Source organism: Callospermophilus lateralis, unplaced genomic scaffold (genome assembly GCF_048772815.1).
Source record: "Callospermophilus lateralis isolate mCalLat2 unplaced genomic scaffold, mCalLat2.hap1 Scaffold_831, whole genome shotgun sequence".
Taxonomy (NCBI): domain Eukaryota; kingdom Metazoa; phylum Chordata; class Mammalia; order Rodentia; family Sciuridae; genus Callospermophilus; species Callospermophilus lateralis.
Genome location: NW_027516379.1, coordinates 98441 through 386798, shown reverse-complemented (window position 1 = coordinate 386798; position 288358 = coordinate 98441). Strand labels below are relative to the sequence as shown.

The 288358-nt window shown below is 34.9% G+C and overlaps 1 protein-coding gene and 2 pseudogenes across 1 annotated transcript; 2 read left to right on the top strand and 1 right to left on the bottom strand.

Annotated features, from left to right (window-relative positions):
* Positions 1-37213: 37213 nt before the first annotated feature.
* LOC143641065 (ankyrin repeat domain-containing protein 50 pseudogene) lies at positions 37214-37728 on the bottom strand (annotated as a pseudogene).
* A 17119-nt stretch (positions 37729-54847) lies between these two features.
* On the top strand, positions 54848-199419 carry LOC143386198 (roundabout homolog 2-like). Its single transcript, XM_076841450.1, is given in 23 exon segments — positions 54848-54932; positions 93814-93938; positions 98065-98236; positions 101730-101935; positions 106040-106121; positions 106566-106728; positions 108388-108554; positions 111676-111797; positions 127162-127393; positions 130485-130609; positions 132953-133124; positions 144041-144223; positions 152582-152624; positions 154069-154194; positions 159390-159673; positions 160075-160200; positions 164858-165014; positions 173953-174213; positions 177433-177638; positions 189360-189533; positions 196026-196298; positions 198066-198266; positions 199415-199419. Coding segments are annotated over 23 exon segments (3690 nt in total).
* Positions 199420-212188: 12769 nt separating this feature from the next.
* LOC143386197 (RNA-splicing ligase RtcB homolog pseudogene) lies at positions 212189-214076 on the top strand (annotated as a pseudogene).
* Positions 214077-288358: the final 74282 nt, after the last annotated feature.

The window sequence follows — 288358 nt, the reverse complement described above, 5'->3', positions numbered from 1 at the left end:
TTCTTTATCCATTCATAAGCTGATGAACACTTAGGCTGCTTCCATTTCTTTGTATGGATAGTGCTGCAATGAACACAGGAGAACTGATGTTCTTCAACATACTGATTTCATTTCCTTTGGTTATATACCCAGTATTAAAGCTGCTGATCAGAGAGTTTTCAATTATAAATTCTGAAGTACATTCTATACATTTAAGAAACAACTAAAAAAGATTTTATTTGATTAAATAAAGAAAGCTTTAAAATTCATTAAAATTATCAATCCACATAGTCTTTTTGGATAATAAAACTATCAATCTGTACAGTCTCTTTAGATACCAATATTATTCTTCCATGATCTTATAATCTTTCAGGTTATAGACACAGGGAATCAGGTATAAGGAAAAAAAAAAACATCATCTTCTCCTTCCCACACATAAATAGGCACTTCAAATTACCGAACCATACTTCTATTTTATCAGTCATTTGGGGATATGATGGCAAGAATGCTTTCCCCTGTCAAAGGTAAAATAAATGCATGGTTATTCCCTTAAAAATACAATTCTATTGTTTTAGTAATTTTCACAACTGTTGGTGGAAAAATCCATTTTGTCTATAATAATAATAGAAGCAAAGAATAAAATGAAGTTGACAGTGAACTTTTATATAGTTTTAAAACTATTATAATTTTTTTCTAAGTATAAATTGATATTCAATACAAAATACTAAAAAATATTCTTTTTTTAAAAGAGAGAGAGAGAAAGAGAGAGAACTTTTTAATATTTATTTTTTAGTTATCCGCAGACACAACATCCCTGTTTGTGCATGGTACTGAGAATCAAACCCGGGCCACACACATGCCTGGCGAGCACGCCACCACTTGAGCCACATTCCCAGCCCCCTAACAAATATTCTTGTTGCTATGTATATATATGCACAACCATACTGTACAAGTGCACAACCATACACATCTAAGTCTTGAAGATTAATCTTTTGTTATGAGCAATAATGTAAAATATGACCTTTAATGGGGTGTTGGAGAAGTAGTAAAACTCCTAGAAATCTAATGAATTAGTACTTCTTCCATTTATTTTAACTTAGATCTTTATGGCAGCTTAAAAAGTTTTAAAAATCAGAAAAATGAGGCAAAAGGAAACCAACTGCAGATAAGTAACATAGCATCAAGAGTATTATCAGCAAATATTTGCTATAAGTGATACTATATATATCAGGTCCAAACTACTTGATTTGTTTTTGTCTATAAGAATTCTATAGATACAAATTTACAGAGCAACAAAATCAAAACATATAAGTTAAAGAAAAAGTTAAGATATAGAACTGTAAAGGCAGTAAAACAATGAATCCTGGAATGAAACAAAATTCCTCTTTTTCAAATACCAGAAAACTATGTTAAAGTTTTCATTATACTGCAAAAAAACTTTTGATATTAACCTAATACTTAAAAATCAATTGATGTGTTTATCTTATTCCAAGGGATATTTAACCCATGAAAATACATGTACTTGTTTATTTTTAGTCCTTCAGAAAATTTTCATTGTACCTTTGACTATTCTCACAATGATCATATTTGTGATGAGAACATTTAGAGACACATAATTTAAAAAGTGCAAGGTCTGTTGGGATTGTTGGGTCACAGCAGCACAAATCATAATAGTCAAATTATGTGACCAGTTCAGGTACCCATTAACATATGAATGAATGGAGAAAATATGGTATATGTACAAAATGGAGTTTTATTCAGACTTGAAGAATGAAATGGCATTTGCTGGCAAATGGATGGAACAGGAGAACATCATGCTAAGTGAAATAAGCCAGACTCAAAAAAACAAGGACTTATGTTTTATCTCATGTGGAAGCAAGAGATAACTAAGGAACTAAAAAAAAAAAAAAACAGAGAAAGGGGGTGGGCAATGTCCCATGAAAAAATAACCGAGATCAGCGAAGTAGATAAAGGGTACAGAGGGAAGGGAGAAGGGATGGAAAAGGGAGGAACCGAGTGAAGAAACTGACCAAATTATGCTATGCACATGTATGAATAACCATCAGTGATTCCCACCTTTATGTTTGCCTATAGAGTATAAGTTAAAAATTAATAAATATAAAAATGTATGAAATCACAGATTACAATGCAGTTATAAATTGCTTATAAAATAAGACATCCATTTGAAGATCAGCACATATTTCAACTGAGAAGCAGAAAAGTAGTGGAATTCTATGTAAAGAAGACCCAAGTATGAAAACATAAGAATTTCAGATTACCATCTTCAGAACTAGTTGCTATTATTATTCTTAATGTTTCCCCCCTAAGTCTTAAGTTTCAACTCTTCCATGCAAAATCTACTGCACAAGAAAAGGAAAAATGAAAGAAAAACCCCAAAAGTTTGGCAATTGCTTTGATAACAAATGTATGTATGTGTATATATATATATATATATATATATATATATATATATATATATATATATATATTACCAATACACACACACACACACACACACACACACACACACACACACATACACTCTCAATGCATATGTATGTGTATTTATTTATCAATACAATATTTGTGTGTATGTATATTGGTAAACAGAGAAAAACTATAATTTTGAGTTAGACTCAACCTCTTTGATAATTTTGACTTAACAGAAGTAAATATCATATGAAGATGGTGAAATAATGTTTTTATTACATTACAACTGAATTTTATCTGTAATTAGGAAGCATTTACAGTATATAAAGCAGAGTTCTAAAGAAAAGACAAGATCTGTAAGCCACATGGACCACACAACTATAAAGCTCATAGGAAAACCTGCTATCACATGTATCTAATTCTCTGTCTATGCACACACATTGAATCATGAAACTGACTTCAAACTTTAAACTGTTAAGACAATAATGTATTAATGCTGTCTTTTATTTCACTATAGGGAATAGAAGGGACATGACAGGAGGAGTAGATTGTATATAACAAGTGTATTTTTAAAAATGGTTTATATGTTTCCTTATATATGGTTGTTTCTAAAACTCAAAGTACCAGAGTAAAAATCATGGTGAAATATTAACATCTAACAGAAATATACCTGAAAAATAGAATGATACAAATATCAACATTATTAATGGGAAAAGAGATTTAAATAAAGGAAAATAATTACAAGGAACCAATTTATCTTTTTTTTAGTGTATTTTAAAAAACAATTAAGGCTCTTTATTTTTCTTCTAGGTCCATAACTCTATTCAGATGAGGCAACAGTAGCAAATATTTATCCTCACATCATGAAAGGATTACAAAACTAAAAAGAAGGCTTGAGGTTTTTTTTTAATAAACGAGTTTAAGTTTTCTACCTGATAAGCTTTGTGACTGATGCCATACACTAATGGATTTTCTCTCATCCGTACATAAAGGTAAGTGTAACTTATCCACTTCACTGCTTCTTCCATGTTTGTGACTGTCCCCAGAGTAATCTGCAAATCAAAAATACAACAGAAATTAAAGGAATGCATTAAAGTCAAACATAAACAGTACAGCAAAGGCCATTCTGCCAGAAATTAAGTTTTCAAAATAGATCACTGTGCCACATTTAAAAGTAGGTAAGCACAATCACTGAAATGATTTCTCAGTTAATGAAAACAGCAGGCCTCTTTATTTCATTGAGAATAATACATTGGAAATGCTATCTTCCCAAACTGAACTTACTCAATGATGACATTTGATTGTTTTTCCCTGTATGGATTTTAATTCTAGATAGCATTAAGAACATTTTTGACATTTGTTAATTCTTTTTCATATTCTGTATCCATTTTGTTTTAGTTTCATTTTATATAATAAAACTACTGAATATGTTTAAACATAAGTGTACCCGAATAAAAATAACAAAATAAGGGGCTGGGTTTGAAGGAGAGCACTTGTCTAAGCACATTTGAGGCACTGGGCTTAACCCTGAGCACCACATATAAAATAAATAAAATGAATAAAGATTAAAAAATAAAACTCAACATTATTAAAAAAATAATTAAATATTAATTCTGTCAAGAATTTTGAGGTTTATGTGTATAAAGTCATTCATAATGACACAGATAGCCTAATCCCCATAACCAATTACCGTATATGAATCTTGCTATGCTAATTATTCACTTTAATTTAGGAGAAAGAAAGTACTATAGGTTCTGTTCTATGATATATCCCTTGAAAGATGGTCTTGGTTCCCACATGGTCTGTCCTGATTATTACTACAGTACAATAATATAGTAACAAGTTAGAATTTCAGAGAGAATCCTGGTTAGAAAAAAAAAGTCATCTACAATTTTCATCCTCTTTATTCATCTGGTTATCTTAAATAAATATCAAAATAATAATTTTTAAAATGTGTTTTTAAACTTAAAATTTTCTCATTACAAATTTCTGTATCTCCAGGGATTTATAACATTATTTATTTAATTTGTATGTGTTTATAGTGCTTCCCCTACTCAGGTATTTTCAAATATTGCAATGAACATGCTCCCCCCCACAAAAACTAGCATGGTTCCTTCACGAGATGTATAAATTTTTCAAAAGAAAACTATTCTATGTTTCTAAAATTCATTTTAAAGTACAGGAACAAAAGTTGCTGTAACAAAAATTTACTTAAAAGTAATAGAAGAAATAAGGATAAAATCGCACTGTTACTCCCTTCTTTAAAAGTGTGTCATTTAATCAAAGTAAGCCATGTGAAATGAACACCTGGGTTTGGTGAATTTCTCCTCTCTAAAAGAGAAAATGAATTCCATTTTTTAGCATTTGAATTCACATCACAAAACTTGGTTCTTCAATAGTCTTCAATAGCATCATAACTAAGCATACAAGTTAAGTCCTTTGTACTCTGAACGGAACCTACATGCCTAGCCCTCTGTGCATCTTATACTCCAATGACTAGATATTATTCTCTGAATATATCTAGTATTTTCGTTTAATGGTCTTTTTCTTTTCTCCTTGGAATGTCTATTGAAATCTGAGACAACTAGCTTAAACTTACCTGCTTCCCTTTGGTGTTCCCACAGAACTGATTTTCCTTTTCTTAAGCAATAACAATTCTTGATTTACATAGTACATATGTGTATACATATTCATTTCTAAATCCTGTTGAGTTGCCTGTATCTCAGAGGTAGAGGCCTTGCCTTGTTTAATCACTTATCATTTAGAGTGTCACTCAAGACATGATCAATTAAACTAGTATTGACAAGTTAATTTAAAACTGAATGTCTTGTTATACAGTCTAAAATAATGTCTTAATTTACAATATTTAATTGAATTTCTGACCATACTTTAAAATCCCCTACTGTTATATATGTTTGATGTCTATGTTTTTAATTTTAAATAGTGTATTGAAATAAAAATCTTGGTGTAGATTTCATTTTTCATTAAATTTTTTTCATTTAAAAAAATTTCCAATTTTAGGACACCAAGATTAAAGGTGCTGGAAAAAGATTAGCTATTAAAATATATTACCAAAATGTTTTGTAACAGGATTGAACTGTTCAAATACCACAGAAAATCTGAGTGTGCTAAATCCTCAAGGCTTTTTCAGAATTGAACATTAAAATGTTTAGTTTTTGACAATTAATTTGAGTTAAGAATATATAATCTTTTTAACGTATTTCATCTAATGATATTTTCATCCAAACTTTGTTTACTCATTTTGTTTCTTTTTTTTATTCATTAGCTTACTTTTCATTTATTGGCAGCTGTATTTCTTAGTTATTAATTTTAATAAATGCACATATTAAGATGTTAATATTAACTAACCTATTGTAGTTGTAACCAGTATTTCTACCAACCTGTTTGCTGCCTTTTACAACTCATTATTATTTTTGTTGCTCCAAAGCTTTAAATTTATGTATTTATTTATTTTTTATTTGATACCGAGGATCAAACCTAGGGCCTCACACTTGCTAGGTGAGCACTCTACCACTGAGCCACAACCCCAACCCCTAAAAGCTTTAAATTTAAATGTGGTGACAGCAACAGTCTTTAAAGCTGTTATCTTTTTATATTCTGACCTCTTCAAAGGTTATAGATACCATTATAGAATGTGTTGTTTTTCAGGTGAGGTATACATTTTACCCTATTTTTAATAAAAATCTCATTATATAGGTATCTACTCACTTTTTAGTGAAGAAACTGTGGATGAAGTGAGTTAAAAAGCTACATTAGAGTTTTTAAGTCAAAATTGAAACTCAGGTTTCCTTAGAACTAAGGTTTTATTCCACTGAAAACAGAAATCATATTTCCAAAAATCCAATTAAGCAGTCAGTGATATTTATTACTAATTTTTTGACTTTATTTAAAAAATATTAATAAACTTTTGATATCCTTTCTATGTAGCTAAAACAGCAGAATTACTATATTAGCTTACAAGATGAAATAAGGTAGGATAGGTAGATGAAATTGGTAGGATACATGGCTAAGGAAAAAATAAACTCTGAGAAGATAACATTTTGGATGTAAAGTTAAAAAATAAAAAATAGTGAACTATCACACACCCTTGCTACTATCTTTAGTGAACAGAAATCATCTACTCCAGAAAGAGAAACTTCTAATTATATTTAGTCTTAGTGATACTCTTAAGTTGTTGAAGCAGAAAAAAAAAAGCTATTAGTATTAAGCAAAGTTCCACCAATTTCGTTGCTATCAACTTAGGTAAAAGCTATGCTGAATCTATGAAATTAAGAAGATTATTGTAGATTTAGATAATAAAAAGTCATAAAATTATATTTCAAAGTAACTTGAGGGTTTTAACTTTTTCAATAGATACTCCCAGTAACAACATTCATTAGGCTTATTGCATGACAGACCATATTTAACTAAAACTCTCAATATCACTAATATATATATATACTCAGTACCCATGAATCAAAGTGCCCATGATATGACTCAGGGACCATGAGTGAAAAGAATTCAGTACAGAGATGGGTGGGAATGCTAGATACAATATCAGAATTCTTAAAGACTTATGTACAATTTTGTCCCTGAAGAGGGAAACAATATAGATTTGACTGATATCTTGAATGAAACACAATATGAAGATTCTAACTGAAATACCCATTTAACTTAAAATGAAAATCATAACTGAAAACAATGGCTCAATAATAAAAATATCTACATCCTATTGACACATTTACAAATATAAGCTGCTACTATTCCTTGAGGTATATTGTGTTTTACATAGAGATTGCTTGAGACAGTATCTTAGAGGGATGGTAAAAAAAAAAAGAAAGACTATGCTGGGTGCCATGGTACACGTAGTAACTTGGGAGACTGAGACAGGAGGATTGAGAGTTTAAAGACAGCCTCAGGAAAAGTGAGGTACTAAGCAACTCAGTGAGACCCTGTCTCTAAATAAAATACAAAATAGGGCTGGGAATGTGGCTCAGTGGTCAAGTGCCCCAATTTCAATCCATAGTACAAACACAAAAACAAACAAACACACAAACAAAAAATATGACTATGCAGGGTAAAATAGGAAAATTGAATCCATACTGCTCATTATCCTTTCACCACCTTAAAATTTCATTATCAATGTATGTTTTTAAAAAAATAGTTTTACAATATGATATTTAAAGTCTTATCAGTTTCAGCCAGTTTCCAAAATGATGTCAAAGCAATCCCACTTGTTTCTCATAAAACTCCACTAAAATAGGTATTAAATACTCCATCATCATTCCATTTGATAGAAGAGAAAGTAAGTTTCAGAAATGTTTAGATGCCTGAGGTCTTATAGCCTCTAGAGTTGAAATCACACCAGATTTTTATCAACTTCTTGTTTTAAGCCTCATTTGGAATTCATGAGATACTCCCTTTCCAGAGGAAACCTTGTGTTCAATCTCTATCTTGCAAGCTACTTTTGGGGCCCTTCACTTTTCACTTTTCTCTCTCTGTCTACTTAGTTCAGTAGATGATTTAGAAATAGAGGTGAATTTTCTTATGAGGGTAACTTTCATATTGGTGAAGGGAATGATTAGGGAAATCTTGAGAGAGACACAGTGAGAAGGGAAAATGAAAGGCCTCTTAGTGGAGTTTTATTATTTAAACAAACAAGGTTATAACATATTAGATAAAACTATAAAGAAGTGCATTTAAAGGTCTTTCTTGTTAAGAGAGGAATTTGAGATGATATGTTAAACAATATGAAGTAGAGTAAGTATGGCCCAGTAGAGATTAAACTGTATTTCCATTAACAGGAGTCATGAGGCTAAATTTCTATGTACTATACTTGCAGATGTTCCTTGTAATTTCATTTTAATGTTTTGAGTGCTTAATTTCCCACTTTCCAAAATGTAGGAAAAAATATCTCTTATCACTTCAATAATAGCTTCTTTGGAATTGTTAGAAAGTTAATATGACTACCAATAAAAAAAATTAAATTCTGGGACTCTGAGAAAACACTCAAAAAATACTCTCTCTCTCTCTCTCAACACACACACACACACACACACACACACACACACACACACACACACACTTTTGCAATATGGAGGAATGAACTGAGGATTATGCACATGCTAGGCAATGCTCTATCACTGGGCTAAATCTAAAGCCCTTTTTGGACAGGGTTTTCCTAAGTTGCCCAGGCTGACCTTGGAACTTGGCATCATACTGTCTCAGCCTTCCAAGTAGCTAGAATTACAAATATGCACCACTACATTTGGCAAGATTATTTTATCTTTTGTTATAATATGCACTGTGAAAGTTTCACTTTTTAAAGTCTCTTTAGGAGAAGTAAGGGATAGAGTTAGGTTGAAGAAATTTTCTTCTATTTCATTAAAAAGGAAAAGAAAACACAACTCAATACCCTAAAGACTTTAGGAAGTCCCATATTGGATCCATTCTTTTTGCTTTTGAATAAATAGAACAGAGTACAGTGAAAAGGGTGGACTTCAGAGTTATATTGGTTCAAATCATGATTTAGATAGAAGTGTCTGGGGAAATTATATACTCTCCCTTTTACTTTATCTATATAATGGGTATAAAAATCTTTAAAGGACAGAATAATAGTGCAGATCATATGAGAAAATTAAAATGAAACCACCTATAGATGGTCACCCAAGGCCTTTTGTCATAGTTTGTCCAAACTTGATGTAAATTATTAAATTGATATTATTAAATAAAATCTTCTATATATCTTAAGAGAGTACCAATACACAAATTACCTAGAATAGTTCTTAAATGTAATGTGCATGAAATCACTTGGGAAGCAGGTTGAAATGTAGATTCTTATTTGGTAAGCCTGAGATTCTGAGGATCTGATTTTCTAACTAGAATGCAGGTGATCCCATGGCTTTTTAGTTATTTGAGCATACAACAATTAGTAAGGTAATGTTTTCAAGATTTTTGGCCTCAGAGTTCCTGTACATTTTTTAAAGACCTTTTGTTTTTTTAGGTTATATCTGTCAATACTAACCTCAGAAGTTAAAACTGAGAAATTAATTTAAAATATTAATTATTTAAAAGAACAAAAATTCAGTAGATAACATATTTTTTTTAATTTAACTGCATTTCACATTTTTAACTACAATTTAAAAATCAGGAATAAGTATTCCATTAAAGTCATATTAAAAGAAGTGATAAGTGAATACATCAAGTAGTGGAACATTTCAAAAGATCATTTAGTCAAGAAAAAAGTCAAAAAATCTATGAAATTAATGTCTTAGAATTTGTAGATGATAGATATTTCATATGTAAAATACCAGGTATTTGTGGCACATTACTTGCTTTAGTTCCTTATTGCTTGCTGTAATTTGTATCCTACCTGTTTTTCTGCATGTCCATATTCAGGTCCTTGTATAGGTAAAAAGCAGGATATCTGGCCACAATTTTTTTGCTCTTTCTATAAGAGACATAGCTGTTCTTACAGTGGCATTTTGAGCATGTACAAACACCATCAATGACAATAAAGGAAAATAGATTATTTAATATTCCAGTTTATTAAATTATATCTCAATACAAAATCATCTTATATAATCAATGATAAATCTTTCAGAACAAATTCCAATATATGCATTCTCCCACAGTGCCATGATTTTGAATAAAGTATATACAGAATAAACTCAAGTTAAATAAAAATCCATAACATGGCTTTATTATTGGCCTATAAGTTGGTTTATATCTAATGGATGGTTTCTATAAAATGTGTTTAATTTTGTGCATTCCTCTTCCAAAGTCATCATTCATAATGCTTTTATTCATACTATAAATTTGAAAAAATAATGTGACCAAATGAAAAAGCAAAATTATTTTTATCATAGTAATGAAGTAATTGTGGGGAAGGTGGAGATCATAAAAGAAACACAGGAGAGAGGAGGTACATAGCCACAGGCAGCCAATATAGACTACTAATGGTTTTCTTAGTTTATTCTCTTCAGGTGAATTCGCACGCTGCCTAAGTGTCCCTGCTAGGGAAACTGCAGGCAGCCTGCAAGTTCAGCTCAAAAGAGTTGCCACATGAGCTGTATGTAACTAGCAAAGCTGAAGAGGTCGGGTTGCCTGAGTTCCTGGGAGACCACATCTTGCCACAGTGTGCATCAGAAGCCAGACATGGGGACCTAGGATTTAATGTTTGCCATGTTGCATTTCAGTATTCTTTGGTCTGATGGCTCATTATTATTTTCCTATTCCACCCTCTTTGAAGGAGAATGTTTACCCTGCACCACTGTATTTTAGAAGTATGTAACCTTTTTCTATTTTTATTTTTATTAAGGACTCAAGGTTTTAGTTTGCCTTGAGACTCTTGAGGACTTTGTAATTGGACTTTTGAGCAATGCTAGAATGGTTAAAATTTGGGGGACTCTTGGAGATGGACTGAATGCATTTTGCATGATGAGATGGACCAAAGCCCTTGGGGGCCATGTGTGGAATACTATGATTTAGTTCTTATATGTCCTCAAATGCCCATGTATTAAAGGCTGAGAGTCCAGCTTGATAATATTAAGAGGTGGTGGAAACTTTAAGAGGTGATGATAAATGGGGATTTTAGGTCACAGGGGGCATTATTTCAAATGTGTCAAAGCTGGTCTTTTAACCCTCTCTCTTTCCAGCCACCATGAAGTCAGCAGCTTATTCTACCATGTCTCCAACTTAATGTTCTGCCTCACCACAGACCAAAAGTAATGGGAGTTTCTGAACATGAAAAGAAATTTATGAAATCATGAGCCAAAATTAGCCTTTCCTGTTTTTAAGTTGATTATCTTAAGTATTTTATTACAGCAATGGAAAGCTAATACAATCTATAAATTATTAAAGAAAATGTTCTCACATATGTGATGCTAAAACTCACATTGGAGTAAAATCTCTTAACAATCATTCACAAACTGGAATGTTTAAATAACTAATATTATTTTAGCATCTATTCAACATAAAGATACACATATAATCTGGAAAAAAATCAGAATTTCTTCAAAGAAAAAAATCTCCAAAGCATTTAGAAAAAAAGGGAGATAAAAGCATTTAAGTCAACTGGAAAATTTAACAGAAGTTAACAATAAAGGTATAAAAACTTGAGATTTCACACTTTATCAGGGCTCTCAGTTGCTGATAGTATTTTCAAAACAAACATAATACGTACACACATGCGCATGTGTAGAAGTACACATACATATATGTAAATGTGTGTATATAGGTATATGTATGTTTGTGTGTGTTTTGTTTTTGCAGCACTGGGGATTGAACCCAGGGCCATGCAGGTGCTCAGTGAGAGTTCTGTCACTAAGCTACATCCCAAGCACATTTTTTTTTCTTTTTATGGTGATACAGACTGTACCCAGGGCTCGGAACATAAAAGGCCTATGCTCTACCACTGAAGTACTTCAAAAGGTCCATATGAACATTTTTAAAGACTACACTAATAGAACTTATTTCAGAAAGTGTTGCTTCTACTTGAAAATATCTTCTGTTTTCTTACTTTTGACTAAAAAAAACTCTGATTTTGGTGGGCTCTCTAGCTTGCACAGAGGAAATATCTTTACCTCACAGAACGTTAAGAGACTACATTTCGACTCAAATTATTATATTCTCATAATTACTGACATAATCTCTTTAAGACTAAGAAAAAAGGAAAAGTCTGTTAACCATAATGCCCAGATGAAGCTTCACCAATTCCAAATCTGTCACAATCTACCATTTTATCTCTTGTAAAAGGTAGGAACATTTCAACTGCAATTTTGATAAGGTAGATTTTTTTCTTCCACATAAAAATAAAATTTATTATCTATAAAACCTCAGTAACCCTCATCTTTATATTTAATCAAACTTAAATTAAAATAAAGTTACTTCTTATTTTGTTTACATATTTATTCATTCAAATGTTTCTAAGCATATAGTCACTTTCAAGCAGTAAGAAAGTTAAAAAAATGAGATAAACTCCCCACCTTCACTGAGGTGAGAATCAAGTATGGTATAAAGAAACACAAAATATTTTTACTTGATAAATATTTACTAACCATGTATGTGTAAAATATTACTAAAAGGAGAAATATGAAAATGTCTGGAATAGACATGGGACCTTCCATGAAAATCTGTATAAGAAAGAAAATAAAACTACACATGATTTAGACAGTGGAACCAAAGGAAGGATGGAATGAGGATAATGCAGAAATCCTAAACATTAAGCTGGTGGGTCTCCTTTATTCACTCATCCTAAGGTATTTATGCAGTACCCACTATGTTCCAAGCCTTGGACTGAGTAACAGTTATACAATATTCCAAGACTCCAATTTTGGGGAGGAAATAAAAAAAACTAGGATATACAGCCTGGCCTGGCTGTAGAAGCAGCGTATGTAACAGGGGCTAAAGTAGTTTTTGGAATATTTATCTTTGGTATCTTTGGTGTTAACTTGAAGAAGTATTTTTCTCTTCCTTTTTTTACACTGAGACCCAGGAACTCCTTCATGGATTCACTGCTGGTGCTCATTTAAACAGATTTGTAAGCCCTCTTCTAAGACCATCTGAGTAAGAAGAGGGGTGGGATCAAGAAACTGAATTATTAACAACTACAGAGATCACTGAAGTATTATATGAAATGACATATTTATCCTCCTCAAAGTCAAAGAAGTTTAAAAGAAAAATAACACCACCACAATAAAGATTTTTTTAAAGGTATTTTATATAACAAGTAGAGCCTCAAATTCATTTACCAGATAAGCTAGGGTAATATAATATGACAAGATTTTTATTCTCCATAATGCAAATGCTACATTATGTAAATTCTTTTGCAATAAAGATACAGTGAACATAAGGGAAAGTAAAATATGACCCTAAATCATCATTAATTATTTCAGTCTGACTTGTCAACTTATCACTTTGCAAATTATTTTCTTCTGTAGCCAAGAGAAATATTAGTTACAACTTAAAGTAGCAATTTATTTTTATTAAATAATCCATGATGTCTTGTTCATTAAAGTAACCTATTTTTCTTTTTAAGATTTTTCTGTCTAGAGGCTTCAGTAGAAGTCATTACAAGGTTTTGGGTCTTTATAAACATACTTGATTTTATACTTTGTTAATTTGGTTAATTACTTTAAATGGTCTCATGAAAACTGTTCTGTTAGTTTTTGCAAAGCACAGGTTTTTAAAAACTAAAGTATAAAGAACTGCATTTGATATGAAATTTGGATATTAAAAAAAACTATGACATTACTTTTAGGTAAAATTTTATATGTAACATTAAATAAAATGTAATTCAATATGAAAATCTGAAAATTTTGAAGAAGCAGAGCATGGAATGCTGTGGTAAGGAGAGAGAAAACTCCCTTAAAATTGAATATTTGGTACTTTCTAGATTATGTGGGTTTGCATCTGGAATACAATACTTTGTTGTTCTTTTTGTTGCTTAAAAACACTTAGCCACAATGCCAGATAATGCATAGTGAAGTCTAGCCTCATTAGCATATGGGAGTAAAGAACATAATGCTCAGTGTTATGCTTTAGGTATGAAGCATCCCCCAAAAGTTCATGTAAATGCAAGAAAGTTCAGAGGTGAAATAGATTATGAGAGGTGTACCTATCAGTTCATTAATCCACTGATATGGATTTAACTGAATGACAAGTTTAAGTACGTAGGGTATGGCAAAAGGAGAGAGGTCACTGGGGAGGTACCTTTTTGGTTTCTTCCCTGGTGAGTACGGCTCGCTTTCTGTTTTCAGGTTGCCATATCCTGCGAACCATGATTTTGTACCTCGATGTATGCCTAGAGTTATGGAGTTAGCAGACTACGAATTAAACCTTTGAACTCATAAGCCAGGTCTTTTCAGGTCTTTTGATCACAGTGAAGCAAAGCTGACTAAAATATCTGTTTACCCTAAAACTGAATTAATTAGATATAACTAAGAAAACTACAAAATTGTTTACATTTCTGTGTGTACAACCCACAAAGACTTCCCTTCACAATTCTAACTGCTGGGATATAATACCCCAGGACTTTATTCCATTGAAGTTCCATAGAGCAGGCATTTCCCAACTTGTAAAGCTTCCTGTGGACATTCAAAAAGAAAGGTTGCCACTGAGGGGTTATGAACTTGTAGCAACATGTCCTTTGGTGACTTTTAATCTGTACAATCAGGATATAGTTTATAGAGAACAGGTTTCCTTGAGTTTACGTACTCTGTGAAAGTGGAAAAGAACCCAGAAAACTCCTCTTAAAGGACTTTATTCAAAAACAATATATTTATCCCAAGAACAATCAATCAAAAATTTGGGTCTACCTTTGGGAAAGAGAAACAGAAAATGGGAGGAGTCTCAAACTTTACAAATTATGGCAGGATAAAAGCTAATGAAATTGAAGGCAACTTAAGGAAATAGATGTTTTTGTGGTTCCTTACTGATCCATTATTTTTGTTATTTGAATAATTTTATTGAACATAAAAAAAGAACAAAGGCAGGACATATATACCATCAAATTACAATTTAGAATAACCCAAAGAAAGCTTCCTGATGGAAGTTTTGACTAATCCAATAAATGTTCTAAGGTATGTGTCTTAGTTAAAAAAAAATGCTAACCAGAATTTTAGAGATTTATACTTTTAGGAGGAAAAACAAGAGAAATGTGCTCCAATATATTTCATACAATATCATGGAATGCAAAAGTTATCTATAGTTGAAGGTGTTGAGAGCCTCTGCGGGCTGTGTTGCACATTATGCCTAGTGAACAGGATAATTACACATATCGGCATCCAAAATATAAAACTGTGTCTGGGAACTCACAATGGACATTTCCTCTGATTGACTGCCCAGAGACATTGTGAATTTCTATTCAGCTCTGCATTGTCCCACACAGCACTGAGAGAGTAGGGTGACCTGCTAGAGTAACACAGCCCTTCTGAAATGGGTATGATTTGACAAGATGCCAGTCAACCTGCTGTTTGCAAGAGGTCAGAAAGCAAGACTCTACCCTTGAAACCTTATCTCAGCCTTTGATGTACACCTTTAAATAAACTATGGGAGCCATTTTCTTTTTGTCTAGCTGCAGCTCCTCTATGGACAGAACCTATCAGGACTCCATCTTTAAAACTATCCTTCTGACTCTTTCTTGTTCTTCGTTAATTATTCCAGACTTTAATTTCTCAGGAGGCTTAGCCCTTGGAGCAGGCAAGAATTCCCTGGTAAGGTGCTGGACACCCCACAATAGAAGGGACCTATGCCAACTGCCACTACCTGTGTTTCAAGCCCAAGGACTACACTACTTACAATGTGATGACAGTGTATGATCAAGTGAAAGCATACATTTTCCTGCATTTTTCTACATTCTCTTCCATTTTCTACAATCTAACAAAGTTAGAATACTGAAAAAGAGATGAAAAAAAAACAATGATTTTTTATTGGTTTTTAAATGGATTAACAGAAACTTACAGTCAAAATGGGGGCTAGAAAGAATAAGCTAATACAGTATCTGTAATTGAGTATAAAACTTAAAAGCTTTAATCTTTCTTGACACACAGTTAAAAAAGAAAACATGCCCCTGCACAAAATGGCAAAATAGAGGAGGGTGTTTTCCTGGCTGCTCCCTAGCATGAAATCAAGATATCAGATAGGCAACTTTACAGCAAGGGGAGGGGGGGTTACAGGGAGTTAATACTGGACTTTCAAAGCAGATCAGAGACTCAGGAAGTTGGATATAAGAAAATAAGGAGGAAATCCCCAGCAACACTGCTAGCACCTCCACAGTAGTCCCCCTGTAAGCAAAGTGGAGGGATATAGAACCCACATTCTCAGGAGGCCTGTGGCACATTTGGGTATGCAGAGATCAGAGATCAAAGACAATGCTATGCTGTATCCTATCCTTGTGCAGGACAGGAAGCATGACTATATCGGCTGTCCACAGACAGAGAAAGGAGCCATTTTGTAGCTGCACCATGGGCCAATGGGTGGAGAGGAGCAGCTTTGGGGACTGACTTCTGGCAAATTTAAGCTGGGTTCAAAGTACAGGCTTGGAGAACCCTCACTGCATGACATAGAAAGTGCCTACCAGAAGGTCAGATGCAAAAAGAGGATTTCATGAAAGAGTACAGGTCATTGAAACACCACTGACAACCCCAGCCCCAACTCCCTCCAGTCCTGCCTATTTCAGGACCAGCTGGGAGGGACAAGCTCAGCCTGGTGGGGGGAGGAGTGATTTGACTTTGGAGCCTGAATCTGAGTTTGTAGGTGACAAAAGGGATAAATGATTTGTTCCTCCCTGCAAGAGTGGAACCCAGAGTTTCCCAGCATGGGCAGGCAATTGCTGGGTCCTGGAGGAGAGCTGATTTAAAATCCTCAGACTCAGTGAAGAACACAGAGACTACCCATGCCTAAATCCGACCTCCAGGAGCTTTGCCAACAAGATCTCCTCTCTCACTCCAGCAACTCCACCACGAGGGGGGAGTAGACATCACACACCAGCCCATGCCACCTAACACTGCTGAGAAGGGAAGCCAAGAAATTCTCAACTCCAACTGAAACAATTCTTTATATTTCCATTGAGAACCTTTTGTTTCTTCTTCATTTCTCTGATTAATGGTGAATGAATGACTAATGGACACTTATACATATTTGTCTCTTTTTATCACTTCTATAATTTTTGGAAGGCAGTTATCATCAATAGCTCAGTCTTTTGTGGGCTATGATATTTGATCACTATATTTCAGTTTTATTTTATATTCTATTACTTATTTTTTTATTTTATTTTTTTCTTTTATGTACTAGAAATTGAACTAAGGGGCACTTAACCACTGAGCCACATCCCCAATCCTTTTCTGTATTTTATTTAGGAACAGGGATTCATTGAGTTACTTAGCACCTGGCTAAAGTGCTGAGGCAGACTTTGAACTCACAATCCTTCTGCCACAGCCTCCCAAACCACTGGGATTACAGGCGTGCATCACTATACGTGGCTTAATTTTTTAATGTATATTTTCTCTCTTGCTCCCTCATACTCTTCACATTCTATATCTCTTCTGTTCTCTCCATTTTTAAAATTCTCCCCACTTTTGAAATTGTGAAACCTTTTGCAAACGTACTTTTTTTCCTATGGGCAATAACTGATCACATCATTTCTGTTCATTGTGCCAATGAACACAGAAAAGGATGTAGCAGAAACTATTTGGTTTAAAGCTATATGTTATTTGAATGTGTTGCTGTTATTATCTGTCTCCCCCAAAACTATGAAATACTGGAAAGCTGCAGGGAAAGTATAGGTCCACAGGGTAGAAACTCTACAGCCTCAGATTGCTATCTTTAAGTAGATAGGCACACAAACAACATGAAAAAGCAAGGGAACAAACTGCACTAACAAATCAACATGATCCAATAACAGAACCCATATACAGCACAGTGGAAGAAATGCTCACAATTAAACTGATCTGTGCAGTACAGAAAGACAGAAGAAAAGATGTCAGAGTGAAACTACAGGAAGTGAGAGATCACTTCAATAAAGTGATAGTGGAGATTCTGAAAAAAGAAATCAAGCAGTCAAGCAGAAATTCTAGAAATAAAAGAATCAATACAACAAATCAAAAACTCAATGGAAAGTATCACCAGCAGACTAGAACACTTGGAAAATAGAATTTTAGACAATGAAGAGAAAATATATAACCTTGAAAATACTGCTGAATACAGACAAAAGATGTTAAAAGACCACAAATAGAAATTCTAAGAAACATGGGATAACACAAAAAGACCAAATTTAAGATATACTAGGATAGATGAAGGCTCAGAGATAAAGCCAAAGGAATGCACAATATTTTCAATGAAATAAAATCAGAAAATTTTCCAAACCTCAGGAAACAAATGGAAAATAAAATATAGGAGGCTGACAGAATCCCAAATATACAAAATTAAGACAGACTCACAACAAACCATATTATCATGAAAATTCCTATTATTACTGTGTGTATATAGTGAATGCATGACCAATGTGATTCTGCAACCTGTATACTCACAAAAATGAGACATTATATTCCATGTGATTCAAATGTAGGATATGTCAAGGTCATTGTACTGTCATGTGTAACTAATTAAAACAAATAAAAATAAATTAAAAATTAAAAAATTATAGATTTTTATTGGTGCAATGACACAGTAGAATAGAACTTCCTCTACCCTTATAAAATAGTCATTTTGAATCATCAAGAAATATTAAAGAATACAATTAAAATATCAAAAAAAAAAGAAATTGCCTTACATAATTAGGATAAACTTTTAAAGGCTATCTGAGAAAAATAACAAGTCAAATTTAAGGAAAAATCATTCTGGATCACAATGCAGGCTCTCAAAGATAGAAAGTTTTGTAATAATAAAGGCCAAACTCTGAAAGAAAATGGATGCCACCAAAAACACAATACCCGGCAAAATTAAGCTTCAGAATTGACAATGAAATAAAAACATATCATGATAAACCCAAGTTAAAAGAATTCACAACTAAAATATATGCTCTACAAAACATACTAAACAAAATATTTCATCAAGGAGAAATAAATGATAAAAGTGAAAACCAAATGAAGGGACTACCCTAGAAGAATAGTCATAGGGGAAACAAATTCAAATTATGAACCAGAAATAAATCAAAATGACAGGAAATAAAAATCACTTTTCAATAATAAAACTGAATGTAAATGGCCTAAACTCATCAATCAAAAGACAAGAATGTTGGTCTGGGGTGGTGGCTCAGTGTTAAGAGTGCTTGCCTGGCATGTGTGAGGTTGCCAACCAGAATATTTCACTGTAACAGTGGGAAATTTTAAGCTCTACTTCATTCTCAGTATCACATATAAATAAATAATAAAGTTCCATCAACAACTAAAAAATAAGATACAGACTGGCAGATTGGATTAGTAAACAAGATCCAACAATATGCTGTCTTGAAGAGATCTCGTAAGCAGGACATCCATAGATTTAAGGTAAAAGGATGAGAAAAAAAACTTACCATTCACTGGATAAAGCAACTGTGGTACATATACACAATGGAATATTACTCAGCATTAATATATAAAATCATGGAATTTGCAAGTAAATGGATGAGTTGAAGAAGATCATGCTAAATGAAGTAAGTCAATCCCAAACAAAACAATGGTTGAATTTGTCTCTGATAAGTGGATATTGATCCATAATGGGGGTAGTGAAGGGAGCAAGCAAGTAAAGGAGGAACTCGAAATAAGGATGGGAGGAGAAGAAATGGGGCCTAGGTATATGTGTGAAGACACAAATGGGGTGACTTTACTTAGTGTACAACCAGAGAAATGGAAAATGGTGCTCCATATGTGTACTATGAAATGAATTCTGTTGTCATGTAGAACAAATTAGAACAAATTAATTAATTAATTAATTAAAATCTTAGCATTCACATGGATCTTGTAAATAAGCAGGGGTTTCTATCCTCATATCAGATAAAGTGGACTTCAAGTCAACGTTAATCAGAAGGGACAAAGTAGTACACGTCAGACAACTTAAGGGAATTATACATCTACAAGACATAACAATCATAAATATTTATGCTCCAAACAATGGAGCACCTAAATACATCAAACAAACCCTTCTCAACTTCAGGAATCAAATATACAACAAAATAGTAGTGGGTGACTTTAACACAACTCTCTCATCACTAGATATGTCTACCATACAAAAACAAAACAAAGAAGCTACAGAACTGAAAAACACAATTAATAATTTAAACTTATGAAACATATATAGAATAATTCATCCGTCAATGACTTACTATAGTTTCTTCTCAATAGCACATGAATCATTTTCTAAACAGAGCATATCTTAGGCCACAAAGCAACTTTTAGCAAATAAAAAGAAACAGACATAATAAATATATTTTATCAGATCATAATGGAATAAAATTAGAAATGAATGATAAAATAAAAATAGAAGCTGCACTAACACCTGGAGACTAAATACCATGTTAATAAATGACTAATGGATAGATAAAAATTCAAGGTTGAAAGTTAAAAAATGCTTAGAGGTAAATGAGAATAGAAATACAACATAATATACTCTCTGATAAGTTGGTTCTTTAAAAAAATAAATTTCATAAAACCTTAGCAAAGCCAACTGAGAAAGAGGTTAAAAAACATAAATACTAAAATCAGCGATGAAAAAGAAAATATTATCATAAAAAATACTTATGTAAGTATTTTATCATAGAGGATCATCAGAAATTATTTTGAAATTTATGCTCCAATAAAATAGAAAATCTTAAAGACATAACCAAATTTCTAGAGACATATGACTTATCCAAATTGATTCAGAATGACACAGAAAATTTAAACAGCTCAATATCAAGCAATGAATTAGAAGATGCCATCAAAAGCCTCCCAACAAAGGAAGGTCCAAAACGAAATGGATGCTCACCCAATTGGTACCAAACCCACAGAGAACAACTCAAACCAAAACTCCTCAAATTATTCCATGAAGCAGAAAACTCTTCTAAACTCATTCTATGAAACCAGTATCATCCTGATACCAAAACCATACAAGGACACATCAAGAAAACAAAAGTTCAGACCAATATTCCTGATAAATATAGATGTAAAAATTTCAATATAATAATAACAAATCAGATACAAAAAATATATTTTAAAGATATTGCATCAAGACCAAGTGGTGTTAATCCCTGGATGCAAGGTTGTTTCAACACACGGAGATCAATAAATGTAATTCACCACATTAATAGAATTAAAAGACGAGAATCACATGATTATCTCAATAGATGCAGAAAAAGCTTTTGACCAAAGAAAGCATCTATTCATGTTCAAAACACAAGAGGAATTAGGCATAGAAGGAACATACTTCAACACTGTAAAAGCTGTATACATTAAACTTATAGCCAACATCATCCTAAATGGTGAAAAATTGAAAACATTCCTTCTAAAAACTGAAATAAGACAGGCTGCCCTCTTTTATCATGTCTATTCAACATAGTGCTGAAAACTATAGCCAGAGGTATTAGGAAAAAGAAAGAAATTAAATAGATATGAATAGGAAAAGAAGAGCTCAAACTATCTCTATTTGCAAAAGGAATAATCCTATATTTAGAAGGCCCCAAAACTGCACCAGAAAACATTTAGAACTCATAAACAAATTCAGTGACGTAGCAAGATATAAAATTAACATGCATAAGTTAACTGCATTTCTATAAACCAATGATGAATCAGCTGAAAGAGAAATTACAAAAACTGTCCTAATTCACAACAGGTTAATAAAAAAAAAGCTACCTGGGGAATCAATCTATCAAAACAGGTGAAAGACCTCTATAATAAAAACTACAGGGCTGGGGGTGTGGCTCAAGCGGTAGCATGCTTGCCTGGCATGCGTGCGGCCTGGGTTTGATCCTCAGCACCACATACAAACAAAGATGTTGTGTCTGCCGAAACCTAAAAAATAAATATTAAAATTCTCTCTCTCAAAAACATAAAATAATATAAAATAAAAACTACAGAACACTGAAGAAAGAAATTAAAGAAAATGTTAGAAGATGTAAAACTCTCCCATGATCTTGTACAGGCAGAATTACTATTGTCAAAACAGCCATACTACCAAAAGTACTATACAGATTTAATACAATTCCTATTAAGTTCTCAATGACATTCTTCATAGAAACAGAAAAAGCAATCACGAAATTCACTTGGTAAAATAAGAGACTCATAATAGTCAAAGCAATCCTTAGCAAGAAGAGTGAAGCGGGAGGCATCACAATACCAGACCTTACACTACTTTACAGAGCCACAGTAACAAAAATGGCACAGCATTGGCACCAGACCAGAGACCCTGTGCCTACTACAAGAAACTGTAAGCCCAACTCTTCATGGTGTGGGCTAAGGGACCAAATTCCTCAACAAGATTCCAGAAGCATAATAAGCAAAATCAAGAATCAATAAATAGGAAAATATCAAATTAAAAAGCTTCTTTAGTAAAAGAGGCAATAAAAAAAACCTGAAGAGGGAGCCTACAGAATGGGAGAAAATCTCAAAGACACGTGTACTTCTGCTATAGCATTAATCTCCAGTATATATAAAAAACTCAAAAAATTAATAGCAAAAAACCCAAATAACCCAATCAGTAAATGGGCAAAAGAATCGAACAGGCACATCACAGAAGAAGAAAAATAAATGGCCAACAAATATGTGAAAAAAATTTCAACATCTCTACTAATTACAGAAATGCAAATTAAAACTACATTGAGATTGCATCTCACTCCAGTCAGAATGGCAATTATCAAGAATATAACTAACAATAAATATTGGTGAGCATGTGGGAAAAAAGGTACATTCATACATTTCTGGTGGGAATGCAAATTGGTGCAACTATTCTGAAAAGCAGTATTGAGATTCCTCAGAAAACTTGGAATGGAACCACCCTATCACCCACTTATCCCACTGTCAGTATATACTCAAAGGACTTAAAATCAGCATACTATATTGACACAGTCACATCAATGTTTATAGCAGCTCAATTAACAATAGCTCAGTTACAGAACCAACCTATGTGCCCTACAACCAATAAATGGATAAATAAAATGTGGTATAAATACACAATGGAATATCATTCAGTGATAAAAAGAATGAAATTATGGCATTTGCTGTTAAATGGATGGATATGGAGATATCATGCTAAGTGAAATAATCCAATCCCCCCAAAATAAAGGCTGAAGGTTCTCTTTGATATGTGGATGCTAACACACAATAAGGTGGTGTTGGGGGGGGGGCAGAAGTTCAGTGAATTAAATAAAAGGAAATGAAGAAAAGAATTGGAGTAAAAGAAATACAAAAAGGTCTACTGAGTTAAACAATGCCCTACAAGTAGCCCTTCAGGTAATGCACCCAGTGGTATTATGTAAAAATGTGGATGTGTAACTGATGTGATTCTGCAATCTGTATTTGGGGTAAAAATGGGAGGTCATAACCCACTTGAATCTAAGGTATGAAATATGATATGTCAAGAGCTTTGTAATGTTTTGAACAACCAATAAAAAGAAACACAATGTAAAAATAAATAAATAAATAACATAAAGTTGTTGTGTTCAACTACAACTACAAAAATAATTATTTAATCTAAAAAATGAAGCATATCTTATCACTTATCCTGGTGTTTCCAAGGCAAAATCAGGAACTCACTCTTCCTGCTGTTATGGTTGAAAGGTACTTTTATGCATGCTTGCAGAATTATAATTTCAATTTAAGGAGTATATATCAGCATTTTTGATAAACAAGAAGTTTCCAGAATTAATTATTCAAAGAACAAAAACTGTTATTTCTTGAATTATTCAGGATTTTGTTCTGGGTAGTTTTAAATGTTCTTATTGAAGAAAAGTATTAAGGAATGAATTAATCTATTCAACAAGAATTCATTGATTTTTCACTATATCTCAGACCTTTGCTTGCTGCTTAGAATATAAAACTCAATCAGAGCCAATTCTAAGTGTTCAGATTTAGTATCTTGTAGTACCCATCACTTAAACCAAAATTCTAGCACAGGTTGCAGTGGTAGAAATCTATCTAGATTCATTAGGAAAACACACACACACACACACACACACACACACACACACACACAATAAAATACTAACCCTTTGGACTTAATCAAAATATAAAACTTTTTTGCATCAAAAAAAAAACATTAAATAAATGAAAAAAAAAAACCCTACAGAATGGGAAAATTTGTAAATCATGTGTTGAACAGGGACTTATATGCAGGCTCCATAAAGAATTCTCACTATTCAAGAATAAAAAGTAAATAACCCAATTTAGAATGATGGAAAGATTGTGAACAGACTTTCCTCCAAAGAGGACATATGAATGGATAAAGAACACATGAAAGATGTTCAAACCATTAGTTAATAAGGATCTGAACATCAAAATCAATGAATGAATAGTATAATCCAAAAGACAGATAATAGCAATGATGGAGAGGATTTGAGAAACCTGAAAGCCTCATACGTGGCTGGTGAAAACACACCATGGTCTGTTGTTCTGGGAAGCAGTTGGCTGCTCTTCCACAAGGTAAGTGTAACTATCATGTGACCAACAATTCCTCCCTGTGCATTCCTATGAAAATTAGCAAACCCAGGGCATAGCTTGATGACGTGTTGGTTTCTAACTAGGCTTACTCTTCAGACTCACTGGGCAGAGTTTGCAACATACACATTCCCAGACCAAAGCCCCAGAGAACCTCACTTACCAGGGCCCCCTGTAGGTTGCCAGGGCCTGGGCAAGTGTGTAGGGATGGCCATGGGTGTCAGGAAGACCCCAGCACTGCTAGCTGAGCTCCTCTGAGGCCCAGGTGAAACAGGATAAGAGAGGCTTCCTGGTGGCCTTCCTTTGGGTACCAGTAGGTGCCTCAGCAAGCGATATGTCAGAAGTACTGGAGCTGCCTCACCAAATGCCACTCAATTTTAAGACAAAGAAGGTTGCCTGTGGAAATGTCTTGTTATCCTTACAATTGAGCATCACCAAGAGGGATTCCAACATAACAATTAAACCTGCCATCCTTTGGCTTTAAGAGTGGCTAAATCACTAATGCCTCAGGGGAAATTTTGTACTTTATCATTAAATAGTATAATGTTGCCATTTCTTACGTGATGATATATTTTTTTAAAAAATCCTAAATGTTAATTCACTTTCCTCTAAAGATTCTGAGAGGTACCTGTGAATGTAAGCCACACAGAAAGTCATTCAATGCATATAAGGGATAAATGCCATCACTGACAATTCACCTGATGCTAACAAGCCCACACTGTTTTTGAGGGAATTTATATGTCAGCTCACTTTACCAACAACTATTTTGTTTTATCTTTGATTTGCCTCCTTCTGGAATCTGTATCTGAATACTTAATTATCCCCTTGTTTCTATAAACTATTCCATCTTGTTTCAGCTAGGATTATCTGGCCCCTCCTGCTACATATTTACATTAATTAACTGGATTATTAAGCAAATATTGATAGATTACCACCAATGCACAATTCACTGAGATAGGTGCTCCTGAACACACAGAGAGAAAACAAGGGTCAACATGAGCAGCTCAGTAAATGGATTAAAAACCACTGCAAGGTACGGACCCTGTGAAAGGGTAGACCTTATGGCATTAAGAAAAAAAAGTCTTAAAAAATAGGTCAGAGGGCTTTTTCAATTCATGTTTATAGATTAAGAAGCTAAATCTTATTTCATTTAATTTACTTGTATTGAAGTCCATGGCTCCTTGTAATAGCATCTCCCTTTCTGAGTTTTTGCAAAGACTATTTTCAGTAATCTGGGGTAGAATACTGTCAGGCTCATGGCTCTATGTAATCCACTGGTGCTTCATTACTTGGTAAACAGGAGCATTGGCTTTTCACCAAACATTTGGAATTCTGCAACTTGCTATGTCATGCATCTCTATATTACAATGAATTCCACTTTTATATACTATTATACTGCACCAATTAAAAATAATAAATAAATAGAAGAAAACCAATAGAGTCGAGGAAGAAGAAGAGGGAAGGTGTGAGTAAGAAAAGGGAAGTACTGGGTGGTTGAAATTATACAAATTATATGCATTTATGAATACATCAAAATGAACCCCACTGGTAGGTACAACTATATTGTACACATACACACACATTTTCCACACACATCCAAAAATGACTGTATGTGACCATATGTATACATTCTTTCCACTAAGAAACCCTGTACAACTAAGATGAAACATATGAAACAATAAAATATTGTTTATATCTATGTAAACAAAACATTGGGAGAAGACTGTAGCCATCACTTCCTCTGTTAGACTCACAGACCCCAAGGTGATAACACAGGCGGTCACAATAAATTTTAGTGTTGGTCAGGTTGCTCAATTATCTCATCTGCTACTTCTAAATAAAAAAAGTTCCAGCCCAGAATTCAGTTGTAAGCTGGTATCTCTGATGGTCTGGGTTAGTAGGGGCTGTGAGTAAAACAGAATTTTCTAACATTCCCCTCTATTACAGATGCATCACTTATTCTAATTTGTTGAAAGAAGAAAAAATAGTCTAAAATCCAAGGTGTATCGTGCTCATTATTTTCTATCCCATTTTCACCTTCACTTGGCTGCTGTTGGAAAGGACTTTCTAAACAGGGTTGCTTCTTGCTCACTATAGATTTCTAAAAGAAGGCATGAGTGCTGTATGACACTGGTGGGTTGAAAACTTGGCTTTGTCCCTTTCAAAACTGCCACAGTCCTGTCCCGCTCTTGTAAATTTTTTGTGGTGCTGGGGATGGAACCCAGGGCTTTGCGCAGGATTGGAAAGTGCTCTTCACTGAGCTCTAACGTTGATCTCATGACCTTCCTACCTTGGCTCCCCAGGTAGCTGGAGTTACAGATGTGCTCTTTTGATGTTTATAGTTTAAAGAAAAAAAAAAGACATTAAGTAAGTTTCCAATTACAAACCTGATAGGTGTGGGAAGAGGTCAGGGAAACTGGGTGTGGAGGTTGAGGCAGGTGAGGTCAAAGCCAGGAGGGGGGGTGAGGAGGAAGGGCAAGTGTCAAGGTTGGGGCCCACAGGAAGGAAGAAGAAAACCCAGTTAAGGCAACAGCACCTGCATGGGCTTGTAGAAAGAGCGTTGAGCACAGTGTGGAAGAAAGAATTGTGGAAAAGAGTAAATGCTTGGCTTTGTAAGCTTTTCAATGAAGAATGGACATGACCCTGAGGGTTCTAGAGAGCCAATGCTGTACACTGGCAGGTTCCCAGCCCTCAAAACTATCTTCACAAATCACTGACACCGTAGATCTGTGTCATGAATGAAAGGCACTGAGTAGAGAAGATGCTACTTTACTATTTTAAAGCATTAGGTAAGTGCCAGGCGCGGTGGTGCATACCTATTATCCCAGCGGCTCAGAATGTTGAGGCAGAAGGATAGTGAGTTCAGAGCCAGCCTCAGCAACAGCCAAGCACTTCTTAACTTGGTGAGACCTCTCTCTAAAAAAATACAACATAGGGCAGGGGTGTGGCTCGCTGGTCCAGTGCCCCTGAGTTCAATCCCAGGTACCCAAAAAATTTTAAAAAAGCATTTGATAAGAACTTTAGTAAACTCAGAATTCCCATGTTCAGGTCCCTCTCATTATTTCAAAGTCATCTATTTGGGAAAACTTAGACCATGTAACACGAGATCCACATTTCTAGTCAATTATATTTTATAATCTATAAAAAGAAAACTCCTCCAAAGTACACATTCATGAATAATGAATAATTTAGACAGTCTAGGGCAGATTTTTACATGTTGATATGTGTTTGTGTGTATACATATAATATTCCATTTGAAATAATGCAACAGTGTAGGTTATCAAACTCAGACAAAAATATCAATCAACATATTTAACAGCAGCAATATGTTAATGGGTCTGACTTAATGTATATATTATTAAATATCTTTTAATGGAGCTTATGAACTTGTATATATCTTATTAAATATCTTATTAAGAAGCTCATTACTTTCAATATATCTTATTAAGTATCTTTCATTTCTTAGTTTCATTAATATTCAGCCAAATGCCTTATATTCTTAATATTTTCTTTCATTCAATTTCAAGTGCTTGAGTTAGACGTTCCTGCCTTGAGTCGGAGTGCTGACCAGCCCATAGGTGCCTTCTGACTCCAAACCGATACAGCCAAAAGCACAGAGGGAGATTCTGAAATGAAATACATTCATTGCTCTTTTTTTCTTGATATGATGAATTTACGTACTACCTTTTTAAAAGAGGCTAATTAGCTTTTTAAAGCTGCTGGAAATAAATTATAAGGAATATACTAATAGATGATACATATTCAGATTTACAGGACAATAATCTTCTCGGAGTTCAAACTGTTACTGTTGAACTGCAGGTTCCCACACACACTCTGGGTCACCTCCTCAGGTATAGGGAACTAGAAAGGCATTCCTCTTGGATTCACAGCAAAGCAAGCTAGACAAGTCATAAGTTCAAGACTTTTTTGAATCTATCAGAAAGCTTTGGTCACAGGGCCACCATGAAGTCCAAAATCCAGGGAGAAAAACACAACTGCAGAGAAGCCAGCACTTGTCCTTGGGGCAGAACCCACAGGGATCTTGGGGGAAATACAGACTAGAGGAGGAAGAGCAGAGTGGAGCCCCGGGGACCTCAGATAAAAGGAGGGGGAGGGTTCACATCCTCCATCTGACCTTCTCCACTGACCCCGCGGGCTTCATCTATGTCTTCATCGGTTAAACAACAACAGTCCTGGCTGGGAAGCACTGGGAAGGAGATTCCTCCTCAGACTCTTCCCCACCCACACTCCATAGAAAAGCCTTAGGGGGAAGGGGGAAGAAAGCACTACTGCCCCAGGGAACCATCAAATAGGCGGCAGCCCACAGCAAGGGAGGGACAGGACTGCCAAGACCATCCACCCCCAAGAGCAAAGGGTACAATGTTGGCTTACTGGGAAAGAAGCCACCACCCTCTCCACCACCCCACTGAGGGGAGGTATGAGGAAAGAAGTGTTTGAGAGCAGCTAGGAGACAGAGAAGGAGTAAAACCACTTGGAAATCAACCCCACGCCAAGCACAAGGTATCACCAGAGGGGGCAGCCGGCAACCATACCAACCCTCAAATTGCCTACCTCCCCCTTCATCCCCACGCTGAAGGCCCCACAGGAAAATATGAGGGGCTCACCTGCAGGTTCAAGAATGACTTACTTCTACCTCAATTGTTTCCATAACATATTCTGAATTCAACAAGCAATCATAAAAATCTAAAACGATAAAAATTATTGCAAAAGAGGACCAAAGTTGACGAATGTATACTACCCATTTTTGAGGTTCACGATAAAGCTAGTGTAATCAAGACAGCCTGGTATTTGCTGTAGACACACACAGATACTATAAAAATAGGTCAGCATTAACACAGGAAGCTAATGTTTTACGAAGCTGCAAAGGTAGCCAATTGAATAAGGACAAGTTTTTTCCACAAATGATGCTGAACAAATGATAACAACTTGATGTCCAGATGCAAAAAAGAGGAACCTGGACCCATATCTCACCCTTCATACAAAAATAAGCTCAGAATGGATCACAGGCTTCAGTGTTGAACTATAAAGCACCTAGGAAAATCTTTTTGTGATTTTGAGTTAGGTAAGCAGTTTTCAGACCCTACCCCAAAAGTAGGATCCACAAAAGAAAAATAAATTGAAAACTTTTATCTGTATCAAAATTAACTTTCAGACACTGATACAAGAATAAAAAGTCAAACAAAAGACTGACAGAATATATTTCAGATTGAAGACTTACATTCAGAATACATGAAGAACCCTCAAACAATAATAAAAAATCTATTTTTTTTAATAGGAAGAAGACTGAAACAGACACTTCAGAAAAGATACAGGGGTGTCATAAAGTGCTCAGTGTTATACAAATTAAGGACAGTGTCACTCCCCTGAGTTCTGACGAGGCTGACTCCTTGCTACACAGTAAGCTGAAGGTTTGGTTTTTCAGAGGCAGATTAGGTTTTATTTTATACTTGATATCCAGAACAGTGTTCATTCATTCCAGTGTTATATTTAACATAAAAATGTTCAAAATTATTAATTAATCAGGGAAATTTATAATTAGGGAAATTCAAATCAAAACTAGAACCAGGAGATACCATAGACTCTCTGAACTGAATGAATCCTGAAAACAGCAAGGGTCTGGGCCACTACAGAACATGCACACAGCCACCTCCACCTGCACAATCACTTGTGAGGTTAGAGCTTCCTAACATGCACCTATCATGACTCAGCAATCCCCCTTTCTGGTATTACTAACTGAAATTCACAGCCACACACACACAAACACACACACACACACACACACACACACACACACACACACACACACTAATATGTACATAAATGTTAATAGTAGCTTGATTTATAATCCTCCAAACTGGGAACAACCCAGATTTTCTTAACTAAGTATCCATACAAGAGAAGGCCACTCTGTCATTAAAGGAAAAAACTCAATACCTCATACAACGTGGATGAGTCTTAAATGCAATCTGTAAATGAAAGGACCTAGATTCAGAAGACTGCATGTAAGACTGCATGTATATGATACTTAGACCAACAAAATTATAAGGACAGGTCAGTGGTTACAAAGGTTGGCATGAGGGCAGGGTTCTATAAAAGACAAGCAAATGGGAATGTGGGTGTGACAGCTGCTCTGATCATCACTGGGGAGGATTCATGACTCTGTGTATCTGTCAAACTTACAGAAGTATATTCCACAAAGAGTCAATTTCACTGAATGCAAATAAAACTAATAAATCACTACTGTTAATCTGCCTCTGAAAAAACAAAACCTGCAGCTCACTGTGGAGCAGCAAGAAGTCAGCCTAGTCAGAACTCAGGGGCTGATGCTTTCCTTAATTTGCATAACACTGAGCAATTCATTTAGGAAAGAAACTTGTTACTCAGACGTCTTCTTCCCAGTTGGTACCTGGAGGTTCCAGTGCTCTTAGACCAGCTCATTTCCATGGAAGGTGCCATCTGCTCCTAGTACCACTGAGTCAAAACCCTGCATTGCTGTCTTCTAGGACAGGACCAGCCATCGGCTCTTGGTGAGCGCACTCACCTCCTTGGAGAGCTCCTGGCTCTGGGCACAGAGCCCTTCACATGTTGGACCTGCTCAGCTGTCTGCTCTCCTGCTAGAGTGTTCACCCCTCTTCTGCACTCCCTGGAGTTCAGCCCAGGTTTCACTTATGCAGGCAGGTCTTTGCGACACACTGCTCTAAAGCTACCAGGTAAGAATCTCAACATCTATACTGGTAGAACAGCCATCAAAGTCCATCACTACTGTAATTAACTAAGGAACCAAGGAACTGGAGAAGAAGGAACCACCTTCACATCACTCACCATTAGATCTTTAGCAGTTAGCAAAGGACCCTACAAAAAGTGATGATCTATAAATACTTACTGACTGAATGAATGAACAAGTAGCTGTATTTTAGTGCTGATATCCAGAACAATTCTCATTCATTCCAGTGTCACATCTTTAAAAGTAAATTCAACAGTTCATTGCTGGCTCACACTCAGCTCCAAGGGAGCTGTTTTAGTTTAATTTCATGTGTTAATCTGGCTCGGCCAGGGGGTCCTCAGGCACTGGTCAAACATTGCTCTGGGCATGTCAGTGAGGGTGGTTCTGAATCGGTGGACCAGTGAGCAGACTGCTCCCCTCCTGTGGGGGGTCATTTACCCAAGCAGTTGAAGGCCTGACTACAAGAGAGAACTGATATGGCCACCTGACTGCCTGAGATGGGATACCAGCCTTTCCTGTTTTCAGACTCAAAAAACTCAGTCCTTCTAGGGTTTAGAGAATGCCGACTTTCAGACTAATACCTCACCTACCAGCTCTGTTGATTTTCAGGCCTCTGAATTGTTTTTCCAGGTCTGTAGCCTGCTAATTACAGAAGCTGGAACTTCTGACCCTCCATAACTGTCAGCTAATTCCTTATAATAAATCTATTTGTTAGTGGTTTTTCAGGAGAACTCTAATATAGGACTTCCTATAAAATTTTCCCCCTACATTAGTTACTTTCTTAATTTCCTGACATACTTGGACTTTTTTATGCACACTCTGCATCTTGTACCCACAACGCATCCATTTTGCTTCCTACCATCTTTGCAGTGTTGCCCCACTTCACTGTGTCCAAATACTGAATATGGCCCACTGTGTGACTTTTTGGTTTGGGTTCTAGAAAGAAATAAACTAAACTGCTCTCCAGGGACCTGTTAAATAAATGAAATAAATTAAACGGTATCTTATAAAGCAGGGACAGGGCTTGGCTCAGATCAGAGCATGTAGATGTAGCACCTGCCCCCTCCCCCACACAAACAGCAGCTGACCCACTTCGGGGGAGTAGGAATCCAATACTGTCAAAATGGACATTTTTATTTTTTGTCCCAGGAACACACAAAAATCGGAATATGTGTGTGAAACTTCCTGAATTGGGCAGAGAATATATTGAATTTATAGTGTACCACTGGATTCTCTCTGGCCTACGCAAACAAGCAAAAAACCTGACTTATCCAAAGTGAATAAAAGCACAGGACTGCAGAGCAGAACTGAGAGTGTGGCGGGCTTTGAGCAGACCAAAATGCAAATAGGGCCAACATGTTGAGCCACCAAAGCACAGGTGGCCGAGGCCCAGGACAACAGGCTCAGCAAGTGGCCAAGAGCACCACAACAAAGCAGAAGGTGCTTCTCTGTGAGGCCCAGGAACCAACCCAGCATGGAGAGAAAGGGCCAGAGGAGGGGGTGGGAGCTCAGAATGAATGGAAATCCACCCTGGAGTCCACCCCACACAGCTCCAAGTCAAAAGCCAGAGGACCACAGTGGAAAATGGACTCAGACTGGGAAAACTGTTTTTGAAAATACACCGATTTGTTTTATTTTAAATTTGGACAGTCCCAAAACTCTTCAGTGATCTTTTCATCTGACAATATTTGAGCATTGACAGTGATGGCTATCTGAAATAGTACCAGGTATATGAGATGGATTACGGAAGGAGAATATTCTGTGGAGAAAATACTCCACAAGCGAGGGCAAGAAGGCAGCAGCCCTCCTGCTCTTGAGCCCCTTTGTTGACTGTGCCAGAAAAACTTGGAGCCAGTTGAGACATGAGACAAATATCTGGCCACTTAAAACTCCCTGGACTGATGCCATATTCATGCACGCTCTACAGCAGACAGCATGTCAATCAATTAATCACCATACCAGCCTGGTCTGCAATTAAAACTGACCTAAATCATCAACTACCTCTGTTTTCTCTTATGAAGAGCTTGGGCATTCTTTCAGCTACGCTGTGACAGTCTAGATGGGCAGCAGCATTGTGTGCTGCTCTCCCTCAGAGGACAGCTGGCATTATGATATGTAAAGTGCCACACAAAGCACTAGTGTCCATATAAAAATTTCATCAGAAATGATGTCATAAAGAAGCCTAACAGAAGGGGTATGAGATACAACAGATGCCTAACAGAAGAGGTGTGAGGACAACTCAAGGTAGAAGTTGAGAGAGAGTGAAGTGAAGAACCATCAATGCTACAAAAACAGATAAAAAGCTGGGAAAGAACAGTCCATCTTTGAGGGACTCTTATTTGACACAACAACAAGTGTCAGGGTGGTCTCCCAGTTCGCCATCTTGTCCTACCAAGCCACGCTGCCTTCCACCATGGACTCAAGTTTCCTGCTGAACTCTCAAAACCTAGACAACTGATCTTAAATTTTCATCACAGTTTCATTCTGTCTGTGCTACATCTGGGGTGCCCTGAAGACACTCTTTCTTCCTACTCCACAGGGCGACATAGGAAGCCATGCCACACACAGAAGACTCACTCCTGGTCCTGCAGATGTTGGCCTGAAATGAACACAGGCTCTGACATGAACAGGACATTTTTTTTATGAACTGTTCTTAAAAACACACAGCTTTTGGTCTCAATATTTGCAGTTAAGAATTAATGATGTTAGGGCTAGAGTTGTGGCTCACTAGTAGAGCACGTGCCTACTATGTATGAGGCCCTGGGTTCAATTCCCAGCATTGCATATAAATAAATAAAGGTCCATCAACAACTAAAAGAATATTTGGACTGGGGCTCAATGGTAGAGCACTCGCCTAGCACATATGAGGGACTGGGCTTGATCCACAGCACCACAAAAAGGTAACTAAATAAAATAAAAGTACTGTGTCCATCTACAACTAAAAATATTTTAAAAAATAAAATTGATATTAAAAAAAAATCATGACAACTAAATCTAAGAAATGACATGCTGTGCCAAGTCCGAAGGGAACATGAAGGTATGGAACTAGAATAATGTGAAATTCCTCTTACCTCTCTTTGTTATTTATGAAAACGGAATCTCTGTAAGTTGGTACTTAATGTGAATACACAGTCTTATCATTGCATGTAAGAAGTCAGCATACGATATTATGTGTTTCACCTAGTATTAAGAGTGAAATATAGGGAAAAATAGAAAGAAAAACTGAAGAAAAAGTAAGTGGCTAAAAAAGCATCTATTACTAAATCACTTCTCTGAAAGTTCCCCAGCTTAATGGATCTGAGAATAAGGGTTTTTTCTTTATCAATTTCTCACTACTAATAAATTATTTCACATGATTATGTGGAACTATCAACATTATCAAATTTTAAATGTTAAGAAAATAACAATATAAAAGCTGGTTTTGGATTTTGTTTTTGTTTAAAGTGAAAAAAAGATTTTGTGTATCTTTGCTTATATTTATATTTCATCTCATCACATAGCTACTTCTATCTCCCTCAAAATACCACAACTCCTTGAAAACAATGGTCCTCTGTCCCATGGTCTGGCTGTTAAATTACAACTATACATGCCCTGATAGAATATGTTCCTATTAAAATCCCCTTGAAGGACCTATTTAACAAGTCAGTTGACTTAGTCAATTTTCTGCTTCTGCAACAAAATACCAGAGAATGGGGAATTTATAAACAGAAGAGGTTTATTTAGTTCTCCATTCTGGAGGGTGAGAAGTCCCTGATGGAGGGGCAGCATCCAGTGAGGGATTTCTTACTGGTTAATGTGGTAAAAGGGCAAGCAAGTGTAGACATAGAAAATATAGGATGGAAAGACAAAGCGATTAGCACCCACTATCAAGAATAGCACCTACTGTCAATCAGAAAAGCAGTGCTGGTGTGGTTTTCACACACAGCTCTAAATGCTTCTTTCTTCCCTTCAATTAGATAATAACTGTAAATTACACAAGAAAAAGAAAATATGAGGAACAACTGAGTAAGAGAAAAATTTCTTTTAGAAAAATCAATGATACTATAGTGAGAGGTATGCTTAAGTATTAGAACATCAAAAATATATAGTTATCAGGATTTTAAACATTTAGGTATTAGAAATTTATATATGCATTTCACTAAATTACAAAATTATATAATTTTAATTAATTAGGGTCTTCTTGAATTCTTTGAAAGTAATTGTTTTAGGTGTCATCCAAATAGTTTATGAACTTACTGATGACAAAGAGATTAAAACTCAGGTCTTCACTATTGATGGTTATCTTGAGAAAAAGTAATAAAAGATGTTTTGGGGTAGAGACCATTGTCTCCTAAAAGGGAAAGTTTTATTTTCAAGACTCCCTCACTGGCTCAATGATAGTGACTGCACAATGGACCCGCTCCATCACACCTGCCATCTCCCGTCCGTGCCACAAGCATTAACTCAGATATCCTCATAGACTGGTGAGTGATGTAACAGTTTTAAGCCTGATTTTGATGACCAAAAGATGCACCCTCACTTCCACTGGACAGCACTGACATATTAAAAGACCCCAAGAGTCCTATACTTCTCAAAAGCAAGACTCTGTGAGTTGAATAACCCCTCCCAAGTTTAAGTTCTACACTATCATTCCTGATTCTTAGCCACACTGTGTGCCAGCCCTCACTCTCCAACTTCACTGCACACCAACATCTACATCACTCCTCTTTTCATCAAGTCCTTAAAAGAAACCTGTTATTACAAATATGGAGAGATATACCTCAAATGCCCCTTAACTAGATTGGACAGTTTACTTCACTTTCCACCCCTCAGTTTCCTCATATGTAAATGGGAATTACCTCACAGAACATTATGAAAATGAAATAGTTTAATATTTATAAAACTGTTAGAAAAATGTCTAACATACTGTTTGCTATAATTACTAAAGATTATCAATATACCTTCAAACTTTATAAATTTCATAACACTAGATTTTAGGAGGCCATAAAAACAAGCATCCTTTTCAGAGCTACTCAAAACTCTTCCAAGTCCTCCTGGAGACACACTCATACAAACCTCCAGTGCACAGTGCTCCATAATCCTTGGGGCACAAACTTTTACCTGATAAATCCTAGTTAATATGGGAAGAAAAAGGTGTGTGGCAAAATGAGTCATTCAAGTAGAAGGGAGGCAAGAGCCAGCACACAATGACCAATTGCTACTTTCACAATGACCAAGGAAGTGACAGGCAAAAATTATATTTTCAAGAAATTATGTTTTCTTGAGCAAATTTTGAATCTGCAGCCACTTCAAAAAGCAACTTGCTTAGATCAGTCCACTCACCATGAACAAATGCTTAACTAAAACTGTGGGGGGAGGGGGGAATGTTCTCTGCACCACTCACTAAAAGCACTAAAATAATCCCAAATTTTCACTATGTTATAAATATCACATAAACTTATAATTCAACTTTTCAATAAGTTAATACGGGAATAATCCCAAAAACACATTAGCAAATTTTCTTCAGATTCTCAATGCCTATGACACCTTTTAAGGAGAAATTTTCATGTAAAAAATAATATGCTATAAGCAAAAAGTTACTGGCTTCTACATTGAGAGTTCTCCTACTTCAGCTCATAGTATAGATAGTTCATCCTCCCTGAAAATGAGGCCTGGTTTCCAGGCAGCTAACTGTTCTTCTTTATCGTAAGAAAAGACTCCCCTGACCACTGACAGTTACCGTTAGAAATGGAACATTCTGTTGTTAAACAAGAACAGTTAAGACTTATTTTTAATCTATATATTGTGCAATACAAAGTTCTGTTTCTTCCCATACTAAAATAAACAGTTGTACTCAAAACCACTGATTAAGCCCAACTGCACAGCACTAGTAAAAGTACCTCAAAAAAAAAAAAAAACCTAGCTAAAAGTCTCTAATTGTTGCACAGAAAACCAAACACAATGACATTCTTTGCTGTTACCTTTTGAATGCTTCTGCTGGGTTCCTCTCACATTCCCCAGGCTGTAAGAGGCTTTGAACGGCTGGGTCTCGCAGCTTGTCCTCATATCCTTGGAGTAGTCCACTGTGGCATATTTGGGCAACCAGACTTCTAACGAACCCTCCAACATACAAAGTATCAGAGTCCTGGGCTTTGCAGAAATGAAAGGCCAAAGCCTGGCAAGGTAAATCTCTCTGCAAGCTTGTAGGTGAACTTGGCCATAAGAGTTTAGTACACAGGGCTGTCTTGCCACTACCAGGCCCTCCTACCAACAACACACCCCAGGCAGCTGCCTTTCCTGAGACAGCACCAGCATTATTCCCAGAATTCATCACAAGGGACGGTGTGTTGACAGCACTAATGTAGCAGCTTCTTTTCTCCTGGAGGCAATGCTGAACCTTGTGGAAAACCCACTCCCTACAGTAAAACTGCTTCCCTTGCAGTAAACTCGTCTAGGCATTTTGCAGACCTTTTCTTCCCAAGGATTAGTCATAATAGGTTTTCTATCTTCAACACTGGCTAGGAGCTAGGTACACCAATATAGTCTTTATATCCATTTGGAAATAACTTGCATTTGAATGACAAAAGTAACCAGTTACAGAAAAATTCAACAGTCACAATTTATCAATACAATGTGTGCCGCAGTCTCTCGGCTGGGCACAAATCACGAGTCTCCACACAGCTTGTAGATTCAAACAGCAATTCTTTATTCCCGAACTCACACCGGCCGTCTACAAACACGTTCTGGGGGAATCCATGTTCTCTTTCCAAATCCACACTCTGCCCTAATCCACTCTCTCCCAAATCCACTCCGCATGGGCTTCTGTCTCCCAAAATATACTGTCTGACCCTAAGCACTCAAGAGGAACTCAGCAGCAGGATACGCCCTATTCCAAAAGAGGAACACCCTAATCTCCTATTACTAAACCGCCCTATTCTAAAGGGGAAACACCCTACTCTCCTATTATGCTAAACTGCCCTATTCTAAAGGGGGAACACCCTAAACACGGATCCTGCCCTGGTCCTTGAGCAAGGTCACCTTTCAGAAGTCCTTCCACTAGACAGCATGGGAATAAGCTGGCAAGGAATTTGTCATACCTACTTGGCTGATGGCTCCCAGCATCTCCCCCCTTCTGATTAATTAAACAACAAGTAATGTGGCTTAAGGACCGTGCCTGGTAGGTTGTCCAGTTCAACATATGGCTCTTACCCGTCATCGGAAAACTGACCTTTAGGTAACTGACCTTTAGGCGTCAGCCTCCTGTCTTAGGTTGATACCATTGCAACTGGATCATACCCGTCACTGACTACCGGTCCAGCATACAGCCATACTTGTGGATAGGTCTATGCACCAGTGGGGGGGTGAGGTTCTTTGCCTCACCTCTGTTGGCCCCCAAATTTGGCCTTGGTGCCAGTGGGGGAGTGAGGTTAATGTGGCTTAAGGACCGCGCCTGGTAGGTTGTCCAATTCAACATATGGCTCTTACCCGTCATCGGAAAACTGACCTTTAGGTAACTGACCTTTAGGCGTCAGCCTCCTGTCTTAGGTTGATACCATTGCAATTGGATCATACCCGTCACTGACTGCCGGTCCAGCATATAGCCATTGGCCCCCAAATTTAGACCATCACTAGCAGAAGGGAGGAGGATACAGAAATGCCACGACACCAAGCCAATTGACAGTTCCTTTGGAAAAATTGCATCATTGGTGACACCATCAGCAAAGATCACTGGTGACACCATCAGCAAAGATATGCCAGCATTACCACAATTTGCTGCACTAAACGTAGTTACATAGTCCAGGCAAGTTCTGTAAGCAGTTCAAAGGGGAGGAATCTATCAATCTGTCCGTCTCCTCCCAAAGTCCGTTTCCTCCCAAAGTAAGTTGACTCCTTGATTGAGCATACTTGTTGAGTTATATTCATTGGGATGAAGATAGGAATTCTGGCAATGATGCTAAAAAGACATTAACCTGAAAAGAATTATTAAATATAATGAAAAGGAAAGGTGAAAGTAAACAAACAGATCTGTTAACCTACTTAAAAAACAATCCTTAACAGCTGTTTACCTGATTTAAATTAGTAAACAAGCAGATCTGTTAACCACCTTTAAAAAGAATCCTTAACAGCTGTTTACTTAATTTAAATTAAGCCATTTAAATCACGTGAATAAAAAATAAATAATTCGGATCCATTTTCTCATGAGCGCTCCTCATATATGAAATATGGACATACGTACACACAGACATATAATACAAAACACAAATGTGCAAACAAACGTACAACACATAAGATAATAATAAAGGCCTTGTAGCTTTACCTAGGTGAAATCTCCATTGCAATGTTTAAAAACTCTATAGTCAAAAAAATAAAACTGATCAGAAAAACATTAACCTAGGTTTGTATGAGCTCAAAAAATAAAAATAGAACCTTATGATGTGGAAAAATGCAATAATAAAATAGATATTGAAAAAAACATCCTTGTTAATCACTGTTGAAGATGTAAGAATGGCCAAGCTGGAGTTCTGGATATCAGCTGTTATGGATTTGAGTCAAATCATCTTCTTTTCGATCTGTAGAAATCGTTTTAGTTAGTCTTTCTGGAATCCAAATCGGCTGCTGTTCTCCCTGTGGAAACACACAAACAGAGCCCCGACTCCAGACAATCACTGGGTCTGGACCTTTCCATTGTCCTGTTAGAATATCTTTCCAAAGAACTTTAGGCTTATGCACATTTTTTGGATACATATGCCTTTCCGCAGCACTAAGTCCTGATGAATCCAAATTTAAAAAGTTTAGAGTAAAAAGTGTTATTTTAAGTTTATCTTTGGGGGATATATACCCCTTTCCAATTCCCTCTTTTTGTTTTAGTAAGTACGTTTTAATAGTTTGATGAGCTCTTTCAACTATGCCTTGTCCCTGTGGATTGTATGGAATTCCTGTTATATGAGTAATACCAAATGATGAGCAAAATTGTTTAAAAGAGGTAGAGGTATAGCCAGGACCGTTATCAGTTTTTAACTGTTTAGGAACGCCCACAGTGGCAAAATTTTGTAAGCAATGAGCTATAACATCTTTAGTTTTTTCTCCGGCATGAAGGGAGCCCATCAAAAATCCGGAAGAAGTATCAACTGTAACATGTAAATATTTTAATTTTCCAAATTCTGGCAAGTGTGTGACGTCCATCTGCCAAATATGGTTAGGTATCAGTCCTCTAGGATTGACTCCAAGATTAACTTGTGGTAAAAAGGTCACACAATTTTGACATTGTTTTATTATATGTCTGGCTTGTTCCTTAGTTATTTTAAAATGCTTTTGTAAAGTATTAGCATTAACATGGAATTTTTTATGAAAATTCATAGCTTCTTCTAGTGTAGAGAAAATATGTATGTCATGTGTAGTTTTATCTGCTAAATCATTGTCCAAACTAAGGGCTCCAGGCAATCCTGTATGTGCTCTAATATGTCCTATAAAGAATGGATCTTTTCTGTCCCAGATTAGACTTTGTATAGTGGAAAACAAAGAGAAAACAGTAGAAGAAGGGGAAATCCTACCAGCATCTTCAAGAGATACTATAGCATTAACTACATACTGACTATCAGAAAATAAATTAAATACAGAATCTTTAAACATTAAAAAGGCTTGTAATACTGCATTAAGCTCTACCTTTTGAGCTGATTGTTTGGGTACTAAAAATGTAAAAGTTTGATCAGGGGTAACTACTGCTGCTGTACCATTATTTGACCCATCAGTGAATATATTTGGAGCATTCATGATAGGGGTTTTTCTTGTCATTTTTGGAAAAACTACAGGATGCTTAGACCAAAAAGACAACAAAGGATTAGATGGTAAGTGATTATCAAATGAAACATTAGATTTACACATGATTATTGCCCAAGTATTTAACTCATTAGCTAACTCATCAATTTGATCCATAGTATATGGAGTAATAATTTTATTGGGAGAAATTCCAAACACTCCCTTCGCTGCTTTTATTCCTTTGAGTATTAATTGTCCTACAGCCTCAGGATACCTAGTAAGAATAGTGTTAGGAGAATAAGATAAATGTATCCACAATAATGGACCTTCTTGCCAAAATACTCCTGTAGGAATATTTTTTGTTGGTAGTACAATAAATAATAAAGGCAAACTTATATCAATTCTATCCAAATGTATATTTTCCATATATGTTTCAATAATTTTTAATGCCTTTCTTGCTTTAGGAGTTAATATGCGAGGTGAGTTTGGATCTGATGGACCTTTTAGAATATCAAATAAAGGTCCCAACTCTCCTGTTGGTATGCCTAGATAAGGCCTTATCCAATTTATGTCTCCCAATAACTTTTGAAAGTCGTTAAGTGACTTGAGTTGATCTACTCGTATTTGAATTTTTGGTGGACGGACCATTGTTGAGGATAATAGAACTCCTAAATAATTAATTGGAAAATTTAATTGTACTTTATCTATTGCTATCTCTAGATTATAATTTTTTAATAAGTTTGTAAGTGTGGCATAACATTCCAGCAATATGTTTTTATCTTTATGTGCCAATAATACATCATCCATATAGTGAAATATTTGTAGTTCAGGATTTTGATTTCTAAGTGGCTGGATTGCTTTATTAACATATATTTGACACATAGTTGGACTGTTAGCCATCCCTTGAGGGAGTACTTTCCATTCATATCTCTGATCAGGACCTTCATGATTTAATGCAGGGATAGTAAATGCAAAACGTGGACTATCCTCGGGATGAATTGGAATTGAAAAAAAACAATCTTTAATATCTATGGCTAAAACATGCCAGGTTTTTGGCAAAGCAGACAATTGAGGAATCCCTGATTGAGCAGGTCCCATAATAACCATCTCATTATTAATGGCTCTTAAATCTTGCAATAATCTCCATTTACCAGATTTCTTTTTAATGACAAAAATGGGAGTATTATGGGGAGATATGGAAGGTTGTATATGTCCTTCCGCTAATTGTTGTTTGACCAGATCATGGGCTACTTGCATCTTTTCTTTAGTCAGGGGCCACTGAGGAACCCACACTGGTCTTTCTGATTTCCAAGTAATTTTGATTGTCTCAGTGGCCCTTTCTGAAAATCCAACCCATGTCTGTCTGTTCCTTGATCTATTTGAATTGGTGCTGCTATACCTTGTCCTTGTTTTCCTAATCTTTTTTCTTTCCTAAAACCTTGTCTAGCCCTAGTAGTGGGCGCATTAGGATTGGTGTTATTTGTTAATGTCAAACCTAATTGATCTAGGACATCTCGTCCCCATAAATTTATAGGAAGATGATCCAATACATAGGGCTGTATAGTTCCCTCACAACCTTCAGGATCCTTCCAATCTAATATCATTGCACTTCTATGGGGATTAGTAGCCACTCCTAGGCCTCGAAGCGTTTGAGTGGCTTGTTGTAATGGCCAATGTTTTGGCCATTCCTTACTAGATATGATGCTAAGGTCTGCACCTGTGTCCAGTAGCCCATTAAAGTCGTGTCCTTGAATATTTAGTTTTAACATTGGGCGAGAATCTAAATTTAAAGACAACATAGCCCAATCTACACCTGTGGAGCCTAATCCCCTGGAACCTCTTTTTACACTATGACTAGGAAATTTATTATGTAGGCTGGGTATTATTAACAACTGTGCTATTCTGTCTCCAGGTGAAATTACTGATATACCTCTTGGAGAACTAGCTATAATTTTTATTTCACCTACATAATCGGGATCAATTACCCCGGGACTTATCATAAGTCCTTTTAATGTAGATGAACTACGTCCCAATAATAAGCCTACTGTCCCTTGGGGAAGAGGTCCTTTTACTCCTGTGGGAATGATTTGAACTCCCATCTCTGGAGTTAGTACTGCTCTGGCAGAGGCGCAGATGTCCAACCCTGCGCTCCCTCGGGTTTGTCTGATGAGGGATTTAATGGACAATATGTCCTGGGCACTACTCTGATGGTGTTGCTGGGTTCCTCCACTGCCCCGTATATTTGTGGTTGTGGGCCCCGGAGCATTGGGCCCGGCTGTCCGTTTTTTGGCAAGGGAGCCTGATGCCTTTCTCCACGGTATCATGGGTAAATACCTGGTCCTTGTCCGTTTTTTGATAAGGGAGTACCCTCCATGGTAGTTTGAGAACGGCATTCATTAGCCCAATGTCTCCCTCTACGGCATCGTGGGCAAATACCCGGTATTCTATTTCTTTGATACCTAGTTTTGTTAAATCCTCCTCCTATGGGGCAACTCCTTTTAAAATGTCCTGTTTGTTCACAATCATAGCATGTTTTTGGACTGGCATCTAAAGCCTGTTGTACTGCAGCTGCCAAGACTTGCCCTTGTTCATTAATATCTCTACATAATTTAATATATGTGTTTAAATCTTCATGTCTCCATGGTCTAATAACCTCTCTGCAGCAACGATTAGCTTGGTCATAAGCCAGTTGTTTTATTAATGGCATTGCTTGTTCCGTATCCCCAAAAATTTTGGCAGCCGTTTGAATTAGCCTATCTACAAAGTCAGCGTAAGGTTCATTAGCTCTCTGTATTACCTTAGATAGCTGACCTTGTAAATCTCCATGTCCTTGTAAAGTCTTCCATGCCCTAACTGCGTCTGCAGCAATTTGTGCATATATAGCAGGATCATATTCAATTTGTTGCCGCTGACCCTCATAAGGTCCTTTTCCTAGCAACATTTCTAAATTTCTTTGAGGGTAACCGGCTGCTGCATTTCTCCTACCTGTCTCTGCACAAAATTCCTCATTGGCAACCTTCCATAACAAATATTGTCCTCCATTTAGCACAGATTTACACATGCTAGCCCAATCTGCTGGTGTCATGTCCAAGTTAGTAATGGACTCGACCATGCTCACCGTGAAGGGAGCTTGGGGACCATAGGTTGTTACAGCCTCTTTTAACTGCTTCACTGTTTTAAAATCTAAAGCACAGTGAATTCGCTGCCCTCCTACCTGTTCAAGTACAGGGCATGCTAATCTTTGAGGTCCTGTCTCAGGATTCCATTTATCAACTACGGGGTTTGAGGGCCACTCAGCTGTCTCTATCGGTGGGGCTGTTGGTTGAATTAAACCCTCTTGTGATAAAACGGAGTTAGTAACAGCCTCCTGTTGTGGCCTTTTTCCTAACAACCCCTTTTCCTTTAAATTTTCTTCCTCTGTCTGACTAGCTGGAGAGACCTTCTCTTTTGCTTGATCTAAAATGTCTTTCACCATGTTCTGAACCTCTAACAATTTACTTAACATCTTTTCAGTTTGTTTTAATCTACTATAAAGATAACGCAACCCAATAAGATAACACAAAACAAAACCGAAACTGAATGAAGCAAAAACAGAATAAAAAATCGTTGTATCAATTTTCTCTTCCTCAGGGCCGACAAACTTCAAACCTTTAGTCAACCATTTTTTCCAGTTTGCCTGAGAAATTTCTAGGGATAGGCAGCTTGAAAGAAAAACAAAATAAATCAAAAGAAGAACACATTGTTTTCTGAAATGGTCACCCATTCTCTCGCCTTCCCTCAGGGGCGAGCAATTTCACTTACCTCCAAGTTTCAGACGTTCCATGTACGGGCCACCAGATGCCGCAGTCTCTCGGCTGGGCACAAATCACGAGTCTCCACACAGCTTGTAGATTCAAACAGCAATTCTTTATTCCCGAACTCACACCGGCCGTCTACAAACACGTTCTGGGGGAATCCATGTTCTCTTTCCAAATCCACACTCTGCCCTAATCCACTCTCTCCCAAATCCACTCCGCATGGGCTTCTGTCTCCCAAAATATACTGTCTGACCCTAAGCACTCAAGAGGAACTCAGCAGCAGGATACGCCCTATTCCAAAAGAGGAACACCCTAATCTCCTATTACTAAACAGCCCTATTCTAAAGGGGAAACACCCTACTCTCCTATTATGCTAAACTGCCCTATTCTAAAGGGGGAACACCCTAAACACAGATCCTGCCCTGGTCCTTGAGCAAGGTCACCTTTCAGAAGTCCTTCCACTAGACAGCATGGGAATAAGCTGGCAAGGAATTTGTCATACCTACTTGGCTGATGGCTCCCAGCAAATGTGCATGACTGTATTTGCTTCCATATTCTTGATTAGCAGAGAATATACTCATTGTTGAACAGATGCAAAAACAACTGGTTCCAAAGCTTGCCAATAGTTTTTGTATATCTTGATGGGTCATATAGCTCCATCCTTATGTCTGGAGTTTATGTGACTGTGGAGATTTGAAGCATACACATGAAATAATAAATCAGGAAAACTCAAAAAGAGAAAATTCAGTCTTTCAATATATAACAAATGCTTCTTCAAACTCCAGTGTTAATTGTGTGTATGAAAATTAGATGTAGAAAAGTTGTCCATTATCTTAAATGCCATCAAAGAGATAGCATTTATATAGTACATAGGTAGCTCTATGTTTCTTGTTGAAGGATGACCACTCCAAGTACTAGTTCTTGCCAGGTTTAGGCATCTGGGCAACTGCAAGGGAACTGATTCAGATTATCCCTTATGTGGCAGAAATGACAAACCACTGTTTACACTTTCTTAATTCAAAGCATTCATAAAATGCATTTCTCAAGACAGCAGATTCTTACTAAATGGGTTCCTGGGTCTTAAGATGTCCAGGTAATCCACAATTTCCATAAGTAACTAAAACGAAATAAATAAAAATATCTTAGTCCAAAATACCATATATTAAAAGATTATCTACAGTTCACCCATTAATCTCAAAAATCTATACACCTCATCTCTGGCACTTTCAAGAAGTTAGGACACTTAACCCTCAAAGATATTCGTTCCATTTCCCTTTTGCATTATTTTCTTCTATGGTTGTAATTCCCAAGCAGCCAGATATTAATAATTTAATATCGATTTTTGAAACCTTTTCACCCTAGAAAGGGAGAAAAAGAGACCTGATAAACATGGAGTGACACTCTTCATTTTGGCCCAAAGGCTCTGAGGTGGAACAGCGCTCCAAGGAAGCGCTCTCAGCCCGCCGGGCACAGCAGTCAGAGGCTGTCTACTGAACTCGCCACACTTCTTTGTTGGTAGTTTGCAAAATCTAGGAGAAGAACCCCAGGGTTGCGGCTGGATGGGAACTGGTTAACAGAAAAGGGAAGGCGAGGATCCCTTCCACAAATGATAAATCAAACACACTACAGTGTGACTCCTTCCCCCGCTGCACCAAGGGCGACACGCAGGATGGGGTCGGTTCGCAGCCGCGAACTCCTCTGGAGCACGGGCGCGGGGCAGAGGTGCTGGCAGGGCAGCCCGAGTCCAGCTCGGCCTGGAGACAAAAGGGTCCGAGTCCGGCACCCGGGTCGCCGAGGCTGGCCGCCCAGCAGAGGCCGCGCCCCGCACCGTGGTCCCCCGCCCCGCACGCCTGCCGCCGCCTGCCCCGCCCCGCCCCTAGGATGTGTCCGCGGGAGAGTGCGGGGTCCTCGGAGCCCCTGTGAGGGCCGCGGCCAATGTCCAGCACGGCGCCCCCAACCCTCCAGGCCCGCGGAGCGGGGCGCACCTGAGCGGGGATGGCGTCGAGGGGAAGCGGGTCTCCGCCAGCCCCGTTGCAGCCGCGCGCTGCCGACCGAGGGAAAGCCTCGATCCCCCCGCCGCCGCCCCTGGGCACAGCGGCCATGCCACCGCGGCCCCTTGGTACCTGGGCCCTGCCGCCGCCGCCGCCTCAGGCACTGGCTGCGGGAGATTCTGCCGATTGCAGCGCTTCCGTATCCAGCTGCAGCCACCTCCTCTGCTGGCCTGGGGTGCGCTCCCAGCTGCAGATCCGCCTCTTGGCTCCCGGCGACGGCCAGCTCCAGCTGCCCCAGCAGCCCGGGCCTTGCAGCTCCCCACCCCTACAGGCCAGCGGCCGCCACCGCCGCCATCAGGGCATTGACTGTCTGGGGCAGCCTGGACCTGCTGGCTCCGCCCCGCCGCTGAAGCTCCGCCCCAGGCCCCGCCCGCCCTCGAGGCCCCGCCTTAGCCGTCCAACCTGCCTCTCCCGCCCGACCGCCTCCACCCGCCCGACCAGGCCATGCCCCTGGCTTTGGCCCTTCTTCACTCGCTGGCGGGCGCCCTGCGCCCGTGACCCTCCTAGCTTCGCTCTACCGGGCAGGTCTGGTTGGGCTGCACAGGCCCCGCCTTCGCCGTCTAACCTGCCTCACCCGCCCGACCAGGCCACGCCCCCGGCGTCGGCCCTTCTTCACTCGCTGGCGAGCGCCCCGCCCCCGTGGCCCTGCTAGCTTCCCTTGCCCTGGCAGTTCCCTTGGGCTGCTCAGGCCCCGCCCCTAAGGCCTTTCCCCGCTTCCCTGGCGGCCAGTGCCCGGGCATCCGTAATAGCTTGGGACCCGCTGCCTCTCTTTGGGGGCGCCTTTCGGGGCGGGCGTCAGGTCTCCGCCTTTCTACGGGGGCGGGGACCGGAGGACAGGGCGGTGGTGCGTTCTCGCCACCTGAGCGCTTGGTAGTCGCAGCCTCCCTCGGCCATGAGCCTGCCTTTGTCCTGCGGGCCGCCTCCCTCCCTCGCTGGGCGCCTCCGAGGCCACTGGGTTGGCAGCCCCGCGCAGGCCTGGTCGCCATTCTGTCCACTGAATTGCGGGGATGCTTTCCCAGACCAGAACTCCATGAGGGATGGGCAGAGTGGGGGACGTTGCAGGGCCGCCGCCGCCCGCCCATTCAGGACGCTCCGCTGTAGCGCCGCCGGCCACCTTGCTGTGTGCAGGGCGCCCGCTGTTGGCTCGCCCTGCGCCCTCCCGAGGTCTAGATCCCGGGTTTCTCCTGGGAAAATAGGTGTGTGTCAACCGACGGAGTGGGAAACCTAGTGCATTTATTATTTTGGTTGTTTTGGCTAAAATGCAAAGTTCTCCTCTTTTCTGGTATGTTTCCCAAAATGCCAAGCCAATCTCCCTGGTTTTAGGAATTTCAAAGTACAATACGTAAGTAGAAACTCAACCAAATAGACCTGCTTGTGCTTACTCTCCCATATTGCTTATTCATGACATAAGGCTTAATGTTTAGCTTTGACTTATGTACCCTTAATTTGGTGGATCTTTTTCCAGAACACAACCAAAATGACAGTAAAGTTCAGTTTTTCCATAATTAGATGAAAGTTGATTTTATGAAACTATGAATTATGATTTAAACAGCTTATTTGTTTTAATAGTTTTACTGGCACATTATAGTTGTACATAATGGGGGATTTGTTGTAACATATTCATACATGAACACAATGTAACAATTTGGCCTGTAGCATTAACCAGTATTTGTCTTTTTTATCGCTTGCTCCCTCCCCCTGATCCCTCTCCTCAACTGATATCTTATCTCGATTTATAGATTTACATGAGATTCCCCCCAACACACCTTTATTTTTCTTTTTCCTCTCTAGCTTTCACATATCTGAGAAAACATACCACCTTTGACCTTCTGAGTTTGGCTTATTTCACTTAACCTAAGTTCTCAAGTTCTATTCATTTTCTTATGCATACCACAATTTCATTTTTCTTCCTGGCTTAATAAAACTCCTTTGTGTATACATACCACATTTTCTTTATCCATTCATTCACTGATGGACGCCTTGGCTGGTTCCATAGTTTGGCAATTGTGAATTTAGCAGTTATAAATGGGTATTTATCTGTAGCTGTAGTATGACTAATTCTTAAGGATAAATACTATGCAGTGGTTTAGCTGGGTCATATGGTGGTTCCATGCCAAGTCTTTTGAGGAACCTTCATACTAATTTTCCATATTGGTTGTACTAATTTACAAGCCCATCAACAGTATAAAAGTGTTCATTTTTCTCCACATCTTGTCCACCATTTATTATTGTTTTTATTCTTAATGGCTGATGTTCTAACTGGAGTAAAGTGAAATTTCAATGTAGTTTTGCTTGCTTAAGCAGTTTTTAAAAATATATTATTTGTTCTAATTAGTTATATCTGATAGCAGGATGCATTTTGGCATCTCATAGGTAAATGGAGCAGTTTTGATCATGACTTAGTTTACCATGCAACACTGATTGACTCTAGTTTCACAGTTGTCATTTTATGTTTACTGAAAATTTTAAATGAGAAAAATGTATATCACATTTCATTTCCATTAAGCCACTTGCTAGTGTGATAATTAAAATAGTTTCTACCTAACAGGGAAATTCCAGAAACTTGGTTTGGTGCCCCTTTCTAATGATAACTATCACCCTGCATGGAATACAATTTATAGTAACATCAGCTACATCTAAGCAGTTAATAATCTTCAGCCCATCTAGAATTTTATTTTTTTTACTTTTAATACATTTTATTTCAGGGCTGGGGTTGTGGCTCAATAGTAGAGCACTCACCTCGAATGTGTGAAGCCCTGGGTCCCATCCTCAGCACCACATAAAAATAAAGGCATTGTGTTGTGTCCATCTACACCTAAAAAATAAATATTTTTTTAAAAAATAAATAAAATTTATTTCATATACAAATAAAGTTTATTTCATTTTTTATTGCTTTTTGCTTTCCTCAATAGAAAAGTTTTAATAATAACAATTTTATAATACTTCTTTTTGTTAATTACCTGTATGCTAAAAATAGCATGAGCAGAGTTCTTAGTCCTGCTACTATTCACATTGTTTAATCAGTTTCTTAGCCATCATTTTCTCCAAAAGTAGGTACTGGCATTTTCTGAAAAATGCCTTTTATTTTCATATGGCTTTCCTTATTATTCTTTATAAGATTTCCTAAAATTATCTTCACAACTGCATAAAATTGAAGTTACTGACACCTTCAATTACTGCTTCTCTATAGAATCTTAAATCAAAAATTTTCTCTGTTTGTAGGACGGCATCTACTACGTTCAAGCAAACTCTGCTTAATGTATTCTCAATTCTGGTTTCTTCAAATGTTCAGCTTAAATCTTTCCCTAGAAATTGTCTTTTTAAAATCCACTTAGAGCTACACACGTCAACATATATTTTTACAAGAGGAAGCTCAACATATATTTTAAGTTTGTTGCTTTGATGATCTTAAGCAAATTTGTAGACTGCACAGATTGACATCTCAATTTTAGCACATTTGTGTACAAAATATAGTTTGTTGTTGTTGTTGTGGTACTAGGGATGGAAGCTGTGGCCTCCTGTGTACTAGCACTCATCCTACCACTAAGCCACATCCCCAGCCCCAAATATAGTTTTATCCAATTAGAAGCTCCATCAAAAGATTCTCCCCACAAGTTCAAGTATCCCAAAGCACAATTAAACATTTCAAAATTAGTTTTTTTATAAAGTTTATGCTCTTTTCATAGAGTACATTGATTTTCTTTTTGGTCATTATAAGACTTTAAAGCTGCTGAAGGTGAATAATCTGATTTTAGAGTGCCAATAATTTTGAATGAAATGCATGAAAATGTAGAGGTTTTGTGTCAGTCCTCCGGTTTAACTAGTAGGTCCATAGGTTTATTCACAACAGAGTGCTTTAAGGAGCTTTCCCAGCAGGCTTTCCAACTGGGCCACAGTGTACAAAAGCATTCAGCATACTTGCTTTCTCCTCTGCTGTAGGCAAAACCATCTCTATTTCACATGTTCCAGACAAACCTCATGAGATTTTCCACATGTACCAGTGGGTCTGAGAAGTAGCAGCCCGGTAGGGCTCTTGTGTGTGGAAAGTGGCAGCAGCAGGCCACAGCATTCTAGGCACAAGGCTGACACACAGAGTCACAGCAGCGTCAGAGGCCTCCCAAGCTTCTCTGATTATGACCAGGCCCAGGACTGCTTGGAGGTGCACATGTACCACCTCTCATATCAAGTCATATTTAAGTCATATTTACTTACTTCTTTTCAGATAGCACCCTGTACAGTATTCTAGTCACTTTGAATCTGGAAAGGTTCAGGAAAAAAGTTATCACCGGCCATCTTTCATATTTCCCCACAAATTTAAATTCTGTCCTCTCACACACTATTAAACATGGCAAACGCTGGAACTAAGACAATGAAGGTCTATCAAACTCATCCCAAATGATTTTAATGCTAATATTAATAAGGCCTTATCTACACAAACACGTGCATTTGAAAGAAAATTGACCACAACACTCGGAGCAACCAAAAGATCTTTATTGCATCAGTGCAACAAAGAGAAAGAAAAGAAGGAAAGAGAGAGAAAGAAGGGAAGAGATGAACAGGGAGGAGAGCAAGAGCGAGAGAGAGAGACAGAGAGCACGTGCAAGAAAGAGAGAGAGAGCAAGAGAAAGAGGTGCCTGGCAGGAGGGAGTTTTTATAGCCCAAATCTAATGGGGCCTCTGGGTCTGCAAGCTGCCTTGTTGGCCCAAGGGGTGTTAAGTGCTCAGCCTTGAGCGGGACTTGACACAAACAGGTGATAAAGGACCAGATAGAGGGGGGTTTGAGTGCCTGGGCTATCTTGCAGCCAACATCTGTTCAGCCTGCCCTGCAGACAACACAGTTCAGCCTGCTCTGCACCCAACAGCATTATGTTAGTTATGTTGATTGGTCTTGAGGGAGACCTAGACCATGCAAAAGATTTGATTGGCATGATAAGTGTATTGATAGGGATAGCCAGCTGTGTTGCTCTCTTAAATACTCTTTTAAAACAAACCTTATTTAAATTTCACATTTAAAAAAATTAGGTGCCAGCTTTATTCAGTGCTATTCTTGAAAGCATGTCTTAAAATAGTCTTTACTTATAAAATGTGAAAGAAAAAAGCCTCTCCTTCAAAAATTAAAAGAACGCCAAAATATGATTCATTTTGCAGAATTACCAGCTAAGCAAGATGAAGACTTGCTAGCTATGATTATCAAGTAGCTGATTACAATGCTTTACCATCAACCAAAGGTCTACCCCGCCCCCTTTCAGAAGCAGTGCAGAGTGGCCCCAAAAGGTCATCCCAGGGACAGGGAGAGGTCCAGCCAGCCCACATCCCAGGGGGCAGTGGGTCCTGGGATGATTCCAGCCTCCACCACCATGAGCAACAACTTTATGAAGAACCCCAAGAGAGATCAGAGAAAAAATTGTCCAGCTGAGCCCCGGGAACCCCAGAAATATAGGGGCTGACAAGGCCAGTGGTGTTTTGAGGTTCTGGGGCGGGGCTTGTGAAATAGTAGTAAGTAATTTAAACACTGTCAGATGGAAACAATAAACAGCTTCACGGTGCATACATAGGCTGAGCATCCTGAATCCAGAAATCTGAAATCCAAAATGTTCCACATATGAAATTTTTTAGTGTTCCCATGACACTACAACTGTAAACTTCCATGCCCAGCCTCACAAAATGGTCACACAAGAGTCCCACTGCATTTATTGTTGCAATCTCAAAAAATAATAAAACATTTATTTCCAACCAAATTAGGTACATTAAAAGCCTAGAGTAAATGGAAAGGGAGGGAATCAAGTTTATGCTTAGAGACCTACAATCTAAAATAAAGAAGGAAGCCAGGGACAGGGAACACACCTGTAATCCCAGTGGCTCAGGAGGATTGAGGCAGGAGGATTGTAAGTTCAAAGCCAGCCTCAACAACTTAGTGAGACTCTAAGAAACTCAGTGAGATCCCCAGTACCATGAAAGAAAGAAAGAAAGAAAGAAAGAAAGAAAGAAAGAAAGAAAGAAAGAAAGAAAGAAGCAATCATTTTGTCTAAGAGAACACAGGAAATAATAGTAATAAAAAAGGAGCTATGTTGTACATCCTTCAAAAGGGAGTATGTCTTTGAATTTACTTTAAGGTGAAGTCATATTTGAATGTTAGGAGCTTCATGGTTTGAGGACAGTGAAGAGTCACCACAGATAACTGCACAGGCTGAGTACTGCACAACTTCAGGTGACATTATTCAAATGGATTGTGATGCACTTCTCAAGGATTAGAGGGCATCAGGTTGGGAACATAGTTAGAGGTTATATTGAGTATGGGTAACAAAGCCCCCAAACAATGGTTTGATCACGAGGGCGTGTTTCTCTTGGGCAACAAGAAGTTAGGGAGGCCTAGTTTATATGGTGTACAAAGCCATCAAAAACCACCCTGATGTCTCTCTTCTGCCATTCTATGTAGCTCAGCATGGTGGAACAGAAATAGGGAAGCGGAGAGCCAGAGGAAGCCAGGCTGGGGACTGCCCAGGGAAGGACAGTGGGAGGCCGAGGAACCGGATTGTGGTGGGTGCATGCATATGATTCCCCAAATTGTCCATCCTGAAGTGCATCCTGGGGAAGGAGTGCCAGACAGCCAGTCAGGGCTCTGCTAGTGAGACAGGCGGTAGGACAGGTAGCAAGGTTCCTTTTGGACTTTCAGATACTGGGGGAAAATTCTACCTGAGAAAATCAATGATCTCAAAGAGGTAAATGAATATTACTTCTTTTTGGCCTATGACAAGAATGTTTGCCTTTAATTTGAGATTCGTTAAGTAATTCTGTTTTGCTCATTGAAAAATTCTAAACTTTAGGGGTTGGGGATGCAGCTCAGTGGTAGAGCACTTGCCTAGCACATGTGATCCTCTGCACCTCATTAAAATATATATAAATGTGTATGTATGAATGTGTGTGTGTGTGTGTGTGTGTGTGTGTGTGTGTATATATATACACAAATAGAATAAAGTGAAAAAAAAATCTAAACTTTAAGGATAAAATTTTTGGGCTGAAATGAAACTATTTCTGTCACAATGATTTTGTTTCTCAAGCTAGAGCCTAGATTTCCACATGTGGGCTTCATTTCTCACATTGGTCTAGGTTAATTTTACCCCAATAAATTTTCTCACTCCTCTAAGCCAAGGAGAAAAAACAATTCTCAAGAAAAATGAGAAATTAACAATAAATCAATAAAGACATCTTAACGATAAAAGCAAAATTTTGTAGAAAAATAGATGGTGATTTGATGACTGAAGAATTTTTTTAAAAATGTATTTTAATGAAAATGTATGTGTGTAAATTTAAGCTAAATATTTTAGTGTCACATGATAATTAGGATAGCTCGCTGATTGAAAATGGAAACCATTTGTCTCAAATGAATACTGACAGTTGTTGAAAGTGACAGCTGAATTGGAAGCACCACCTCCTACTTAAATTGGGGCACATTTAGGAATATATGCCCTTATCAGACTGGGGATAGCAAGAGCCATAACAATCTCTCTAGGGGAAGTAGTATTTATTGCATATTTCAATTTCCCCCTACTAATATTTGAAGGGATTAAATAAGTGAAATCCAGAACTAATGCTATTTATGTAAATAAACTTTAAGGAATCAGTAAAACAAGTCAGTCCTTATTCAGATATTACAAATAAGAAAATAAAAATGACTGTAACAGACTTACAGACCAGCATCACAGCTGCAGTGGTGGAAGATAAGACAATGCTCTAGGAACCAGTAACATAAATTTGATTTTTCTTGTGTGGACCTTATTTTATTTAATACTAACTATTAAATTAAATAGTAATTGTTTCTTTCATCATCACTGTGGGTGATCATCGTTTAGAGTAGGGGATACGGATTTATAATTGCTTGAGTTCAGACCTGGTGAACATAAAATGACACATTTCTCAGAGGGGGAATCCTTCCTCATGAGAGCTTTTAAAGCTCCAACCTGAAGATTCTGTATACTTGTCTAAGGAAGGCCAAGGCATTCCATGGAAGATGGAACCTTCTGGAATAAAGAAGAACCAGGCCCACAGAGTCGGCAGCAGAAGAGCTGCGGGGCCCCTGCAGCAGCCCCGCTCTGGTTTGGCTCCGCTGAGGCAGGAGGCTTTTGTGTCTCAAGCCAGAGCCTAGGGCTGGAGATGTGGCTCAAGCAGTAGCACACTCACCTGGCAGGCGTGCGGCCCCAGGTTCAATCCTCAGCACCACATACAAACAAAGATGTTGTGTCCACCAATAACTAAAAATAAATAAATAAATATTTTAAAAATTTAAAAAATAAAAGAAAAGAAAGATGGACCGAAGGGATCCTTCAATTAATTAAAAAAAAAAAAAAAAGCCAGAGCCTAGATTTCCACTCATGGGCTCCATTTCTCACATTGGTCTAGGTGAATTTTACCCCAATAGATTTTCTCACTCCTCTAAGCCAAGGAGAAAAAAAAATTCTCAAGAAAAAGGAGAAATCAGATAACAATACAATGGAGGAAATATTACCTGCAGAATTGGCTGCCTGTCCCTGAGAAATTGAAGATGGTTTGAAGCCTGCGAGCTCTTACACTGATAAAACGATACTGTAAATTTTAATTTATTTAAAGATAAAAATACACTAAGTGTAATTTTTGAATAGGAGAAATTAATTACAAATTTTCAAAGTATAAAAATAATCTTTTCTATTAATATTATTCTCTAATGCATTTTTCTGAAAATGATGAATGCAATATTACCTCCTTTTGACTCATTGAATAGAAAAAGATCATTAAAATGTTGGTACAGAATCTCTTTGTATATAGCAGTTTGTAAAGAAGTCTGTGGTAAAGTGGAGTTTTTGAAAGAGGACTCATTTTTTGTACCAGCTTTTGGTGGAGGATTAGATTTTTGGACTCTGTGGCTGCATTGAATCCCTTAACCTGAAGCTTAGTGGCTGAAAACAACCCTTACCTATACTTCTCCACCATGCTGTGTTCAACTGGTTGCTCTGATGCCTATTGGGCCGCCTCATGCAGCTGCCCTGAGGTGGGGGGAGGTCACTGCATGTGTAGTCTAGCAGCTGAGAGACCCTAAAATTCGGTACTGGGTCTTCTTCTCTTCCTGGGGGTCCAGAGTTCCTCAAGGGCTGGGGGCAATCGGGGAGGAGGTTGTGAAAAGCTGTGAAAGCTGGTGAGGTCTCTATTCTGAAATTGCCCCACATAGCTTCCTGTCACATCTTATAAAAGTCAAGGCATTTGACCAGGACAGCTCAGCATCAGAGGTGGGGGCAAATCATTGGCATAAGGTTCACAAAATTACAGCTATGTTTTTTAAAGACCACAAATGGAAACCTTTGAAAACTTGATATTTCATATTAATTCCCCACCAGAGAAAAACAAAAAGCACACATATACCAGTTCTCTGTCCATTTTAAAGAAAGCTGATCTTCTGTGTTACCTTAGAATCAGGATGGTCTGATTCAAACAGCTTCCATTTTTATGGATTTAATTCTATGTACTCTTTAACATGAATAAACAGGAAAACCACAAGAAAAAACATATGTCCATCTGTACCTTTTTCAGTGTTAGTTCTGTACTTATTAAAAATTGTATTTTTATTCAATATAACATGATTTTTACAGAAGTTAAGGCTGAGAAACTTGAAATATAGTAGTTCAACAGAAACTTATAACTTTTGGAAAATATTTTGTTTGACCTCAAATGGAACATTACTCATATGAATGAATACATAACAAGATGATAGTACTTTTCAAGTTTTATAAAAAGCTTTTTTATTTCAATTAATTTGTCATTCTGTCTCTGATTACATCTTTTAATCTGAGGAGGCTAAAAGCAAATAGTTTATAATCTTCTGCAATTATGGGTAGAAGGAGCTTCCCTCAAAGAAGAAAGCAAATATATTTTTGCTTAATTAATGTGCTTTAAAAATATGTTAAAGCATATGAGCATTTTGCAAAAATAATTTAATAATTACTATAATTTAATAATTGGCATCAGTTAAATCTTCTCAAGATTCATTTCTTATTTGATAGAATTTTTGTAGTGAATTGATTTTATAATCCCTCTTAGTTTAATTGGGCTAACTTTAAAATGAAATCAATGAAGAATATTTTATTACTTTTATTTTTTATGTGCATTCATTATTTGCTTCCAGAAGAATTTAGAAATACCAATTACACAAGTGTCTAGCACTTCAGTCTATAATTTGTGATGGATTAGAAAAAAGCAGGACTTTTGGATATGTACACAAGTTACATAAAAGAAACCCTGGCACAGTTCCTGAACTTCAGGAGAACCAAGGTGCTGCCATTGGATGCCACACAGGAACCTGTAGAGAGAAATATCATAATCAAAATATGCTCAGATGGGAGCAGGGAAAGTCATGGTAAAGTCCATTGTAGGGGGTTATATCAGGAGCTCACTTATCACACACTAAAGTAAATGAAGGAAAGTCCCAGTTCAAGCAAGATTATAGAACTAAACCCCACCTTGGGGGTGACTGTCTGGGAGAATCTTTGTTCAATTGTATTTTGCAACACTGTTGCTGGCCTTTGAAGATGGAGAGGACCATAAGTAGGGATTGGAGAATGACTGCAAGGAGCCAAGAGTGACTGCTGCCCAAATACCCAGGAGGACACGGGAACCTTAGTCTGCAACTTCAAGGAGCTGTATTCCCCCAGTCACAAGAATGGGCCTGGAAGAGGACCTGATGTTCCTGAGGGAAACAGGCCAGCAGGACCTCAGTTGGTCCTGCTTTGACTCCTTAAGCTGGGAACTCGATTGAGTCCTGCTAGACATCTGGTGCACAGAAACTGGGAGGTAGCGAGTGGGTCCTTTTTTAAGTTTCTAAGTTTGTGATCATAGGTATGGAAGCAACAGAACACTGATATAAATTCTGGTACCAGCCATGCTACCATAACAAAACCTCAAATATGTGCAAAGTGTTTTGGAATCTGCTGGTAAACTAAGCTGCTGGAATTTTGAGAAGAATGATAATAATTGTAAATGCCTAGATTGCTTTGAAAACTGCTATAATTATGGACCCCAAAAGGACTGCAAGGGAGTTCTCAGAAGAAAAAAACCTCATGTTATTGAAACTGCAGGAAGGGAGACCCTTGTTCCACAGTGGCCAGAAGCTTAGGAAAATGGTTCCCTCCCTTTAGGAGGTAGGACCTGTCAATGGTGAGTTTACAAGTTGGGTTGAGGAGATGTCTAAGCAAAGTGTTGAAGTGAAAGCTGGTTCTTCTTTATGTTTATAGTAAAATTGGGGGGTGGGGAGAGAGAGGGAGAAACTGAGGAAAGAGCTGTCGATATGGGAAATCCTCATCCTCTACAGATGGCAAAAGGTGCTAAAAATAATTGATTGCTGCTCTGGAGGTTAGCACAAAGAGCTGAATGGGTACAGCAGTACAGCCCTTTGCTGCAATCTCAGGAAGATGGAAAGGTCCCAGCATTCAACACCAGGGGTTCAAGTAATGCCAGTGGGTCTTCTCAGTCCTTTTAGAGAGCCACCAGGGAGCTTCTTGGAATTATCCTTCAGCCACCCCAGAAGAAGCTGAAAATGGAAAAGGAACAACCTCAGCAAGATGAGAGCACATGTTCTGTCTCATGAGGCATCCAAGGGGCCCACAAGGAACTGGGCTGTCTCATCAGCAGGAGAGCTGCCTGTGGGAACTGACAGGTACAGACCACAGGACAGGGGGAGATGCTCAGAACTATCAAGTTCTCTGGCAGGAGGGGACTGGGCAAGCCACACGGCTACTTACAAAAGTTCCCTTCCATGCAGAAGCAAGAAGACACAGTGAAGCTCCCAGAGGGCAGAGATAATCCAGATAGGATTTTCCCAGGCCTGGGGACCTAACATAGAGGAATTCCCCCATTTGATTCAATTTTCCCCATGTTTAAAGAAGAATGCCAGTAACTGTCACTTTTCAATCCCCATGTAACAAATTTGCACAAAGGTAGTGACTTAAAACAGCACAAATTTTTTGGAACCTGTTGAGAGCCACAGCCACAGTCAGAATGATGCCTGGCATATTGCCAGAAGGAGTGGTTGAAAGGTGACACCAGTGAACCATTGAGATGATGATTTGAGTTAAGTTGTATATAATTGCTGTGGTGCTAGATTGATTGAGTTGTATATGGACCCTGTTGGGTGGGGGGAATAGGGCGGCTCCTGGAATCTGCCTCAGGCACCTGATACTTTGTAGTCATGTTGCAAGGCTCTTCTTTTGGAATTGCTTTCAGAGTTTATTGGAAATTTTTGAATGGTGATAAGTCTTGTTCTCTAAAGATTAATTAATTTTCAGCAGTAACTAAATTTCCAAAAAGCAAAGTATGGTATATAAATTTGGGCTCAAAATTAGACAAAGGTTATGAAAGGACTAGAAATCAAGTAGACATAATTTCCCATATGGCTTTTAACTGACTGTAAAGAAAACTCAAGAATAACATTTAGAATAGTTGAAATCAGTTGTAACTTCCCATATTAACTTTGCTTTTATAATTAGTTTGACATTATCTTAAAATCTAAGTACTTTCATATCATATCAAACATTTTAGCAGATAACACTAACTTGAATCAGTTACTCTTAGTTTCTTTACCTACATTCATTATATTCAAATAATAATAATAATAATAATAATAATAATAATAATAATAATAAATGTGTTAGGCACCATTCTGCTTCAAAGGTGTTTCTATCAAAATTTTTGTGAAATTACAGAAGGAAAGTAAGATTTTACCTTGTAGGTTGAGTTCTGTTGCCTATTATAATAAGTAATTCAGCCTCAGGTGATTCTGTGCAGAGTTCTGTATTTGCTGTCATTCTAAATTTTTATTAATATTGTCAGAGAAGCTGACAGGTAAGGGGTAAGTTTCATGAGTTACACTTAGACCTAAAGACCTTGAACTTTACTGAAATTGTTTAGTAGCAATGAATCACAGCCCTGCATCACCTGAGTCCTCTTCCCATAACCAGAACACTGCTGCTGACTGTGTAGATTTCCATATAGGCTGCAACCAAGAGCAATCATTAATCTCCTTACTACAAACAGTAACTCTAGAGTTAAAATGTTGACTTTCAAGAGAATGTATGTGAGGCCAGAGACCTACCAGGTGACCCGATGATAGTGTACCACTCCAAACCAAAAATTTCACAGTAGGAAAAATGTGGCAGATTCCTAGAGTACAAAGTTGGAAGACATCAAATCCAACATATTTTTTTTTCTTCTGTTGATAAACTTACAGATTTCTTCTTTAAGAAAAATTCTGAAGAAAGGAATTACCTTATTTTCATAGTCAATGTGTAACTGATTATGTTTTTCTGCCTCTTCTGTTAGTTTAGGAATGAACTTCAACCTTGATTTCTGTTTATCCTTTACAACAAATGCTATCAGAGCAGTCAGTTAATTTTATGTTCATGGAGCATGGCACAGAGAAGGTCATGAAGAAATCTTTTTGTTGGAACAAAGAAAAGAAATAAATTATCTTACTGGATTTTGCAAGCTTAAAAATAGTTTTGGAGTCAAACTTTCTGTATTAATATTTTATTTATTTTTATGATGTTGGTGAATAAAAAAATTATTTCCTCCCATTGAACATTAATTCCCTTAACTATAATGCTGGGGTATAATTTGACCAATCTAAAAACACTGTTGTAAAGATTAAATGAGATAATACAAATAAAGTTGATAATATAATAAGTAGGTATTATATAGAGTTCTAACTGTAAATAGCTTTATACCGTGTAGATTTCATTACTTCAAAGGGATGTCATGAATCTATTAAAGAATCTAATGGAATCCCCTCATCATCCCCTCATCATTCCATAGCTTTAGCAAGCTCTTCAAACTATCTAAGCATAATTCACAATAGCTAAATTGTGGAACCAACCCAGATGCCCTTCAGTAGATGAATGGGTAGGGAAATTTTGGTATATATGCACATTGGAATATTACTCAGCAATAAAAAGGAATAAAATCATGGCATTTGCTGGTAAATGAATGGAGTTGGAGAATATAATGTTAAGTGAAGTAAGCCAATCCCTAAAAACCAAAGGCCAAGTATTTTCTTTGATATAGGATACTGACTCATAATGGTGATGGGTGGGTAGCATGGGAGGAATGGAGGAACTTTAAATAGGGCAAAAGGGAAGGAGGGAACGGGAGCGCATATGGGGGTAGGAAAGACTGTGGAATGATTTAGACATCATTACCCTAAGTTCATGAGCCACATCCTCAGCCCATTTTTGTATTTTCTTTAGAGACAGGGTCTCACTGAGTTGCTTAGCACCTCGCTGTTGCTGAGGTTGTGTTTAAACTCAAGATTCTCCTGTCTCAGCCTCTGGAGCTGCTGGGATTATAGGTCTGTGCCACAGTGCCAAGCCCATTATATTTTTAACTAATATGAACCAATGGAATGGAGTGGAGTAGAGTGCAGTTGAGTGGAATAATAGAAGAATAGAGTCTATGCTTTGCATTTAGTGGGATAAATAAAGGTAAACATTTTGTGCAACTTGCCTTAAAGTGTATGTGCATAGTATGCTTATGTGCCTATATATGTATGTTAGGTTCAAATATATCTTGCTTGATCAAGATGGCTCACACAGAGCATCCTGCAGATTTCTATGCCTTATCATTTTCATCACACTTGCTGTTCTTAGTTTCAACTGTTTGCTTTATTTCCCAACATCTAAACACAACAGCTACATTTGCAATACAACTGACCACAGAGATCACACTCATTTAAAAAACAGATTAAATCAACCAAGTGATCACATTATCAAGCAATCACAATAATTGTATGCTAGATTCACCGATAACACAAAAGGTCATGTTCAGAAGGCAAGATGCATCAAATTTTGAGTGTTCCACATAGATGACCTATATTCCAGAGTTTCTTAGACTATGACCCTCAGAGTATGTTATACACAAAGCAGGAAAATGAAGTTGCACTCTTCTAGATGATGTCAGAAATAGTTCTAAGTCAAACTTTGTATCAGAGCATGATGCCTTAGAGTAAAATTATAATGAATAAATATTCCAGATTTTTGTAAATAAGATGCTTTAAGCCAATTTATCCACTTTCTTAACTTGAAACTAGAATCAGAACGTGAATCAAATATGTCACGTGGTTTTTCTTACAAAACATAATTCCACAACTATATATAAAATGTTTTTTGTTCGAATGATATATAGTAAAGACTGTTCACAAAAAAAAACTAAAATCCCTGCAGATGATGGAGACACCTTTGAAATTCTCCATTCCAAGGACCATTAATCTAATTTTCTTCTATTTCTTCTTGAATTAATATCTCTTCAAAAAGGTTAGTTTTTTATTGAGTCTCTGAAATGCAGTGTAGCTGTTCTCCCTCATTGTTAATGTCTTGTTTATTAAACTTTTTCAAGAATTAATCTAATTAACATTGAGTTTACTTTTTAAGACTTGTATTGTTTCACAAAGAAAAGACATAAAATTATTTGAGGGAAAAATGCAGGCATTTATTGTTTTTACCTGGTGCATTTTTACTGTTTGCCACATTAGTGATTTAATTTACACTGAACAAACACAACTCTCTCCAATACAGTTTTATTTAATGCAGCTAAATTTGTATTTGGCAACATTGTACTATATTTAGGATGGAAACATTAGTTAAAAGAGCACATAAACAAAGTATTTATTTTTGATATTCTATGAAATCAACATTAGAGATTTTAGGAAGATTTGCCAGAAGAATTCCAGAAGTTATAAGTCATTATTTATTTGATTGGTCTTCCAGGGAATGTTTGGAACTTTGCATGAATCTATATCTCATGTAGATGCTTGCCTTAAATATTGATTGGATGAAGAATTAAATAGTCAATGTGCTAGAAATTAAAAACATAACTAAACTTTTAACTTTAGCAATTCCTGGTCTGTTGACTAAGGATATATGGATGTTCTTTGAGGCAAAACATCTTTAATAAGCTTTAGATTATATATGTTTTTGACGATTTGTAACTTCATATATATTATGTGAAGAGTTGAAATAAAGCAATTAACTATTCAAGCCAGATCAAGAATACCAGGAAACATGTCATTGGTGTAATAAATGGTGCTCTGTGCATGCAAATTTAGGAGATAGAATTTACAGGCATAAAATAGAATTTGTAACAATGGCAACAGAAGCCAAGCAACCAGAATATAGTCACATGATATGTTTCCTTAAAGAGCATTAGCTGAGCAGTCAGGAGGTCTTCATTTTATTTTCCTTTTGTCATGACTATTCTTAGTTTGTTATCTTTTGTAAACTGAACATCTAATTATAAATGTGTGAAACAAATATAAAAGCAACATTTGTATTTGTTGTGGGACAAAACACTGAAAAGGATTTGTTTTGGAAATAAGATACTAAAGTGGTTGCTTAAGTCACAAAGTTCATATTCAGGCAATTATGACTACCCTTTTAATTTCTGTAATAATAATTTTTTTCCAATAGCATAATTTTTTTGTTCCCTCAATGGTGACATTCTTGAGTAATTTTATAAGCACAGAATTTTTTTAAAAAAATAAATGTTCTCCAGGAATGTTTAAAACTTTAAGTTTTTCATTTAAATGCTGCCATTCCTTCTCTCATAAAAACTTGACAAAATTCTAACTGCAAATTAAAAGAAAGAAGGATGGACAGACTCAGTCATTTTCATTTATAATCCTTTATATCCAGTCCCAGAATATAATTTGGAGTCCAAAATAAACAGTGAGGGCAGGGACCACATTTATCTTTCACTGATCAAGTTACCAGCCCCCAGTAAGATTTCAGTTAATATAGTTTGAGTAAGTGAAAGAACAAAACTAAATCCAATAAAATGAAACATGATAAAAAACATTTGTGCTTTTAACATAGAAGAGCAAAGGCTTCTTACCTAGCATTTTTTCTCTTGAAATTTCCTATTACAAAATAGTATAAATTTCTAAGCAATTTTTAATTAATGTATTGTCCATGAATTTAGAAAAACTTGTGATTTTCAGAGTTAGGCTAATTTTCTCCACCAATAAGAAGAAGAGGAATTGATACAGTACGTTATACTGTTTGATCCAAAAATATTGGATGACATTAGGCAAATAAAGATCCTAACATGCAAAAGAGTGCAGGTCCTGAGCAAACCCACACTCAGACAAACAGAAAAGTTATTTTTCATGTACTCAGAAGATGTCTTATCACTCATGGACTATCTTCTCTTTAGCTGTGGTTTTTAATTAATAGAAGCACAAAAGAAAGGCTATGCGGTGGGATGGCCAAGTTTTGCAGAACACTCTGGAGATGATGCACCTGCCTATACTATTTATCCCAGGGGCACCCAAATTTGGGTTGACACATTTTGAAGTCTGTGATAAACGTTTGCAAAATTAAACAATATTGACAGTGAAATGGGCTTTTTATTAAAGTTTTTTTCAACTTTGATATCTCATTTAAACAGAAGTTTTCAAATAGAATATTATTGAATAGTAAATTTTGCTGTTTCCAAGCTCAAATAATTTTAAACTTTAGAAAATTGGTAACAGAAACACCTTCTGAGATTGCATTAAAAAGACGGAAATAGAAAACATTGCAAGTGCAAGAAGAAAACATTAGATTTGAAAGGATAAAAGAAATTGAAGTTAAAATGTAAAGGACCAGGTTTTGTAAAGTTTTCAAGCTGCACTCAGAGCCTGAAATTTCTGTGGCAGTTAAGACAATTCCTGGAACCGCCTGTTAGATGTGTGTCGAAATCTTCCCTTGACCACGTAGTTACTAAATCACCCCTTCCCAGAGGCTGTGCAGCTCAGCACATACACTTCTCAGGGCTTCAACCAATCAGTTTAAATGTATGCCTATCTTAGTGCTGACCAATCACCCCCACCGGACCTGTTCCTGCCAATGAATGTGCTAATCATGTTTTAGAGTTGTTATTTGATTTTCCCGCAGTATATGATGATTTGCTAAAGGAGGCTATGACGTATGTAAAGCCCCTGCCCTCTCTAAAGAATGTATATGAACTCTGCTCAAGTGGCTCTTGGGACTCTTTGTTCTCTGCTCTTCTTAAGTGAGCTCTGAGCCACAGCATGCTGGATGCCCAATAAACCCTTTGCTGTTGCATGAGAGGGTCTCTTGGTGGTCTTTTCCTCCAACGCTCGCCATACCTTTTCAGATTAAAGGAACAAATTTCAGTGTCTCTATTTACAACTGCCATTGATTGATGAATACAGAGAGTCTAGGAGTACTATGAATGGGGTTCCTTCCTCTTTTATTCATCCATTGAAAGAATCCAGCTACCCTTGATACTTCTTTGAAAAATGTCATTCAACTATACCAAAGAAAAAAAAGAAAAGAAATGAAAGGATGCTTTTTTTTTTTTTTTTAGAGAATGAAAATGGCCTTGGTTCTCAAAGACTGTTTCTTTTTCATTAATTTATTCAGACATGACCAAGTTATGATGGAAAGTCTTACAATTTATTGTATAAGTTGTGCACAAATGCAAGAAAAAAAGCAAAACAACACTTATTCCAAAATAAACTCAGTCTACTTAAGAAAATTGTTATTAACAAGTTAGATTGAATTTTAAACAATAACTGATGTGTCTGAATTCATTTTAAAAGAGCTAAACATATGTTAAATTTTTCTATGAGTATGATTTAATTATTAAGATATCTACTTAAAAGTTCAGAGATGCATGAAAACTAATATATTTACTTTCTTAGAAGTCTTTTTAAAGAGGGAGCCTGATACTTCTTCAAAATAGATAATCCAGGTTTCCTAAGAAAGTGGTGAATTGAAGTTTTTACCCCAGGATTATTTACTGTAGGATTATTATGTAAGGGCTCGAGTTGTGGCTCAGTGGTAGTGTGCTTGCCTAGCATGCATGAGGCACTGGGTTCGATTCTCAGTACCACATACAAATAAATAAAATAAAGGTCCATCAACAACTAAAAAAATTAAAAAATAAATAAAAAAATATGGCCTGAGGCCTTGTTTAAAAAAGGATTATTATGTAATTAAATTAATTTATCATGTTAAAGTTTTAAGTATAAATTCACATAATTTCTCTTGGTAAGTAAATAAGCAAATAAAAATACATAAAACATACCCCAAATCACCAGTGTATTTAGGGACTATAGCAGAATCATGATACCTTTGAGCTAATGTCATTATCATATTCTCTCATGCTTTAAATTAATAATTTTCCTTACACATTTACACATACATTCACACACATATGCACACACAACCGGTTCATACACTCACATGTATAGACTTTAACCCTTTTGCTTTACATTTAGACATTTATAGCTAAAACAAACCACTATGTGCCCTATATGACTAAATAAAACTTTAAAAACTCTCCTGTGGGGAATTGTTAACTTTTGTATATCATTGAAAAATTTATTTACTACCTCCAATCAATTCTGTAGGAGAATCAAATGAGTATAAAGTCATCTCGAAGATTTAAAAGACTGCAAACAAGTTTGGAAGAAACACTGCATCCTGAATAGGAAAGATAACATATATGTAATAACGAAAATGATACACTTAGGCAAGGGAATTTGGAAAAAGTTGTAATAATGGAGAAAATAGACATTTATACTCTGAGCTGGACCATCGTATTTAGATTTTTCTTTTTAAAGTTACTCATATGTTAAATAAGGATAATAGTAACTACCACCCTGGTCATTGTGGAGATGATCAGGCATGTTAAATGACTAGCTCTGGAACAAGTATATTTATTAGAATTAGCAAATAAATGTTCATTATTATTAATGGAATTTGATGACATTAATAGTTATAATCATACTTGGTTGTGATCTTCTTCCCCAGCACCCCTCTCACACTGAAGCTTACTTCACACTTGTCTCATGATCCTTTTTACCTGTTTGATTATTAATATTGTGCTACAAGTTGTTGAACTATGTGAGGCCAAGTATTATGATGAGCTGATGTGTGCATCCTACAAAGCAAGCTCTCTCCAACTACAATCTGGTTTCCATGATTTTATTCTGTTTTATTTTCATTAAATTTATTTTAACTGATACATAAAAACATGAAAATTACACAGATTTTGGAGACTATCATGAAATGTTTCTGTATATGTAAACATAACTTACTTATTTATCTACTTAACATACTGGGGATTGAACCCAGTATGTTAAGTAGATAACATAACACTGAGCTACTTCCCTACCATCTATTTCTCCCCTGCCTCTTTTTTTTTGAGACAGTCTCACTAACTTTTTGAGGCTGGTCTTGAACTTAGGATCCTCCTGCCTCAGCCTTCTGAGCAGCAGGGATTACAGGTGTGTGCCATTGCACTCAGCTACATGTAAATACTCTCAATAATTCTGGACAGAGTTCTAAGGTTTTGCACTTTAACGATGATTCTGGTTCCTCTCATCATGCTTAGAGTACAAAGGTGCTACCATACTTACCACATTGCAAGATAGTCTATATTTCTTGAATTAAAATGACAACATAAAACATACTATTTAAATTATAAACTTAATGATTGAAACAACCATTTTTCAAAGATGTTCACAGGGAGAAACTACAGAAAACTTTATAGGAAGAGAGTTTTCTCAAGTTCTAAAAATTATAAAAATGAAAATGGTCAGGATAGAAAGAAAATAAATTTAGATTTGTAGAAGACTTTGAGCCAAATGGAGCAGAATGGAAGGAATGTTCATGCATTAGTGCAGCCTGCATGCTTTTTTGAAACATAAACTTTAGATTAGATTAAAAATAAGTTCAAAAATATTAGTTGATATAAATGTTTATCTGAAAATGAACAAACGTACAAAGTTTTTAAGTAGAGTCTGTGAAATGATCATGATGTTTTTAGGACAGCTGTTCCTTACAGCCATATAAGGTAGTTGAGAGTAAAGAGAAATGTGGAAGACAGGTGCTTCAATAAGGTCTTTCAACTTCTATCTGTATGTTCAGTGAGATTGCCAGAATTTAAATGTAAGATATCCTTGCACATGTTTTCTATTGCTATGTTAAATCTCATGCTAACCCTGAGACAATTAAACAAGAGTATTTGTATATTTTAGCCTCAAAATAAACTTGTTTATAGTTCCTTCTGCCAATTAAATATGTTAATATGATGCATTTTTCCTGATTTCAAGCATCTCCAAATTTCTGAGGTCTCTTACAACTTTCCTAACTGCATTGTATTGGGACTCATATTTAGCAAATATCACTGTTATTTTTACATATATAATAAAATTTCAATGAAATGCTTAAAGCATGAAACTATTAACAACCCATGGATGGGGTGTGAAAAGTAAGCCAATTGCTTACCTTCCATAATAAAGTGAAAAAATAGAATGTAGCATTGCCTACTATATTTAATAATGGAGCAAAGAGTCATGTTTGTGGAAAGCAGTTTTGACTGTATTGTAAAATAATTAACAAGTTTTGACCATAAATTCTTAAAGTTTACAGCTGAAAAAAATCACTCACTAATGTATATTTCAGTGTATCTAATTGCAGTTTTTCCTATTATGTGATTCAATTCTAGGGGGAGATAAAATGAGACTTGTCCCATATTATTTAGTAGTAACATCTAATTAGAGGATATAGCTGGCATAAAATAATTGAAGAGTAACTCTCACTAGTGATGTCTAAAATCAAGTGATTTAGTGTACTGCATCACTTAGAACCAATGAAGCAGAGTAAGCAATTGGCAGTAAAAGTTTTTAAAAAATAGAGAAATGGCAAAGCAAGGCAACTACCATTAACATCAACAACAACAGAAAGTAATGATATTATTATAGACATTGTATGCCATCTCCACTCTAATTTTCACAACTCTGGATTCACTTGCCAGATTTGCAATAATGTTTTCTTCTATCACATAATTTTAACTTTAATTCAAGTGTAAAATAAGAATACTGTTTAATACTGTTTAGATCTTTATTATAGGTTTCACACTTAAGTTACAGTGTTTCATATGCCCATGTGCAGTATTGATTAATACAGTTGCTTTCCTGCCCCTCCTTTTCTAATCTGAGATATAGTGATTCATTTACATATAAAAGTCTGAAGGTAAGCATCCATTAATTCATACTACGTATGTGGTTGAAAAGATTATTTCATATGTGGAAAACTCAATCGAAATCACAGAGAGTTCAAAAGAACATTATAATAAGGCCTTTTAGAAATAGATCTCAGTTTTTTGAACTGTGAGATCTGATTTAAAAATTCATGAGAATTACTTTCCTGTGAGAAGGCTCAGGGAATTATGAATATGACAGACAAAAGCAAAATAAAAATAGGAAACTCAAAAAATCCGGAATTCATTCATTATTTGGGTTTTATAGTTTATTATTACTGATTAAGATAAATCTTGGACATTTTTCTTCAGTTCAAAAACTGCAAAGGAGAAGTTTTAAACTACCTGTGTAAAATTGCTTTGGAACCATGTAATTGTAATTAGATAGGTCAGGATATATGAAAAGACAATCATATGCAGTAAATTCTGTGATATTTTTTAATTGAACACAGATTCTATTTTCAACTTTTCTAACAGTGTTTATTATTACAACAGTTTTTGTTTTAAACTTAAGAGCAATATTTAGAATGTGTGTTCTGCATTAATTTTTAATCATTGAATTTTCATGGACTTTCTGTTTTATTGCTTCATAAATAAATAACTTGTAAATTTGTCTAGTCAATTTTTGTTTCCACATAGAAAACTTGACCTTAAAAAGGAAGTTAATGTTCTAGATATATAATGAAAATATTTGTGAAAATGTAATTTATCATTAAGCATTATAATAGGGGATACATAAAAGAGAAGCACAGCCTCTTTTTTCAAATACAATATAACCGTTTTAGTTGTAGCAATGATTGGTTTTTTAAAAAATAAACATAAGTCCAATTATTATTGCATATATTCGTGTACATAATGTTTCTAATGAAAAGTAGGTTAAAAGAGTGGTCATAGTTACATGGTGAGTGGCACACACTTATAATCCCTAGCAACTTTGGAGGCTGAGCAGGAGGATTGCAAGTTCAGAGCCAGCCTAGGCAACTTAGCCAGGTCCTAATCAACTTAGTAAGACCTCTATATTATATAGGGGTGAGTGTGTAGTATAAGTGCCACAGTCAATCAACACCATCCAGTTCTATGAGTAGTAATGAAATAGGGCACCTCCGCACCTCCTGCTTGTATCATTATTAATTGTGCCAGTCTTTTCTAGAATTTTGGGCTTTATTTGAAAATAAATGTTACAGTATTCTGCTTTGCACAGTATGGTGCAACTATATTTAAGAGTGAAATTTGATTCACTGTGTGACACTGGTTGAATTGTTGCCTTTCTCTTTGTAAGATTTTCTTCCTATTTTTAAGAGGTAAATTATATTTTTCTGCCCTATGCAACACATAATGTTGTTTGGAAGTTCAAATGAACCTTAAGTAAAGGTGCTTTGAAAAGTGCACTGTCTTAAAGAAAAACATCGCTGTGAAGAAATTTCTAAAGAAAACCTCAGGCCTGTGTTCTCATGATCTTAAGTTCCCTACCAGTGCTATGATGTGTACTCCAGTCTCTTTCTCAGAATTTGTCTAATATTTTATCTAGAATTGGTCAACATCCACTCTGATTTGTGCACAGTACAATTTTCATCAAATACCACAAGGCTATTATATTGCAATATAACTTCAAATAAGTATTTTGTACAGCAGAAACCTAGATAGAACTGGAAATTGAGTTCACCATTTCCACAAACCCTTAGACATCTGTCATGTGTCCGACATTGTGCTTGTCACAGGAATACAAAGAAGAGTCTGCCCTTCAGGAGCTTTTTATCTAGTTGAAGAGAAGAGCAAATGAGCATATAATAATGTATTGTAAATATTATTACGCTAAAGTGGATAAATGAGATAAATGAGAAATGTTTACTCATTTTAACAGTTTGATTTTATTTGATTTTAGGAGTTACCATATGATTCATAAAAGGAAGTTACAACTAGTAGTATGATTCCATTCCAATTATTGATTTATGCCAATTTTTCAAATAAATGCTATTTTGAAGAGTAACGTTCCTATTGAATGTTACCCACTATAGTTTATTTAAGTTCTAAAAGAATAAATTTTTAATTTAATTCACTAGTCAATGTCTTTCTGGCAGTAAAATTTATGGGCTTCCCATTGAGCTAACCACTTATATTGAATTAAAGTGATGTGTTTTGGTCTATACTGCAGTTTAAGATGGAAAGATTACAACAATGACCCAAAAAGTTTAATCAAGATTTTCATGTTTATAGAAATGCATACAGAATTTATAATGGATTCAATATAACTAAGTTATATAAAATATAATAAATAAACAGATGGCATTTATAACTAATTATGCATAATTTTTAACCCATTTATTAATTCATTGTAAGACAATAAGGAATCTATCTATTTACAGATACTTAATAATTACAGTTGCCATCACTTTTGCTGGGAAGCCTTACAGGAATCCAAAGTTAAGACATCAATTTTTTTGATTATTCTATAATAAATAGTAATTGAGAAATTATTCTATAATAAATAGTAATTATTTATTATTATTATTATTATTATTATTATTATTATTATTATTATTATTATATAAATAGTAATTGAGAAATTAAGGGAAAAAATGGTTCAGCCAGAGAAATTAATAGAAGAAATGCACATTCTGGCTATAAAAACGTTTTGCTCTGAGAAACTATAGCAGCATTTCTTTATAATCTAAGAAGCACTAATGGCAACAAACTTACAAAGATATTGAAAGAAAAGAAATAAAATTATAAGCCACTGGTGCATAATAAAGAAATAAACAAAAGACTCAGAAAATTAAGACAAAGATTTTGATTCAGTCACCTCTTGTGGAGTTGAAGACAATGTGCAGAAAACTAAAAGTGCAAAAATCAAACAAATGTAAAAACCAAATCCAAGCTTTTTCAGTTAAGTTTGGGGTAAAATCCAGGTCCTCTTAGAGTTAGTTCATCAAATATACAGTGGCAGATCAGCATAGACATTCCATAGTCCAAGGATCAAGGGAATATGTACATTATGAGGCACAGAGGCAAAGTGAGTTCCAGCATTGCCAAATCAACAGTCACTGTCCTTCAGGAAATCTCTGAGGTAATCTTAAATTTTGAATTATGGCTTCTCCGTCTAAGTCAGGATTTGAGGGGAGATATGATTTGTAATTGAATGCACTAGTAATACTGTTTCTCTTCAAGCATATTTGTCATAATTTTTTTTTAAAAATGATGAAAGCAAGATCTGTAGGGGAGACATTCTTTCCCTCCATTCCTGGGAATTCTAGAGACTGTAGAAGGAGCATATTCCTTGAGCTTAAGAGTTCATTTCTAGCCACCACATAAATGGATATCACCCTAGGAAACCTCTATAATGAAACTCATATTTACCACATTCCCTACACCATCCCTTTGTGTGGCTTTTATGAATTAATTCAATAAATTTTTATTGTGTTCATGCATTATTTCAGGAGCTATTTTTCTGTGCCAGTGAAATCCCAGTAAAAAACCAAGGCCCAGACCTGGGGGACTTATATTTTGGTCAGGAGTTGAAGATAAGTAATAAATAATGAATAACATAATGCAGGTTATTAAGAAAAATGGACAGGGGGTGCAGGTGATACTGGGTCTCTTGGAACAACTCTCTGATAATGTGGCTCAAAGAAAGAAGAATGTACAAATCCGTGGGAAGAATTTCCAAAACAGGAGAAATGAGTTGAAGAGCACTAAGAAACAGCTCATATAAGTATCAGAAAGAAGGTGTAGGTGGTTGAGCAGGGTAAGTCAGGAGAACAGGATGAACTGAGGATGGGTGAGGACACAATACAAATGACACAGATCTTGTGAAGAGAATTTGATCTGATTTGCACAAAGTAGAAATTACTTAGTGAGAGATTTTAAATTAATCCCTCTGCCCGTTGAATAATGAAGATAGTGTACTGACTGGGTTAAGGTAGATCTTGCACGTTAGTCAGAAAGTGATTGCAATAGTGCTGGTGAGAGCTGTACTGGCCATCGCTGAGAGTCTTCCTTGGGGCAACGAAGCCTGACTAGATCATGGACACATTGAAGGGTGTTGGATGGGTGTGGAATGTTTGGAGAGTGAGAATTAGGCGATGATTTTGAAGTTTTAGTCTTAAACTACTGGAATACTGGAGCCATACTGAAACAGAAGGGTGGGAATTAAGAGCATGGTTTTGAGTGGTTTTGAGATGCCATTTGAGTATCTAAATGGAGTTGGTATGCAGGCATTTGGATATGTAGGTCTCGAGTACAAGGAAGGAGTTGAGCTTGAAGTTATAATTTGGGCATCATCAGCATTAAGATATAATTAAAGACCTAGGAAATGATTGTAACAAAAGAAAAGGTCCCCCAACTGGCATTTAGGGAAGATAAATAAGGTGAGCATACAATATTGGTGTTTCTCTTGTTAAGAGATAAGGTCTCAAAAGACAGTAAGCCAGTCATCTTGTAGTGCTCAGCACTGAATCATTTGCAGATAGACAGTTTGCAAGTCACTTTCACATTGATAGGTGAGACCCAAACTGTGTTAACCCCAGTATACAGAGACAGTTATTCTTTTGCAGGTACAAATTCATTAACATTTTGGAATTAACCAACATATTGTAGAATTCTAAAGAAGGAAGTGTGAGACAGAATCTTACTGCATAGGCAATAATCCGATTAAGAGTCAAATTCTGTGGCATTTCTTTGATTAAATAAAAATCCTTTTTTCCCCTAAACTATCCAAAATTTTGGATGTCAATATCCATTGCTTTAGTTATAGGAACATCCAGCTATGATTGATCAAAATCTATCCCTTAAAACATGGATGGTAGGTAAAATATTATAGCAAAAAACCTCTTGACAGTTATATTTCATAACAACTTGTTTTTAATATTTGATAATGGAAAACATAGTAAATAAATATTCATATAATACTAATAAAATGTATTCATATTGCCTATGTCATTAGGGAATTCCCAACCTGTTGAAAGAATGAGAGATTTGTGGTGTCTTGCTTAATGTCTACTCGTTCATAGACTTTTCTCCATCTGGTTTTCTAGGAGTTTTAAAACATCTAAGTTAAAGTTTTTCATTTTCATTTGTTGTTGTGTTAATATGAAAATTATTCTTGCCAGAAGCATTCTGTTACAATCTTTTAAGAAAGAAATTTAAATTAGATATATGTGCCTGTTAATGTTGTGAGAATAGCGCTAACTGCATCTGCTAACTAAATCTGTAGATTAGAAAATCTTTGGTTTAGTGATCACATCAAACTTAAGGAGCTGCAGTTTAAAAGAGATTAAATGTATTTCTAACAACTGCTTCCAAAGCTGTTGATAGCAAAGGAAATGAATGACTATTATCTTGAGAAATGTCTGCAAATTTTCTTAAGGTAATATTTTGATCTTTTTTAACTCAGGTGGCATTATATCAAATGCAGGGTATTGTAAAATAGTGCTTTTGCAAGTTTAAATAATAATGCTTAAAATATTTTTCTATGAAGTAATTATCTTTTGAAATATTTTCTGAGATGCCAGAATTGTCCAGAATTTATACAGAATTAAAATATATTATATGAGGAAGCCCAGCATTCAGATAGTCACAGAATTGCAGTTTGAATCATAGTGATGTTAAAAATCAAAACTGGAGTCTAAAGTAATTGAAACTCATTAATTTGTAAAGGCTTAAAATAATGCAAATGTGAAAGACCACATTAAAAATGCAAGCTTTTATAGGAACATTTTTTCACTTTTTAGGAAGATACACAGAGAAATCAACATTAGAGTTTTCCTCTGGCAAGAAATAAAATTGTATATTCTATTTGATGCAATGCTTTCTAAAAGAGCATATTTAACTATTATATGAAGTTTGCATTCTGAATGATATAGAAAAGAAATGACTATTGTTTGAACTGCATATTCTATTGAATAGGTTGACTTTTTAGCTGTAAACAGGAAATGTAAAGAAATTATTTTATATTCATATAATCTTTTTATCAACTTACAACAAAAGCACCACTTGTAAATATTTCTTAGTTCTCAGTTTAACCTGGAAATGGGGATTATAGAATTTTTATTATACAAATATACAAGCTCCATTTTGAAAAAGTCTAAGGAATGTCAAGAGAATATTAAAATTATAGACATGTGGTAATCATTGTTCTTATTTTATTTATGTATTCAGTATGTTGTGGCTTCATAGAATGAAATCGATAGTGTATGATGTCTCAATCCATGATGTCAGGTCTCCCAACTCGATTTCAAGTCCTTGTCATTATTCTAACTAAGACCTCAATTTCCTCAGAGGATAAATGGATTTCTGTATATTTTTATAACCTCCCTAGGATGTAACATGGTTTCTATATGATTAGAGAAGAGCAATTCCAGTAAATTGTGTTCATAATGCAGCATCTGCTATTAAAGTCTCCCAATTTTCTATTTCAAAAAAAGAATATCTCATAATTCTGCAATTTGCTATCATTATGATATAATTTCAGCTGTATACATACAGACATGCTAAACAGTGGAAAAGAAGGGTATACCTGCAGAAAATAAATAATTCTGTCCTGCATTTGTGTTTACCTCACATCTAAGAAATTGAAAGTAGTTAAAAGAAATGAATGTTGAAAATCAGAGGCAACTACCTGTAAAATATAGTTACCACTCTGTTTAGCAAGGTGAAGTATATACACACCACACAAAGTAAGAAAATTGCTCTCTCCGGAATAATATGGGGAGTGAGAGGAGTATTCTGAGTATATCTTTTACTACTTACACATAGTGATTTTTCTTTCCAGAAATAAAATAGTGAAAAAAATTACAATTGGCCCAAATTTGCTAAATCGTGTCTTTTTTTATTTTTTGTTTGACTCTTTTACTAAATACAATAGTACTCACCATCCACAGGGTTTTTGTTCAAAGACACTCAATGGATTCCTGAAACCACATTCACTAAATTTTTTTTCTATATAAACCTATCTATGATAAGGTTTAATTTTTAATTTAGGCACAGTAAAAATTAAAAGAAATAACTGAAAATAAAACATAATAATTATAAAAATAAACATAATAAATGTTATGTGAATATTGTGTCTCTTTAAAAAGTCAAGACAAATATTGACATTTTTAAATTGTATTTCTCCAAGAGTAACTACACCTGTAAGTATGTGGTGACTACTACACTGAAAACCAAGATTTATTTACTGCTCTACATATGATAAATACAATTCACAAATTAACCTGTTAAACCCTTACAACATCATAAGGTATTATCTATCATTTCACAGATGAGGAATCTAGCAAGAAAAAATCAGGTAGCCTGTCCCAAATCCCACAATAAAGAACTAGGGTTAAAATGTTGCTCCACTACCATTAGAGGTAGCCTTTGATCTTAGAAGGACTCTATGTTAGACCAGCCAATAACTTCCTCATTGTCTGTCTAGAGTTTTCTAAGATTTCATACAGTTCAAATGCCGATAAATATATTTCTTCTTCTCTGGATAATGGAACAGCCTGTTTTAAAATATTCACCTCTATTTTATATAAAATGGTTTACTATCTTCACAGATTTGACATTATTCTGTTTAAAGAAAATGTTATTAAGCCCATGTATCTCTCTTACAATTTTTGTGCATTAATAACAAGGGAAGCCTATTACTACTGATTTTAGTGATTGGAAGTTATGATATAATAAAAAAATAATAATTTGTTGGTGCATCGGTTTGAAAGCCATTCACAGTGTGAACAAGAATCAACTTGTCAGTCATTGTTTCTTGGCCTCTGCCAAAAGAAGAAAAAAGCTTAACAGTAGTTAGGGAGCTACTGAGTTGAAATCTCTAAGGATGTTTCAACCTATTTGTTATATTTTCATCCACCCTGTCCACGGATGAAAAGTGATGTGATCTTAACTTATTACTGACTGAAAATCAGCGTCAGGGGCTTTTCTGTAGTCCTTGTAATGGTTCTGACTAACCATGCTTAAAATCCAATTGCTATTTAAATCAGACAGTGAGGCCTTCTTTTATTGACATGACATTTGCTAGTCTGTGACTTGAATGATTATATTCAGCAGGTTCTTAACTTTGGGATAGAACTTGGCTGTTGAACTCAAGGTCTTTGACCTAATAACTGTAGTAAGTAATGGTGATGAAACTACCTGAATTAATAAAAGTTGCTGATCATTAGTCCTGAGAGCCAAAATGATATTTTTCTTGGGAGCACATTTATAACTTTTTTTCAAACTCAGACGTCCTTGTTCATAAATTATGAGACTAGAAATCACTCTATTGTTCATTACTTAACTGTAACATTACACATCATGATCATGCATTCTTATAATTTTTTTTCTTTCTTTTTTCTTAAACTTCTTTTTTATGTTCTCACCACACCATTGTAATGTCTACAGCTCACCCTGTTGGTAAGTAGTCATCCTTTTATCCATTTAGCATGGCTTTTTACAACGCTTCATAATTCATGCATAGTAGAATTTGACAGAAATATAATTATTCACCCATATTCAAATATTACTGGAGGGACTGTCTACCATAGAAATTCTTCTGACTTTTTTGTCACTCTGAAAAACCATTTTTTTAATGACTTTTGCTACAAAGCAGTGTGTAGGTGTCAGTTTGTCATATAAATGTATAAATGAATGATTTATGGTATAAAATGCTAACTTTTCTTAAGGGGAAAAATGGAATTCTTTCCTTTCCTTGTATGTATAAAAGAATCAATTACTATTTATGCTTGGTATTGGTTAAGACAAAAGATCATAAGATCTTATAAGATCATTTAAGCAATTCTATTACTTTCATCACTTATTTTATTTTAACCTACACAGACTCCCAGTTCTTTAGGAGTATTTTTACCTGCTACACACCTGTTATCTGCATGCCTATATAAACAAAATTAAGTAGAACGCTTTAACTTATTGTGAATAGATTGTGACCCTTAGTGTATAAGGGAAAAGAGAGCAGTGGTTTTTGGCATGAAAAGTTAATGTTTGTGTTTTTAACATATCTCATTCTTCATTTGGCTTTGCAAAATTGAAGTAAGAGCTTATGCTTGCAGAAATTTAGGTAGTAATTATTCATGAGTATGTGGTTGATAAAATATTTTCAAATTCATTGATTTACTAATCTTTTTGTGTCAGATTTGAATTTTAGTTTAACCCAAAAAATACATTTAAATAAGCGAAATATTGCTAATTGTGTGATAAGTAAATTAACAGATGGATGTGTACATGGCTGAATGAATGAATGGATCAATTCTACATATTGCTTCTTTAATATACTAAGAAATAACAAATTTTTTTGTTTTTAGGAATTTTTAAATTTTTCCAGCTAGCTTAAAAACTTTCCTTAATATAATAACTTTAAATTGCTGACATTGATATATATTGATCCAAATTCATAACCCTCCCCCTATCTTTCTTTGAAATAGTCACAGACATTATTATCACATAGTACATTGTTTCATTAATAGCAAGTATCATAAATAGAACTTTAGTGTCCCAATCTGAATTTCTGATATGCCATTTCTGACCAGTACTTTCTTACGTTAGCTCTTGAATAACTGAAACTTTCATCATCTCTTCTGTAAAACGGACAAAATATTATTGACTTATCAAAGTTGCTGCAAGACTGGATTGAGCTTATAATTGATTATGTATTTGAAAAGTGTTCTATATGCCAATACTGGCTAATGTATTCCTTGTTTCTGAGACACTATTTTGCATTTTGATATATTGAAATATGGTTATGACTTAAAGTTATTTGAAAAATAAAGTACCAGGCTCTTTTTTTCTAGGAACATTCATGTTATTTGAAAATTGTGGACTATATTGTTATAATATTTAATTTTCATTTTCTTGTATTTGAAAAAAATCCTAGGAATGATAACTTGGTTGTCAATGGAATAGTATCTAAAATATGGAAGAGAAAGGGAAAATTGAGATAACAGAGAAAGCCTGAGAACAAACTGACAGTAGGCTCCATGATCACTCTCTCTGATTTCCTTGTTTCAGCATCTGTGAAAACATTTTCTGGTTCAGGGGTGGACTTATTTATGTGTCCAAGAAAGTATTTCATTATTTATTAATGTTGTATAATAAAATATAAGTGAAGAAATTTATACAAGTCAGGTGTGGTGGTACATGTCTAAAATAGCAGCTATTTGGGGAGACTTGAGGTGGGAGGATTATAAATCCAAGGCCAGCTTGGACAAGATTAGTGAGATCAAGTCTCAAAACAGACCAAAAAAACAAAATCAAAAGCAGAATCATTTATATATAACAAATTTAAGGAATGAATAAGAGTAAATGTAAATATAACATTAATTGACAAGGATTAAAGCAATTTGAATTTTTTTTGGAACTCTTGATAACTAAGTAACATAAATTTACAACTTTAATTAGAAATTATTTTAAAATATTAAACTTATGGATTTTATAATAAATATATAAAGATACATGATTCGATGTGAAAATTTGTCAATTGAAAGGTTGGCAATAAGTACCTCAAAATTCAATTTGATTAGGCTTAGGTATCAATTTTAATTATAAGATCATGACCTCAAATGAATAGAAAAATATCACATATAAATTATAGATTTTTATACAGCAAATCCTGAGTCTGCTATATTGTTACCAGTTAATTTATATCAAATATTTCCAGAACATAAAACAATATTTTAATAATTTTTTATGTATTTAAAACATTTAAGCTAAGAAAACAGTACATTGATGAAAACAATGTGATGTACACAGAGTATAGGGATTTATCTGTCACCTACAAGTACTTTTAAAAGTTATTTTCATTTTTTATTCTTGTTTGAAATGATTCTTAAATTCCCATTGGACTGGAAATAAAGAATAGCTTCTTGACACATTGCATTTTACTCGAGAAAGTCTGTCATTTCATAAATCTATCTCGAATGCCTTATAACAGTGTTCAGAAATATGAATAACTATACTTTATACTTGACAACTACTATTAATTTTGAAAACTGAATTTTAGATACATTTTTATTGAATTACTAAAAAAGAGAATGATAATTGGGAAATTAGTCTGTTTTTTCTATCAAATTCTTACATCAATTTAAGTTTAGGAACTATAGGTATTTGAACTTTTATTGTTAGTGGACTCAGAAGAAAGTTTTTAAACTTTCAGGTGATAGTAAGAATATTCTGTAGACACCATAGACTGCGAACAGAAGCTAGTTTTTAATTCCAATATGTCTGGTGAAAAAATTTGTACCCAGCACATAAAGCTTAGAGAAAATGCAGAGAGGGCAAAGCTTTCTTTAGAAATCATTGCAGATTCTAGAATTCTTACAAATTCGGAAAATCATCATGGCATTACACCAGATGAAACTTCCTGATGGTCTATGGAAAGTCCCACTTAGAAATCTTTTAAAAACCCCAACTGGGAGTTTGTTTAAATGAATGACTCTTATGAGTTAAAGACTCTACTTTGGAGATTCTATAAAACTTGTTTAAGAGGATCCCCAATGTGGAAAAATATTGCTGAAATCAGTCCATTATACACTTGCCAATGGAAACCAATATTTTCCAGATTGCATTATTCATCTGTAATGTTACCAACATCTCCTAAAGAGCCCTTTAATTCAACCTCTGTATTTATTGGTTTCCAAAAAATCTAGACCAATGCCACTTTGACAATTAAAAAGCCATTTTTACTATTTCGAAGACATTCCTTCTAAGAAAAGCACAAGTGCATTGTAAGGCATAGTTAACTAAGAATGTTGAAATGTTCTTTTGTTTATGTGGAAAACTCTTCCAATGAAGGAACTGACAAGAAAAAAAAAAAACATGGTCTTAATAAGCATAAATATCTTGCTTCCTTTACCTGTCTGTCTTATTTTCCTATTGGAAGCCTTTCCCAAGCTTAAAAATAAAAAAGAACATCTATTTTGGAGATGGGCAACACATTTTTTCCTAGCAGCAACTCAAAACATGATGAGTAATTTGGAAAAGAACTGTCAAATCGACCAGCTGCCTTACTTGTGATGCTGAGCCCTGCCTCATTTTATATCTTGTACACCATATGCTATCTGCTTATTGCCTCAAGTAGAGAGACCAAAAAAAGCTGAATATATCAGGTGAAACGTGTTTGAAATATCACAAACAAACTTACAGTACACAACTTTATAAAAAAACTTTTTTCCCAATTCAGTGATATAAAAGTATGTTCTTTTTGATAGTAGAATATAATTGGTTACAGAAAAATTCATAAATATTGAGAAAATCATGTTCTTGGCAAAATTCCACATTTTTCGATTATGATTTTATAGAATCTGCCACTAGTCAAAACAGACATCTATAGGGACATAATTTTTCAATGTTTTAACTGCTTAAGCACAAAAGTAAACATATTCTCATTTTAGAAAGTTCTATTTTATGAGTTGAGGCAGTTTTGGAATAACATGTTCTAACGTATTTTATTCCTGAGGCCACCAAGAAATACAACAACAACAATAAAAATGAGTGAATAAAATAATAATTCAAGACAAATAATAAATCAGTTATTACTAAGGAACAAGTTGACAGATATTTTTGACACCTTCATATCCCACCCTACCTTGAAATGTGGAAACTGTAATGTGCTAAATGTAATTTAAATTAGAAGTGGAAAAATTATAGTTGCTTTCAAGTAAAAAAAAAAAAAAAACGTGGTTATTATGCAGCATGCTGAGATGTATTGTTTGTAAAAGGTGTTCTGAGTGTGTTTTGGAAGGAGACCTAGAATTTTATTCCTTGCATTCTTTCTTTGTTGGACAAACTGAACCTCATAACCTGGGCTAATCTTTTCTTTCCTTCAAGTTCTTGATGTTTCTTGTACCTGGCACTAATTAGCTACTTTATACAGAGTCCTGATTAACTATTACTAAATAAATATCATGTTTTTCATCACACCGTATATTTTTACAAAATTATGGGTAAAAATGCATATTCTAATAGAGTTTCCACTATGTGAAATGTTCAAGATAGCTTAAACTAATACTTATTTTTAAAGTGAAAAACAATTTCAGATTACTTCTGCTGGGCCAGTTTTAGCCTTATGTTCTTGACAGCATCTGTCCATTGTCTCTATAGGGAAGGTTAGGTAAGAATTATTGAATCACATATTTCTTTCTTTTCTTTTTGTTTCTCATAACTGGATGACATATTCTCTTGTTTTGGAATTGAAAGGTACTTACACAACAATTCCCTCTTGGTTGGGATATCTCTTTGCATATTCTTCCAAATATATTTTCTGGATTACGGACACCAAAAGCTTCCTGAATCTATAGGATCATAATTAAGTTAATCCTTAAAGGATGTTTCCTTCTGTTTTATCTTTGAATATTTTTCTTTCACTTATTTCCTTCAGACATACTTTGTATATTGGCTTTCCTTTGTTTACATTCCATGTTTACTGACTATGCTGTAATAATTTCAAAGGTAAGAATTTTATTTCATATGTGTGAATTTTAATGTCAGTTTTCACCTTCCTTTTTAAATTATAATCATCACGTATTTCTTCTTACTAAAATAATTTATTGTTTTTCTCTTTCTTTCCCCATTTCCTTGCTGAGCCCTTACATACCTTTCTTAATCTCATGTGTCACTTAATCCATTTACTTAATCCAATTTTATGAATTTGTTTGTTGCTTTTGTAGAAGAAAAACTTCATTGTATGTACTTTCCTTTAAAATATGCTCAACTATTGTAAAGTATGTCTGTGTTTCTTTGATAATTCCTAGAAGGTACTGGTCATTTCTCTTGGATTAATTATTTTTCCTTTTTCTCTTTAATTAAATAATTAGTTCAGTAATATATATATTTATTTTGTTTTGCATAGATCCTATTAAAACCTTATCTGGTAATTATCTAGTTGAGTGCAGAAGACTACAGTTTGCATGTTTAGAGAAGAGAAAGAGGAAAGTATGAGGGTCATTTGCTAGCCCTTGCTTGGAATGCAATCTTAAATATCTCTTTTTTTCTTAATTTTTAAGCTTATTCATTCTAATCAGTTATATATGACAGCAGAATGTTTCTCTGGTTGTACATGAAGTAGGGTCACACCATTGATGCAATCATGACCTAGTATAATGATGTCGGTCTCACTCCATCATTTCTTGAAATCTTCATGCTCCCTCCTCTCTCTTCCCTGTCTTTGCCCAATCCAGAGTTCCTCCACGCATCACATGCCCAACTCCCCATTATGGATTAGCATCCACTTATCAAAGAGAACATTTGGCCTTTGGTTTGGGGGGATTGGCTTACTTTGCTTAGCATGATATTCTACAACTCCATCCATTTATGTGCAAATGCCATAATTTTGTTTTCTTTTATAGTAATATTCCATTGTGTACATATACCACGGTTTCTTTATCCATCATCTATTGAAGAGCATCTACATTGGTTCCTTTATGAAAAAAATAAAATCAATTTCTTTTTAGTGTTTTATTGACTCTGCTGATAAACAATAATCTTTGTTAGGTTTGAGCTCTCTGCTTTCCCACATGAAACTACCTCCTCATCTTCCCTTTATATTCCTTTCTTCATAATGAAGATGGCTTTCAGGCATGGTAGTTTTCTATTACTGAGAGAAAATCGTCACAAACTGAGCTATTTAAAACAACATCCAGGGCTGGGGATATGGCTCAAGTGGTAGCGTACTCGCCTGGCATGTGTGCGGCCTGGGTTCAATCCTCAGCACCACATACAAACAAAGATGTTGTGTCCGCTGAAAAAACTAAAAAATAAATATTAAAGATTCTCTCTCGCTTGCTTGCTCTCGCTCTCTTTTTAAAAATAAAATATAAAACAATATCCATTAATTAAGTCAAAATTCTATAGATACAAAGAACAGACAGGTAAAAGCAGGGGGGGTTCTGCTTAGGGTCTCAACAGGTGAAAATCAAAACATATACCCAGTTAAGCTCTTCTCTGGAAACTCTCCGAAAGAAACCACTTCAAATTTTGTTTGTGTTGATGGCAGACTTAAGTTCCTTGCAGTTGTAGACTGAAGTCCCCAATTCCTTGGCTGCAAGTCAGTGTCACCCACAGTTTTGAGAGGTCACTCTTCAGCCTTCCTATATGGCTTACAGGGCCTTCAAAATTGGCAATGGTTTCTTGAATTCTTATGTGTTAATTTTGTATTGCTTCCCTTTTGGTACTAGAGAAAATCTACTTATTTAAAAATCTCATAGGGTTAAGTTAGGCCCAACTGACTCATCTTCCTGTCTTTGGGTTAACTGATTTGTACTCTCAGTTATATCTTCAGAATCTCTTTTGTAACATAACATGATCATGAGAGTAACTCCAGCAAGCGGAAGTCATGTGGGTCACCTTAGAATTCTGCCCACCACAGGACGCTTGGCTTTTTCTTTCTTTAAGTTCACCTTCCTTTCTTCTAAATTTTAGCTGGTTTTCTATGTAGTCATGTCTCTTATTTTCAAAATCATGATTAAAGGATCAAATGACTAGCTTTTGCAATGTGACAGGAGATTATAGTGACATGACTAGTGATAGAGAATGGAGGCTGGTTATGCTGATTGATGTTCACCTTGCTTCCTCTTTCTCTTCCCGACTTGAACCTGTTTAGCAGGGATACCATACAGTTTGTTGTTTTGGCTTACAGTAGCTTTTCCATATTATTTATTTCTTTTCTTATAATAACTAGAGGAAAATAGAGCAAAATATATTGACTACATTATCTTAAACCAAACATCAAAAAGTTTAAATCTCATTAATTTTAGAATCTCTCCACATAGGATTAAAACAGAAACTAAATATTTTAATTTGGTACCTAAAGTACTATAAGTTTTGAATATTGTAATAATGTAAATTTTGTGGCCTGAAACTGTCCAATAAGATGAGAATTAAGAGATTTCACTGGATGTAGACAGAATAAAACACATGAACATCTGAGTCATTCCTTTAAAAAAGGTAGAAATTTAAATTTTTATACATTATTGTAATTTGTAGACAGCAAGAAACTCTATGATATGTATGTTTTTATATCCTATAAAATATATTGTGATATGTATTACACCTCAGTCTTACATGCATGACATTTAAATTACTACACTACTTACTTAAACATATTAAAGGTCACTCAAGGGACTGGTACATAATTATATTCATTAAAAATATATAAACTAGCAAATTAAATTAAAATTTGAGTTAAAATATATCTGAATGCACATTAGGCTATCTGGCAAATATTGCTTCCAAGATTTATTGGTGATGCTATTTTCTTCTATCCTACAAAATGATTCGTTCTTTATCTGCAAATATGTTGTTGTATTAATCTTTCTGCTGCTTCTAGCTCTAGCATAACACTTACATGTGGTAGGGGCATGCCAAATGTTGGCACAGTTAATTGATACACACATATGCATACATAGGTAAGACTTGCATAGAAAATGTTTATGCAAGCAGCTTTAAATAGTGCCATAAAAATAGTAAGCAACATTAATGGTAATAGGCCAATCACATATTCCTCATTCTGCTAGTAGGAGATAAAATACAACAAAAAGAAGGCATTAATGAGTTAGGATGGTGCCTTACTAAGCGTGTAATTAATGTTATTAAGAAACATTTCAGTTGCATGTTAAAATTCCATTAACTAAGCAATCCTTCAGCATCAGTACAATGGTTCCTGGGTTGCAAAAAATTTTTCCTTTTTCCTTTTTCTGATTGGCATCTTAATGCAATCTTTCTTTAAAAAATGAGATAATGGGATGTGATCAGCCTTCCTGATTTTCCTGGAATGCTGATGTGACAGTTCTGGCAAGTTGACAGGTTAAGTGACTGAAAGTGGATGTCTTGTCTCACCATTTACTTGAAGAGGCATTTTTTAGGCTATAGTTTTCCCCTCCTCACTTGCACAGTTATGACCCCTTCTACCCCCAATATAAGAAATCTTATTTCCCCAGTTTAGCAGCATAGGACCTTGATATTTTTTTTTACAAACTTTTAAAACATTCTCCATTTGCTGGTCAAAAATATGATCGTTCTTTTCTGAATTATGTGAATATTGTCTTGATAAACAATTAGTTCTAAAATTAATAATATTTCATTTGCAAATCAAGAGTTCCCTAAAGAGTAAAAAAAAAATTATTCTGATAAAAAACAGAAAATATAGGGAAGTGGTACTTAGAAGTTCAAAATTTCTTAAAATGTTTATAGATGTTTCCAGAAAGTTTTCAATGTATATTTTTATTTTTTTTTATAGTTCAGTTGTTCTATGCAACTTGTATGTTGAATCAAGTATGAGTTTCTGTACTTACCTACAATCGAAATTAAATCTACTTTGGTAATCCAAGATATAATAAAGCTTAAATTTCTATAAACATGCCTGAGTTATATGATGAAGTAGGTATACTACTTATACTAATTATGACCAACTGTATCACTGGTGGAAAAGTGTCAGGAGCTTTGAGTATAATGAGATGAAAAAAATATTGCAATGTAGAAATATTTAATACCATCATAGGATTATAGAAGGCTTTGTAAAACAAGTAAAGACAATTAATATAGAAAAATATGTGGGTTCGCTAATATGATCCTTTTTGTTTAACAAACTGACTAAAAATGTGGAATGATCTAGATTGCCAGTGGTGACAAAGAAGGAGGTGAGGTTAATGGAACCCTGGTGCCATTGAAAGAATTTTATATTTCTAACATAAAACATATGTTTTTCTCTCTGTGAAGAACAACCTCTCACCCTTCCTCTTACCTGTTTAATCAATAAAAAAGAATAAAATTCTATCCTTCCTCCCTTTGTCCCTCTATAATTTCCCTCTCTCCCTCTTTCCTTCCTCTAGCTTCTCTTAGAATTGCTTTTACAGTTGCTCTACAATGTGATTAAGAAGTCCACTTTGATCACACTAGATAATAACTGGCTCACTTCATTGCCTACTCTGATCATCAGATTTGGAATAATTGAGAGTGTTTTTGGGGTTTCAAGTATTATATGAACCCTCTAAAATTGTAGTCTTCCCAAAGTTAACAAATTCCATAGGAGGAAGTAAGAAATCCACAGAGTAATACTAAATGACAGCAGCATCATTATTCACACAAGGAATGGATGCTCCTATGTATGTGACCTCTGATAGGTGAAGAGTAGGATGTGAAGTCTGATTAGATGAAGAATCTAAGACTCTCATTCATTGTGATCATTCTATTCTCTTTAACCATTTACTTTACTTTTTCAAATTTATGAAACTAGTAAACTATATAGTACTTTTCCATCTTCATTTTGATATCAGAAAAGTGTGTGTTTGGGGGTGGGCCAGGCATGGTTCTGGAAGCTGAGACAGGAGGACTGCAAGTTCAAAGCCATCATTAGCAATGGTGAGGCGTTCAGCAACTTAGTGAGACCCTGTTTCGAATAAAAAAAAAAAGATGTCAGAAAAAATATATATCTGTTTATGGTTTTACAAATTATATTATTGTCAAAAGAAAAGGTATAGATATTGGTATTATCTTAAATCCTATATTCCAAATTTATATTTTCCATTACAAATGCATTCTTTCCTCTGAGATGAATTATGTATTAATATGCTTCAAATCAAATATTTTATGACATTATGTATGCATTTCCAATATTAAAAGAAATGATATGAACTCAAGTGAATGTTAAATAGTAAAAAAATAAATAAAATTAAATAAGTTCAAAACATTCACTTATCAATTAGAAGTCAAACTCTACTGTTTTTAGATTGAATAAACATTTACCTCTTATTCCTAGAGTATACTGCATTGTAATGAAATGACTTCTGCCTGTTTCTTGTTGGTAAAGGCAAGTCTACTAACATTTTGCCAGGACTTCTAGGTCTGATTGCTATAAAATGCCTATTTTTGTCTATATGCTTTTGTTCCTCTGGGATGGTAGGTACTTGTTTATAGTTATATAGTCATGTTCAAATTGGTTAATTATTTTTTTCCTACATTTTCTGTCATTTCCCTCCATCCAAATTATTACCAATAGTATTGGTGAAAAAATCAGAAGCTTTGAGTAAAATGAGATGGAAAAAATATTGAATATTTTCTATAGATCCATTTTTAAAAATTTCCTAATCTATGCCCTTTACTTAGAAATTCTCTCTTAGAAGATTTTCTAGGCCAAATAACGACAACATTTCAGTGCAAGGTGGTAAACAACACTTCACACCAATAAGAATGTACTACAGATCTGAGTAAGATATGTAAATGGGGGAAAATAGAGAAAAAAAGAGAGAGAAAATGCAAGCCAGGGCAACTACAAGGTCAGGATGTGTTCAGGTAAATCCTTGTTGACAAGGTGAATCAAAAGATAATAGATATCAAGATTGGTTAAGCATAAGAAAAGCCAATATATATGTGAGTGATGGAGAGAAGACTGGTCTACTGAAATTCTGGAAGTAGTCTGGGGACAAATGAATGTCAAGATGATAAAATCTTGGGAGAGAATGAGTTGCAAGCCTTGCAATGATATGCATTGTAGGTTTTTATTGCCATGTAATGAAAAGCACTGTAGGGTTTTGAATCAAGGGTTATTTGAAAGAAAGTGTATTTAAGAAAGGCTGTACTTAGAGTTAGTATAGAAAGAAAAAAATTATGGGTTTTATGCTCCTTTAAATAATAAAAACAGCTATTCAAGAAAAGCATGTTATGATTTTTTAAATATTATACCTTATGGGAAGTTGTAGCCTAAATTTCTGACTCAATTATTTGATGCTAGATATGAAAAATTCTCAGTTAACCAGATTATAATTTGAAGTAAAACAAATTAAACTAGCAGTTCAGTGTTTAATAGGTCCAACTATGACATTGAAATGAAAGTAAAGTAAACCTATCTTCCAGTCTAAGACTTTAACCTTAAGAAAATTGTGTACCCTTTATAAAGTTCAGTTTACTGGCCTTTATATCATAATGGTAATCATTAAGACATAAGGTTTTCAAATTTTAAATAAAATAATGCCTGTAGATTGTTTAACATAGTCCATATCACTTAATAAGCACTCAATTAATGTTAATTATTGTCATTGTATTGCACAGTTTGTGACTGAGCAAGTCTTTGACTCAAGCAAATGATCAAAGAGATTGCATTTTAAATGTTTGCAGAATATATTAGCATTTAATAAGTAAATTATATTAAATAGCAAAAACTCTTTTCTACTCCAGTTTGTCAAGAAGTTCAAAATGTTTATTACTATTGAATCAAAAGTTTATTCATTCAGGCATGAAATTACACCCAAAGAAAGGGAGCAGCTGAGTGTGCCTGTAACCATCCTGTATCACATATTAATGTACCTAACTGCGGCATGACTATCTCCATGTTAATGCCTGCCATACAAAGTCATATTTTCCTGTAGAAACATCTTGAACATGATGCGATGAACCTTTAAGGTCCCCCTCCCCTCATCTCAAAGCCCACCCCATGCATGGCCTATGCTTCCTACTCATGTTCAGCCATCTGATTTCCATATCACCCACTCACTCTCACCAGCAAGCATTAGCATAACAGAGCTGTTGCATGACTTTGATTGAAGCCAGCTTGGGCTGAATTCAGAATCAAAGCATAATTTCGCAGAAATCAAATCTAATTTGCTGTGCATTGTATTTAAATTCTCAAAACACAGTTTCAAGTGAACTGGACTAGACCTCTAATCTTGATTGACCTTTTTATAGATCAGGTCTACTTCTCTGGAAATCACACAACATACTTTTCTCATAGAGATATTGTTTTTTAATGTGTAAGTGTTGATTAAATACTGAACTGCATCACTCTGCTCCATCTCATTTCTTCTTATAGCTAAAGCAATAAGGTATAATCACTTGACATAGCAGGCAAGTAGGTTATTGCAGCATAGTTACAGGAAATTTGTCTAATGTTTTCAGGTTTTAGAGAGGACATAAATATGTATTTCATAGTCATCTGTCTTAATAAACATCAGAGAATTGCCATTTTTATAACTAGCATATTCTTTTGGAGTTTATAACTCAATATCCTTAATTCACATTGGGTTTAAATTGTGTTTTGAATTGTCATCTTGAGGACCTAATTGTGTTTTTTTCATATTTAATGAGAACCATTGTATAAAATCCCTTTTATGTATATCCCACTTCCCACTATGATGCTGTGTTGATAAAAGGCCATCCCTGTCTACTCTCTCCCTTTGGTGCCATCAGCCAAGTACTGTCTTTTCAAACCATTCTCACTGCCACCTGGCAGAGATGCGGAAACTGTGGAGTGTCATCAGAAGAATAATTGATGCTGTTTTTCATTTTAAAACCTCAAAAGTAAATTCCTTGAGCTTATATGCCTTCACAGAAGATTGCAATATAGATCTTGGGCAGAGAAAGAGAATCTACAAAAGTAAAAGTGATCGTTGCAATTTTATTTGTTGGCCTGACTTTGGGTGACAAAAGGACATACATTTTCAGAGACTCAAAAGCTTTTTAGATTGTTTTGCTAAATGATTCAACATTTTTAGTTTTCTTTAAAAAAAATTTACACCTGACAATTCTGGTTCTATTGAGACCCACGAGGCTATTGACATGAAATTTGTCTAATGTTTTCATGTTTTAGAGAGGACATAATTATGTATTTCATAGTCATCTGTCTTAACAAACATCAGAGAATTGCCATTTTTATAACTAGCATATTTTTTGGAGTTTATAACTCGATATCCTTAATTCATATTGGGTTTAAATTGTGTTTTGAATTGTCATCTTGAGGACCTAATTGTGTTATTTTACATTAGAAATAGAGCATATTTATAATAACTTAGAATTAAAGTATAATATAAATAGATATCACAGGAAAAAGAGAGTTTTTAGGATTGATGGCTTTTGGTTAGTGGTCTTTAAAAAATATAAAACTGGAAAAAAGTTCAAGAAATTATGATTTCCTGGTCTTTCAGAATGATATCATGAGTGGTAAATATTATGTTGTGATACTGTAGCACTTCATTTTTGTGTAGGAGTTCTGATGAAATGTTTTCTTTAGGTGCTACTCATAGCAATTCTCACTGGATTTTCTGTCCCAACTTGCCAAGGTGTTCCAGCCTTTGTCTCTGTCTTTCTAATCATCATCTCCAATCACCATCTACATTGCTTCCAGAGCATTCTTTTTAAAACCATATATCTGATATCTATTTTGCAAAATCATCTTTGAAAAGATCTTAATAGCTTTCAGGACACAATTTTCAACTCCTTTGTATAAATTATCTGGTCTTATCTATATCAGCTCTGTACACCAGGTTTCTTCTACTTTTAAAACTCTTTATCTTCCTGTACCAAATCCAGTTCCACAGGTCTTTGCCTTATGTTTGGTGCCTTTGTTCTGTGACCTTAATTCTCTTCATCTAGTGATCTCTTACCTGTGCTTCAAAACACAGCTCATTTTCTATTATTGTACAAATCGTGTAATGGTGTGTTTGTTTCCTGAGAAATCTCTGCCATAGGACAAGTAGGACGAGAGCACCTCCTAACACCTCTTTTTTCCCCTCTCTTTTTTCTTTTATTTTGGGTGTCCTGGAGATGGAACCCAGAGCCTGTGAATGCTAGACAAGAGCTCTAATAGTGAGCTACACCCCCACTCAAGTGCCATGTTATATTTGGCTTCCCATGCCCTGAAACAAGCAGAATGTCTTAGAATTTGTTTTCAGTCAGTACATTTTGAATGAATGAATGGAAGAACTCTAGCTTCTCAGGAAAGTGTATGCATAGATATGGCCAATTCTGAATCCTTTTGGGGCGGGCTGTATTTTAGCAGCTGTGATAAAACTATAGGATGAGGATTTCAAAAATGTTTTACAAAAACACTCTTCTAAAACACATTTTCAAACATTTAAGTATCAAATTCAACGAAGTCTATAGCTATTTCTAAATTACAGATAGTGATTTTACTGACAGGTAGATGACAGAAAATAAAATGCTTAAAACTCTGTTTTCATTTATGTTTTATTTGATGATTTCAATCTGTTATTGCTTTTTTAAAATATATATATATATAGTTTAAGTACCAGGTTCTCATGTCTTACTAACTAGTTATATAGGCCAATTTAAATTTTTTCTCACCCAAAGCTGTGCAAATGAACTAATAAGCTGAACAGGCAACTTTTATTAAAGAGTGTCAAATAACTGATTTTGACTGAATTGGGTTTTTAATTTTTGAAGATGACATATAAGCTAAATTCCTCAATACTTCTCAAAAAGCTAATGTCCACATTGGCATTATTACTTTTCTTTTTAGGATTTCATACAACTATACACTGATTCTTAAATATTTCATAACATTTTTTTCTAGAAAAATCCCATATTATAGATGATAAAGATCAACCTTTAATCTTCTGTGGCAAAAATAATCCAGTGGTTTCACATTTCTGCTGAAAAATGAATACTGCTGTGCTTTAAAAGTTTTTCCTAAAGTAATTTTGTAACATTGATTTAAACTATCATTTATATTAGCAAACATGGAACAAAAATCAATGTATCTGCTGATTCAGGAGAAGTGTGTAGAAATAACAAGTAGATTGTGAGAGGCCTGTAATCTTCTGAGCATGCCAGGCAACATAAACCACACTCTGTCCAAATAGAGCCATAAATCCGGGTTCTCTGTACTGTTAGAATGAGTCTTCCATTATCTTTAGTTATAGAAAAGAATTTCACTTAGTAGATTTATCCCTTCTGTCCTTGGGGTATGTGTTGGATATCTTGAATTAGGATCCAGGAAAATAGAACACCTAAAAAAATAAATCAATACAAATCTCACTGAATTCTTTTTGAGAAAAATACCTCTGCTTTCACAGTGATAGCATTTTTGTTAGGATGAATGATTGGTTTTAGGTTTGGGGCACCATGTATTTATTCTGTTCTTAGATTTGCAGTTATGCACTTGAAAAACGTAAAAGAAATTCAGGTGAACTCTTTTATTGGATGTTGCTGATTGTCAGAGTTCTTTAGAGCTCACCTTTTAGCTGATGTATACCAGATTCTAAAACTTAGAGTAGATTTGAAAGTGTTTCCTTGGTCTTAGTTTTCTAGCATAAGCAACTAGTTAAAATAGAAACAGATGATCAGAAAAGTCATGGGATACACATGGTGTTTACAACTGATGTGGGTTTGGTGCTGAAGAAGATGTCCTTGGGAACATTTCTAGCTATACATTCTCTTGCTTTTTACTCCTTTGTCTCTCTTTATCATTAGGTTCCAATCTAAATTTTTCTGTCTTAGCATTTTTACCCCATCCCTGCCCTCTTTCTTTCTTTCTTTTTGTATTATATCTAGATAGATAGATAGATAGATAGATAGATAGATAGATAGACAGATATCTTCTGATATAGATATAGATATAGATAGATTAAACCCTGGGGTGCTCTAATTTGATACATTTATTTATATTGTTTGTTATTTCAAATATGTAACTTCCATCCCTTAAATAATTCAATGTCTTTAATCTTCAAATCTTGAATTCCAGAATATAAGAATTTTAATAATATGGATCATATTTTATGCCTTCTGACATCCCATTGCCTCATTCAATATCTTACAAATATTGTAATAAAATGAGTGTGTACTAGGAGATGGATTTTAAAGGAGGAGATAATTGTGTAAAGGAGTGACTCCTTTCCATGTTTTTCTATTAAAAAACATAACCAAATCATTTTTATAAAAAATGTTAGAATCATAAGGGATCAATTTTCCCATATAAGTAGGTGGGACACAGGGATATAATATAATGGACAATATTTAAAATAGATCTGCTAATAAGTTTTCTCACATTATTTCCCCAATCCCTCAGTGTTTTAAGAAATGCATACAAGTAAGTAAAAAATTGCTCTCTGGCACTGAGCAATGCACCCAGAGCCAGATTTTCTCTTTGATATCTTTTTCTTTGACAATGGTTGATATTTACACATTTTCTTTCCTTTTAAATTATAGCTCCTCCACAGTTTGTGGTTAGGCCAAGAGATCAGATTGTTGCTCAAGTTCGAACTGCAACATTTCCCTGTGAAACTAAAGAAAATCCCCAGCCAGCTGTGTTTTGGCAGAAAGAAGGCAGCCAGGTGAGTGTGAGGCTAGACTGCTTTTCTGAAGTCTCTGAACTTTGCTGACTTTGGTACTCCCTGAAGCTTGCCTTGCCTCCATTGCTATCAGATGCTGAACTTATTTTATTGCTAAAAGAAAGACAAATGATTCTAAAATAAGTGAAAGACAGATGTTCTAGCACTTTTTATTTGCTATTGGTAATCTTTGAAAATCCTGCATTTTGCAAGAAACAGAGTGTAGCAAACTTATTATAAAAATCCAACCAAACCTCTGTAGATATTTAAATCTCTGCAGGTTAAGGTGATTTTGCTTTCTTGCAAAGGATTAGTCTGTGTAAGTGAGTTGGTACATACAAAGAGCTGAGAATAGTTCCTCGCTCATGGAAGATGATCAAAAAATATTTCTAGCATTTATTGGCATAGATCCAATATCCCTCCACTCCTAGATAGAAAATATAAATGACTTTTAAAAATTATTAATTTAAGCCTGTTTCCACTTAAGAGTTGACGAAATCTTTTCTTTCATTTTCCCTTCTGGATTTCTTCACAGCAGGGTAAAACAGAAATAATATATTACACAAAGAGCCAATACCTACCTTATCTTTGCTTTGCTCTTTCTGGACATGATGGCCTCTCAATGTCTCTCCCAAAGCCAACTGGATACATTACTTTTATAATTTAGCACTTGGTCCAAATTCAGAGAGTGTTTAGCCTATACCTTCTGAGGCAATGAATGGAACTTTCAGCTAAAATTAGATCAGAGATTGTGATCTTTGCATAAAAATTTGTGCATTCCTGAGAGATCCTGAATTATTTTGTGCTAGATTCTCTAAAATCCTCCAGACAAGAAATGTAGTTCTTGTGGTACTCTTCCCCAGCACATTCTGATACTAGTCCAGGTTCTGAAAAAATTTCTCAGGGATTAATTGAAAATATTATTATAAGTCATAGGAAATCTGAAAACTTGGCCAGCAATAGGGAATGGTTTTAGCTACATTAAGAGAACCTATTGATTAGAACTCATATATGTCTGTCCTTCTGGAGAGCCTCTAGGAAGTCCTGCTCAGCCATGCTTTCTAATTTGTAGGGGTTCCTCTGCATTCCTGAACCACCCCCAAACTAGCAGTTATAAACTCTGAATTGACACCTGGTCATTCTTACTTTCTCAACACTCCTTGTTACTTCCCCTCTGAGTCAGGGATGTAAAGGCAATGAAGAAAAGAGAGTCATGCCCACTGCCTTATCCCATTATCAGAATTATCAGACTTCAATTCCCAATTTTTTTTATCATTTAACAGCTATAAAATGTATTTCTCTTCATAGATTTTCTTGACTATTCTTTTCAGTTTATTTCACATGAATTTATCCCCAAAATTCCAGTAAGTATGAAAAAAAAGATATGATAGTTAAACACACACATGCATACACACTCACAACCTTTAAAGGAGAGGCCTTAAAGCCATTTTCCTCCTTTTTTTGTTGCACAGTATTTGTAAGTGTTTTTCAACTTTACTAAAGCTAGTTTTTATACTAATCTGAAATTTTGGGTTATACATCTTACCTCCCATGAGTTATGAAGATTTCATAAATAATTGTAAATGTAAAAGGAATTTACATGTTATGAAGATAACACAAATTGCTATTTTGTCACTGATAGCAAACATAATGATGAGAAGCAATTTGATTATTGCAAATTCACACTTTAAGTCATGTTTTGAGTGAAATCTCATAATGTTTTCTGATATATATATATATATATATATATATATATATATATATATATATGATTTATTTTTGTAAGATTATTTCATGTGTACATAATATCCCTCTAAATAGCTCCAAGGTAGATAAAAAATGTTTTTTTTTCCTGTAGTCTAATTCACATATGGTATCAAACATTGTTTTTAATGGTTATGAAAATAGTTATCAAAAGCATTGAAGTATTCCTTTTCCTATTTGACAATGTAGCATGTAAATCCATATATACTATAGCTAAGGATGCCACAAAATTTCTACTTAGCTTCTTTGGCTTGTTTATTATCATATCAGAGGGAGAGAGAGTAAAGAGAAGTGCTTGAGCAAACTGTAAATTTTCAAATCATGAATTAGGATATTAGGAAAAATAAATTGGTCTTACTGTTTGTAGTATCCAATTTCTATGGTGATCTATGACTATCCATCAGTAGAAAGAGTGAAGTGCTTGGACTTAATGGTCCATATTCCCCAATATGTGCTGATAATGCCAATTAGTACTAATAGGATTCTCAGACACTTCAAGGCAAGCAGAGCTCTGTCGAGTGCCTTGGTTTTGCTTATAATCCATTTTCCTTTGGCCATGTCATACAAGCAGGAAATAAAGATGATGGGTTAATCTCAATCAAATGCCATTTTCCATGTAAATGGATCATTTAGAAGGTGGACTTATATTACATCCTAGAGGAAAAGATCCCAGAGAGAATTAGCCCATCTGATAGATTGGTGCTATGTAAATTGGTATTCTAATGGCTAATTGTAAGAAAGTGCACATTTTGAGTTATTGTATCATTTTCAAGTGCCTTTAAATTTAGACCCTTCTCTTTTGGATGGTTTATTTCTGTAATATATTTGGATTCCACGTGAGATTTAACTTGTTCTCAAATTATGTTTCATATGCATGAAAATATCTAGACTTAGATAGTAATACAAATTTTAGGAGAGGGAAACAGTTTTTTTGAAATCATATCCATGTCAGGCTAGCAAACATCTCTTCTTTTAGGAGTTTAATAACATGGTAATGTTTATGTAAAGTGGGCTAATAGTGTCACACTTGAATCTAATAAAGTGGACATCCATCATGTTGCAATAAAGAGAAGAGCTTCTAATTAAAGTAGGACATCATTTGCAGGATTAAAGTCATTTAGCGTAATTGAAAAGTGTTAATACCTTATTTTATCCTCTTCCATTGGTAGTACTTCAAGGGTAAAAACATTTTAAGGTGAAAATGTGTCTTGTGCCTTTAATTGAATGTTATTACCTCCTGATTGCAACTTATTGAAAATGTTTAATTACAAACCTGGAAAATTAATTACTATATTGAGAAACAGATCCCCGAGGGTTATAATGTTCTTTTTTGTAAGTAAATAGAACATAAAAATTGATATGTTCTTATTTATAATCCAACTTGGAAACATACCTCAATATGATTTATTATATCCAAATGTTTTTCTTAATTTAACAACAGTAAAGTGACATAGGTCATCTAAATTGATGTTACTGCACTCATATAAAAACTTTCAACATTTATGATTAGGTTATATGAGATATATGATAGGCTTTTTTGTGATATATAGTAAAGTGTTTTTTAAAAATAATACTTCAAAATTGTTTGGTTGAACATTCTAACTTCCATAATTATTCTACATCCTTTAATTTTCAGCCATTGATTTTATCATGCTTAGATTAGGATTTGTCAATAGCTCTTTGGGAAGTTGTCATGGTTTGCAGTGCATTATAGCAATACACTCAGCTTTGTCTGTCAGTCAAAGACACACACATTTTGAAAAATGTTAGAATTTAATTTGTTGTCCTAAAATATTCAAAATTATCAGTGACAATTGGAATTATATTTTACATTCTTTGTTTCTTGTAAGTTTAGAAAAGACCTACACATTTATTGTTACTCTCTTGATTCTTACCTTGTGTAGAAGTTAAATCATATGAGCATTAATCTGCCCATTTTATAGATGAGGAAAACTTGTTTTAGAGAGAGTAAATGGCTGAGATCAAGAAACCTTAATGTTACCCTGATTTTATCATTACATGCTGTACATATGTGCTGAATTTTTATACTGTAGCCCATTAAAATGTACAAGCATTATATACCAATCAAAACTTAAAAATTAAAGACAGATCCAGCTCTTTAAAAATGCAGGTGATCATTCCTTTAACTGAAGTATATTGAGGTCATAGAGCATACACCATGATTGGAAACTTTCCCAGTTAGTTTTCCCACTACCCGACCTATAATTATTTTGAAACTTTTTTGTTTAAATCTATACATCTTTTTACCAATCATATTTTTCATAACTATAATATTTGTTGTTAATGCGATTTTCCTTGTAAATGGTAAAAAAAAATATTGATAACATTGTGTTTGCTTCTACAGAACCTACTTTTCCCAAACCAACCCCAGCAGCCCAACAGTAGATGTTCAGTGTCACCAACTGGAGACCTCACCATTACCACCATTCAGCGCTCAGAAGCGGGTTACTACATCTGCCAGGCCTTGACTGTGGCAGGAAGCATTTTAGCAAAAGCTCAACTGGAGGTTACTGATGGTGCGATATTGTTTTTAGATTCGTCTCATAAAAAATATGATTTTTTATTTCAAGATACACATTAGATGTGGGTTTTTTCTACTTGTTAAATGGCTTAGATCAATGTTTATCCTCTAAATTTAAATCTAGGTAAAGTAACACATTTTAACAGTTTTTAATTTACCTGCCAGTATTTCCTTTAATGCCATTAAAGGCAGCCCATTTTAATCTTAAAAACATTGATTTGGAGGAAATTTTAATTTTAAATTTAAAGTAATTTTAAAGAAATGACATCAAAATTATTGTGTTTACAAGTATAATCTGAATACTTTTAGTTAGTCTTATGTTGACATGACTGCTTCTCAAAGATGTTAATAATTTTATATTTTATTGCAGAATAAGAGATATCATCTTTAATATTATCAGTGAAACAGAGAATTAGTTTTTTAGTTATCTAATCACATTATGACATTCCTCTGCCTTTAATTATACATTCACTAAGTTAAATTAATTAAGTACTTTTGGAAGCACTGATGAATGCTAAAATTATTATTTTTTACTTGCATGTATATACTTTGAATCTTAACTGAGACACTTACATTCAGAGTGAAAGTTGAAAATGTTCTGATCTTTCCCCAAGGTTCATCACAATTGACAGTTAGGAAGTTGTAGCTAATTTTTGAGCCTCTGAGCATGAATGTATTCCCTATTCTTCCATGCCTTAAATTAAAACTTTCTATTGCTGTCTTATATTGGTGAGCTTTTTGTGTTTGTTTTCCCTTCGCATTCTGGTTAATGAGATATAAGACTTTTCATCTGTGGTTTCTCTAATTCTCTGCTGGTTAAATTTCAATGTGATTTCATAGAATTTGAATTTACGTGTAGATTAAAAGGTCATTTAAAATTAATAGAAAGGCAGTATTTTTTAATATCTGTCCATGGTATGGCCTGATTCAGCACCATGTCAGTAATGGGAATAAATAAGACAGACAAACACTGGCTGTGAAGACATTGAGTCATTAATGTCTGCACCTGCTAATGCTCTGGAGATTTATGGACTGGAGCTGAAAGAAGAAGTCAGGTTCAAGGGTAACAGTGATAAGAAATCCTTCTTTAAATAGGCAGTGCTTCCTTAAAGCCTCTTTGATGGTTTCTACCTCTTTGTTTATTTAAAAAGAGTGAAAGATAATTATGAATATTTTAAAAGTACTCATATATTCTATCAGTAAAAATTTATAGGTATTTAAATTGGAAAACAAGATATCTGGGTCTAAACCTAAGATTTACTCTAAATTGCTATATTTCAAACATAATGCTTAAAATATCTACTATAATCTAGCTACTTGAAGCATTTTACTTGAGAGAGACCGAGCTTAAATGAATAATTTGCTATGAAAAAGCAGACATATATGTAGAAAACAAAATAAGTGAATTAGAAGAGGTAGTGGTTTCAAATGATAGGGTTCATGAGACAGGTAGATATTGAGAATTATTTTTGATACAATGAATTGAAAACTTATGTTAGTTGATGATATCTCACAGCTAGAATATCTATTCTAGGTCAAAATTAAAAAGGTCACGATGGAGTTTAAATTTTCAGTTGACTGAGATGGCTCTGAACATTTCATTACAACTGTTTCGAACATTAATTCCTACATTGATTTTTACTTAAGCAATCAAAAAGTCAAAGTTATTATGAATAACTATCTCTAAATATGAAATTGTGTCCTTGGCTGATGACTTCATCTTCTAGTCATACTTTAGGTTTTTCAGAATAGTTAGTGATTTAATCATATGTAAGTCATCATTTTCATTTTAGGTGTACTCTTTGATAAGATCTAGGGAAATTTTGAGTCAATTGAAATTGTAAATTGAAAAATATATATCATATTCAGATTATTCCATCTGTACCAATGTTTTTGTTATATCTTTGACATTAAACTCAATTACTGAGCATATATTTAATTTAAACATTCATATAGTATTCACATACTATTGCTAATAGTGATGAAATATGTCATGTCGAGTTACAGTTGTACAGATTATGGATTGAGGTAAGATGTTTCCAAATACTTAAGTTTCAAAATAGACCTCTAAAAGATCTTCTCATAGTTATTCACTTTTTTCCTTTGCCTTTATTTCAAAAAGTTAAAAAAAAAAAAACTTGTAAAGAAAACTCTATGGGTGGAATGAATAGAATCTAAAAGGACTAGGAGCTGAAATGCATTTCTGTCTTATGCTGACTATAAATGTCAAATCATAATCTTACATGCATGGTTTATTAAGGATTTATAATGCATAGTTAGAGAAGACCATGGAGTTGTTCACAGATCACTGGAAACCCTAAATGTTCATTTAAACTTTGACCTTAATGTCATGGAAACCTTGTGGTCATCTTTCACCCATAACATCCTTGAAAGTGAGAATTCCTCTGGCCAGGAGATTTTCAATTCACTTATTGATCGAAGTCATTCAAAAGACAATGAACCACTCATAAAGAAAAAAAAAGGCAGAGGGGAATAATTAGATGACCTTTGGCTACATCTAATGATTTCAGAGATATGACAATAAAAGCAGGTTATAAGAAATTACTGGAATTCTTACGAAGAACTTAATTTGAAGCAAAGATGTAACATTTAAAATTTGATAAATAAGTTAGACTCTGAAGACCTATTTTTCTCGCCATATTAAAAAAATCCATTGATCTAGTTTTGGCTCATAAACGATTTATGTAAAACCATTAGCTTAAATTTCTATTTGCCAAATTATTGCCAGATGTCTCAGAATTATTGTAATATTGGGCTCCCACATTCTCTTAAGCTTCTTCATTTGTTTCTAAAATGAAGAAAGTGATCAAAAAATCAGTGAAATAAGTAGTTCTAATTTTGATGTATGATCAAGTAATGGTTCTATGGTTTATTATAGTTTTTTTATTATCAATATAATAAATTCAGGTTCATTGGGGTCTACAGTGTCTTGACTTGTGGGGACCTATTATCCTAAGTTCTAATTTAAATTAAAATTGATTGGTTGTGTCATGGGTGGTTCGTAGAGGCCTGGTAATTTTAATGATTTCTTCCCCAAATCTGTGAACACTAGTATAAATATGATGCATACAGATGGAGACAGAGTCATGAAAATTGGTGTTTACAAACATGGATAGACAAAGGAATTGAGAACCTCAAGCAAAATTACTTTTCTAATTATTTACCTGGTAATAAAAAATAACTTTTTAGAGAAAAGAAACCATTTTTTTTTTCATCACAGTTGCTAAACAATAATTTAAGTCCACTATTCTTTTTTATTTTCTGGGAGGATTTTTAAATATATATCTTATGTATTGGATGTTATATGTTCATATATGATATATATGATGGGTATTGAATAAATACACAAAGTAAGTTATAAGTAATATGTTTGGCTTTGGGGTTTTCTCCTTACTTCCGATATCAGTACTTTAAGACTATTGAATGCATAGGAGTTAAAATATACTAAATATGTCTTTATTCATCAGTTCTGACAGATAGACCTCCGCCCATAATTTTACAAGGCCCAGTAAACCAAACACTAGCAGTCGATGGTATAGCATTACTAAAATGTAAAGCCACTGGTGATCCTCTTCCAGTCATTAGCTGGTTAAAGGAGGGATTTACTTTTCTGGGTAGAATTTCAAGAGCACCTATACAAGAGAAAGGAACACTGCAAATTAAGAATTTACGGGTAAGCAATATTTGGTTTGCATTTGAGTCCTTGTCTTAACATAAGAACTGTTATAGGGAAATATTTTGTGGTGAACTTAAAATCTTACATCTTAGCATGCCTTCTGTGCATGTTACTTCTTACTGTAAAAATTCTTAGTTGAAATTAGAGCAAGGGTCTTTTCCTTATGTCACTCATAAATTCAAAACAGACCTAGAATCTTTTTACTCTTGTATCACATCTGCTATGTATGTAATTATTGAAACTATAAATCATAGTTTAATGATGTAAGGATAGTAGTATAATATATAAAATCCTTTGAAAAAGTGACAAATGCTTCTGATTTTACTATCACTGATGAAAGGTATATCATAGCAAGATGTAGATAAGTTGGCTTGGTCAAAAAATTGTGTAGAAAAAATAAAGGGATGAGACTGAATGCAAGAAAGGCAGGTTTGGCTAGTTAGAGAAAACCCATAGGTTTTAGGGGATGTTGCTGTGGTTTTTTTCATTTAAACCCCAGGATGAAAACAAATTGTTGGTGATCTTTTAACTGAAATGTATGCAACAGAGAAAGACCATTCCTGGAAATTTAACAATTTGGTACCTCTTCAGGAGCAACTCAAAATAATATGTGTGCTTCTGGATATTTTTTAACTATCTATTACAATGTAACAGTATTGGCAGTAAAACAATTATTAATATCTCATAGCTTATGTGAGTTAGAAGCATGACCATGACTTAATAGGGCCACCTGTTTCAGAGGCATAATCAGAGGTGCCAGTTAGAGGAGATGAGGGCTCATATGAAGATTGACAGGATAGATTTGCTTCCAATCATCATGACTGCTGGTAGACTAGAGTTATTTGGGTCTACTGGATTAACAACCTCAGTTTACTTGCTTTAGTATATTGCTATGTGGACTTTCTCAATATGCCTGTCTCCTTCCTCTATGTCAACAAGCAAGATCATCTCCTACCAAAATAGGCATTGCAATCCTATGTACGAAAGTCACAAACAAGGTATCTTAAAACCTTGAAACCAATGGTTTTCAATATACTCAGGTGGAATATGGAAATTGTAAAATCCAGGTGAATGTCACCATGAGCGATATCTGTTCTCTGCCAGTATATTCAACTCATTCAACCAAGAATAGTTACTCTACCCCTACTTACCCCATGTTGCAAGCATTACACTAAAGCTGGAGGATATATTCATACCACTGGGTTTGAGAGCCAGAATTAAGATACTGGGTATAATATAATGCATGAGGAAAAATGGAATGAAAACAGTTCAGTGGAAGAACAGTTAGTAGAAACTGGTATCTAGGTAGAAATTGAGAATGAAAGACAAAGAAAAAACAAACAAACAAGCAAAACCATATTGCTCAATTTTCACATTCAGAAGCTAAGGAGGAAAGTAAAAAATGTTCTACTATAAATGTTTTCAAATGAAAAGGATTCTTCCTGTATGGTGGGAAATGTTATCTACACTTAAATGTTTATCTGGTTATTTATCACTGTAACTAACACACACACACACACACACACACACACACACACAAACACACACACACACACACACACACACACACACACACACACGCCAAATAGAAGAATGATCCTATTTTTGTAGCAAATACATGCTTACATTTTTAATTGTGTGTGTATGTGTGTATATATTAACACACACACACACACCACACACATATATGATTTTGAGACATAGGCATTAATTATTGCTCTTAAGTAACAAAACTACTGCCAAGTTCACTTAAAGGAAAATAAATTAATACAGACTCTTTTTAATGTGTCTTTTCATTGATTGTAAATTAGTTATTAACTTTCTTTGAACAAAATGGAAGTTATTAAAAAATTAATGCCAGCTCTCCTTGGGTAAACACTATAACCTCTCTCTCTGGGAGCAAGGCAGCCTAGGGCAATGGAGGTTAATGCATTTTCACTGTATTGTTGAATTAAAGGGTATTCTCAGAGTCAAGATTCCTAGGAGTGTTTGAAAGAAGCAATTAAAGGTGCGTGCTTGATGATGTCAAACTCAATAGTCTCTAAGGGGCTTATCTGTAGCCAACTGCACAAGGAGAAAAGTAGGATGGAGTGAGCTAGAATATACACCTCTTAAAGCAGTTGGTGAGATGAATGGATAAGGTTGGAAGAGAAGTGAAGCATTCTTGTCCAGAAAAGTTATTATTTAAAATTAAAACAATAAAAGAGAGTAAAGTGCTGATGATTATGGTGATAAAATAGTGAGATGTATCAATGATATTCAGGCATTTGATAAACACCAAAGTAAGCACATCATTCTTTTTCTGTAAAATGAGTCTCTTTCCAGGAGGATTCAAATGGGCTTTTCAGTGTTTCACTTGCATAATCAAGAAAGGTTTTCTATAGGTCATGTTCTTTTGTGTCTCACTATTTCCTTTTCAGTATGTAAAGCAAGAGAAAAAAATAACATGATGAATACAGTGTTCTCATAGTCCAGCTAATTGGTAACTGAATCTGTATCTTTTGAGACGTAGAATATTCCAGTACTCATTAAAACCTAGCTACCACAGCTATTGTCAGGTTGTATCTCCACACAATGACAAGGAGCTACAGTTAAAAAGCATCACCTACATACTCTTCTTTTAGCATTTGCACAGAATAACAAGTGCTATGTTTTAGTTCAACAGCTATAATAAAATGCAAATTTTTTTACTCTTTCACAGTCCATATTCAAATGAACATCCCATTAAAATCCAACCCTGGCTTATTATATTTAGTTTGTGAGTGATGCTTCTTAAATGCAAAGAATTCTAATGACTATAATGTGAACACAGCCACATTTGAAAGAATGGCTCATTCTACAATGGCTATTCCCATCATCCCTCTGTGTAATAGAAGACAATTGTACAGAGATAATATGGCAAAGAATGACGTGCAAGAGCAATTTGAAACTTAAGTTAAAATACATAATGACATTTGCAATCAATTAAAACAGTGAAATGGCAGTAACATCCATGCACTAATGATATACCTGAGAATCCATTCTGAAAGCTAGAATCATCAATACACTTACATTTTGAACCTGACAGATGCAATATTCTATGAACTCCCACATTTCACCAACAATTAAGTTCATGTTCATCACAGTTTTAATCTATGTCTTCTGCCTTGCTTTATTCTCTTTTTTTCATGAGCCTCTCTTCCCAGTCTCACTTCTCCTGTACTCCTAAACCCAACCTAAGTGAGTGTTGTTTACCATGGAAGCCCACAAGTCTCAACCACAGTGAGGACTTTTGAATTACATCTTTTATTGACCTTGGGGCTTTTTTCAAATTATAATGAGAGAATCTTTTGGCTTAGATTTGTAAAAGAGACCTCTTTTTAAGTGTCCTTGGCTGTTCTTCAACGAGTAATGAAAACATTTTCAGTCCTCAATGAAATGTCAGTTTTTAAAAATGTTTAAATTTTGTTAGATTATTTTTATGATCCCTTTCAACACTAACTCCATAGTCAGTATTTGTTGATTTACGTATGACACAACTTTCTTTTACTGGATTCTGCACTGCTACAATTTACATAGAAGTGAATACTGAACTCCTTAAAAGAAAAAAAAAATTCTTCTTAAAAAATATTTTTCTTCTTTTTTTTTCATGTTTTTAAAAAGAAAGAAAGTATGGCCTCCTATTATCTCATTGCTAATTTATTCCAGAGAAAATAGTTTATTTAAAACAGAAAAAAAAAAAAAAACAGAAAAGACAGCTTTTTATTTCTGATGGTGTGTAGCCTTATGATATTATGAATGAATTCTGTCCTGAGTTGTCTATATTTAACTCAGGCTCCATTATAAAATAGAATTAAGAGATTAGTATTATCAAAAAAGAAAAAAAGACAAATAGAATTTATCCTATACATTTAATTGTAGAAATATAATTTTGCAAACTTTCAAATCAATGCTATGAATAACATTGTATGAATTTATTTTAATATTTCATATATATAAAATTAATGCATTATTTAGATGGGCAAATGGTATCTTTAAAAAAATCAAATATTACCTGGTTGATATTGAGTAATTATTCTGCACACTGATTACAGTTGAATTCTCTCCTTCCATGCATGCTAGATTTCTGACACTGGCACTTACACTTGTGTGGCTACAAGTTCAAGTGGGGAGACTTCCTGGAGTGCAGTACTGGATCTGACAGGTGAGCTCTTTGTGAACCATCTTAGCAGCAGAAATCTTGAGCCTCATAATGATGGTTTCTTATTAAATAACAAGGTAGTGGACGATCAAAGTTTTAATTGATTGAATGTAAATCTAAGTCTGTACATTCAGTACCACTTTTTAAGCCCTCTACCAGTTCACACTCAGCATTACATTTGTGAAATTTAGTACATTGGTTCTTGAAAACTTTGTTATTTTACATCCTCTTAAGTGCAGGCAATTCTAGTGATCATGTGTGAAAGTAGAGTTTGCATTTACTAATGTGTATGGAAAGCAGATATTCACTTACATAGATGCTACTGATTAATGAAGATGAATTGTTCACCATCTAAGCCAACTTCTTTAGTAGACTGTTTTTTTCTTGTAAGCATCAATGTCAACATGACTGATCAGGAACAAAGTTTATTCTGTCTGTCTTCTATAGAATCTGGAGCAACAATCAGTAAAAATTATGATTTAAATGACCTGCCAGGACCACCATCAAAACCACAGGTCACTGATGTTACTAAGAATAGTGTTACCTTGTCCTGGCAACCAGGTACCCCTGGAACTCTTCCAGCAAGTGCATATATCATTGAAGCTTTCAGGTATGGCATGATTTCTTTTTTCTTAGTTGTGTTTTTAATTTAGCTCTTAAGTACTAAAGCCTCACCTGAGCTATCTGGCTGTGTTATGATAAGAATGGGTTCAATGGATGCATTTGAAGAATTTATCTTTTATATCAGTATTTATTCAAGAACAGACTTTATGTTTTAATTTATAACTTAATTGTAGAATTAAATATGCATCATCTATGTCTATATCTATAGAAATGTAGTCATGACACAATCACTTAGCTCATTTATTTTTCCTGACAAGTGTATGTATTTAAAATGAGAATTTGGGCATTAGAACTGGGAAGACAATACTTTAATTAGGGACAGACACATTTTTATGTTATGCAATATTTATTGAAGCATGAGACTTTGGAATATTTATGCCTAATAATTAGGATAGAACTTAATTCCAATGTTTTTATGCTATATATTTGAATAAATCTATTAAATATGTCTGCAAGAAAATGTAAATCTAAATCGAGAAACTGATTCCATGTGGTTTTAGTGCAGAAAGGAAAAGATGTTTTCATGTAGTTTTTGAAATCCTATCAACTTACAGCTATGAATGATAAATTAGCAAATATTATTATAAAATTACTTTATGGGAATTTAATGACATACTGATGCAAATGGGAAAATATACTTAATTTATTTTCATGTTTAATTTCACATCGTAACATCATACATTTTGAAGGATAGCCTTTGTCCTTTGTCAATAATGGGACAAATGATCACTTTCATTTTGAGCTTTTAGAATCCATATTTAAGATAATAAAAGGTACATAGTTTTCAAATTTCAAAATACTATTTTTCTACAGTTTGATAGTTTGATGCTTAAAGACATCTAAAATGAAACCTCCCTAATACCATTTTCTCTTCATTGTAAGCAAAAGTAGCATTTGACTATAGACAAAGTATTTTAAAATGTCATCCATCTGGCTCTAAAAGGTCTGTCTACACACACACACACACACACACACACACACACACACACACATTCAGAGATATTTCACCAGTCTGAGATGCCAAATCACAATTCTGTGTAATGTACAATTTTTTTAAAAAATGTAACCAAGGGAAAATATTCATTATATGCTTTCTTTCTTCTTTTACAGATATGTAGTTTTAGAAGGCTCTATTTTAATATTGCATGTGGAATTGATGCAAAAGAAAACACACCTTGTAACAGGAAAATATATTGGCATAATTTACTCTATAGTCCACTTATTCTTTCTGCAGGTTAATTCTTTTCAAGGTGTATATATATATATATATATATATATATATATATATATATATATATATATATATATCTCATACTTATTGTATAAACTTGATATTGTGATCTTGACCTCTGTTCCATTTACAGGTATTCATTTAGTGGGCTGCTGTGCATTAGCAAAGGGCTGTCACATCTCCTGGGCTGAGTTTAATTTTGTTGTGCATGGCACTTCCGTTAGGTGGGCTCGGCTTTGTTGTTGAATAAACTGAATTCATCCAAATGTTTCATTTATTGGACTGAACACTTCAAGTGTTCTGTGTGTGTGTGTGTGTTTAATTTTCAGCCATTAACCTTTGTCATTGCTACCCAACTCCATTTCCAATAACTGTATGACTGTTCTTTAAGTGAAATTTCTGTTCACATTTCAGGCAATCAGTGAGCAATAGCTGGCAGACAGTGGCAAACCATGTAAAGACCACCCTTTATACTGTGAGAGAATTGCGACCCAATACAATCTACTTGTTCATGGTCAGAGCGATCAACCCTCAAGGTCTCAGTGACCCAAGCCCTATGTCAGACCCTGTGCACACTCAAGGTAATTTCAATAGCTGTAAACATGACTGGTTCTAGAGAGAAGCATCAGACTGACATTTGAGAACAAAGAGATTGCATGAGGAAAAGTACATGTATGTACACTGCTTTGTAAAATGATTTACTGGACTTTAGCTAGTGAAGAAGAAAGAAGTCAGCAGTTCAACTTGCTAAAATGTTTCCTTTCTCTGGAGCTGTTAGGATCTTTGCAGTGAAAAATTAAATCGGATACATTTACATGTTAAAAGTAAATCCACTAAGCTAGGACTTTAGTATATTTACAAGAGGGAAAAAAAGATAAAATAAATAAAAATAAAATTTCTCCTTCTTTGGAAGAAATTATACACTAGCCAAAAAAAGTGATATTTTAATGGATAGATGCTCAGATAAGGGTATCCAAATTACTTCAGAAATTCTATTTTTATAGTACAGTGACTGTCCTGAGAATGCAGCATCTGGATCCTCTGAGATAGTTCGAAACACAGATTTTCAGGCTCCAAGTCAAAAACACTGGGGTCAGCCAGTGTGTATCTTAATATACCCTCCAGGGGATGCTGGTGCTAAAGTTTAATGACCACAGTTATGATGTATTTTATTCAATCCAATGTTTCAAAAAGTGATTTAGTACAGAAAACAGTAAATCAAGTTTTCTTTCTGAGGCTTGTCATTCTTTTGACTAGTATAAAAACTCCTAGAATATCAAAATGTGATTTCAAAATGGAGATGTCCTCATCTCATCTTTTGTAACCTGACTCTTCCAACTAAAAAGTCACTGGAATCTCAGATGGAATGCAGGATGCTAGATTACAGTTTCCTTTTCTACTAGTAGGTAAAGGGAATTAATACAATAGAAGTAGTGCCTTTATTATTTGCTGCAAACAGCTCCCCACAGAGTTATAAGAAAGGGTTAATTATTTCTTATTTGTAAAAGGCTTTGAACAAGATATAATTCAAAGTAGTATTTTGTGCTATGAAAAGCACTATACAGCCATAAAATATTATTATAATTACCATGTAGTTCAGTGATAGTAACTAGCATGCCATTATAACAGAGAAGGTGCCTTAAAGGAATCAAGTGAGATAAAGTCACCACGTGACTAATGTTGCTGACATGATGACAGTCAAGAGAGGAGGGAATGCCACTCTGCTATTGTTCTCTAAGCAGTAATGTGATTAATTTTCCTTGATGATAAAGGGCCTGTATGTAAAAAACCTGTCTCAGGAAAAATAAAAAGCACAACAAAGAATCTGAACACCTGTAACTAGTTATATTTTATCTTACCTAGATCCAATTGCTTTATAGGGTGTCTGAATTTAATGAGTAAATTAAATTATTGGATGCAAAATGGAAAAGATGTATAATTTTAATTCAGGAAATCCTAGTACCTAGATCATTTACACCTGTGTGGATTGCAATAGTTTTTTTTTGTGTGTGTACAACTGCAGTGTGAGGTAAGGAGATAACAGAATGTGGACGACTTGCATGTGATTGAGTCTGGCAGATTGTCCAGATCATTCAATAACTATGCCAGTCACTAAATCTTGACTCATAAAATAACTCTCAGTGAAAAGATCAAGAAAGATTAATGAAAAGTTGTTTTTGATCTGACCTGTTTCAGTTGAGAGACTATCCAGAGCAAAAGACTTATGTTCTTTTAACATATATTTAATAGGAAAACTCATGTTGTGGGTCTGAATGTCAGGATCATTTTTGATACCTCACTTTCAGTAGCTTTGCATTTTGCAACCGCTAACTTTCAAAGAGCTCTTATTTTACAAAGATTTTAAATATCACAGAACACAGAAATTGTTTATTTCATTAAGGCTACTAAATGCTTACACCATCAACATCACAGTTGAGTGTATTTATGTAGGCAAAGATTAACATTGTTCATATAAAGGGACTCCCCCCTCCCTCAATTTCAATAAGAGTGTACTTTGCAGTTTTGTTAAGGATGAAACAAAGAAGGAAAATGAGGGGGAAAAATCACCCAAGTATAGTTTCCAAGTATTCATGTGGCAATTTAAATTAGTGCACTCAATTTAAATTATAGCTAAGATATACACTTAAAAGATATTTCTGCAAAAATGTGGTGTGGTGGCCTGAGAAAACAGGAGAAAAAAAGATGAAGAAAATAAATCATTTTAAATTGGACCTTCTTCCTTAAATAAAGTAGTTTGAATTCAACTAAACTTTGAAGTGTACCAGTTAAAGACAACTTGAAGAGTGTGAAATTCAGTGTTTGATATCAATTAAATGTCTATAAGGTACCATTTTGTCTTAATGGACACAGAATATATACCATTGTATAGGGCCGTAAATAGGTGGATGGTGAATAAGGAGACAACAATGTACAGTTACGCATGTCTTATTCAAAATGTCACCATTCTTTCTTTTCCTCCTTTCTTAATCACCAAAAGCAGCTGCATTTCCTCTTTTCAGATATTGGAGTTCTGGCCAAAATTTATTATTTTGGAATATTTTGTCAGTATTCTAAATTTTTCAGTGACTGTGAATTTGAGGAGCTCTGTCCCCTCTCTCCCCTACTCTAGTTACCTTTAATGACATAGTTCCTTGTCCCAGTCTCCCAAATTTTCCTTTCCATACTCCCAGACTTAAATAGTTCAAGGGGTAGAAAAACACAACCTGAAACAAGGGATTCAACAAATTTCTAACCTTCCGTGTTGAGACATGTATTAATTGACCACTGGGGAAAATTCTTCAATGCTCTAAAATCTACATAAAGCCAATCCTTCTAGAAAAGTCTCCGAGTATGTACTTCATTCTTTCTAAAGGATCATTCTAGTGATCTTCCACAATATTGTGTCTGTGTTTGAATGGAGATGAGGGACTTTAAATGGTCTTTCATTAAACCATTGTAATGAAGATTAATATCCTTCAACTTATGTCCTACCTTGTGAAGTACACACACACACAAAACACACACACACACACACAACACACACACACACACACACACATGCTTAAATGCTCTTTGTCATGAAAGGTTTGTAATTTTCCCCCTATAATTAGTTCTAGAAGGATAATTTGACTTGTATTAGGTGAATTGGAATTTTATTATGAATTTCTGAAAATCAGGAGTTTTTATTTCCTCTAACTGCAGATATCAGCCCACCAGCACAAGGAATGGACCACAGACAAGTACAGAAGGAACTAGGAGACGTCCTTGTTCGCCTTCACACTCCAGTTGTACTGACTCCCACTACTGTTCAGGTCACATGGACAGTAAGTTGTTGAAAACTATATGAGGCTTTATGGACAGCTTTATATATAGTGAAAAAGCCTATATGAAATGTTTTGTAATACTTTAAGGAAACCAGAAATAATAGGAAAATGCAAATAACCAAACTCAAAACAAATAATTAAAATGCTCACCTTTTAATATCCAAGTAAAATCCACAAAAATATTGAATGAATAAATGTGTAAGTGGAGAAGTAGAATAAAAATATATTATAATATAAACATGACCTTTTCTATCTTCTAAATTTTTAACAGTTTTATTAAAAAGGTATAAGTAACACATCAAAGTGCACAACTAAATATTTTTAGTATATTTATAGAGGTTTGAAATTATCATCAAAATCTAATTTTAGAACACATTTTGAAATGAAACTTTGTGCCCACTATAGGCATTCTCTGTACTATATATCTTAGCCCTGTGCAACTAGGAATTTTCTCTCTATATTTAGATATGCCTATTCTAGACTTTCTTGGGTATGGATTCATATAATATATGTCTTTATTGTGTGGCTTCTTTAATTCACCATGATGTATTTAATGTTCATCCATTGTGAAGTATGTGTCAGTACTTTGTTCCTTAAAATGTACTATTCTATTGTGGGATTTCATTCCCTTCTTTACCAGGATAGTGATTCCAAATAATACTACATTGTATATCATATTTTCTTTATCCATTTATCTAGTGATGGGCCTTTGGGTTGTTTGGAATTTTGGCTATTATAAATAATGGCACCTCGAACATTTGTATGCAAATCTTGGTGTGGACATTCATTTAATTGTTCTTGGTATACATCTAAGAATTTTTGAATAATACGGAAACTCCCCCACTTAATTTTTTGATGAAGTAGCAAAATGTCTTCAAAATGATGATATCATTGTGTATTTGAAACAGCAATGTTTTAACATTCCAATTTCCTCCAAATCTATTCCAACTTTTCTTTCATCCTTGTTAACACTTATTATTCTTTCTCTTTTTTGGTTATGGCTGTTCTAGTGGGTGTATAGTAGTTTATCACTGTGATTTTGACTTGCATTTCTTTCTAGACTAATGATGTTCTTCTTTTCATGTGCTTGTTGGCATTTGTATACCTATTTAGAGAAATGTCTATTCAAATTCTTTGTAAATTTCTAGTTGAATTGTTTGTCTTCTTCTTAAAGATTTATTCCAGATATGTCACTTATCTTATACATGACTTGCAAATATTTCCAGCCTGTGAGTTGTTTTTTACATTCTTTAGGGTGTCATTTGAAACACAAAAGATTTTAATTTTGATGAAGTTATCTTCTGAATTTAAATAAACCATCTTTATAGTCTTTTAGTGAATGTGATACAACAGCACAAAACATTTACACAATTTTAATCATTTGGCATGTGTGGTCAAAAAATTAGTGAGATTTAGGTAATAATTTGATATTTTAATGAATGTTAAGAAAGTTCAAGTGTCATGCGTTATTATATGTGTCAGAATACACACTTATTTCAAATGGCAAATGTTTTTATCAGATGGCAACTGCTGCAGTGAAATCAACAAATAGGATGAAAATAGAAATATCAATTGTATTTGAGAATATTGCTACTGTGTGTGCTTATTGTATGTGTGCGACTGTGTTTTGAGAGGAGTCAGATCCTATTCTCTGTGCCTACTATAGTTAGCACCAACTTCTCATTTATGTCCAAATCCCTCTCTATTATAAATCCAAAAAAATCCATTAAAATATACATATTGGAATGACAGAAAAGTACGGCTATTTGGAACACTCTGAGGATGTGACAGAATTTGTTAAAGTAATGAACATTTGAGGGCATGGTTAAGAGTTTTCACTTTAATTACAATATTGTTTATTTAGACAGTACTTGTGTTTCTATTGCTGTTGTTTGATATTATGTAAGTAGAAGGAAGACAAAAAGTTTAAATAATGTGTTTACTGCTCTTAGAATCTAAGTTACTTCAGAGAAAGAACTCTATCACTATTCCTACCAACTCCCTTAAGAGAGGAGAATGCAAAACTAGTTATTTTTGGTCAGTTGTGAGTAGTTATGTTTGGAATATAAGACACAATAAAGAGAAACATACTGATGTCTTCCTCATGATAATTCCATTGAACAAATCCAGTTCAACAAGCATTTTTTTTGTGAATGAATTATGTTCTAGATGGAGAATAGCACCACAGAAGATGTGATTCTAGTTGCTGATACACATGAATGATTGCAATAAGGATATTTATGCACACATTTAAATGAAAAGGAAGTGATTAATTCTATCATAGGCACCAAAAAAGACATTGTTATTCTTTCCCATCCATACTGAGAAATATGGAGGCATTATTGTGTAACAAAAGTAAAAAATGAAAATAACAGTTAAGAATGTTTAGTCCATGCTCCTCCTCCCAACCCCACTATGAATCAGCCTCCTTATTCAGAGAAAACATTCAGCATTTGTTTTTGGGGGATTGGGTAACTTCACTTAGCATTATATTCTCCAACTTCATCCATTTACCTGCAAATGCCATGATTTTAATTCCCTTTTATTGCTCAGTAATATTCCAGTGTGTGTGTGTGTGTGTGTGAGTGTGTGACATTTTCTTTATCCATTCATCTATTGAAGGCCATCTAGGATTCCAAGTTCAGCTATTGTGAATTGTGCTGCTATAAACATTGATGTGGCTGTGTCCCTTTGGTTCCATGGGAGGATTAGAGGAACTCTAGATAGGAAAAAGGAGTGGCAGGGAAGGGAGGGGGCATGGGGATACAAAAGATGGTGGAATGAGGTAGACATCATTACCCTAGGTGCAGGTATGAAGACACGAATGGTGTGAATGTACTTTGTATACAACCAGAGAGATGAAAAACTATGCTCTACATGTGTAATATCCACTGCAATGCATTCTACTGTCATATGTAGCAAATTAGAATAAAAAAAATAAAATGTTTAGTCCAATTATATACTCCATAAAAGAAAAACAATGCAGACAGGTTGAATAGTATCCCTAATCTCCCCTGTTTATTTATAAGTAAAGATAAGACTAGAAGTCCCTGGATTTGCAGATTTTTAACTTTTTTTTAAGGTGTGTAATTTTGGGGATTGAACCCAGAACCCCGAGCATGCTATATAAGCACTCTACTACTGACCTACACTCCAGCCCCAAATTACCTGACTTTACATATGCATTCTTATTTCTTTTTTTTACTATAAAGAGAAGCTATATATAAATATTTAATAGAAAAGAATGACTTTTAGTAATGAAATTTTGATATATGATCCTGGGTAACACATTTTGTTTCTTCTTAAATGAAACCTCATTATTGTTCAAATTTTCTAACTTATTCGTACAAAATTGGATTATATTTTAATAAAAATATGACTAAGTTTATAGTGACTGTTTCGTATTGTAGCACTCCTAATTCCATTTTGATATAATTTTGTATTGGCCTATTTTATGTTCTGCACATAACACTTTCTATTATTCCAATCCCATGGAAGTAATGTAATTCTCCAATAATTCCAGTGGTACAAACTGCCATGATTCTATCTTTCAGTAGTTTTGACTGGATACAAAACCACCCAAGCCAGGAAACCATGTGTTTTTCATAGCAGATTTTCCACCATTCTTAATGGAAAACATGTCCTCTGTAAATTTTGAGGGGGGTTCTTTTTCATTGATTTTTTAAAAATAAATGAAAGCAGAATGCATTACAATTCTTATTACATGTATACAGCATAATTTTCCATATCTCTGTTTGTATATAGAGTATATTCACCACAATCCGTGTCTCCATACATGTACTTTGGATAATGATGCCTATCACATTTCACCATCTTTGCTAATTCCCCTACCACCTCCCTTTCCCTCCCACCCCTCTGCCCTAACTAGAATTTATCTATTCCTCCCATGCTTCTTTACCCTACCCCACTATGAGTTAGCCTCCTTTCTTTTTCCTTTTTTCTTATTGGTTGTTCAAAACATTACAAAGCTCTTGACATCTCATATTTCATACGTTAGATTCAAGTGGGTTATGAACTCCCATTTTTACCCCAAATACAGATTGCAGAATCACATCGGTTACACATCCACATTTTTACATAATGCCCTATTAGTGATTGTTGTATTCTGCTACCTTTCCTATCCTCTACTATCCCCCCTCCCCTCCCCTCCCATCTTCTCTCTCTACCCCATCTACTATAATTCATTTCTCTCCTTGTTTTTTTTCCCCATTCCCCTCACAACCTCTTATATGTAATTTTGTATAACAATGAGGGTCTCCTTCAATTTCCATGTAATTTGCCTTTTCTCTCCCTTTCCCTCCCACCTCTTGTCTCTGTTTAATGTTAAACTTTTCCTACTGCTCTTTCTCCCTGCTCTGTTCTTAGTTGCTCTCATTATATCAAAGAAGACATTTGGCATTTGTTTTTTAGGGATCGGCTAGCTTCACTTAGCATAATCTGCTCTAATACCATCCATTTCCCTTCAAATTCCATGATTTTGTTATTTTTTAGTGCAGAGTAATACTCCATTGTGTATAAATGCCACATTGTTTTTTATTCATTCATCTATTGAAGGGCATCTGGGTTGGTTCCACAGTCTAGCTATTGTGATTTGTGCTGCTATGAACATCGATGTAACTGTGTCCCTATAATACACTCTTTTAAGGTCTTTGGGGAATAGTCCGAGAAGGGGAATAGCTGGGTCAAATGTGATTCCATTCCCAGCTTTCCCAGGAATCTACATACTGCTTTCCAAATTGGCCGCACCAATTTGCAGTCCCACCAGCAATGTATAAGTGTACCCTTTTCCCCACATCCTCGCCAGCACTTATTGTTGTTTGACTTCCTAATGGCTGCCAATCTTACTGGAGTGAGATGGTATCTTAGTGTGGTTTTGATTTGCATTTCTCTGACTGCTAGAGATGGTGAGCATTTTTTCATGTACTTGTTGATTGATTATATGTTCTCCTCTGAGAAGTGTCTTTTCAGGTTCTTGGCCCATTTGTTGATTGGGTTATTTGATATCTTATTGTTTAATTTTTTGAGTTCTTTGTATACTCTGTATATTAGGGCTCTATCTGAAGTGTGAGGAGTAAAGATTTGTTCCCATGATGTAGGCTCCCTATTTACCTCTCTTATTGTTTCTCTTGCTGAGAAAAAACTTTTTAGTTTAAGTAAATCCCATTTGTTGATTCTTGTTATTAACTCTTGCGCTATGGCTGTCCTATTAAGGAATTTGGAGCAAAAACCCGACAATATGTAAATCGGAGCCAACTTTTTCTTCTATCAGACGCAGAATCTCTTATTTGATATCAAGCTCCTTGATCCATTTTGAGTTAACTTTTGTGCATGGCGAGAGAAGGGGATTCAGTTTCATTTTGTTGCATATGGATTTCCAGTTTTCTTAGCACCATTTGTTGAAGATGCTATCCTTCATCCATTGCATGCTTTAAGCCCATTTATCAAATATAAAATAGTTTTAACTTTTTGGATTGGTCTCTGTGTCCTCTATTTTGTACAATTGGTCCACCTGCCTGTTTTGGAACCAGTACCATGCTGTTTTTGTTACTATTGCTCTGTAGTATAGTTTGAAATCTGGTATCGCTATGCCGCCTGATTCACACTTTCTGCTTAGAGTTGCTTTTGCTATTCGGGGTCTTTTACTTTTTCCATATGAATTTCATGATGCTTTATCTATTTTTTTTTTACAAGAAATGCCATTGGGATTTTGATTGGCATTGCATTAAACCTATAGAGAACTTTTGGTAATATTGCCATTTTGATGATGTTAGTTCTGCCTATCCATGAATAGGGTATATTTTTCCATCTTCTAAGATATTCTTCTATTTCTCTCTTTAGGGTTCTGTAGTTTTTATTGTATAAATCTTTCACCTCATTTGTTAGGTTGATTCCCGAGTATTTTACTTTTTTTGAGGATATTGTGAATGGGTTGTTTTTTCTCATTTCCATTTCAGAAGTTTTGTCACTGATATACAGAAATGCCTTTGATTTATGCGTGTTGATTTTATATCCTGCCACTTTGCTGAATTCATTTATTAGTTCTAGTAGTTTCTTTGTAGACCCTTTGGGTCTTCTAGGTATAGAATCATGTCATCTGAAAATAGGGATAATTTAATTTCTTCTTTACCTATTTTTATGCCTTTAATTTCTTTCATTTGTCTAATTGCTCTGGCCAATGTTTTGAGAACTATATTGAATAGAAGTGGTGATAGAGGGCATCCTTGTCTTGTTCCAGATTTTAGAGGGAATGCCTTCAATTTTTCTCCATTCAGAATGATGGTAGCCTGAGGCTTAGCATAGATAGCTTTTACAATGTTGAGGTAAGTTCCTGTTATCCCTAGTTTTTCTAATGTTTTGAACATAAAGGGATGCTGTACTTTGTCAAATGCTTTTTCTGTGTCTATCGAAGATGATCATATGGTTCTTATCTTTGAGTCTATTGATGTGGTGAATAGCATTTATTGATTTCTGTATATTGAATCATCCTTGCATCCCAGGGATGAATCCTACTTGATCATGCTGCACAATTTTTTTGATGTGTGTTTGTATCCGATTCACCAGAATTTTATTGAGGAATTTTGCATCTAGGTTCATTAGAGATATTGGTCTGTAGTTTTCTTTCTTTGTGGTGTCCTTGTCTGGTTTCAGAATCAGGGTGATGTTGGCCTCATAGAATGAATTTTGAAGAGCTCCCTCTTTTTCTATTTCCTGAAATAACTTGAAAAGTATTGGTATTAATGCTTCTTTAAAGGTTTTGTAAAACTCCACTGTATACCCATCCGGTCCTGGGCTTTTTTTGGTTGGTAATCTTTTGATAGCTTCTTCTATGTCATCCATTGATATTGGTCTGTTCAAATTGTGTGTATCCTCCTGACTCAGTCTGGGCAAATCATATGACTTAAGAAATTTATCGATGATGTCTTCACTATCTTCTATTGTATTGGGATATAGGTTTTCAAAATAATTTCTAATTGTCTTCTGTATTTCTGTAGCATCTGTTGTGATATTGCCTTTTTTATCCCGTATGTTAGTAATTTGAGTTCTCTCTCTTCTTCTCTTCATTAGCATGGCTAAGGGTATGTTGATCTTATCTATTTTTTCGAAGAACCAACTTTTAGTTTTGTCAATTTTTTCAATAGTTTCTTTTGTTTCAATTTCGTTGATTTCCGCTCTGATTTTAATTATTTCTTGCCTTCTGCTACATTTGCTATTGTTTTGCTCTTCCTTTTCTAAGGCTTTGACATGAAGTATGAGCTCATTTACTTGTTGTTTTGTTCTTTTTTTTTGAGGAATTTCCCTCTTAAAACTGCTTTCACTGTGTCCCATAGATTCTGATATGTTGTGTCTGTATTTTCATTTATCTCTAAGAATTTTTTGATTTCCTCCTTTATGTCTTCTGTAACCCATTGATCATTCAGTAACATATTGTTCATTTTCCATGTGATGTAGGATTTTTCCTTCCTTCTTTTATCATTGATTTCCAGTTTCATTCCATTATGATCAGATAAAATGCATGGTATTATCTCCACCCTTTATATTTACTGAGGGTTGCCCTATGGCATAATATATGGTCTATTATTGAGAAGGATCCATGTTCTACTGAGAAAAAAGTATATCCACTTGATGATGGTTGATATATTCTATATACGTCAGTTAAGTCTAGGTTATTGATTGTGATATTGAGTTCTGTAGTTTCTTTATTTAACTTTTGTTTGGAGGATCTGTCCAATGGTGAGAGAGTGTGTTGAAGTCACCCATAATTATTGTGTTGTGGTCTATTTGATTCTTGAACTTGAGGAGAGTTTGTTTTATGAACGTCGCAGCACCCTTATTTGGTGCATAAATATTGATAATTGTTATGTCTTGTTGGTGAATTGTTCCTTTTAACAGTATATAATGTTCTTCCTTATCCCTTTTGATTAACTTAGTCTTGAAGTCGATTTTATTGGATATGAGGATGGCTACCCCTGCTTGCTTACGAGGACCGTGTGTGTGGTATATTTTTTCCCAACCTTTCACCTTCAGACTGTGTATGTCTTTTCCAATCAGATGTGTCTCCTGGAGGCAGCATATTGTTGGATTTGTTTTTTTAGTCCATGTTACCAACCTATGTCGCTTTATTGGAGAGTTTAAGCCATTAATGTTTAGAGTTACTATTGATATATGATTTGTACTTCCAGCTATGTTTGATTATTTATCTTTTTTTTTTAATTTACTTTGTTTCTCCATGATTAGCTTTCCCCCCGCCCTCTGTCTTTACTGAGGTATATCGCACTGTTGGTTTTGGTTATTGTTTTTCATTTCTTGTTCATGTATTATTTTGATCAAGATTCTTTGCAATGCTGGTGTTCTGGCTGCAAATTCTTTTAACTTTTGTTTAACATAAAAGATTTTTATTTCGTTGTCGTACCTGAAGCTTAATTTTGCTGGATACAAAATTCTTGGTTGGCATCCATTGTCTTTCAGTGTTTGAAATACGTTGTTCCAGGATCTTCTCGCTTTCAGCATCTGTGATGAAAAATCCGTTGTTAACCTTATTGGTTTACCCCTGAATGTAATCTGCCTCCTTTCTCTTGTAGCTTTTAATATTTTCTCTTTGTTTTGTATATTGGATATCTTCATAACAATGTGTCTTGACGTTGGTCTACTGTGATTTTGAATGCTCGGTGTCCTGTATGCATTGACAATTTGTATATCCGTTTCCTTTTTTATTTCTGGAAAGGTATCTATAATTATTTCATTCAGCAGGTTGCTCATTCCCTTGGTTTGAATCTCTATACCTTCCTCTATCCCGATGACTCTTAAGTTTGTTTTTTTTATGTTATCCCATATCTCTTGGATGTTTTTCTTGTGATTTTTTACCAGCCTTTCTGAGTTGGCTAGACTCTTTTCAAGATGATATATTTTGTCTTCATTATCTAACGTTCTGGCTTCTACTTGCTCTACTCTGTTAGTGATACTCTCATTTGAGTTTTAAATTTGGTTTATAGTTTCCTTCATTTCTAGAATTATTGTTTGATTTTTTTAATAATCTCTATCTCCTGATAAAGATGCTTATTTGCTTCTTTTATCTGTTTATGTAATTCATTTTCAATGTGTTCTTTCACTGTTTAACTTTGCTGTCTCATATCCTCTTTAAGATTCCATTCCATATATCTAAGGTATTCCTTGATTCTTTATTTGGCCATTTTTCTGATGCCTCTAGGTCCTCCTGAATATTTAGGCTGTCCTGCTCACTTGGTATTAACCTCCGCAGGGTCAGAAGGGACAACCAGTTGTTTCAGTGAGATCGTTTAGTGCTGAGTCACAGCGGTTTGCCTGAGAGACACAGGCGAACAGGAGCATTAATTCAGCCTATCCGGGCTCAGTGCATGTTCTGAGAGGCCCAGACTGTTTGCCCCAGATCCACGTCAGCTCAGCATTACCTAGTGATCCTGAGCAAACAGCCTTTAGATGGCTTACGACTCCCTATGCCCGCACAGCTGAAGAGGTCAGAGACTTGATCTCTCCGTGCCCTCCGCCATGTTGGATCTCTGAGTCAGCCTCCTTATATCAGAAGAAACATTTGGCATTTATTTTTTTGGGATTGGCTAACTTCACTTAGCATTATCTTCTCCAATACCATCCATTTACCTGAAAATGCCATGATTCTGTTCTCTTTTATTGCCAAGTAAAATTCCATTGTGTATATATGCCACATTTTTTTATCCATTCATCTACTGAAGGACATCTAGATTAGCTCCACAGTTTAGCTAGTGTGAATTGTGCTGCTATGTGGCTCTGTCCCTGTAGTATGCTGTTTTTAAGTCTTTCGGTTATAGACCAAGGAGAGGGATAGCTGGGTCAAATGGTGGTTCCATTCCCAGATTTCTAAGGAATCTCCATACTGCTTTCCATATTGGCTGCACCAATTTGCAGTCCCACCAGCTATGTAAGAGTGTACCTTTTTCCCCACATCCTCACCAACAGTTATTGTTGTTTGTCTTTATAAGAGCTTCCCTTCTGACTGGAGTGAGATGATATCTTAGAATAGTTTTGAATTTGCATTTCTCTAATTGCTAGAGATAATGAACATTTTTTTATATATATGTTGATTGATTGTATATCCTCTTCTGAGAAGTGTCTGATGATGTCTTTGGCCCATTTGTTGATTGGGTTGTTTTTTGGGTGCTTACCTTTTTGAGTTCATTATATATCTTAGAGATTAGTGCTCTATCTGATATGTGAGGGGTCAAAATTTGCTCCCAGGATGTCAGTTCTCTGTTCACTTCACAGATTGTTTCTTTTGCTGAAAGGAAACTTTTTAGTTTGATTCCATCCCATTTATTGATTCTTGGTTTTAATTCTTGCACTCTAGGAGTCTTGTTAAGGAAGTTGGAGCCTAATCCCACATGATGAAGATCAGGGCCTACTTTTTCTTCTATTAGACGCAGAGTCTCTGGTTTAATTCCTAGGTCCCTGATCCACTTTGAGTTGAGTTTTGTGCATGTACAGAATAGAGGACACAGAGACTAACCCATAAAATTACAATTATCTTATATTAGACAAAGTTGCCAAAAACACGCATTGGAGAAAAGATAGCCTCTTCAACAAATGATGCTGGGAAAACTGGAAATGCACATGCAAAAAAATGAGGGAGCTTCTTTAAGCTACTTCTAAGTGAAGAAAATATTTGGGGAAGAATTAAAGTCATCATGTTTATGAAGTTAATTGCTTCAAGATTCACTAAGTTTAAAAGAGTACATCAAATTAGATTAAAATTGCATGTCTATATATTGGGAGTTCTTCCAGGAAAGGACCATGTCATATTCATCTCTGTAGCCCATGAAGGCTGACTTGCCAGTTTGCTTATCTATCTCTTTCTTGGGCAGGGATTTATGTGAGTATAGAATCCTTGTCCTTCACATCTGTTTTTTAAAATGTTCTTTTAATAACTGCCTATTAAACAATTGAACCAGTTGCTTTCATAGGTCTTTACATTTTTCTTTTGAAATGTAACATATTCAATAATATCTCAGGGTATAATTCCCCTTCAGTTTGTAGTTACACATATGTAAGAATGTATTTGAAGCCAGGCATGGGTGCATGCCTGTAATCCCAGCAGTTTGAGAGGCTGAGGCAGGAGGATCACAACTTCAAAACCAGCCTCCGCAAAAGTGAGACCCTAAGAAACTAAGTGAGACCCTGTCTCTAAATAAAATACAAAATAGGGCAGGGGTTGTGGCTCAGTGGTCAAGTGCCCCTGAATTCAATCCTTGACAAACCCCCACCCCCAAATACCAACCACCAAAAAAAAAAAAAAAACGTATTTGAGAGAGATAAGTTTTAGTAAAAAAGTCTGATTGGGGGTGGGACCAATAGCCAAAGAAATTGTAATTTTGTAATATTTTAACTTGCTAAATGTATAGGTTATTTAAATTATTACACTGTTGTCATTTGAATGACAGATTGTTGGAGTTTAAGGGGAGGAATATATTCTCCAGCCAAGTGATTGGATCTGTCGGCAGCTGAGGTGATTTACCAAAGGTCCACAGGATTCAGCTATCAAAAGGACAAGACGTTGTACTGAAAAATTATCCCCATGCCCCACCCATGGCTGAAGTTACAGCAACAATAGATAGCAATGGCTAATTTCAGAAGATCAAATTACCACTGTTTTAATGAAGATAGGCAATATGATTAGAAAATACCTGTTCCACAAAGAAAAATAGTCACTGAACAATGATTATTCCTGTGCTTGATTATTATTGTTGCTGTTCAAGGCCAAAAGGATCACAGACCATTTGACTCCGAAAACTCTCAACACTGACATGGAAAATAATATTGTTTTGAATTCAACTAGAACCAGATCAGTTCCTTAGCAGATAAACCCATCAAAGAAAACTCACATTGAATTGTATTTTTAAATGGATGTTTTTGTTTTTGTTTTATTGAAAACAGTAGCTATTCAACATCTTGAATGGTTCAATAACAACACTGATTTGAAAGCCCATATATTCTACTTCTTTTTAGTACATCCCTTCTTTAGCAAAGCTCCTTAACATTACACATCTCTACAGTTTGCAGTGTTTTTTTCTGAAATTAGACATCTGATTATTTTTGCACCCTTGAGCTGAGGGTATTATCTGAACAACACAAGTATAGGAAGGCTCAGAAAACTTAAGAGACTAAACTCTATTTGAAATCAAGGTCTTATACTGGAAGTCTGAAGTTTTCTTTATCATTTCACTTCTTCCTTAACACAATTCTTTTTAATGCATGTTTCAAAATACAGTGGTATTTTTTAAAATCATATAAACCTATAAATTTGTGGCCAGACTCTGATTGCAATAAACTTTAAGAGCACATTTTTTTTTCTCCTCAGAATGTTAATAAAGCTAGTGACAAGTGTATGGTTTAACTTGAAAATGATAACCTGTCAAAATGAGCACCACACATTAGTGGTGTAGAACACACATCCAATAAAAGCCAGCTTATTTGTTTAAATGGTAATGCTCAGCATTTTCATTTTTGCTTCCACCTGTAACAACAAATTTCCTCTCCCCCCAAATGCCTGGCAACTACACAAACTGAAGTTAAACTACGTGGCTATTAAGTAGGCCATTACTATCTAGGGGTTGGAGACGGTGCCCACTGAAGTGAGCAAGGAGATGTGGGGTAGTAAATACTAGCTTCATAAAGTCCCTAAAACACTTAATTAATGAAAACCAAACATGGATAAAACCAATTTACCCTGATTTACAGACTCCCTTCATCTGGAAACAGCTGCTTAATGCTCTTCTTAAAAACACAGCTTGCTTCTTTCAGTATTAACAAGCTATTATTGTGAGTTATGTCTTTCTTTCAGTATATAAATTCACTTAAAGCCAACACAGAGAAGTTTATAAAATGTAAGCTTCATGTTGTTTTAACGTACGCTGCAAGTTTTTTTTTTTCTTATTTTGTTTTTTTTCTCAAACTTTGACAGTTTTGATGAAAAGCATCACTCTTTGACTCTTGTAAATTTAACTTTTTGCTTCTTGGTTGCCTTATTTTATGATGTTGGAATGACTCCTGCTTTTTAAAAAAAATATGTGAGTCATTATGAACACAAACTGGTAACATGGATGAGGTCTCAGAGACCACGAGTTTCTGTGTTAGACCTGGGCTCCCCCTTTTCCTCATTCTTTCTCTTTCTTTCTTTCTTTTTTTTTGTTTAAGTGGGATTTTATGCATTTATTAAAATATCATTTTTACAAATCATTTATTTATTTTCATTGGTTTCTGTTAGTTATGCATGTCAGTAGAATTCATTTTTATAAAATACTAAAGTGTAGAGTGTATTATATTCCAGAGGATATACTTACTATATGGTAAGATTCACTGTGATATATTCATGTATGTCCATAGGAAAGTTATGCCAGATTCATTCCACTCTCTTTCCTTTTCCCATCCTTCCTCCCTTCCCTTCAATCCCCATTGTCTGCTCCACTGAACTTCTATCTCCCACCCCCTGATTGTGGTTTAGCTTCCACATATCAGTGAAAACATTCCACTTTTGGTATCTGGAACTGGTGTCTTTTACTTAGCATGATAGTCTACAGATCCATCCATTTACTGACAGGCAAATATCTTAAGTCATTCTTGATATAATCTTATACAAGTATAGCAGTAATTCCAGAAAAATCTGTGAGGGTTAGAAAGTTGTCAGATGGGTGAAGAAATTTATATTTGTTGAGACTCATCTGAAAGGCTGGAATTAGCTGTATATAGATACACACACAGTCAGACCCATCAACTTCCTAGAGATTTCTAGCTTGGACATTCTGAACATGGAAAAAAACAATTGTTCCATTGTTTTGCCCGAAGCTCTGCGTTTTTATTATTTGAAAACTAATAGCTTAATATTAATTGCTTTGCTGACTTCCCTTAACAAACAAAACAATGCTGAAGCTAAATAAGAGGTGTTAGAAGTTAATTCATGATAAAAACATTTTTTTGTTCATAGCAAGCTGACAACGGAATAAAGAATTTTTTTAAGAGTTAACATAACCATTTCCATCATCACCTTCTCTCTTTTTTCTTTCTTCATAACCATTCTGAAATGAGGTGATTTTATTTCTCTCCATTAATCTTTACTTTTGATTTGACAGTAAAATATATCAAGCTTAAAGCTTCTTAGTATATGAATATTAAACTATAATATGAGATACTAATTGGAGAAGTTACCATCACTGTTTATGCTTCAATACAGCATCTTAAGAAATAGGGTAGGAACAAAAACTCTTTAAAAATAAAGAAAAAAACCCTAAATTTCCTTTCCCTACAAATGAAGAAACTCTGAAACACCTGTGAAGAGTGCTTAATAAATATATAAAGGGAGCATGTTTATTTTTCTACTTGCACTTACATTATTTGATTTTCATGTAATTATCATGAGACTGAACAAAAATACATATAAAAATACATTAAAAAAGTTCTATTTGATTCAAATTTTAAATTACAAATCTCAGATCATTTTTAAAAATAGCTATTGTCTCTTAAGTAAATGAAAACATAAGAGAGTTTGGTTGTGTACAGAGCAGGACCACTGAAAGAATAAGAAGTTACTGAATTAACAAAAGCTTTTTCATGGACTATTTGGTAATGGGTATAAGTTTTCATATGCACTTAAAACATTAGTACTTGTTTCACAACTGAAATCTCTTTTATATGCTCTCTCTAGCCACAGGGTGGTTACACATCTGTCCCCACTTTTCTTTCCTCTGGTAAGCTCTATTTTTATTGCAGATGTCAAATCCTCTGACTTTTGTCTGGAAACTACCTCCCTTTCCCAAATCATTGAGCTTCTTCTGCTCTTATTTCCTGGTGCCTGCCATTCATTACATTTATTTCTGATGTGTGCTGTAACTGAACTTGGCCATGTAGGCACCGTAATGCCTACCTTCCACCTGGACTCAAAGTACCACGAGGGCAAGAGTTGGCTCTACCAACTTTTTCCATTTTATCCCCAGAGCTTAGCAGAATTCCTGGCAGATACTAGTAAGAACTCAAAAATGTCTAAGGAGCAGACAAGTAATGAGAATGGAAATCCCTGAAAAATACCATATCACATATAAAACCATAAATATGGGTGTTGAATGCAAGAGAGTTGTCCTACTCTTCATTTTGGAGATAATGTTGGGGGAAATGTGAATGTGGGATTGGAGGAGGTTATTGGAAGCAGGGAGATGAGTTAGAAAGCCCTGGTCTCACTGAGAAGATAGGTATGTGGATTGAACTGGGACAGAGAAGAGACGATAGGTCTCTTGTGATTCTGGCACACCTCCCTTTAGTTTCAGAGGGTCTTTGATGTGTTTTCCAGGTTGATCGCCAGCCTCAGTTTATTCAAGGCTACCGAGTAATGTATGGTCAGACTTCAGGCCTACAAGCCACCTCCTCATGGCAGAATTTAGATGCCAAAGTCCCAACTGAGCGAAGTGCTTTCTTAGTCAATCTGAAAAAAGGAGTCACTTATGAAATTAAAGTCCGACCATATTTTAATGAGTTCCAAGGAATGGATAGTGAATCTAAAACAGTCCGTACTACTGAAGAAGGTGAGTATCCCAATTTGTAATGTAAACCAAACTTATACTATGAATAAACCAACTTCTCTTACAGTTCTATTTTAGTATATTCCTTAGAAAACTAGACAGAGAACATTTAAAGATATATGGGCTGCGGTTGTAGTTCAGTGTAGAACACTTGCCTAGCATGTGAGGCACTGGGTTGAATCCTCAAAACAACATATAAATAAATAAAACAAAGGTCCATTGAAAACTAAAAAGTTATTAAAAAAAGAAAAAATATATAGTAGGCACTCTCATTTTTCTCTTTGTATTAGGAGAATTGTACAGAATCTGACAAAAATGAATATAAAAATATAAATAGATTCTGAATTTAAATTCTTCTTAAACATTTGAACCAAGTTTTATATGTTTCTGTGCCCTTGATTTTGATTGCAGCATATTTCCATATATTTATGTGGGTGCAGTTCATTAGGGACAGACTATAGAAAATACAAGATCACAGGTTATTCACAATGACTACTCCTTTTTTAATGTAGTAGAATGTGATATTTTCTTTTCTCAGCCATTTTCTACTGTGGGCATTGCCAGTCTGAAACATAAGCTCTGATTTGGAAGGTCACTTTCATGTTTGTAATACGTTTCTTCTTAGGAAAATTCTTGCCTTCTCTCTAGTTTTGAAAATTTTTTTACCCACAGATACTTTAAAGTCAATCAATGATGGACCTAAGATTGATATAGGTTTCAACTAGTCCATTTATAAAGTCTCCTTCAGTAAGCCAGAGACTTATAATGAATATTGCTATTAAAATAAAAATGCGGGATGACAAAACAAATCCCCCTTTTTGTTTTTATACTAATTTTATGTGCACCAATCCTAACAAAAACCTTTTGTCTAAATGTATGTTATGCAAAGAGATATTTTTAAAAAGGCTTTAAGAAAATGTATATTGTTTGCTTATACTGACCGGTATGTCTGACCAGAGAAATTTTATAAAATATAAATTTTCTATAATATAATACAGAGCAAAAATAGAATGTTCACATTAGTTTACAGTGTGATCCACAGGCAGGGGCACAAAGCCTTATTTTAAAGGCACATTTGCTTTACTTTTAGGATATGAAAAGAAAATGCAAGATTGATAAAAATTGGTAGTATTTTCTCCAGCATTAAATTTTTACCATATCTTGCAAGTGTAGTACTAATGAGCAGGGTGGATAACTCCAATACAGAAGATCACATTGGAATCCTCCCTCCGAAAGTCATTTTCACTGCAGTTAGGCTTTTCCTCTGGCCTAGACATTTGTCACCATTCAGTGTACATTCATCTCTGATTTCTGTGGCCTTGTGAAGGTAACAAATGGAACTCAGCTGGGCTATGTCTGGGAATGATGAGCAGCGATTTGGGTTCTTTCACATCTGTACAAAGAAGCTGAGTACCAGAATAAATGACCTGTCAGGAAGCAGGCCTGGTGTTCTTGCCAAGCCAGCAGTAAGGAGAATGAAAAGCCAGTTTCAAAAGTGTTATTTTTCAGTGCAGTCTACTTACTAACTACAAGGCTGGTAGAAAAGTGGTCAGATTGATGTCATCATACCCTCTTTTACAGCAATATTGTCACATAGAGGAATAGGAAAAGAGCAATATTGTATTATCACATGTCTGTGTACATCCTATATCTCAATGTAAATATGATCATTTCTCAATGAAATTTATGTCCTGACAACTTTGCCAAACATGGGAAAAACCTTATCAATGGGTCTTCAAAATATGTTTTAGATACGATTTTTAAGGGACTAAACTGTGCAGAATATAAAAGCATTGATGGTTTTATATAAAAATCCTTTAATGTCATAAAATTCTTTGTTTTCTAATTATCAAGGAATTTTTATGTAGAATCCTTATTATGCTTTCTCTACATTTGGTTTAAATTCAGAGATTCACTGAAAATAAAGGAGTATTTTTCTGCAAAATTAATATTTCTTAACTCTCAGATGCACCGTATGGAATATGCTTAGTCTAAATTCAGGAAAACCTTCGTGCTTCCTATTTCTCAGTACAGTGGTAATTAGTTATAGGAGAAACTATAAAGAAAAAGAGTTTTTGTTGGAAATCAAAATCTGACTACTTCACATTTGACCCAACATGAACCTGTTTTCATATTTATCATCATAGTCTCTTGCCCATCCATATAAAATCAGTTTTAAATCTTAAATTATGGGTCAGTTTATGAGAGTCAATTATTGTTCCCAGTGTGAAAGGATTGTTTTTCTTTGGTGGTGAAATTTATATCTGTGTTTCTGTTTTTATTTACTAAACACAATCGAAAACAATATTTTTTAAAAGACTGTCAATAATCCCACTATTCAAAAATAATATCTCATAAAATTTTGATATATATTCTCTCAAAATAATTTTGGTTGGAAGCTATGATTTTATTTTTCAGAAACATGGTCTATTAGAATTGAAATAATCAAATTCTTAAAACAGATGTACCTGGTTCAAATCCTGACTTACCATTTAACTTTTTTTTTTTGGTAAGGGAGTTCCAGGAATTTAACTCAGGACACTCAACCACTAAGTCATATCCCAAGCCTTGCTTTGTATTTTACTTAGAAATTGGATCTCACTGAGTTGCTTAGGGCCTAGCTTTTGCAGGGGTTAGCTTTGAACTTTTGATCACCCTGCCTCAGACTCCCAAGCTGCTGTGATTACTGGCATGTGCCACCATGCCTGGCTTCATTTGACTGTGATAAATTTCTTACAGTAGATCATTTCCTTTTCTGTGAAATTAAGAGTTACTTCTACCCACTGAGGTTATGGTGATAATGAAAATTGACATTTTGGTGCTGGGCATATAAAAACCACTCATTAGCATGTTAACTGTTAAATTTATTATTTAGTGCATGTTTCCCCACCTGTTGTATTTGCTTTAATTTTTTTATTGAGTTTAATGACTGAATTCTCAAAAAAAAATTGTCACTGTTAAATGCTATATACAGATTTAGAAGTACTGGAAGCCAGAATGTCATTGGTCTTGCCTTTCTATTAATATTTTGTAAGCAATGCTAATGTACACTGAGACTCAAAGACTGCATTTTTCCTAATTACTCCCTCTGCAGCCCCAAGTGCCCCTCCACAATCTGTCACTGTGCTGACAGTCGGAAGCCACAATAGCACAAGCATTAGTGTTTCCTGGGATCCTCCTCCTCCAGATCACCAGAATGGAATAATCCAAGAGTACAAGGTAGGGCCTGCATGAAGAAGAAAGGTTTATGGATAGTTTTTTGGAGAAAGTTCAGTGTCATATGAGAAAGAGACAGCTCTAAATATTCTCTTATTCATTTAAAGTGTGAAGTGGTTATACCTTTGTATGACAGGTAAGGAAACAAATGCATCAGGAATCACAACTTAATTTTAAGATTAGACACATAACTGAGTTGAGCAAAAAACCTACAACAGTGGAATGATTTTCTATATGGTATGATCCAGGAACCAAGGATTTAAAGGGATGGGGATAGATGTAGGTAATAAAGAGGTCATCCCAGAAATTGCCTGCATGATTATTATTAAATTCTATGTAAGGGACTTAGGGCAGCTGTTTTAAATCTGGTTCTCAAGAAATGGAGAGAGATTTTGGATTTAGAGTGGATAAGGTAGGAATAGAAGATGGCAACACCAACTTGATCTCTATATTCTGCTTTTATTTATTAAGATTTTGAAAGATATTTCCCTTGCGGCGGGGGGAAGGTGACCATTAAAACATCAAATTAAAAAAAAAAACTTAAAAAAGTTTTGTCTCTTTTATTAATTGATAAACTTGTTGCTATTTAGAAAGAGTATCTGTTGTTTTATCCTCATCCTTGATGTTTAAGACACAGGCCATGTCTAAGGATTCAAAATAAAATTTTATCTAATTGATATGATTAAACCATGGATGAGTGTAAAACTTCTCACTAAACTTTGTAAAATTTCAAATCTGTGTTGCTGTTAGGAAATATTTCTAGAATTTTGAAAACAACTTATGCAATAAAAATAATATAATAAAGAACACCTCACTTTGCTTCAGAAATCCATAATTGGTATGTGAAATAAAGTTGAAATAGTTCACTCAAAAGATTGCTGATTGAATTTTATCTCTAAAAATATCCTATATTTTAAATAGAACTGTATTAATTTGAAGGTCAACTTGGAAGCACATGAATGCACTAAAGCATAAGGTTTTATTTTAAAATGATTAACATCACTTTATCAGCAAACATTCTAAAAAAGTATAAGAATAAATGCCTTCATAATAGGATAGTTTTGTACATTCTCAAGTTTTAAAATATTAGAACATTGTTTGAACACTAGATAATTAATCACTATGGTGTATATATGTGTGTGTGTGCATGTCTGTGATTTAATTCGGTGAGGAATTTGCTTTAGGACCATCTAGGTCTGAATACCCTAAATTTACTTTCAATTAAATTTTGATAAATTTATTTACAACATGATGAATGTTTTTCATAAATTATAAAATTTTCCACTCATTATAAATCTGTCATATTTTATTAGCAAATTGTATACATAGATGAGTGATAAATATTCTTTTGCTGGGAACACAGATGTCAGATATAAATATGGAACAGGATGCACAATAATTATTTTGCTAAAAGAATTCAGGGGCTTACCTGTTTCAGAAACAAACCTTATGTATTCCTACATGTTCATCTATATGTAGATTATGAAGTATAATATGAATTAAAATAAAGATATGCAGCAGAACTATTTTACAATTACAGTTTTTCATATCCCTAAAGAAAATATGATCTAAAGTATGATTTCTTCTTGGAGTAAAGACCTAGGTGCTTTAACATCAGTGTCTACAGTATTTAACCATTTTATTTTCGTGTGTGTCATATGTGTCTCTGTGTGTGTGTGTGTGTATGTGTGTGTGTGTGTGTGTGTGTATGTATTCATCAATATAAAGATTTATTGGTGTCAATGTAAATATTGGCTTTAATCTCATTTTAGTCAATACCTATAACTTAGGTCAATTAATCTCACTGACTACTTCTGTGTAAGTTAATATTTTCTTTAATGAAATATAAATTACTTAGATGTATATCTATATGCCTTAGACATTATAATTCATAGCCATCATATTTTAAATAGGTTATATGCACAATAAATTTTGATAAATTAAGTGGAAAAAAGTATGTGTTTTTATATGTACCAAAATGCTATTTCCAACTAAAGACCATTTTCTATATAGGTGTTAAAGGAATCATTGTTTGTTATAGATTATTTATCATAATTCCTTGATGATATATATATATATATATATATATATATGTATGTATATATATATATATATATATATATAGTTTGAATGTTGAATAGTTGTATTTTCTTTTATTGTTCTTCCTTTAATTCACACATATACATAAAATGCAGGAGTTGGACTTTGGGAAATGTCATTCACAAACATTTCTGGGAGACCAGAAATTAGACTGGTCACAATTAAAAATATTTAATCAATTATAGTCATTCAGTTACCACAAATGGGATTTTCATATTTATGTGTTTTCACTTTCCCTTTGTGTAGATCTGGTGTCTGGGAAATGAAACACGATTCCATATCAACAAAACTGTGGACGCAGCCATTCGGTCGGTAATAATTGGTGAATTATTCCCAGGTATTCAATACCGGGTTGAGTTTGCGGCTAGTACCAGCTCCGGGGTTGGAGTAAAAAGTGAACCACAGCCAATAATAATTGGTGAGTATCGATGTAGGTGCTAAATACTTCAGCATTATTCAACTGACAACAATGTAGATTGGTTTCAGTCTACATCTTAACATATCATATGTTCATATGATATGAACATACCATATGGGCAAATGACTGAGTAGGATTTCCTACAAAATGATATAAGTTCTTGTGCTCTTAAGATGCCCACCAGCCTCTTGAATCTATAATCATTATGAGTTTAAAAGCTGAAAGGTATTTGAAAATTATTTTTAATCACTAGCTTCATTTGTAATTTTGGTGTCACTGAAATATTAAGTAACTGAAAGGAGTGCATCGTGTCTCAAATCTACATGCTTCTTAGCCAGAAAAATGTCAAAAATTAATCAGAACCAGGCCAAAGAAACTTAGTAATCCAAATATACTATCCCAAAGAAATTCGTGTTAAATCTACTTCCATCATTGCATGGAACTCTTCTCTATCAGCATAGATTATATTTGTCTGCTCTTGAAGTGTATATAAATGGGATCATGCAGAATATGATATGTTATGTCTGGTTTCTTTCACGAAGCTTCAGTTTTTTTGATGATTCAACCATGTATGTATTATGCAATTCACATGTTTTGCTGCTGAGCAGGATTCAGTTCTATGAATAAGCTGTATTTTGTTTATCTGCTTTTCTTTTGGGAGAATGAACATTTTTCTGTAAGCCTTTACAAGGACACATACTTTCATTTCCTTTGGAGAAACACCTTGGAGAGGAATTTGTGGGTAATAGGGCTTTATAGTTTTGACTTTATAAGAAACTGCTAAACAGTTTCCACAATTTCAAATTTTAAAATTTAATACTCCCAGCAGCAAGGAAAAGGACTGTCAGTTTCTCTGCATTATCACCAACATTTGACGTTGCCAGCCTTTGAAAATTTAGCATTCAAGTGTATGTAAAACAGTAACATCCTTGTGATTTTACCTTGAATTTTTTTAATGATTAATGATCTCAAGCAACTTTATATGTGCTTCCTAGCTGTTTGCAGATTTTGTTTTGTAATTTTGCCAGGTCTTTGCCTCTCTAAACTTGGATTGTTTCTTGCTACTCCTTGGGGAGAGTTGTTTTTAAATTCTAGAGATAGATAGATAGATAGATAGATAGATAGATAGATAGATAGACAGGCAGACACACACACACAAATATATATCTCACAAACATTTTCTCCTAATCCATTACTTTATATTTATTTTCTTAATGTATTTTGATGAACAAAAGTCTTAAATTTTAATGAAGTATAACTTATCATAATATTTTTCATATTTATTGTTCCTAAGAAATTGTGTTCTACTTCTAGATATTGACGACATTATCTCATACTTTTTCTAAAGGCCTTATAATTTTAGCTTTCATACATAGTTCTGTAATTCAATTTAAGGTAATTACATGTGGTTCAAGGATTAATGTTTATGTATGCATATCAAATTGTATAGGCACACTGACAAGACTTGTTTTCCTCCAGTTAACCACATACACATGGATTCATTCCTGGGTTCCTTATGTTTATAATGTTTATATGGTAATTATACTCTCTTGATTACTGTATCTTACAGTAACTCTTGAAATCAGGTAATGTGAATACTGCCCATTATCTTCTGCAGAATTGCTCTGGCTGATAATAGGCCTTCTACCTTTCCATATACTTCTCAAATTAATGTCAATTTCTACAAAAATATGTTGAAAGTGTGATTGAAGTGCAATGAATCTATCCATCAAAATTGGGTAAACATTTTACTTATGATTTTTTCTGTTCAGGACATGATATACTTCTTCATTATAGACATCTTCAATACTGTTTCAGAATATTTTGTAGATTTCTATGTATGAATGGGCTTACATGTTTTGTTAAAATATTTTGTGTGTACTTAAAGATTTTTTTTACTATGATAAATGGATTTTTGAAATTTCCTTTTGTTTTACATTATACATACAGTAAATTTTTATATTGCCATTCTATCTTGTGGCCTTACTAACATCTCTTGTTCATTTTAATAGTTGTGAAATGACTTTTTTGAGTTTATTAAAATGACCATACTTTTTTTCCTGGGTTTTGGTTTATTTTGTTTGGAGGTGGGCGGTGGTTGTTGACATGATCAATTCTAATGAATGGTTTTCAAAGGTAAATCAACTTTGCATTCCTGGGATAAATTCCACTTGGTCAGATTTGTCCTCTATATGGGTGTTTCTAGATGTGATTTACTGACATTTTGTAAAGAATCTTGCACTTAAAATTGATAGGTAGCATTTTTTTCTTCTACAATCGTTGTCAAGTTTTGGAATTAGAGTATCTGGCTTTATAAAATGGGTAGGAAGTATTCCTCCTCTTTATTCCTCTGGAATTTTTGGAGAGTTTTTTCATTATCTCTTCCATTAATATTTGCTAAAAATCACTGATTATATCCATTCCTAGAGGTTTAATTTTGATTTTTTTAAATTCAATGAACATAGATCTATTTAGCATTTTTTTAATTTCTCCTTGTATTGGCTGTGGTAAGTAGATTTTTGGTTGTGGCCCCAAAATGAACTTGTCTAATTCATCTAAGTTATTGAATTTATTATCATGTGGTTGGTTGTATTTCCTTATGATCTTTGCCATGTCTGCAGAATATGTCGTAATTATGTTAGCTTTTCTCCATTGTGACAAATACCTGAGAAAATAAACTTAGAGAAGGAAAGATTTATTTTGACTCATGGTTTCAGGGGTTTCTGTCCAAGATCAGCCAACGCCATTGCTTTGGGCCTGACTTGATCATGGCAAATGGGAATGTCAGAGCAAAGTTACTCATGTTGGCCCAAAAGCAGAGAAAGAGGAAGGGGCTACAGATGGAAGATAGTCTCCAAAGTCCTGTCCTATGGAAGCATTCCTTACAACTAGGCTGTATATCTCACATACATTTTCTCCTAATCCATGACTTCATATTTATTTTCTTAATTTGAAAAGTATATGGAAAGGTAGAAGGCCTATTATCAGCCAAAACAATTTCAACCTCCTCCCTAGAATGCCATCAAATTATTAATTTACCAAGAAGATCAGAGCCTTATGATCTAATCACTTCCCCAAAACCTCACTTCTGAACATTACTGCATTAGGGACCAACACATGAGCCTTTGGGAGACATTCCTGATCCAAAACATAACAGTAGCATCTCTCTTTTTTTCATATATACTGGGAATTTGTATGGACCTTTCTGCCTATTCTTTGTACCCCTTTGTGTCTGCCTCTCTCTCTCTCTCCTCTATCTCTCCCCTCCACACACAGTTATTACTATTAGTCTTTTTAAAATATACTTTTTAGCTGTCGATAGACATTTTAGTTAATTAATTAATCAATTTATTCTTTTATTTATGTATTTATTTATTTACATGCAGTGCCTCCCATATGCTAAGCGAGCACTCTACCACTAAGCTACAATTCCAGACCTTATTCAATCTTCATAATGATTTAGGAATTTTAAGGATATTTTAAAATTACAAACATTTGACTTTTTCGGTTTTGTTTTCTAATTAATTGTTTTTTGCTATTTCATCTTCTTTTATTTTGCTTCTTAAGACCAATAGTTATTTAATTTGGGGGACATTTTTTTTCTGATTTGAATATTTTTCTCATATGAATATTTTAAAGTTTTACTTTATTTTGAAGCACTTCTTCAGCTAAATATTCCCAATTTTGATATATATTGTTTCCATTTATTATGGAGTATATAATTTTTCTTTTTTTATATATTTCTGTTCTTTTTCTGAGGTAATTTGGAAATACATTGCATAATATACAAATGTTTGGGGAATTTTCCATATATATTTTTGTTCACTGATTTCTAATATAATTCCTTTAAGGACAGAGAATGTACTTTGTGTAAATTTAATTTTTTTAAATATAGAGTAATTTTATGGCTCAACACTTAATCTTGTATGTACTTGTATTTCATAAATGTAAAGTAAACTTGGTAGTGTTTTTCTAGTCATTAATGACTTTCTTTTTTTTCTTTGAAATACAAAGAAAGGGTCTGGAAATCTATTATAATTATGGATTTGTGCATTATTTTTCAGCCTACAATTTTGTTTCATGTCTTTATTCCTTTGTTTAAATGATCACATTTTAAGAATGTTAGCTTCTAAATGAACTTATACTTTAGCATTATAAGATTTCCCTCTTCAGTCCTTGCCCCCAAACTTGCTTTGTCTGATACTAATATAGCCATATATATATAGGCAGTGTAGTCTCTTCCAAGTATTTGCAAGATTTGTCTATTTTCCAGTCATTTAGATTAACCTCTATTTCATTGCATGTAATGTGCACTTCTGTTATTTAATTTACATATTAACAGGTCTCATTATTTATATATTCTGATTATTTTTGCCTATTAATCATGGTGTTCAGATTATCATTAGTGTATTTATTGACACTTTGGGATTTAAAATTATCAACTTGCTATGTGTTATCTGTGTTACTTTCTGCATTCTTTGTACAAACTGAGAAACTTTCAGTTTTATATTTTATCTCCACTAATGGATTTTTAAATATGTTTCTATATTTGTTTTTTGTTGTTGTTATTGTTGTTGTTTTTAGTGCTGATCAAACCCAGGGCCTTTATGTATGCAAGGCAAGCACTCTACCAACTGAGCTATAGCCTCAGCCCCTTCTATATTTGTAATGGCTTCTCTAAGATTTCCTACAAGGATCTGAAGTAAAATTTCATTTCTTTCTCTCATCCTATTTAATTAGCCATACCATTTATTTTTAAATTTGTAATAATTATCATTGTGTAAATTATAGTGCATTATTTTTTTTCTGTAAGGACACAAGCATCTTTCAAATAAATTTAAAATAAGAAAAAAAATTTGGTTACTCCTATGCACTTGATACTCTGCTCCATAAATTTAATCCCTGAGCTTTCCTAGTGACTCCTTGTTGTTAGTTCATGAATGATCTCAGTCAGATCCCCTGTTTCATTCCTGTATCTTAGAGATCACAATAACATTCTTTTTCTTATGTATTTAATCTGGTCTTGTTTGTGATGTTTGCACATGTCCCATGCCTGCTATTTCTTCCTGGGTAGAGGTAAAATTATCCAAGGAGTTATTCACTTAATATATTTTTCTGATATCCAATTTCTATTTCCTTTCTTTTATATTTTTCATTTCCCTCTGATATTTTCTATAGATTCATTCATTATGACTTTATTAACATTTTAAATCTATAACCACATTATAACAACTGCTTTAAAACCCATTTCTCCTGATTTCAATGTCTGTATTGTATCAAGGTATATTTTTATTGAGTATATTTTCTAGTTTTTTACCTTGGGGTATATTTTTCTAATTTGTTGTTATTGTTTGCTTATTTTTGCATGTCTGGTAATATTTATTCTATACTGATTATTGCTGATGACATTATAAAAATTGTATTATCTGTTAAAGTATGTTAATTTTGTTCTAGAATACAGTCTAGGTAAATACCTAGAATTTTTCTTTTTTTAAAATTATGTCAGTATGGAATTGTTCATGTATTCCCCTTATTCATAGGGCAAAATCTTGGTTTGATATTTACTTTGGAGGCATGGCCCTCCTAGGATTTCAATGAAAAGTGTAATATATTTATCTGATCTCCCTAACTTGATGAAATTTAAACTTCAATCACTAAGTTATTTTTAATAGCTATCAGATGAAACCCCTCTTCAGTCTTTCATCTTTCTAGTTTTTGATTTTCATGAGATCCTTACAATCTTATTCCTACATGCATAATTCAGGATTCACCCTAAGATTTGGGGGTGGGGATCATTTGGAGATTTGGGAATTCACTATCCACTGCTTTCTTTTGCTCATAGTTTTCCCCTTAATTTTCAGTAAGTATTGCAGTCCTGAACTCTACCTTCTGGCTCATCATACCATTAAGAATGTGACTTTTGAGACTGGGCTCTGGCTTCCCTATATTGCATGAGCTAAGTATATCTCTAAGGTGGAGGGGGCTTATCAACACATATTTCCTCTAATAGGGCTTTTTTTATTTCTAGAGTCAAATCTCTATCAATTAGCTCTGTTCTAATTGCTTGGCAGGGCCATTGATTCTTTAAAAAGTATTCAAAATATTTTTCCCAGAATTTATATATTTTCAAAATATCTGTCATGCATTTGTATAAGCCAGTTAGCTTTTAGATTCCATGACCAAAGTACCTGACAGGAACAACTTTGAGGAGGGAAAGTTTATTTTGGACTAATGGTTTCATAGATTTAGTTCATGGTTGTCCAACTGCATTGCTCTGGGCCTGAAGTGAGGCTGATAATTATGGCAGAAGGGCCTACTAGAGGAAAAGTTTCATCTTATGGCAGGAAGGAAGCAGAGAGCAAAAGAGAGGAGAAAAAGACATGGACAGATATAGTCCAGACCACGCCCACATTGTCCTATTTTCTCCAGCCCTGCCCCACCTGCCTACAGTTAATACAGCAGTCTGTTCAATTTATTAATCTATCAAGTGCATTAATCCACTGATGAGGGTACAGCTTGCATAATCTAATCATTTCACCTTCTGAGCACTCGTGCATTGCCTATCACATGAGATCTTTGGGAGAGCTTTTAAGATCCAAACCATAACACCAATCCCATTATTCTCAGTTTATTTTTTGAAGTAGCATATAGAGGCTATATTGCTATTGACTAGATAATTATTTCTACTGAAAAGTATTTAATATGTATATATTTAAACTCAGTCATAATTTTGAAACATTTAGATTACCTGAGTTTTCTCTGTTTTATACATTAATAACTTTGAAGAGAGAAAGTTAAAGTATTACCTTTTCTTTAAATTGCCTTCCCTTTCTTAATTAGTTGTAAAAACTGAATTAATTTCTTAACCGGAGGGAAACCTACAATCTTACCCTTCTGAGATTTTTCTAAAATAAATTGGAATAAGAAAGAAATACAGGTATACCCAAAAGGATTTAACTGATACATAGATACATATATAATAATATATATGTATATAATAATATATATACACACACATATGTACATATTTATTTCTCTTACAGTATTTAGAAATATGCCATTAATTGTTTCCCTAAAAACTATATATGAAGCAGGTTTAAATGCAATAGTTCATTGTGAGTGCCCCTAGATAAGTAAGAAACTTATTTTTTGTGTCTCTCTAATATATATATAAAACTATATATATATATAGTTTTATAGTAACATAAAGTAATAAAGTCATTTTATGTATGTATATATATGTATATATAATGGATTTATTAAATATAATTATTATAACTTGAAGATAAGTAAGATTACCAAACAACTATATTTGCATTTCATGTTTTATTTTTCTATACTTTAGAAATAAGTATATTTCTTAAGGAAGGGCATTTTCATCTTTTCCTAGTGACTGATGATTCCCAATATATTGGAGAACTATGGCTCTTGGAGGCAAAGAAAAAATAACAAATATAAAATATAACCAATCCCATGACATGACAATCAAAGTAATGTGCTGAACAGTTTTATAGTAACATAAACTAATTAAGTGAATTTAGATTATTTTAAATCAAAAAGTTTCATTAGCTTTTTAATCATTTACAAGAGACAGAGTCTCCAAATGAATAATGAGTATTTTAAAACAATTTTAGAGTACCATAGAAAGATTCAAATTTTCCTATGAAATTAAAAATATCTAGTAAATTATTTTCCTATCTTCTCTTCAGATAATTAGAATATTTTGTGATTGAGGGGTAATGATAGAAGGTAGAATTATAGTAAATGAGTAGATGCATGTGCACACACACATACATACACAAGCTGAATTCAGCCCCCAAAAGTCTATTTGTCTGAAGAGATTTATTTCTTTTTAATATCTACTGTTGTAGTGAGAAACCTCCTAATTGTTTCTTTAATCATCATCCATATCTACCTTCACATCTTGTCTGATAACATTATCTACACAACTCTTATTCCTAGTTGAATAGTGATGGCTAATCTCCTTTCTGTTTCAATTCATGCTCTCCTTATTGCTAATTTAATACTGGATACAGCATTGAAGAGACTCAAGCTCTCTCTCGTTTCCCCTTTGCTTTAATTAAATTGCATATTGTCATTTGATGTATTTTCTAGTTCCTCATTTTACATTTGTCCTATGCCAGACCAAATGTACTGTTTTATCTCTACCCTCTCAGTTTTCTTCATTTCAAAAGATTCCATAAGGAGACCATTAATTAGAATATTGAAAAATATAATGTATGACCTAATGCAAGCTTAAAACCAGTGTTATTCTTTTTTCTACAGTTTTCCATGGGAAAGGGACTTTTATATGAAAGTGTCCATAAGCCCATATCATTCGTAAAACTTACAGGCACAAAAATGCAACACCATTTGTTCACATACATAACTATCAAGCAATATGTCATGTAAAAATTTTACATTGATTTTCAGTTTTCAGGAGTCTTGATTAGTAATATATCTATTGTCTCTCTAATCATTTGGCCTTTTCATGCTTACATTACATAGTTGGTAATAATATGTGGAACAGCTGCAAACTTTCACAGTAATAGGTACAATCAAATCTGATGTGTCTAAATAATTTTTAGTCCAACAAATTAGTTTTGTTCTTCATTACTCTCCAATGGGAGGGAGACATTAGATTTCATTATATTTTTTTGTCTGCAGGAACAATGGAGCATTACAGGTCACACACATCCTTGTCTGTGCTCTAATTAGTCCAACTGATAACATTATTTCAAAAATGCTAGGAACATTAAAAAATAGTAACACACCTTGGCAAAATAAGTATTGTACCATACTAAATAATATTCTATGGACTCTTTATAAAAATGAAGGGAAATTTTTCTTTTCTCTTTGCACTAGAAGGTATTTATTTTCTTTTAGGTAACTGTTAATAGTTAAGAAAATCAACAAATCTAGTACTGAAAATGCAAGCTATTTTAAGTAAACTTTTAATTGTATTTATATGTATGATTTTTTATGGGTAAACTTATTGGAGGAAAAAGTAGCCTTATTACCTAAGTGAGTCTGGTTTTAAATGTGGAAATTAATACAAAATAACTTTGGGGAATAAAATATAAGTATGTATAAGGAAATATAAGGAGCTTCATTAAGCCTTCATTTTGCTTGTATTCACAAAATAAAAGGTCTTTATAGCCTTACTTATAGTCTAGTCTAAGACAGGTCCTCAAAATGGAAAATGGGGTTTCAGGGTCCCATATAGTGTTCCAGGAACCTTGTATCCCTCCAAACTTAGCCCTATTATCTCTTAGAGATTCAGCATCCTCCAATAGACCCTTTGTCTCTGTCTAACAAGAAAGGAAACAAAAAGAGTGTAAAGTATTGTTACAGAAAATAATGGGTTAGGGCCCAAGATGTTGTGCATCATTTGTACCTACACACTATTACTTAACATTCAGTTACTTTGTTGTATTCAACTCCATGTGAGTCTGAGAGATAAAAGTTAATTTTCTGCCCCAGGAGAAAGGGGGAAGAGTGTGGTAAACTAGTCATTTACAGTTTGACTTATATTTCATTCCGAAAAATTATTTGTATTAAAAGTAGTAAATCTATTTTTCAAATCTAGATAATTCATAATGACATGAATTTAACAGAAATGCTCTTAAAGTAAAACTCTTACCATTATGTGAGTCATAATTTTCAGTGAAAAAGATACTGTGCATCTATTAACCTCTTTATATGTATCATCTCCTTGATTCTTCCCCAAATGAATGAAGTAGACAATGTTGTTGCTGACTAACTCAAACAGAGACTTAAGATTAGTTATCTTACGTAAGTTCATTGCTTACCTAGCTAGTTAAGTGACAGAGATGGTACTCCAATCCAGGACTTCAAGGACCATGCTCTTTATAATAGTTACATTGCCATAAGGTAATGACAGTCCTACACATTCTTTTCATGTAATACACTGAAATGTGCCATATATTTTGCTTGCAATTCAATTGTTGAAGGTCTTTGATTAGATACTCACTAGATGTGATATTTACTTTACAAATCACTTAATTCCCAAGGTCTGAATTTCTTTATTTGTTAAATAAGTATCTGAATGTTCACTCTCTCGTGATGTTTTGATTCCATGAGTTTAAAACTTATTAAAAATATAGACTGAAATTTTCTTAATTTTTTTGAGAGTTCTAAATTTTCAAAACATGACCACCTCCAGAATAATCTTTGTCTAGATTTACATGTATATATATATATATAATTTTAGTTATGAAGATCTTAAAATTATTTTAAAGTTGTTTCTCATATTTGATATTTAATCATTGTTAAATTAGTCAAATACATGAGATTTACCTTTTCATTAGGTTTTAATTATACATGCTGATCTCTACAAAAAGACATTTTTATGATTATAATGATTTTATATAGCAAATTTTCTTTGAGAAAGTTAAAGCATAGGTGTTCAAAAGAAAAGGGTAACATGAAATTATATAGTTTTGTATACCAGGAACATTTGAATATAAACAAATACATGGCCAAAAATCAATTGGTAAATACCTGTGTTAAATGCTGTAGTTGCTTACTTTTCTGAGAACTATTTTTAAAAATATTTTTGCTTAACTCAAAAAAAATTACTGTTGTTTAAGTTCCCAGTACTTGTGTGAGTCCTTATTTATAAGGATATAGATCAAGAAGTAGTTCAGAATTTTAGCAAACCAAAACAAACAAACAAAAAAAAGAGAGCAATATTCTTAGTCATGGTTTTAAGGATATGTCTCAATTCTTCTTTTTAAACATGCAACATATGTATGTTGATGATTGTCACAATTGCAGGACAGAACAAATACTACTTGAGCTTACAGGGATTTTCTGTGCCTTTGATGCACCCCACATGTAGTCTGCATTTATTTTTGTCTTCATATTTACTGACACTGTTGTTTCTTCTATAGGAAAAAGGAATAAAGTTGTCATTACTGAAAACAATAACAGCATAACTGAACAAATCACTGATGTTGTGAAGCAACCGGCTTTTATAGCTGGTATTGGTGGTGCCTGCTGGGTAATTTTGATGGGCTTTAGCATCTGGTTGTATTGGCGAAGAAAGAAGAGAAAGGGCCTCAGTAATTATGCTGGTAAGAAACTATTTACAGTTAAGAAAACCTCTTATCTTTAAGAATGTAATGAAAAGAAAGAAAAAAAAGTATATGAAAGAACAAATGAATAATTTGGGCTTGTTTTAAAATCTTGCTCTGTAAAATGCGATGATAAACAACCTACTTTCACATACTTCTCTTGACCATATCACTTTATGACTTTAGGCAATCTTTTTGCTTGTATCTCCAGTGAAGCATAACAAGAGTGCACAGTGATAAAATGTTCAGCTGCTTTTCTCAATTAGTTCTTCAAAACCACACGCAAATACTTTGAACACTATTAAGACATTCTTTGAAAAATCTGTTTAGGCAACAGCATTACTAAAACACAAAAGGAAAATAAAGGAGAGATTTGGAATCTAGCTTGTAGTATGTCAGGATGCAGATTGCAATAGGAAATGTCCCAGAAGGAAAATACAAACAAGCAAAAATCTCACCAATATTAATAAAACTGATGAGGCATGAGTGGAGTGATTTACTCTTCACTTAAATGGTGTAGTCTATTTCAGTGTGAACTGCAGCCTTTTAGAAGGAAAAAAAAATAGGAGAGAGGAGCAAAAGGAAAAGGGAAAGAAGCAGATCAGCAGACCAAAATTAAACAAAAAACCTTGGATGTTCTATTTTTTTTAAAATAAATTGTTTTTGAATCCTAGACAGAGTATTAAGGACATTAGATATTATGACCTTCAAATTATCTCCAAAGGAGGGAGGGATAAAACAGGTGATAGAGAGAAAGAGATAAAAATCATAAAGTGGGTAAATGAGAGAAGATATTCAATGCTGAAGTTATGTTCAATTACATTTTGATCATAATTTACATTAAATATTATCTCTAACAGCAACAATTCATCTGAAACTGACAATATTTCATACTTTCTAGAATTTGTAAGTGGACCTATTTAAAATAATATCATCCTACAGACATTTAAACAGTTTCTGAGACATTATATTCAGTCTTCCATTTTTAATAATCAGCAAAGGATCTGTCAAAATAAAATATTATTAAGACATTTGTTTTTTAACAAAACATTAAAAATAGAAGATTTAATATAATGAAATACAATATGTACATAGTGAAAAATATACGACATACCACCCATTCAGTTGTATTGCATGTGTTATTTGACAGCATTAAACATAATAATCTAGTTGTGATATTGTGACTTATGTCTGCATCTTGTGAAGATTAAATTTATTAGTTATTGGTCAAAATAAATTCCAGGAGTAGAAAAAGGAGTATGGCAAATCCATTGAACAGAGGTTTCCATGTGTTTGACATTCTGCCATTCTCAGTTCTCAGTGGTTCTTGGCTGCCCAATTTCTTATGTTCTATCATCCAAGTGTTAAACCACTGCACCAATTAGAGATTCTTCCCAGAGAGGTGTGCTCAGAACTAACTGCTGAGTATAGAGTCTTGGACATTGAAAAAACTAAACAGATACATGAGGTGGGAGGGAAAGGGAGAAGAAAAGGAAATTGCATGGTAATGGAGGGAGACCCTCATTGTTATACAAAATTACATATAAGAGGTTGTGAGGGGAATGGGAAAATTAACAAGGAGAGAAATGAATTATAGTAAATGGGGTAGGGAGAGAAGATGGGAGGGGAGGGGAGGGGGGATAGTAGAGGATAGGAAAGGTAGCAGAATACAACAATCACTAATAGGGCATTATGTAAAAATGTGGATGTGTAACCTATGTGATTCTGCAATCTGTATTTGGGGTAAAATTGGGAGTTCATAACCATCTTGAATCTAATGTATGAAATATGATATGTCAAGAGCTTTATAATGTTTTGAACAACCAATAAAAAAACTCTCATATACTTTCTTGTTTTGCATTCTAGCCCCTTGCCTTCACCCATGAATGTATTGCCCATCAGCCTTTCTTTAATCAGTTACTATGTAATATTTTATCTCTGTGAGACATACATATAAATGATTTTAAAAAATAAGGAAGAATTGATTTAATTCAAGGAAAATTTTTTGTTTATCCCTTCACTTGACTTTAGAGATAATAAAAATGAACTATGCAAGTCACTTCAGTGCAGCGTTCTAAAATATCCATATTTGGAATGGTGCATTTTTAAACTTCATACTTCTTCATTCATTCATGACTTACAAATGAAATAGCTCTCATAGTTGGTAGGTTTGCACTTTTAGTACAATCACATTAAGCTGACTTTCTTTTTCTTCTACTACTTCTTTTTTTTTTTTTAACAGCCATTCTTTGCAAAACCTATGCACTTAATTTGAAAATATCTGTTGGTCTTTGAGCTTGACAAGAATAGTACATTTCCCATTATCATTTCTCATTGTGATTGATATCCATCTGCTTGTAGAAAACTGCTAACTCAGAATGTGCTATGCCCTTCAAATATTTTGGAAGAAGGCCAAGCCAGAGAAAAGCCTTTCAAAACTTTTATACTTAATTGATAGATGGCTTACTCTCAGAATGGATTTCCCTTCAGCTAGTAATTTGCCTTCTAGCAACTGCTGCTCCAGATGAGAAGCAAATGAAAATTTGCCAAACCACAGATACCTAGCATTACATGTCTGATTTGTGATATTTTCTACATATTTTCCTCCAAAAATAACCTGTCTTCCACCTTTTTAAGTTTTCACATTCTCATCCTTTTATAACTTAAAGAACAAGGGATTTTGAATGAGTAATAGAATATGTATTTATCTTTTGTTTCTATTTTTGACATTTCATGTATGAGCTAATAATCATACATGAAAGAGCAGAGAGATTTCATAAGGGCTTTTTACCTCGAAGGTCTTATAACAATTATTTTAAAAATTCTTGTGTTGGCCTTGCTTATATTTTGGTTTTCATACAGATTTCTTAGTAAGTCTTATAATTTTATAGTATAAAAACTGTGGAAGGTAATCAGAAGGAAGGAAAGGAAAGGGATATCAAAAAAATAGAGAAGAGACCCAGAAGACTAGAGCAAGGGAATATGGAGAGAGGAGAGAGGAGAGAGGTAAAGATGATAGGTTTGAAGGAATGGAGCAGACCAAATTGTGAGCAGACCAAGTTGTGCATGTATAAATATATCACAATGAATTCCATTATTATGTAAAACTATAATATACCAATAGAAAAGTGAAAACTAAACCAAATAGAATTCAAGCAATGTGACTTGATTTGCAAAATGTGGTCTGAAGTGTATATGTACTTTTTCACTACCTGGTAATATATATGTAGTCTCAAATCTATATTTACAGTCTCTAATTGTTGATTTATGATAAAACACTTTTTTTGTACAATCAGGTTCCACTTTGAGTCAATATTTAAATTATTTTATAGCACAATTATTTCAAAATTCAGTTGTGGTCATAATTAAATATTTGGTGGAATTTTCCTACATTAGAAAACATATTTTCAATGCAGCTGGATTGACTGTAAGATTGTAGACCAGGCTAAATTTTTTCTCAGACCTCCTTTTTCCTACTTCTTCATTTCTGTTTATCCACTAGAGGAAGGAAAAAGAAGATGTTAAATAGTGTAAGTGCAGAATTGCTTTACAAGGTGTGATCCAAACTCTGGGTAGGATGCCTTAGCTAACTCTATGTAGGCCAGACATTACCCATTGACTCATACTATAGCTCCTTTGGAACTTGCCATTATTACAGAAAATTATACTTGAAGACTTAGAAAAGAAACAACAACAACAACAAAAACTGCTCATCACTGTTAATACTTTCTTTTAGGTGTCAGCAGGTGTAACAGATGTGTCAGAGAACAGTAATGGATTAAATTTTAGATTAAATATCAAGAATCTAATGTATATCTATATATTCATATCATCTGGGAGGAAAATCTGGCCTAAACATGTTTTGCCTCTTCACATAGGAGAAAGTCGAGGATCCTCTGAGACAATGTTACACATCAACTTATAATTTTATATCTGCATATTAATCACTTACTTAAACTCTTCAGATATAAATACATATCTCAGGTTTTGACCCATAGCAATAAGGGCAGCTGCAAGAGCTAAAAGCATCTCTGTGTATCATATCCTAAATAAAATAATATCATACTTCTATAAGCAACATGAAGCGCCATCTACCTTAATTTTCACTGAGCACTATCAATCTCCATATCACTGCCAATGGGGGTCCTGTTTGCTCAACATATTCAGTCCTTAAACTATTATAAACAATAAAAAAAAGTTGTAGAAATTTAGATAGAAAATATTAAGTGGTTTTGAATTTGAAGTAAATATTTGGTAATATCTGTAATAATTTTTGACAATAGAAAAAAGGACAATGTAAGTTTGGAAAAAATCTACATAGCTTTGATAAGGTTCATATAAATATATCAGTATAAATGTATATAACTGTATTATAATCTTTATGATAAATGCACAGTATTTTTCAAACTTCTGCTATCCATTTTTCTATTTGTGATTACTGAAGTCATCAAATATTAATGAAAATAAATGTAATTTTCCAGAAGTATAAAGGGTAAGTTATGTTTTCTGAATATTATCTCTGAGGTTAACATTTTATGAAACTCAGTAAATATAAACAATTCATGAGTGAGAAATTTTGAAAATGCTAAACACCTCACACGTAGGTTTTATAACTGGTGGTGAAATAAGTTACTTGACAGTACTCTCCAAAAGCAGCTAAAAGATTTGATGGAATTTTTATACTCTGATTATCTGGGGTGAGTTAATGCTTATTAAAAAGGATTAATATGCTTTCATATTTGCCAAATAAGCATATCAGGAAAGAGAATGAGAATTGGCTGCAAGAATTTGGAGTAGGAAAATGTGAACTACTAGAGATATGCACTTTGAAAGCTACATTACCTCAAAATGCCAATTTACCACATAGTTACATTTTCCTCCCAGTTCTGGCAGACATGTAGTATTAATCCTGTCAGATAGTAGTAGACTTACTTTGTATATGATATAGCTTTGAAAAATCCCACTGGTATGTGGGAGAAATTTCTGGAAACATTATTAGTATTCAGTTCATTTTTGGTCAAAATTTCTGTATGTTATGCCTTGTAAGCTTTTAATTTGAGATTCCACACAAACTTCTGATTAAGAGCTTGTAATAATTAAGTTACTCCAAATTTATTTCTGATGAGCACAAAGTTACTGCACTGTGATTTCAAAATTATAAAAAAATAACAAGAAAAAGATTATTCACCATCGATCTATCACCCCCTCACCCTACTTTCTTTCACCTTCAAGTTAAACTTTTCTTATAAATGAGGACTACCTCAAAATAGCTTGTAGTATGCAATGGCATTTATTTTTATGTTACACATGCCCGTACACACACACACACACACACACACACACACACATACTTGCACGTTTACATACACACAAACATTCATCAAAATGCTATATATTATTTCCATTTTAGAAGTTTTAGTTTTTCATTCTATTTTGTAGTCTCCTTTGATGGCCTATTAGACTAAGTTACTCTTGTTCTACTTTTCAAAATGAAATTAATCTAAATATTTTGAAGCAAAACATTAAAAAAAAGAAGTGTGAAAAGATGTCCCCTTTCTTCCCTCACTTTAAAAACACAGCTAACCAGTGTCTGTAAGAGAAAATATGTGTGTGTGTTCTCTTCCTCCTCCTACTCTACTTTCCTTCTTCCTCTTTTCCTCGTCCGCCTCCTTCTTCTGTGACAGAAAAATGCAAAATGAAAGATTCCTGTGTATACTAAATTTTATGGAGTCCATTTTAAGTTATTCAGGTATTCACGTAATGTTCTGTGAAGTTTTTCCTATGTTAGCGGGCATGCAGAGATAGAGATGAATGATATTATAGAATATTTGACAAACTATTAGCAGTCTAGAATCCTTTGAGAAACACGTGTTAATGACGACTAGGACACAAATAAAATGGATATGTCCTGAATACTGAATGTGAAATGCTTTGAAATTAATTATTTTGCTTCCAAATTTAGCTCTCAACTGGCAGATATGGACCATCCCATGTGGTCTATATTCTAGCACATCTGCAAATTAACCTTAATAAATGATATATTTTGATAGAATTTTGAGTATTATGTCATACTACTTTAAACTTCACATTTGATGAAAATATGCCATTGGTTATCTCATAGAGTTAAGTACAACGCAATTTTTGTGACTCAGCTTCAGCTTCTTTTCTTTTCTTTGCTATACTTTATTCCTGTGGCAGTATCAGAAATTTTGGATGATGAAATAAAAGTCATCTAAATTAGGGAGAACTATGTGGCATCTCACATATCTCTTAAACAGCACATTTTTGAGATGCAGCCCATCAGAACCTGCTTATTTGCATATTTGCAATGATGTTCACAGCATTATCTTAACTCCCTTTTGGCAGAGTAAAACAATCACTTGATATTCCATTAAAATGCCACATAACTGGAAAGTCACATCAGATGGAAAGCTAATTAGCTGTACCACTTTCACATTGTGAAAATGAATTTTTACATGTGTGTGTCCTAATCAGGCCTTTATTGAATACCTCTAGTGCTCAATTTTTTTTGCATTAATTGTTTCAGATTAATTCTATTGTGTTCAAAGCAATTAATAAGAGGCACAATGTGATACAGTTGCACTGCTGATTCATGACTCCAAGCCCTGAAGTCACTCTGTAGTGATCAGTATTTTTTCATCATCTCTGCAGAGCTATCTACTGCCAATTCTGGGCAGATGTTAAGGTTTTGTCAGGATTGCTTTACAATGCATTTGAGGTGTTACCTGAAAAAATGATAAGGTTGTATATTTCAGATCCCAGTTTGAAGGCCCTTATTTATTTTACTGTCTTGAAATCCTGATGGACCCTTGGAATTATGTTCATATTGCCTGGTAGTGTCATGAAAAGTAATGTTACTAGATGACCTTTCATATGGGCCTAGGAAACAGTGCTTGGAAACTTACAAAATTTAAAGAGTTATCATATTTAATAGCTCAAACTTGAAAAGCAGAAGAATTTTGGAGAACCATTTAAATGAAAAAGTATCCAAACAATTTGTCTATCTTAAGTGGAAATATGCTTGGTTACTTGAAATATGAATTCTTTCATTAAAATTTTAGTAAATTTCACTTTTAGTCACCAAGCAACAATTTTTAATAGACATAATTATCCTGTTCCAAAGATAAGATGTATTGTTTTCACAACTGTGAAAAATGGTATTTTTCTTTCATTCCCAGGGATTGATTTAACTGACCCTTGCTGTTTGTTTTGTTTTGATTTGATTTTAGAATTTCAAGTTTATTGCAATTTTGTAATCTGTAAGTTTCTTAACAAATACCTTGTCCATAATTTTCTAGTTAAATAATTTAGTGGCAAAACTTGATACAAACTAGTGTGAAGCTATTTTAGACTTTATAATCATTCATATTCAGTTTTCATTGGACAAATATTACATAAATTTGAGTGCAATTTGCTACTTCAAACATTATAGTATGAAAAGTATATTATCTTTCTCGGGTATGAATCATTTTGAAGTCTAAATACATTTGGCTTCAACAGTTTGGGATAAGGTGATGGCCCACAACTGATATTTACATTCTTTGGCTGTTCCTGGAAGTCCACTTGCTCAATGTTAGCTTTGTGGAGTGGAAGACATTGAGTGGAGGGAGTGGCTTCATTGACCTTGGTTCTATTAGATACTAGTGGACATTGTTAATAAGTCACACAGTTTTGTAGAAAATTTTAACTTGTGATCATTACATATAATTGGAGTCTATTTAGTATAAATTGGTTAAATTTTTATTTTCATGAATATGCTATTCTCTATTAGTTACAGTTTACATCTACTGTAATTATACCTATTCAATTCATAATAACTATTAGCATACTTAAAAGGATCTGTGATGATAAGCAATGTGTAATAACAGTTACCTGTTTTTCTTATCTTGTTGGAAAGACATTACCTGTTAAAACTCTCCTGTTTCAATTTCTAGTATATATTTTGCTTTATGCCTTCTAATTAAGACAGTTTTATGTTATTATTAGCAGTTTTATTTGATAACTCTTCATTAATGCTGTGTCAATCATCCAGGATTACTAGGTCCACCACTTATAATAGTGTTTGATGTTTAAATCCAAATTGTCACTTTTATTTATCCATACTTTTGACTTGAAGAAACTTGAAATATTCTATTAAAGTTGGAGCAAGTGATAACTTTGCCCTGAGCCAAACCACTGTTTTTTACTATCTGCACAATTATGTTAATTATATTTTGTTAAAATTCCCATAGGCTTAGTTCTAAACTGAGGTCCAATATGAGTTGTTATTAATTGTAATTAATATTGACAACTTGTGTGTGTACATGCCTTTCTGTTTTTTTGTGTTTTTTTTTACAGTTACATATCAAAGAGGAGATGGAGGAATAATGAGCAATGGAAGGTATGCTAAGGAGATTCTTTATTAGTATTTTTAATCAGGACTAGAAAAACTCTGTAGTAAGAAGCTATTATTGTGATAAATGATCACTTATAAGTCTGAGAATTCTAGGAGGAGTTAAATGGCTTACTACTAGGTTTAATGATCTATCTGTTGTGCACTTTAGAGGAATCAAGTCCAGATGTTTCATATCTCCCAGATGCCCCTGAAGAAATTAGTGGTAAATATCACAAGGAATGTGTTCATTTGTTAGCAGGATGTTTATTGCATTAATTAGACATTAGCAAATGAAGTTGCTGTTGTTTAAGACTCCTTATTGGCTCACACTAAATTGCTGTGAGTGAACAATTACATATAATCGATCACAAAGTAAATGATTCATGGATGATGAATAGGCTGTAGATTGATAGGACTGGATTCCACAACTTTGGATACTCAATTGAAATTGATAAAAGCTGATAACAAACCCATATATCCTCATCTATTTTCCCTTTGCCAATATGGAGATTGTAATTAGGCTCTGGTAATAACTTCCAATCTCCCATTTAATCAATATTTTAGCAAAAAGAGATTAAGTCTAATGAGAACTAGTGGATGTAGCAAGGAAGCAGTTGAATCTTCTTATTGCAGTTCCCATAGAAACACATGTTTCTCTTAGGTATTATACCAGAAGGGGTCTATCAACAACAACAACAAAAAGGTACAATTATTATAGATGTTCTATTTCTTTGTAAATATGTTAATAACTTGGAAAGGAATCAAAATCCCATTTTAACATTAAAGAACGGAATTCTTTATTAAATATGATGTGAAGGAAATTTTCCTTGTAGACTATACTCACATGCTGGAGCAGATCACAGGTGTCTTTTATTGCCTTCAGAAAAACACTTAATAGCCCCCTGATATTTTTCCATTTAAAGAACTTGGAAATGTGCTATTGATGGAACAGTATAAGTACTGTTCATTAATTTCTTTCAAGTTCTTTGACTCTAAATCAAACATGAAGGCTCACAATAAGGGTGACAGGTTAGAGAGGACAGATTCATGTTGGGACTGCAGTTACTGGGAACAAAATAACCCAAAGTCCTGGAAATGGCTAATACCAAGAAGCCATTCTGAAAGATTGTTCCCTTGAGGTGTCAATTTATCATCAAACCTCGTGTGGGGTTACTACTATGGCCAATTCCCACCAATTACAGGGCAGAAGTCTGATTTCTTGTGGAGTTTGACAGGATCCCAGGCAAAGAGACTTCTTCCACTGACAGGGTTGATCAATACATAGCCTTAATGAATTGCCAAAGTTCTTTAATTTTGAGAGCCTACACATTTTAATTCTAAATTCAATTAAAATCTTCTTAAATTCCTTAATCCTTTCTAGTGCATGAGACAGGCATCAAAATCTTTCATTGAGCTCCATAGTCTGATTTCCTTTTCATTTCTGTTGTAGCCGCCCAGGCCTTCTAAATGCGGGTGATCCCAGCTATCCATGGCTTGATGATTCATGGCCAGCCACAACCTTGCCAGTGAACAACAGCAATAGTGGCCCAAATGAAATTGGAAATTTTGGGCGTGGAGGTAAGTTGTATTTTTCGAAATAATGTTGTTTTTAATTTTGTTTTTGATTCTGTTTTCATTTTCCAGATATTTTTAAGAGATGGAGAGTATTTCTTCCATAGTTAAAAGAATAAAGCACATATATTAATATTGCTGTATGTTTCCAAAATATTTTATTATAAAATTAGTGTGTCTATAATACCTTAAAAAATAAAGTAAAGAAGGTCATTATTAATGTGGAAGTATCCATAATACATTTTGTTTTTAGGAATATCAGTACAAGGTAACTAAAATCAGGGAATATACTGTTAATTAGGGTTTATGCTTTTGGAACAAATACTTCATTTTTCAAAATCTTATTCAACATGTATTTATTGAGTACCTCCTGTGTACCTGGCACTATGGCAGTCAGAAAGAATATAATATTGGTATAAAGAGTGATCATCCTTTATCCCATTTTATTTCATGTGAGGAAGACAGTTAACTAGATGGGGTGGCATGTTCAGAGAGAACTTTCTATTCTACAATCATTAATTGCTATTCCAAAGCAAAGATAAAACAGTGCAACGTGGCTGACACGATAAAACCTCCAAAATTTCACGCTAAACTCCCCTCCATAGGTTTTTCTAAAGAGACAGAGTTGTATCTAATATAAATAATGACTGCTTCCTCCCAAATGCACTTTTTCTTCTGGTCAATTGGATAGGTTAGTTTAGATAAAGATGAGAGGAGTAGAGAATTCCCTGATTGGCTCAGCAATTATACATAAGTTTTCTCCTGGTACAATACTATGCAGACAGTAAATGGACTTGAACTGCCTTATCAGTACCCTGATAAAAAAGGCTGAAATAAAGGCTGCTAGAAATAAGAGACTAGAAATAAGAGAGACATTGGGCTGGGGTTGTGGTTAAATGGTAGAGCTTTTGCCTAGCACATGTGAGGCCCTGGGTTCAAACCTAAAAATAACAAAATAATAAAGGTATTATTGTTGTCCATCTACAATGAAAAAAATTAAAAGACAAAATGACAGACATTCAATCTTTTTAAGAAATTAATAGGAGACTGTGGATGTAGCTTATTGGTAGAGGACTTCTCCAGCATGACCAGGGGCCTAAGTTGATTACCCAGCACTGAAAGGGAGGGTAGGTGAGGGGATAAGAAGGAAGGGAAAGACGGAACTTCCTAACGGTTGAGTTCAATGATGTTAGAAAGCACAAAGGGACAAGAAAGAAAAGATGTTCTAAGTCACATTAAGAGTTTAAACTTTGTCCAGAGGGTAATCAGAAATTATTGGTGAATTTTTAAGAGGAGAATGCTAAGATGTAAACACTTTTAAATCATTCAGGCTTCTTCTGGGTGGAGAATGGAAAAAGTAGAAAACTGGAGTGAGGAATTCGGAGATTCTTGTAAAGCAAAGCAAATTTAGATAGACACACTAGAAGATTTCCACACTTGGAGAATTAATTCGGAAGACCCAGGGCTGTGCTAAACTGTTCCAGTTCTACTAAAAGCTGCAGTGGATTTCACATGTATGACTATATAAGCATATACACTTAAAAAGAAGGGCTGGGCCTGTGGCTCAGTGGTAGAGTGCTCACCTAGTATGGGTGAGACATAGGGTTCCATCCTCAGCACCACATAAAAATCAATAAATAAAAACAAAGGCATTGTGTCCACCTACATCTAAAAAAAATTTTTAAAAAAATTGGAGTAATTATGGATCCTTGCATTTTCTCTTCAAGATGGATTAACAATGTATTTGCATATAAAGTAATACCTCAAATTATAAAGTTACTAAGTATTTCATAAGCCTGATTTCTATGAATATCATTTCAATTAACTCCTTTTCCTTCTTGAAAATAAAATATAAAGATAACCATCCCTACCTCGTAGGTGTGTAATAAGAATTAAATGGATGACAATATATAGTTTTCACACAGAGCTTAACTGCATAATCAACTCCCAAAGGTATCAGATTAAATGAGAAAATACAAAGAAAGCTGTAAGTTTCTTTGACTTCCTGCTTTCTCTCTGTATGCCTTTACTGTCGCCTGGGAAGTTTGTGTGTCTGAGTATTCCCAACCAAGGAAACAGATCATCTTTCCCCTAAAATGCAGACTGATTTTTGCCTAAAGGAATTCTGTTCCCAAAGTTTTTATCAGTCAATAATAACTTCCTATTTTACACTTTGTATTAGAACATCACAAGGTTCTATCTTTGAATCAAGAGATACATGCCTCAGATGGAGAAAACATTTTCTTTTTCTGTTGGCTAGCAAGCTAAATTAACATCTAAAATATCTTAGTCCAATTTAACTGAAGGTAGAATGGAGGGTTTTTCTTCCATTTGTACCTTATTTTTATGGCATGAATATCAAGGCCAAGACTAAGTTTTTCCAGTTTCTACCCACTCTCTTTTCAATTTGATAGTCATTTAAACACTTGTGCCAGAAATACTGTAGGACATTTTTGTATATTTAAATTTATGTCTTTTGCATAATTGTGAAATACATAAACATATTTACATGTTTAAAGTCAAAAGACTAGAGTTAAGCAAGATAATTTGAGAAGTGGATATAGAATGCACGTCTGGTAGATTTTTAATGCCTCTGCTATTTTATTTATACTGCTGTGTAGTCTGAAGTTGGGTTCATATGTATGATTTTATAACCACATTCACTTAGAAAAATAAGCATGGATACTGACATTTTCCCTTTACAAATAGAATACCAATATATGAATGTAATGAAAATCATATTTTGAAAAATGAAAAAATTAATTATCTCATAATTTTGCATTTTACCAATGCAAACTATGAGAAATGCATTTAAACATTCCATCAGCAAGTGCTTACTCTCATAACAGTAGGTGAGGAATTATGGTAATGAAAGCATATATCCAATAGGCTCCTGTTCTCAAGTAACTTATGATGCCATGAGGAAGGCAGTCCTTCATACAAATAATTACATTGGGCAAAAATAAAATAAATCCATGAATACAAATAAAGCCAAGGTACTCAAAAGCTGCACCACTAATCCAAACTGGAGTCAAGGTTTCTCGAATTCATAGGTTTCCAAAACAAATGTTAACAAGTGCCAGTCAGACAGCATTAAGGTTGGCGGGGACAGCAAGAAATATTAAATGAAAAGTCCTTCCTAATGATGGCCGCACTTATTCAGAGCCAGCTTGTTGAATGGAGGGCTAGTCCAGAGTTCCAGAGTATTTCGTGTTATAAGATTCTCCTCCACATACAGATATTCATGTGTGATCCTCCAATGTTTCAGTGTTGGATATAATTTAATTTAGTTTTTGAAAATGTGGGAGTGATCAAATAATATTTGAAGACAATACATGCAGCCCAAAAATCAATATAGAAGCACTTAGGCTGGAAGGCTGACTATAATTTCATCTAGCAGAGAAAAAGAGATACTCTATTTCCAGAGCCATAACTTTAGTGTTTAATTGTTAGTAATATTATGTAGAATTATATTCTTGGACAATATTGTTCCATTTTTTAATTGTTTGAGCACAGAACCCTTTCAATAACATGTAACTGAAGGGACTCTGGAGAACCTTAAGTTCAAGATATGAGAAACTGAGGTCCATGTAGGAGAAACATTTCTATTCAATTAATATTCAAATATTCAGCAGTGAGAGATAGGTGGAGAGAGCCCAAAAACTTATGCAAAAAAAAAAGATCTGGTGGGTTTTTTTTGCCAATTTTTGATATAGTCTTAAATATTCAAGGTTCTGAGAATTAAAAAAAATGATACTAATACTTGAGAATGAACAATGTTTCTTAAAATCAGATTCTATAATTATTAGTAACAAATAAATAATGACAGAAAAACAATTTTGATATTCTGAAATCCAAAAACAATTTCTTGCTTATGCAACCTAGCATAATTTAAAATGTGAATATGTGTAACAGTCTCACTGAGATGCCTTTAAAATCTTTACTTCAATAAACATCCACATATTTGTAAAACAGGTTGGTATTCCAGACTTTCAAAACTTCAGAAAGAGTGAAATTGCACACTCTACACAATATATTATAAATTTCTTGTCACTGTTGTTAATGAAGATTTTTTTTAGTATTTATAAAATTCCAAAGAAAAGCTAATACTTCTGTAAGCACTTTTATTTCAAGTACTATGGGCATTATCAAATCTAAAAGTTTTAAAGACAGTTGAAATGTCTTATAATGAAGAGATCAAGTGGTTTCATGACCTCAAGTCCTATGAAGTGATATTTTCAGAACATACATTATTCAGGACTGCACTATAATTAGATTTATCTTAACTGTACATGATTAATACTAGAGTTAGTGATTTCTCTTTTAGATTCACTTAGTGTCTTTCTTCTGAAAAGGGAAAAGAGCTCAGGAGCGAGGTGGCAGATCTGAATTATAAAGCATCCTGTAAAGATAATTCAGCATACCAAAATGATAAATGGACCGATTGATATTCAGTGTTGTTCCTGAAGTTTAATTTTACTCTTGCTGTATTACAACGTGAAACTGTAATTCTCCACTTCTAAGTGTTGATAGCATAAATTAAACTCACTGATCACTAAGGTTGCTTTTTCTATAGTTAAATCCTGCTATATTATGGAAATGACTTATTCATGAAATTTTTCCTTTGTTATGCAAGAAAAAAAGAACACATTTTCTACCATCAGTTCTCCATTTCTGCAGTTATAAAATCAGATCACATAAATGTCAAGTAAAAACTTCAGAAAAATGGATTTCAAAATCAGGGTCGTATAATTTTGGAAATTTTTGCAACTATTTAGCAGCCATATTCCATATCTTTGGGGATGAAGTGGAAAGAGCTGTTTTCAGGCACAATTTGTAGATTCCCTCTGTTCATTGCTGCTGTATCTTGCTACCACTTTCCTTGATTCTAAAACATAGTGAAAAACTGAAAGCATGTTTCCGTAGTGAAATATCCCAAATTTTTCATTCCTGGTTAGAGGAAATGGGGGAAGGGATGTGTTAAGCAGTGAGACGTGAAGGACGAGCAGTAGGCCTGCCTGTCACTGAGGTTGATAGCTTGGCGATGGTTGTATATCATCTACCCTTCATTGGTTCATGAAGCCCATCTCAGCTGAAATGCAAACGTGTGGCATGACAAATTTATTTTTCATCTTCAATTCTCATAGTTTTGGGCTTCCTGTGTGTCATTAAATTGTTTCATTTCCCTATGTTCATCACGGATTTGCTGCCACCAGTTCCAGGCCAAGGGGATAAATCAGCAAAGATGCTCTCATATGGAGCCATTTATAGCAGCATTGACTTCACTACCAAAACCACTTACAACAGTTCCAGCCAAATAACACAGGCTACCCCATATGCCACGACACAGATCTTGCATTCCAATAGCATCCATGAATTGGCTGTCGATATGCCTGATCCACAGTGGAAAAGCTCAATTCAGCAAAAAACAGATCTGATGGGATTTGGTTATTCTCTGCCCGAACAGAACAAAGGTAACAATGGTGAGTCACATTCTTCTGTCCTGAGAAGTTAACTTCATGTCATTTGTGCATGAGATAGAAATTAGTATTTGTTGTTCAATTCAGTGATGCATTACCAGGTTCACTACCTAAACTAAAAAAACATACTGGCATGTATTTAGTACCTTGAACAATTCCTACCACCACCGCCACTGCCTCCACCGCCGCTACCACACACCAACACCAATCGGGTTCATCCTTTCAGCTGTTTTTCAATATAGTGATCAGCAATCCATCTGTACTTCCATTAGGACAGGCTAGAGGAGTCATTCCTCCACTCTCCCACTACATCCGCTTCTGAGTTGCTAACTGCATGTTCTGCATGGGCTTGTGCTGTGAACTAATCACATGATGCCACTATGACCTCTGACTTTAACCCTTAGCCTTACTTTACATCCCTGACTACCGATTGGCTGAGGGATTGTCTAATAGAATGCCACACAACCAGTCACAGGATTTCAGCACCACCAGCTCTCACAACAGCTCAGAAAGGAGTGGCAGTCTCTCAGGTTGGTCTCATCACAGTAAGGAGAAATATTTGTTTGTCACCAGCATATGACCTGTGTTCCCTAACAACTGATGAGGAAATATTGAATCGCAAGCCACTGTCAGGCATTTATCTTTCAAATGACAATAACAGTTGATCCTGGTGAAATTATGCCTTGGTGGGGGTGGGCAATAAAAATCATTGTCATCACTTACGTACTAACTGCACAATAATGTATTGAAAGAAAAATAGTGCCATTTTACTAATTACTATTCCTTAAAGAGCAGATGAGTCCATTCCATCTTGAACCAAATATATGAGTCCAAAGAACTTTATAATAAAAAGATCATGCATGAAAGTTAACTCCAGGTCATTGATATCAAAAGATAAATTCAACTGAAATGAAAATAATCTCAGAGATGATTTCATATCGGGATGCCAATAATATAACTTCCTATTTTAGGACAACCTCTCAAATATTATGTAATAGTTATCAATTCAATGATTACTATGCTAAATATGAATGTTAATATGTGAAATTATTAATTTTTACTTCAAAAAATACAATATTTGATAACAATAACTATTTTATGCTGTCACTTTTAATATATATTTGAGAAATATCAGCTAAACCAACAAGCGTAAGGAAAAACGCATTTTATTGGATAGAAATATATTCCTATCCTAATGAGTTATCCTCCCTTTGTATGTGAGGATATTGTATTAACGACATTGTAAATTCCACCTATTTACATCACATGCCTTTTTCTGCCTACTTCTGACTGGTTCCTGACTCCACTTACTTAATATGCTTAATTATATGCTAATTGTTTTTACGGAGTTTCTGTTTGGTTTTTTAAAATTACATATTAATAATAAAGGATTATAGTGTACTATGATACTGTGCAGTCTCCAAGGCATCAAGACTATGAAGAGTTAACTTTTTCTTATCATTAGTGTTACATTTACTAAATTACTTTTCCTCAGGAGATGGAACCTTCTCAGAATGAAAATGTTAATGCTCTCTCTTCCCTCCAAAATGAGTCATTTGCTCTTCTTGCCTATTGGTAGGATTAGGTACATTATAGAATTCAGAAAATTTTAAACATCTGTTATGAATTTAAACTGGCTTAATAATATAAGGGAATGTTTTGAATGACCTTCTATGTCATTTATGCGGGCATTTATTTATAATTAGTCCCACAATTTTTCTGAATAATTAAAAAGTAATTTTGTTGGATATTCCTTTTTATTTCATTAAATATATGTAAAGATCAAGCAATATATGAAAAGAAATCTCCATATTGCAAGCCATGGACTCCATAAGACCTGTAAATCTTTCATTAATTGTTCTGTATAGATTGATTTTCACCAAATTTAAAAGTTATCTTTTGAGTAATTGAAAGCAGAACAGGATTCACAATGGTGCTTGCTGCTGTTTGAATCCATTAATCTCTTGAGTGACATTTACATATATCCAGGAATTATATTAACTACTTCATCTACATTTGAATACAGGATTACTTGAATTGGTGATAGAAAGCATTTTTTAGTAGGTAAGAGTGAGGTGATTATTCCTTTTACAGTTTAGTCTAATTGAGTTTAATGTTACACTTTTGTTTAATTCTTTTTATTTATAGCTATGTTTCCTAGGGGCCAAATCTAAGAATTAACTGCCCCGTGGCTAGCTAATCATATATTATGGGATTTTTTAAATCTGTGCACATTGGTGTAACCAATTTAAAATAATCACAGTGACAAAGAAAATTGGGCATTTCTGAATTATTTGAGTGAACTTCTTACCCTCTTTGAAACACTTTTATAATGCATTCAATATGTAAGTTCTGAGTACTTCTTGTTAAATATCCAACCAGTAAAAACTATACAATGAAACTCAGATGTTTTAAAATAGTATTTTAAATCATAGTTGTATGTGTATATAATATAAAATATTGGTAACAATAGCTAAATCTTTTAATATTTTTTTAAAAATAGACCATATGTTTAATTTTAAAATGAATTGCTTTTATGATTTATTTTTTTTTACAGAGAAGTCATTTTTTAAGCTTTAACTATCCAACTATTTACATTTTTATTTTAAGAGAAAAGGGTCAAATATGTTTACAAGGCATCAATATCTGCTTCGTTAAAACATAATTTAGGTACTCTGGCCTTCAGATGATACAGGGTTCAAGGTGAAACAGCAGACTGTGGCTTGCTTCTCTAAAGATTCAGATCTCAAGAGATTTTAACAGTTGTCAGTTATATCAAGCTCACCTCCATCTCAAAGTGTTGTTAAGACGTCCTAAGATGCATGTGTTGATGAATAATAGTCCTACCCAGACTGATCAAATGAAAGAACAGATATTTCTCCAGAACAGGGGAAAAATAAGTGTTGGTTGTAAAGTCCACAGTAATTCTCTCTGTGCTTCAGCTATTTCCAGAACACATTTAAAAGCCTGATGTTGTTTGGAAGCATAATAATGAGTAGCTTTCTTGAACCTGAGCAAGGGCTTCAACAATGAGGTTCAGAGCTCTAGAAATATTTTCAAGTTAAGCTGCTCAGTAGTAAATCTGATTGTTCTCTTGCTATGTGAAAGTGAATCACATAACATTCAGAGCCTTAGTGTCATCATCTAGAATACGGAGGTGTAGGAACTTCTTTCTTAGGCACTTTGTTCAGGTGAGATTCAAATGACATTTCTAAAATGCTGGAGAATGTGATTAGGATTGTGCATACATAAAGTTGAAAGGGAGTGATCAGGAAGAACAAATAGCTCAAGCATTCTTCTCTCAATCATTGAAATATAGTTCTGATACTGTAAAAAGGAAATAGACCTTAGTGATTGGTGGGTTAAGGAAATGAGGAATTGAGGTTCATTTACCTTAAAAACAAAAATTACATACTTATAACCGAGCAAGCTTATTATTATTTTTATTCTGAATATGAGGCCTTTTCTGACAAGTAAGACTTCAGAAAACAAGTGAAACTGGTTTTGCTATGAGGAAGAGAAGACAGGAGAAAGCAATTATGATTGGCATTTATTGAGTTTTTCTGTGCATCTGAGCACTTCCTATACAATATCTCTTATAATCCTCATGACAACTCAAGGAAGTAGTAACTTTTGCATGCCTATAATTCCAACAACTCAGGAGGATCACAAATTTTGAGGCCAGCCTCAGCAACTTACCAAGGCCTTACACAACTTAGCAAGATCGTGTCACAAAATAAAAACTAAAAGGGCTGGGGATGTGGCTCAATGGTAAAACATTCCTGGGTCCAATCCCAAGTACCAAAGAAAAAAAAGTGGAATAAGTTCATATTTCTTTTACATGTATGTAAGTTAAGGCAATACCTTTTGAGTGAGGAGTTAAATTTCAAACTCAGAAACCAAACTCTTACTCACTAAACATAGGACACTTTCTTACCCTCCTCTTAATATCTTTTGTCCTGTCAAAGAATAGAAGTGAGAGGAAAGCTGAAAGCACTTTTTTTGTAGGGATCTTCTTTTAAATATTTATTTATGTATCCTATGTGGAAAATGTACACAACTCAATAATTGACTGTAGTGTCTAGTTTAAGAGTTTTATCACTTTCTGGCACTCAAATACATTATTACCAAATTGCATAATCTGACTCAGCAGTTGTAGAAGAAAAAGGATGGATTGACTTCTTAGTGAGATCTAAATAGCTAGATAGCCCTGCTACAAATATCCTATGCTTAAAATTTAGCTATAAGTTGAGGTGGAATTATTGGAAGTTACTGAGTCACCCCTGAAAGGTCATTTTCATTTTGCTCATGAAGTATTCAGTCTGCATCCAACTGAGGTCCATTTTTATGAAAAAGCTTTATTTACTTGATTTTAAAAAGTACAGCACTATGCAGATGATGAATTTTATTTTTATAGTTCATTAAGCATCATGTAATCTCAGATATGGCTCATACACTCTTCATTTATGTTCTGCTAATATTTGTGCATGAATTCATTCATGTAACAAATAGTACTGAAACTGATCACTATATTATCATTAATTTTTCCTCCTTTTTGGAATTTACAAAATGTGATAGTTAAAACATCTGGGAAATATTCTCACTATATGCAAAAGTAATTGTGCCATTTATTAGTCAAAAAGTCTATGAAATGTATCATTGTGAGAGGTTTATAGGTATTCTCCAGATTGTACTTGATTGATTTTTATCAGTGACTTTTGAGAGAAAAATGTTACTCTCCTGGATTAATTAAATTGAGCAAATTCTAATGGAAAAGTTAAGCCTGTATCCTTAGACACTGTATTTTCCACTGAGAGAGATTATTCAAAAGAGCATTTTAAACGCACTAAAATCTGACATTTAAAAGAATTTGTTATGGACCATTATTTCCTCTTACAGTGAAAACGTGGAGGCAGCAGACATGAATAAATCAATAAATGTTCTTTTGATACAGCAGCCATGTTTTTGGTTTATTCAGCTCTGCAGTTAATGCAATGGGAAAGAAACAATATCATTTTGAGTGATTTATAAAAATGTGTTTCTGATTATATAATTTCATTGTTTATAGCTTTTACCATCTCTAACATAGCGATTCTGGTATTTTGAAAACAAATACATCTTTCCACCTGATATTGCCTGTTCGTTCTGATATTCACCATGTCTAAATAAATGCATTATTATTTCCAGGTGGGAAAGGTGGAAAAAAGAGGAAAAATAAAAACTCCTCTAAACCACAGAAAAACAATGGATCAACCTGGGCCAATGTCCCTCTACCTCCTCCCCCAGTTCAACCCCTTCCTGGCATAGAGCTGGAACACTATGGAGTGGAACAGCAAGAGAATGGGTAAATGGTATTTTATATACCAACAAAATGGCCCAGCTTGCATTCCACTCTCTATTGTTCTCTTTTGCCCTGAGTTCTTGTTCTTTCTTAGCTCCCCTCCCACCCTGTTCATTACATTTTCCCTCTTTCCTGTTTGCACTGTCCGTGTATTTTTAGCTGATAAACACAAAACAGCACATATTGAGGACTGTGAATCCTTGGCCTTCAAGTGCCTCAGATTGTCTGCAATCATGATAATGCAGTCTACATTTATAATATTGCTTGTTAGTTTGAAAGCAAGTACCCACAGCTCTTTGAACTAAAGAGCCACTCCTGAGAAGGGCTGAAAGGAAATTAAAATAATCTTCCTCATCATCCCTTGCAGTTCTCTAATGACTTGATGTCTGGCCATAACAGGGCACCACGGTAGAGCGCCATCACAATGGGATAATTGTAGGGACCTGGGAAGTGGGTAGAACTTTAATCATCAGCTCTGATGGGAATTTGGGGGCAGGGACAATAAAAGAGGTTCAAGCCAATGCACACTCTGTAACAAAACCTTTTTAAGTTAGAAAATTTCCTTTGAGGACCTTTAAAGGTGATCAGTTTTCTGAATCTTTCTTTTGAAACATCTAACAAGAGTTAGTGTCCTCTGTAAGCTTAAGTGTTAATTGATTTTGAACACAGACACAGATAATTTTTTATTTGAAAGAAAAAAAACAGGTCAAAAGAATATATTCTCTTTTTCTGTATGAATAAATCCTATGTCTTCCTTATAATTCCTAGGTCACTGTTTATTTTGACTAGACCTTTATGTAACCTAAAATAGAGAATACAGACAGTTTTTCTTTGCATAAATTTTCTTTACTTAGAAATATATATATATATATATATCAGTTTATTTGAATGATAGATTTAAATCTTGTCTTGGTTCAAAAAAATATCATATGTATGTACTTATCATTTATTCTATCTGCTTTCTAAATCTTCTGAGGTTCCCAGAGTACTTTTCATAACTGTTTTCTATGTCATAGCTTTTGTTTTCTTTCAAAAATATTATTTTCCTATATATTATATATATATATATATATATATATATATATATATATATATATATATATACACACACACACATCTGTATAGATATAACATGAATTATATATATAAATATATATACACACACACATAGTATGTATACATGTACACACATCACACACATACACACACACACACACACACACACACACACACACACTCATCACATATTTTTTGTATGTTTTTTTCTCCCTCCAAAGGACTTTATTTATTTCTCTGGGATTATAGTGCCCATATATGTTCATATTATTATCATTTATATATTTTAGAAATATATTGACCTATGAAATAGGCAGCTAAGGGTACATGCTTTCTTTCCGTAACTTAAAAAAATTAAATTTTTTTATATGAAATTAATTTACCTCAAGGTATAAATGTGTTAGTCTCACATGAATTGTGAGCAAAGAAATAGCAGACCTATAAGGGCTGAAGGTGTAGCTCAGTGTTGGAGCTCTTGCTTAGCCTGTGTGAGGCCCTGGGTTCAATCCCCAGCACTGCAAAAGAAAAGGAAGAGCAAAGATACATATTCCATAAGAAAAGATTATCACACAGAATTTTACAGTCTGCATTTTTAACAGAATCATCACAAAATGAGGGAATGAAATTTAAAAGATGAATATGAAGAGAAAGCAGTGCTATTAAAACTTTATAAGCATAAAATTGAAAACACAGATCACACAAAAATTATGGGTAATTTGGAATTCTTTCTATTTTCTTTTTTTGTTGAGTCTACTTGAAATATATGTACAATATAATAAGGCCAGTTACTCATTAAAATAAAACTAATTCCATCAAAGTGAGTACTAAACTTATCACTTGATTTGTTTTATCTAGCAGTAGAATTGGAAATACTAATTTGATAATGAAATAACATATGCTATTGCAGACTTTTATCTTTTGACAAAATCATTTTCAGAATATCAAGATATAAAGCAAAAACTTATTTCTTAAGGGGATTTTAATTTGTTTAAATATTCATCCAAAATATATGATATTAAAAAATCCCTTTTTAAAGATTTCTATAATATCAACTTGATTTTTTAAATAGGTAAATTATATTTGTTGACCATATACATGTATATGTATATATCTACATGCATGTGTATATGTATTCATATGTATATTTGAAGTCTATTTAGGATGTATTTTAGTCCTTATTTACCTTTGAATTTTTATCACTTTACCTAGTATTTGCTGAAAAAAGTCATTCTTGCTCAAAGTAATGGTTAGGTCTTAAACAGTTAATAATACTAACCACAGAATTAGATTTACTTCTATTTTAGTTTTTTTTTTCAAAGAATATTGTAGGTTTTATTTCAATTGTTTGTGATGAAAACATATTTAAAGTCAATGCAAAAAGAACAAATTAAACTTACTAAACTGAGGCTGATATTGTTCCTTTGCATATAATCTTTACATTTTGGTGTTTTCTAATGTGCAAACCTCACACTATCAAAAAGGAAATATTATTAGACTCAGGTTGTAGTCTCCTATTCATGAAATTAACGTTGACTATTTCACAGATGAGAACTTCTATAGAATCTTTTTATATTTTAGTGTGAAAACTTCATAATTTAGGCTTGAGGTTTTCTTCATATTCAAAGTAGAGAAACTTTAGAATTAATTTTTTGCTTTTGATAATTTTTACTTCTATCCATCAAGGATTCTGCAGTTATACTACTTACAGAGATATACAGATTATGACACTTTTATTTCTAACATCCTAATAGATAATTTAATCCACAAATATTTCTATCAAGTATAATAAGTGCTAAGCATTGTACTTGGAAGAGACATAGGAGACACAAGATAAATGTACAATTACTAGGGAAAACTGACCTGTGACCCAGAGGGGAAGATAGAAAGCACATTCTAGATAGTAACCCCCTTCACAACACTTATCCATCTCCATCTCTCTGTCTCTCTGTCTCTGTCTTTTTCTCTCTGACACACACGATTTTGTACAATGAGCTCTTGGGGAATTTTGTATACAAAATAATAATTTGTCTACCCCAAGGAATAATCATAGATGCCAGGTAAGCAGGTAAGTCTTCAAAAAGCTGATAGCTGGAGAATATGTCCGTGAATCTTGAATCATTTCTTCATAAAGAACATTGCCAAGTTGGGTGGTTGTTAGATGCCAGATATAGAGCAAAAAGTAAGGACAAAGGAGAACAAGAAATAAGTCTCTGATCTAATGGATCTTATGTACTAGAAATAGGTCATTAATCAATAGCTGCATTGAAACAATACTAAGGTCACTATTTGAACAAATGGAAAGAAATTTCTGTGGGGAAAGAAAAAATTAAAATTAATACTATGTGTGATGAGAAAATGAGAGTAGAAATAGCTCCATTGGTCTTCCTTTGGAAACCCTGCCCTATTCTAGTTAGAGGTATCTGCTTTTCTCTTAGTTGCCCCTATTCAGTACCACCAGCTTCCATGCCCTACCCTCAGCACTTTATTTTAATTACTTGTCTGCATCCTTCAGCAATTGGTGGCTTCTGTATGTGGTTTTATGAGCTTTAACCTACATTTTGTATGACAACATCTGACATGGAGTCTTAGTTTTCATCTTGAATCCTTAATGCCATAGGAAAATTCTGATTTTTGAATACAGATGATGGATTGGAGAACATGATGCTGAAGGACATGAGATTGCAGGTGGATCACATACAAGATATCATAGCATATGATCTAGAAATCATATGATATAAAAATGCTAAGGCAGTAAAATAAGAGGATGAAAGTGGGTAGGTGCGAAAGGAGTAGATTTAGGCACAATTCCTAGCTGATAAAAACTGTGATCTGGAAAGTATAGTCTCTAGTTTTTGTTACAATTTTTAGTACAATTTCTAAGTGTTTAGAAATCAGCAATTTTCTTTCTAAGCATTTCTTGGACCAGTCTTTCCTTACAATACTAAATACCAAAAGTTATCAAAGCATTTTCCAAATAACAAAATATTTAATTGTTAATTCAATAATATGGTAACAATGCTAAATGTTCTCTCTCATCAATATGCATCTTCAGTTAGACAAAATAGTGTTAAAATGTATTAGTTCTTCACTATAAATATATACATTTTATTATAGTCATGATGCTAGGAAGCATTGAATAGTAATTAAGTATAAAACTGGTGCTTTGCTTTGTTATTGCAATTAGAGATTGGCAAGCTTTTGCTAGTGTTGAACTTCATTGTATTTTTTATTAGTAATTTGATATTTGTATTTGGCCTTTAACAAGTTAGTTCACATGTGGCATTTATTTGCCATCATCTTTATCATTATTCATCAGTCAAGACATAACATGACGCCTCATATTTCACTGACAGAATGTCAAAAGAACAAGCACTTCCCTAGGAAAGGTTGGCGAGAAGAACTATGGTTTGGCATTAGGAGAATTTTTATTCATTTTAATGTTACACAAGAAAAAGATGAAATTCTATCTCTCAAATAAGATGTGTATTATAAAATGTGAAGGAAACTATCAAAACAGATTTACATTTTTATAGACTTCATAGGCACATCTGTAGTCTTTTCATCCTTCCTTAGTAGCTGCATGAACTAAGCCTAAAATATATGTTCCTCTGGAATGGATCAAGACTTGACTATTTCAGAGATGATGAACAATTCTTCGCCATTTTGATTTGCACTATATCCCAGATTCCTTTCCTCTATTCTTTCATATTTTTCTTCTTTGAATATTCTTTCCTTCTTTGTTTATTTATCTAATGTTGGTACAAATCACTTTGAATCCATGGACTGTTCCCAGCTTTGCTTATATACTGCATGTAGACTTATATACAGAGTTGGTATATTAAAGTTCTAGAGTAACTTTGAAAAAGGACATAGAAGAATTGGTGATAAAATGTATAGTATGTTTGTGAGATAGGTGATGAAATATGTTTTAGTCATTTAATACACAATGCAATGCATTTACATAGTATTAAAAATAATGTTTTAATGGTTAGACACTTCTTTGCCTGATATTATTTGAATAATAAAAATGAATCTAATACAACTTACTACCATGTTTTTTTTTTGTTACCTTAACACATGTGATGCATATACCATACACTTTTCCTTTCTCTTATGTTCATTTTGTGTTTTCATTCCATAGGTATATCTCTAGTAGATTATTGAAAGTAAGAACAGTTTACTATTTATGGACTACACAAATTTTAGGAGATAACTGGCTAATTTCATTTGAAAGATTAAGTATATAGTTTTTTATTTAAAAGTATAATATATATGGGAATAAACCAATGTAAGAAAGTGCAATTATGACTTTCTGACACAAAAATAAATGTGCTCTTTTCTACTGAATTTTACAAAGTAAATGTAAATTTAATTGATGAACTACAGTGGTAAACACATTCTATACTGAAAAAGGACAATTATTTTATGATTAGCTTTCTTGTATATTTTTTTGTTTGAGTTAATAATATGATATTTAAAGTTAAGTAAGAAAATAAACCTAAGCATTTTTATTAATTAATCAAATTGTGTGTTTTCATTTCAAATCAGTAAATATGCTTATAACCTACTATTTTTAAGGTATACTGTTAGGGGCAACAGAACAAGAACAGTTCCGTGTTATAACTCTAAGGTAGCTTAAATCCACTTGAGAAAAAGATACCATAAACATGTGAAAAGTAAATACAAAAATAATTTAAAGTGTTAAAAGAGTCCAACATTGGAAAGAACATTAGATGGTGCATAATCAATTTTCAAATAAATGTAGAAAAATATTGTCAGCACCAGTTAAGAAGAGTAGTTTAGCAATGCTAGTTGGCCTCATCAAGGAAATCTTTATAAAGATATGAGATTTCACCTATAGCTTGAGGATTTATCAGATTAAGATAGGTAAATTTGGAGGCATCCAGTTTATTTGAATAACTTGGATTCTATAAACAAACCTACCAGAAAAGTACGTAGACAAGAGGAGACAAACCAATTTAGTTTGAGCAGAAGATTCATGTTGAGAAACTATAAAACCTATCCTAAAGGTAGACTAAAGATTAAATATATTTAATAAACAGAATAGATAAGAGAAATAAAATTGGTAGACCATTCTCATATTTTCATAGAAAAAAAATGTAAGTGGTGCTCTGCTTCACCTGTGCCCATTTTTTTTTCTTTCTTTGGAAGATATTGCCATTTAGGAAACTATCTGAATTGTTCCAAAACCATTTCCCTTCCACATATGTCACTTAAAATTTTCTCTTTTTAGTGATCACTGTAGCCTTGATCAACCCCAAAACAATATTAGGCCTTCCAAATCAATTCTATAGTACCCTGTATTTTTAATAATTTACTTAATATCAATCTACTGAATTGTATGCTATATGAAATAAAGTCAGGACCCTAACACATAACTGTTGGGAAGAAAGGATGATAAATTTGGGGTTACTTTAAAAAGAGATTTTAGTTTTATAGACCAGTTTTTGGTTCACAAAAAAATGAAGAAAAGCATAGTGATTTATCCCAACTTTCACATATGCATAATCTCCTATCATCTCTCACCAAGCTGGTGCAATTATTCTAGTTGATGAACTTGCATTGGCACATCATTATCTCCCAGAATGCATCATTTCCCACAGGGTTTACTTATCATGTGGTACATTTTGTGGTTTGGACAGATTCAGGTTGACATGTATCTACCATTATTGTATCATACAAAATATCTTCACTTTTCCAAAATCCACTTTGCTTTTTGCCCATCTCTCACTCCCCAGAGTCTGGCACTACTGATGTTTTTACTCTTTTCATGGTTTTGCCATTTCTAGAATGTTCTGGAATTGGAAATATACAATCTATACCCTTTGTATATTGACTTCTTTCACTTACCAAGGTGCATTTATGTTTTCTCCATGTCTTTTTATGACTTGAAGCCCAATTCTTTTAAACATTGAATAATATTCCATTGTCTGGATGTATCTGTTTATTTATTCAACTTCTGGGGATATCTTAGCTACTTCCAAATTTTGGCAATTATAAATAAAACTGCTATACATGTCCACATGCAGGTTTTTATGATATATTCAGTTTTTAACAAAATGATTAAAATGTTACTCAAGTGAAGATATTCAACTTACAGTGGATCTATATGAGTTACAGTTTTTTTTTATAAGGGAGATCAAGACTAGTTATGCATAGCTGTGATATGGATAGTTAATTCTAATTTTAGGTACTAAGCACTAGCAATGGAGAAGAGTATTAAATAGTTCTTGGACTTAAGGATCTCACAGAATATTAGGACAAAAGAGACAGAGACAAATAATCCCAATATAACATGGGTAGTTCCACAATGTAGGTATTATAAAATTCTAATCAGTTGTATATGGAAATGGTAGAGAAGGTTCCACAAAACTAACCACCTTTGAGGTGACCAGGAACCCACAGGCAGATAGATGATTTGAGAACAGTCATACGCAGACCCAGAGTTTAGGAAAAAATAGAAAATAGGCTGATGTTGGGGAAATAGTGAGAAACATGGCTAAAATAACAGATTAATCCATTGGGGAAGGATCTTTTAAGCCAGCTAATGAGTTTTGACTTTTCTCATATTAGTTATGATCGTAAGTGTAGGTGTGATGTGAATTAACATCCTGTTGCCTGCATTAAAGATAGGGTGGAAAAGAAGAAAAGAGAATCAGAAAGCTAGTGAACTATTTTATAGAAGGTGACTGATCAATAATTATGGAAGAGGAGATGTAGGAGGCAGATTCAGGAGATATTTAAGATGTTGAATTAAGAAAACAATTAAATCCTTTATTATTCTTATCTTATACTTAAAAATCTATAAAAAAGTATATTAGGACTTATTTGATTTCTGAAAACATTAGGGTTACAGAAAAAGTATAAGTAGAAATTCTGCTTATTTTGTACCACAACAAAAACATATTCCTGGTCATATTACGGTCATATTCCTGGACCATAATCCCGTTTCTAGATGTAATTTGAACATGAAATATAAGTATTTAAAATAATTGTATTTTGTGCACTTAAAATATGTCAATGAGGTTCATTTCATATTAAATATTTTACTACAATAAAACAATTTTTTTAAAAATATATATTTTGTAGGGCAAGGTTTTGAACTTCTGTTTTCTGGTTTGAATTTAACACTCAATGTAAGAAGAAGCATTTGATTTTACTGATAAAATTAAGGGAAATAAACTAATATTGAGTATAATTTGTGTCATGAAGTCTTATGACTGGAATATCAAATAGAAAGGTTGTCATTAGTCTAGAATAAAAGCAAATCAAGGGGCTGGGGATGTGGCTCAAGTGGTAGCGCCCCCGTCTGGCATGCGTGCGGCCCGGGTTCGATCCTCAGCACCACATACAAACAAAGATGTTGTGTCTGCCAAAAACTAAGAAATAAAATATTAAAATTCTCTCTCTCTCTCTCTCTCTCTCTCTCTCTCTCCTCACTCTCTCTTTAAAAAAAAGCAAATCAAGTTCTCTGATACTTCTTATATGGTCAGTCAGCTCTATTGATGTATTCTGCTGGTGCATAAGAGAAGGAAGCAGTTAAGTCTACAAGCACTAAATTCATTAATTGTCTTTTATTAGCAATTTGGTGTTTCCACATGAGTAACTTTGTTGGGAAGTTATTGCTTTTTGTAACTGTGGGGTAACAATTAGCGAAAAAGATCTTTAAAGAATAAATTGAGATACTGAGATAACAGTTGTAATTACAATTTCAAATTAGGTGATTTACTATAGTAGCATTGACAATGTGATCAGGATGAAGTAAACTGAGAGAACATTTTAGACACCGTGTGGTTGCTGTTTATTGTCAGTGTAGCCATTTTTGTTTGTCTATTAATGTGCATTTTTCCTCATCTAATTTCAGCTATGACAGTGATAGTTGGTGCCCACCATTACCAGTACAAACATACTTACACCAGGGTATGGAACATGAACTGGAAGAAGATGATGATCGGGTCCCAACTCCACCTGTTTGAGGCGTGGCTTCCTCTCCTGCTATCTCTTTTGGACAACAGTCTACTGCCACTCTTACTCCATCTCCACGGGTAGAGATGCAACCCATGCTGCAGGCTCACCTGGATGAACTGACAAGGGCATATCAGTTTGATATAGCAAAACAAACATGGTAAATATATTCACTGAGTCAAGGGATCCATGTTTTCTGCACATGGAAATGCCCTTTTATATAAATTCACAAGACATATTCATAAAACTATACACATGGGGACAAAATTTTGATTTTGTATACTCGTTAATCATTTAGAAAATGATTTAACTACTACAGAAATGTTAATTTGACCAAAGTCGCATAGCTAGTTGGAGAGTAAGCTAGAGCAAGAATTCAGGTCTGCTGAAATTCAGTCTAAAGTGCTATTTGGCTACAGTGGAATCTTCTAATTTACAACTGATTTAGCTTCAATTAGCTTATCCTTGAACTCACTTTTAATGCCATGATGAAGGACTCCTTTTGGATTCTTCAAAATGCCTGTGATTAATTCTGCATGTGGTTGTGAATATGTAAATCCAAGCTTCTGCAAATCATTTATGGTCAGTGTCAGTTATTAAAAGACCCTCTTTGGGCAGAATTAAACAAATCAGAAAAATAACAAATGTACTAACAGAAAATGCATTTTTTAAAATCATAAAGAATAGATTAAAAACCCAAATTTCATGTTTTTTTTCTTTTGGTACCAAGGATTGAACCCAGGGTCACTTAACCACTAAACCACATGCTCAGCTGCCCCCCTCACCCACACCTCAGACAGGTTGTCTCTAAGTTTCTTAGGGCCTCACTAAATTGGTGTCTTTGAATTTGTGATCCTCCTGCCTCAGCTTTCTGAACCACTGGGATTACAAGCCTGTGCCACCACACCAGGATCTATAGTTTTTTCTTCTAATTATTAAAAAACTTTCATAAATTATAGATGCAATTCATATAGGTATCTTGTACAAATATGGTAGATCATAATTTTATAGGGTTGGTTGTTTTTTCCAATGTTTTTCTCTCAGATAGTGATATATAGGCCTGCACCCTTGAAAACAAAATCTCTGTGACATTCTTTGAATTATGTTCTCTTGATTTATACCCTGTGCTTGAAATCATGGTAGCTTTTTTAAAAGATAATATTATCTTTCTTTTTATGGGAGGGTAATTCTAGCTACTAGAGTAAGTTGATTATGAGATGACTCTTATTCTCAGTGTTAATTGACTATTTTTAAAATATAACAGCTATATTAAAATATAACATAGTTAACTATACATACAAAGAGATTCTCAAACAGGTATGTCACTTAAAGCTGTATAAACATGCTCTTTCCTTAGGATAAGAGGGTCTTGAACATTTTCTCATTTTTTCTAAAGATTAAAGACAACCTCCTGTTACACATAATTATTTTATGATACATCACTGGTTAAAATGAAGCCAATTACTTAAAGAGTGATAGGATTCTCTCAAGGTTAACTGGTGAAATCACAACTTTAAGTCATTTGAAGCAGAGACTTTGGCTCAGGGGTTCTCAAATTTGTGTGTTTTGAAATCATATGGAGAACTTTAAAATATATTGGTCCTAAGTCCCACCTCTAGGCAGATTCTGATTCCATACTCTGAGCTTTGACTGAGGACAGCCCAAGTTGGGGCAGTTACCATGGAGGTGAACCTGCTTCCTATCTGCATAACTATGGGCAACTTGCTTACCACTTGCATGCTATAGTTAATGTGTTTAAAATGATGTCAGAAATAATAGCTCATGTATAAAATGAAAGGGCAGTCCTCACACCACTCTCATTTCTGATAAAAAATACAAATATCAGGGTCCTGAGACCACACTGAAATTCAAGAATTCACTAGAAAAATTTATAGAAATCTATTATTCTCAAAGACATAGTTAACTTCTGTAAAAACATATAAAGTCAGCAAAGAGAAGAGTTATGAGGCAGAGTCTAGAAAAATCCCCAAAGCAGAGCTTCTTGTTGTTTCTTCCAATTGGAGTCAAGGACAGCACTACTTTCCCTTAAGTGTGACGATACACAGGGGATATTGCCAGACTTGGAAATGAGTTTCAAAAGACAACAGTAAAAGAACATAACACTTACTCTTTAGTCTTGCTTAAATAGAAGGGGTATTTAAGATACTTTTGAATGACAGCAATGAAAAGACTCTGTTAAAACTTGTAGTACATTTGCTTTTAAATTACATTAAGAAACAACATTGCTGACGGCTGCAGTGGCGCACACCTATAATCCTAGTAGCTCTGGAGGCTGAGGTAGGAGGATTTTGAGTTCAGAGCCAGCCTCAGCAATGGTGAGGCATTAATCAACTCAGTGAGACCCTGTCTGTAAATAAAATACAAAATAGGGCTGGGGATGTGGCTCAGTGATTGTGCATCCCTGGGTTCAATCTTGGTACTTCCCCCAAAAAAGAAAGGAAGGAAGGAAGGAAGGAAGGAAGGAAGGAAGGAAGGAAGGAAGGGAGGGAGGGAGGAAGGGAGGAAGGAAGAAAGGAAAGAAGGAAGAAAATAACATTGCAGTGCTTTTGCTTAGCATTTTGTAGGTGTCCAGTTGCACATTATTTAGCCACCTTATTTGATAAATTTAAGTTTTACTTGAATATGTTTCAAAACTGTGATGGTAATTATAAGATTCTATTTATCTAATGAAGGTTGAGATTAAAATTATTTACTCATTGCAAAGGGTTTATCTAACACATCTTTTGTTCTAAACACAGAATACTAGGGTGAATTGTTTCTGCCTTGGAGAAGTTCAAGATTTTGGTGGCTGAGATAGATGCACAACTAGGTAGATAGAGCAGAAGATACTTGCCCTAACTGGGGCAAATGAAAATACTACTCAGCCTGCTCTGAGAAGGTCATGCAAAAAGAAATCCTCCTAAGTCCAGAAATGTGTTGAAGATGGAAGAGAAGGAACATTAGGCATTCCAGTGACATCTTAAGTGCTAGCAGGCCGCATGGGTGGGTTACACAAAAACTGGAAACAAAATAATATGTATATGTATATATGTATGGGTATATATATTATTTTTTGAAAAGGTAAACTTTAAATAGTCTTGTGACAAGTATTTTCATTCTGTTTTTGATGACTTATCTATACAAAATATATGTTTATATCACTAGAATAATTCTTAAATTTATGTGGTTGTTGGTAAGGCATATGCCCAGAGACCTATTGTCTCTATTGATGTGTATGTAATAAAGCATTGTAAACTCCAAAATTATTAATGCAAAAGAAGAATACTGTTACCATAGCATGCCATTTAATTCTTATTACAATGTTTTTGAATGTTAATGGACTGCTTTTCCCATTTTATTGTTTCCATTTGAATTCTAGGCACATTCAAAGCAATAATCCACCCCCACAGCCCCCAGTTCCACCATTAGGTTATGTGTCAGGAGCCTTGATTTCTGACTTGGAAACAGATGTTCCAGATGATGATGCTGATAATGAAGAGGAAGCTTTAGAAATCCCCAGGCCCCTGAGAGCACTAGACCAGACACCTGGATCCAGTATGGACAATATAGACAGTTCTGTGACAGGTAATGGAACTGATTTAATATGAATAACTGACCTATTTGCAATATTGAAATGCATCAAAAATCAAGTACTTTCTTACTTTCTTATGTAAGATTTATTCCACTCCATCTATTTCTGTAACATTTTAAATATGTTAATGTTAAACACAAAATTCAAAAAGGATTTGGAAATACTGTTGCTTTGCTGCAAAAATGATAAGAAAATTCATGAATTTTAAAAAGCTTTAAAGACATGAAAGAAAACTCAATTATAGTCATGGCTTTAATGAAAAGTTCACTGTTCTAGGGAACCAAGTCTATTACATAAAAAAAAAGAAACTTTTAGAAATGATATATTTTGTATATCAGGAGGAACATACAAAATGAATGCAATCTTAAAATGCTTCTTGATATTTCACACTGTAAAAGCATTCACTGATGAAAATAAGCAAGTCTTCAGAAAAAGACTCTTCAGTTGCACAAGGTATTAATTTTAGAGTGGAAAATGCATAGTGAGATAAACCATGCATTTATGCATTTTATAGTGTAGAATCCAACAACTTCCCCTCTTCCAAGAAGTATATTTATTTTGACTTATTTACTCCTCTGGCTTCTGCTTGCCTTGTTCACCAAGTGAAAGACTTCAGTTGGTACCCTCCTCTGATGATTCCAGGACTGATGTGTAACCTATGTCCAACAATTTCAATTGGAAATTTTAAAATCTTAATATGTACACAATATATATGGTGAAAAGTAAAAATTCAGTATTTCTGTTCACATAGTTATACATTCTTTGATATACAGGCACACACACAAAAAATGCCTTTTACAAAATTATGAAGACCTAGCTACTCCATACTAAGCCTGGTCTTTGCATTTCTTTAGGATTTCTAAGGAAACTACACATATCTGTATTTTCCTGGATGACAACTTTCATCCTAGAAAGCATCTTATCACAGTCTTAATTTACTTTTAATCCAACAGTTTCCGAATTCCACAGACTTTGTGTTCCATATTAGTTCTGCAAACACAAATGGAAACTGGTTTAGTGCTGAGAAAACATGAGTGCCTTCACTTTTCCTGTACAGCCCTCTCTGCATGAGGAAGTGCATGATGCATGAGTCCACTATTCGGTTTTCCTTCTTGCTTGATGGATGGTCAGCTTGCCAGTCAAATTAAGATTTAAGAACTGCAGATATACTGGTGTGATTTGAAACCCAGATCCAACCCACAGTGACAGAGAAAAAGTTAAAATCTTTGAATTCAGAAAGCTGACTTATTAGGGCACTATTATGTTAAGCCTCTTTGCCTGAATTTCTAGCATAATCTCCTTAAGGGTAAAATTCTGCATATTTTTGCATATTTCACTAATGATACTGAACTCTTTTTTTCCTTTAGGAATGCAGTAAAAATGTGCAATAATGATGAAAAAAAGTCAGCTATGCTGATGTAGTTCTTTTATTAAATACTATAATTAGAAAGATGATAAATGTATCTATAAATTGGGAGAACACCACCCTGCACTTTTACATACACACCTGTCAGGAACAAGTAAGGATGTCTAAAATAGTCCACTGGTTAAGATGTCAAGTTTAAACATCTTAAGTAACCTGCATTTCTCCTGTTGGTAATATAATGTTAATTCCAAATGAAGCTCTTATTGCTAAGAAAAGAAAGTCTAAATTTTCCTACTTGAATTCACTGCTTAATTACTTCTGAATATAGAAACCTCAGGGTGTTTAGGCATGAATTCCACAATGCACTTATCCTATGAATAATACATCTCCTTAGCAGAAGTTGTACTTTACACTTAAGCAACTTAAGCACCTCCCCCATACACATTTTTTTGTCTTTCCATGCACCAATGACTTTGAGGAGAAAGTTTGATCAAAGATTTGATTTGCCTTCCAGGGTGTGTTGTGTGTCTATGTGTATGTGTGTAGGAAGTGTGAATGAGTATATGTAGGTATTAGTGTGGCCATAGGGTATGTGAGTATTAGTGTATGTACATATGTAGGGTGTAGAGTGCATGAGTATAAATGTGTGTGAGAACAAGGAAGATTGAAAGTGCATATACAGTGTGAGTGTGAATGGGGTGTGCACATCTATACAGGGTATGTGCATGTATTACACAGTTTTCAATTCTATACAGTTTGTGAACATGTGTGTAAAGTGTATGGTATACATGTGTGTATGAAAGACAAGGCACAATGTGTGTGGAATATGTGTGAGTCTATGTAGCGAGTGAATATATTTGTGTGTGAGGGAGAGCAACTAGGATGTACATGTAATTGTGTGTGTACACATGCCTGTACATATGCTCAGGTGGATGTTTATGTGGACCAAATGTAATCAAAACCAACGTGATAATAAATATTGTTCTAATGATGTTCTTAGGTTTTGTTCAGCTATAAGGCTACTTTAATAGTGCTAATAGAGATAGGCCATAATACACATACTCCTTCAATGAGCTTTGGAGACTAGAGGACTCTGAACTTACCGTCAGTTTCTTAGAGTTCTAAACTCGCCTGTGGTGTAAATTAATCTTTACTTTCAACTGAAATTCCCTTATATTGTCATTTTCATGAAGCAAATGACCATTTTTATTAAATAGAACTAACAATTTCCATTCCTGGAGACTCTAAATCCATCCAGAATGGATGTAACACTGGGTAACACAGTAACACTGGGTGGGCTGAAAGTCTTTATGTAAAATTTCAAATTTTACTTGGCTGAATTGTACTCCCAACTGCCAGCATAGGGAATACCAGCCACTAACAGTCTACAGAGCTTTATTCTGTAAATATATATATATATATATATATATATATATATATATATATATATATACACATATACATTAACTCCAAATATTTTCATAGCAATTATGTAGTTTGTGAATGGCTACTTAAATCTTGAAATGATCATCAAGAATGAAAAAGAACAAAAAGAAACGAAAATATCAATAATTCCACATCCCATGATCTTAGTAATGGTAATATGTATTTGCAAGTCTCCTGTTTCATGTATTTATTCCCTAAACAAACATTTATTTTAAGCCCATGACTTCTAGTCACTTGAATAGACATTTAGATTTAATAATAGCAACAACCAAACAGCAATAATAATAATAATAAAGTAGAAAACCTAGCTCCTAGTCAATGCATGATACCCTTCTAAGCAGTGGCTTGTTTTTTCCTATGGCTGGCTGAGCTAAGAATGGATTTAAATGTTAGAGTTTGTAAAGAAACAAGATGTAAGTATGAAATCAGAACTAAAGAATGCATGACAGAACTATAGAATGGAGAAGCCTAAATTATTTGGTTTCTTACATTTGTAGAAAGAACTCCCTGCCCTGATGTAAAGTTTTACCATCTACTAACTCATTTAATCCTCATAACCTCATTATTATTGTTGTTGTTCTCATTTTATAGCTAAAGAAATTGAGTCACAGAAGGATTTACATCCTTTTTGAAGGTTATCTACCAGATAAGTGGCAGAAGAATGAACAAAATCAATCAGTTTTACTTTAAAGATAAATTACTATGATCTCTGCCCTGGAAATGCCCAGTTCATTCTAATCCTCAGAATTAGCATATTGAAGAGGAAAATAATGTTCTGTTTTTTTTTTTACTTCTCTCTCTCTCTCTGTGTGTGTGTGTGTGTGTGTGTGTGTGTGTGTGTGTTGAGAGGAATAAGTATGTATTTATAAAAATAAAATATGCATTTTATCGCTGGAAACGTTAATCCTTTCCCACAATGTGCTTAATTTTGATAAAAATATTGAATTTGATATGACTTTTATTATTTATTCTTCTCATATTTATCTCTGTGTGCAGTTACCTTTTTCTAATAAAATTAAAATCCATTAGCTCTTTTGGAAGGAATATTATTTTTATAATTTTTATTTTAATTTGTGCTTAATACTATTTGGTTGTAATAATGTACATTTTTTTAAGTTTCATACCATCACACTGCATTTGGGACTAAGCAATGTCTATGCAACATTGTCTTGGGAAATATGGACTGTTTCTTCCTCAGTGTTCAACTTGTCAGCTTTGCTCTCTGAGTACCAGGGAGGGGCAAGATTTCAAGATTTCTTTCTCTAACTTCCAAAAGGTGGTGGGAGTCAAGGATAAGTGTTTCCTGAATTTAATGACACCACCATGAAAACAAACCAAGGCAAGAGGAGAGTGGGAGAGGACAATGTCCTGAACATGTAGTCAAGATTCTAACTGCCTCACTGATTACAAAAAGACCCAGATTGAGCGTTGTAAAGTGAAACGAATAAACTTTCCTTGCCTGTTGGATCCCACATGAACACTACAGCTGAAAGGAAATTGTGGCCCTGTATTTTCCACTTTATATCTTTGGAGGTTTTTACTGGAACTCCCATACCAGATGAGTATGAAAGTAATAAAACCAGACATCCTCACCATCTGACCCGAGCACACAGCTTTTGGGTCCTTGGACTCGGGAAAGTTTGATCTGACAGATGGTGAAGCCTAATGGCCTAACAATTTCTCTCCCTCACACACAAATACACTCACTCCCTACTCAGACTCACACACACTCCACACACTTGCCACACTTTGCTTCTGCTACAAAAGCATAATAATTGAGTATTAAGGCAAATTCCAGGAATAATGCTAAAATTAAGGAAATCATTATCTGATGTCTTTAAAAAGAAATTAAATATATACTTTGGAATTTAATGGATAAGAAAAGTGCATATTTTATGCACAATATTTTGAGATGAGTTAACAAGTATTATATGAACCAAGGGAAGAGATTTTTTTAATTGCTTATTTTGCTTTTCCTATATGACACATTTCTCTCCCTTCCTCCCTCCCTCTCTCCCACTCCCTCCCACCTTCCCCCATGCCTTTCTCTCTCTGGAATATAGGTGGGACTATTGTATATTCAGACATTTGAGTGTAAAAAGAATTTCCAGAGACTTGAAATATTTCTCTGCCTCTAAACAGAAGTCAATATTTGGATTGATTTGATCAAAGACATTTAGAGTTGAAGATTTTACTTAGCAGGTAGTTAGGCAATGAGAACTTCATAGAAAAAATTTCAGGATTAAATATTGGCTCAAAAAATGGGGGAACATTAGTTTTTGTATCTCATAAAAATGGTAATGCAACAATTATCAGGGTCATATTAGAAAGCACAGACTTTACTCTAGCTTAATGGATCTAAGGATAAGCATTTATCAGCAAGGAAGGATTTAGCATATAACGACATGTAAATGAATTGATGACTGATCATAAATTAATTTTAGTGCTGAAGATGTAATAGAGACACAGCAAGATGCCACTTTATCATGGTATTTTATGTTCAGTAACATTTGAGCAACAACTTAATGTCCTGTGTGCATTTTTTCTTTAACAACTTGAATACATTTGAGATATTTTTTGACCTTTCAGTAATTTTAAAGCTGAGAAATTTGGAAAGATTGAGAACATAAACACAAATAAATTTCTCTATAGGACATAAATTCATTTTTCATTAAGTGTTTAAGTATGTATTGATTATGTTTGGGGCTATAATGTGTCAAATGAATACAAATCTCATGTAATTTGTAAGAATCTCTGGCTGAACTCCTTTTACCTGGTGTTCACTTTTATTTTCATGTTTATGCTTACATTTACAAAAAAAAACTGTTACCACTAAATGACTTCCTTTTTAATTGATGAGTTACTCTTTTTTGTTTTCTTTCAATTACTGTCTTTTTTCCTCCCCCTTTTCTCTTCCTCCTCAAGGATTTCTACCCTTCTCCTCCTTCTTTCCCTCCTCTCTTTAATAATTGTTTGCCTGAATCTTCAGATCATTCTTGATGTTCAAATCAAAAGTAAGAGGAAAAATTGTAATGACTGAGAGGTAAAATCAATAAATGTTAAAAATTTTAACGATTTTATGGTAGGAACTTTAACATATGTTATAGACCTTTTTGTTCATACAATATGACTAAACTGCTTTAAAATTGTCCTACGAAGGTACTAATTCTATGTATCTCATCCCCAATTCAGAGGAAAGTTGAAGACTTACCAGAAAGGCAGAGTAATGAAGGAAAAGGAAATATCGATTTCTTTCTGTTTATATTGGTTGCAATCTATTGAAGCAACTAACTTAACTTCTCTCTTTCACTTGGGATCATTAGTGTTCTCATTGCCTAATATGGCCAAATAGCTATAGTATATTTGTCTTTAACTCTAAAGTCATCTGTCTAGTCGCTTTGCTCTTATTGGAAGTACAAGTAAAAGAATAGCTAATGTTGTCTCTTTATCAACCAATACCCACTTGATGTCCTGCCTTCCAGGCCACTCTCTCTTCCCAGAGAAGGGAGTCGGTGAGCATCAGGAAAAGCTTCATGAACAAATGAAAAATAAATTCATTTTTAAATGAATTTAAATATGTTTAAATATTTCTTGATTATGTTTGAGGCCATATTGTGTCAAATTAAAGCTTGAAAGATTGAGAGAAATCAGAGCAAACACAAAAGTAGGAAAGTTGCTGATCTGTTTAGGGTAAGGCAGATGCATGTATGGAAATCCTCTTGTGTGGGACTCACTTTCACAGGGCGATAACAGTTTATTTGGGGGGAAAGTTGGGAAGTCTTACAAGATGGGATTTCTTTGGTAACATTGCTGTGATGGGAGATTTTTTTCTAAATTTTGCAGATTCAGAAACTAAATTTGTCAATATTCTAGATCCTCAGAGTAGAACCACACAGCAGGCAGAGTAGACTCAATTTCTTGGCTGATCATAGTGGATAGAAGTGGAATAAGAAAATTTTAAAAGAATAACAACAAAAATAAGAGCTTGGGCTAAGTGCATTGGGATGGGTGAATCTCAATAGAGATGTCACATATACACACACAAATAAATTGCCACTTGCCACTTAATGATATTTAGCATCTTCATTGGAAGACAATATTGCTTAACCTTGATATTCAAAAATATCAAAGCCTAACCAAGATGTACATCATATGAACTTTATTATATAATATATATCCTAATTTATATAATAAAAATTATATAGTACAATTTTTACTTTCTTACTTGAAGACGTTATTGCTTTTCCCATGGTTCCAAAGTAATCAACAAATATTCACTAATTTGTTTAATAAATTTTCTGAGGATGCTTGTAAGAACATTCTTTTTGCAACTAAAGAAAGGTCATTGCTAAGAAATTGTACATCAAATATAATCACTCAAAGAATTTACAGTGAATAAAAAAACAATAAATGCATTTAATTCCATATGCCCACTGTTCATTGAATTCCTACTGTTCAGTGACCCTGTACAAGAAATACTGAAGTGAAGAAGAGATAGTTCTTAATGTCAAGAGTTTTATTTCCTGGAACAGGAAAAATACATACAATATACAAAATATAGGGAGACAGGTGATAGACTACTGCATGCACAATGTTTTCACAACAAAGGAGGGAGTCACCCTAACAGAATGTTGAAGGTAGAACCCAGGTGATAAAGATGGTATTTTATTTGAACTTTAAAGTTTGGCAGTGATTATTAGATTTGGTGCAATACAGAGTATTGTCAAAAAATGGGAAGTGATGTGTGGGTGAGAGAGTGAGACTACACTAGTTGTGGGACAGAATGGGCTGCAAAGGTAGGCTGGCTTAATATTGGGGGGAGGTCTCAGATTCCTAATTTTTTATGTGCATTGGTGTTATAGGTAAGACTTTAAACAGAGGAACAAAGTATAAGATTGATGCTTTGAAAAGATAATGTAGATAACAATGAGGAAAGATAGAAGGGACTAGAAGGAAATCCGCTAAAAGGAGTGTCAGGATGAATTAGAATAACAATAAGGAGATGCTTGTTTGGAGAGTGAGCACAGACATTTAGAAAAACAGAAATCACATGGAAGGGTTTGGAACTGAGCTTTTGAATGTTTTAAAACTATTCCCAGTTCTCGACTTTCATATTCTTTTGTGACCCCTTGCTGAATCACTTTGATTTCTTCTTATCTCCTGTAGCATTATATTGCAAGACCCACTGCATCATTTCTTCTTTCATTTTGGGCTGTTGATCCTTGACTTGTGATTATTAACCTAGAAATGAATCTCTCAGAGGAGGCTCAGTTGCTTGTGTTATCTCAGGTTCCTTGCAGTGGTCTGTGTCAAGGGAATTTGTTTGGAAAGTAAAAAGTATATCTTTGTGCTTTTGGCAAATAGAATCAAGACTCTATCTTTCTCTGCTACACTTAACACCCTTTTAACTTCCAGATCATTCTAACGCTTTCAGTTTCAGTTTTCTCTGTTTTGAGAATGCATGCATCCGTGTTATTGTACCATGACAGCCTGAATTCTAAATTAACTTTTTGTAAGTCCTTTTTTTGTCCCTCTTCTAACAAAAGCAGAAGATAAGGTAAACAATACTTGATAATTTATTTTGTCATGAATTAATGGTACACCAACTTAAATATGTACTGCAATTTTAATTTTATTACATAATGAGTTAAGTTCCCAGTGTGCTTTTATCTAATATGTGTGTATGTATATGCATAAAATACTAAGTGACTTTCTAGAAAGAAAAAAAGTTGTCAATATCTTCAAAGTGTATTTTCTTTAAATATAAAGTTGCATTTTTTTTACTCTACTGCCATAGTTCATTTTGAAAAAGAAAATTGATAGAAATGCTGATAATAGTCTCCATAAAGGCTAATTTCATAAGTATCAGTGTTAAAGAGAAAATTAGAGTTCTTCAAATATTAAAAATCAAAGAAAGCATAAGAAATATTGAAATTAATAGCACTTTTGCAAACTAACATTTTCCTTATGTTCTATGTTTAGTTGATTTGATGTCATCTATACATTTTAGTTGATGTATTTTGTTATTTAAACAGTAATTAACTGTTCACCTTAAAATCTTAAAATAATTCCAGATCTTCTATGAAATACAACTGTACGTACAAGGTCCGGTATTCAAGTTTTTATGCAGATTACCATTGCCCTCTGAAGTAACTTCAAATTATACCCATACTATTTATTCAAGCAAGTCACTGATCAGTTTAAATTAACCATAATTTGTTTCAATAAAATTGTTCATCCCTGACTTGTAGAAAATACACATAGCAGTTCTTGCTTGGAAAAATGATCATGTAACAATTTAAACAATGTAAGAAATGAACCACTTGGAACATGTCTTGCACATGTGCTTCAAACAAATACCGATTTTACACAAGCTTCTTTCATTTGTACTAAGTGTGTTTAAAACACGGATAATGTTTAGCTAAGGAATCCATGATGAAACTTCAAAGTGGCAAGGAGTCGAGGCAGTGTACTTGCTCATTCGTATAGTGTTTGCAAGCACATGAGATATGCAATATATACAAACTCACTAGACAACTACATTTGTTTTTAGGTTCAATGGTAAATGGATGGGGCTCTGCATCTGATGAGGATTGTAACTTTTCTAGTCATAGATCTAGTGTAGGTAGCTCCTCAGATGGTTCCATATTTGCCAGTGGCAGTTTTGCACAAGCACTGGTGGAAGCAGCAGATAAAGCTGGTTTTAGGCTGGATGGAACCAGCCTTACAAGAACAGGTTGGTAGACTCCAAAGTCAACACTCTTTGCATGAGAGAATCTTGTCCTTGGGACACTTACCTTTTTTCTCTTCTTCTTTCTCAGCAAGTCTGACTGCAGGGCTCTCTGTAATATGCATGAACATTTGGGATGCTCTGTTGTCTGAACTCTGACCTGATGCAAGTTTTGCAGAGCCAAAAATAGGCTCCAACTTACTACCTTCTATCCTTAATATCCCTTTCTCTTCACGGTTCTGCTGATTAATTGGAATATACTTCCTTTCTATATTACGGCAAATCAGCAACTCAGATTGCCATTAAATTTTCAATAACTCACACTTTGCAAAATCTGCACACATTAATTTTGAACCTAGTGATTAAAATTATTCAGCTTTTATCTCCATTACTTTCCTTTGCCCCGTCTCTTTCTACAGATGCAGTTTCTGGGAAACCTTCCTCAGCATGGGGTGAATAGGTGTAAGGCTTTCAGTCTAACAGTTCAAATGGCTGAGGGTCTTATTGTTTGGCTAAGATTTTAATACAATAATTTATTATATGTTTTAAAGGATGCTAATTAAAGATACACCTACTGCATTTGCAAGTTGAATAAAATGATGACTACGTGTATATTGTACATTAGAGAATTTAATATTGATTTCTGAGAGTAATAAGTAATAATATAAAGGACCAATTATGTCATTTTCACATGCTGCTCATTCCACAAAAAGAAATGCAGTCTTAATTCTAAAAATAGATTAGCAGTTTGTAATCATTTGTTTTTCTGGGAAAAAAACCAACAATTTGGCATGATTATGCTCTAATATTTGTATATGTACTTCTTAACTTCACATTTAGGATGGTAATATATGAATTAAACTGAGCTCTCTTACAAAACTAATGAAATATCAAATGCATTTTTAAATCTTTGTAGTGTTCAAATATTAAATAAAAGTGATATGCTCCTGATATTTATTAAACTCTCAGGTTAGAAAAGTGAGCCTTGGAAATTGTCTTGAATTATATCATCAATGTTTATTTTGAGCACGTATTAGATATCTTCAAGCAAAATAAAATGATTTCTCAAGCATTGCAGAGGTTTATTTTCATATAGCATCCAATCTAAAATATGTTGTAATATAACTGTTATTTGAATTTTCTTGCTTTATAAAGCATAAGTCAAAAACTTTATGTTGTCTGAGTGCTTTTTGTGGCATTAGCTGTAAGCAGAACAGTGAGAAAGTGCAAGGAAACTAATAAATTAGACAGAATAGGTGCATTTCTTGCATGTGTGCTAATAGCTAATAAAACATTAAGCAACATCATGTAACATTGACTTAGGAAAATGAAACTATGTAGGATAAGTTTGTATGAAATGAAAACATGACAAGAGAATAAATATATGAACATAAACCATCCTTCTCTTACTATAATAAACAGTATTAAAAGACGTTTTTGAAAATGTATTAGGTAACCTTTTCCCAGAATAAATTTCACTTCTTTTGTACTAAACCACAAGAAAGGGAAATAGTACAATTCATTCGTCCATAAGAATTTGAAGTCTGCTCAGATACAGTAATCACAAAATACCTACTTCACTTTGGATATACAAGGTGATTTTAACCTGCTATCCTCTACACTGATGTTATTGAGTTTCCACTAAGAGATAGAGTTCATTTTGTTTGCATATAAGTGGTAAAGTCAATTTAGCATGTGTACCTGAGCAGACTTTTCAAATAAAACTACAAGGCATTTTTTACTGTGCTCAGATTTTTTAAAATTTCAGGGGTGAAAATGAAACAGTGTGCAATTCATTTAAGAAATAACCTCTTGAATTTTGAGAAATAATGTTTCATGAATTTGCATATAACTATAAAATTATCACTAAGATTTTCAAGGTAATATAAAAACTAATCAAGCAGTATGAAGCTTTGGATTGGTGGATTTGTTTTATGTTCAATTGTTTGAAATATTTTTGTGGGTGGGATGTTCTTAGCTTATAAAAATTGAACACATTATATGTAGCAGGGCATATATTTATTTTTATAGGTGCACCAATATTTGGTATCTTCCAATGGCGTCTCTAGGTAGGTTCACAGACTTAGCCTTAGGAAGAGCAGAAAATACAAGACATTATCAGTGCATTACAATGACCTTCCCTATACCCCACTCCCTTTGTTTTCTTTCTAGGAAAAGCCTTTACCTCCTCTCAAAGACCTTGACCCACCAGCCCATTTTCTACTGATAGTAACACGAGCACAGCCCTGAATCAAAGTCAGAGGCCCAGGCCCACCAACAAACACAAGGGAGGGCGAATGGACCAACAGCCAGCACTGCCTTACCGAAGGGAAGAAATAACAGATGGTAGGCTGATTTCTGTTCCTCTTCTTTCCTCAATGAAGAGATGCATTCTACTTGGTCATTAACTCAGATTAAAATATCTATGGTAGATTAGGCATTGCCTCATTACATACAAGGCAGGAACCTGGCAAAATGGTCTTGCTTACGTGAAACACCCTCTCTCTCAACAATCTGGAATTATGTCTTTATGATTAATCCCCAAGAAAGAGAAGCTGTACCACTCTTAACTGTTGATTTTTCTACCCTTCTGAAATTTTTCTTTATTGTATTTTAGCAAACATTCCACTTAAAGGTTAGGAAAAAAAAACATAAGCAGCATGTGCACATGTCATAGTATCAGAACATTTATGATATGAAATTATAATCTCTTTCACTCTTGGAAAAGAACTTGAAATGGTTTAGTAATTTTTTAGTTTCGTGAATTTCAGAGCTTAAAACATGCTAGCGGTTATGTAGTTGAAGAGTGTCTACTTGGGCTGCTATAACAGATAATCATAACTGTATAAACAGCAGAAAGTTTCTAAACAACAAATATTCATTTCTCATGGATGTCTGGGCTAATATTAGTGGAAGTACAAAGATCAAGGCACTTACTGATTTGGAATCTTTTGAAGGCTCACACTCTGGTTTACAGATGGTACATTTTTATTAATTCTCACATGATGGAACAGACCTCTCTGGGGTGTGATTAATAAGGGCACTAATCCCATTCATGTGAACTTTACCTTTATGACCTCATGAAGCCCTCATATTCCAATACCATCACCTGGGGTTAGGATTTCAACAGATGAATTTTAGGGATATACAGTCATTTGGACCATAACAAAGGGCTAGTATATATATATATATATATATATATATATATATATATATATATATATATATATTTTCTATTGAAATTCAGAGAGTAAATATTTGGAGTTTTTTTTAGCATGTGGCCTGTGCCACAAGTACTCTGCACTGCCATTATTGCATGGGTAGAGCTATAGTAAATGAAAATATGGGTGCGACTAATATCTAATAAATCGTTATTGATAGAATAGTGGCAGAATTTGGCCTATAGGTCATAGTTTGCCAAGGTATGTCAATTAATTGAATAGCCAATCTTTGAATATTTGCTTAAATAGTTAGTTTCAGAAAATATTTTTACTGGAAGTTATCCATGGTCAATAATGAGTATTTCAACTGCTCCACGAGCATAGTCTATTTCCCACATTTTCCACTTAATTATTATATCTTTTAAAGTCTGAATAAATATATTCATCATGAAACTTTATTCTAAGCATAAGCACATATGAAGTATATTTAAGGATATATAATTATATTTAAAGTGCCTAGTATGCAGTGAGACTCAAAAATGAGTTTCTTCCCTCTTCTCAACCTTATCTTTCATAAGCATACAAACTTTATCTGAGATTGTCCAACTAAACCTAGCCATGCTGAATGTTGGAAACATTTGGGGAGATCTTCAAATAAACCATGGAGACATTCATGATTATTCTGAGGTATAATCCTATTATAGGAAGTTTTGAAGCTCCATGGGTTAAAATTAATGGACATCCACCTTTGAGAAGCCATGACCTAGTCCTTAGCACTCTTACATCCATCATTATGAAACAGAATGAAGCTTGTTTTGGAAAAAAAAAGCATTTTCCTTTGTGGGAAGGGGCACTCTGTGTCAGGCAGCCATCTTTGTGCTTTCTTTTGTCACCCTGTAATGCTAAGAAGGCTTAAAAAAGCCAAACATGCTTGTTCTAAAAGCTTTCAGGTTTGTTCATATATCCTGCTTATTTTGTTTTCATGGGGAAGTGTTTCTATGGAATATGAAGATTAAGGGTCCAATTGAGTTTTTCATTCTCTCTAAATAGATACCCTGTGGTGAACAAAGCCTTTCTGCTCCACATGCTCTGGAGATTAGTTGAGCACTTAGAACAGTTTGCAGTGTTGATCTTATTCACTCTAAATAGAAAAGACTGCTCTCACTGATATGCTACAACTTGGAGAATTAATAATTTTATATATTTTTTTCTGCTCAGAATATTGTGGCAACAGAGAAAAATATAGTGTGTTCTTTTTACAAATCTTTGAAGACCATATGTAGTATATGTGGATGGCATACAATTTAAATATACAAAAAGTAGAGTGCTCTTTTTTCTTCTATAATCCTTTTTTCTGCAAGATTTTTCAATATGTTCACATAAAACTATCTTCCTCCTAGTTTAAATCATGATCAATATATTGCTTATCTTTCTAAAAAAAATAGGTCCCTAAATTTCAATTTTGAAAAGTGATTATGAATTATGTGTTATTAGTAGATATATTTTAAGTGATATTGCAAAGGAAATTTGGCTCACATATCTTCCCACATGTGCAATCCAGACACATTTAATTGTGAAACAAGGACATTTATTTTGGAGGCCTTAAGAATATTGTTATTTTACAATAAATGCTTATGACATGGCACTTACATGATATGAATCCATGTGTCAGGAATAATTCAAAACTTCTTTACATAAAATCAAACTGTTCTTTTTGGGAAGATTGCTGCCTAGTAGTTTATAGTGTATGGACACTTTACAATAAAACTTTTACATTATAGATTTTACAATAGTGTTTTATGGCTATATTAATTAGGGTAATTATTGCTAGCTGCTTTACCAAACAACCTCTAACCCTCAGTGTCTTGGCACAGTAAAAGATACTTTCTTATTGACACACTCATCTATCAAGGTCAGGTGGTTCTCCTCTAAGCAGTAATGTAAGGGTGTAGGTCTCTCCAGAATTGAGATGGCATTATTTTCAGAAATATTTATGGTTTCTGAGTGAGGCAAAGACAGATAATGGGTGATCATTGGGAGTTTCTAATGACAAGAACCTATTTCATGTCTCATATGTCATTATCAAAAACTCTCTCCCATGGTGTCTAGTACTAGAAAGTATCCTCCATGTGTCCCAGAAGAATTGGAATGTATATTTCTGTGTCTGTCCCAAAAGCTATACCAAAACCCAGGCACACCTAAGGAGACATTGATGAATCCACATCTTCTATCCACTTGCATAATGAGTCAAAAAATACCTTTGAAGCCAACACACTGAGTAAAAATTGGCAGTTCTCTACCCAACAAACTGATTTTCCTTAGACTACAACCTGTGTTCCCTTTCCCCTGGTTTTTAATGCCCTGTTCAGAAAAGGGGCCCTTTCCAAGCTCTGTCAAATATTAGCTTTACCCCTTAAAATATATATTAAGTGTATTCCACATGGTAGGCAATAGGAGCCAGATAGACAAAATCCTCTGGTTTCATGGAGCTTACATTTGAGTGTAGGAAGATAGATAAAGACCAACAGTAATACATGAATATAAAAAAGCAGTTGATAAGAGGGTGATCATTGCCATGAGGAAAAAGACAAAAGGGAAAGAAGTTGAGAAATATGGAGGTAGGGAAGAGATATTTTTCAGAATGTTCTTTAGGGAAGGCCTCACATACAAGGTGACATTGGAGAAAAGACTAGAAGAATGAAAGCAAAGATATCCAAGGAAAGGTCCTTCAAAGACATAAAAAAACAGCAATAACATCTGGGGCTTATTTACCAAAAATGTTAGGGGAGAAAAATGACTAGAGCAAGCATAAAAACAAAATAGAACACGAAGTCAGACAAGCAAAAGAGCACATATGATGTAGGACCTTAAAGCTGCAGTGTTGCAATCAGCCTTACAGTATGTTGAGTGGGAAGCTACTGGAGAGAGGGGTGGGGAGTGTGGGGTGGGGGGGAGCAGAGGAGTGACATGATCTTCTCTGTTTTTCTTTTTAAAAAGATCGTCTCCACTGTTGTGTTATATTTAATGGGGAAAAGGTGTAAAACAGATCACATACTTAGGAAGCTGTAGAAGCAACATAGGGGATTCATAACAAGTCAGAAATAAGTGAAAGCGATGAGAAGTGAGGAATTCTGGAAATGGTGCTCACAGGTCTTGTTAATAAAATTAGTAAAGCAAAGCTTAAAGGTCACTTCATAGCTTTGGTGAACTTGTAGGATGAAATTGCCACAGGTGGGGAAGAGGAATATCATGCAAGACACACATTTTATAAAGGAGGAACTAGATTTCAGTTCTGATATGTGCAATTTGAAAAGCTTTCTAAATATCCAAGTGGAATTTTCCCATGTAGATTTGGTTAGAAGAGTCTGCAGTTCTTGGGAGGAAAGATCCAGAATGGAGATACTTCATTTCTTTGTGGTCCCAGTTTCTCAAATAAAAAATGAAGACAATAACAACATTTATGTCATGGGATTGTGGTCACCTGACAATAGCTAATTCTCAGTAGTCTAGTAAGATACTCTTTAGTGAATTGACTTTGTTGAGATGAATCAACCTACAATTGAATAATAAATTTAATTTAGATAAAATGTATTTGCTTATATATTTTTATTTTTCTATAGCCATTTGCAATTCCATTTCCCTTTCCCGTTGGTTTATTTCAATGTGCTTGCAATGCCCTTTCTTCTTAGAAGACACAGTCTTCAAGGATATTACTTAATTATGAAGCTATATAATTTCAGGTTATATTAAATAGTCTTCAGAGTTTTAGCTGGCATAAGCAGATACCATTTTGACCATTTTAGAAATTAAGCTGCTCTGATGGAGAGTAAAAATCAATGTGAAGATCTGTTATTTTGGAAGCAAATTTTATAATTTCTCCTTGCTGTCTCTCTAAGAACAATAACTCAAATGAAATAATTAATTTGCATTTATAATAATGTTTAGTGATGGGAGTCCCAAACTCATTAGATTATCCAACAAAGAGATATCTCAACATTACATTAGCTTTTCATCTTGGAAGAAATGTTTGGAATAAAACCTTATTTTCCCAGACAGAGACTCTGTTCCCCTCAATAATTAGAAATTCATAATATAATGTGAAAAGTATACATAAGAACTAGTAACCATCCAACCTGGGTGCTCCAGATTCTCTGTGCAGTAGAGAATAATATAATTTTGCTCCTAAGACAAAGTATAAATCTTAGAATGACCAGTTTAACATTCCTTTGAAAAAGCTATTTTTTGTATATAAGAAATTTATACTTTTCCCTTTAAAATTCAATGATAATATTATTAGAAATAAGAACCTGGTTATAAAAGTGTCATAACAATGCTATATTAAGTACAGTATCTTCTAATTAATGAAATAAATAGTATACATGATTTTTGCTTTTTATGAATAAATAACATAATTGCCAATACTCTAAAGATAAACTAAGAAGTACGCAATAGCATACACAAAATCACAATAAATCAAGCTAAATGAATATTTAGAAGGATTTAAAAATTATTTTAAACCTGGGTGTTGTGATGCTCACCTACCATACCAATGACTCAGGAGGCTGAGTCAGGAGGGTCACAAGTTTGAGGCTGGCCTCAATCATTAGCATTTAATGAGACTCTCAACAACTTATAAAACTACCTCAAAATAACAAATTAAAAAAACTGGGGATGTAGCTCAGTGGCAAAATTCCCCTGGGTTCAATGCCCAGTACTAAAGGAAAAAAAATAAATCATTTCAGCTGGTGTAATATTTAAGGAAGAAAGTATGATTTCACAGTGGAAGATTTTCCAGACACAAAGTTTTAGATATGAATAGCTAATAAAAGGAAAATGAAAAATTTGCTGATACTTGAACTTTAAAGTTTTTCATTTCCGATATTTAATTTAAAAAGCGTTTCTAAAAAATTATCTATTCCACTACTTCTCAAATTTCCATGGTATATTGCCAACTCTAGTACCATAAAGCATATTCAATCTGTATGCTGAACATTGGTTATTATTTATTAAAATTAATACATTGGAAGATTATAATATATTAGTTGTAACTCATTAGCTAACTCATGAAACGAATAGCCAGAATTGGTTGTCAGGCAGAATGTTAATTGCATTTAATAAATGTTAGCTTAACCCTTTGACTTTTGCTAAATGTGCCACATACTTGGGTAAAGGCAATCATATGTTGCATATGATACGGCATATAGTTCTTAATTTCCCAAGGGTGATGTTTCCTATGGAGATTGGCAGGCTGGCTTTTGTTCTTTTATTAGCACAGTTGCTAGAATTTCTAGTGATGTTATTATTTTATTTTTTGCCATAGTATTTCTACCTTGAAAAGGGAAGGATGAAAATGAATTATGACCCTTAAGTTGCCCTTTAACCTTGAATGTTAGCCCCAGTGTGCAATTGAAAACATTTTCCATGTTTAACAGTTGGATGAATCCAGTCAATTTGATTTCAATGATGCTGTGGTAGAAGACAGCAGAGACACCAATAATATGCATTTTACATATCAATAATTGACTTTTATTTTTCTCTGTTTTTTTTTTGTTTGTTTGTTTGTTTTTGCATGGGTGATACTTGTACAAGGGCAGGAGTTTTTTTTTCCAACTTGAACTAAAACCTGTATTTTTTCATTAAATTTTAGTCCATTCTAAACATTATTCAAAATTTTTAGATCTTCCACCACCACCAGATCCCCCACCAGGTCAGGGTTTAAGGCAGCAAATAGGCCCGAGCCAGCATGCTGGTCATGTGGAAAACTCAACAGAGAGAAAAGGAAGCACTCTAGAGAGACAACATGCCTCCAGCTTAGAAGACCCAAAGAGCTCCTTGGATTGTCCAGCCAAAACCTCCCTAGAGTGGCAACGACAAACCCAGGAATGGATAAGCTCCACAGAACGCCAAGAAGACACACAAAACGCCCCACACAAACAAGGGTTTGGATCAGGTGTGTTCTGCACAGTCCCAAGCAAGTGTGGGCTGTGACCCTTTTATTTTCTACCAGGTATTCTAGAAATGGCAGTTGTTTAAGCGCATCCAAGAGATATTTGCCTTAAGTCAGTAAGTGAAGTAGGAATTTCTCAAGCAGACCTCAGAGGCATGTTCCTTGAAACTGATTACAGTGGTGATTGCTCCTCAAATTGACCACTCCATAGGTCTTTGAATCCAAGAAATCTCCAGCCTTCATCTACGGTCTCAGGGGACAATTTTGGCTTTTTTGCCTTTTACCTTTTCTATTGAGTAGCTTTAAGACCACTAAATTTCAGCTTTTGTGTCAGTTTAATCTCTACCTTCAAGGAGATTGTCATTTTGACAGAAGTAACCAGTCACTTGAAAGGAGAGCTCCTGTCAGTCAATTAGGTGAATTAATTGAGATTATAAATTTACAAATAAATGACCAACCAACAGACCTCATGTTGGAAAAGGTTAACTGATTAAATGTAGATGACTGTTCACATGGGGACAAGAATGCTCTTGTTTATAAATCACACTTCCTGGAAATGTTAAAACATAAATTTCATGGTTTCTGATTGGACATTAATTAGGGGTGGGGCTATTGCATTTTTTGGAATATCTTGCATCAGGATTTACTGAGTATTAATAAACATATACACATGCACACAACTTTTGAAACATATTCCATATTCATTTGGACTCAATCTTTATTAGACAAGTCCTCTCCCCATGCATTTCTGTAATTACATTTTGTTACAACACTGTGCTCAAGTTTTTGAAAAATTCAATTTGTGCAAGGGCCAGAAGATGACAATTTCAATATCTAGATTTACTGAAATGTTTAGGAATGGTTGACCATTCAAGCTGTGAGAGAAAAATTATGTGATCCCTGTCATTAAAGACTATCTAAGGCAAGAAACAGTAAATTCAGCCAACATTTTTTCATCATCTAATCACTTGTTAATGGCCAAAACCTCAAAAGAAAGAAAGAAATAGAGTAGTTGGGGTGGAGAGGAAGATGTGGAGAGATGAAAAGAAAGAGCTAAAGAAAGACAGGAAGAGAGAGATAAGAAATAAAGAGAGGAGAAAAGGAGAAGGAAAGAAGGATTCAAAATATTAAATAATTATTCATAATACATTTGATCAGTTATTTGTTGGGAGACAATATACAAAATAAATATTATCACATTTGTTAAAATTGGGTGGGTTTCTCTTTTTCTTTTAATGAAATTCCTAGCCTTTCAATTAATATATTTATGTCCCAAGCAACAACAAAAATTTAAGAAACTTACTTAATTTGTTAATACAAAATCCTTGATCTAAATTGATTGAGAAAATATTGCTGTGGTTTAAACTAAAACAAAACCACGTTCCTTCTGTTTTGATGGGAATATTGAAGCCTCATTGAACTCTAGAAATTATTCTAAGATATGCTTTTTTTTGAAACAAAGTAGTTCACTGTAAGCTGCTCTCTTTTATAATGAATTTAAGTTTTGCAAATAATATACAACAGTGTATACTTATCCCAAGATCTCTTTTAATTTAATCCTGCTTCAGATCCTATTGTAGGAAATGTTGCTTGCACATGGAAATTCCTTTAATATCCAGTCTTGATTAAACCTCTTAATTTTAATTTTACTAAAGAATGAAATAGTAAAATGGTCCATTCTGAGCTTAACTTGTAAGAGTTAAATTCGTGTTATTTTCCCAGGCTGCAGTTCAATTTAGCCCTTTATTGTTTTTTATTTTTCTTTTTCAGAGGAGGCCTTGGTGCCCTATAGCAAGCCCAGTTTCCCATCTCCAGGTGGCCACAGCTCATCAGGAACAGCTTCTTCTAAAGGATCCACTGGACCCAGGAAACCAGAGGTGTTGAGGGGAGGCCACCAGCGCAATGCCAGTAACCTTCTTGACATAGGATATATGGGCTCAAATAGTCAAGGACAGTTTACAGGTGAATTATGTAAGTGTTTTAGGTCACTGAAAAGGCTACCATAGCCAAGCACGGTGTGGCACAGCTGTAATCCCTATGACATAGAAGGCTGAGGTAGGAGGATTCCAAGTTTGAGGCCAGCCTCAATTTAGTAAAACCATCAGCTACTCAACAGGACCCTGTCTCAAAATGAAAAATAAAAGCACTGGGGATGTAGTTCAATGGTAGCTCATCCCTGAGTTCAATCCCCAGAACCAAAATAATAAAAATTATGGTTTATTGTGATTCAGAAAAAATATTAGATTAATAATATTGTCATATTAAACAAATTTAAGAATGATAGAAAACTTTCCCTGCTACAGGAAAAAAAATCAATGATTTTTAAACAAGTTTGGTCATAACGTAGATGATTGCTATTTATAGCAGGTCGATGACATAAATATTTCATTTATATTTCAAGATGATTTATGCTATGTTAGAATTACTTTAAACATGGTGGTGCACACCTGTAATTCTAGCTACCAGAGGCTGAGGCAGGAGGATCACAAGCTTGAGGACAACTTGGGCAACTTAGTAAGATCCTGTTTCAAAATAAAATATAACAAAGACTGGGGATGTAGCTCAGGATAGAGCACCCTTGGTTCAAACCCCATTACCAAAATAAACAACCATAAAACAACAGAAAATTGTTTAAACGTGGGCAAAGAGTCTCAACACTTACAAGTTAAATTAAATGTAGTTCACTGGATACTTTTCTTGCTCTTTTAAACTCAGCACAATAAAAAAGAGAGAAATTCTGGCCCTTTGGTACTTTAAAGAGTCTTCTTTCTTAGTAGTTCTTCCTATTCTTCATTTATTTGCTCTTCATTCGTTTTTTTTTTTTTAATTTATGGAGTCAGTCTTAAAAAAATTTGATCTTTGATTTGAGTTAGTTCACAATATTTTTATTATAATGATATAGCTATTGATTAAGTTTATCTTTTTGAATGAAGAACTGGCATTGGTTTTCATATTTTCTAAATATAAAAATATGAGGTAATGGTGAAAAATAGGGATGTCACAGTTCGTCCAATTAAAAACATTGAATTTGTGTTAATTCCATTAGGAAATTTACCAACTCCCTATTCCCTATTATAATGATGCCTGCTTAACATTGTCAACTGCTTCTTTGAATTCAGCTTAACCAAGGCTGTTAAGAGAACAGCCATGGCTTCTAATGTTCTCAACCACTTGCCTGATTATAGCTCATGAGAAGACAAAGCTACTTTTATGATCTCTTGAATTCCTCATGGAAAAATAGTTTATGATTACCATTATGCTCACATCACAGGCTGGAGGAGTTCATGAGCTAATGAAAAGGGAAAATAGTTTCAAACTTATTGTTTATGGATCTGAGTTATCATTATTGGCTATTATCAATCAGATCAGTATTAAGATTTATTTATAATTTTTCATTTGGCCCATGGGTACTTGAAATTTTCTTTAAATTTTATATTGACATAATCGTAGGTGTGCAGGGAGTGAAAATAAAATAGCTCTAGTTGAATTTTAAATCTCCAGATACTACATTGTTTCTATTTTCCTTGTTTCTCTGGTTCAACGAAAATGAATTGCACAAACACACCAAGATCTTTCTGATGACTTCATCTTCATTTACTATCCAGTTGCTCTGATATTGAATATGCGGGTCAGGATAGAAGAATGCATCATTTAACTCTTGAGCTTTATTCCTGACTTTTGTTTCCATCTCTTTTTAGAGTAACCGAGAGGAGACATACAAAGCTGCTCTGAAGGATCATCAGGTCCCAACTCATGAACGTGATGACACTAAACAGTGCAATGAACAATTTCTTTTATTTATGTACTATTAAAAGAACTGTAAATGCAATGTAAAGACACACAGCCACACATATCCCACAGATATTTTACTTGTGTTCTTCTCTTAAGTACACCATCCACCTTAACTCTTTCTTGTCAGGAGTATATAAAAAAAAGAAAGAAAACAAAACTTGCCCTCCAGGAAGAAAAGGATTTTTCTCTGTATATAATTTCTTCTGTGCATTGCTATGCAAGCTCACTCTTTTTAGCTCTGTTCCTATTATTGTCTGTTCTTATTGGTTTGTTTTACTATATGTGAATTAATAGGCTGTGGTTCCATATATTAACTTTTAATTGTGTAACTTTTTTTTTTGTCAGAACAGAAATTAGAAGTTTATTAAAGGACAGCAGAAAAGACTTCTCCCGGAGGAAGAAGGGAACCCAAAAGGTGGAATCCGTGGAAGTGCAGTTGTTTCCCCTTTTTATAGTTCTTTCAGTGATGGTTTGTAGGTTGGAGGTCTACAGGTGGGCTTAATTATCACCTTTGGGGATGGGCTATCTCCAAGTCTGTTGGGGCTGTTTTCCCAGGCTCCATTAACATTTCCTTGAGGTGGACTTTGGCCTAGGGCCTTTTCAGGACTTCATTAACATTCCATGAGTTGTCCTGCGTTTTCCCTGAGTCATTCCCAGCATGGCCTCCATTTTAGATTTCACTCGATATTAGATTTACCTAACTACACTGACTACCTAACTTTTAATCTGGCTTCATTCCCCCTTCTAATTTGGGAACTCCTTACTGCTGTAAGGAAGGGGGGCGAAGAAAATCTTTCTGGCTTCTTCAGGCTGAAAAGGGACGGTGTGGGGCAAGCAGTTTGGAGTCCCCCTTTAAAATTCGGGTCTATTGAGTGGGTCCATGATAGAAGTCTGATTGAGAAGTAATTGGCTGGAGGGCCATTTGAGTGATGGGTGGTCTATAAGAGAAAAAAGAATTCATTAGTACTGGAACCAGACTGATGCAGCAATAAATCTCATAGCACAGGAATATGCCAATGAGTATGATGGCAAAGACAAAGACTAACAATGTTTTCCACCAGGAAGTACCAAGAACCAGGAGCTAAGATTGCTGAGAACATGGCTTTTATCTAAGTATGTAAATCTTTAAGGATATTTGTCACATTGCCAGAATTGTCAGGGATGTAAACACAACATTAAGATACAGTTTAATGTCATCTGGCTTGCAAAATCCTTTTACTAGTATGACCTCTGTGTCTAATAGAGAAATCTTTAATTCTGTTACTTAGGGCTGGATAACCATACTAGCAAACACCAGGCCTACCTGTGTAGGTTAGAAATAAAGGCCTTGAACTAAGAACTACTTTGGCAGTTCCTTTTGATAGTTATCAGGCATTCATGTCTGAGAATCTCTTTTGAAGAATCCAGTTTACTTATTTATGGAAGTTACATTTAAGTATTATTTTATTTAAAATGCCCAGGAATAGCTGTGTTTTGGCTTTGACTGTCTTTGCTAAGTGTTTAAGATGAAGCAAGTCAAACTGACTTTTGTTTCTATCTATTGTTAAGAGTCAGCCAAGTTTCCTTGGGAGTCCTCGGGAACTTACAGCAGCTTCTCAGATCTGCTAGTGCCATTTGCGCTAGGATGGGTCCAGGCCTTGCTTGACCATGTGGCTTCCCTCAGAAGCATCAGGAATGTCTCCCTTTTCTGATGACCCTCCTCTTCACAGCAAATGCACTGACTGGCTTTCTGTCCTCCACTGGTCTCATTAATCTCCCTGATCGGGAGGTTATGTGGCCTAGAGTTGCAAAGCTCTTTGGAAAAGTCCCCTATCCCCTGACTCAGACTGACTCAGAGGGCAAGAGTCAAATTTTTAATTTTAAAACTTAATCTTAAACATTTAGCAAATAAGTTTTAACAGCCTTATATTAAGAGCACTGGGCTTTAATGTCTATCTCTCTATCCTGTAGGTGATAACTCCTTATCTTAAATTAACCCAGGTTGTGAGTTCTTAAAGCAGTACCTCTGCAAAACAGGCAATCTTTAGACCATTTATAAGAAAACTACAAAATAAAATTATCAAGAGTAAAAACATATTTAGTTCATATAATAGCTACCTTGAATTTTGGTGGAGTTATACATTATATCCCCTGTTTGAGATCCTGGTAATCATGACAAAAACTAACTTTTAATGTACTGAAATCTAGCCTATTTCTTTTATAGTCACTTTCACATGCAGTGAGATGGGACATAGAGCCTTATCTCAAGTAAGGGGCTCTTCATGAATTTTACTATAGCTCTGAAGCTGATCTTTGCTTTTTAGACATCATTTTATAAAGCCTACATAAATTGTTGTAAACTTGAGCAAACACAACATAATATCACATCTAAAACATGAATTAAAGAAAGGCTGAAAGCTTCTAACATTTTGTAGAAAAGTAGCAAAGTACTTTTGTGTTTTACAATAAAACCTTTACATAGATTAAGCCCTCATTAACTTAAAAATACACTTAAGTTGTATCTCAGTGTAAAAAGGTAACATAGAACTGTACATATCTTATTGATAACAAGCCCAGTTATAGAACACAAATGATTTAATTATATCTCCAACATGTCTTTTTTTAAGCCTAAAATTACCATCATATAGACTCTTATCCAGAAACACATTTTTCCTCTATGAAATCCATACCTAGAACTTTCTAGTTTCTTTTTTATCTGTTAACCTCCTTCTGTTCACATTTTGAAACAATACTTGTAAATTTTGAATTTAATCAGATTATTTTATAGACATCAACATTTTTAGGTTTTATTTTTGAACACCTAGAAAAACTTATAAGCTTAATTTTAAAGACATCTTTACTTTTATCTGTTTACCCAATTTAAATTGAACCATTTGAATCATGTGAGTCAAAGAAATTTGGATCCATTTTTAAAATTTTTCATGAGCACTCCTCATCTGCCAATTGTTATATCACTGCATGATATATGAACATACAGACATACTGACATACAACACGTAACACAAGTGTAACACAACACAATATTAAAGGCCTTGTTGCTTTCTTAATTGTGTAACTTTTATGTTTAAATTTTGCACTGCAATTTTATTTGGTGATAAGCACAAATCTTTACTCCTCATGACATGAAGAAAAGATTGAATGTGAAGGGGGTTTCTGTACTGTGAGCTAGGTTGGATAATGCTGGTGTAACTCATTCTGTTAGATGGTTTTCAGCTGGGGTGTAGAAATAGGAAGATGCAAAGGAACAATGGTGTTGGCAAAGTCTGAACATCAGAAAACGAGTCTGTTTTTAAGAGAAGAAAGATGGATTTTGCTATTGACAAAAGCAAGGGGTCAAAAGAAGGAATTTTAAGTCTTTAGGCTGAATATGCATTAAAATATGCAGATAGCAAAGATGTACTAAACTTGCTTTAAAAAAAAGATAATTAAAGTTTTATTTAGAATCAACTTTACTTGTCATTGTAATTGACCCATCTGAGAATGGCGACAAGCAAAAGGAAATTAAGGTGTTTCACAAGAGCTGTATTTATATTATAGCTTTTTAAAACAGCATTTTCTGAATTACCATAATTAATCTCTCCAACTCATTAAGTCAGAATATAACATGAAGTTCCCCAAGGAAACAAACAAAATGAACTCGCGACTATCTAGCAAGTAAAGAAGCAATTTATTATTAGGACATGCTCAAGCTGCTTCCAAACATGAAATCTATTGCAATATCTTGTTTTGTCTTTCTAATACATGTACAGTACACACTAGAGGATAAAACTGAATCACTTAAATTCATGATTGAAAAAATGCAGTCTATATACAACTTTGTGTTTCATTTAACTAAGATATAAAGTTGATTTCACCAAAGGTAGAGCCAAATTGCAAGTGCTTAAAAAGCAGTGCTCAGAGTATGTTCAGTTCACCATCCATAAGTTTATTGGAATAAATATTTGATGGTACATTCTCGGAAATTGGCTACCAACTAAAATCTGTTTGACCCATTTTGAATGAGTAAATTGAAAAGAAAAAATTAAAAAGGAGAAAAAAAATGCATGTTTATACACTTTTTAAATAAAATCAAACCTTGTAAGTGGACACTAATAACAGTGTCCTCCCTCATTTGTTTTCACGACTTTGAGAACAAGAAGTTGAACATCAGCTACGTATGCTCAAAATAAATGTGACTTTGAAATATATGTTAGCTACTGTACATGTATAGTCAATCAGTCAAGTAGAAGATAACCTTCCTGAAATTCCCACTTGTGACATTTTCCCATGTGCTACCTACGCAATCTTAAATTCTAGCTCTGACTATATTTTCTTATGTTTTTCCTACGATATATTCAGTACTTCAAAACTATTCGATGTAACAATCAGGATCAGTTTTCAAGTAGGAGACCCTTTAATAGGTCTCATACTCTGCATTATTGGCTCAGTCACCGGTTCATGTCCTGTTGTCATAGCAAAGGGATGACATAGTTCAATGGCTCCATCTTTTGAATTCCCTGAGACTGCATCAGCACAGGCAAGCCTAGAATGTGATGTTATTTATGGACCCCAACATCTTCTCGGTGTCGTGTGTAGTTCATTTCTTCACTGAAGAGAAAAGGAATTCTGAGACACACTTATTAAACACTTTATCAGCTTTCTACCATCAGTGCCTGGATTTTCATGCAGTTTGATTTCTCTGGGATAAAGAGACTGGGAGAGGAGAAAAAGCTTTTGCAAAAAAATGAATACATAATAATTCACAACTCTAAGATGTGAGGAATTTATTTTTTATTTGTGAAGTTCCTTAATTCACCTCCTTTATTTCAAAACAAATATCTAAGAAGTTATATTCATTTGTATTTCATCTTTTTGCTCCTCAATCACTGAATTTAGTCTAAAATTTTATCACATAGATTATACAGATTCTTGACTCCTGGTAACTGGCATTTGTAGGCAATTAATAAACCAAGACTTAAAAAAATATGTCTTTATGTAGATGACATGTAGAATAATTGGAACATAGCATCATACCTTCCTGATTGTCTTGAGTACACAAAAAATTAACAGTTAGGTAATGCAATACAAACCCTGTGGTTACTTGGAATGTTCTTTTAGAATAATCCATGTTGCCCATTAAACTTAGTTTTAAATAAATTTGTCCAAAAAATCTTCCACCCAATATGGTCATCCTTTTATAGAGCAAAATAACATGCTATGGCTATATAAATTCAGGAACACTCTTAAAAATCAGAAATCTTCATCAACATGATACACGTATAAAGCTACCAGTCAGTACAAGCCAGAATGTCAACAGAATAACACAAATCTAAGAGAAACTTCGTAGATTTTTATTGTGTAGCTGATTGAATGAATGCGATTAGGAATTCACTGAACTAACTCTGCTAACCAGAGCCTACATAAACCATCAGAAGGAAAAGTGGGTGGGAGAGAATGTAACTTACTTTGCACTTACAGGCTTCACTGCTGTGAAGTCAAGACAGACACAAGTACTGCTTCATTTATAACGGGTAAAGTCTCTTTAGAGAAAATAACCATGTCAGTGCCCAAACTCAGGTATGCCAGTGTATGCCAGGGAGTCAACCCACCCTCCTCTAAATCTTTTCCATGCCATTTTTTAAAAAGTTAGGATAGTACAGGGGCATGAAAATAATTGATCCCTTCAGAGGATTTGCATCCAATTCAAGAGAGAATATAAGAAAACAAGGACCAGCATGTTAAGTTATCATACAACCAAAGGGAAGTAAAACCATTACAAGTTTACTTGCTTTCAATAGCAGATTTAATGGTGTTCTATGTCATGGTTTAATGCTCTGGGTATTTAAATATATTTTCAATTGAATTTGAGTTGAAAGTTTGTATGTGCTTTGGTGGAACACTTCCTAATTTCTACTCAATAAAAATATGTAACTGTCCATTGACAATAAAACAATAATGATGCCAATGAGCTCCAAACAGGGGATTATCTCCACTGGAAAGCAATTGTGTGTCAGTATTAAAGATATGCAGAACCATAGTATTCACTAATGTTAGTTTTTTCATCTGCTTCTGTATATTGTGTTTATAGAGTTACATGACAAGAATTGGTGTAAAGCTACATGTCTTTCCACATTATCTTAGAGGTGAAGTTACTTTTATTTTCCTTCTTTATAATGTGTAAATCAAATGAAGCACCATGCATTTATTTAAATGACATGCAATTTACTAATTCTTTTTAATTCCATGATTTTAAAATCATTTATTGTGACTTTAAAAGTGTTGCAAGATAAGGGATTCTGTGGCCGTGGGTAGACTTTTTATACTTTGTTTTATAGATGCATTTTTTTAAAAAACTGTAGTTTTTTTAAGTCACCAAACAGCATCCAAAAATCTTAATGTGTTTCATTTGATGTTAGATTGGCAAAGAAATTGGCATAAAATTGGTTAATAGTATTGTCAAACAATTGTGTATTGTGTACTCACTGGGAAAAAATAAAATATATTCACATTTCAAATTTGTAAAAAAGCCATTTAATGTAAAACAAACTTGCTTGTAGAAAAACCAAAAAATAGACTATTTTGTCACTTTTAGGTCTTCACATTAATATTTTGTAGCAAAATGAATAATCTTGTCTTCTAATTCAGGTACGGGTTGAAAAGTGACAGCTAGGAATTGGCATTGACCTATAAAAGTCATTAAAATACAATGATTGAGACCATGACCTGTAGTTGGAATTTCACAGCTCATTCTATCAGCACTGTTTTCCATATCTGAAGCCTCCACCACACCATAATGACCTTTAGATAGTTAAAATTACCACAAACATTTCTCAACAGAATTACTTTAATGAATTATTTTAAGTGTAAGTAAATATGAGAATTACAAGCAAGTACATAGTTCTTAATTGCTTTAGAATCGTTAATTATAATTGTTTGAGATGTTGGATATTGAACAATTACCTCTGGGACAGACGGGTACAAAAGAATAATATTCTATCTTATTGTACTTCATAAATACTTCATCATTCTTCATGGTAAACTATAACTGTAGGATATAATTCTCCAAAAGTAGTTTCTGAGTTTTTAAAAATAATTATCTCAGTAACTGTAAAAAGCAAATGGTAAAAAAGAAAAGATACATTTATTCATTTAAAAATAGCTTTAAAAACACATGGTAAATGGACAATACATTTTAGAGATCTATTTAACATAGATGCATCATAAAATGCTCTTAGAGTAATTACAAATAATGTTGCCTTAATATAATATAGTGGTGATACATACTATGTGGGGGTTAAAGATGAAACCTACCTGTTATCAATATGATGAAAAACAGACCAATTACAAAGCAAACATTGCTTTATTGAATTTTGTTGTATTGTAGAAACACCTACACATGGCAAAAATACAAAATTATCACAAAGGTTATTTTAAAAAACGCACTATTTTATCTTGATTACTGTAGATATTAGCTAAGGAAAAATATATATTTTAATAGTGCAGAAAAGCATTTATATAAAAATATTATTTAGAATCTTTAATTTGTGAAAATAAATTCTCTCTCTCCCATGGAAGACAGCAGGTCACTATAACTGCCCTTAGACCATAGTACCATAGTACTCTTTCCAAAAAAAAATAATGATAATACCTGGACAGATACAGAATTTATAGCACACATTTATTTAAAACAATTTTCAGACATTCTTTTTCTAGACCCATTTTTCAATAATTTGTTTCTGTCAAATATAGTTCTTGTTTTTATTCTTTTTGCAAGCAAGCACTGAGACACGGTGCTTAGAATTAAATATTCAGAGTGCTTTAAAAGGAAATAATTCTTGTCTTGAGAAATAGATTAATATCTTTTATTAAATCTTGCCCTGATTTTTAAGAAAGTATTGTTTTGAGTAATGTTTTTATGTTAATGGGAAAGACCCAAAAACCAAAGTTTTCAAATACATTTCATACAGTAAATTCTGTGTTAGCATCATTTGTATCTCAAACTCCCATCAAATTACCCTTGTTTTATTCTTTCTCAAAAATAGTATGTGGGGTATTAAAAGTTATTTTAAAAACTAAGAAGAGGCTAAAGAACTGGAAGCTCGAGGTTTGAATATATGTAGAGTTTTCATCACTGCCTGACTTATTTATACATCTTCTGTGACATAAAACCCTTTGTCCTGGGACACCTCATGGGATTAATACTCTTCCAGGATCTGTAGTACCTATTCTGCCATTAGACTCTTTAGTGACCCCAAAGGTATTTTATGCCATATCTTGCTGCATATTTTTTTAACCAATTTAACTCTTGGGAAAGAATCATGCAAATCCCAGGAACTCTGTGAAGGTGATGAGAAAAGTGAGTTATTAAATCATTGAATTATGTTTCAAGAACTTAATTGAGATCAGTACTCTGCACTTTCTCAACAGGTATGAGTGCATCATGTTCCTCAGCATTTCCACAATTTTGTGCTGTGAACACTTGAAATCATTAGGCTAAAACTAAAGCATAAAAATAGACTCATTATCTTTCCCCACCCCCAGTTCATATCTACTACCTCCCACAAAAAAATAATTATTATTTTTTAAGACTATTGCTTGATTATCACTAGGTTCTACATAAAGTGGAGTTTTGCTAAAATTAATAATGAATAACATGAAATTTAAGGGAAAAAGACTTATCTCAGTAAGATAATAATAGAACTAAGTCCCAGTAGAATTTTAAATATAGCTAACTAGAAACTACAAAAATCAGAATACTCAGAAATTTATAAATATAGATGCTCAGAAGTGAAAATGAAGGGTTACCATTAAACGAACTTTCACTGGCAGTGAGTACAAAGATGCTAATATTATCATAGAAATGAAAGTGGAATAGAGAATATAAAGATTTAAATTTGCTTGATTAATTTTGAATGATGGTAGATTGGTGCAATCAATAAATTTAAATATCCTAACAGTGTGATTTAAAAACAATTACCAATGGGTAATGATTCTACTAAAAGATGAAATAGGCAAATGGAAGCAGCCTGGGTGTTGGGGGGGAAGACACATAAGGCTAATATTCAACTTAAGAAAAAGGAGTAATATTTTCAGTAATATGCAACCCTTTCTTATGCAAGTAACCATTTACCAAGAATTAAATTAATCAGTAATAGAGATGTTATTTTTTAAATATTTAAAAATATGATGTTATTTTTTAAATGTATAAGAGAAATCCTTATATATGAATGGCAACAAAGTATTAAAAAATAAGTGTGTTCAATATCAGATAACTCCTACTAAAACTATTTCAATATTATATTACAAGTTAAAAATTGGGCTGGGAATATAACTAGGGCTTGCCTAGTGTTTGTTGAGACTGCCAAACCTAATTCATATAAGGTCCCAGCATGAGCTCGCATTCAGTTATCATTAACATCTTTAACCTATTCTTCAATTTCTTTAATGAATAAATTTAACTTCTTTCCTCAGAATATAGAACAATTGTACTTTCCTTCTTGAGCATTGTATATATGCAATATAAATTATGATGTTAAAGTATCCTATCAAGTCATAAACGTTATCACATTGCTTTTTGGTCAGAATCATAACTAATGGAATGATGTTAGAAAGGTATTGAAGAAACAGGTCTTGATTTATATTTTTCCCATAAATTCTTCATGAAAACAGATTTCACATACCAATAAAGTAATTCTGAGGCTGCATAAATTACTAAATTACTGGTTAAGTTAAAAAAAAAAGTGACAGAGCTATTTGTGCCTTAGTGGCTAATGTCAGTGCCTAATAAATTTGTTATAAAATGTTACAGGATTAAAATAAAGATCATCACTTAGGATTGGATTAACAATAAAAAAGCAGGAGCCTTTTCCTAAAGCTCTATGTGAACAATGGCACTTGAAAATGAAACACTGGCAATTTGACCATCTCCTGTGGGAAAAAGGAGGAAGGAAACAGCTGTGTCTTTGTAAGCAATCACACTGGAGAAGGCAGGCTTCTTCCTGGGGCATTAACAACATCTCAACAGGAATCAGAGATTTTTGTCAAGAGCCACAATTTACACAATAATTACACTCATTGGAGCAAATACTGATCCCAAATTGCCTACTACTTCTTGTTAGTTCCCCAAATCAAATGTTTTGTTCATGTCCCCAAGTTGTTTAAAAGGATTAGTTTATTAGTGTATTTGTTTAATAAATAGTAGCTTTTATGTGTGTGTGTGTGTGTGTGTGTGTGTGTGTGTGTGTGTGTTTTATCTTTCCAAGCAATCAATTCATAGCTCTGACATCATTTTCCTTTCTATTCATGTACAAAAAAAATTTAAATGTGATTTTGTTGTTGTTGTTGTTTGGTTTGGGGTTTTTTTCAGGAGGGTACTGGGGATTGAACTCAGGGGTATTTGACCACTGACCCACATTTGCAGCCCTATTTTGTATTTTATTTGGAGAGCAGGTCTCACTGTGTTGCTTATGACCTTGCTAAGTTGCTGAGGCTGGCTTTGATCTAGCGATCCTCCTGCCTCAGCCTCCTGAGACTCTGGGATTACAGGCATTTACCACTGTGCCTTACTCACTCATTTTTTATCTGCCTGAAATATAACCTTCTCATGTTTTTAAAATAGGAATCTGGATTCATTATTATCTGTAATGGGTAGCCAATATTCTAAATGCTCTCTGTAAAACCATTCATACACAAAAGCAGCTGTCATGTACATAGTGTCTGTATATACATGGGTCTGTATTTGAGCTTTTGAATGTGACCTGTTGGTTTATTTCCTTTTGTATGATTGTATACTTTGATAAATTTATAGCATAGCTATTCTTTAATAAATAGTATGTATCACTTAAAATTGTAACTAACAAACTGTAAAGTGTAATTACAAACTTTCTTCAAAAGAAACACATAAGCAAAATAAAAAAACTGCAGTCATTGAGGAGTAAAGGAAGGCAAGATAGCAGTCAGTGAACAGAAAACGGGAATCAGTAGACATTAGGCCTCAAATTAAAAGCTTATTAATTCTCAAAGTGAAACTGTTGTTCGAATTCGGAGCCTCATCTCCAGAAGCCTGACCAAATGTGACATTCAGACAGATGTTTTAACCCATTTTTAATCTGTTTAAGATACTAGCTTCAATTACCAATGGAAAACTGGATCATTAGCAATAAACCCTGAAGAATTAGACATCATAACATAGAAACTTTCAATGGGGCCAGGATGCCCTGGTATCACAAGTGACAGGTGGACTATGTAGAGCATGTCACCCTCACCCTCTCTGGCTTGGTTGTAGACCTGAGATAAGAAAGGGGGTAAATGAAGACTTTGACAAAAGAAACTAAATCACTCTAAAAATGTAAATAACCAAAGAGCTACTTTCAATGTGGCACATTTTTGTCTACACACTGTTATCTCCAGACAACATTTAGAAAATGTATCCCTTTCTGTCTTCTGCTAATAGTGTAATAGTGCTTTAGCCCAGATTTTCATAAGAATTCTGGAGAATTCGAGAAAGACCAATTAATCAATGCCAGAGTGGATAATGATTTATGACCAGAGTGAAAATAGGACTGCAAACCTTTCAATGTGGTTCCTTCTCTCCATTGACCAGACTTTTCTTTTTTTTTGTCTTTTTCTTGGAATCACTCCAAACATCTTGCTGGCAAAGAGGGTGTATTTTTTGAGATAGCAAAGTTGTTTATTGAGCCGCAGTGTTCAATCAGCATCAGTAACTCCTGCAGTCCAAGGAAAATTGGAAAGAAAAAGCTTAGTGTAAATCTTCGAATATGGAGTAACCCATTAGCTGGTTCAGTCAGTCACAGAATGGGGCTTGAAATGTGAACATATCATATACAGGGTTATGTTGTGGCTGTCTGTTGTAAAATATATGGGATAGTCTCTACCTATCAAAGCATTTTCATTTTTCTGCCACATGGGCACACAGATATTTTGACAGTATTGCTGGCATAGCACACCCAACCAAAATAAAAGATCTATATTATTTTTCTGCTTTCCACTTTTGTCTTCAAGCTATTTCGTTCAAATATTCATTCAGTTTTATCATGTTTTTTTTTTCCTGAATCATAAAATGCTTAACAATACCATATCATGGGCTCCGCGGAACCCGACAGCGCGGCAGCTTCTCCTCAGAGCCGGACGCGGAGCGTCTGCCACCGTTGTTGCAGCCATGAGTCGTACTTACAACGATGAGTTACAGTTCTTGGAAAAGATCAATAAAAACTGCTGGAGAATCAAGAAGGGCTTCGTGCCCAACATGCAGGTTGAAGGAGTTTTCTATGTGAATGATGCTCTGGAGAAATTAATGTTTGAGGAATTAAGGAATGCCTGTCGAGGTGGTGGTGTTGGTGGATTCTTGCCAGCCATGAAACAGATTGGCAACGTGGCAGCCTTGCCTGGAATTGTTCATCGATCTATTGGGCTTCCTGATGTCCATTCAGGCTATGGGTTTGCTATTGGGAATATGGCTGCCTTTGATATGAATGATCCTGAAGCGGTGGTATCCCAAGGTGGTGTCGGATTTGACATCAACTGTGGTGTGCGCTTGCTGAGAACCAATTTGGATGAGAGTGATGTCCAGCCTGTGAAAGAGCAACTTGCCCAAGCTATGTTTGACCACATTCCTGTTGGGGTGGGATCAAAAGGTGTGATCCCAATGAATGCCAAGACTTGGAGGAGGCCTTGGAGATGGGCGTGGACTGGTCTCTAAGGGAAGGCTATGCCTGGGCTGAAGACAAGGAGCACTGTGAGGAGTATGGAAGGATGCTGCAAGCTGACCCCAACAAGGTCTCTGCAAGGGCCAAGAAAAGAGGCCTTCCTCAGTTGGGGACCCTAGGAGCAGGCAACCACTATGCAGAAATCCAGGTTGTGGATGAGATTTTCAATGAGTATGCTGCTAAGAAAATGGGCATCGACCATAAGGGACAAGTGTGTGTAATGATCCACAGTGGAAGCAGAGGCTTGGGCCACCAAGTAGCCACAGATGCACTGGTAGCTATGGAAAAGGCCATGAAGAGAGACAAGATCATAGTCAATGACCGTCAGTTGGCTTGTGCTCGAATTGCTTCTGCAGAGGGTCAGGACTACCTAAAGGGAATGGCAGCAGCTGGGAACTATGCCTGGGTCAACCGCTCATCTATGACCTTCTTAACGCGTCAGGCTTTTGCCAAGGTCTTCAACACAACCCCTGACGACTTGGACCTGCATGTGATCTATGATGTTTCTCACAATATTGCCAAAGTAGAGCAGCATGTGGTGGATGGAAAGGAACGGACACTGTTGGTGCACAGGAAGGGATCCACCCGTGCTTTTCCTCCTCACCACCCCCTCATTGCTGTTGATTACCAACTCACTGGACAGCCAGTACTTATTGGTGGCACCATGGAAACTTGTAGTTATGTTCTTACTGGCACTGAACAAGGCATGACTGAGACCTTTGGAACAACCTGTCATGGAGCGGGCCGTGCATTGTCCCGAGCAAAATCTCGGCGTAATTTAGATTTCCAGGATGTTTTAGACAAATTGGCAGATATGGGAATTGCGATCCGTGTTGCCTCACCCAAACTGGTTATGGAAGAGGCTCCTGAGTCCTATAAGAATGTTACAGATGTGGTAAATACCTGCCATGATGCTGGAATCAGCAAGAAGGCCATTAAACTGAGACCAATTGCTGTTATCAAAGGGTAGAACCTTGATGGGAGCCTCTGGATGCCACTGACCCTCAGTGAAGTGGCTGTGGACTGCAACACTCTTCAGACGTCAGACTTGAGACTTGGCAAGTTCAAAGTGTGCTGCTGAAACTGTCCATGCCAAAATGGCTGCTGACCCCAGAGCCAGTGTTGTGAAATAACCTTCCAGAGGGGACCATCTGGAAAGGATGAAAGGGCTTCCTCCTCAGTAGTCCCATAGACTTTTAGGAAAATCTTTTAGGGGGAGGTATCAAGAAACTCCCTTTAATCATCAGAATGAACTCCTTCACACCAGATTCTGTTTACATCCTAATAGGTGTCGTGAAGAACATTCTACTAAATATAATTTTGGAATGTTCTCTTTTTTCCCCTCACTTTGTTCATTGACTGACTATCTACCAACCACCCCTGCACTAAACAAAATCTAAATACCCTTCTTACCTGCAGAGCACCCAGGGCTTGTAGTTAGGACACTGGATGATTAAATAATGAAACATGTTGAGGAGGGCATGTGTGGAAGAGCCCAAAAGAGAAAATAATTTTTAAAAGCATTACTATTGCATACTAAAGACAGAGTTGCCTGCAGCATCGTACTTGTTATCTGTCTTTAATTAGGCCCGACCTGGCAAACTTTTTTTTTTAAATAATGCAATTGCATAGCAGCAGCAAAAAAAAAAATAAATAAAAATAAAACTGAAAACCTTTACATTTCTTTATAATACTAAATTTTTTACATTTCATGGTTGAATTATTATAAAAGCATTAAGTGGCCAGCTGCAACATTCACAGTTGCTCTTTGTTGATGGTGTTATGTCACCTAATTGGATTTTACATTATGTATGGTGATGTCTCAAAGATGTTAAAGGACCATCATTATAGGTTACTAAGACCTCGCTAGAGTCCAAACATAAAATAGAAAAATGTAATAAAGTTGCAATATGTTGTTTAAAAAAAAAAACAATACCATATCATTGATGTATTCCATAGAACAAGACAGTATCTTATTTCTTCTGTGAGTGATTATGGACGAGTACCTTATATTGCAGAGATTAATGGTACTGTTTTAGGAAGAGCTGCTGTAGGATGGTGAAATGAACAGTAATAAAGTTGGCAGACTGAAGGCTGCTCTGTGTGTCTAATGTCTGAAAAAGAAGTCTGCTTTTATGCAAATACACATTGGCTGTGAAGCTTGTAATTCTGGAATCCAAACATCTAGCATGTGTCCTCTGTATGACCCAATATAATTTGAAAGACAGAATGTAGACAATGGGTGGAGAGTGCAAGATTGAGAAAGAAAATATTAATTATATTAGTGGTTATTTGTTAAAGGTCACTGCCTATTAAAGAAAGAAACTCAGGAATGGAACTTCTGCTAAATGCTCAATTATGATCTTAGCAATGAAAAAAGAGAGAACAATTGTTATTATTTTCTTTCTAACCACAATAAGGGTTAAATAATATCTAACACTGCCTTTGGTGCTTGGTAAACAGATGATTTCATTGTATCGTGCTGTTGTGAATACTAACACTGCTCCTTTTGTTAGAAAAGATAACAAAAAAACAGGAGAGAGTGCCTGATAGAGCTGTCTGCAGCAATCTGAGTGTTGAGACCCAAGGATTACTCGGAACCATATGGAAAATGTTTCTGAGTCACCAATGAAAATTTGAGAAGAAATGGGAACTCTTTTATATTATTGTCCTGGATGTGTATTGTTTTTGTTTCCTTCTAGAATTTCCTTTATCTTTTCATAACTTCCTCAATACTGGCCATGAGTACATCTCCCAGCCATGTTGATCCAATTGTGAGAATCGGACCAAAACTGGTTAAAAAAAATTATTTTCTGATTCCTGGCTGAGTTCAATGATCCAGGAAGCTTGGGAACAGGATTGCACCAAATTAATCTAAGAAAGTACAACTCTAGGATTTGAAATCTTAACATGAAACACACAGAAACAGTTAAAATTCATGTGTTCCACCATACAGAAGAAATCTATATAACATTATATGTTGATAAGATGATGTCAATAAGCAAATGGAAGCTCAATCCATACATAGAGTCCTATGGTCCTTCAAACCCTGTATCAAGGTGTTTGCCAGACTTCACTATACCCCAGTGTTTCCTATGTGTTGGATATTCACTAATTTCTTGTATTCCTTAAGTTATTCTGTCTTGTTAAATTGATTCAGATTGGCATTTGTCACTTAACAATAAGAATCTTGACTAATATCATTTATGAAATTAATGATTTTCAGGTAAGCTGTAAAAAAATCATCATCATGTATTAACTATGGTATAAACAAAAACTAAAAGTACAAGATTTAAGTCTGGAATTGACCCAAATGTATTTTTTTAAATGAGATCATTTACATAAAACACATTTAAAAGGTTAAGTAATCCTGAGAATATTCAATAGTTAAGTATGGAACAGATAAACAAAGAGAGACAATTCAATCTGTTATATGTGATTATGTCAGATAGAAAATATTTAACCATTACTCTTTTTATTCTAGTTCACCAAATTTTTTTTTAGGTTTCCTAAATACAAATGAGTACAAATTTTGCTGGATGAGCACTAATTAAAAAATAAACATGACAAATTTAAATTGGACATATTTGAATTGTTTATCTCTTTGCAGAGCAAATTCTAAGACTTCCCCCACCTCCTTATTCATGTTTGTTTATAGAGTAGCTACCATCCAGCAAGTATTGCAGATGGAACTAAAAATCTAATGGAAGAAAGAAGTAGTGAATTCAAACAGCACAGAATACAGTCATAAATTGCTAGCATAAGTTATGAACTAATTCTAGAACTTTCTGTGAGCACAATGGACAATGATTTATCTATTTTATGACCTGTCCTGTTCAATACCACAACCAATGGAATTATGTGGCCAATGAAAAAGGACTGAACATTTTATTTTAAATAATTTACATTTAATTAACCACATGTAACTAGTGGATACTGTATGGATACACATGTACATCATGTTACTTCATTTACAGTCCTAATGTGGCACAGGCCCTCACAAGTAGGAGGTATGTAGCAAATGTTGATTGCTTTGATTAGGTTGTTTATGATCATAGCAACTGCTACACAGAGATCTGCTATAATGAAGGGAAAGAAAAAAATAGGGGAAAAATAGAAAGTCACTGCCCGGAGTCAGAGAATTTAAATACACAAGATTAGAAAGTTTCATATAAAGATAATATAATAAATAATAATTATATATACTACTTAATCAAGCGAAGAACTAATGAGATAGGAAAACTAAATACTGAATTTAGTAAATAATCCTAAAAAGACTGATCAATTGATTGATCAATTTGGGATGTGCCAAGGAGCAAACTGAGGGCCTAATGCATGCTCTAATAAGCACTTTACCACTAAGCTGCAATTCCAGCCCCAGTAATACAAGCTCTTAAGTGGCTGATGATGAACATAATAAATAATGATGATTTTTCAAACACATGTTAAGCAGAAGTCAATTTATATATATATATATAATTTTTGCTTTGGGGACTATGTTGATTTTTCTCAATTTCAACTCTTCAAATTTTACCTGTCAAATTTTCCTTTTAAAATTTATTCTCACATAAATTAAAATTAATTCTACACCTGCCAAAAACCTAACTTAACACATAGGTCTCAAGAAAATTCATATTTTACACAGAAATAATAGAGGCAGCACATGGTGGGTTTGAAATCAGAAACTTGGGGTTCAACTGTTAGCTTTGTTCTTCATTAAAGGGAGAGGGGAAGGAGAAAAATGGAGGTGGAGAAGAAGTGGAGGAGATGGACTGGAAAGGGAAGTGAAGCCAGGGAGGAGGAGAGTGGAAGGAAGAGAAGAATATCTTTCTGTGAGAGTTATGTCATGAAAATGAAAGGAATTGAAATACAGGTAAGTGTCTCACAAAGGAATGGTACTCTGTCATCATATGTTATGTGTAAGTAGATTAAGTCTTTTGCAATCCAGGGCCATTTTTCATGTTTGTGTTAAGTTGGAATCTCCATGCACCATGATCTCCAGCTGCTGCTTCTCTGTCTCCTTCAACTTTTTATATATGGAACCATTGATTTCCTGTATGTGCTGATTCAGCCTCCCCAGAGTTTTCATAAGAAATCCCAAATGAGCCAGAATATTTCCCCACAGCAACCACACCAGTGTCTTCCTAATTTCAACCTAATCCAGTGGAGTTTTGAATTGTTGTTTGCATACTTTTCATTAAGGGTCCACACATTACTTCTCCCAAGTGTTCCTTGCTGCTAGTATCTGTAAAAAGTTAGAGTAATGCAAACCTATCGGGCTGCTGTGAAGATTAACTTAAGGAATGGATAGAAAATGCTCAGGAAGAGTAGGAAGAGGTTAATGGAGCAGAGGAAGGGGATTGAGGGTAAAGGAGGAGGGACAGGAAGAACACTGGAATGAATCTGACCAAAATTTCCTATGTAGGTATTTGAATATACCACAGTAAATCATAGACACACACACACACACACACACACACACACACACACACGGCACTAATTTAAGCAAATATATAGATAAATTGAAGAAAGATTAGTAGAATAGAGGAAAGGGAACACGGAGGGAGGGGAGGGAAAGGGGAATTACTAGGAACTGAATCAGAGAAAACTTTATTTCATGCTTGTATAATTATGTCAAAATGAACCCTAATAGTATGTATAACTAAATAGAAAAAGGAAATGCTCAGGAAAATGATTCCCAAAGCAAATGCTCAATACTATATACTATATATATATATATTTGTACATTCTCTTCTTCCTGTTATAATTGCATTAATTATTTGCAGGCACTATCTTCTTGGGTCTAATGATCAGTTCCTGTTCACAGCCCACACTAATGTTCTGGTGCCTTTCCAGGTTTCAGGTTTGACATTCTCTTCATATTCCCACTTTGGTTAATTAGTTTAAAATTTTCTTCACTTGTTCATTCATAAAATCAATTTACAGCTGATTTTATTTTTTTTAACAAAAATGGCAAAAAAAGAATGCCTAAGATAAGACAAGAAATGTGACAATGAATGTAAGAAAAAATGTTCTACCCAGTTCAGTATTGGGAAGGATAGAGGTAGAGAGGACAATTATATCCATGCACAATAATTAAGACATGGGTCTTTACTCCTAAATAGGGGGTGAGAATGATGGGAAAAAAATTTCCTTGTTTATTTTTGGTTTTCCAGACCTTGTGACCATAATCCGTATCTTCAAGTGGTAAGGGAGACAGTGTTGTTAATTTCCATGGACAATAGAAATTTTTAAAAATATATACAATAAGGGAGGAGAGACTGGCACATACACATATCATACCATGAAGGGCTGTGTGTGTGTGAGTGTGTACACATATTTTACCTGAAGTCTCCCCCCTTATCATCTGTCATTCCACTCCTGTCTTACAGTCTTTTCTACATGAAATATACAGAAAAGTGTCATTTTTCTGTGTCATTTTTCTCTGCTCAAAGCTCTTCAGTGGCATCTTGCATTGCTCAGAATAAAGTCTTAACTAGTTGATATGACTGAGTTCTTAAAGGAACCATGCTTTCTGAAATAAATAAGCTAGAAAAGAAGAAGGAGAAGGACGAGGAGGAGGAAAAAGAAGAGTAAAATGAGAAGGAGAAGGAAGAGGGGAAGAGGAGGAGGAGGAAAAGGAGAGGAGGAAAAAGAGGAGAAAGGGGAAGAAGGAGGAGAAGTAGTAAAGGAGAAGCCGGGGAAAGGGTATGTGTAGAGGAGATCTTGATGTATTCCTGGTGCTACAACAAAATACCACATACTAGGTAATTTGTAAACAATGGAAATTTATTGCTCATAGTTCTGGAGGGTGAGAAGTCCAAGATCAAGGTACCAGCAGATTTGGTGAAGCTCATCTTTATTTCCAAGGTGTCATCTTGTTATTGCATCTTCACCTGGCAGAAGGTGAAGGGTCAAAAGGGCCCGAGTGATTTCTCCCAGCTCTTTCATAAAAGCATTGTTCCCATTAATGAGGGTTTCACCTAGTCCCCTCCCAAAGGTCCCATCTTCTAATATTATCATCTTGGGGTTTAAATTCCAATATATGAATTTTGTAGGGGCATACACATTCAAACCATATCAGTGGAGAAGAAGAGAAGGAAGAATTGCTTCTAAATGATGTAGCAGAGAAAAGAATTCATGAATTCAAGGGAAGTTGTCCTTTAACTAGAAGGAGATCAAGCATAAATATGGTAATCAAGTCCTACAGATAGTAAACTTAGGTCAATCCTAACCGGATAATCTATGCAGTCTATATTTCACAAGAGTTCAGTTCATCACTTTGTGAGAGAGCTGAGAATTTGTACCTTTATGTCACTAATTATTTTTTAGTGGCTTTTCCTGAAGGAACATACATTTTCAGGCTTTTTGCATCTCATTTGTGTAGACAGGGTATGCTCATCATCCTGAAGACAGCTCTATGTTTAAAAGATGCAGATTTGGACTGGTAAAATATGAGTTAGTGGGGAAATCTGTGGATGATTATAAGAAACGTGTGGGAAACATGATCTGCTACAATTCATCCATATCAATGGTCAGATCCATTCAGTTGTCACATTAAATCCATTACACTGTTGCTTCAAGATGATGTCTGATAAAATTCCTAGAAAAATAAAAATGAAAAGGAAGTATTAGTGAGTTATACTATATTGTGCTCTATGGCAGGACTTCCATCATAGTTGGTCCTGTAGCCTAAGTAATGTACACCATCTCCCACCTTCACCATTTATTCTAGACTTCTCTGACACTTGGTCAACACTTCTGCTACCCTGGATTAGAGGAGGATGATTTCAGAAGCTCAGTAAATAGATAGCCAAGTTCATTGCTCCAGGGCCTAGTTGAGGCAGAACTTCATGGTGGAACAATGTGGTAGAGGAATGTGGCACATGCTACCAGGAATCAGGGAGAGAGAACTCTGATCAACAAGGACAAAATATAAGTCCCAAAGGCACACCACTAGTGACCCCACCTCCTCCAGCTATATCCCACCTGCTTAGAGTTAGCATCCAGTTAATCCCTATCAGCAATGATCAGGATGTAGCTCTCATAAACCAATCATTTAATCTCGAAACTTTCTCGCATTGTCTCACGAGTGAGTTTTTGGATGATACCTCATATCTAAACCATAATATTCTGCCTGTACCCTCAAAAGCTCATGTCCACCCCACAGTGAAAAATACATTTAGTCCATTTCCAAGTCTCAATAATTCAAGGATTGCCCAAACATTCAAGTTCAAAGTCTCCACTGAGATTCAAGGCAAACTCTCAGCATGAGTCCCTCTAAAAGTCTGAAGCAAATTATATATATCCAAAATATGAAGGCATAGAATAAACATTTGTATTCCACAGGGGATAAATAGGGGGATAGAAAAAAGAAACAAGATCAAAGCAAGAGAAAAATTCACCTGAGAAAAGAAGTCTTGTAGCTCCTGAGACCCTGCAAGCAGCCGCTGAGAGGGTGCTGCCTGGAGATGTGTAAAGGAAGCTCAAGTAGCACTGGATACTCTCCAGATTAAGAGATGCCAGTAATATGGAGTGTCTTTTGAGGAAAGCTGTAGGAATTGAGCAGAATTAAGCCAACAGAGAGGGAGGCCAAGTGGTCTCCAAACAGCAAGGACATAGGGGTGGAGCTGCACAAGGTTTTTGGAGAGAAAGTTAGGATGCCATGTACCCCAGTTGCCAAACATGAGGCTACAAGACTTGAGTTTATCCTTTCCTTTCTTTAGTATATAAATGATATTTGACAAAACCCAATCAATCACACAATGATTCTAAAAGTTACTACTTCCCCTATATTACTTGAATGCTGGAGATAATGCAAAAGAAAATAAATTCATTACCTCCAATCCCATCCCAATTCACCTCAGAGGAAGGTTAGATATAAGACGCTATTGAATTACAAGTTACAATACAGTTTCCACCAGTAATTGCATCCCTGTTACCATCAGGCTGGTAAATGACCCCACCTCAGGATTCTCTCCCACTGTCCACTTTCTAGGACCAGCTCTGTTAACTCAGTTAATTCTCCAAAGTGAAATCCCAAGATAAGGAGTTTGAAATGAAATGAATTTACTAGAGAAAGTTCATTGAAAAAAAAAACTGGAAAAGGAGTGGGGGGGAATTAGAAATTGGTTTGCCTATATCTCTTCCAAATTTCCAGTGTAGTGTCATCAGGAATGAGACCTTGTGAATGGGATCAAGACCCCAATAAAAGAGACTTTCCCTTTCACCTTGTACAATATGGGGATGGTGTTCTTCCCTCTAGAGGATGAAGCCATGTCCAGACAAACAGATGTGCTGATTCCTCCATCTTGGAACTCCCAGCCTCTGGAATGGTGGGAAATAAACTCTATTGTTTATCAATGACCCAGTCTGTGGTATTTTAGGATAGCAGAACAAACAGGCAAAGTTCAAGCAAGAGTGTGATACCCACAAAAGCCCTATAGGTACCAAATTAGATTTTTGGTTTCTGACTAACAAATTACCACATTTTGTGACAATACAATGCCTACTTATTTCATAGCTCTACAATTTTGATGTCCAGCCAGACTCAACTGGGTTCTCTGCTTAGGGATCATAAGGCCCAAATTAAGGATTGGTCTGGTTAAGTTCAGACCTGGAAACTGAGGATGAAGATGCATCAAAATTCCCTTAATTATGGTAGAACATAATTCCTTATGATTGCTGGATTGAAGTCCTTGTTTTCTCGTTGGCTGTTGGGTTGTTGTTACCCACCTCTGCTAAAATCTCTCTACAGCCTTCACACAACCCCTTTATCTTCAAGGTCAGCAGTGGCTCGTGGATTCCTTCACATGCTTTTTATCTCTTTGACTTTTTCTTCTGCTACCAGCTGGAGAAAAATCCCTGCTTTTAAAGGATAGTCTCACCTGAATAAGCTCCTTGTATTGAAGTCAACTAATTAGAAAACTTAATTAAATATGCAAAATCCCTTTGTCACATAACAAGAGTTAGAGGAGGAACACCATGGGGCAGAGACCTCAAGGGCCATGTAGAATTCCATCCACCACAGTCTGGTACAGAGCTGTCATTCACCAAATATATAAAACAATTAGTTTACCTAAAAACAAACAAACAAATAAAAAAACCCTCATCTTTCACTGGGTTATTACAATATTAAAATGGATAATGCATACAAAAGTACAGATAGTCCCTAACTTAAGATGGTTTGACTTGAATTTTCAACTTTGGGATGGTGAAAAGCAAAGCACATTTAGTAGGAAATGAGCTTATGCATTGTATTTTGAATTTTTATCTTTTCCAGAGCTAGCAAAATGTGGTACAGTACTCTCTTGTGTTGCTTGTCATCTCCCAGGCAACCATGAGATCACAAACATAAATAACCCATTCTTTGCAGTGTCCTGCAATGCTATAGTTTTCAGATATAGTAGTTTTTTTATTATTTTGCATCCCATCATGTCTGCAAAATGCCTATTATGTGTATACATGAGATATTTCACTCTTAATTATAAAATAGTCTTCATATTAGATAAGTTTGTTCAACAGTAGGATCATGGAAGTGTTTGGAACACTTAATCTTAAAGATAGGCTAGGCAAAGCTGTGATGCTCAGTAGGACCAACCAGGTGTATCAAACACATTTTCAACTTAAGAAATTTTCAATTTTCATTTGGTTTATGAGGATATCACCCCATTGTAAGTTAAGAAACATCTTATTTAGAGGAGTGCTCTATTCATAGTAAGCAACAGCAAATCCCTCAGCTCGTAGATTAACAAGGTTTTTATAGCTGTTCTCTGAAGAAGGACCTCTACTGACCACGCTTCCTAATATTCATGCCCTTATATAATTCCTGACCCTTGAGTCTAGGCTGACATTGTGATATGCTGGTAACAAATAATTTGTGAGAGGGGTAATACTGTCTGACTGACTCCTGATCTTATGTCATAAGAACTCTTGTAGTTTCTAACTTTGTCTCTGGGTAAAACCAATTCTGCTCTAGGGAAAACCAATTTTCTCAGACCACTATGCTCTGTGGATACTCCAACTAGTCATGTGAAGTGATGGCATGGAAAAAAAGATGCTTGAACAGCCCTAAGTGGTTTTAACTCAGGCAGATGATAGACCAGTGATTGAAGAAGTTATCTTGATCGTGACCCTGTTAAACCTTCAAAAGTCAATTAACATCTGGCTGTAATGCTATGTGAGACTCACAGAGCCAGTAAAGATAATAATAAATTCTTGCTTAATGTCAACAAGTTTGCTATTTTATTTTTGTTTTTTTTTTTGTTGTTTATTTGTTTCTTTGCAACAATGGACAACTAGAACAAAGTTCAAAGCAAGTTACTAAATTAAGTTGTCATTGTAATATATTTTCATGGTGCAAATTCACATTACATCCTTTCCCAGGTTCTTTTGTAATTTTGAGATTGGTTGATCTAGAGGTTCTTTGTGATGTGGGAATCAGTCTTTCATTTGCTTTATGTAGACTTATTGTTCATTAGAACACACTTCCATTCCTTGACCATCTGTGATAAATGTCTATGTCTATGCATGGATGGTCAGATCTCAAATTAAATCTGACAACCACACCAAGTGGTTGGACTTAATTTGTCCTCCCCTGGCTCCCACTTATTACAAAGAGACCTGATCATTCAAGTGCTTTCAAGCTACACATTCCTGTAGTTGGAAGTTATTACATGTTGATAGTTATCTTCACTGACATTCACTAGCATTGATGTGGCAGGGAATTTTAAATAGAACTGAGAAACAAAGGCAATGCAGTTATGCAGACACCGGAATGTGAAATAACACTCCAGTGACTTAATGAAATGGGATCAAGATAGCTCTAATAAAATATGAAGGCTTTCGAGTTTCAGATCCTATTATCTCCAGTGATACTCTACTGTCTGTCTTTTAAAAGTGCAGATGCAATCCAGTTAGAAAAATGTCAGAGTTCTCCTGCAACAACAGAATGCTGTACACTCACAGTAATGAAGATTTCCTTCTTCAGTGAACATGTTGTCTTCAGTCCCCAGAGTTGAGACGTTCCACCCAAATTTCAAGATCAGCTTATTTGACAAGTGATTTGATCTCATCCACAACAGAAGCAAATATCGTCTATAACATTAGTAATTCGCCAAAGTTAAATAAAGAAAATGGTCCAAGAAGAGCAATCAGAAGCAGAGCCTAGAAGCTAGTGGAGCACACTGACTGAGCATCTCTGTCCAGCAGTGCCTATGTGGATTATCTTCAAGGGCTTATTGATGATAAATGACAGCGAGGTCATTATTTCCCTGAACCCAATTCCAAAACCTCCTCTTTCTTATACACACAGTCATGCATAAATGACATTTAAAGATATTTGTGACTGTCTAGAAGCATGAAGGCTGTAGCTCCAAGCTTAATGAACAGTCATGTGTTCTGAAGGAAATAAGAGAATTACCCAGCCGCCTTGATGGCAAAACTTTTCATAGTGAAATAAGAGAGACTAAAGCTAGACCAATGTAGGACTCCAAAACTGGGAAATGGTGGTGGGGAGATATTAGTTCATAGGTTCCTTAATGGCTACAATGTTACTTGTACAAAGACTGTAAATCTAGCTAACTTAGAGATCCATGTCTCTAATAAAGGAAGGTTTTTGCCTTGATTTTTTCCCCATTAAATGTCATCCTATCAATCTTTAAAAAATACAGCCAGGGTGTGTGTGCATGCTTGGAGGAGCTGAAGGATGTAAATCAACAAATAATCATAGAACTAGAATGGATTCTATAATTTCACTAGTTCAACCCTATTATTTTAGCTTATCCTCCATGACAGAAGCCTAGAGAATGAGTTGTGTGAGGCCAGGAAGCTCATCTGTGACAGTCAGGATCTGAATAAAATTTCCTTCCTCCAGTCTCTTGCCCATCTCAGTACTGCTCCTAGATGCTGGATATGAGGAAGGTCTGTTCTCGTCAGGAGCAGCTGCTTCCTGCTGTACTCACTCACCTTTAATGTGCCAGAGTCCCAGTATGGAGCATGATTAGGGAGGAGAAGGAGGAATGTTCTGTGTTCCCTGAGTTTCAGGGGAAGTCGGATAAGCAGGGAGTTCATGGCAATGGCTAACATTGCCTAAGTTTCCAAAGGATGTTCTGTACAGTGTTAGGGATGATTGACAAGGGAGTTTACAGAATATATATTAAAAGAAAATTAGTGGGTTCTCTGTCTTGAGGACCAGAAGACCAAAATTTATAGGCCCAAGAGGCCTTTCAAACCAGGTAACCCTTTTCTTTACTTTTTAACTTTTATTTCTCCTACATGTACATAGGCTGAATACTCTAACAATGTATAATTTTTCACCACTTCCTGTTGATCCATCTTTTTATTTCTAACAATTCTTTGGGGTATTATAAATACAACAGTAGATGAAGATAAATCTTTATTTTCCCAGATTTTGGGGGGGGGGGCGGGTAGTGGGGGCATGGTACCATGAGAAGAGACATTTGACACAATCAGGATTATATCTACTTGAAATCATGTTGATAAGATTCTGACAAATTCTTGTATTTCCAGGAAAAAAAAAGTAAGGCATAACCATTTTCTGTTTTCTATTCCTCCTGCCTGAAGCATGTGTGCAATGTTTGGAGCAGCAGCAGTCATGTTACAGTCATGAAGGAGTGGCATTATTGACCCTGAAACATATCCAGCAATTACTTATTGTGAACTTATTTTTTTTTTTGAGATAAAAATAAACTTTTGTTCATTGCAACTATTTCCTCTGGGTTTTCTGTGATATGCAACAAAAAGCATTCCTAACTAATTCGTTCTTGCCTTTTTTTGAGAGAATTACTCAAATTCTCTCAGTTCTCTAGTTCTTCATGCTTTTACATATTCTGACCTTTTTGAAATGAATATCTCCCCTTTCCTATATGTAAAATATTTTTTCTACCTATAAGAAAATTATAAACCATAGGCTTTTCTGTTAAATCCTCCCTTAAGTCTTCTGAGTTCACTCTATACTTTTGGGTGTCCTTATTACTATCTGTGGTTACCATCATTAGATACTTACTATAAATTTATTATAATCATATATGTAATCTACATTGGACTCAGGCTCCATGGACTCTGAGACTGTATGAGTATTAATATTCATTTGTAGCCTCAGTTGCCTCATAATAGCAGTTGCTAGAAAGACAATCTATGACCTCTCAATACTGTGGACACCCCACATGTGCAGAAAGAAGACCCATACTCTGAGTGTGGCTATCCCAGTCCTGGGTCTAAACTGGTAACTGTCACTGTCTCCAGGGCAATTGCTGACTCTAATGAGCATGTTGCCTCTCAGCACTGCCTGCTGCTAAAGCTTCCTCTTCCTTGGAGAATGAGGTCTTGCTCTGGGAACAGAAATCTAGGGCAGTCCAAAGCTGCAAAAACACCAAAGTAACAAAACTGTATTATGCTCTCAAGTGTAATATCATCCATTCTAGAGTGTCTTCAGGTACAGCACAAATCCGGTCCCATGGTCATGTGCCAAATGCCATGATAGGCTAGCTAATCCACAGTATTTCTCTTCCATCTCCTGCTTTTCCCTTTAAATAAGCACAAAGCTCTCATCCTCTCCATTACTACTACTGAAGAGTTCATCAGAAGATGGACATTTGAAGTACTGGTCACTGATCACACATGTTACATAAAGGCAGACTGTGATTCCCAGCTTGGTGTCCCCAGAACACCCCGACATATTTATTTTACATCTGCTCCTTTTACAAGGTTGTAAGTTCCTCTGAGATTTGGAGATTTTAGTTTAGTTTTACCCCCACCCTACATGTGTTTATTTTTTGTTCTTCTTTATTTCCTTCCTATCTCCATGTGCAGCCTCTGACATTCAGTGGGCCTTTGACCAATATTTACTTGATGATTTTATGAGGCTGAAAGAGGCTAAGTGACAATATTCCACCTGTTCAACCAGTCATTGGGGGAGCCAGAACTAGAAGCTTCTTTGACTTCCAAGCCCACACTCCTTACTCTTGAATGAGTCTTTAATGACACTTGGAGCAGTAAGAGTGGACATGTTTTTCACAAAAGAAAACATCTCTCTTGCTTGCAGATGAATCTAGTTCTTATAGTTTGAGAAAAGGGTTTATCATTTCCAACATATGACATGTGCTCAACCCCATAGTCCTAGGAGGCCATATGGCTTTCTGGAAGCCACTGGATAATCCTAGGAATCACAGTGGAGTCCAGCCTTGCTTCTGTTAGAGAACTGTTAGGTCCAAAATGAGTAAGTGGCCTACTAGTGGCATGGTGAAAAAGAAAACAAAAATTGGTAAGATTAGCACACGTGCAAAAGTATCTCACCTTGATGTGTGCACACTCACCCCCCCCACACACACACATATGGCTTCCCTATAAACATATCTTAGCAAAACTGAAGGTTGAGCAAAGGGAGCTCACAGAAGCAAAATGACAGCAATCAATACTTGAGTTGGCCTCCAGCTGGTGTTGAGGAAGAAAAGCCCCTGTCAAATGACTCGCATGATGACAATCATCTTCACTGAGAGTCCTGCAGTAGCGCCATTAGCCATCTGACTTAAAGAACGGGAGAGAGTAGCAGTGCCAATGTAGTGCATTATTTTATCCAAGCATCCTCCAACCCTACTAACTGAGTCGTCTCAACTCAACTGGTGACAGATTCAGTTGAAAAAAAAAAAACACAAAAAGCTGCATAGGTGTACGAAGGTAGGAGAGACAAAATATTTTTGCTGTTCTCATTATTTTAAATTTTAAAATGAGACCTGTATTAACTCAGGCTGTCATAACAAAATTGCATTCATTGGGTGGCTTAAACAACAGAAATTTTCATGGGCAGGCAGGATCATTTTCTGATAAAGTTTTTTTGTTTGTTTGTTTGGCTTGTACATTGCCGTGCCTTGCCATTTCCTCATATGGCAATTGATCTGTACATGGATATGAAGAGAAAAAGATATCTCTGCCTCTCTCTTTGCGATGCTAGGGACCAAAACCATGGTCTCATGCATGCCAGGCCAACACTCTACTACTGAGCTTTATCCCCAGCCCTTCTCTTCCTCATCAGACCCATATGATCTCAATTAACCTTAATTATTTCCAAAAGGCTCCATCTCCAAATACCATCCCATTGGGATTTAGGGGTTCAATATCTGAATTTGGGGGAGACATATTCCAGTCTATAGCTTAAAATGCATGTCCTTCTTGCATACAAAGTATATTTATTAAAAACCCAACAGTCCTGAAGTCCTAACTCATACCAGCATCAACTCAACTTCTAAAGTCTACTCTTGGCTAAACGTCATTTAAATGTGAGACTCATCCTAAGACCAGATTCCTCTCCAACTGTGAAATTGTGAAGTCAGATGAATTATGTGCTCCCAAAATACAATGGTTAGATAAGCGTAGGATATTCCCATTCCAGCAGGCAGAAAACAGAAGGAAGAAAGACACAAGATAGGTCCCAAACAAAGTCTAAACTCTACCAGAAACATTCCATCAGACATGAAGGCTTCTACATAATTCGTTTGTTACCAAAAGCTCCATCTTTGTCCCAGATGCCAATCTGATAACAAGGACATGATTTGGAGAGAAAGGAAAAAGAAGTTTTATTGCTTTGCTAGCTAGAGAGAAGCACAGAGGACTCTAGTCCCAGAGGCTGTGGTTCTTCTTCCCGGCCCCCAGGTTAGGGAGGGAAGAGGGAGAGGAGGAAAAGATAAACACATCCCTTTTAGACTAGGCCTCAGAGCAGTGAAGGCTATGTTCAAAAAGTGAAATGGTTCAATTCTCTCCCTTGTTTTTTTTCAAATGTATGAAAGATGATATGTCAAGAGCTTTGTAATATTTTGAACAACCAATAAAAAACAAAAAGAAAATTGCAATGCAAAAAAAGGAAAAAAAAAGTTAAGTGGACACCTGTTACACTAGAAGCTGGAGCCAGCAGCTACCAACTGCTCTCTGGAACTCTCCATTGCACTCTGATCCTCTCTGGCTGCTAGACCCCTCAGCGTTGCCAGCCCTGGTTTGTGGCTGCTTTTAGTACCAGCAGCCTCAGTGTTACTAGCTTTTAGAGTCACCAGGTCCGCTGGTTCTACTCAAGAGAGAAATCATGAATACACAAAATAAAACCCATTTCATTAGAACTTTTGTTGCAGCATAAGGGAAACAGTACTCAGACTATTCCACTGTTCCAAAAAGGGTGAGGAGAAGACTGCTCATGTAGGAAAAAACAAACAAACAAACAAAAACGGAAGATGGAAGGCTCACACATGTGCACCATGTCCTGCCTATACTGCGGACGTCCTGCTTCCTCTCGAGAGGAGCTTCTGAGAGACCACAGAGGGGACAGCTACAGTGGCCACAGAGGGGGACATCATCTAGAGAAGCTGTGGGGTGGAGTTATCTGAGATGAACACTCATCAAAAGTTGCAGCAGCTGAAGCAAAACTCTCTGGAACAGTCTCGGAGTATCTGATGTCACCGAGGCCAATGGCAAGACATTTAGGACAACCATGTGTATCAAAGACAGAAGAAAGAAAATAAGTGCCTCTTGGAAAACATGGGTCCTTCAGGCCCTTCAGGTCTGCCCCAGAGACCAACCAACATGGCTCTCTCGGGAGGGCATGTTCCATGTGTTCTTTGTGGTAACCACTTGTTCTGCTAAAATGGAGGAGGGAGCCACCTTGCTCCAGGCTTGTGAGGGAAGCAGCAGTCAGAGGTTCTCTGAATTCCTCGGGAGTCATTCCTCAGTTTTCTCAAACAATAACACATGTTGGCAGGCTTCCTTCACTGGGTCCTATTTTCTGTTTTCTTTAGTCCCAGCAGGCACTGTTTCTGTGGGTATAATCCTGGTTTTTGCTGAGCAGTCACTGCCTAAGCAAAACCAGTGTGTACATTGCACATTCATCAACACCCTGCGTGGAAAATCTTAAGATTCATTCATTTAACTGACAAGTTGCTTTTTTCAGAGTATTTTGGGTGACTTCTGGTTGGTCCCACAGCTGGAAGTACATATTTCATAGCCTCAGCCGAGTTTTTTTAGAGGGAAGATCTTTTGTGGGAACACCTGCAGGAAATATTTTAAACTTAAAGGCAATTTCTTCTATTACACACAGAACTCAGGCCTTTTCTAAATGCTAAAGATGATCCAAGGATCTTCTTATGAGAAAATATTTACTATCTGCACTCTGGGTATACATGTTGCTTAAGTAGATTGAACCTACAGGTAAGAAATATTGGTCTAATGCCCACACTTTAACCCCACCAAAAAATTGCCTTTGATAAGGTAATATTTACCGGGACTTCACCTCTAAGCATATATAAAAGATTTATATTAAAAAGGATCTGTTTCAAAAAATAGTCTTCTGACTTACAAAGCTGTGGTTGATGGTAGTGCTATTTTCTTACCCAGCATTTATCTGAAGTCTCACTTGGTGAACTTGCACTTGCTTAAAATTTTAGTGGAATATGTATATTTGTCTCTCCAGAGAAATGTTATAATTAATTGAACTTAAGTAGTGAAATGGTGCTTTATAAAGCTTTGTTCTTCTTAAGTGTATTGAAGACAAAATTTCAGCGCTTCATAGCTTCTAACTGTTTTGATGCTATTCTATTTCCACAACCAACTAAGGCTATTCTGCATTACGTTTAGACTTTTAGCTTATAGATAGAATATTTAGTGAAATGTGAAATGGCTGATTTTTCTAGTAAAGTCACAATGATGTTCAACTGGACTTAGTAAAAAAAATTCAGGAAGAATACAGGAACTTAGGATCTTGGTAGGTGTTGCCCATCTGCAAGGCAAGCAGCAGTACATTCATAAATTGGACATGAGGAGTCCTGCAAAGATTTCCACTATTCAGGACACATACACGGCTGCATTCTTCTCTCTACACTCTTTAACCACAAACCCAGTGGGATCCACTGACATAAAATGGCTCACTAGTTAACAGTCCATTTCAAACCAAAAACAACAACAACAACAACAAAAGTTTTTCCTTCACGTTCTCAGAACATGAGACAAAACGACAAATTGAAACACACACCCATTGAGACACAGAACCCACCCCTGTATTTGGTCTGCATCTATCCACTCTGTCCTCTGACTGGTGGGTGAAATAATGTTCCTCAGCAGTGGCCTGTTCTGTCTCAGCTCTGGTCTCCTTGGCCATCTCTCTGTAGTTGTCAGGAGCCAGCAATGAGTCAACACTTCTTTCTCAGGAAAGGCCCCTGTTGAGACCATTCAAGGCATTTGGCTATCCACACATCACTAGGTACCAACAAAGAATGACTCTGGCCTTGGTATAGACAATCAAGTGAGCCCACTGGGAGTGGAACTGCCTCTGGATGACTCGCCTGCTGGATCCCAAATTCAGAGAGTTCCATCACCAAGGAAGTGAGGTAAGGTCACTTCCTTCAGGGAAGTGAATGAGGTCACTGCCTTGGCAACCACTTTGTCCTAACAGTTTTTTCCAAGGGTCCCATGAGATGGAGGCTGCCCCACCATTCTGTGACATTTTCATAAGACATAAAGTCTATATACCCTAGGAGCCCGGGATCAGCAATCCACACAGACCTGATTGTGTCCATCTTCCCTGCATTGAGAAGAGAGAGGCTAATTTAGCCTTATCCCTTCATCCTGACTGGGTTCTTGGCCAGGGAAGATGACTTTAGACCTCACAGGTCCTACCTAGCTGCCTACATTTGCTCCAGGGATCATTTCTGCATCTACCTTTGAGCTTCCCAGCAGGTGTAGGATTCCCTACATACCTGTATGGCAAGATCAACTCAGGACCTGCTGTTATGTGAAAATAGATTGAGGGAACAGAGTACAGTTAAGGGGCATATCATGTTCGATTTGGGTTAAAAGTCATTCTGCTGGCTGAATACGGGTATTGGGCAACTGGGATATTTATACGAATGTAAGGTGAAATGTAATTATGAAAATAGAAATCTAGGTAAGATCTGAAGCACACAAGTTTGTTGGGCTCACGATTTGGATACATAGTTTTGAATTATGTTCTGCAGAGATGAATCCTCTAAATCCATAGACAATGGCCTAAGATCTTGTACCTGGAACTACTGAATGTAAAAGAGAACTATCAGTGAAATAGAGAGAGTAGGCAGGATTCCAGTGTTGGGTAAGGAAGAATAGTGAGTTTAGGATTTGGACCAAAGGCCCTTTCTGCAATCCGATGAATTTCTATTAAAGTGTAAATGGGAATGTCAGCACACATGAAGAGTCAGTCACAACAAGGCCCTTGGGGAAATAGATATCAATAAGGATGTTAGGAGATCAGGAGAAGTACAAAATGAGTGATAAGGTCAGGGATAATTTTAACAGGGGGGTAGTTGAACACACTATCCTTGAATGAATCAAGTGTATACTCACCATAGGACTGAAATTTGAAAACAATAGGAAATGCAGACATAGATGATTTTAGTAAACCATGCTCTCTTTAAAATGAGGCTTTTGTAGAAGAATAAGATAAGTGTGAGTTTTGCATTTGTGTCCAGAACATGATGTGATGAAAGGAATATATGGAGCAGGTGACATGCGTATTTCTTCCACCATTTCTGGGAGCATGTTTTGAAACAGTATCATTTAGAGTTTGGGGATAAAAATAGGTGTACCCTGGGTTTATGTATATTTAGATGATGCATGAATAGACCATATGGTGAATAAAAAATATAACAGGTTACTATTTTAAATAATGGGTTGAATTGATATTTTAAAAAATACATGAAATCTGGTATTCACATACAAACATTCAATCTAAGTAGTTATACATGTAGTGGTAATATTAGGGTTAATAATTATAACCAACTGTGTTTGAGTTTTGCTTCAAAAATGATGATGAAATTCAAAGTTATGTGATATAAAAGAAATCTCATGAAAAAGCAAGTAAAGCAACATGGAGAAATACATCAGATCTGATACAGGGAGTGAATGAAAGTGAATCATATGCATATCAATTTGTGAATTGTGGATGAAATGATACATCCTATGATGTGTATATACTGAAGAAAAAGGAATATAACAATTTTGAATAAAAATTTAATTCAAAATACACATCATGTCCCATATGAGTATACTTTCATTGAAGTTAAACTGGGTCATTTAGTGTAAAAATGTTAGGGTTAGTACTCAATATTCACTGAAGTTCATTTTGAGTATTCTGAAATGAATATGTATGTCAAGAAAATGAATATTTCTGGAAAATGTCTCCTGAAAAGTTGATTATAAATCCACACAGATGGACATGAAAGAATCAAGGTAGTATAAGAATATGACACATATAGTTCATGTTTGCAAATTCGTACTATATATATATATATATATATATATATGTATATACATATATATATATATGTATATATTTAATACAATAAAATATAATAGTATGTATGCCAATCGAAACTCATTAGGGGATATATATCCTTCACATATGTACCCAAATATTCATTTTCCTCTACATTGTTTCATGTCTAATCTTGTTGAAGTATAAAGCTCACCACAGCTTGAATTTTGAGTTACCTCAGTGTATTGGGGGGCAGTGATCTCTTTATGAAATTCGTATTTACCAAAATGAGAGTACTCTCAAGAATATACCTGTGATGGCAATAGGATTATATATACATGTATATAAAAATATACATTGTGACCCAGGCGACAGATTCAGGGAGTCAGGATGTTACACATTTGTTAATTTTGAAATTTCTTGGAGAAGTAAAATGAGAAAAATGTGTCACAGGTTTTATAATATGTATCTCTGATGTAGCAAAAGGCAAATACATGTATACACCATGCCTCCTATCAAATGCCTCTACTTCTATTCCTTTAGGATTATTTTTATCGATGTTAGGATAAGTAGACAGAGCCTAGAAGGTTATGGGTTAGCGTCACAGATTCAATATTTCAAATGGCAAAACGGAAAATGACTCTAATACATATGGGAACACGTGGCACAGAAAAATCTTCCACTGTCATTCACCACAATGCCTGGAAATGACTATCACCCCAAAGAAGACACAATGAGAGGAGACGAGGAAAAAAAATCTGTGAATACATATCTGGAATTGGAAATTCTGAGCTCACAAACTTGGGTGTGGCAGAAGAGATCCCAAAAGTAGAGGACAGGGTAAACATTCCATAAACATGTGTAGTAAGCCATTGTTGTAAATTGTGGCCGCCATTAGAAGATGGCGCCGGCTTCCACTGTGGCCTGTGATAAATCAAATTCCTTTGTGGAGAGTTGGCACGCTATCTCTTGCCACCCTATAAGAAAGACCCACGCGGCAGCTTAAGATTGGTACGTGGGAGGCTTTATTAGGCTGTGCTTGGGCCCTCAGAGGGAAGAAGAAGAAAGAAAGTGAGTCACTATAAGATACTTAAATCAAGGCCTGAATAAACTGCTGAAAGAAGATTCCTGAGTTGCGTCTTCCTTGCGGGCAAGGGGTCGCGACAAGTGGTGCCGAGAGACCCGGGAACCAGAACTTTCAGCAGTCAGGGGTGGTGCACTGGTTAGTCCCAGGTAAGGTGGGACCTGCTATTAAAGCAGAGATTAGTCCCAGGTTAATTGGGACCTGCGGTTAAAGCAGAGATTAGTCCCAGGTTAATTGGGACCCCGGTTAAAGCGGAGATTAGTCCTAGGTGATTTAGGACCCGCTGTCAAGGCGGCAGCTCCTCTGTAAAGCCAGAGAGAGCATTAAATCTTATTGCAGCTGCACTGTGTACTTTTGTTCTTACTTTCACTCTTGTTTGTTGTGTGTCTTTTGTTGTGTCATGGGTGCCGTATCTTCAAGTCCGCTTCTCCTGGCCCTAGATAACCTGTTACGTTCCAAGGGCCTAAAAGTGAAACGTAGTACTTTACAGAGATTTTTACAGAAGACAGATGTTATTGCACCGTGGTTTGCATTTTCTGGCAGTCTTACTCTGCCTAGCTGGGATAAGTTAGGCACAGACCTTGACTTTGCTTCTGAGCAGGGCATATTAGAGGGTGGGGTGATACCCCTTTGGAAGATGATTCGTAGTTGCCTCACAGATAGCAGATGTCAGGAAGCACTTACTAAAGGACAAGAAGTTTTAGAGCAGTTACATGAAGAAAAATCAGAAATGGCAGGCAGTGAGGTATTTCAGGAGGGTGGGAGTGTGCGGAGCGAGAAACAGGGGAGGAAACAATTATCTCCGGCAGGCAGTGACGTATTTCAGGAGGATGGCAGTGTGCGGAGCGAGAAACAGGGGAGGAGGCGATTGTCTCTGGCACGGAGTGAAATATTTCAGGAGGAGGGGAATGTGCAGAGCGAGAAACGGGGGAGGAAACGCTTGTATCCAGATCTCAGTACACTGCGCACACTCCCATGTAAAAGTGGGTCAGAAGAGGAGGAGGAAGAACAGGAGGAGCTCGGGAGACTGTCTCGGCAGCTAGGGAGTTTAACTATGGGAGAAGGGAACAAAAATAAACAGGAGCTCAAGAAAAATGATCCTCCAGACCCGCCGCCGTACGGTGAGGGTGTTTCGAGGAGAGCTTTCCATGCCCAAACATGGAGGGCTGTTAATGCTGAGATGGGTCTTGCTTATCCAGTTTTCCAGGATGACAATAGGGGAAGATTCCATGAGCCCTTAGATTTCAAAATTGTGAAGACCCTGGCAGAGTCTGTGGGTACTTATGGGGTGGATGCCGCCTTCACATTAACTCAGGTGGAGAGTCTGTCTAGATACTGTATGACTCCCTCTGATTGGGCTAGCCTTGTTCGGGCTTGTGTTTCTCCAGGCAAATATTTGGACTGGAGAGCCTTTGTGCTAGAGGGTGCTGTAGAGCAGGCTGCCCAAAACTATGCGGCGGGACACCCCCATTGGGACAAGGAAATGCTTTTGGGACAAGGCAGATATGCTAATCAACAAACAGGATACCCCCCTGAGGTATATGAACAGATCAATAACATTTGTATCCGTGCATGGAAATCACTCCCAAATAGAGGAGAAGTGTCTGGCAATTTAACAAAAATCATGCAAGGCCCCACAGAACCTTTCTCGGATTTTGTTGCTAGGATGGTGGATGCCGCAGGAAAAATCTTTGGTGACCCTGATAGAGCAATGCCCTTGATTAAACAACTTGTTTTTGAGCAATGCACCAAAGAATGTAAAGCAGCAATCGCTCCTTATAAAAACAAGGGCATAGAATCTTGGATGAAAGTGTGTAGAGAGCTTGGAGGACCTTTAACTAATGCAGGTCTTGCAGCTGCTGTCCTTCGGATTGCAAAAGGGGGCGGTCCTGGTGCCGGAACATGCTTCCATTGTGGTCAATCCGGCCATTTCAAACGTGACTGTCCCAAAAAAGGCAATTTTACTGGACCTCCTCGCGGTGGCCCTTCTAATGGCCCTCGTCAACCGGGGCTGTGTCCAAAATGCAAAAAGGGGAAGCATTGGGCAAGGGAGTGTAGATCAGTGAGGGACATCCATGGACAGCCTATTTCAGCTGGGCCAAAAAACGGCCAAAGGGGCCCCCGACCCCAGGGCCCACGAATATATGGGGCAATGGAGAATGTCACACCCGAACCCGAGACATGGCCTTCTCTGCGCCATCCCACGAGATGCGGAGAGCCACTACAGGTGCCGCGGGATTGGACCTCTGTTCCACCTCCAGACTCGTATTAACACCTAAGATGGGAGTCCAATTGGTGGAAACTGAGTTCAAAGGGCCTTTACCCCCTGGCACTGTAGGTTTGTTAATTGGACGTGCATCCTCTATCCTACAAGGTCTTCATGTTTTCCCCGGAGTTGTAAACCCTGATACTGTAGGGGCAGTAAAGGTTATGGTAGAAGCTCCAAGGGGCATTGTGTCTATCTCCCCAGGGGATCGGATTGCTCAATTGCTAATTTTGCCTAGTTTGCATAATCACTTCCCTGCTGACTCAAGGTCACGGACAGGAAATCAGATTGGTACCACCGGAGGAAATTGTGCCTATTTGTCACTGGATATGAGCAATCGCCCCACTTTGGAATTAAGCATAGAGGGTAAATCTATTGTGGGATTGCTGGACACAGGAGCAGATCGTAGTATCATAGCCCTTAAGGACTGGTCTAGGGGATGGCCAGTGCAGGCTTCTGATCAATCCTTAAGAGGACTTGGATATGCCCAAGCCCCTCAAATCAGCTGTAGACATCTATCTTGGAAGGACTCGGAAGGACACGATGGTACCTTTCAGCCTTATGTACTTGATTTACCTATTTCTTTATGGGGCCGTGATCTGATGAAAGACATGGGGTTCACTCTTAGTAATGACTATTCCCCAATGTCTCAACATATCATGCAAGATATGGGGTATAAGCCAGGTCTAGGACTAGGAAGGCACCTACAGGGACGTAAGCATCCTGTGCAAGGTCATCAAAAGCTTAACAGGTTTGGTCTGGGTTTTTCCTAGGGGCCACTGGGGCTCAAATACCCATAACATGGCTCACCAAGGAGCCTGTTTGGGTGCCTCAGTGGCCTCTTCCCTCGGTTAAACTGGCAGCAGCCCATGATCTAGTCAAAGAACAACTTGATTTGGGTCACATCCAACCTTCTACTTCTCCATGGAATACTCCCATATTTGTCATTAAGAAAAAATCAGGGAAGTGGCGCCTACTGCATGATCTACGAGCAGTTAATGCTCAGATGCAGCTTATGGGGCCCATTCAAAGAGGGCTGCCTCTGCTCTCCTCTGTTCCTCAAGGCTGGCATATAATTGTTATTGACATTAAAGACTGTTTCTTTTCCATTCCTTTGCATCCTAAAGATTCCCAACGCTTTGCTTTCACCCTACCCTCGTGTAATCATGAGGAACCAGATCAAAGGTTTGAGTGGGTGGTGTTGCCACAGGGAATGGCGAACAGTCCCACGATGTGCCAGATGTATGTGGGAAAGGCACTCGCACCTCTCAGACATAAGTATTCCTCCACCAAGATCATTCACTATATGGATGATGTGTTATTGGCCGCAAAATTAGAACAGACAGTTTATGAGGCTTATAAAGAACTCGTGATGCTGTTGGCTCAACATGGACTGCACATCGCACCTGAAAAGGTTCAAACGGGGGATTCTATCAGGTTTTTGGGAGCAACAATTGGGTATGACAAATTAAAACCACAAAAAATTACCATCAGGACTCAAGATCTCCGAACTTTAAATGATTTTCAAAAATTGCTGGGAGATATTAATTGGATAAGAGGATATTTACATATTCCTAATATTGTGCTCCAGCCTTTGTATGCTACTCTTAAGGGTGATCCAGATCTTGCTTCCCCTCGTAGCCTCACTACTGAGGCTAGAGCGGCCCTTATAAAAGTAGAACAAGCTATACAGCATGCCACTCTATGCAGGCTCCAGAGTGATAAACCTTTCCAGTTATGTGTGCTTGCCACTATGCGGCAGCCTACTGGAGTACTGTGGCAAGATGGGCCTTTACTATGGATCCACCCACATGTATCCCCAGGAAAATCCTTAGAATATTATCCTGATGCTGTTGCAGCATTGGCACTTAAAGGGATTCAACAAAGCATTCAATTTTTCGGCCAATCACCTTCTTCTCTTATCATACCCTACACCTAAAGCTCAACTTAATGTTTTATGTGCTACTCTAGACAACTGGGCTATTCTGTGTTGCTCGTTTCAAGGGAGTATTGATAATCACTACCCTTCTCATCCATTACTCCATTTTGTTAAAGAACATCCCATCATTTTCCCTAAGGTAACTTCATCCAGTCCAATTCCGGGGGCTGTTAACATTTTTACTGATGGTTCCAAGTCTGGAATGGGAGCCTACGTAATTAATGACTCTCCCCCTATCCAGCATCAATTTGCTCCTGGAAATCCACAATGGGTAGAACTACAAATTGTTATTGAAGTTTTTAAACAGTGTTCTTTTCCTTTTAATCTTATTTCGGACTCCAGTTATGTGGTACAAGCACTAAAAGTCCTGGAGGCCGTGGGAACTATTAGTGATGCCCACAATGTGTCTGTTTACTTTACTCAGCTTCAACAGCTTATCTCTAACCGCACTGCTTCTTTTTATCCAATGCACATCAGGGCTCACACCTCTCTTCCTGGTCCGTTATCCCAAGGTAATGCCTGTGCGGACTTAGCCACTAGAAGTCAATTGATATGCTTGGCTTCCTCCTTAGAGAGGGCTAAGTTGTTTCACCAAAACTTCCATGTTAATGCATTAACGCTGCGCAGGCGTTTTTCCATTTCAAGAGCGGATGCTCGGCAGATAGTATTGCAATGTCCCCATTGTGTCACATTTCTTCATCCCCCTAATTATGGAGTAAACCCACGGGGATTAAAGCCATTGGTTGTTTGGCAAATGGATGTGACACATATACCTGACTTTGGTAACCTTAAGTATGTGCATGTTTCCGTTGATACGTGCTCTGGAATTATCCATGCTTCTGCTTTATCGGGAGAAAAGGCACGTAATGTCATTACTCACTGTTTAGAGGCATGGGCAGCATGGGGTGCACCTGCATCCCTTAAGACTGATAATGGACCTGCTTATACTGGCAGACAATTTACAGCTTTTTGTTCTACCATGGGAGTGCAACTTACTCATGGTTTGCCTTATAATCCTCAAGGACAAGGCATTGTTGAACGTGCTCATCGCACCTTAAAGGAAACTTTACAAAAACAAAAAGGGGGAATAGGAGCTGAACACACTCCTAAAGAACGCCTGTCCTTAGCTCTCTTTACCATTAATTTTTTGAATTTGGATATTCATGGTTGCTCTGCGGCCGATAGACATGTGTCCCCTCAGCCCTCTGTGATTGGCTATGTTAAGTGGAAGGATGTTCTTACGGGCCAATGGAATGGCCCTGACCCCGTGCTGACATGGGCACGAGGATCTGTATGTGTTTTTCCCCAGGATCGTACGGAACCGTTGTGGGTCCCTGAACGCTTGACAAGAAGAGTCTCGACATCAACTGACCAGCAACAAGAGATACCACAACAATCCTGTGATGAAGATCTTCATTCTGCTAAGTGCTCTGGCTCTGGTGCTGGTGCCGATGGCACAGGCGACACCAATGCAGTGGTGGGCAGTGGCACGGGCATGGCCAATGCCGATGCCGGTTCATGGTAATTCTAATGTCCTCCCCACTCTTTTTTCTACCTCATGTGAGATGTCTGCTCCCTGTGCCTCTCCTAGAGGGGACATGGAGAGAATTTTTAATCAATCTCAAGTTAATCTTACAGGAGTTTTTTGTTTCAGCCTTAAAAACGCTAATTGCATTAGCCTTAAGACCAAAAATTTGACTAACTGGGAGGAACCATTGCGGTCCAATCAGGTCTCAGGAAGCATTATCAGTGCTGTATTGAGCAAAGTAGTTTCGGGGAAGCAATCAGGCTCAGGGACCCCCGCAAACAGCAGCTCTACTCTTAACATAACTACCTTGGCTATTATCTCCGAGGTACTAATCCCAGTGCCTCCTTCTTCTAGTAGTATTTATAAGGCCACTCATTTTAAGGCCTCTCCTTACTGTTCCCCTAATCTTGGTTTCCCCCCAACATTTACGCCTTGTCAGGATCATTCTTGGGAGAAACATCAAGTTGCTAAAGGTTTCTCCCTTTCCCCCTCTCTTAAGAGGTATGTTTATAACTTTAACAATAGTGCCAGCTCCTCTACAGGAGTAGGTTGGTCCTGGTTTCAGTGGCTGATTTCCAATGAAAAGGGGGCTTCAGCCGATATTTCTGCATTGGCTCAGTTGCTAGGAGCCAAAAGTTGGCTGGCTAATATTTCTGGTACTGTTAGGGAAAGTGAACAAGGTAATAGACTTACATCTGTTTCATTCAACTCTCTGTTGTATAATGCCGCATTGCCTCCTGCAATGGTCTGTGTCCAATCCCCTTTCTTATTCCTTCTGGCTGAGGCCACCTCAGCGGAGATGCTGGATTGTTCTCATACTACCTGTCTCTTATCTGAGTGTTGGAATGGTTCCTGGACTGTAGCAGTGGTTATGAAAATTCCAACTTTCGTCCCAATCCCGGTCACTGCGGATCCTGATAAATTCCCTATTGTTGAGCTACTTAGAGTCCGCAGAGATTTTGGGATCACAGCGGCTATAGTGACAGCCGTGGCGATATCTGCTGCTGCAGCGGTTACGGCCGGAATGGCTATGGCCAATCAAGTACAAACTGCTGCCACCATTAATCAAGTTGTCCAACAAACTTCCACTATACTTGAATCCCAAAATACAATTAATCAACATATTTTGTCAGGGATTTTAGCTGCCAACCAAAGAATAGATTTACTCCAAGCTCAGGTAGAAGAATTGGCTGACTTAGTACTTTTGGGTTGTGTTGACCAACGTGCACATTTATGCATAACCTCTGTCAGATTTAATGATTCCAGGAATGCTTCCCGCATCATTGGCGAATATTTGGCTGGAAATTGGTCCATGGAAGCGGAAGACATGATCCAGTCTCAACTAACCCAGATAGCTGTCTTGAATAACACCCGTGTTGATCCCGTGACTTTGGGTCAATTCACCGATTGGATATCTTTTGCTTTTTCCTTTTTTAAAGAGTGGGTGGGGGTAGGCATTTTTTGTGCAATGTGTTGCTTCGGTATGTTTCTCTGTTTGTGGTTTCTCTGTCGCCTCAAGGCCCGCAATGCTCACGATAAGGCTATGATCATCCAAGCTCTTGCAGCTTTAGAAAATGGCAATTCACCTCAAGTCTGGCTTGCGCAGCTTAAACAGTAAATCTTTGACATGGCCGTTGCACCCCAAGTTGTTATAACATTGCACTGGGATCGGCATGTCTTTCCTGGTTATTCTCTTAGTGTTGGAAAGCCCTTGCACTCTGCCGGTCTTGCTGCCATTGCACGCAGGTGGGTTTCCACACTAATACTTCTCTATCGCCTTAAAGTCCGTGCCTTTCTTTCAGGGTGCTGTCAACTCGTTTGTCGTTGTGTACAGCCACAGAACAGCCTCAGCTGTCCCCCTTCGTCCACCTTCATCACGATGCAGGATGCGAGGCAAAGCACTGCACTTGAGTGATCCTTCAACGGACCTCAAGGAAAGCATGTCCTATTGCATGCGGGTTTGACGTCCACACCCCCGCCCTACGAAAAAAGGCGTCGGCTGATATGGGGTCAGGTCTGGGGAAGGGCCCTCCTTAGGACTGAACCATACATTGCAGCCACTTCTGCACAGTAGGATAGGACCTCTACTTTCGCCTGCATTGTTTTATAAATTAGAAGGGGGAACTGTAGTAAGCCATTGTTGTAAATTGTGGCCGCCATTAGAAGATGGCGCCGGCTTCCACTGTGGCCTGTGATAAATCAAATTCCTTTGTGGAGAGTTGGCACGCTATCTCTTGCCACCCTATAAGAAAGACCCACGCGGCAGCTTAAGATTGGTACGTGGGAGGCTTTATTAGGCTGTGCTTGGGCCCTCAGAGGGAAGAAGAAGAAAGAAAGTGAGTCACTATAAGATACTTAAATCAAGGCCTGAATAAACTGCTGAAAGAAGATTCCTGAGTTGCGTCTTCCTTGCGGGCAAGGGGTCGCGACAAACATGGAACTTTGCTGGCCTAATGACTTTTTGACTATTTGCCTCTGACATTCGTCCACTAGAAATATACCTTTGTGTTTTAGCTTCCTTTGTAGTGAGAACATGAAAGCTTAGTCTGAGTCTATGTGAACAGGAGGACATGGGTTCATATTTTCCAATAGGAACAGGAGGCAGCAGAGCTGAATCCTCTCTATGCAGGTAACTGTGGCCGTTGGGCTATGAATGTCTCCCTGGGTGCATTGTGAAGCCTTTGGCTCACCGCCCAGTTTTAATGGCTTTTCTTACAACTTCCCTGGAAAATTGGTGTTTGTTTTTGAAATACAAAAAGGTCAACCAGGACACAGTGCTGGAGGGAGCTCTGCCACGTGGGGTGAGTCAGGGTCTGAAGGCCAAAACACAAACTGGGCTGCTACCCCATATATCTTTCCCACTTGAGCTTAGCAACTTGTTTCTGAGCATCGCACCAAATCCTCTCCCCACAACAACATGCCTTTATATTTTCAGGTCTCCTGGCTGCACCTTGTCAGTCACATGTCATTTGGAAGCCAATGACAGAACCACAGGGGCCCACCACAGGTGTTGGATCACACACCTGCACTCCATTGCTTCAGGCCCAGTTCCCTGCTGGCACCTACTCACTGGCATCTCTGTTCTTTACCATGGTCATGAATTCCATTCAGTCAAAAATGGCACTCGCTGGTTCAGTCATGATGAGCAACAGGAGATCTAAAGGTTCTCCAGGGATTTCTGGTCATGGGATTCTCAAAAACTTCATGGTAATTGGCCTAGCCATATTTCAAGAATGAAGAAGTTGACACTGTGGGTTTTGATTCATTCAGGAGCCACTAAATGTTGAGGAATCTCTTGTCAGTAAAAGCTCTGGAGATCGCATGCAGGCAAGGTTCCCAAGGAGTGTCGAAAGGTCACAGGAATCCAGGCCCATTGGGGTCTAAAATATGAGGTTCCTGTGAGTTTTGGCTCTCAAATATAGCTGAAAAGGCTTTCACAGCAAAATCATGTGAAATCCTGGCTGAGATTCCCAGTGCTGTGGAGAAAGCCACCCTCAGCCTAGATCTCAGTATTCAAAGGCTCCTCTAATGCCTGGCCTTCTAAAATCCCAACACAATTCATGGCAATAGTTCTCTGAGATCAGTTCCAGAACTCAGTCTCTAATGGCATCACACCAGACTTCAACCTGAGGTGGACCCAGTCATCTTTTCCAACCACCACACAAAAGACCACTATTCTAACAAAAACTCTCCCACATGGCCCTCATCTTCTTCCATACAGACACTCATCATAACATTCTGGCTGGGGGTTTCTATAGGGTGAGCAGTCTTAGATGGTGTGCAAAGTAAGCTCTCATGCCCATCATATGCCAAATGTCATGGTGGCCTGGACACCCTTCCTGAGAAATAGGATAGATAAAATGGGCCTGTACTTAATACTGCTCTGCTTGTCAAATTAGAGGCCTCCTGCCTGCCAGGGGTAGATTCTTTATGTGTACTGGACTCATGAAAAACCCAAACACCTGTATGCTAGTTACTGGAGGGCTTGAAACAACTCATTTGACCCAGAGGATCCCTGTTATGACTTCATAGGGGTCAGGAGCCTGACCAGAGGAAGGCAAGAGACTTCATCCAATAGTACACTTCTTTTTCATCCTTTTAGATTGGGATGGACACATGGGATTTTTCTTGAGTTTCCTGGGGTGCTGAGAATGTAATTCACAGCCTCACACAGGGCCAAGAGTCTGATGCAGACACAACTTTTACAAAGCACTTTACTTCAAAGGCACAGATTAGGCCTCTTCATTTCCATTTGAAACTGTTTTCTTGAGGAGTCCCAAAGGAGTGCCCTAAGGCAAACACCTCCCTGACATTCAGGGGAACAGAACAATAGGGAAGAAAGAAGCCTGGAGAAAAACTTTTCTTTAATTGAACACTGTGGCACTGACAGCTCCTAATCATGCAACTTGGGTTGCTATCTATCCAAGCAGGGATTCTCCAGAGAGATCCTTACCAGTGTTAGATCAGGACGCAAGAAAAGACCACTGACTCAAATTAAAATCAAATTAATGCAAGCTTATTATTTCGACCGGCTGGGCTGCTTCTCCCTCCCAAAATGGTGGGAACAAGACAGCAAACCCACCGTTCCTACAGCCCAGCTTTATAGCCCAGAAAGTTACACAAAGGGGGGTTACAGATAAGAGAACTCTGACAAGCATCACACTAATGGTAGTTTACATTTTTTGCTGGCCCCAACATCAGAATTTATGAGGACCATTAAACCCTCAGAGAGGATTATTGCTTGGCCAGGGAAGTCCAATATTTATGAGGTGTCACTAAGTTTCAGAGAGGGCTGCTATCTGGTCAGAGAGCCAGGCATGGGAGAGTTCAAGGCAAGGGCAGGCATTCCAAGCAGGTTCAGAATTTGCAGTAATTTATAGTAAAGCCGAAATTATCTTTTCAAGGCTTTGTGGCAAAATGGCTCCCAATTTTAATAAAAGATCAGGATGGGTCTATCAACCAGTCATGCTAATTTTTGAGGTTTTGGAGATGCTTGGCATGCCCTTCAGCAATCCAGTCCATAGCCATGTCACAGAGCTTGAATGTGGTACAAATCTTGGACACAAAACCAAGAACCCCTTCAGAGAGTGGCCAAAATTCAGGAAGAATACAGGAACTTAGAATCTTGGTAGGTGTTGCACATCTGCAAGGCAAGCAGCAGTCCATTTATAAATTGGCCATGAGGAGTCCTGAAAAGATTTTCACTAGACAGGACACATTCTCGGCTGCATTCTTCTCTCTCCTCTCTTTAACCACAAACCCAGTGGGATCCATTGACATAAAAAGGCTCACTAGTAAACAGTCCATTTCAAACCAACAAAAACAAAAACAACAACAACAACAAAAACGTTTTTCCTTCATGTTCTCAGAACATGAGACAAAACGACAAATTGAAACACACACCCACTGAGACACACAAACCACCCCTGTATTTGGTCTGCATCTATCCACTCTCTCCTCTGACTGGTGGGTCACAATATGTTCCTCAGCAATGGCCCATCCTGTCTCAGCTCTGGTCTCCTTGGCCATCTCTCTGTAGTTGTCAGGAGCCAGCAATGAGCCAACACTTCTTTCTCAGGAAAGGCCCCTGTTGAGACCATTCAAGGCATTTGGCTATCCACACATCATTAGGTACCAACAAAGAATGACTCTGGCCTTGGTATAGACAATCAAGTGAGCCCACTGGGAGTGGAACTGCCTCTGGATGACTCGCCTCCTGAATCCCAAGTTCAAAGATTTCCATCACCAAGGAAGTGAGGTGAGGTCACTTCTTTCAGGGAAGTGAATGAGGTCACTGCCTTGGCAACCACTTTGTTTTAACAGTTGTTTCCAAGGGTCCCATGAGATGGAGGCTGCCACACATTCCTGTGACATTTTCACAAGACATAAAGTCTATATACCCTAGGAGCCCGGTATCAGCAATCCACACACCTGATTGTGTCCATCTTCACTGCATTGAGAAGAGAGAGGCTGATTCAGCCTCATGCCTTCATCCTGACTGGGTTGTTTGCCAGGGAAAATGACTTTAGACCTCACAGGCCCTACCTAGCTGCCTACATTTGCTCCAGGGATCATTTCTGCATCTACCTTTGAGCTTCTCAGCAGCTGGAGGATTCCCTACATACCTGTATGGCAAGATCAACTCAGGACCTGCTGTTATGTGAAAATAGATTGAGGGAACAGAGTACAGTTAAGGGGCATATCATGTTCGATTTGGGTTAAAAGTCATTCTGCTGGCTGAATACGGGTATTGGGCAACTGGGATATTTATACGAATGTAAGGTGAAATGTAAGTATGAAAATAGAAAACTAGGTAAGATCTGAAGCACACAAGTTTGTTGGGCCCTTGATTTAGATACATAGTTTTGAATTATGTTCTGCACAGATGAATCCTCTAAATCCATAGACAATGGCCTAAGATCTTGTACCTGGGACTACTGATTGTAAAAGAGAACTTGCAGTGAAATAGAGAGAGTAGGCAGGATTCCAGTGTGGGGTAAGGAAGAATAGTGAGTTTAGGATTTGGACCAAAGGCCCTTTTTGCAATCCAATGAATTTCTATTAAAGTGTAAATGGGAATGTCAGCACACATGAAGACTCAGTCACAACAAGGCACTTGGGGAAATAGATATCAATAAGGATGTTAGGAGATCAGGCAAAGTACAAAATGAGTGATAAGATCAGGGATGATTTCAACAGGGGGGGTAGTTGAATACACTATCCTTGAAATAATCAAGTGTATACTCACCATAGGATTGAAATTTGAAAACAATAGGCAATGCAGACATAGATGATTTTAATAATCCATGCTCTCCTTAAATTGAGGCTTTGGTAGAAGAATAAGATAAGTGTGAGTTTTGCATTTTGTGTCCAGAACATGATGTGATGAAAGGAATATATGGAGCAGGTGACATGCATATTTCTTCCACAATTTATGGAAGCATGTTTTGAAACACTATCATTTAGAGTTTGGGGATAAAAATAGGTGTACCCTGGGTTTGTGTATATTGAGATGATGCATGAATAGACCATATGGTGAAGAAATAATATAACAGGTTACTATTTTAAATAATGGATTGAATTGATATTTTAAAAAATACATAAAATCTGGTATTCACATACAAACATTCCATCCAAGCAGTTATACATGTAGTGGTAATATTAGGGTTAAAAATAATAACAAACTGTGTTTGCGTTTTGCTTCAAAAATGATGAAGGAATTAAAAAGTTATGTGATATAAAAGAAATCTCATGAAAAAGCAAGTAAAGCAACATGGAGAAATACATGGGATCTGATACAGGGCGTGAATGAAAGTGAATCATATGCATATCAATTTGTGAATTGTGGATGAAATGATACATCCTATAAAGTATATATACTGAAGAAATAGGAATATAACAATTTTGAATAAAAATTTACCTCAAAATACACATCATGTCCCATATGAATATACTTTTATTGATGTTAAAGTGGGTCACTTACTGTAGAAGTATTAGGGTTAGTACTCAATATTAACTTAAGTTCATTTTGAGTATTCCAAAATGAATATGTATGTCAAGACAATGAATATTTCTGAAAAATATCTCTTGAAAATCTGATTATAAATCCACACAGATGGACATGAAAGAATCAAGGTAGTATAAGTATAAGACACATATAGTTCATGTTTGCAAATTCATACTATATATATATATATATATATATATATATATATATATATATATATATATATAACATTAAAATGTAATAGTATGTATGCCAATTGAAATTCATAAGGGAATATATATATCCTTCACATATGTACCCAAAATATTCATTTTCCTCTACATTGTTTCATGTCTAAACTTGTTGAAGTAGAAAGCTCACCACAGCTTGTATTTTCAGTAACCTCAGTGTATTGGGGGACAGTGATCTCTTCATGAAATTCGTATTTACCAAAGGGAGAGTACTCTCAAAAATATACCTGTGATGGCAGTAGGATTATATATATGTATAAAAAATATGCATTGTGACCCTGGTGGCAGAGACAAGGAGTCAGGAAGCTACATATTTGTTGATTTTGAATATTCTTGGAGAACTAAAATGAGAAAAATGTGTCACAGATTTTATAATATGTATCTCTGATGAAGCAAAAGGCAAGTCCAAGTATACACCATACCTCCTATCAAATGCCTCTACTTCTATTCCTTTAGGATTATTTTTATCAATGTTAGGATAAGCAGTCAGAGCCTAGAAGGTTATGGGTTAGTGTCAGAGATTCAATATTTCAAATGGCAAAACGGAAAATGACTCTAATACATATGGGAACACGTGGCACATAAAAATCTTCCACTGTCATCCACCACAATGCCTGGACATGACTATCACCCCAAAGAAGACACAATGAGAGGAGAAGAGGAAAAATATCTGTGAATACATATCTGGAATTGGAAATTCTGAGGAGCTCACAAACTTATATAAACTATAGCTGAGAAGGCTTTAACAGCAAAATCATGTGAAATTCTGGGTGAGATTCCCAGTGCTGTGGAGAAAGCCACCCTCGGCCTAGATCTCAGTGTCCAAAAGCTCCTCTAATGCCTGGCCTTCTAAAATCCCAACAAAATTCATATCAATAATTGTGGGTTATTGATCCTGTTTCCTTTATTCACTAATCTTCAGTTTAATCATATACTATTATAGCTATCACACCTATTTCTCCACAGTTTACACTTGATACATTTCATTTTCTATGGATTTAAAAATATTATATTTAGTATCTTCATGTAAAAACTGTTTCCCTCTTTTGTCTCTTTTCTTAACATAAATATCCTTTGAGCAGTTTTACATCAAAATTAGTAACATTAAGATAACCAAAACATAATATGTTTACAGAAAAATTTCTGTGAAAAGCTAACCTTTATGTATCATACATTTCCAGTAAATGGTGAACAAGTAATTCATATCATCTCTTCACAAAGGCTTCTAAGAAATTGGATTGAAAAACAACTTAATAAATCAATGAGAGCCTCATATAAAAATGAGGGAGGGAATGACTGTTTCTTAGGGTAATTTTGAACCACAACTACAACAGGCAGCAGACAGCAGTAGTCAGAGATGTAGGCCACTAGGAAGATGGACGTTCCTGAGAGATAGCCCCTTTTTGCCCTCTGTGTTCTGGAAACTTCTGCCAATCCTCCATGTGCATCTGTGGTGAAAGTTCCATTCAACAGTTTCTCTAAGATGGAAAGATGAGAGTTACTATTCAGCGATTACAATGTTGGAAGCCCTAGTATAACATCCCTTGCTCTGGGCAGGAGGCTGGAGAACCTGGCCATCTAGGTAATTAGCTCTCACAATTCTCAAGCTTTAGTGTGGACCTCCTAGACATTTCTTCTCAGCAGAAGAAAGAGAAGTTCATATCTGAAAGAATATAATATCTTCTTAGGACTCAAATATTTTTGAAAACATTTATTTAAATACACAAAGATAGGAAGTAGATGCCAGAATAAAAATGCATGAGCTAGAATCAGTCAAAAAACATTCTGTAGAAGTTGTTCCAGAGGGCTACTGGATGTGGGAGTTATAGATACACATTGTGATACAGTATGCAAGGTTAAGGGAAAGAAAAAAGTAACCTAAGAACTTAGAGCAAAGAATTAGAAACCATGAAAAAATGATACTACATATTTGAACTAAGAACAAGTTTGACACAGCTGAGCTAGAGAGAAACAGGGACAAGTAAAATATAGACATAAAGAATAGGTAGGAAAGGAGACAATGAGAAGATGTAATATCCTCTAAACCAAAATAATAAAAGAGTATAGCTAAAATGGAGCACAGGAGATTTTTGTATGAGATAATGGATGAGAATTTTCCAGAAGTAATGAAGTAAACAAAGCATAAAAATTTAAAAAAATAGGGGCTGGGGATGTGGCTCAAGCGGTAGCGTGCTCGCCTGGTATGCGTGTGGCCCGAGTTCGATCCTCAGCACCACATACAAACAAGGATGTTGTATTCGCCAAAAACTGAAAAATAAATATCAAAAAAGTTCTCTCTAAAAAAAAATTTTTAAAAAATAGCCAGAGATTAATCTCACGTAAGTTACTGAGTGGCTTCTGAGCATTAAGGGCCAGAAGACAGTGCATCTTCAAGATGCTGAAGTGTACAATTTTCAAGTTGAATTCCTCCTTTGTAAATAAATATATTTTAATAACAAAGGTAACATCAAAGCATTTGCATATGAGCAATTAAAGATTCACTGCCAGCAAAAGAACCTGTAAGAAAATAATAAAAACTCTTCTTTAGGAAGAAAAAAAATAATAGGTCCCAAATGGAATCCCAGACGTGAAACAAGAAAAAAGGCAGAATATAAATCTGGGAATTAACCTAAATGAGTTCTGGTGATAAAAAGCAATTATAAAAGTACAGTGGGATTTAAGGTTTCTAACATTAATATACATAAATATTATTTAGGAAGCTAATCAATGGTGTTAAAATGTGCTAAGTGCATGTTTTGTTCAAGAGTGAGGGAAATATGAGCAGAAAATCACAAACTTCAAGTTTAAAAGGCAGATTTAGTATCAGTATGTGAAATAAGGTGTAGATATTTAATAAAAATAATTTAGTTGAAGTTCTGATTAAATCGTTAAGTATGAGAAAAACAATACAAATTTGATAATAATCACAATGTAAAGTTCTTTACATAATGTTTGTTTTCACTACATAAGACTGGCCTTAAGTTATTAATTACCTTGTATATTAGTTTATCATATTTAAAAATAGGGTTATATGAGCCTATTGTAAAAGTTTTTTTTTTTCCAATGTAAGAAAGCCTCAATTTTTACTATCACCTCAGGTACTGTGATGAAAACCTGGTAGAGAGATTATAAGCAATATTGATGGAAACATGACTTACTCATTTCTCCTTCACACCATGGGATAAAGAAGAAAAAAATGAGTCTAAAACAAAATAGCCATTATCTCATAAGGACTGTAGACAGATCTTTGACCTGACTGTTCATATATCAGAAAAACAATGACAAAATTTGAAAACCATTCACAAGAGTCATACTGTCCTGTGTCAAAAGACTAATATTCTATAAATGCAGGAACAAGAAGTTTAACAAAGTAAGTACATGAAGGGAACAAATTATTTCAGCATCAAATGATTTGATTTGAAGATTTTTAAATATTTAATAAAAATAAAACTCATGAAAATGTAAAGAAGCACTGTGAATCCTAAAAGGGAATAAGAAAAGTTTCAAATGATTTTGGCTTTTTAAATATATTTTTCTTATTAATTTGCAAGAAGAAACTTACTATTCTTTGCATTAGGATGAGGTTGGGTAGCACAACAACTTCAAAGTGCTGACTATTTTATTTTTGTAAATGTGCAAAACACTTAAAATATCAGAACCAAATGCTGCATATTTTAACAAGTAAAAGGAAAACTGACAATCAATAATGTATGATATTACACCACATAATAAAAATGTATGATTCAATTTTCTTTAAATACATTTTCATAAACATGAAATAGAATTGCTTTTATCTTTCTGTTAATAAATTTGAATTCATTGGGATATTGTTTGATTTGAATGTCAGTAAAATAAAATCAGAGGTGATGAAAATATGTATAAGTCTGGTCCAAACTAGATATTTTAGAACAGTTAGATATTAGCAGACTATAACCTATGGGACATGAGTGGTTTGTATCTTTTTGTTATTATATTGTAAAAGTCTTACTAGAGTATGAAGCATGTACGTAGCCTCTCTGTGTTTTTTAAGTAGATGAAAAAGATTGGGAGTGAAAAATAAGGGCATTCTTACTTGTATGAGGGCATTCATCAGTGGTTCTTAATTTTACTTCTTTGAAATAAGTAAAATCTCCAGATTTGGTTCCTGATAAAAGATAAATATGCAATCTGTATCTGAATATCTGCTAATTTTGAAGACAATTTTAGAACAGATACCATTAGGCTTAGAATCCATCTAAGGCCCCAAATCTCAGCAATGCCATAAAAATACTTAACACTCAAAGGCTTTGTGGCTACACTTTAAAGTATGTTTTAAATTTACACCTAATTCTAATCTTTTCTGATGTTCTAACTTATTAGCCTTTAGTTTGTGGGTAGTTTTTTCTTTATACTTGACACATATGCTTGCAGAGGAGTGTATTCATGTGGAATCCTATTATATACTATGTGATAGACATGTTTGTAAGCACATGCACAATTTCTGTACATAAAAATACATCAAATATGATGGTGAACCTCCGTATGCAGGAATTTTGACTCTAAACAGAGTTAGTAAACATAATCGCATATGGTGAAATAAACATTAAAAATTCTTCAAATAATCTAGGTGTTTGGCCCTTGGAAGTTTAAAGTCACCAGAAGTTTGTACCACCCTGACTTGGTACAATCTAGGGTACTGGAAATACAAAACATACAAAATGGCAAAAATCTCTACTAACTTCAAGCTTACATTTTCATGTGGTAAGTATACAGTAAAAATGATCAATAAATTTATTTTTAGAGCGATGCATCAATAAAAGTTCTTTTATTTTTTTAAAATAGAGAGAGAGAGAGAGAGAGAGAGAGAGAGAGAGAGAGAGAGAGAGAGAGGCAATCTTTTTTGTTGGTGGACACAACATAATGCCTTTTTTATTTTTATGTGGTGCTGAGAATAGAACCCGGGTCCTGCCCGTGCTAGGTGAATGCTTACGCTGAGCCACAATCCCAGCCCAAGGTAATTTTGATTTTTGTTTTTCACCTTCCCTTTGAGCATAGAAAAGAGAAACAGAATAAAAGAAATCCTCCCTTCTTTCTCCTCTCTTCCAGTCTTTTTCTCTCTGTTTTCTTTCTTCCCTTCCTTTCGTCTAATTGCTACTTTTTAAACCCAGTCCCCTTCAATGTTGGAATTATTTGTGCATAGATATGGTAGGTGTGGTGAGTTCTATTTTGTTGTTGTTGTTGTTTATTCATTTGGTTTAGTCCTGGAGATTGAATTGTAGTAACTTGGAAAGTTGAGGCAGGAGGATCATGAGTTTGAGGCTGACATCAGCAACTTAGCTAGGCCCTAAACAACTTAGAGAGAGCTGTCTCAAAATAGAATAAAATGAAAATAAAAATAGTCTGGGAATGTAACTCAGTGAATTCTAGATTACAAAAAAAAATGCACAGAAAATGATGATATAACCAGCTTGCAAATATTTGAGGCACTGACTAAAATGGGTGACTATACTGAGTCTAGTGTGAGGGAAAAGTCCCTTAGCTGAATGAGAAAGCCAAGCTGGTAGTATAGATTTCCTTGAGTAGGTGTCTATTTTCTTTCATTTTCATCAGTGAGCTCCTTTTCATGACAGTCAACAACTGTTTGTCAGAACTTATCCTCTATTTCCTCAGTATAATTCTGTAGAAGTGTTGGCATCTTCTGCTTTGAAGACTTCCATTCACTGATGTCTGCATAATTGTAATGGGCTTAAGTTTGTTGTTGATTAGTATTTTTCTAGGGACTCCTTTTACTTTTCACAGCATGAAATTATCTTTTCCTCAATACTCACCTTTTGCTATTCTGTTTTTTGTGTTCTTTTTCCACCATAACTTGTTTTCAGGCACAATTTCAATTCTTACTTCTCTGACATTGACTAGTAATATATATTAACAAACTTCAGTGATAAGTGTCTCTCTTCTTCCCTCACTGTCTCTCCTTTGTCTCTCCTTCTTCATCTCTCTCTCTCTTTCTCTCCCTCTACACACACACACACACACACACACACACACACACACACATATACATAAATTATGAAAAAAAGAAAATATAGTGGAAAGTAAATATATTATTTTAAAGATTGCATATATATATATATATATATATATATATATATATATATATATAGAGAGAGAGAGAGAGAGAGAGAGAGAGAGAGAGAGAGAAAGAGAGAGGCAGAGAGAGAGAAAGAGAAAGAGAAAGAGAGAGAGAGAGAGTTGGAGAGAGATATAGAGATATATATATATATATCTTATTTCCCAGCACCATATTTTGAACTACTTGACATCCATTTTACTCTCTAAATATCTCTACTGGCAGGTATCCTGAGTACCTCAAATCCAATGCATCTGAAAATGAACTTATCACTTGCCCTTTTGCAGTTTCCACTGCAGATGTGTCATGTCCCTATTCTAAAGATGGTTAACACCTTCTAGAATTAGTTTTGGAATCATCCTTGATGTCTCCTTCTCCGTATTTTATCAACTTCAATAATTAATTACTGTCAAATGTGAAATCTAGACAATATGTTCCCTTACTTTCATCAACATGAGGGCCACCATAAGTTGTATCCCAGATTGGACACTGCAAAATTCCAGAGTTTCTACTTATATATTCTACCATAGATATGGTACCCATTAAGAATATGCATACTAATATTTATAAAGCATGTGTTTAACCCATTCCTTCCCTCTAATCAAAAACAAAGATTGTGTGAAAGCAAAAAGTGTTCAGAATATGAGGTATGATGATCTTTGAAAAGTATTGATCCGTATTTCCCTAGACATGTGACCTCTGAACAAGATATTTAACATCTCTGAGAAATAATTTTTGTCTTCCATAAGAATAATAGCAAGGTAAGGAATTTTTACAGCAGTCAGAAAAAACAACACTTGGTAGAAAAAAATTACTGCTCGGTGGTTGTTACTCAGAATTCTGAGTACCAGGAAGCAGAATGAAGGCCATAGGTGCTTCATAGAATGAAGCCTCCAAGAATGAAGGTGACATAAGAATATGAGAGGATGCCAAGTGTGAATCTTTCCTGAGTCAAAATGTGCTTAGCATCAGAGAGAAGTGGACAGGATAATCCATTGAAATTGCTAAATAAATATAAATGTGTAAGATTAAATGTATAAGACTATCTTTGTACTTGCTTGTTCTTTACAGGGCAAATTTAAATGTTAGACTGGGCAAGCAGCTCAGTGGTAGAGAGTACTTGCCCAGCTTACGTCAGGCTCAAGGTTCAAATCCCCAGTAATAGAAAAACAAAATAACAGAATAAACACACTATATATAATACATTATCAATTTAGTCCTGAAGGTTGGTTTTAACCATGTTCTCATACTGTGCCCTGAATTGAACTTCTATAAAGATAGATATTAAGGTGAAATTAATAGTGAAAAGAGAATTTGGTGTTAAAGAATGTTGTTCATAAACCATTCGTCTAAACCTGTGACATAAATTAGATAATGAATCTGCATGGAAGCAGTTAACTCAACCCAAGTTTATAAAGGTTAAAATAAAAAGACTATCTTAAAATTATGATCTTTCTCTAGTAATTGAGCCAGCTCTACACATTTTCTTGTGATAATTAAAGTTGGTGTTTCTGAAGGTAAACTTGAGAATCAAAATCCCCCACATTTTTCCCCTTCACTTTTCCCCAGCCAAAGTAACTTTAACACTTAAGGCAAATAATGGAATTAAATAAATTATGGAAGAAAGGAAATGTAATGGAAATTAAATTAAATATATTATTTTAAAGATTTCATCAGTTTCTACAAATATTTTGTCTTGATTATTGTAGATTATTTATGTAAAAAATAAGTATCTTGAATGATTCAAATTCATTTTCTTGTTAGAATAAAATAATTCTGAAATTTACTCTTAAAGCATGAAATAAATTAGAGAAAAACTATTAATGAACTTAAATATAGTTCTGAGTTTTTTCAGAACTATATTTAAAATTTGTGTCAAGCCCTGTGTTCAAATTCTCTATACTAGAGAGTGAGATTAAAATGATCATTTAACTTTTTAGAAAACATTTGCTTACCATTTTACTTTTCCTGTCAACAATGAAATATATTTTAACTAAATGTTGCTTTGGGTTTGGGGAGAAAATTGAAGAATGCCTTAATTTTTCAATAACTACAGCATTAATCAGTGGTTAATTGTAATTATTTAGCCTGTAGAAAAAGTGAAAGTAGAATTAGAATCTGATTACAAGTCAAATAAACTTTTTTTATTATTGATTGAAGCATTTTTAAGACAGATACTCAATAGAGTTTGCTTAGCAAAATTTTAGTAGTGCCAGGTCACAGTGCTGAATAGTAATTGCAGTCAGTTGCTATGGCAGACTGTTTCTCTTTCTATGTTAACTTGTAACTATTAATATGCTTTAATATCAGAGGACAGTATTAGTATTGCTTTTCCAATATCAGTGTATAATTACAATTGAAAGTTTTGAGAGGTTATTGAATATATTATCTGCCTCTGTGGACTTTCAGTATTATATTGAAATCAATTGATTCTGCAGTTTTGAAAATGTTTCTTGATATTTTATTTGGAAGCCATTGAAAATGATATAAATTACTTGTACAGATCTCTCCAGTATGGTTGATGTCTCTTGCTAATTGTTAAATTGTTAAAGGCATAAATCTGGAATCCTATTAGCTTCAACTCCCATTTTGCATTTTAAAGAGCACCTTCTTGTTTGTAATGTGGGGGAGAAATTGGAGACCAAATCTTTTCTCAACAGAATGTCAGAAAATAAATAAAACCCCTATTTCAAAATGTGAAAATGTTAAAGGCATGCCATGTCTCATTTCTGATTTTGAGAAAATGTGATTGTTGAGAGTTTCATCCTTTTCCTGATAGCTATACTCAGAACCTTGTTATAATCTTTTCTTCACAGAAATTTCTCATTGAAGGAGAAACACCTGAATTTGGCATTCTTTAGCTTCCCTTTCATCAGTGTCTGAATTATCCATACATTTTCTAAATTCTATGCTAACAGACCTCTGCAGTCAAATGGTAAATGTTATTAACCTCTAACAAATTAGATTCCTGATGAATGCATGTTCTTTTTTGCAACAGTGTCAATAAGTCATCTTTAAGCTTCCAGTGGGGAACCGCTAGGGGCTCTCTGAATGGGCCAGTTCATCTATATGGCCTTTGCTTTTGATGAGTCTGATGCCATTTTTTGATGGTTTATAAAATAATCATAAACATATTTTTATTTTTACTGAACAAGTATTTTTTAGTACAAGCTGTGTGGTTGTACTATGTTTAGATCTATGGATTATTAAATAACAAAACAGTTGTGTCTAGAGTTGTGTTTCATTTATTTAGTGTATATGGGTATATGTGGTTTTATAGAAGTAAATGATACATTTTGTACCTTTCTCAAAATCGGGGCATTGAGTTAATTTAAAGTCAATTTATAACTTCAATTAATAAGAAGAAACTTTAATATAATTATTAACTTCTATTTTATTTTCAAGCCTTTTTCCTACTTTCAGAGAAACATAATCAATTCTTATTCCATTGGGTCAGACATAACTTCTGTAACATGAGATGAAAGTTTTGTGATTTCCAAGCACATAGAAATGACCTCTTCCAAAACAGCATTTTCCTTTCCATGGTCTAGCTGAAGGTTGCAAGCAGATTGTTGAGAAGGTATCTCCAAAGTTTGAGATAATAAAAACGACAAGACTTCAGCAATTTCTGAAAATGTATCGAATGCTTCCAAAGCAGCACCAAATGTTTGATTATCTCTGTGACCTTTGTTCATCAAAAAATAGATTAAGGAGAGAGAAGCATACAAATTTATTTAATATAAGTTTTATATGACATGAGACTCCTGATAAAGAGATGAAAGCCAAAAGAAACTGGAAAAGTGGTTTATTTTTATGCTTCCGTTTTAGAGAAATGGGATTGGAGAACCAAGAGGGTGTTAGCTAATGACAATAAACCAGAGGCCAATAATTCAGATTCTTTATTATATCCTTTTGTCTTCAGAGATAAGGATACTACTTTCCTCCTGGTTTAAGGGTGGCACCCCTAGAATGAAGCATTTGTGACCTGCTTCAGAGGAGAGAGAAGAAGGGAAGTTGAGAAAGACCTTTCTGATTCTGCTTTTTTCTCAAATGCCAAGATGCATATTTTGGGGTAACATATTTTGAGTCCCATCACATTCTTTAGTTTTACACCTCAAGTTTCTCACAATCTCACAGGGTCTTATGTGTTTTTATGATGATGTTTACATTTTGTCCTATGTTTTATTTTGCTAAACAGGAGGATTGGTCTGTACACCTTATCCATCAGTACTCAGCAGGACTGAGTACTGCTCCAGCTATCAGTGAGCCTTCTTCAACGTGTCCTCATACCCTCAATATTTTTGATAACTTTAAGCTAAAAAAGCAACAAGTTTTCTGATACTCTAGTCTCCTAACTTGTATTTACATAACATGGCAGATGATAAAGAGAAGAGGGCAGTCCTTTTCAAAATTACAATTTCAGCAAATCCTTAACAGATTTTCTAGGTTCTCTGCTGCTTTCATTGCAGATAATTCTGTCTTTCAAGTAAGGAACAGTGTAGTATTAATGTAAGAAGGTAATATATTAGTTTTAACCATAAAACATAAGGAAAGAAAAAATAGGGTTTCAGAAGAAAGTTGAGTGTGAAAATTATGTTATTATAGAAATGAATTAGAGAATGTACACTTTTTAAAGGAAACTTTTTCAAGATGAAGGCACCAGGAAGTGATGAATTAAGGATATATGGGAAGAAAAATAGGGAACCTCCACTCTAGGTATATTCAGGGACTGTGGATCTCTGAAGAAGATCTGGAATGTTTGACTTACAAATAATTTGCATGGCAGAATTCAAAGGATTATTGTGGGCTCAAACTGTTTGGACAACCAAGGAAATCATTCAACAATGCCATGTGTGCACAACAAGAACAAAATCTGTTAGAAAAGTCAGACTTATCATGAAATGCTATGCTAAGTATTATAATCATTAAAATACATTTTATGAATTATATTTGTTTCGCTGGAGAAGTCATAGAAATTACATGAGCTGGGTGATATGACTTATAACAGAAACTAATTCATCCAGCAGACCCACATGGGAGCCCAGGCCCAGGAAAGGCCTAGGACTGACCACACTGACCTGACAACCCTCATGAGAGAATTAACACCAATACTCCTCAAATTACTCCATGAAATAGAAAAGAAGAGAGTCCTTCCAAATTCATTCTATGAAGCTAGTATCATCCTGATACCAAAACCAGTCAGAGACACATCAAGGAAAAAAAATTTCAGACCAATATCCCTGATGAACATTAACATAAAAATTCTCAACAAAATTCTGGCAAATCACATACAGAAATATATTTTTAAAAATAGTGCACCATAATCAAGTGGGAATTCATTTCAGAGATGCAAGTTTGGTTCAATATACAGAAATCAATAAATTTATTCATCACATCAATAGACTTAAAGATAAGAATCATATGGTTATATGAATTGATGCAGAGAAAGCACTTGCCAAAATACAGCACCGTTTTATGTTCAAAACACTAGAAAAACTGGGTAAAATAGGATCATAACTCAACATTGTATATATTATCTATGCTAAACCCAAGGCCAATGTCATTCTAAATGGAGAAAAACTAAAAGCATTCCCTCTAATAACTGGAATGAGACAGGGATACTCTCTTTCACCACTTCTATTCAACATAGCCCTTGGAACTCTAGTCAGAGCAATTGGATTAAAGAAATTAAAAATATACAAGTAGAAAAAAAGAACTTAAATTATCATTATTTGCTGATGACATGATTCTATACCTAGAAGATCCAAAAGAATTCAGCAAATTAGCAGGGTATAAAATCAATACCCATAAATAAAATCCATTTCTATAAATCAGTTTTGAATCCTCTGAAAGAGAAATTAGGAAAACTACTCCCTTAACATTAGCCTCAAAAATAAATAAATAAGTAAATAAGAAAATAAGGAAAATAAAAATTGGGACTCAATTTAACAAAAGAGGTGAAAAATCTCTAGAATAAAAACTACAGAACACTAAAGAAAGAAATTGAAGATGACCTTAGAAGATGGAAAGATCTCCCATGCTTTTGGATAGGCAAAATTAATATTGTCAAAAAGGCCAGACTACCCAAAGCGCTATACAGATTCAATACAATTCCAATTAAAATCCCAAGATCTTTCATTATAGAAACAGAAAAAGCAATTATGAAACTCATTTGGAAAGAGATCAGAGAGTAGCCAAAGCAATACTTAGTGAGAAGAGTGAATCAGGAGTCATCATAATAGTAGACCTTAAACTATACAAAGCTATGGTAACAAAAATTGCATGGTATTGGCACCAAAATAGACTTGTAGACCAATGGTACAGAATAAAAGATGCAGAGACAAACCCACATAAATACAGTTATCTCATACTACACAAAGGCACTCAAAGCATACATTGGATAAAAGATAGCCTATTCAACAAATGGTGCTGGGAAAACTGGGAATTTATATGCAAAATGAAACTAAACCCCTATCTCTCACCAATCACAAAACTCAAATCAAAGTGGATCGAGGACCTAGGAATTAGACCAGAGACCCTGCACCTAATAGAGTAAAAAGTAGGCCCCAATCTTCATCATGTCGGATGAGGCTCTGACTTCCTTAACAAGCCTCCTAAAGAAGTGCAAGAAACAGAATTAATAAATGGGATGGATTCAAACTAAAAAGCTTCTTGTCAAAAAAATAAACAACCAATGAGATGAAGAGAAGCCTACATTTTGGGAGCAAAATTTTGCCACATGCACGTCAGATAGAGCACTAATCTCCAGGATATATAAAGAACTCAAAAAACTTAACACCAACAAAACAAACAATCCAGTCAACAAATGGGCTAAGGAACTGAACAGACAATTCTCAGAAGAATACATAAAATCAATTAACAAATACATGAAAAAAATGTTCAACATTTCTAATACTTAGAGAAATGCAAATCAGAACTACTGTAAGATTTCATCTCATGCCAATCAGAATGATAGTCCTCAAGAATACAAATAACAAGTATTGGCAAGGATGTGGTGAAAAAGGCAGACTCATACATTGCTGGTGGTACTGCAAATTGGTGCAGCCCATCTGGAAAGCAGTAGGAGATTTCTTAGAAAACCTCAAATGGAACCACTACTTGAGTTAGCTATCCCACTCCTTGGTTTAAACCCAAAGAATTTAAAATCAGCATACTTTAGTAGCAGCCACATCAATGTTTATAGCAGCTCAATTCACAATAACTAAACTGTGGAATCAACATAGATGACCTTCAATAGATGTATGGATAAAGAAACTGTGGTATATATACACAATGGAATATGACTCAGCATTAAAAGAGAATAAAATTATGGCATTTTCAGGGAAATAGATGGAGTTGGAGAATATCATGGTAAGCAAAGAAGCCAAACCCCAAAAACCAAAGGTTAATGTTCTCTCTGATAAGTGTGTGCTGATCCATTATCAGTGGTGGTGGGGGGGTGGTTTGAGAAAAATGGAGGAAATTTGATTAAGTAAAGGGGAGGGAAAGGTGGTCATGGGGGCAGAAAAGATGGTGGAATGAAATGCACATCATTACCCTAGTACATGTGTGACTGCACATATGGTATGACACTACATCATGTATAACCAGAAAAATAAAATTTGTGCAATAATTGTATACAATGAACCAAAATGCATTCTGTTGTCATATATAATTAGAATAAATACATAAATATTTTTTAAAAATATAAATAACAACCCCCTGAATTTTTCTTAATAATAGAAAATAAAAATGAAAAAAAAAGTCATCTTCATCACACGTGATTAGGGACATTTTTTTTCCAAGTCATTTAAAATGATATTGGATACTAATCTTCTAAACTCAATTGAAGTGAACTCTTTTAATTATTTAAAAATTTAGACTAAGCTTATTGTACTTTGATTCCTCTATAAAAACACTCTATAGAGTGGGTTCAATCATCTAATTTTTTCTACCTACACCTAATTTCAAAATGTACTGAAGTCAAATTATTTATTTGAATAAATTGATTTTCCAGAATCATGAATATATCTGGAGTTTTAGTTTGATTGTAATTTTGATGTGTAATTCTTCAACAACTTTTTAATATGAAAGTTACATGAATATCTGTAAAATTATACACAAACAGATATGATCCTAGACGATTTCATGTAGTAGAAGAATGAATTAAAATATGGGGTGAAAATAAGTGTAAATATTTGATGACTATTTTAATTCTCCAAAAGCAAATAATAAATAATAACTTCTAAATGTTTGTGTGTCATATGAAAAAGCTAAGAGCCATGGCAGATATTTGCTTAATTTTGCATAAAAAATAAAAAAAATAGAGATCAAGAAGGAAGGATATGGATGGGCTAGCACTACATCAAGTCATTTTCTCCTTTGATATATTGACTTAGTTTACTTGAGTGGCTTATTATTATTTTTGTTCAGAGCTTCAAGTGGAAAAGAGCCCTTGAAAAATTCTTCCATGGTTTTGGAGTCTAGAGGTCAAAATAAAGGCATCAGCATGGCCACACACCCTCTGAAGGCTCTGGAGGAATGATCCTTTTCTTTTCTTAGCTTTTGCCATTTCTCATCTGTTGGAGTCTGCAAACAAGTCAGGATGGCACCTGGCATTTTGCCAGAGAAATGTTAGAGTCTGTAAACAAGTCTGGATGGCGCCTGGCAAAATGCCAGGGGGAGTGGTTTGTGGGGTGGAGCAAGCAAGCCAATAAGTGTGGAGATTTATTATTGGTTGACTGCTGTATCTAGTTTATGCTAATTAAGATAAGCTGTGTGGAATGTATGAATACCTCTGTTGTCTTACAATAAATGGCTCCTACTCCTGCTGTATCAATCTACACAAGTTGTTCGTCCCCCCCCAAACTCCACCCCGCCCCGCTATTTTGCCGCAGCTGGACTGTGGCACTCATCAAGTCCTCAGTGTTCCTTCGTTTACAGTGTTGTCACACCAGACTCTGCCCCATATTCACTTGGCCTCTTTCTTCTATGACTCCATATCTCCTGTTCCCTTCAAAGGACACAATGAATTGGATTTAATATCCACTCTGATCCTGTGAGTTCATTGTAACTGAACTAGTTATATCTTCAAAGTCTCTATTTCCAAATAATATCATATTCTAATATTTCAGTTGTATGTATTTTGTAAGACATTATTAAATGTACTGCAGGTATTATTGTCACTAGTTATATCTACTTATTGATATAAATATATATATAGAGAGATACATGATTACATATATTTATGTATATATTATTAACCTGTGTTACATTGCCTTCATAATTTAGTTTTATGATGACATACTTTCCTATATTCATAAGATTGGGCTTAGTTGATGTTTTTGCAGTTATGGTCTATGTGAAATCATCCATTCAAAAAGTATTTGCTTTGTGTTTAGTAAGTGCTATAGATTTTGCTAGACTTGTTGGATAAAGCAAAGAAAAAAATGTAAAAGAAGAAAGAAAATGCAATGATAGAGGTGAGCCTCTATATACCCAATAATAATAAATGAAGAATTTTAATTACTATGTTAGATTAATATAAATAAATTCCAAAGAGAGAATATAACATGGTAGAAAAATGACAGCATTGAAATAGTGGGGTCAGTTATGAGAACTGCAAGCATTTCTATATAGAAAGAGATAGAAGCAATGTCATGTTGAAAGTGATTCTAGGGAGGAATTCAATCATTATGCTTGTATTCTCATCTCTTAGACAAATTGGTCATAATTCTTTTGACAGTAAAGAGTCTCTAGAAGCTTTTAAGCTGGGTGAGAAAAAGATGTTGGAATTATTTGATTTATGTTTTAAATTTCTTCATTTGCTTCAAACTTACACAAACTCAATTGTCTACAAATTCTCTAACTTTCTAATCTTATGCATAATTGATGTTGCTTCTATATTTTGAAAGAATGTTTTTAAAAGGGATAATGACTTTGACCATCACGTCCAGCACACATCTCACCCTGCAAAAGTACCAGTGCCCCTGAGTAAATCTTGAAGATATGGTTGTCATGTGGAGCTTGGAAATTTGAAAAACTTAGTTGAAATTGTATTTGCAGTTTTAAGTATCTTATGTGTACTCTTTGATGAGAGGAATAATTGAATTGTTCTGATTTTTATTCAAGGGAAGTGTCATATTCCACCAACCACTACCAAATTTGTGGTACGATCAATTTTAAGGTGGAAGAGGAAATACTATTTTTCTAATCACATAGTATCATACTCTGTTGTTCAAAATCTCAGCTACATACACCATACACAAATAACCGTTCTTTGATTGCTGTCTTCTAGCTGCCGTGCTCTGGCAAACTTCTTTGAAGAACCTGGCCACAAGGAAGAGGAGGATCTTTCCTGTTGGCTCTAGATGGAGAGAACATTTAAGGTCAGTCCCCAGGGGATGCTTTCAACAGATATTAAACAGAAAGACTGAAGAGCTGTGAGCCATCAACCAGGTTTATGTAAAGATTTCCCAAACAGAAAAAACACAAAAGAGGAAAGCACAGGGCATACCTTTTGTGATGAGCTTCTGAGTGGGTACAGCCTCTAGGCAGTTGATACCAAGAAGCATGACCCCAGAAAGCCAGTAATTGTGAGATGATATACACAGGACTTAACAACCTTTCAAAGAGCATAGAAATTTGTGTAAAAACAAGCCTACTGGCCAGAAATCTGGACATGTACCTTTTCCCCTCTCTCCTGGTTGCAAAGTAATAAATAGTGTTAAGAACCTTCTGAAACCAGCAGGAAATCATAACAAGCAACAATAACATTTTCAGCACAGAAAAAGTATAGTTGAATGTCACTAAGGTAGAAAGCATTTTGTCTTAGAAGGTAGATGTTTTCTAAGAAAGAATAGTTTTTTACTAAAAGACTATAAATATAGGATATTGAGAGAAATTTTGTCCTAGAAGGTAGATGTTTTCTAAGAAAGAATAGTTTTTACTAAAAGACTATAAATATAGGATATTGAGATATCTTGAAGGGATTGGCGGTAGGATAAACAGTCTTTTAAAGCCTAAATCATTTGCAGGAGTCAGAGCATGACTGGATAAAGGTACACAGGAGGAGACAGGGTTTTAGAGGAATGTTAAAGACCAAGTTCAACATAGTTTTCACAGAATCAGTCTTAGCACAGTATGTTTCTCATTCTCTGTCTTATCTTTGCTCTGATACAATAAGCATTTACACGCATTTATACACTAGGATCCAGAACTGAAACTATTTTATGAGGATTGATGTAATATAATGGGCAGATTACTATCAAACTGTGATAATCTGTGATTTTTGGATCTGACATAGAACACAGTGTTTTCTAAAATATGAAAGCTTTGAGTTACATGAAAATTGAAATGTGAATAAGGAAGGGTTTGTGTACTGGCATTAGACAAATAGTATTCATCTAACATTATCTATGTTAAATACTGAAAGAAACACAGTCAGTATGTATTTTAGCATTGGAGCTGAAAGGTCACCCTCAATTTTTCATTTGGTAAAGGCATTTCTTAAGCTTTTTGTGTAACAGTCAATGGCATATATAAGCTTAAAATCTGATTCATATTCTGGTAGAAATAATGAAACAAATAAAGTACATCATTGGAAAAAGTCTGAGTTCAGTTCACAGAAATTCTCTTGGTTTACTTAAAAAGGATTTAATCCCTGTGGCTGGCCTCATTTGTTACTGCACATAGGTATTCACCATTCTTCTCATAATTGTTCTTAAAATCCACTACTAGAGTGTTGTGCCAGAACTTTCTATAAATAAATAAACAAACAAATAAATAAATTGGTCCCGCAACTTCAGGGATATGTTAAAAGAACACAAGAGCCAACACAGAAATCTTAAAGCTGGAAGAATTTGTGTAACAAAATAAATAATGTGGGGCTGGGGATGTGGCTCAAGTGGTAGTGTGCTCGCCTGGCATGCGTGCGGCCCGGGTTCGATTCTCAGTACCATGTACAAACAAAGATGTTGTGCCCGCCAATAACTAAAAAATAAATATTAAAAAATTCTCTCTCTCTCTCTCTCCTCTCTCTCTCTCTTTAAAAAAATAAATAATGTAATTATTTATTTGAGTATCAAAATAAATAATGAGATTATAAACCAATGTATGAAATAAATATATGTGAGACTGTACTGATATGAACAAATGAATGGATAATTAAATTGGGTACAGTAAAGAAAAATCTCATGTGGAAGCAAATCAAATAATTTATATAAACACTCCTTCTACCCTTAAGGAGATGGAACATAACTCCCTACTTCTTAAGTATGGGATTCCCAAAGTAACCTCTGAAGATCATGGTATATAACGGCAGAAATAAAACAGTTTTACAGTGAAGTTCAACCTCAATCGGGTGCTCAAGATTGACATCAACAGTGTTGTTATGTGATATAATGTTCTGAAATAACAATTTATCTTTGATGTTCCTCCTCAAAACACGTAACTGCCAGCTAATCATGAAAAAAAAAAATACAACAGAAAAATCTTACTTGAGGGTTGCCTACAAAATATCTTACCATTTCTTTTCAAATCTGCCAGGATAGGGCAGATATTCAACTTTCTGCTTTGATAGACAAAATAGAAAATTTATGACCTTTTTTGCACTTTTTGTTTAACAAAAAGCAAAACATATCAGCAAACTATAGGCTCTCCTTTTGCATACATTCACAAAAACAATGCCCTATAGCCATGAAATTCTTATCATCACTATCTCCCCTGTTTAAATGTCCTAGGACTTTTATAATGTTGCTGGGATTAGGGAGAGAAGAGTCTGTAAATTCAATGAGGCAGGGATACAGCAAGTGGTCTTGTTTTGGACCTCTATCCCCTCTCATAAAGCCAGTTCCTCCTGTAAATTTAGCATATCCACAAAATCTGAAACCTTGGAGTAGGTTAAAACAATCTCAGGGCTATTAATTATTTCATCATCAAGTCATCCATTGCTTCTGAGACTTTTTACACAGCAGGTCCAGTAACAAGGCTTTTCATTGACTACACTGAGGACCATTCTTGATTTAGACTACATTTCTAATAATCTTGTGTGTCAGTATACAGTTGGGTTATTCATTAACTGTATAGGCTAATAATTGAGTTCTACTGTAAAAATTATTTTATTCTTCTGTTATCTATCCTCATAGTTCTTTTCTTGTTACTGTTCTTAATGGAAGAGCAACACTACTGGTTTTCAGACCCCTCTGCAAACAATCGCCCAGTGAATTTCTAAATGTTATTCCTCTGTGTATACATACTTATCTTAGTTATTTTTATTTTACAGTTTTAACCTTTCTGATTTCCAGGTCATCGTCATTATGACTGGGATATTTTATTTCCAACCAAGTCCTAGTTAAAATAATATACAAAATATGGAAACTATGTTTGCATATTTTTTCATTATACTAATGTGAAATAATTCTATCTCTGGTGCAAGCATCAGCTATGAGTCATTCTGAAATTGTTTGGAAACAGGTCACATGTGTTTGACTAAGTAGAGACTTAATTTAGGTGATATACAAACTTCACATTCTTCCATCAAGCTTTTTAAAAACCATTACAAAAGATATTACAGTCACATCTGAATTCTGTCACTTAACCACAAAAGAACTCTAGCTTAATAAATCATGAAGAGAATCAATGAGGCTTGCCTTGAATGCCTGAAAGAAAGCTGCAATCATTCATATGAAGTAACACTGGATGATTGCTAAGTTATCTGAAGTAGTTGAGACTGCAGAAAAATCATAAATGCTTTGTACAACAATTATCACTATCCAATATATGAATTTAGCCATTTTGAAAGTATTTCCAATAAATCCACAGATGCCTTGACTGGAACTGAAGTGAACTGTTTTTTCAAAACTCTATTGAAACTCTCAGCTGCAAAGGTTGCTGTCTGAATGGAATAGTAATGTTCTTTTGTCAGGATGATAAATATTTTTGTGTAATTGTAGATCTTTTGATCAAATGCTTCTACTCAAGAGTAAAAACAACAAAGAGAATTCTATTAGCATGTAGGATAATGTAATTCACACAGAATATGACAGAATCACACAACTTATTTAATAACATAAACTACAAGTGATAGGACAGCTTTTTAGATGCTTAATGAGTTAATGTCTCTCCTTCATATTCAAGAAAATATGCTTCTAGAGTTTTTTATATGTGCCAAGTATTGGACTAGCTCAAGGAGAGAAATAAAGAATAATAAAATTGTTCACTCTCCTTAAGTACCCCTATATGAACAAAAAAAAAAAAACATGAGGAGTAAGAAAGAGTGCATACATGTGTAAATTCAGAGACCAGGTATTTTCAGATATAGACATACATGAGATCAGCAGTAACATAGAGATTGTGTCTTAGTTTGTAAACAAACTATTAAAATCATATTTAATCTACAGAAAGTGCAATCTTTGAAGAGTTTTTATTTCATTTGATATATATATATATATATATATATATATATATATATATATATATATATATATATTCCAAACATATATTCCAAAATCAAGGGGGTGGAAGCTGCCCAGGAGGCAAAATTACATCTTAATCAAAGCACAGCAAGAGGACATAGAAGGTCTTAATTAACTTGCTGGTGACTGAAAGAACCTGAGATAATTACACATCCCATATGAGAAATTATTATTCATGTTGTATGGTCTGTGCTAATTAACATTGAACATATGCAAATTAATGACATGTTTAGAGAATGAAGATATTAGAAAAAGAGGAAGGGAGTTAGCTATTAGGTAGAAATGATAGACAGTGCATTGGTTGTAATTAAGTCACGGATAAATAAGCCAGTAACAATTGTAATTATTGATATATTTACAAGGGCAAATTTGATTTGCATTTTGCATCTGCTGTCAAAGGAAGGGGATGATATGTGAAAACATAGCTACTAGAGTACATCATTGAGAGTCAGTTTGTACTTCCAATCTGCTCCTAAAAGTAACTTATTTTGCAATGTGTTTCAAATCATGAGAATTTTTGGCCTTAGCTTACTGGCTTATATATGGAGTGTAGGAGCTCATCTGCATCTGCTCCCAATGATGACTCCGCTTCATTTACATAGTTCTCTCTGAATCATTTTCACATCTTTCTTTGCACACCCTGTGTAGGAATCCAAAGGCTGAGTATTCTCTGAAGTCAATTGAAATCTGGCATTAGGTCAGCTTGATATGGGTGTTGCAAAAAATCAGTTCTTTTTCTCATGACTAAGGACCAAGGAAAACAGATGGTAGGGTGAGGAATGCGGAGGTTGTCAAATAAAGTTCTTGCCAACAAGATTTGGTGCTAACATAATGTATTCAGTCAATTGGAGCATCTTGATGACACCAAATATAGAAAAGAAAGGTTTCTCTTTTCCCATCTGAACTCCGACTGAAACAGGAAACTGGTGTTCTCATTTGTTGTGGGTATTAGTGAAATGGGAATGATCTCTGTAGACATAAATTTGATAATATTGATACCAGCCCTCTGGTCTTCCTTCCACTGACTTTGAAGATTAAACACCCAAGAAATGCTGAGGCAAGTGTAGAAAACAAGTTTTATTTAAGAAAGGGACAGAGACAGACTTCTCTGGAAAAAAGTGGGGCCAAGAGCTGTATGCCCTCAAAAGCGTGTATGTCTTGCTCTTTTATAGGTTCCCCAGAATGCTTCACCTTCTTGCGCCTTGTGTACAAGTGCCTAAGACAGGAAGAAGCAGCACAGGGGGTAATCATTTCTGTCAGAAAATGCTGTCAGATCCCAGAGGGGTTAGCAACTCTTTCAGCTGGGAAGTGTGATTCCCCCTAGAGGTTTTCTATTAGCAACCCAGTGATAACCAGTCATCATCCTGTCTCCCATCATTCATTATCAACACTGACTGCCAGGCCCCCTGCCTCAGTTTGTTGAAGAATGTGATAGTTCCTGTCTCCTCAGGCCAGGTAGGGGCTGCAGGCAGATTGCTTTTGGGCAAAGGAAGCATGTGGAGAGTCAGTACAGTGGGCTCATGTTATAGAATTATTCTCTTACCCTCATGTTCCCACCATCCTAATCTATATGTCTCCTTAAAAAACATGAGATGGGGATGGGGGGGTCAGCGCAGTGGGCCAATTTTATAGAATTACTCTCTCTCTCTCTCTCTCTCTCTCTCTCTCTCTCTCTCTCTCTCTCATTATTCTCTTAACCTCATGTTTCTATCTTTCGCATCTACTTGTTCCCTTACAATATTTATCCAATTTTAAATGTACATTTATTGGTTGTGGTGGTGAGGATGGGTCAGAGGGGCTTATCTTTTCCAGCTGAAATTATTTTGTATAAGAAATTTGAATCACAATATATTTCTAATTTGAAAAGAAAAGAAACCTTTAAGCATATCTTCTCTGTTGTCACACTGAGGAAGGAACTGTGCATCTCTGTTGGGGTGTGTCTAGACAGTAGAAATTTAAAAAAAAATTAAAAATCTTAGTTAAAGACAGACATGACTGGAATAAATTGAGACAAAGTAGATGGAGGAAAATAATCAATGGTGAGGGATGTTCCTGCTGCTAGGATGCAATTAATTTCCAAGCAAAAGACATAATGAACTGAGGTATTACAAGGTATGTTATGAAACCTGCTGTGAAGAAACAGAAAATAATAATTGTGCTAGCTCTGAAGGAATCTATTCTGATTATCTCAGAAGTTTATGAAGCAAGCAAGCTTTCAGGGATCACTTTTATGAATCTTCAGGAAGGCAATAAATTGGGTACCATGAATGTTATTGTGAAGCTGTGATGGATAATTCAAGGACAGATATGGTGTGCAGCATTGAGTGGTGTGAAACACCAGTTCCCAGAGTACGTGACATGGGTACCTGAGGAATACAATTATGTAATGGTTCTGCATAGACAGCACGTTCTGGCTGTAGACATACTAAGTAACAAGTCTGACATTGACCTTGAGAAAGACAATCTGAATGTGCCCAAAGTACGTCAGACCTAAGTTTGAATCCATATTCTTTCTGGTAGTAAGGGTCTAAATATAAGACCCAAGCAATTTTTGATTCTGTTGCAGATAGCAACTCTTACGTCACATACTTAGTATATGATGTAAGCTCTTACAATTGTCTGGTACACTATTATAAGTTTATTCAAATACTTATATTTGAATAGGTTTACTGTCAATATTCACTCAGAAATACAACTCAGGTAAATGAAACATCATGATGTACAAGGCTCAGATACTCTAAAATGTTATTTAATTTTATTCATGGATTATAGAAGGATATTAAAAATTACAATGAAAAGAAAAATATTACAAAAAATGCAATTATTATAGAACTTTATATGAAAATATTTTATTTTTAAAATTCTTACTTCAGGAATAATAACACACTACATATCAGAACCCTCGAAACTGTGCTCCTTAAGGTTATAATCCTCAACAGAATATTTGATGTACTCAGAAATACCATGCCTGACAAGAATCAAAAGAGAGACAAAGAAAGCCTTCAGTGATGTTTAGAAAGACAGAGTGTGTCAAATACTTACATTTTGATGAACAACTTTGATCTATATGTTTGATAATCAGCATTCATGTACATGTGCTTGTATTTAAAAATAGGTTTGTTGTCATTTTGAAGTTTTCTCAATCAATTGCTGTCAAAAGTATGACTACTATTATGTTGGGTTCCACAAATATCTTTTCTTATAACTCAGACAGATTGGAATCAAATAATGTAAATATTATGAATATATGGAGTGGTGGCAATAAAAAATTTCTTACATGATCCTCATATTATAATAAACCAAAGCAGTCATTTTAAATGAAATCAGTATATGTGGTGAAAAATCTGTACAAAATAACAACAGTTCAGATATTGTAAAATGTCAGGCATCCTACAAATAATGTTTGGGATTCTTATTATTAAAGGTAATTAGCAGCCTCCTATAATAGTTATTATATTTCAATAATAACACACAAAGCACTTAGTGTGCACCAAGGATTATTCTAAGCATCTCACATAAGTTAATTCATCGCATCCTTTCAAGAATTCCATGAGATAATAATATTATTATTATTGCTGTTATTTTTATTCCCATTGTACAGATGCAAAAGAAGTAGAACATACATATTTCAAGTTAATAATACTTAGAATTATCAATATTTGCTACTCTAGGTATCTGCTTAAGAATAGATTAAAATAATATAGCACAAAAAGCAAAATCGTGAGACATGGTGGTCTATTTCAAGTGTTCTCTCCTTTCATTAATATATGAATTCAAAATGATATTACTATAGCAACTCTACTAATGTGTTTGTGCTCTGCAAGGTTTTTCAAGATTCTTTTTATCAGAATGAGAAAGTTCTTATTAATTATAATTTTTTGAGAGATTTTAATTAATTTCTACATAGTTTTGCTGCATCTATTAAATTGATTACAAGTCTTTTCTCTTTTATTCTGTTATTAAAATAAATTAGATTAATTTTCAGATTCATTTAACATTTGCATTCCTAGGATAAATCCCACTCAGTTACTATAACTACCCCCACCTTTTTTTTTTAGTTATACATGGACACAAATTCTTTATTTTGTTTATTTATTTTTATGTGGTGCTGAGGATTAAACCCAGTGCCTCACATGTGCAAGGCAAGCACTCAGCCACTGAGCCACAACCTCAGCCCATGTGTATTATTACTCTTTTTAAAAAATGTACATTGTTCTATTTGATTTGCTAATATGTTGTTAATGATGTTCCTGCCCATGCTTATGAGAGATATTAATAGTTCACAGATTTTTTCCTTACATAGTCTTTTTTTTGGTTTGGGTAATTTTGCCTTATCAAATTCATTGGAAAGCATTCCTCTGCCTTTATATTTTCTGAAAAATTTTGGGTAGAATATATAGGTCTTGATTTGTATTTATTTTGATAATCTTTATCTTTCTATTGGAGTGAATAGTCCATTAACATGTATTATAATTATTGTGGTTGGACTTAAGTCTGTAAATCTATTATTTCTTCTATTTAAATAAATATTTTTATTAATTTAATTTATTAAATTATTTCTTTTCATCTTTAGTATTTCTCTCTGATCCCATTTACTATCTTCTTTTAATAAATTTAAAATTGCTTTTTTTTTAATTTAGGAGGCACCTGAGTTATTACTCTTAGGATTTTTTAATTTAATGTTAGATGGATTATATAATCATTCTTACTGTTTTCTTCACTGCCTGCTTAGAGATAATATTTTGGCATTCTGGATAAATGTAGAAACTTTTTAATCTAGGCCCATTTGACACGCTCTTGCCCTTCTTTATCTTGCTGTATTCATATGTACTATATACCCATTTATTATAAAAGATAATTCAATATTTTATTTTAAATAACCATGTGAATCTTAAAGAAAATAGAAGCCATGCATTGTCTATATTTTCAATATTTTGAATATTCTTCACTTATTCAAAAATATCTAAGATTTATTTGAAATAATTTTTCTTTTTTGCATTTAATAATTTATTTTGTGCATCTTTTCCTTTATGGAGCCTACTGAGGGCAAATTCTTCTCATTTTACTTCATGTAAAAATGCTTTGTTTTCATTACTGGAGGATTTTTTGCTGTAAATAGTACTCTTTTTCATTCAAGAATCAAGTCTCATCCTCTTTTATTCATTTCTTTGCAGTTTTATTAGAAAATTACAGTTATACACAGTAGTTATGTTTATTTTGACAATTATCATAAGTGCATGGGGTTTGATCTATTCCATTTCATTCCCCATTCCCCTGCCCCACTCTCTCTCCCTTCCTCCCTTCCTCTATTCTTTTTCTACTATTCTATTGGTTTTTCTTTAGCTCATATATTTATTTACTATTTTTTATCGGTGTTTTGTGCATATACATTAAGATGGCATTCACTCTGGTATATTTCTATAGGCATATTATATGATTTTGTTAAACTCATTCAGCATTTTCTCCCCTTTCACATCCCTTCTCCCTCCCCATCTCCTTCTTCTACTCCACTGATCTTCTCTTTATCTTTATGATATCTGACCCTGTACCTGCTTTTTTTTCTTATTTTTCTCTAACTTCTTCATATGAGAGAAAACATTCTACCCTTGACTTTTTAAATCTGGCTTAATTCACTTAGCACCAGGTTCTCCAATTTCATTCATTTACTGGCAAATTCTATTATTTCATTCTTCTTTTTGACTGAGTAAAACTCCGTTGTGTATATATATACTACATTTTCTTTTCTTTTTTTTTTTCAAGTTGGTCACTAGTAGCCTTGCCTTTATTTCCTTTGAAATTTGTAGGACACAAATGGAAGACATGTTAAGTATATCACATGTTATGCAGTTTTTTTGTATCTGAAGAGAAAAAAATTTCTTTTTTAAAAAAATTTGTTATATTGATTTTATTTTTTAAATACATGATAGCAGAATGCATTACAATCCTTATTACACATATGCAATATGATTTTTCATATCTTTGTATATAGAGTATGTTCACGCCAATTCATGCCTTTATACATGTACTTTTTTGTTTTTGTTTTTTTGGATTACAATTCTTCTTACACATATATACCACAACTTTTCATATCTGTTTGTATGAAAAGTATGTTGACACCCAATTCGAGTTTTCATACATGTACTTTGGATAATGATATTCATCACATTCCACTGCCCTTTCTAATTCCCTGCCCATTCCCTTTCCCTCCCACTCTTCTTCCCTATCTAGAATTTATCTATTCCTCCCATGCTCCCCCTCCCTACCCCACTATGAGTCATACTCCTTATATCAGAGAAAACATTCAGCATTTGTCTTTGGGGGATTGGCTAACTTCACTTAGCATTTATCTTTTCCAGTGCCATCCATTTACCTGCAAATGCCATGATTTTATTCTCTTTTAATGCTAAGTAAAATTCCATTGTGTATATATGCCACATTTATTTTTTATCTATTCATCCACTGAAAGGCATCTAGGTTGGCTCCACAGTTTAGCTATTGTGAATTGTTCTGCTATAAACATTAATGTGGCTGTGTCCCTGTAGTATATTTAAGTCCTTTGGTATAACACATTTTCTTAATCCATTCATCTATTGATGGGCATCTGGGCTGGTTCCATAATTTTTGTATTTTGAATTATGCTGCTATAAACATGGATGTGACTATATCACTATAGTATACTGATTTTCGTTTATTTGGATTAAAATAGTGGTTCCATTTATAGTTTTTTGAGGATTCCTCACATTGCTTGGAAATAAAATCCTTTGTTCTCTTTTCTTGTTTTGCTTTTTCTTTTAATCTTTTCAAGAAATTTTCTATTTTCTTCTGAACTTCATATTTTTTGTTGAGCTGTCTGTTATGGTCTAATTTTTTTCCCTATATATCTAGAAATTTTCTCTGAGTACACAGAAGATTTCACTGTTTATTTCTCTATCTTAGATTTCAGCAGTTTGACTCTTGTGTGCGTAAGTGTGAATTTTTTCAAGTTTGTTCTGTTTATTTCAATAAGCTTCTAAATCTATAAGTATATTTATATTTCCAAATTGGGATAGTTTTCTGGTATTGTTTTTTCAATATCTTGTTTTCCCTCTTCTCTTGAGAAACAAGATGTTTTGATAATAACCTACAGGTCCTTGAGGTTTAATATAGATATTTCGTTTTGCTCTTCAAAAATTTACTTTAGATATTGCATTTGGTTCTTTTTCTATATTTTATTTTTTTCTAGCAATTTCTCTTTAATTTCATGATGAGCATATTTTGCTTTATCTGAGCACTAGTGAGAGTTATATCAACTCCTCAACTGCAACCTCCAGGCAATCTCAAGGTTAGCATGTGCTTACTGCCTAGTGTCTTGAGAATGAACTCTATGTTCTTGCTTTCTGTACGTTGAAGATGTCAATTGGACTCTGAACATTTTTAATATTATGGTGCATAGACTGTGTATTCCTCAATAATGCCAAAGAACTAAATGATTTTTGTTTGTTAGGTTGGTAGTTTGCTTTTACAAAGCATACAGGGATGTCTGAAAATACTGATCTCAGTTCAGTAATTTCAGCCATAGTTGAAGGTGCTTTCATTTATCTTCCTGAAATGTTGGGGACAAGATGTAAACTCAAACTGCCTATACACTGTTTTTCTCTTCTTTGGTGCTTTCTTTTCTGGGATTTTCTTCTCAATCTTCAGGGGATGTTTATTACCTTGATCTCTCTGAATTTTTCAAGCACAACAGCCTATGTACTCTTTTATCAGAGTTTAGATGCCTATATGTTGCAATCAAAGCCACAACTAGGCCACCCTCAGGGAATCAAAGACAAAACTGGAAAATTCAGTTCATATCATTTTCTTGTTCTCAGTTTTGACTGACAATATTTTGACATTAAAAATTTTTTCAGAGCACGCAGGCAGCTCTTTCATGGATTTTGCTCAGAGTTTATTATTTATTTATGTGAGAACACATAATAGCTGATATTTATAGAATGATCTACTTCTCACTTCTTAACATTAGAAGCAAAATTCATATATATTCTAACTAAAATTTGTAATAGGAGTAAGAAAAAGTAGTGAAAAACAGCGTATCCCATGATTCTACAGGAGAGCGACAGTAAGTGTTAGTAAGAAATGTATAGGCAATTTGTTTTATCAGTCTACCAGGAAAATAATCAATTTCATTTACATGTCAAAGTATAATTTCATCCCTCACATGGTTTCTTCATGTAAACACAAGAAATAATGCCAACAATGTTCTCAGACCATGTTTGGAAATGAGAAAATAGATCTTACTCTCTACAATTGGTCTTAAGAATAAACATGGAAAATGACCCAAACCTTATTTTTCATAATGCAATTGCAATACTACTAATATGAGCATATGAAATCTGCAGCTCTTTTAAAATCAGAAAACTAGTAAGTGAATAAAAACTAGCATCGTTAGAAAATCTTTATTTTTTTCATCACTTGAAATTTTATTCTCCATATATTGCAAAAGAATTTTTGATCTACCTTGGAATTTTTTAAAAAGCATAAATTAATCATCTGTGTTGTCATGTTTTATGGTTACCATATTATTGTTTCCATGTTGAATACTGTCATCTCTTTAAAGATATTTTAAGCAGCAATTAAAACATAATACATGTAGCACTAATAATGCACATAACTCAATTGATGCAAAGACAAAATGAACAATGATGATTGATTTTAGGCTTGTCAAGTCAATGACAGCTACATTGTGACTGTTAGCTGGCCAGTTGTCAATTTTAAGCATCCTCTCAAACTCAGATTTTAAAATGTAAAAAGGTGTATCTTAGTGTAATAAAACATTGCTAAATATCTTGATGATTTTTTTTCCTAACAGAAAAATAGTATACCTTTTCAATTAAGTGATCCATTCCTCTAGATAAATATCTTTCTATGTGACATTTTTGTTGGATCATTAACATAGCATTTTGTTCTGTTCATTTCATGTTAAAATAAACAAATCATCATAAATTATTGTCACAGATTATATATTTTAAAAATAAAATCCAAGATAAGAGAGTTGGCTATATTTCTAAACCAAGAGTAAATTAATTTAAATTTTATTTTATACTGCTATATGTCTCCTCCCTATATTCCAATGTATCATGTGTTTTAATATGTAGAGTTTTTGAAGTCTACTGAAAGTACGGCAGACAAAAATCCTGAACCTTATCTTTCTGTGTGCAGAAGTTTGTCATAGGAAATGAATAGAAATCTTGGCAGTGAGGTCAACTTGGGATACCCTCTAAATAGTAAAAACAATGCGATAGAATTTCTTTATGAGTGCTCTGATTTCCACATAAGCAATCCCAAAAAGGCACACACTGGGAACAAACTTCCATTGACATCAATGTTTTGAAGATGGGTTTTCAATAGATATGTATATTTCAGTTTTTCAAATGGTTGTGGACATGTGATCTCTCCCCTAATGACCTCACCTCATCTCCCATTTCTCTTTCAGACCTTTTCCTTCACCAACTCCTTGCATTTCTGGTTTTTTATGCTGTTTTTTTCCAACTGTATTTCCTCTTCATTAATCCACAGTTCATGAATAAACTTTCCTCTTTATCTTGCTTAATGAAACTCTTTTTCATCTTTAAAAATAAGTTAGGCAATCTACTCTAAGAAGATTCCCCTGATCTATGTTTCATTCTAATCTGAATTGTAATCAAAACTTTGAGGTGGTCTCTCTCTCTCTCTCTCTCTTTCTCTCTCTCTCTCTCTTTCTCTCTCACACACACACACACACACACACACACACACACACACACACACACACCTTTTCTTTTTATCTATGTTGATGTAAGTTGATCTAAGCTTCCCGGTTCTGTATTGGTCAGCATAGGCTGCCATAACAAAATACCACACACCAGTGGCTTTAAAACAGAAAATGTTTTTCCTTATCATTCTAGAAACTGGGATGTCTAGAATCAAGGTGGCAGCTGCTTTGATTTCTGCTTTGGCCCTCTCCCTGGCTTCTTAATGACAACTGTTTCTCAAGTGTTGTCTCACTGGGAGGATATAGAGAGAAGAGAGAGAGTGTATGAACATGTTTTTGGTATCAATTCTTTTAAGGTCATTAATCCTATTATATCAGTGCCCCAATCTCATGACTTCACTTAATCTTAATGATATCTACAAGACCCTATCTCCAAACATAGCCATGCTGGAGGTTAAGGCTTCAACATACTAATTTATTGGGAACAAAAACATAATTCTGTAACATGGTTATAAAGAAACCCCTTTAGAATCAGAGAACCACAGAGGTGAAGAATTATTTAACTAATATTACTCCTCACATACCCACTGATATTATAATTATTGTCATCATCATTATCATCATCATCTCCCTAATGTGTGGCAAAGAATAAGCTTTCATGGAGAAGCAAGCAATAGAGTCTCTATGAAATAGAAGTTAGGTGAGAATCTCTTCCTATTACTCAGTTGTGTATGTTTATTACCTAAAAGCAACAACACAAAATAAATAAATACATAACTATTCTATAAATTTTTAAAAATGCAAATAATCTCCAATTGTTTTGTGGTCATATAAAGCAACTCATGAACACTATTACACCTTATGGCATATTTAGCATACTCATGGCCAACTGCTATGAACAGTAGAAGGAAGAAAGGACTGAGATTGCTTCCATTCCCTCAGATACCCCTACAATTCTTGGTGATTCCAAAATTCAGTTTCCTCCCCAACTTCTCTCTCCCTACCTCCCTTTCAATATACACATAATCTGCATGTAATTTTCTGTTATCTTCAGTTCCTTCTGCAAGATTCAATCTTTTCTGCCCACTGGTATATAGGTGTGTTAAATGCCTTTTGCCATGGGGAATACCTGACTCTTAATGTTCCTGTTCATTTCCTTTTAAAAAGTCCCTTCAATCAGCTTCCATCACTCACCCCATTGAGTAAAGTCTTCATTCTGGCAGGGCCCTAACCAATGCATTTTTCAATGTTTCTTTCACCTAAATTACAGAGTTTTTTTGCAAATGACATAATTAAAAACATACTTCATGGCCTGACACAGTCAATGATTTGATTAATAAATATACCCCCCCCAATATTAAATTTTCGGTCCCAAGTATTTCTTTTTGTTATTGCTACAGATTTAGTCCACAAGGACTAGAATCACTTATGTGTCTGTCAAGTAGAATTTCCAGAACTTTGTTCTGAAATGGGACAGAATGGAGAACAAGTGTTTCCTTTGTGAAAAGGAGATGTATTGTCAGTACAGTAAATCAAATCTCCAATCAGCAGGCCCTTTGTTTGTAAGGACTCTCTCACACAAACTTTCCTGAAGACCATTTGGGATTAAATAAAAAGTTGATAGAGTTTATTGAGGAGTGATGTGCTGTGTTATATCTTGTACCAATAGAACATTGGATTTTCTAGCATATTAAGGTGAAACAGAGGAAATGAAGAGGGAACAACTAAATATTACAGGGAGAAGGAGAGATGAAAAACAAAATTACCAGAGCATGAATATCGAGAGTAATGGGAGGATTAAAATTCTGACATGGGACATATTGTCTCTTGATCCTTTCATTTTGTGAAGTATGATTCTTTTTCATTCTTTCTGCTTCTCATTTATGTATAGGCCTGGATTGCTGAATTTAGATCATGCCGTTTGCTCATATAAACGCTCCTAGCTTAATGGCTTTGGCTGAATATGCCTTCTTTCAGAGCAGCACCAACTGGAGAAAAAAAGTACATGTAACAATGAGTGTCTATGAAAAAGTTGTTTATACCCTTTGAAATAAAGACATTGATGGAAAACTATAGTTCTCAGTATTCCTGAAAAGATATCCTTTTTTGTTTGTTTTGTTTTGAGGTCTGTAATGCCCACAGATACCTTCCTAGATGGACAGTGCTATTAGATTTAATGGGCATGTTCAGCTACAGCTCACCTAGAAATGTTCTGTAGAAAATGATATAAAATAGAGCTTACATTGGAAGAAACACATTTACCATTATAGAAAAAATTACTCTTTAGGTTTTGTCTGAGAAATACCAAGACAATAGTAAAATAAAGCAGTAAACATATTCTTTAGTTGCTCCAAGTATAGTGAGTGTAAGGGTGGCAGGATAGTTTGTAGATCAGGGATTGGCCCCCAAACTGGTAAATACCACAGCCTTGAGAACAGAGAGCCCATGGCATATGAGTCTTTCTTTCTATAGCAGCAGTAATTTATAACAGAGTCTGGAAAAAATTTCATACAGTTGCAGAAGGGTTAGTTAACTCATTTGTTTTCATGGCACATGGAAAACTATGCCTATGAATATGAATTACAAAATAGTTTAGTGTTCAATCATGTAGTCTTTTTTCCCCCTTTCTCACCCCATCCCACTTTCTATTGTTTAAGAAGTGCCATAATATTCCATATGGTAAATCAGCTTTCAGGAACCAGAAAACACTTCCTCTAGCTAATTTACCACCTGTGCATTCATTGTCTCAGAGTATGCCTGGTTCTGGTGTCTCAGGCATTGTGCCTGCCTTTCATGGAGAAGGCAGAGCATGCAGCTCTGTAAAGGATCCATTCATCAAAATATCCCACCACAACATTGCAGCCTGTTTCTTAACAGAAAAGATAATTATCTCAAATATTCAGTATTCCTTTTGTCCCCACTGAAATAAAAGAATTTCTGATTCCAATATTCTGAAAAGCTAAATTAGCAATGTAACAGCTCAGCTGCATGAAGTGTAATATGCAATGAAATCGCTATGTTAAAATAGAGATCTAATGATACCTTCATTAACTTGATCACTGAAACAGCTAACCCTTTTCCAACAGAACAGTTTCTATAGACACCACATGCTTATGATCAAAATCGTTTCTCTTAGTGTGTTTTGTTCTTCCTTTGATTGTATCTTCCATCTTCATTCTGGTTGTAACTTACAATTAAACACAAGGAAAAGCAGTACATGGTAAAGTATACTTCATATCAGTTAGCTATTCAAATAAATGGGTCATCTCCAAAAATCAGATTTTCATAGTGGGTAAGTTGCAGATGACTGCCTAGAAAGATTCCAGTTTTTCTTTCTATTTCTGTTTTTGGAGGAGAGAAAGAGGAATGGGAATTTAATACCACCAGGAACTTACCAAGTACTGCTGGAAGCATTTTTCATTTATTTTAGGTACTTACTAAACAGCCTAAGTGCTCTACAAACTTAAACTGCTGTGATACTTTGTACCATTAAAATGAATGCTAGATTATCCATAGACTTTCATACACAAGCACAGTTGTACTTTTTTATTTATATATTGACTTGAAGCCATATAAACAATAACTTTGAGAAAGGAGAATTTGAAATTAAAGGAAAATTTTTGAATGTAGAAATTGTCATTTTTTTTCGCTACAACATTCATCATTTTCTTGTTGTGTTGTTGCTTAGCATTTTCCCCCATATATTAAATAATAAAAACAAATTAAGTTACTAATGAGAAATCCTATAAAATTTTATTCTACTTTCCATAAGACTAGTTTTATGTATGAAATTTTATGCATATAATTTCTACATAAATTGTGGAACTAACTATAGCAAAGAACTAATGGAGTATGAAGCCATATGAGATGCTCATGAAAAAGGAAAATTCAGTAACATGAATCCATTTCTACCAAAACTTTTTATATTTTGTTCATCACAAAATTTTTTGTCAATTTTGAATTTTGTATGAAATTATATATATAATTTCTGAGTTTGCAGCAGCTCCTTAAATTTTGCACCTAAGGCAAGTGCCCTCTGACTTCACTTACCTGGTTGTAGTCATAGCCATGCAAAGAATGATTATGATCATTAAAATTATTAAACTATACATAGATCCTATTTTATTCCAATTATTAACAACTAAGAAATACTATAAAATTTCATGACACATATTCAGTTTTCTTTGGACATTATGATATTGTCAGTTATTGTAGCTCAAAAGATCCCCAAATAATTTGTCTTATGTCCTCAGCAGAATTTATGTTGTAATGGTCATTTTATGTACTTTAATAAACAATGTACTTTATAATTTGTGAAATGAAATGCTAACTACTTCAGTTGGTATACTTAGTAGTTGAGAATGGTTTATATTGATTTATACTTTAATAACTTTTTTGATACTGTGACACAATATACAATTCATTTGTGATATTTAAAGTGACAACCAGAACATTTCCATCCTCAAATGATATTTTGAGAAGCTGCGTATTTCATATTAGTGTGTTAATACTCTAAAAGTTTCTATGTAACAGATGCATGTGTTTAACTTTGGTTAATTCAATTTTTTCCCAATCATTGACCCTAAAATCTGTTAGGATGTTTTTGATATATGAATTCTGCAAGTACATGGGATAACTCAGAATGTACTTTAGGAAATACACTTCTGAGTGAAATTAATACATACTATGTTGTTTTACAACAGTATTTATATTGTTTTCTCATCCTTTATATTATTAGAATTAAAATGTTTGTTTATTTTGCAATATTTTACATGTACATGACTTTAATTTACAGCTTTGAATACTAAAGAGGAGAGACCAAAATTATATCAAAGATGAAGTTAAATGCTATATCATCCTTAAATTCTATATTAATTCAACAGAAGATGATTGTTTAAGAAGCACATTAATTATATTCTACTTTTATATATAAATATTTATTGGAATATTTATTATTTATATACTCATTTATTCAAATTTATTTATTTTTCAACTTTCAAATATCTAAACATCCTTACATCTATCCTGTATTTTATCAGATGTTTTGAAAAAAAATCTCCCATGATTTCTCAAAATGTCCAGTTTTTCTTGTCTTAGTGCATATATCTCTTCCTCAAAGAAATGTCTTATGGATGATTTGAGCTGTTATTTAAATGTTTCACATTATGAAGTCTCCCTCTTTACTAAATTATGAGTAATTTAAATATAAAAGTTGTGCTTTTTTCTTTGAATAAACCACAATAAGCGGCATATTGTAGGTAAATATTAGGCACATTATTAGCATTTCAAATTAATTAAAGTAAGCCAAATTATTGGATATTGTTAGTTTTCTTTTATGAATATCCTTCATTATGAAATAATTTTGCCTTACTTTCTTTGAAAACTGCTTACTGAACAATTAACAAATGGTCATGGGAATACAGTCAATCATAGCAGAAAGTATATGGACATTGGTGCCAGATATCACAGGGTTCAAATTCCAGAATTTTTATATTCATAAGTTTCAGGAAATTGAGAACTACTTTGATTACATACTTCTATAAAAAGGATATTTTTCAGGGCTTTCTAAGAGAATTAAATGGCACAGTATTTTTGAAAGAGCCTAATATCTTCTGTCAGTTCAATTCTCAAAAAATTCCTAATGAAGGGTGGAATAATATATCACCCCAAAATATGCCACTTTGGCATAAAGATTAATTTGAGCTAAAGGCACTTGAAAAACAGCAGATGCAAGAAGGGCATTCTAATCTGTGCTTTTCCTCCTGAAAAGAGTAGATAAAAGCTCCCATGTGAAGGATGCCCTCCCTGTATCCAGAGAAAAGAAACATTCTTCAACAAGGAGTCATAGTGAAGAGAATTCTGTATAAACAGACCTTGTAAAAATAATTCTTATCTTCTTTTAGCTTCCCCACATAATTTAGTTTCTTTCCACAATCACCTCTCTCAGTTCTACCTAATACATAAGTAGGTAGGTTTTGCCAGTTCTTTAAGTTGTCATTTCCTTATGAGGGTTCCCTTGTTATGTAAAATTATATACATCTGCATGTTTCTCTTGTTAATCTGTTTTATGTCAATTTAATTCTCTAGCCCAGCCTGAAACCTTTAGCAGAGATCATTTTTTTTTCCTCTCACTAAGTACTTAATAGGAGCTTTGCATCACATTTGGCATTGATTTTCATGAAGGTAGGTTCTCAGTACACCATGTACATTATATACACAGGATTTCACTGAGGGTAAGCAAAAAGGATAATATTTTCACCTGATTCTTGGCTCCTGGGTAAAATCTCACTCAGATTCTATCATTTTTTTCCTCAGACACGTTCTCAAAAATATATTTTTGTCATCATCTTTAATTTCACAAATGGTTCAGTTGCTAAAATATAGAGTCTAAAATAAAATCAGATCTTCAATTTCTAAGATCTTTTCCTCTCAGTCCTGCTGAGAGAGTGGATTGGTAGGATAAGTGAACCTTTCCTCCTACCTCCCATCCTGGTGCAAACTGTCTCTGACATCCTCAGTGTTTGAGATTGTTTGGGAAATGAGAGGAAAGCTAAGGCCAAGGAGGAGGACAGCAATTATTATGTTTACAAAGATCATAAGATGTTATGCTTACAGAGACCATTTCATAAAATCTTGTTTTAAATAGTATGAATTTTATTGTTTTTTAACATTATGAGGGGCTGAAAGTTTGCTAAAATTTCATGATTTTCTTCATCACTTTCAAAACATGATGAAAAGATGGGAAATCATTCTCTAAGATGATGTCATAGTATTGCTATAATCCTCTGGTTTCACAAAAAGAATGAGAGTGCAGTTCTGAGTGACAGTAAAATGTTCTACCTTATATGATGGGTACTACTCTCATTAGGCATTGGCTGGGTTTTCTAAACTGGCTCTTATTTTCATGAGAATAGTTTATACTTACCTGAGATTTCCTTGCTGAGTAGATCTCCCCTGCATAACCCCCTCACAAAGAGCATTAATTTCACCCTTGAACTTTGGGTACTTCTCAGCCTTCCTGTTGTATGGGGCTTTCAGTGACCCTGCAGTTATTCTTCATCACAGGATTTGAAATAGCATCAAGTTTGTTTTCCTCCAAAGGGCCATATTGGTCCATGAAAAATATCCACATATCTTCCTTTCATATCTGAAATCATAGTTTTGACAGCTACTAGTTTTACTACTTTTTAGGAGCTGCAACAACAATGACCCAGAGACCAGGCAGTTTAAACAATGATTTATCCCCTCACAGTGCCAGAGGCTGGAATTCTCAGATCAAGGTTTTGACAGCTTTGATTTGTCCTGAGTGCTCTCTCCTTGGTTTATAATGACTGTTGCCTTATATTATTTTCAAATGGTTTCCCTCTGTGTGCCTGTCCTAATGTCCTTGAATAAGGATATCTATCATACTGAATTAAAGCCAACTTTATTAATCTCACTTAGCCTTAATTATCTCTTTAAAGACCCCATTTCCAAATATAGTCTCATTCTGAGGAAGTGATAGTGCAGTCAGCCTCTCCTCTCTCTCTCTCTTTCCCCCTCCTATTCTCTCTGGTTATCTCCACTATTGGCTACATATTCACAGCCTATGCCTTTTACATTTCTCAGGTCACTGTAGAAACCTAGGTTCACTATCATGCAGACACAGGGAGATATATACCAAGCTTTCTGAGTTGTCCCATTGTATTCTCTCCTATTTCACTAAAGGGGGAAAAGGAGAGGAATTCTATAATATGTCAACCATTTTATCCAAAGAAATTTTCTTTTCTGGCCTTGTTTTTTATCTGTCACCCTTTTTACATGCTGTAGGTAGGTATTAAGTCAAGAATTGCAAAACTGGTTTTTGGAGCTCTCCGTAATAGGTTTAATATCATGGATTGAAATTATCTCACCAATTATTTTGTTATCAAATATTTCAGCACTTTGCTATGTTGAGAACAAAAGGTTAGATTTTAGTAAATAAATTTTATCATATTTAAAAATATTTGAGAAATATTTTGTAGACTTTCCAAATCCTCTTTTTCTGCAGAACTTTGAAACTAATGTGTAGTGGGGTGAACAGCAATTGTTATGTTTACAAAGACCAGAAGATGTTATGTTTACAGAGACTATTTGGCAAAATCTTGTTTTACATAGTGTGAATTTTATTTTTGTTTTTTTAACATTATGAGGGGCTGAAATTTTGCTAAAATTTTGTGATTTTCTTCATCACTTTCTAAACATTATAAAAGATGGGAGATCATTTTTAAGATGATGTCATGTTGTTGCTATAATCCTCTGGATTCATCAAAAAGAAGAAGTGTGCAGTCCTGAGTGTGATTAAAACTTACTACCTACAAAACACACACACACACACACACACACACACACACACACACACACACACACCACAGGCAATACAAAAAAACAGAAATCTGCAGTGGCATTGTAGCATTGTACAGATGATGCTTAATATTTTCTGGAGCCTCGGGAAGGAGAAAAAAGACAAAAATGATTCGGAACATTTTGGCAGTGTCTCTATGAATATTATGTGTAAAAATGTCCTCAAGGGTAAGAACATGATTCTTTGGAACATAAGTGTATAGAGAGTGGGGCTTACATAATATTTTTAAAATATATCTTCAGAGGATTTTCTATCATCATAAGTGTAAACCTTAATTTGTTTTCAGATAGGCTGTTAGCTAATTTGTTTTGTCATTTTGATCTTTTGCTCCTATAAAGCTAGTATTTCCTTATGCACAAATATGAATTGCAATATATTTGAAAGTTACCCCAAATAATTAGTAAACCAAATTATGCTCCCAAACATGAACTTACACACAAAACAATAAAGTGAATTTCCCTCATATGCAATAATTTCTCCTCATACTGATGAAATATATAATGAATTAGCTATAAATATATATTTGGCATTTTTGTTAGTCAAGATCCATTTTCATTTATCAGCAAAACTTTAAAGTCACTTTATTTTTTCTTTGTTTTTTTAATTCATGCATTTGTTTAAATTATTTTAAAAATTATTCATTCTGCTCAAATATCCCATTATACATAAATTCCTTTTAAATATTACTGAAACTATCTTTTCCCATAATTAACCAGTTCCTAATGGCCAGATGAGTCACCTGTACTACTATTTTGTCAGATTTGAGACTGAGAAGCTGTGAATGTTGAAAGCATCAAAGATATGATAAATCTAAAATAAATAAGTCTTGTTGGTTTTTCATGTAAACACTTCTCAGTTGTTACATTTGTATATAGAATATATTTCCACACCCCTCATTTAATCTGCTCTACTTATGATGGGCCAAACAGGATCTATGAAAGGATGATAGAACTCTAAATAGTGGCTTCTTACCTCCTTCCATTCAAATGCATTACAGATGCAAAACTGACAACCCTGTTTCTTCTTGCATATGG